The sequence below is a fragment of the Capra hircus genome, chromosome 6, assembly GCF_001704415.2.
Source record: "Capra hircus breed San Clemente chromosome 6, ASM170441v1, whole genome shotgun sequence".
Lineage (NCBI taxonomy): Eukaryota > Metazoa > Chordata > Mammalia > Artiodactyla > Bovidae > Capra > Capra hircus.
In genome coordinates, this window is record NC_030813.1 from 111,358,182 (window position 1) to 111,633,851 (window position 275,670).

General features: G+C 47.5%; 2 protein-coding genes and 1 pseudogene across 7 annotated transcripts; all 3 read right to left on the bottom strand.

The window, feature by feature from the left end:
* Positions 38,888–41,947, bottom strand: FGFBP1 (fibroblast growth factor binding protein 1). Its single transcript, XM_005681913.3, has 2 exons — positions 41,814–41,947; positions 38,888–39,961 (listed from the first exon to the last, which is right to left on the bottom strand). Exon 2 carries the CDS (start codon positions 39,939–39,941, stop codon positions 39,237–39,239), a length of 705 nt encoding a protein of 234 aa, XP_005681970.2. The 5' UTR covers positions 39,942–39,961; positions 41,814–41,947; the 3' UTR covers positions 38,888–39,236.
* Positions 74,987–201,847, bottom strand: PROM1 (prominin 1). 5 transcript variants are annotated; one of them, XM_018049750.1, is made up of 25 exons: positions 201,681–201,847; positions 194,911–195,354; positions 151,084–151,139; positions 141,677–141,882; positions 130,507–130,627; positions 129,570–129,633; positions 128,616–128,705; positions 121,578–121,795; positions 119,092–119,166; positions 116,438–116,501; positions 112,667–112,826; positions 108,132–108,284; positions 103,191–103,314; positions 101,052–101,155; positions 96,715–96,799; positions 94,748–94,894; positions 93,948–94,019; positions 93,160–93,252; positions 90,581–90,634; positions 89,925–90,005; positions 89,751–89,819; positions 85,691–85,783; positions 78,983–79,113; positions 78,430–78,489; positions 74,987–77,505 (listed from the first exon to the last, which is right to left on the bottom strand). In XM_018049750.1, exons 2-25 carry the CDS (start codon positions 195,128–195,130, stop codon positions 77,496–77,498), a joined length of 2,550 nt encoding a protein of 849 aa, XP_017905239.1. In that variant the 5' UTR covers positions 195,131–195,354; positions 201,681–201,847; the 3' UTR covers positions 74,987–77,495. The 5 variants fall into 5 exon arrangements, with proteins under 5 accessions (XP_017905239.1, XP_017905241.1, XP_017905238.1 ...); XM_018049749.1 differs by lacking the exon at positions 74,987–77,505 and adding an exon at positions 77,513–78,012; XM_018049752.1 differs by lacking the exon at positions 78,430–78,489 and having other exon boundaries at positions 201,681–201,846.
* Positions 79,443–80,550, bottom strand: LOC102173454 (annotated as a pseudogene). Its single transcript, XR_001295819.2, has one exon. The product of XR_001295819.2 is annotated as a 60S ribosomal protein L7 pseudogene (transcript).

Genomic DNA, 275,670 nt, shown 5'->3' on the forward strand with positions numbered 1-275,670 from the left:
TGGAGTCTCTTTTAAAAGATGCCAGTTGTCCCAGTTCCAGCTGCATGGGTGTGGGGGAAAGGGTACCAGTCTAAAAACTGGAGCAACTAGATCCTAGTCCTGCCTCTGTAATTCCCTAAAAGATCTCTGACCAGTTACTTATTTTTCCTGGGATCCAGGCTTCTTATCTGATAACAGGTCTCTGAAATAGACAAGTGCTGACACCATGATCTCAAATCTGTGATTGCCAACTGACACAGCCACACACCATGTCAGTGGTCATTCACCACAATGTCCAAGAGCAGCTCAATCAATAAGCTCTGATCAAGTCCCATTAAGAGCCAAGCTCGTGTGTCACATACCCTGTCAAATACAAGCTATAAGGCATGCAGCAGCTGCTGCTAAGTCACTTTAGTCATATCCGACTCAGTGCGACCCCATAGATGGCAGCCCACCAGGCTCCCCCATTCCTGGGATTCTCCAGGCAAGAACACTGGACAAGGTTGCCATTGCCTTCTCCAATGCATGAAAGTGAAAAGTGAAAGTGAAGTCGCTCAGTAGTGTTCAACTCTTAGCAACCCCATGGACTGCAGCCTACCAGTCTCCTCCATCCATGGGATTTTCCAGGCAAGAGTACCAGAGTGGGTTGTCATTGTCTTCTCCAGATAAGGCATGAGGACTCACCTTTTGAGAAAGATGGCTACCAAACCTCAAGGAAGTGGTGAGCCACAAATGATGGCATGTGATCAAGTGTCACACTGGGTGGCATGGATAACAGGGGTTGAGAGATTGACATCAGACACTTAGTGTCAACACAAGGTTCTTTGAAATGTGCCACTTATGTAAGATATAAAGATAAGTAAAAACTTACCTGGCAGCTGTGGTGGGAAGGAAGCTGGGGCATAAGGTGCTGTGAAAGCACCCCCTCCTTGACATAATGAAACATCACGCTGGAGCACAGGAAACACTCCCACACCAAATGTGGTTGTGCCTTATCTTTTGTTTGCACAGGGGCTGAAAAACAAGAGTGAACTCCCTGTCCCCACCATCGTGTCTTCATAGTAACTCCTGTCTCAGGTGGAGCAACTCTACTCTTTCAGTTTGGTAAAACCTTCCGTTGCCTTTGACTCCTCTAGTTCATGACCCATGTCCAGTCGGTCACCACTTCCTACTGAGTCTATCTTCAAAGTGGATCCAGAATCAAAGTCCTTCTATCCGGCTTCACTGCTGCCACCTTGGTCCTGGGCCACCATCGTCTCTCAACTGCACAGCTATGAACGCCTCTTACCTGGCATTTTGCTTCCACCTGACTCCTCACATGTTACTCTGGGGTAGAATGATCCTGTTCAAATGAAAGTCAAACCATGTGATACCTTGGATGGCTTCCGATGGCACCCAGGGTGAAAGTCAGGCTTTACAATGACCTGCAAGATCCTACGTGATGTGACAAGTGGCCCCTCTTCCAGACCTCCTACCATCCCCTCCTCATTCCTCACTCCTTCCCCTGTTTCCAGCCCTACTAGCTTCCCCTTTGCTCCAGTTACATGCCAGTCTCAGCACCATTGTGCAGTGTACACCCCCTGGCTAGAAAACGCTTTCCTAACACAGCAATAAGCTCACACCTCTGCTATCTTCTCAATGAATCCTACCCCGTGAGAAATGGCGTATTTCCTGCCATATCAGAAAACAAGAAGGTCATCAGCAACTCCAGCCCTCCGATGTGAGCTGGTGAGCCCTAAGGGAACTCAGGTAGGAGAAGAATACCTCCAATCCAGCAACAATCAGACTGCAGCCACTCCCTAGGGTGAGCCCAAGGGAGCCCAGGAATTGAAACACACGGGATACTGGCCCTGACAGCTAAGATGCACATGAAACGAATGAGTTCAGTGAGCCCAGACTCTTGCATCTTCCCATACATAGAAAAGTGCTAAAGTCCTTAACTTGGGATATCTCAGTTCAGTTCAGTCACTCAGTTGTGTCTTACTCTTTGTGACCCCATGAATCGCAGCACGCCAGGCCTCTTGCATCTTCCCATACAAAGAAAAGTGCTGAAGTCCTTAACTTGGGATATCTGGTTTTCTTTAATTCACAAAAATATTTTTGACATTCATACTACCTGCCCTTTGTCACGAACATCTATATAACCTCTCCCTGGCCCACTTCCTCTGGGGGAACTTTGGTGATGGACAGGGAGGCCTGGCGTGCTGCGATTCATGAGGTCACAAAGAGTCGGACACGACTGAGCAACTGAACTAAACTGAACAGAACTGAAGGGCTTCCTTGGGAAGAACCCTTGGAGAAGGAAATGGCAACCCACTCCAGGATTCTTGCCTGGAGAATCCCATGGATTGAGGAGCCTGGCGGGCTACAGTCCACGGGATTGCAAAGGGCTTCCTTGGTGGCTCAGATAGTTAAGAACTGCCTGCAATACAGGCAACTTAAATGTCCATCAAGTTCAAGACCTGAGTTCTATCCCTGGGGCAGAAGATCTCCTGGAGAAGGGAATGGCTACCCACTCCACTATTCTTGCCTGGAGAACTCCATGGACAGAGGAGTGTGGTGGGCTACAGTCCATGGGACCACATGTTGTCGGACATGACTGAGGGACAAACACATTAATAATTAATACTCTTATTTAATAATCTTTTGATGTTCTGACTATCTGGTCTTCGTAGCAAAAACTCCTCTATACCTTATCTTCTCCCTTACCTCTTCAGAGGGGTCACTCAGAGAGATCTGAGAGTCCTGTGTCCCAGGCTTGAAGTTCTCAGAAAGTCTGCTAAATAAAACATAATTCTCAACTTTTAAATTCTGCAGTTCTTTTCAGTCCACATTCCTCTGCCCACCAAGCTGGTGTGTTCAGTGACAGCTCCCTGCTGGATGCTAGCTGATCCATCACGGAGTAAGAGAGGCGGAAAGGTGCAGCGTTTGCACCAAGAGCTTTGCCTTCTGGCTCTGTTGCTTACTGGTTGCTTAAACCGTCATCCCGGGAGCTCAATTTCCTCATCTGCAAACTGGAGGCAATGATACAAATCTCTTCGAACTGTGGTGCTGGAAAAGACTCTTGAGAGGCTCTTGGACTGCAAGGAAATCAAATCAGTCAATCTTCAAGGAAATCAGCCCTGAATATTCACTGGAAGGACTGATACTGAAGCTGAAGCTCCAATACTTTTTGGCCATCTAATGCAAAGAGCCTTTGGAAAAGACCCTGATGCTGAGAAAGGTTGAAGGCAAAAGGAGAAGGGGACGACAGAGGATGAGATGGTTGGATGGCATCACTGACTCGATGGACTGAGTTTGAGCAAACCCCAGGAGAGTGAAGGACAGGAAAGCTTGGCATGCTGCAGTTCATGGGGTCACAGACATGACTTAGGGACTGGAAAATAACAGGCAAGAAGATTAAATGAGATAATAATGTAAAAAGCATTTCCAAAAAAAAAAAAAAAGGCATTTCCACAGGATACCTGATGTTTAGTAAGTTCTCAAGAGAACACCCAACAGGGACTTCAGATCTTCCCTAGCTCTAACGGGAAATTAGGTGGGGGTAGCCTGGCAGTCATGCCTTCCTTCCATTGTCTCCACATCTAGGTGATATCCCCTAGGTTTCCAGTTCTCTCTCTGTGCAGTCACCTCCCCTTGACAATCTTTGCCAGCCAAGGGGGAAAAGCCAGTTTTGGTCTCAAGGGGAGAAAAAAAAAAGCTGCCTCAAGGCCAAAATGCCCTGGTGAGGGAGGCTCTCTCCTCATTCTGCCAGCCCCACGCCACCCGCTGACCCCTGGCTGCTAAGGAATTAAGGTTCCTGACTTTTAAAGGAAAGGGGCCTTTAAAACGAACGGGTTGGGCGAGAGCACGCCAAAGGTGAGAGTCTAGGCCTCCCGGGAAGGCTGGCAGCCCTGTAGGTTTGGGAGGGGCCGGAAGAGCGCTCCAGAGCATCGCAGGGGTTCGCTGCCAGGTGCCCCGGTGTAGCTGGCCAGCGCTGTGGCCGTGCTGATTGGCCCGCGCGAGTGGGGCGACATCGGGTGATGGGGTGGGGCGGGGCGGGCCGCTCAGCTGGGTGTGTCCAGCCCCTGCTCGGGTTCCTTTCCCAGGGTGTGTGTTTAGGCAAGTGTGTGAGCCACCAAGGTCCCCACTGTTGCCAAGTGGGTGACTAAGTCAGCCCTGGGTGAGAAAAAGAATGTGCATTTAGAATGATGCAAGTTTCCTAACAGGGAAGTTTGCCTCCAAAGATCCAGCACTCCCCACAGCCTTGTCCCTTAACAAGAGGCGGTTTACTGACCACCGTGTTGAGTACTTTCCCTGCCCTGGGGCTCACTGGATTCTTACAACAGCCCTGAGTAGGAGATGGCTTTAATTCCCATTTTATAGATGGGGAAACTGAGGACCAGAGAGGCTCAGAACTGCATACCCACTGCAATCAGTCAGTAGCAAAGTCAGGTTTATAGTCCATAGCCCTTTGCCTTCAAGGGGACAAACGATCATCCTGCCCATTTTATTTATTTTTTAAATAGCACCGTTTTTTGTGTTTTGTTTATTTTTTACCATACTGGATCTTATTTGTGCAACGTGGGATCTAGCTCCTGCACCAGAGATTGAACTCCAACCCCGGCACTCGGAGAGCGGAGTCTTAGCCACTAGACCAGCAGAGAACTCCTTGTCCTTTATTTTTAAGAGAATGGTAAGTTTCTACTAATAAAACATCTTCTCTCCTTCAGTGAAATGTAGTTGACATAGAACATCATATTAGTTTCAGGTGTATAACATGATAAGCAGATATGTGTCTATTGCAAAATCATCACCACAATAAGCCTGTTTAACATCCATCACCACCCATAGTTCGGATTTTTTTCCTTGTGCTGAGAACTTTTAAGAGCTACTTTCTTCAGCATCGTCTTGTTAATCCAATTGGCTTAGGGACTTGAAGCCATTTTTCCACATTGTAGGTGGTGACAAGAAGACCACACACCTCACCCTCCACCTTCTGAAAACTAGATTTATCCTTCTATCCAAGCTTGTTTTTTGAGAATTCCTTAGGTCACTGGAATCAGCAAGTCAGAAATTCAGAAAGGGTCTTCACTGCCCAGCCCTCCTGACTGCTCTGAGGGCGGAGAAAGCAGGCTCTCTAAGTGCCCTGTCAGCTGGCTCACCCTTCATTATGTCTTGGGCGGGGAATGGGGGCTTTCCTTGGTGGCCTGGGAGACCCTCCTAAGCCCTCTGCCCACCCCCCACTGCTGCCCCCAGCCCAGGCTCCAGCCCCTCCAGGCCTATCTAGTCCTTGTCACGTCCCTCTGGGTGGGCTTTGACCCTACGCTGTTGACTCTCAGTCTCAGTAGTCAGAATATCTGATCTCAGGACCTCTTCACAATCTTCAAGATTATGGAGACATCCCAACAAGTTCTGTGAGTCATAGTTGTTAATATTTACTGTATTAGAAATTAAAAATAAGATTTTATACCATTTTTTTAAAGTATTTATTTATTTGGCTACACTGGGCCCTAGCTTGCAGTACATAAGGTCTTTCACTGGGGTGCATGGCTTCTCTTGTGGGCTCAGTAGATTTGGCGAGTGGGCTTAGTTGCCCTGTAGCATATGGGATCTTAGTTCCCTGACCAGGGATTGAACCCTCATCCCCTGCGCTGGAAGACAGATTCTTAAATCGTTGGATCACCAGGGAAGTCCCCTAAAGCATTGTTTTGAACAATAATAAACCCACAACATGTTAATAGAAACATTTCTATGAAAAATCACTATATTTTCCAAAACAAAAGATAATTAGAAGAATGGCATTGTTTTATGCTTTTGAAAATCTCTTTCCTGCCTGGCCAGAAGCCAGCAGGCTCCCCTCGTCTGCATCCAGTCTGTCACAATATTACTGCAGCCTCTGGAAACCCCAGCTGTCCACTCCTGAGGGGTGTGTGAAAAGACATGACATCTTAGTGTGGTAGGGCAGTAGCTTTGACTTTGTGAGCCCCTGAAAGCATCCCAGTGAATTCTCAGAAGTCTCCAGACCACTGTAAAGGCAGCTGGCCACTTTAAAAACTCTTTGCCTTGTTTTGCTTTGTCCTGTACTAGTTGTTTTTCATTTCAAATTCATTTTCTGCCAGTTATTTCTGCTTGGTGCCAAAGTCTAATAGATAAAGCCTGCCAGTGACCTAGATATCCAATAATAGAACCAGGTAACTTCCTACACTGAACCAAAAGGAGCCATTAAAAATTATTTTTTCTTATTGTAATTCAGTATCTTTTCAATCACAATGAAATCAGGTGATAGTGATTACCCACAACCTTATATGTCCAAAGGCAATCATTGTTAATACTTGTGTAGATACACTGACCTTAGACCTTAGACCCAGGGGGGCTCCCTGCCTGTGGCAGGCAGAGTAACACCCCACACATCTCAATATATTCTCGTCCTCATGCCTGGAACCTGAAAATATATCACCTTACTGGGCAAAAGGGACTTTGCAGATGTGATTAAGGTCAAGAATCTTGAAATCGGGAGAATATCCTAGATTATCCAGTTATTGTTGTTCAGTCACTGCTGCTGCTGCTGCTAAGTTGCTTCAGTCGTGTCCAACTCTGCGTGACCCCATAGACGGCAGCCCACCAGGCTCCCCCATCCCTGGGATTCTCCAGGCAAGAACACTGGAGTGGGTTGCCATTTCCTTCTCCAGTGCATGAAAGTGAAAAGTAAAAGGGAAGTCGCTCAGTCGTGTTCGACTCTTAGCGACCCCATGGACTGCAGCCTACTTGGCTCCTCCACCCATGAGATTTTCCAGGCGAGTACTGGAGTGGGTTGCCATTGCCTTCTCCGTGTTCAGTCTCTAAGTCTGTCCAACTCTTTGTGTCCCCATGGACTGCAACACGTCAGGCTTCTCTGTCCTTCACTATCTCCTGGAGTTTGCTCACACTCATGTCCATTGAGTCAGTGATGCCATCCAACCATCTCATCTTCTGTCGTCCCCTTCTCCTCCTGCCCTCACTCTTCCCCAGCATCAGGGTCTTTTCCAGTGACTTGCTCTTCTCATCAGGTGGCCAAAATATTGGAGCTTCAGCTTTAGTATCAGTCCTTCCAATGAAGTACTGATAATTTCCTTTAGGGTTGACCTCCGTACAGTCTAAGGGACTCTCAAGAATCTTCTCCAGGACCGCAATTTGAAAGCACCAGTTCTTCAGTACTCAGCCTTCTTTATAGTCCAGCTCTCATGTAGAAGGGATGTTACAAGGTAGAACCTCTCTAAAGGCAGAGCTGAGACTCTTGCCTCTTGTCCTCAAGCAAAGCTATACCCATGTCTGTGCAACCCCAGAAGATGCTGGGAAGAGGAAAACGCACACTGATGATTTCCAAGCTCTTTCTCAAAAAAAAAAAAAAAAAAAAGTTTGGACAATGCTGGTTTGCTTTCTTCCAAGGTTTTAGTAGCGAACTTCACAAGAATTTCCCCACAATGTCTTGAATGAAATAAGGCAGTAATGACTGCAGTTCAGCCTCGGTGGGTATTTTCTACCCAGGAAAGTCATAAAAGGGCAGCACACCTCCTCCCTTATTGTCACGCTATGAAAGAGTCACCTGGTCGACCCCATAGCACTTGGTCATGCACCATCAGCGAAGTGGGGATCTTGATAGCTCAGGGCTCAGAAAGCCTCCAAATCTCCAATATTACTTTCAGCAGAAAGGTTGAAGTGGTGCAGGTAAGATCAAATGTTACTTAGAGATGTACTAGATGGGAAATAAAGGCACAGTAGGCATCTCCATAAGTATCTTGAAATTTTAAAGTTTTTACCATTAAGAAGATCACAGTCTTGGCTTGCCAAGTGAGGAGCACCATCTCAACTTTTTAAAAAAATTCTTTTATTTGGCTACACCAGGTTATGTGCACACCGTAGCAAGTTCCATCTTTGTGGCAGCATCTTTAGTTGCCCTGTGTGGAATTTAGTTCCTTGACCATAGATTGAACCCAAGCCCCTTGCTTTGGGAGCTCAGAGTCTTAGCCACCAGACCACTAGGGAAGTCTCTCAACATTTGATGGAGGCTGAAATAACAGAGTGGCAGCCCCTCTCTGCTCTGAGGTCTCTATCTACTCTGATGGCCCAGATGGGCTAGATGCCAGCCCGTCACATTGAGGCCTCCTGCATTCCATGACCACCCTCTGAGTGACAGTTTCCCAAGACACCCTGGGACTTGACTTGAGCCCCCGCCCCCACCACCGCAGCACTCAGACCTCTGCTCCTTGGCCATCACTGTGTCCCTCTGGAGGCAGACTCCCCAGAAATGACAGTGCCTCTGCCATCAGGTGGCCCGCCACACCTCACCTGTCTTCTCTGCAGCTGTAGCTCTCTTCCCCGCCTCTCCCCTCTCCCTCCTCTTTACCTCTCTGTCTCCCTCTCCAACACCCCCAACCTTCCCTACCTTCCACTCTCCCTCCTTCCTGCTCCTCCCTCTTCCTTTCCCCCTCCTTCCTTCACTTGTCCCCTCTCCATCTGCCTCAAGGGGCAGAGGGGATAGATTTGAAAACTAGCAGCTAGCCCATCACGGTTGACCTGGCTTCTTGGGAATGTGCTGCTCTCTAGAACTCTTTCTTGAACACCTGCCCATGTTAGGTACTATGCTCAGGCCTAGAGAAACATAGGTGAATAAAACACTGTTCCAACTTAGACTTACAGGATTTGTGAGATCAGAAGGGACTCCAAGGAGCCGATAAAGGAGCACCCGCTGTGATCAAGACACTGGGTGTGCAGAGGTGAAGCCAGCTTTCCTCTGCCTTTGGGAAATTATAGCTAAATAAATCCTTGCAGGAAGCTGTCATAACAGAGACAGAAGGGCACTTGGGGATCTTCGATTTGCCTGGGGAGTCAGGAGTCAGGAGAGGAATTACAAAGAGCTTGAAGCTCTGTTTCTAAAATGAGCTAACACCCATGAGAGGAGGCTCTCTCATCCACTCCTCTTAGGAGCATATGCTGGGGTGCTTTTCAAAAGTGGAGACTTGGCACAGCTCACCAGTGTGCTTCCCGGATGGCCTAATGGTAGAAGGATCCACCCTCACCCTTCAGGTGAGGTTCAGTCCCTGGGTGGGAAGATCCCCTGGAGTAGGAAATGGAACCTGTTCCAGTATTCCTGCTGGGAAATTCCATGTACAGAGGAGCCTGGAGGGCTACATACTAGTCCATGGGGTAGCAAAGAGTCGGACCTGACTGAGCAACTGAGCACACACACACGCACACATGTGCACTGGTGTGCAAACTACAAGCATCCCCTGACTCAGGAATCCATCAGATAGGCATTGAGCCTAGGAATTTACTGGCAAAAGTTTGCTCAGGTTCAAGTGTGATGGTGTTCCCTGCAGCCTTTGTCTGTAACAGTGAAATATACCAACCAAGGGAAAGCTGGTGTCTCATCACTGTCGTTGTTGTTCAGCGGCTAAGTCCTGTTCAACTCTTTGCCACCCCATGAAAAGTAGCATGCCAGGCTTCCCTGTCCTTCGCTATCTCCCAGAGTTTGCTCAAACTCATGTCTATTGAGTCGGTGATGCCATCTAACCGTCTAATCCTCTGTCACCCCCTTCTCCTTCTGCCCTTAGTCTTTTCCAGCATCAGGGTCTGGTTTCATTCCTTTTCATGTCTGTTAATTACCAAGAAGATGTTTCTCTGCTTTCTGGATGGGGAGTCTTCCTCACCTCCTTCCCCACTAGGGGTAATAAGGTTCAAGGATGAGTTCTTTCCTGAGGTGACATGAAACATACCTGCTTTGTTATTCAGTTGCTAAGTCATGTCCGACTCTGTGACCCCGTGGACTGCGGCACATCAGGATTCCCTGTTCTTAAATATCTCTAAGCGTTTTCTTGAACTCATGTCCACTGAGTCAATGATGACATCCAAACATCTCATCCCCTTGTTTGCTTCTCCTCCTGTCCTTAGTCTTCTCCAGCATCAGGGTTTTTTCCAACAACTCAGCTTTTCGCATCAGGTGGTCAGAGTATTGGAGCTTCAGCTTCAGCATCAGTCCTTCCAATGAATATTCAGGGTTGATTTCCTTTACATAGACTTTGGTGGTGTTGCTTAGTTGCTAAGTCACGTCCAACTCTTCTGATCCCACTCCTCTGTCCATGAGATTTCCCAGGCAAGGATACTGGAGTGGGTTGCGTTTCCTTCTCCAGAGTATCTTCCTGACCCAGGGAAGATACTTCCAAACCCACGTCTCCTGCACTGGCAGGTGGATTCTTTACCCTGAGCCACCTGAGAAGGCTTTGGGTTCTGACAAACTTCACTGCAAAATGAGGACACATGGAAACCCGTACTAATTCTCTATTTCAGGACCTATCAGATTGTCAGCGACTCACCTCTCTGCCCTAAGAATTATTTGGATTTTGTTAATCCAGTGAGACAGAAGTTTCAGGATGCCCAGAGACTGACACTAGTCACAGACCCTTTTTCCCCATCCAAGATAAAGCTATGCAACCTTTAGATATTGCCAACATCACTTCCAGCCCTCTGCCCATGGTGGATGTCTGAAAGGGTGAGTTTCATTGTTATTCAGAAATAGTAAGGTACACAGACCAGGAGATGACTGCCATTGAAAATTATCGGCCAGCCACAGTTCCCAGGGGAAGGGGACACATCACACCATGTAGGGCCACAGCAGGAAGCACCAAGGCTGGTCAGGAGGCAGACAGTGGGAGGAGAACATGGCAAGAGCCTGTACTGGGGCTTCTGTGAGAAGCTATGGGCAAGGCAGGCTTAGCATTAGCTGCTCTGACTAATTTCATCAGGTTCTGCAGTGTAGAGACTGTCCTGGGTTGTCTGGTACCCAGCTCTTCCTGGGGAGGGGGGGTGTGGTGCGGAGATCAGAGCAGGGGAATGTTGGCCTGGCGTGTGAGAGTCCTGTGTGAGCCCAATGAGGGAGATGTTTGTGGTGTGGGCTTTGGGTTAGTAGGTTTGCATTTGAAAGGAAGACTTGCAGCTGGATTTTTTTCCTCCTTTTTCTTTTTTCAAATTAATTTTATTGGAGTAGAGCTGCTTTACAATGTGTTCATTTCTGCTATACGGCAAAATGAATCCACTGTCTTATACAGACAGGCTTCCCTTTGGGACTTGCTTCTCATCCAGGTCACCACACAGGGCGTTAAGTAGAGTTACCGGTGCTATACAGTACGTCTGCTTTAGTTATCCATTCTACACATAATATCCACAGTGTACTAAGCATGTCAATCCCAATCTCTCAATTCCTCTCACCCCCACTTCCCACCTTGGTGTCCATACCTTTGTTATCTATGTCTGTGTCTCTATTTATGCGTTGGAAATAGGATCACCTATGGCTCATACGGTAAAGCGTCTGCCTACAATGCAGGAGACCCGGGTTCAATCCCTGGGTTGGGAAGATTCCCTGGGGAAGGAAATGGCAGCCCACTCCAGTACTCTCGCCTGGAGAATCCCATGGATGGAGGAGCCTGATGGGCTACAGTCCATGGGGTCGCAAAGAACTTAGATCCATCTCTAAGTCTCTGTGAAGGACCCAGTTTCATTCCATTTTATGGCCAAGTAATATTCCACTGTATATATGCACCACATTTTCTTTATCCATTCCTCTGTCTATGGATATTTAGGTCACTTCCATGTCCTGCCTATTGTAAATAGCGCTGCAGTGAATACTGGGGGTATGGGTTTCTTTTTGATTATGGTTTCCTCAGGGTATATGCCCAGGGGTGAGACTGCTGGGTCATATATTAGTTCTCTTTTCAGTTTTTAAGGAACCTCCATACTGTTTTCCACAGTGGCTATACCAATTCATATTCCCACCGTCCGTGCAGGAAGATTCCCCTTTCTTCCCACCCTCTCCAGCATTTACTGTTTGTTTGTAGATTTTTTCCATCTCTAGAAATTGGCTGGTCCTGGGAATAGAAATGTCTTCTGGGCAGCAAGGCCCCAAGATATCAAAACGTTAGGAAATACAGAAAATAACAAAACATGATTAAACAGTGGGTGGTATCTAATCATCCACTGTTGGCTCAAGAATGGGCTCAGGGCAGTGGGTCTGCAATGGCCAGCAAAGCTCGTGACCTCGGGCAGGCGGTCACCTTTAAGGTGCAAGGTGTCCTGAGCCCTGTTACGCCCTCTGTGGACCAGAGTCCCAACTTTCCCCAGTCATCTGCACCAGAGCAGCTTGGTTGGGTGTTTGTTTTTGTCTCTAAGAGAAACACAGCACTCAGCCAGCACTGTCTCCCCAACAAGAGGGCTTCGTGTAGGAGCTTCTGCACACGGCACATTTTCTCCTTCCTCTTAACCATCCTGGGTTTTGTTCATTTATTTTCCAGGAGAAGGACACGCAGAGGTTGGTGGACTTGCTTCAAGCTTCTTTAGTTCTACTTGCTTCCCAAGAAGAGGAAGGGCTTTGTCACAGGCCCTTCTCTAGGATCTGGGGAAACTTTAGAGACCCAACTGAGGTGAAGACAGGAGCTCTCTTCAAGGCTTTAGAGATGTGGGCCTTCTCCATGCCCAGGACATGCTGGGGATGAGAAAGAGTCCAGCCAGCAGCTGTGAATCAGGACAAGGAGGAGGAAGTGATCTCAACATCATTCGGTGAATGGACACTAGTCATTGATACATTAGGTCACTCATTCAACAATGCTTTGTTTATTTATATATTTGCAAACATGGGGACGTCCCTGGTGGCCTAGTGGCTAAGACTCCACGCTCCCATTGCATGGGGCCCAGGTTCAACCTCTGGACAGGGAACCAGATCCCACATGATGTAACTAAGAGTTCACATGCTGCAGTGAAAGATCCCGCATGCTGCCAGGAGGATCAAAGATCCCATGTGCCACAGCTAAGACCTGGCACAGCTAAATAAACAAGTATTAAAAACAAAAATCCCCTAGAAAAACAAAAACCACGATATTTGTTAGTCACTTTATCATTCTAGGAAGAATATTACTTTGCCAAAAAAGGTCCTTCTAGTCAAGGCTATGGTTTTTCCAGTAGTCATGTATGGATGTGAGAGTTGGACTATAAAGAAAGCTGAGCATTAAAGGATTGATGCTTTTGAACTGTGGTGTTGGAGAAGACTCTTGAGAGTCCCGTGGACTGCAAGGAGATCCAACCAGCCCATCCTAAAGGAGATCAGTCCTCGGTGTTCATTGGAAGGACTGATGTTGAAGCTGAAACTCCAATACTTTGACCACCTGATATGAAGAGCTGACTCATTTGAAAAGACCCTGATGCTGGGAAAGATTGAAGGCAGGAGGAGAAGGGGATGACAGAGGATGAGATGGTTGGATGGCGTCAACGACTCAATGGACATGAGTTTGGGTGGGCTCTGGGAGTTGGCAATGGACAGGCAGGCCGGGTGTGCTGCAGTCCATGTGATCACAAAGAGTCGGGCACAATGGAGCGACTAAACTGAACCGAGCATGTTCATCATTTAGTTTTATTTGGAATGCTAATTCTACTTATATGGCTGTGACACTGGGAGCTGAATTTCCCTTTCTATGAGGGAGAAAGATCCATAGGAGACCAAGCAGGGACATCCATCCTCTTCCCCAAGTGCCTGGAATCCAAGCACTGGGGTGGAGAACCGGAGAGTTGCAAATCCCCCGGCCGTCAAGTTCAGTGGATTCTCCCATGGATCCAGGCCAACATGTTTCTGTCCTAAATGACAAGACAGAGCCAAAAGGAAGAGGGAAGATGTCTGCCAAGAAGCAAGAGGAGTTCCAGCAGAGGTGGGAGGCCTGCTTTGTCTTCTCAGAGTTCTCCAAGAAAAGATTAAGTCATAGATTAGCTGAAGCCACAGTTCTCTGCTCTGTAAAGGGTGTCAGGGAGAGCGATGGACTGAGATGGAGAAAGCCTGATGGCTGTCTTCACCACCTGTTTCCCCTTCTAAAGAGGAGGAGTTCCAAAAGGGCTGATCCTCTGCTAGGATGATGATGGAGACTCTGACAGGCTGATGGGGAACACTAACTTGCTTTGCAAAAAGAAAAGAAAGAACATTATGGATATTGGAGGGGGTGTTAGTACCCAGGACAAGAAAGCGAAGCAGGCTGTAGTAAGGGCACAGATGAGGGAAGAAGAGCTTTGGAGAATGGGGCTTGGTAACCTTGGTAGCCGTATTTTTTTTTGTGTGCGATGCAGGACTTTTCCCAGATGCCCTGTGATATCTTCAGTAGAATGTGGACCTTTCACTAAAGGGATGTTTCAGGTTGACCTTTTTGGGATACAAATAAGTGTTGCATCTTTCTCTGAGGTGGGCACAGGGGTGAGAACAGAAGCTGACAAGTGGCACGCTCATTTCCACTCCTTTGGCCAAAGCAAGTCCAGTGGCCACATCCAAGGCCAAGTTTCATTAACTCCATTTGTTTCCTAAAAGGAAGAGTTGTTCATGTCTGTCTCACCCACAGGACTGGAAGTGTCTCTGCAGTCACTCTTGTCCATTTCTGTGCCTCCAGAGCCTCGCACAGTGCTAACACAGAGTAGATACTCCATGAGTGTTTATTGCATAAAATGTCTCTGTAAAGTTGCCTCCTCTTTCCATCAGCACGATCTGAAGTCCAGGCTGTCCCTGGATTGTTCCAGAATCTTTTCCACGGCTGCCACCTTTTCGGGTTCTCCCACTGCAAATACACCCTGCACTCCATCCCCTTTGTCTTTGCCCCAACACTGCTTCAATTGTTGTCTCCATTGACTTATGGAACTTTAGCATTTCCAACCTTCCTTTTTAGGAAGTTTTTTTCTTTTTTAAATTAATTTATTTTTAATTGGAGGATGATTGCTTTACAGTATTGTGTTGGTTTCTACCAAACATCAAAATGAATCAGCCACAGGTCTACCCATGTCCCCTCCCATTTGTCAGGAAATCTTAAAGGCTCCCAATTATTAGACTCATGCCTACATTCTTCATCCTGAGGTTTAAAATAACATAGGGAGTTCTAAGGATGGAGAGGATTCAGGAATAGAAAGAGTTCTTATAGAACATTCAGAGTGATACAGTTATTATTTTTTGTGGGAGTCATTATTTGCAATTTTCTCCCATGCAGATATATTGCAAGATGACATTTTCCACCCCCTTAAACTTGGGTGTGACCACTGGACTTGCCTTGACCAAAAAAGTGGAGGTGAGCGTGTCCCTGAGTAGCAGCTCTAACAGCCACGCCTGGTTTGTCACGCTCCCACTCTCCCTCGAGGAAAGTGGCCACGGCACCCCATCAACCCACGTCCTGGGAGAGAACCCCACAGGAGACACTCCCTGAGCCGATCTGTGACAAACAAAGAGGAGGAACTGTTACTCCCATTTGTAAAACGAGAGCCGTTCCTATCTTGTTTGATAGAGGAGGCGAGGAAGGTAAAAGGCTGAATCACTTGCTTGTTTCACTCAGCTACGCAGGAGTAGAAGAGCTCCCCAGTTCTAGAGGGAGAGCTCACCTCTTGCCATCACCCCCCCGGGAAGATGCATAACAGGGGGTAAAGCACAGAGGCTTTGTCATTAGGCAGACCTGGTTCAAATATCAGTTTTGTCATATCCCAAGGTGTCCTGCAGATAGTGACTGCAGCCATCAAATTAAAAGATGCTTGCTCCTTGGAAAAAAAGCTATGGCAACAGCTTTCCTATACAGCTAGATAGTGTATTAAAATCCAGAGACATCACTTTGCCAACTAAGGCCCAAATAGTCAAAACTATGTTTTTCTAGGAGCCACGTATGGATTTGCGAGTTGGACCATAAAGAAGGCTGAGTGCCAAAAAATTGATGTTTTTGAATTGCGGTGCTGGAGAAGACTCTTGAGACTCCATAGGACTGCAAGGAGATGAAATCAGTCAATCCTAGAGGAAATCAACTCTGAATATTCATTGGAAGGACTGATGCTGATGCTGAAGCTCTAATACTTTGGCCACCTGATGTGAAGAGACAACTTATTGGAAAAGACACTGATGGTGGGAAAGATTGAAGGCAAAAAGAGAAGGGGGTGGCAGAGGATGAGATGGTTAGATAGCATCACCAACTCAATGAACATGAATTTGAGCACACTCTGGGAGATAGTGGAGGACAGAGGACGCTGATGTGCTGCAGTCCATGGGGCTGCAAGAAGTCACACATGACTTAGCAACTGAACAATAATAACATCAAAGAAGTCTTTGTTCTCTAGCTATAAAAGGACAACAACAATCTATCTCATAATTCTGTGGGAGGATGATGAGAAATGGGATTTCCTGCCGTATCAGGAAACAAAGGATATCACAGTCATCAGCAGTTAGTCACCACAGATGGCGAGTTGGTGAGCCCTAAGGGAACTCTGAAGGAAAGAATATCTGCTCTCTGGCAACCCTAACATGCAGCCACTCCCTATGGTGAGCCCCAAGGAACTCAGGGGCTAATGAAAATACAGGATAGCGGCTCCAGACAGCTGAGATGCAATAGCAAAGGAATGATTTCAATGAGCCCAGACTCTTGCTTCTTCCCATACCTAAAAGAGCTCTAAATTCCTTAACTTGAAATGTCTAGTTTTTCTTTTATTAACAATAATCTTTTGATGTTCAGATTGCCTGCCCTTTGTTGCAAAACGACTATATAACCTGGCTCCTCCCACTTCTCCTCCTTGGAGCAGTTCCTCAGGATTATGTAAGATGCTGCCTCCCAGGCTTGAAGTCCTGGAAATTCCCATCAAATAAAATATAATTCTCAGCTTTCAGGTTGCGAATATGTTTTTAAGTCGACAGTGAAATAAACTAGGGTGGAAGACCCCTGATAGGCATGCATGAGGTCATGGAAGACGTGAAAGAGGTCAGTTAGCCTTGTCTCCTTCCTGTGACCTGGCTCTCCTCTTTGTCATCTGGATTGACCACAGCCATCCTCACCTCTGAGGTCTGGCTCATTCTGTTCCCTCCCCATCGCCTCCTTTCTCCCCTCCAGAAGCCCAGTTGAAGTCCCACTTTCTCCAAGCTGCCCTCTTCCATATTCCTGCTCACACTCTCCTCCCCAACCATGGGACTTCTGATGTTTAATCAGCCTTATGTATTTAACTGTTTCACAGATGAGTGGGTTTTCTCCCTATTGAAAGCAGACACACCCTGAGGCATTGACCAGCTTCACACCTCTTGCATCTTAGCCCTGCCCCAGCTCAGTCTGTTATTGGGTGAGTGGTTTGGGGCACTTCCCTCCACATCCCTGAGCCTAATTCCTCCCCTGTGCACATGGGGAGTCACTGGAGGAGCGCTGAAGGCACTCCTGCTCAGGGACAACACAGTTCAACTGGGCTGAGCCCTCAAACAGGAAGTGATCCACAGGAATCACTGGGCCCTGAGCATCTCCATGGAGCAGGCATTGTAGCAGTGCCTTGCACTTTCTTAATTGTCAGCAGGACCTTATGACTTGGGATGTTGACAGATGGAGAGCACAAAATTTGAAGACATTCTATAACTTAACTGGCAACAGTCAGTTGAGAATGATTTCTTATTAATAACTAAATATTTATGTGTGAGAGTCTGTGCTAGGGATTCAGAGAGGTGAATAAGGCAGAAGTGGTATCTGGATTCAGGCTTTCCAGGTGGTGCTAGTGGTAAAGAACCTGCCTGAGACCTTATGCAGGAGACATAAGAGACATAGGTTTGAAGCTGGGGTAGGGAAGATCCCCTGGAGGAGGGCATGGCAACCCACTCCAGTACTCTTACCCAGAGAATCCCATGGACAGAGGAGCCTTGGGGACTACAGTCCATAGCATTGCACAGGGTTGGACAGGACTGAAGCAACTTAGCAGGCATACACGCACGGTATCTGGACTCATGGAGCAGACAAATAAGATGTTCAACTCAATGATCATTCCATCAACCCTTCTCCATCCCGTACATCCCTGTATTATTATATTCCATGTACGAGAAGCACCATCATCATTGTACTGACCTGTAAGTCAGCACCTTCCATGAATGGTCACCAGGAAATTCTATATATACTGTCTCATTTACTCCCAAAAGCATTCTGAAGAAGGTGCATTGTTATTGTCTTTTGATGTTCTTTAAGTGTGTAGAATAGTGCAGAGGCCAATTAAATTTTACATGAATAAATTGCCATGTCAGAGGAGCTTCATGAAGGTTTGCCTGTCCAAATGGGAAATGTGAAGAAGCCAGAATCCAAGCAGTGAGTGAGTTTTGAGCCATTCTATTACTCCTCAAAAGAAATACAAATTCTTTATTTTCCCTATTTACCTTCACTTTCCCCCCCAAATGACCACAATTCTTGTTTTGGTTTTTTGCATCTTTTCAGCCAGCCACCTTGTAGGTGACTTCTCTGGTTGATCCAGCCAACTGCAAGCCCAAGAAGTTACTATTTCCAGAGACAAGGCATGAATAATGGAGACCACAGTTCACAGAGCGTTGATCAGAGACAAGAACCCTTTCTTCAACTCTCTCTGTGAGTGATCAGACCCTTAGTCCCTCTGGGAGAGAAATCCAACTGAAAACCTAAAGAAATGCCTTGAGAAGAAATCTGACTATATCTCCCAACCAAGAGACAAAGCAAGACACGCAACCACAGTAACCTCTTATAAGTCAAACTAAATGAGCTAATAAAAATCAGTGCTATTAAGATGTCCAGTTAATCTAAACACAAATATTATTGGTTTCTAACCTCTCTGATTCTAAGCCAACAACTCTCACCAGAGGAGCCTTTATCCAGCATAATGTGGTTGGGGTTTGGTTTTTAAGTGTGCAGCTGGGAAGTCAGTCTTGGGGATTTCCTGACTGCTGATCATTGCCTTGTTCAGGAGGGCTGGAGCTCTGTTGGATGAGCTCATGTTTCAAACCTTGGCCATCTCATGCAGATTGCTCTGACCTTATATACTTATAGCACCCAGCCATCCACGCACTCATTCGTCTACTCAGCAATGAGCATACCCGTGTATCAGGCACTATCAGATATGAGCTCCCAGCTAACCAGTGGGGTTTGAGGGGATGGATACACATTTGGGCAATTAGAGTTCAAAGGGTGTTTGGCTTTGTTCCCTCCTGATCTCTCTGCTCTGGACTCCATCAGTCCAGATTCTTCTGAAGAATCATCAGTTTCTCTCTCTCTTCTCTGCTTCTTCTCTACCAGTTCTTTCTCAAACCTCCTTCATATCATAAAATTCCACTGAGCTGGAAGTCCTCCAAGGTGTCATCTTATCCGTCTCCCCTGATCCAAAGCTCTAAGTAATCCGCATTCTCTGTGTGTCCTTCACCTTCACCTCATTCCTCAACCCCTGACAACACATCCACCAATTTCAGTTATAACTGCTCTTTCAAAAGTCACCTGTTGCCATTGTTCAGTCACCCAGTCATGTCTGACTCTTTGTGTCCCCATGGACTGCAGCACCCCAGGCCCCCTGTCCCTCACCATCTCCCAAAGTTTGCCCAAGTTGATGTCCACTGCATTGGTGATGCCTTCCAGCCATCTCACCCTCTGACTCCCTCTTCTCCTTCTGCTCTCAATCTCTCCCAGCATCAGGGACTTTGCCAATGAGTTGGCTGTTTGCATCAGGTGACCAAAATACTGGAGCTTCAGCTTCAGCATCAGTCCTTCTAATGAGTATTCAGGGTTGATTTCCCTTAAGATTGACTACTTTGATCTCCTTGCTGTCCAAGGAACTCTCAGGAGTCTTCTCCAGCACCACAGTTTGAAGGCATCAGTTCTTTGGTGCTCTGCCTTCTTTACCGTCCAGCCCTCACCACCATGCATGACTGCTGGGAAGACCAGAGCCTTAACTGTATGGACTTTTGTCGGCAGAGTAATGTCTCTGCTTTTCAACACCTTGTCTAGTTTGTCATAACTTTCCTGCCAAGAAGCAATCATCTGATTTCATGGCTGCAGTCACCATCTGTTGTCATTTGAAAGCCCAAGAAGAGGAAATCTGTCACTGTTTCCACCATTTCCCCTTCTATTTGCCATGAAGCAATGGGACCGGATGCCAAGATCTCAGTTTTTTAATATTTAGTTTTAAGCTGGCTCTTTCATCCTCCTTCTTCACCCTCATCAAAAGGCTCCAACAACCCCTTAATCCAACCCGGCAGACATGCTTGTCTTTTCTTTCTACTGTGTCTAATGCTGCTGACCACTCCAAGAAGCTGCATTCTCCTGGCTCTTGTCTTCTCAAACCTTCCTCCTTGCCTGTCTCCCTGGTAGGTGGCTCTTCCTCTTCTCACCCCTTAGATCTCACGCTCCCCTGACAACTTGGCCCCCTTCTACAGACACCCCTATCTCCCTGGAACTTCTTATTTACCCTCATCGATTTAACTGGAATTTGCCTACTGATGGCCTTAGTATCTAAACCTCTGGGCAGAGACTACTCAATGTGCTGTGCTGTGCTTGGTTGCTCAGCCATGTCCAGCTCTTTGCAACCCATGGACTGTAGCCTACCAGCTGGCTCCACAGGATCTTCCCAACCCAGGGATCGAACCCAGGTCTCCTGCATTGCAGGCAGTTTCTTTACCAGCTGAGCTACCAGGGACGTTTGACTAATCAATATTTGGACTCAAATTAGAGTGTAAGCTAGGTATCTGCACTCTGCTGTTCCGTAAACAGTTTATATTCAACTTGTTTCAAACAAAGCTCATTCATTACCATTCTCTAAACTTGTTTGTTGTTCCTTCTATATATATTTTAAAATCTCAGTTGCTGGTCGAAGTATTCAGTTGGTCATTCAAATGTGTGTCCTGGTTTTTGTCTTCACTGAGACCCATCAGTTTCTTTCACCACTGAAACAACCTAAACATCTAATGACAGATGAATGGATAAAGAAGATGTGGTAAGTATATATAGTGGAAAATTCAGTTCAGTTCAGTCGCTCAGTCATGTCCGGCTCTTTGTAACCCCATGAATCACAGCACGCCAGGCCTCCCTGTCCATCACCAACTTCCGGAGTTCACTCAAACTCATGTCCATCGAGTCAGTGATGCCATCCAGCCATCTCGTCCTCTGTCATCCCCTTCTCCTCTTGCCCTCAATCCCTCCCAGCATCTGGGTCTTTTCCAATGAGTCAACTCTTCGCATGAGGTGGTCAAAGTATTGGAGTTTCAGCTTCAGCATCAGTCCTTCCAAAGAACACCCAGGACTGATCTTCTTTAGAATGGACTGGTTGGGTCTCCTTGCAGTCCAAGGGACTCTCAAGAGTCTTCTCCAACACCACAGTTCAAAAGCATCAATTCTTCGGTGCTCAGCTTTCTTCACAGTCCAACTCTCACATCCATACATGACCACAGGAAAAACCATAGCCTTGACTAGATGGACCTTTGTTGGCAAGGTAATACCTCTGCTCTTCAATATGCTATCTAGGTTGGTCATAACTTTCCTTCTAAGGAGTAAGCGTCTTTTAATTTCATGGCTACAATCACCATCTGCAGTGATTTTGGAGCCCCCGAACATAAAGTCTGACTTGGCCATAAAAATGAATGAAAGTGGGTCATTTGTAGAGATGTGGATGGACCTGGAGACTGTTTTACCATACAGGGTGAAGTAAGTCAGAAAAAGAAAAAAAAAGATTTGCATAGTAATGCATGTATGTGGAATCTTGAAAAATGGTACAGATGAGCTTATTTCCAGGGCAGGAATAGAGACACAGACATAGAGAATGGGCATGCAGACACAGCGGGGGTAGAGGACGATGGGATGAGCTGGGAGGTTAGGACGGACATGCATATGCTACCACGTGCAAAACGGATGGCTAGTGGGAACCTGCTGTGTAACACAGGGAGCTCGGCTCCGTGCTCTGTGGTGACCGAGAGGGTGGGATGAGGGTGGGAGGGAGGTTCAGAGGGAGAAGTATATATGTACATACAGCTGACTCACTTCGTGTACAACAGAAACTAATGCAATCTTGTAAAGCAATTATCCTCCTAATGAAAATGGATAACCAATAAGGACCTACTCAATATTATATAACAACCTAAATGGAGGAAAGATTTTGATGAAGAATGAATACATGTACATGTATAACTGAAACACTTTGCTGAACTCCTGAAACTAACACAACATTGTTAATCGCCTATACTTCAGTGTCACAGCCAGCAGCAATCTCTGGCGTCCAGATGTGAATGAGGGCTCCCCAAACTATGATCCACCAGATGCCACCACCTCCCCCACCCCAGCCCCACACAATGGCAGTGATTGCTGAGGAGCTGAGGAAATGCAAGAAGTAGCCATTTGCCACTCCTTAAGGTGAACAAGGAAGAAGGATTTGGCCCCGGAGAGCCAAATTCAGTGAGCCCAGAGGCATGCTTCTTCCAATACACAGAATGCTAAATTCCTTAACTTGATACCCAACCTTTGATGTTCAGACTCCCTGCCCCTTTGTTGCAAACTTGCAACCAAGTCTGTATAGCCTGACTCCCGGTCCTGCCTCCTTGGAGCAGTTTTCTCAGAGCTACTGAGATGCTGTCTGCTGGGCTCAGAGTCCTAAACATTCCCACCAAATTAAACAAGCATGTTGTGACTATGTTTTTTTCAGTCGACAATTTAAAGCAAGTTGATACTGTCTTGATCGTCATGAAGGCATCCTTGTGTGACTATTTCCCCTGAAAGCACCGAGTCATGAGACGCCAGTCTGGTTTTTCTAACTGAATTCTGAGAGCTGTGAGATCCATCCTGACGCTGGGTGGGGTGGCGTTATCAATGCCCCCCCTATCATACCGAAAGTGTCATCTCCAAATTCACATACCAAGGTCATAGCTCTTACTGCTGATATTTTAAAAATTAGTTACTTCTTTCACATTAGCCTGGATCATGCGGAAGTGCTGTTTTGTGGGTCAAAAATGACACCACGTTGGCAATTTCACAAGATTCCGTCTCATACAAAACACCGCAAACCAATTTTGAGAGTATAAAGGGTCCAAAGTTCTCTCTTCCGTTCTAATCCCTGCTTCCTGTCCCCAAGGGCAACAGCTGCTGCTTCGACCTGCAGAATAATTGCAGACACTTTGAGAACTATTTTCCTTGCATATTAATTGATGAGCATGTGGAAGCATGGCCTGCACCCTTTTTTAAAAATTTATTTTTAATTGAAGGATACTTGCTTTAAAATATTGTGTGGGTTTCTGATGTACCCCAACATGAAAACATTATTTCTTTAGCTGAATCTCTTAGAAATCTTAGATTTCTTAGATTCTTTAAATCTAAATCTAAATCTCTTAGATTCTTTAGTTGAATCTCTCACTCGACTAACTTGTTCATGTTTTTAATCAGATACCTATGGCTATGTCAGTTCTTTCCAGTGTTGTGCTATTATGAACAATACCAAAATGAACACACACGCACACTCACATACACACACACACACACTCCTTTATTATGTGCAAGTATATGAGGCCTATATCTCTATGCGTTAATCACTCAGTCATGTCTGACTCATTGTCACCCCATGGACCGTCACCTGCCAGGTTCTTTTGTCCATGAGATTTTCCAGGGAAAAATACTGGTGTGGGTTGCCACTCTCTTCTCCAGAGGATCTTCCCGACCTAAGGATCACATCTGGGTCTCCTACATTGCAGGCAGATTCTTTACCATCTGAGCCACCGGGGAAGCCTACATCTCTGGAAGGGAAATTTCTATGCTAAAGAGCTGGTGTTTTTAAGTATTGAGAGATATTGCCAAATTCCCCTCCAAATGGGTCGCGCTAATATGCCTTCTTCCCAACAGCATGTGTCTGTGGTCTACACTTTGCACTAGTCAATCTCGTACCTTCCCTCATGATGTGCAGATAATTTTAAAATCGATCGGATATTATTATTCCTCTTATTTATTTATTTATTTATTTTGGCCTCTCTGTGAGGCGTGCGGGATCCTAGTTCCCCAATCAGGGATCCAACCCGAGCCTTCTGCACCGGAAGCAGAGAGTCCTAACCACTGGACCCCCAGGAAGTCCCTTGCAGATATTTTTGACGCACACAGAGCTTGTGTTCGTTAAGAAACTTCAACTAAAATGGCGATGCTCAGAGTGCTGGTCATTGGCATACTGGCCCTCAGACGAGCTCCCTGTATCAGTGATTGGTGTGGGGGAAGGATGCGGTGTGAGAGCTGAAGCAAATTCATAGCCCAGACTCTCCTGTCCACTGACCTCAGGTTAGGACTGGCTGGTGGAGCAGAGGGGCTGAGTGGGGAACCTGGGGCCTTGCTCACTCTTGTGGGCAGAAAGGGAAGAAGACGAATGAGTTTTCCTTTTTCCCTTTCCTGAAAACAAAGAAGATAAAGAGAACAATAGCAGGCCTGAACATTCCTAGTTTTGGTTTTGTTTTTTTTAGTTTTACTGCTCCTGTCTCTGAACGTCTGGAACTAAGTTTGCCTTTCTGCCCCCTTACTCTGCAGGAGCTGTGATTCACACATTTTCCTTTGACCCTATGCTAAATACATCCCCTATCTGGTGTTTACCCTTACAACACCCTTCCCCTTGTAGTTATACAGAAAGGAGGCCACCGAACTGTCAGACTCAATTACTGGCTAACTGACACCAGTTTCTAACTGTCTTTGAAGCAATGCAAGAGGAGAAGAAACCAAGTTCCTAACACCTTTGCTCCTTACCAGCGACTCCTGACTGCAAAAGTGAAGTTGCTCAGTTGTGTCCGAGTCTTTGGGACCCTGTGGACTGTAGCCCACCAGGCTCCTCTGTCCATGGGATTCCCCAGGCAGGAATACTAGAGTGGGTTGTCATTTCCTTCTCCAGGGGATCTTCCTGACCCAGGGATCGAACCTGGGTCTCCCATATTGCAGGCAGATGCTTTACCCTCTGAGCCTAAACTGGTGCCAAAACCTGACTGCAAGCCCTCATCTTATGTAAGCCCCTAGACTCCTCATGGGGTTTGGGGGGGGCACAGTTTTTGAGGCATGAGCCTACTGTGTTGCCCTCTCCTCTGGCTGAAGATTAAAGCCACCTTTCTATTTCCATACACTCTGTCTCGTATTTTTTAATTCGGCTTCAGTGGGCAGAGAAGGCCAAGATGTTGGCCGGCAACACTCTGTCTGCTTTTGGTGGCGTCTCCTGCAGGCACTGACCCTTTCTCGGGTGGGGAGGGGATGTTCTGGCTCCAGGTGGGTGCCCTGGCCCTTGGGGTCTGCTTGCTTCACCTGTTGCCTTCATCCGTCCATCCCAGGGCTGCTCGTGGGAAGCTTCTGGCTCTCGGACTCTGTCACTCTGCTTTCTTTGTTCTTGCAGCTTTTCCACTCTCCTTGTCTCTGGCTCTCTGTTCAAAATCACCTTTATTGAACTCTCTGCTTCGGCTTTGTGTGTTTCATATTTTTCCCCTGCAAGGGACACTGAATGGATGCACCCCCGGTTGACAAAACTGAGAAGTTGCCACCTTCTTAAGCTGATGGTGGGAATGAAAATTATTGCAGAATTTGTTTTTGGCAGGCAGCTTGATAATATCGCCCAGGAGCTTTAAAAACGAGCCTGCTCTTGCCTCATGTTTTGGAGATACGTGTTGAAATATTTATGAATGGAATGATATATGTCTGGGATTTGCTTCAAAACAAGCCAAGGGAGAGGATAAAAGGAGATTGGCCCTGAGCTGACAGTTGTTTAATCTGGGTGAAGGGTGCTTACACGTTCGTGACACTCCTTGCTTTACTTATGAGTGTTTGCATATTTCAGTAAGGAAAAGGGTCTTTCCAAAGCAAAATCTTGGACCTTGCAATCTACTTTCTAAGAATTTATCCTAAAGAAAAAACCTTCTAAACGTTAAAAAGGAAAATAAGGAAAAAATTCTAAATGTTAAAAAGAAAAGATTTATCGTTAGAGATAGTTTCTAAGAGCATTGTTTATAATAACAAACAGTTGGCAACAATCTGATCTTCTGCCGGTGGGTTGGTCCTATCCTAAGTTACATGACGCATTGGAAGTGGTTTAAGCTTAGAAAGAGTTTTGTTTCAGAAACAAGCCTACTGTCAAAGATCTTCATGACTATTTTTTTTGTTCATGATAATTTAAGTGAAAAAACAAGTTATAAGCATGTGATAATAGAATTGAATTAAAATGATTTTTACACGTGTCTAAAGGAGGAGGTGAGGGGTATGCACACAAGTACGAACAGTGTCACGTGGATAGGGTTGTGTTCTTTCTTTCTTTTACTTATTCACACTTTCCGGTTGGTTTGTTGTAAAATAGTTCTTATTATCATGTACAAGTATCAAAAAGTAAGACTTGTGACCTACTAAGCACACAAGTCTTACTTTTGAATTGTCAGAAACGAATGGCACATCCTTTTTTTCCTCTCTCCCCCTTCTGTCTTTTAATGTCCACTTTTAAATGGACCCTGCCCACACACTGCTATATTTAAAATGGATAGCCATCAATAACTTACTGTATAGCATAGGGAACTCTGCTCAATGTTACGTGGCCGCCTGGATGGGAGGGGAGTTTGGGGGAGCATGGATACATGTATACCTTTGCTGTCCACCTGAAACTATCCCAACATTGCTAACCGACTATACCCCAATATAAAATGGAAAGTTTAGAAACGCAAGCAACCAAAAAAATCAACACTACCCGTGCCTGAAGGGTTGCATGCTGAAGCTGAAGCTCCAATACTTTGGCCACCTGATGCAAAGAGCTGACTCATTGGAAAAAACCCTGATGCTGGGAAAGATTGAGGGCAGGAGGAGAAGGGGATGACAGGATGAGATGGTTGGATGGAATCACCGACTTCATGTACATGAGTTTGAGCAAACTCTGGGAGAGAGTGAAGGACAGGGAAGCCTGGCATAGGTTGGGGGGGGTGGGGGAAAGGAAAAAGAAAAGGGGATGCCACGGGAAACGGGAATGGTCATAAACCTTCCCCGCTGGGCTGACACTGTGTTTACCCATGATCAGGAGCATGGGGAACGGGATGTGGATGACATAGCGGCGCTATCTGCCGTGGTCCCTTCACACGCCCCTGGCCGCCCTGCCCTCGTCCCCTCTTGCTGGTCCCCATCCACTGGACTGCTGGACCCCTCCTGGCCTCAGCCCCAGCCTTGCCCTCCCTTCCCATTCCTGCCGCCCATCCTGCAGCCCCTCAGGGTTTTGACTGATAGCTCGTTTCAAGAGATGCTCCCTTCTCATGTACTGTCTCAGCTTCTGACCCGTTTTTGGCCACATCATCTAATAATAAGGATAAGCAATCAAGCACTGAACTGTGCACAAAACTGCTCTAAGGACCTTCATAAGCAGCATCTCATGGAATCCTCCAATATTCTGTAAGAATAACAACACCTGCCCCCTCCACAACCTCCCCCACTGGCCCTGATCATGCTGATAAGAGGCTGAGAGAATCAAACAAATGAAATGACTTGCCCAGAATCCCACCCTACAGGCACTGGGGGGCGGGGGCAGAAGCAGGGTTCAAACCCAGGTCCTTGCTGTTTCTGCTACACAGTGGGTGCCTTCATGTCTGTAATGATGCCGGGAAGGCTGGACTCTGGAAGTGGCCTCAGCCTGGTGCCAACTCTCACAGGCCAGTGCTGAGCCTCCCTGTAGCCTGGTTCCTTATCTGTAGGACAGGCGTGACAATAGGGCAGTGCCATGCTCCGTCGCTCCAGTCATGTCCAACTCTGCGGACTGCAGCCCGCCAGGCTCCTCTGTCCATGGAATTTTCCACGTAAGCTTACTGGAGTGGGTTGCCACGCCCTCCTCCAGGGAATCTTCCTGACCCAGGGATTGAACCCACATCTTCTACATTTCCCGAATTGCAGGTGGATTATTCACTGGTGGCTCCGACGGTAAAGCATCTGCTTGCAATGTGGGAGACCTGGATTCCATCCCTGGGTGGGGAAGATCCCCCAGAGGAGGAAATGGCAAACCACTCCAGTGTTCTTGCCTGGGAAATCCCATGGACAGAGGAGCCTGGTGGGCTACAGTCCATGGGGTTGCAAAGAGTCAGACACGACTGAGCAACTTCACTATTTACCACTGAGCCATCAGGGATGGCCACCAAAAGGACAGCGGTGAGGATGAAATCAGAGGATGAAACGGTGCAGAGAAAGCACTTTGAGCAACGCCCTGCAGAGTGCAACCTTGTTACGCATCACAACTCTTCTCAGAGCTTGAAAATCCCTGAGCCGCCCACCCCGAGATTCTGATGTCATTGATAGGGGAGCAGCCTGGATTTCTAAAACCCCTTCTCCTCCAGATGATTCTAACCTGCAGCCAAGCTTGGGTCCCACTGCCAAGCACACAGGAAGCGCCAAATAAATAATAGATGCTTTGTCCTGTCTGGTCACACACACTTCTGCCCCTGGTCCTGCCTGGCTCCCAGATTGTGAGGTCTCCAGCCTCAAGCTTCCCTGACAACAAGGCTGTCCATTCTGGGGTGGCCCCTCTGGGTTTCTGGGTTCCTAGGGCTCCTAGGCAGCCCTAGGGTGCCCTCGGGCTTCAGGTACTTGACTTAGAGCAAACCCTGTGTCCAGTTTCAAGAAAAACAATTCCAGAACACTCATGCTAGGGGGAGGGGTGCAGAAGGAGAGGCTTGAGGGGCCCTAGATGCTCTGGGGGTCCTCCTGTGAGAGGAGGGGCCCCCACCTAGGCTGATTTCAATGGGGCTGCCACGTGTCTTTGGAAGCCAGTTCTGACAGCATTCAGTACAAGAGTGCCACTCCCAGGTCACATGGTGACGTGGTAGCCAGGGTCTGGGATCAGGCCTGGGTTGGCAAAACCTGATTTTAGTCAAAATTGCCTAAATGGGAAGGAAACCCAAAGGAGAGGGAATATATGCACACATACGGCTGATTCACTTTGTGGTGTGGCAGAAACTAACACAGCATTGTGAAGCAACTACGTTGTTGCTATTGTTCAGTCGCCCAGTTGTGTCTGACTCTTTGTGACCTCATGGACCGCAGCACACCAGGCTACCCTGTCCTTCACCATCTCCCGGAGTCTGCTCAAATGATGCCGTCCAACCATCTCATCGTCTGTTGCCCCCTTCTCCTCCTGCCCGCAATCTATCCCCGCATCAGGATCTTTATCAGTGAGTTGGCTCTTTGCATCAGGTGGCCAAAGTATTAGAGCTTCGGCATCAGTCCTTCCAATGAATATTCAGGACTGATTTCCTTTAGGATGGACTGGTTTGATCTCCTTGCTGTCCAAGGGACTCTCAAGAGTCTTCTCCAGCCCTGCAATTTGAAAGCATCAATTCTTTGGAACTCACTCCAATAAAATGTTTTTTTTTTTTTTAAATTGCCTCTATGACCTCTCTGTGGTTGAGTACCAGAAAAAGTCACTGGTTTGAATTTAGAGCCAAGTAATATGTGTAACTTGAAACACTAGGAGACCAGGGACGGCTGAACAGCAGCAAGCTCATTCTCCACGCCGTGCTCAGCCTCGAGCACCCCAGCAGGTGGGACTGTCTGTAGAATTCACCCCTTTGCACTTGTCTCTCGCCACCCCCTCTGCCCCCAGCAGTATGCATGTTGTTTCATAAACCTGAGCAAATTGACAATGTGCTATGACTTCTTCCTAGTTCAGTTGTTCTGTCTCAGTGATTTTGTCTCCAGGAGACATGTGACAACCTCTGGAGATATTTTTGGTTGTCACGACTCGGGGAGGGTTGCTGCAAGCATCTAGGGAGCAGAAGCCAAGGACGCTGTGACCACCCAAAATGCACAAGACAGGAAATCTCACCTGTGGAGTGGACGCAACTCCCTCTCCCAGCTGGGATCCCAGACTGCTGTTAACAAGGGACTTCCCAGCACGGTTCTAGTCTGGATATGAGTGAACAAACCTGAATCCAAGCAGAGGAAGTCTATCCAGACTCCGGTGACTTAAAAGGTTTGACTTTGTGGGCACACCAGAAATTAGGATGTCTGGGAGAAAAAGCAACATACAGACTATTCCTGGAAGTCTGACTGTAATGTGGATTCACGCCTCAACCTTCAAGGGTCTTCAGCTGGAGAAATATGAGCCAGACCCCAAATCAGCATACTGTCTCCTGCCCGGAAAACATGGCCTGTTCTTTCTTAACTGTGAGGAGCTATGGGCACAATTTACTTATCTGTTAGATTCCATGGGCTTCCCAGGTGGCACTAGCGGTAAAGAGCCCTCCTGCCAACGCAAGAGGCATAAGAGACATGGGCTCAATCCCTGGGTCAGGCAGATCCCCTTTAAGAGGGCACGGCAACCCACTTCAGTATTCTTACCTGGAAAATACTATGCACAGAGGAGCCTGGCGGGCTACATGGGGTCACAAGAGCCAGACATGACTTAGTGACTAAACCCCCACCGCAATATCAAAACCACATGAACTTAGGTTAACATATGACAAAGACTTTTTACAATTGTTTACAGACTCGGTAACATTTCAGTTGTTGTTCAGTCGCCCCTCATGTTCGACTCTTTGTGACCCCACGGACTGTAACAGCCAGATCTGCCTGTCCATCACCATCTTCCGAAGTTTGCCCACGTTCATGTCCATGGCATCAGTGATGCTGTCCGGCCATCTCATCCTCTGATGCCTTCGCCTCCTTCAGTTACACCAAAATAAATTCTTAACTGACATGTTTGATTGGACTGCTTGTTCTAGGCAACTGTTACATTACCTTGTTCAAAAGGATAAGGCCTAAGGAATTTTAATGTCTGCTAACGCACGCGTGCTCAGTTGCTTGCTCAGTTGCTCAATCGTGTCCTATTCTTTGTGACCCCCATGGACTGTAGCCCACCAGGCTCCTCTGTCCATGGAATCTTCCAGACCAGAACACTGGAGTAGGTTTCCTCCTACAGGGATTGAACCTGCGTCTCTTGCATCTCCCGCGTTGGCAGATGGATTCTTTTACCACTAACGCCACCTGGGAAGCCCCTACTATACACATGCACGGGAAAAAATTATTTAGAGACTGGGCTCCTGATGATCCTCAGGTATTCACCCCTGAAGGCGTTGCTGAATGCACTGACACCTGTGCCGAGGAGCTCATACCATTAGAGTCACTGTGAGGTTCACGTGCCAGTTTCAGGCATTGCCTATTGTTTTTGGAGAGGAATGTTAGCTGCCTCTTTTCACTGGAAATTATTTGAACTTTCATAACTATACCCACTTTTTGACAGATTGAGATAAAGCTGCCTCTTGAGAAATCTGTATGCAGGTCAGGAAGCAAAAGTTAGAACTGGACATGGAACAACAGACTGGTTCCAAATAGGAAAAGGAGTCTGTCAAGGCTGTGTATTGTCACCCTGCTTATTTAACTTCTATGCAGAGGACATCATGAGAAACGCTGGGCTGGAAGAAACACAAGCTGGAATCAAGATTGCCGGGAGAAATATCAATAACCTCAGATATGCAGATGACACCACCCTTATGGCAGAAAGTGAAGAGGAACTCAAAAGCCTCTTGATGAAAGTGAAAGAGGAGAGTGAAAAAGTTGGCTTAAAGCTCAACATTCAGAAAACGAAAAGCATGGCATCTGGTCCCATCACTTCATGGGAAATAGATGGGGAAACAGTGGAAACAGTGTCAGACTTAATTTTGGGGGGCTCCAAAATCACTGCAGATGGTGACTGCAGTCATGAAATTAAAAGACGCTTAGTCCTTGGAAGAAAAGTTATGACCAACCTAGACAGCATATTCAAAAGCAGAGACGTTACTTTGCCGACTAAGGTCAGTCTAGTCAAGGCTATGGTTTTTCCAGTGGTCATGTATGGATATGAAAGTTGGACTGTGAAGAAGGCTGAGCACCGAAGAATTGATGCTTTTGAACTGTGGTGTTGGAGAAGACTCTTGAGGGTCCCTTGGACTGCAAGGAGATCCAACCAGTCCATTCTGAAGGAGATCAGCCCTGGGATTTCTTTGGAAGGACTGATGCTAAAGCTGAAACTCCAGTACTTTGGCCACCTCATGTGAAGAGTTGACTCATTGGAAAAGACTTTGATGTTGGGAGGGATTGGAGGCAGGAGGAGAAGGGGACGACAGAGGATGAGATGGCTGGATGGCATCACTGACTCGATGGACGTGAGTTTGAGTGAACTCCGGGAGTTGGTGATGGACAGGGAGGCCTGGCGTGCTGCAATTCATGGGGTCGCAAACAGTCAGACACGACTGAGCGACTGAACTGAACTGAACTGAACTGAACTATACCCACTTTTTGACAGATTGAGATAAAGCTACCAAAGGACTGCTGTATGGATCTACTTCTTTTACTTGGGAGCCCTACTTATTACAGAATTCCATCCACTATTGTGAATTGACAAGCAATTTTTTTTTTCCTAAATCCTGTGATGTCTTTTTAAAGATAGCCCCTCAATTTGTATGTATTGTAACCTGTGATGTAGAAATGACCTCTATGTACCAGTTAGGAAACCCTTTTTCTGGATGCCTAACACTTGTTGAATAATGGACTGGTTCCATATTGGGAAAGATACGCCAAGGCTATATATTGTCACCCTGCTTATTTAACTTATATGCAGAGTACAGCATGGGAAATGCAGGGCTGAATGAATCATTAGCTGGAATCAAGATTGCCGAGAGAAATATCAACACTCGCAGATATGCAGGTAATACCACCCTTATGGCACAAAACGAAGAGGAACTATAGAGCCTCCTGATGAAGGTGAAAGAGGAAACTGACAAAGCTGGCTTAAAACTCAGCACTCAAAATATGAAGATCATGGCATCTGGTCCCATCACTTCATGACAAATAGATGGGGAAACAATGGTAACAGTGTCAGACTTTATTTTCTTGGGTTCCAAAATCACTGCAGATGGTGACTGCAGCCATTAAATTAAAAGATGCTTGCTCCTTTGAAAAAAAAAAAAAGATATGACAAACCAAGATAGCATATTAAAAAGCACAGACATTACCAACAAGGGTCCGCCTAGTCAAAGCTATGACTTTTCCAGTGGCCATGTATGGATGTGAGAGTTAGACTATAAAGAAATTTCAGTGCCGAAGAACTGATGCTTTTGAACTGCAGTGTTGGAGAAGACTCTTGAGAGTCCCTTGGACTGCAAGGAGGTCAAACCAGTCCATCCTAAAGGAAATCAGTCCTGAATATTCATCAGAAGGACTGATGCTGAAGCTGAAACTCCAGTACTTTAGCCACGTGATGGGGAGAACTGACTCATTGGAAAAGACCCTGATTGGGGGGAAGATTGAAGGAAGAAAGAGAAGGAGATGACAGAGGATGAGATGGTTGGATGGCATCACCAACTTGATGGACATGAGTTTGAGCAAGCTCTGGGAGTTGGTGATGGACAGGGAAGCCTGGTGTGCTACAGTCCATCAGGTTGCAAAAAGTCAGACACGACTTAGTGACTGAAATGACCTGAACATTTGTTGATCTTTTATATTGGAAAAGTGTTAGTTGCTCAGTTATGTCCGACTCTTTGCGACCCCATGGACTGTAGCCCACCAAGCTCCTCTGTCCACGGGATTCTCCAGGCAAGAATACTGGAGTGGGTTGCCATGGCCTCCTCCAGGGGATCTTCCTGACGCAGGGATTGAACCTGAGTCTCCTGCATTGCAAGTGAACTCTTTGCCTTCTGAGCCACCAGGGAAGCCCACCTTTTAATTGGGAGGGGACCACTTATTACATTCCCCCATGAGACCTTGGGTATTGTGGACCCAAATGTTATTCCCTACTCTTTCTATTCTTGATAGTAGCTTCCCCTTAGAATCCTTATGGAAGATTTTGCAAGGAACCAAAGAATTACAAAATTTCATCCATGAATGTAATCATACCTTGACAGAACATTCTGTTGTTCCTACTATTGCTGCCAATAAGTTAATGGATTTAGGAGTCAATGGAGGGACATTTTCTTTACTAAATCCCCTACTGCTCAAAAATGGCTTTCTGCTTTGTTTAACCCATTACTCCTTTCTTTGATCAACTTATTTCTATTGATTATCTGGAATTGTTATTTGACTCATACAATTAAGAATGCTTGTGATAGAGACTCACAGACTTAAAAGAACAAATTTATGGTTGTTGTGGGGAAAGTTGGGGGGAAGGGATAGGTAGGGAGTTTGGATGGACATGTATACACTGCTATATTTAAAATGGCTAACCAACAAGGACCTACGGCATAGCAGCGGGAACTCTGCTCACTGCTGTGTGGCAGCCTGGATGGGAAGGGAGTTTGGGGGAGAATGGATACCTGGGTATGTATGGCTGAGTCCCTTCACTGTTCACTTGGAACTGTTACAACATGATTAATTGGTGATACCCCAATACAAAATTAAAAAATTTACAAAAAGAAGACTACTTGTGTTATTTTGCCTTGTTCCTATGCTTTTCAACCTAAACAGGTTTCACCGAAGAAGTATATGTGGGAATTGTGGGTGGGCAGATGGTATATGAAACAGTGACACCGGGGGAGACAACCCAGGAACCAGGTGCTGGGCTGAGCCCCAGAGCCCTCAAGCGGTAGAACCGAAGGAGGGGAGGGGAGGACCCTGGCAAGTGAGCTGGAAGGCTGGTAAAAAAAAGCTCCAAAGCAGTCCTAAAGAGCCAGCTGTGTCTTCACTTCCTCCTACTCCTCGGAAAGTCCTTCCGTTCAGGCCGCAAGTGTGAGATGCTCAAGCGCCACTGGGGAGAGTGTGGTCCTTGGGAGTAGATTATGATCAGTCAGGCTGCCTTTGACAGTCAGACCTTTGGCACAGCAGATTCCGAGTCTTGTGCAACCTACTTTTTCTTTCTTTCTTTTTTTTTTTGGTTGGAAAACTTTTAAGTATGTTTTATTATTTATTATATGTGCAACCTTCTTAGAGCATTGTCTCCCGGTCTCTTCCCTCGGTCAATTGCCTTATTCATTCATTCACTGATGTAAAATCTTAAGGATCTGTTCGTGTAAAGCCCATGCTCTAGACTTTAATTAAGTGACGTCTTCTCAGATGGATATTCTCAGACCCACTTTATAAATGGAGAAACTGAGGCTGAGACAGAAAATATGACTTGTTTCAGGTCACACACCTAGAAACTCACGTTTTCTTTTACTCTGAAGTCTATAGTCTTTGTTCTTGCCTTCCTTTCTCTCCTCTTTTATTTACTCAGCCAAGATTTTTGGAGGGGTTCTTATGTGCTGGGCTGGGCTCTAAGGACTGGGGCTGTAGTGATAGACAAGATGGAAATAGCCTTTACCATGTTATTACCCACGTACCCAACTACTCGATGAGAAGTTCTTCCAGGATAACCACCTCAAACTCACCAGCCCCCGACATCCGGAAGGAATCTTCTCTGCCCTCGGCATCCTGACACCTCACTTAGCAGGCCTCCAAATGAATATTTGCTTGTGTATTGCTCCCGGAAGACGTTTGAGTGAGAGATCGCCAGTAGGCATTCAGCATGGCGTGTTATGAGAATCAACCCCGTAGGTGATGCCTGCCCTTGCGTTTGTCAGCCCTGAACACTTTGCCTGCTCTGCGTGTCCTCCCAAAAACGAGTTAGGAGGGAGGCCGGTGCAGAGGTGTCTGGGTAGGAGGCCAGGAGAGATGTGCTGGATTCCGGAGGTTCAAGTTGGCACTGGTTTTGTCGTGGTTCACTGCAGCACATAGCCAAGCCGCTGCAGGGAAGAGCTCCGCTTTCTTTTCTTCTTTTTTCTTTTCTTTTTATGCTGAGATGTAGTTTTATAAGGAATGGGAGACGTTCCCATGACTGAGCAGCTTTAGGGGATGTGCGCATGTGCGCGCACGCGCACACACACACACAGACACACACACACAGACACACACACACACACGCAGGCTCCTCCACTTCGAGAAAATGGGCTGTGCTGTGCTAAATCGCTTCAGTCGTGTCCAGCTCTTTGCGACTTCCCTGGACTGTAGCCCGCCAGGCTCCTCTGTCCATGGGGTTCTCCAGACAAGAAACGGGAATGGGTTGCCGTGCCCTCCTCAGAAAGAGAAAATACGGAGTGCCAAGTTGGATAGAAGCTAATGTAAAGTCTGTGTTGGCTTTTAAAATATTTTAAATTTGTTTTAAAAACATCCCCCCTCAGGATGTGACTATGAGCAAAGACAAATGGAAGCTGGAGCTTCCAGCACTTTCTCTGTAAGAACACAGAAGGGGCTGCACATGTGGGTGGGATGGCTGCCTCCTGCGTATGTCACGGCCTGGTCCATGTCCAGAGACCACAAATGCCTGTCTTCTCTCAACCAGGAAAGAAATCCTGAGCTGTGGAGGCAGAAAGGGCTTGGGGGCCTCTAGACTCAGCTTCCTCCCAGGCTCAGCCTCTCCCAGGCTTTATGACCTTGGCAACTGGTTCAACTTCTCTGAGCCTGTTTCCCCATCTAGAAAATCAGGATGAAACACCTCCCAGCTAGTTGGTTGGGAATAAAAAAGAGAATGGGGCAAAGCCACTGGTACCTACCACCCTTAAGTAAGGGTTGCTGGCCTTTGCTGATCATGTTAGAAAAAAGACAAACTTTCTAAAAAGAAACTTTTAGGAGTTTACATAAGGAAGTTCTGAGCTCCATCGACAAGCCAGTCTTGTGCTGTGGACTTTAGACAGTCAGTAGTGCTAAACACCCACAATGTAAGCCATGGGGCACTGGGCACTTAAGATTTATTGACTAGTGCAAGTCTTACAACATCTCTGAAGGTGATTTCATTACGCTGGTTAACAAAATTTTAATGATAAGTTGAACTCATTAACTCTGGGATTTGCAAATTCTGAAGGCAGAGCGGCTTCTGGGTTGGTGTGGTTTAAGCAATCCAATGGCGCTACCAACAGCCTTTGTTCTTATCTGTCTCCTCCCCGTTGCCTTCTTTTCTCCCTCCCTTCCTTCCTTTTCCTTTCTTATTCCTTTTTCCAGCAGTATTAGTTTCACCCAAATGACCTTCATTGTTGAGATGGCGTTATTGGAACTCAGTCGTTGTTTGATCACTAAGTCGTGTCTGACTCTTTTGCGACCCCATGAACTCTAGCCCACCCGGCTCCTCTGTCCTTGCGATTTCCCAGGCAAGAATACTGGAGTGGGCTGCCATTTTCTTTGCCAGGGGATTTTCCTAACCCAGGGATAGAACCCACGTCCCCCTGCATTGGCAGGAGGATTCTTTACTACTGAGGCACAAGGAAAACCCTACTGGAGCTCAGACAGTTGAGTAATTGGCTCAGAGACCTTGGTTGGGAGGTGTCAGAGGCACACCTCCAGCTCAGGTGCCATATTGGAAACAGCCTCCTCCCAGCTCTGCCAGCTTTGAGTTGGGTCTAGTCAGTCCTCCAATGTTTATGCCACCCAGACCAGATCAGAGCTGTTATTTAATGACCCCCTGGAAGTGTCTAATTGTCTTTTCCTATCTTAGGACTACGTAGAATTGAGTGACAGAGGGGAGCCACACTCTGTTTATACCTTCAGGGGAAAAGCTCTTCCCATGATGTGGCAAGGAGGAGTGCCTGGATACTGGTTAAGTTCTCTTGGGAGTGGGGGTCAGGATCACTGGGCAGGTCCTGGGCACTGCTCTGCAATGACATTGCAGTTTTTGATGGTTCTGAACCCACCAAGTGGGGTCCAGTCATTGGAATATAAGCACCACTAAGACAGAAATGTTTTTTCTTTCTCATTTGCAGGTATTTTTGTCCTCTAGATCCATAGTAGGAGCTCACAGCTCATCCATTAATTACAGAGTATTTTCACTGACTGTTTAAACATTCTTACCCGGCAGAGTCACTTGGCTTGATTCCTCACTGCATTTAGATCTAATCTCAAAAATCACCTCCACCAAGAGGCCTCCCTTGACTGTATCACCTACGGCTGGTTACTGTCCACTGATTTCACCCCTTTCTCCTCCTTGGCTCTTCCTCTCTGTCACTTGCACGTTTGTGCGTTTTGGGTGCTTTCCCCACTGGGAGCTCCATGGAGGCAGAGTGTTCATCGCTGGTGCACCACTGTCTCTCTAGTCGCTAGGACAGAGGCTGCAAGAGTCTGTGCTCAATGAATGGTGTTCTGGGTGAACTAGTGAATGGATGAGTGAATGAACACATGCGTATTCCATGGAAAGAACTCAGCATAGAGTCTGGGCCGTAGAGAGTGAGAGAGAACTGTTTGTGTTGATGCTGTTAAAGATGATACCCAAATGCACTCTGAGGCTGTCACACTCTGGGTGGACTGTTGACAACCCTCTGTGTAGGTCCTGGTAGGCTGGTGAGTGTGGGAGGCCCTCTTCCACCCAATTTGCCATTCCTCCCTACCACCAACTCTAAAAAGACCCCAGAGAACAGTATTTCTGCCAACTTCCGCTCCTTACTTTTTGTTCATGGTGGAATTGTGACATGACTTTGGGGCTACATCCTTCTCTCTCCCCAACTCTTGAATTCAAACCCTTTCAGATCTTTCAGACTAGCATGTAAATGGCTAACAACATCATCCCTGCATTTCACCACCATCTACCCACATGGCCTCTCCCATCTTTTAGGATCTTTCTCATCTCTTTGTTTTCATATATCTGTCAACTGCCAATCGTGCCTCCATTCTGCCCATTTCCTACCTAAAGATACTCTCCAAGTTCTAACTTCAATATCACCTCTCCTGTTAAGCTCATCCTGAGATCTCCCAGAAGTTTCTGCCTCTTCTCTCTGGGGTTCCACCCTGAGTTTCCCTCTTGCACTGGAATCTTCTTCTCAGGGCACTGTACTTATCCAGGCCCATCTCTCCAAGCTCGGGAGTCCTGTGTATGGTGAGTGGTGATGGGAGCCCTAACTTGAAGCCGTGGAGGACTTTGCTACAGCTCATAGATGTGGTTTGTTGATGTCCTGGCTTTGAATCCTGTCTGCCCTCCTCCCATCTGTGAGCCCCTGACAGGTGTCTTCATCACATGATGCTTCAGGTGAAATCAGTTCAGTAAGCATCAAATACCACAGATCAAAGCCTGAAATTGGGAAGATAGGGATTCAGGAATGGATCAGCTTTTGGGATGATCTGGGATGGCTGGTGAACAGGATACTTTTTCCACTGATATATGAGGACCTGTTTGCAAGTGCATTGGAACTAGGCAGAGAGAAATCAAACAGTGGTTGAACATATTTCTGAAAAAGGCACAGGGCTTTATTATCTTAACTGGGCAGAAAGTGCACTGCCCTGAAATCACCACTCTGACTCTTCAGTTCAAAGACTGGTCCTTACTGCTCATAGAAACAAAGCTTTGTGGGCCGTGGAAAAATACAGGACAATAGCCTCTTAAAATCACATCTAAGGAAATGAATACAAAACAAATTCCAAACACAGAGACAAAAATTGCAAAATCTGTTCAAATAGTCCATTGCATACCCATAGCACAAACGTTCATCTGACAGGGAGTTAGGAGATCTTTACAGCATATGAAAAGGCTTTGACGTGACACCTCCTAAAGGACTCTGTTCTCTTTCGACCTTGTTAGCATGAACTGCCCTGTACCATGGAGAGGAAGAATCTGCACAAAGAGCCCCAGACCTCCCCGCAGTACTCCTGGGCTGCCTTCCTTTGGTTTTCCAAGTCTTCATCCTCACACTGAGGACCTTTGGTGGTCATGGTCTGGGTCTTTTCTGGGTTGGAGGAGGTAGTCACTTCAACCGTGTCCATGGGAGAGGGCTCCATTAACTTCTGGCTGGGTTTCTTGATCCTAATCAGAGTAGAGTTCACCAGCTTGAGATTCGATTCTGGAAACTTCTTTCTGCACACCCTGGTCTTCAGGACACTCTTGGCATCACCACAGATGACCTTCTGAGAACGCAGATTCCGGCCAATTTGTTTCCAATAGACGCTGCTTTTGTGCAACTCTAGGCATGAGGTTGGATTGCCAGTGAAGAAACAGGAAAACGTGTTGTCTTGTTGGGTACACTCGACCTTCAGCACGAGGCCCTCCTCCTGCTTGGTCACTGCCCATCTGCAGTCAGCGTGGTCTGGGGTGACGAACTTGCCTTTGATCAGGTGCTTGGCTGGCTGGCTCCTCGGCTCCTTCCCGGGCTTGCCCAGAGCATGCGATTCCTCTGTGCTGGCTTTGCTGCCGTGTCTCTTCCTTCCTTCCTTTTTGGCCTCCACCAAGAGCATCAGAACAGCCAGAAGGAGGAGGGAGAGCAGGGTGAGGCCGTGGGTCCTCATGCCTTCAGCTTGGTGGGAACCTGTTTGACAAAAGGCAGGTGAGTCAGCGCTGGGCTGGAGGACCCTCCCCTCCACTTGGCACAGGTCTGCCTGCTTCAGGGTGAGATCCAAGAACCTTCTATTTCCTGGAATCAGTAGACAAGCAGCTGCTCTATTCGCATTTCTGCTTGAGCCTTGAATGCCAGAAACTTCCTGCCCTTCCCTCACTCTTCCGCACCCTCTGAACCCCGTCAGTCCTCATGCCCTCATCCCCTCACTCAGTTACTCCAGCTCCATTCAACATTCAATGCACTTTCATGGGGCACCGACTACTAGCCATGCCCTAGACTAGACGTTGAATTGATCAAGGTGAGTAAGAAAGTCTCACATCCTAAAAACTTGGAGGCAACTCTTTGGGGGAATCTAAATAGCATTGACCTGGAGTTTGTCCCAACCGTATCCCCCAACCTGATCTTGGGCAAGTCACTCTCCCCCTCTGGGTCTCAGCTCCTTTGTCTGAAAATCAAGATGTTGGGTGAGATGATTGTTGACTCTCTTTCAGCTGCAGTGGGCTGAGTTTCTATCTCACCGTTCCACATGGACTCAGGTGATCACACGAGAAAGGACATGGTAAGTGACACACAAGGTGATGTCTGACCCAAGGTTAAACATGCATGAGGCCTGGACACTCTGAGATGAGTGGTTGGTGAGCAGGGGCATTTGGGCTTCAGTAAGAGCCCAGGGAATGGCATGAAGAATGGGCAATCACACAGTTTAACTGCGCAAAGTCAACCAGGAGAACAGAGGTGAGTTTCCACCAATGCATTTAGAATGCTTGGACACTGTCCTTACCATAGAGAAAGTGCCCAGTCAATGCTTTTAAAAATAAATCATTAAAGACATAGGATGACTTTAACTGTTACACTAAACTGAATAGATTTTATCAAGTGGGTGACAAAAACCACCCCTCAAAGAGGAGAATTAGCCTTTCTATTTGACACCAACTCCGTGCTAAGCACATGACCTGTGTTTCTCTTTCACCTTGTTAATTCACACAAGAGCCCTGCCTGGCAGGTCATAATACATCACCATCAGGTAACAGGCGTGACAGTTAAGTTTCAGAGCAGCAAATAAATTGCTCAATATCCCGTAATGGGCAAGTGACACAGTTGAGACAGGCAGCCGGAACCTCTCCTGGTCCTTTATACCACCACGCCCGTCCCTGAATCCCTCTTGCTTTCACCTTACTCTGCCTTTCAGAAATTTTTAAAAAAGCGATTAGGAACAACTCACTTCGTCTGGCTTAGTTCTGATAAGATCATTCATATTGCAGGTGCTCCATTTGAAAAGAATACAGACTTTTGTTTAAGAAGAGGCTGGTTAGGAGCATGGTCTTGATCCCATTATCTACCCTGGGCATATGGCCTCTCGTTAGGACTGATAAAGGAACAGAGGGAAAGTGTCAGTCGCTCGGTCATGTCTGATCCTTTGCAACCGCATGGTTTGAAGCCCGCCAGGCTCCCCTGTTCATGGAATTCTCCAGGCATGAATACTGGAGTGGGTTGCTCTTCCCTTCTCCAGGGGATCTTCCCGACCTGGAGATAGGACCCCGGTTTCTCTTACATTGCAGGCAGATTCTTTACCATCTGAGCCTCCAGGGAAGCCCTCCCTGATACAGGGAGCCCACAGTCACAATATGTGGGCTCCCAAAATGAAGTTAGGCTGGGAGCTAGGTATGTCCGATAAAGACCTGCTCATTCTTCACGGCAGTGGGACTCAGCCCCTACTTGTCCCTGAGGAGATCCAGGTTCCAGGAACCTGAGGTCCTCAAGGGAGCTGGGGTAGGGACGGGGGGTGGCAAGGAATGACACTCTTCAGAGAGCCAGCTCTTACCTTGTTCTGAGCTTGCAGGTCCAGCGCAACCCCAGATGGGAGAGGAAGCTTGCACACTTCCCGTGGTCTCATCCACCGTGAGAGGCCGGGAAGGCCCTTTATATAAGAGCCCACACAGACAGGGTTTTTACACCTCACATACCTGTGTCACTTTATTCACACTCCTCCCAGCCACGCCCCTTCAGAGAGAGCCAGTTCCTGCAGGGAAAGTGCTTGGCATAATCCTGTCTGTGTGTAAGAGTGGGAGGCAGGGAGTGTTACATGCGTGGCATTAGACCTGGTCCTTCCAAGCCATTTTCTTACCCCCAGTGGCCAACTGAGCACAGCCTTGCAAAGACCCTCTGTGATGGGAAGAGGACCCCAGCAGCAGAATCTTGGCGGGGTAGGGGGGAAGTTATGAACACTAACTCATTCTACCCAAAGCTCTCCCTCAAATCTCATCAGAGCCCCTCCATGATATACTAACCTACATTGTTGTTGCTCAGTCACTAAGTCACGTCCGACTCTGCGACCCCACGGACTGCAGCCTGCCAGACTCCCTTGTTCTTCACTATGCCCCAGAGTTTGCTCAGATTCATGTCCATTGAGTTGGTGATGCCATCTAACAGATGCCTCTGTCGCCCCCTTCTTTTGCCTTCAATCTTTCTCAGCATCAGGCTATTTTCCAATGAGTCAGCTCTTTGCCTCAGGTGGCCAAGGTACTGGAGCTTCAGCTTCAGCATCAGTCCTTCCAATATAATTCATCCCGTTTTCCAGATGGAATTTTGGAGCTTGAAGATATTTGAGGCTGGGCCAAGATCACAGGGCTAGGAGGATGAGGAGCCCAGGGTTTAAAGCCTAGACTCTCGGGGTCCACTCTGTCCTCTTTTTACCTGACGCACTCAGTAAACACTTGGTGAATGAAGGATTGAACTGGGGACCCACCCTAGCCTTTGAATCGCCATTTTCACCTGAGGCACTTGAAGTTATTAGGTGGGCAGAGGAACCCTTGGGCCCTGAGATGCCGGTAAGGAGGAAATTCCTGACCTGGGTCTTGTTAAAAGTTTACACCTTGTGGTCACAGCTGGGGTCCTTACTCTGCTGAGCCTCCTCTAGGCAGTGCCTGGATCTAGTGGAGCCCCAGACCCAGCATTTGTCTAGCTGTGATTTTAACCTCTCTGACCCTCCCTCTGCTCAGCGACTGACAACTGACAATAGCAGCACCTCATTTAGGGTCTCGTGCTGAATTATTTGGGCTTCCCAGGTGGTGCTAGTGGTGAAGAACCTTCCTGTCAATGCAGGAGATGTAACAGATGTGGGTTCAATCCCTGGGTCAGGAACTATTCTTGTCTGGAAAACCACATGGACAGAGGAGCCCAGTGGACTAAATTTTTCAGGAAGCTGACCCATTAGCATCAAGTGAAGCAGAACAGATTTGGTTCATAAGGTGGCCTTTAGTTGTATTCTTTAAAAAACAGGTACATTTTGTTTCCTTGCTGAGAATGTAAAAAGAACTCACATCTACAATGATACTGACTTCACTACATTTTATTGTTTTACTTTTCATGATGTTTGAGCATAAGAAGTTGTTCCTCTTCTTCTTGACTCGGCTGTAAGGAAAGCAATAGCGTGAGAACTATAGGAGTAACAATGAGTAATAGACGGCAGCTGACCCTTGCCTTTGGGACAGGAACAATGAGGAGTCCTGGGAGTGATGGCAAACTGGGTAGTTCCTGACGTCCAGGTGTCAACACTCAGCTCCAGATGACAGAAAACACGTCGGCCTGAGGTCAAGATTCTCAGACCTCATGAATTTTTCCACATACACTTTTTGCTGCTGCTGCTGCTAAGTCGCATCAGTCATGTCCGACTCTGTGCGACCCCATAGACGGCAGCCCGCCAGGCTCCCCCGTCCCTGGGATTCTCCAGGCAAGAATACTAGAGTGGGTTGCCATTTCCTTCTCCAATGCATGAAAGTGAAAAGTGAAAGTGAAGTCGCTCAGTCGTGTCCGACTCTTAGCAACCCCATGGACTGTAGCCTACCAGGCTCCTCCGTCCATGGGACTTTCCAGGCAAGAGTACTGGAGTGGGGTGCCATTGCCTTCTCCACATATACTTTTTACTGGAGTGTAATTGCTTTACAATGTTGTGTTGGTTTCTGCTGTACAGCAGTGTGAATCCTATGTGTATATATATGCATATATATATATATATATATAAATGCAAACACACATACATCCCCTCCTTTAGCCTCCTTGCCACCCACTCCCATCCCACCCAGCTGGGTCCCCACAGAGCACCGAGCTGAGCTCCCGGGGCTATACAGCAGGTTCCCCCTGGCCGTCTATTTTCCACATGCTAATGCATATGTATTTCCCTGCTACTCTCTCAATTTGTCCCACCGTCGTCCTCCCTTCCTGCGTCTGCATTTCTATTTCCTGCCCTGCAAACACATTCATTGGTGCCATTCCTCTAGAGTCCACCTATGTGCATTAATACATATCTATTTTTCTCTATCTGACTTGCTTCACTCTGTATGACAGTCTCTAGGTCCATCCACGCCCCTGCAGATGACTCAGCTTCCTTCCCTTCCATGGCTGAGTAACGTTCTGTTGTATGCGTGTACCACGTCTTCTTTATCCACTCCTCTGCCTGTGGACGTTTAGGTTGCTTCCGTGTCCTGGCTACTGTAAACCACGCTGCAAGGAACACTGGGGCGCATGTGTCTTCTTGCACTATGGTTTTCTCAGGGTATCTGCCCAGTGTTGGGATTGCTGGGTCAGATGGTGACACTGTGTAGAAATAGACATCTCATGAACTTTTAAAAGATTCCTCCACATGCAAATGGGTGTATATGAAATTGGGTTGGCCTCTAACTGAGATTTTCTAGAACATTGTCCTAGTCCACAGTAAAAATACAGAAAGTTGTAACTGTGGTTGGATTCCATCCATGTTCCACCTGTTCAAGAATTGCAAAGGTCACAGACTTATGGATGTTCCTCATGAATTCCACTGAAGGAGGCTATTTCCCCAAACTCCAAGCCTCGTGTAAAATTGGCTCATCCTGAGATCCATCTCCATTGCTATGACCATCACCTCATTGAATCATGACTTGCTCAAACAGGTACTTACCTAGTGATATCTTGGAGGATTTTTGGACCCAAGCAAGACAAAGCTTCATTGTTCCACAAGGAGATGTAGACCAAGGTGGTCTCCTGCAAAACAAGAATATCATCTTATCCCCAGGTGGCAGCCAGATTCTTTCTGGAGAAAGACTATGGGTCAGAACACAAAGCAAATTTAGAAGACAACCTGTGGACTCCAGGATCTTTTCTGAGAAATGTCTCTAAGATTTGGCAGAGAACATGTAACTTACCCCCAACAACTTCCCACGGATCTTCACCCTTTCTGTCGAAGGTCCAATCCCAACTTCTGCCATGACCCTTCCTTTCTAAACAGGGGTCATGGTATTAGACAAAGCTTTGTAGCCTTTTCCCTGTTAGCTCAGCCTATTATTTAAAATTCATCTCTAGACACACACACTTTAATCTGGCCACACTAAACCACTCATCCACCATTTCCTGAATATTTGTGAGCTTGTCCGCTTCCTGCTTTTGCTCCTGCTGTTCCCTTTACTTGAGATGCCCTTCCAGTCCAGCTTTGCCAGACACACATAGGTCCTTAAGGTCCAGCTCCAATATCATCTCCTCTCTGTTGGTGTCATTGGTCCTCTGAACTTTTCCCATGCCCTCCTTTTCATGGACGTTCATGGAGAGAAATAGACCATCCCTCCCAAAGAATGTTTACAACGTGCCAGCATTGTGCTAAGGCTGTGTCCGCACATTAAGTCATAGTTCAATACACTGAGAAAATAATACCCTTGAACTACAGTGCAAGATCCAAACACCAAACCCATCAATCCTAAAGGAAATCAGTCCTAAATATTCATTGGAAGGACTGATGCTGAAGCTGAAGCTCCAATACTTTGGTCACCTGATGCAAAGAAGCCAACTCATTGGAAAAGACGCTGATGCTGGGAAAGATTGAAGGCAGGAGGAGAAGGTGACGACAGAGGATGGGATGGTGGATGGAATCATTGACTCAATGGAGATGAGTTTGAGCAAACTCTAGTAGATAGTGAAGGACAGGGAAACCTCGTGGGCTGCAGCCCATCAGGTTGCAAGGAGTCAGACACGAATGAGCAACTGAACAACAACAACAACAACACAGTCATTTCTGTCCAGGAAGCCACCTGAGATCCCACGTGACCTTTAATAGATGTGACTCCTCTGTGGATGCTGCTGCTGCTGCTGCTAAATTGCTTCAGTCATGTCTGACTCTATGCGACCCCACAGACAGCAGCCCACCAGGCTCCCCTGTCCCTGGGATTCTCCAGGCAAGAGGACTGGAGTGGGGTGCCACTGCCTTCTCCACTATTTGTGGATAGAGCTTCTTTTGGTTGCGGTGTTTCCTCTGATGTTCCTTGTTTGTGATGACCTTGACAGTTTTCAGGATTGCTCAGGTGTTTGGAGAAAGTGTCCCATTGGGGATTTGGGTTTTTTCTCATGATTAGATTGGGATTATGTCACTCTTCTCTTCAACCAAGACTGAAATGATGGACAGCAGGTTCCTTTGGGGGTTCCACAGAAAATCTGAACACAGCAGTTGAGCATATGTCTTAGGCAGTCTGGTTGCAGATAGTTTTGAGGCTCAAAGCTGATTTTACTCTCATGCATTTATTACCATATAGTTCCTTAACCTAGAGACTGGCCTCTGGTAGAGAGGTGGGGGGTGCAGTGACTAGAGATGTATTCAGCTCAGTTCAGTTCAGTTCAGTTCAGTCCCTCAGTCATATCTGACTCTGTGACCCCATGAATCGCAGCATGATTAGCAGGTGTTATTTTGTTCTGAGGTGACTCTTAACTGTGCATTGCCAGGCTAAACTTGCTACTTCAAAAATGACCTCATGTACAGTCAAAATGCTTAGTTACTTTATCAAAGCAACATTAATTTTTTGGTCAAATTCTGTGCCTCAAGGTATTCATTGTCAGAAAAATGAGGAAACTGGTCAAATAAACACCAGCTAATAGTAACTTGGCTGGCAGGTAGCATTCATCTTGGACCTGTAGAACAGCATTTGCATTCCAAACTTAAAATGCTCATTACTCATGTGATTTCAGAATTCTTGTTCAGTGTATCACATGATACAAAGTGCTAAAGTTTTACTTTAGAAAAATAAGAAAGAGGTGGTAGAGAGTTGAGGGCACAGCCTTCTGTATGGTTGCAAATGGGAAAGATATTCATGTTCATTTATCTTAAAGGAGTACGCTATGTCACACCTCATAACACTGAAGCTATTTGTTAGAAGCCATGTGCAATGCTTGGTTTTGATGCTGACCCTATCTAAAAAATGACTCATAGTTGTTGTATCAACTTAATGAAAAAACCATGAGTCATTTTAAAACTTAAACCAAATGAAATTGCTGTTTGTGGTAGGTTAAAATGATAGAGCATCAGAAATTTTAATTCAGTTCAGTTCAGTCGCTCAGTCGTGTCCGACTCTTTGCGACCCCATGAATCGCAGCATGCCAGGCCTCCCTGTCCATCACCAACTCCCGGAGTTCACTCAGACTCACGTCCATCAAGTCAGTGATGCCATCCAGCCATCTCATCCTCTGTCATCCCCTTCTCCTCCTGCCCCCAATCCCTCCCAGCATCAGAGTCTTTTCCAATGAGTCAACTATTCGCATGAGGTAGCCAAAGTACTGCAGTTTCAGCTTTAGCATCATCCCTTCCAAAGAAATCCCAGGGTTGATCTCCTTGAGAATGGACTGGTTGGATCTCCTTGCAGTCCAAGGGACTCTCAAGAGTCTTCTCCAACACCACAGTTCAAAAGCATCAATTCTTCGGCACTCAGCCTTCTTCACAGTCCAACTCTCACATCCATACATGACCACAGGAAAAACCATAGCCTTGACTAGATGGACCTTAGTTGGCAAAGTAATGTCTCTGCTTTTGAATATGCTATCTAGGTTAGTCATAATTTTTCTTCCAAGGAGTAAGCGTCTTTTAATTTCATGGCTGCAGTCACCATCTGCAGTGATTTTGGAGCCCAAAAAAATAAAGTCTGACACTGTTTCCACTGTTTCCCCATCTATTTCCCATGAAGCGATGGGACCAGATGCCATGATCTTCATTTTCTGAATGTTGAGCTTTAAACCAACTTTTTCACTCTCTTCTTTCACTTTCATCAAGAGGCTTTTTGGTTCCTCTTCACTTTCTGCCATAAGGGTGGTGTCATCTGCGTATCTGAGGTTATTGATATTTCTCCCGGCAATCTTGATTCCAGCTTGTGTTTCTTTCAGTCCAGCGTTTCTCATGATGTGCTCTGCATAGAAGTTAAATAACCAGGGTGACAATATATAGCCTTGACGTACTACTTTTCCTATTTGGAACGAGTCTGTTGTTCCATGTCCAGTTCTAACTGTTGTTTCCTGACCAGCATACAGATTTCTCAAGAGGCAGGTCAGGTGGTCTGGTATTCCCATCTCTCTCAGAATTCTCCACAGTTTCTTGTGATCCACACAGTCAAAGGCTTTGGCATAGTCAATAAAGCAGAAATGGATGTTTTTTTGGAACTCTCTTGCTTTTTCCATGATCCAGCGGACGTTGGCAATTTGATCTCTGGTTCCTCTGCCTTTTTAGATCAAACTAATAATAATAACTAGAGATTTTAGAAGACTTTTTCTCTAGTGATACAGATGTTTCAAAGCCTTATATATTCAATATCTTTTAGTGTTTTATAATGAAATTTCTCCATACAAGTTCATTGATTATCTCTAGGCTTTTTATGTCTTTTTTAAAAAAGCGAATCACTCTAAAACATCTTAATCATTCTTTAAAGATGTCTGCTTCTTTTGAATAAAATTTCCAAAGTGCACACATGGCCGTGTGCCTGTGCACATAAGCACACACACACACACGCACCTGCACACTCTCACGCAGGTGCACCACAGATGGGTACGTGCAATGTATGCACACCTGTCCCCTCCACATCTTGGGGCAGAAGGCCTTAGAGAGGCTCCCTGTGGAATTATCGGTCTCTAACCCGAGTCTCTAGCCCTCAGTCCCTTTAGTCACAAAGAGTGTCAGTCACCACCCTGGGAAACTGGAGAAGAGAGAAGACAAGCTGCCCTTTGCATGAACACTGTCAGTCAGCATGCAAGGGAGCATAAGTTTTGCTGTTTTTGTCATATGTAATTCATTGGAAGGACTGATGTTGAAGCTGCTGTTCCAATACTGTGGCCACCTGATGTGAAGAACTGACTCATTGGAAAAGCCCCTGATGCTGGGAAAGATCGAAGGCAGGAGGAGAAGGGGACAACAGAGGATGAGGTGGCTGGATGGCATCACCGACTAAATGGACGAGTTTGAGTAAACTCCAGGAGATGGTAATGGACAGGGAGGCCTGGCGTGCTGCAGTCCATGGGGATCACAAAGAGTTGGACACGATTCCCCTCACCCCTCCCGCCCCTCACCCCTGGAGTGGCTTACCATTCCCTTCTCCAGGGGATCTTCCCTACCCAGGGATCGAATTTGGCTCCGCCACATTGCAGGTAGATTCTTTACCATCGGAACCACCAGGGAAGTGCCTGCGTACAGCAATGAAGACCCAGCACAACCAAAAATATGATAAATGATAAATAAAAAGAAGTTCAGATGCAAGACATCAGGAAACAGCTCTAAAAAGGCCTGTGATGGCACCTGGGGCAAACAGTACCTGCGGCTGAAGAGCACTGCCCTCGTGCCTGCTATGAGTTGTAGAGAACACAAGGCAGGCCGGGGATGAGACGCTACTGGCTCCAGGAAGAGCAGGGCTAGCCTCTACCCAGACCACTCCGTCTGTCATCCACACACTCTTCCAGTTCATCCAGAGAGTACTCGTGAAGCGCTGCATGTTCCAGGTTCTCTCTGTCACTGAGTGAGATGCAGTCAAGAGCAACCTGACTCATCCTCAAAGAGATGGCACTAGACAGGCAGGATGAGGATGCCAGTCTCGACAATGCAGTGGTGACTGAGCTGTTGGAGGGAAAGCTGGAATGCCTAGGGTGGGGACCTCTGACCTAGCCAGAGGCAATTTCTCAAGAGCCTTTCTTGAGAGACAGCTCAACAGCTGGAGGGAAAAGAACAATATTTATTCAGTCATTACTCAGTAACCACTCTAGGCAAAGGGCAGTGTTAGTCACTGTGTGGAATGCAAGGTGAGTGTGATCTGTGCCACCTTCAAGACTCAGTTGATGGCTCACTCTCTGGTGACGCCTGTAGCAGTGACATTGCATCACATCTGAGCCTTTAAGCTTCTGGTGCTCCTCAACTGCTTATAGAAAAGGTCCACATTTCTGGGTCTGACTTGAGGTCTTTCCTGTCTTGATCCTGGCTGACCTCAAGATCATACCCACCACATTTATGCATATGCCTGGATTCCAACTTTACATCACTGACCACTCCTATCCTCCCATGTTGCACTGTTTCAGAACAAGTTGCCTCTGCCAAACTGTTTCCTTGGCTTGCAATTCCATCCACCCTTATTTATCCAGCCCATGCTCTCTCTACCTGACGCCCTGCGCTCCCGACAGAACCCCTTGTTCCTTCATCTGGGTGCTCACAGCTTCTGACAGACTTCACCATTATCTCACCTGATGTGTTGCTTGATTTCGGTTCATTCATGTCCTGGTCACCTTCATCAGCCTGAATAATGGCATCCTTAGATCAGAGCTTGAGCAGGAAGCTTAGAAAGCACTTGGCAAATGTTTATTGGATTGAATTGGATTTTGTATTTGTCAAGATTATTCTGATAGTAATAATAAAAAACTGAAAACAACTGAAATGAAACTGAGAATTAATTGGAAATTTTTTTTAAAATTATATTTTTGGTTGTGCTGGGTCTTCATTGCTGTACACAGGCAAGGGCTTTCCTGGTGGTTCAGATGGTAAAGAATCTACCTGCAATGTGGGAGACCCAAGTTCAATCCTTGGGTCGGGAAGATCCCCTGGAGAAGAGAATGGCAACCCACTCTAATATTCTTGCCTGGAGAATTCCATGGACAGAGGAGCCTGGTGGGCTACAGTCCGTGGGGTTGCAAAGAGTTGGACATGACTGAAAGACACTTTCGCTTTTCACTCAGAAGTGTACCCCTTGGATCAGCATCGGCATCATCTGAGATTTGCTGGAAACTCAAAATCGGGAGCCTCACTCAGCCCCAACTCACACCCCTGTGCTTTAACAAGACCCCGAGTGATCCTCACACGTACACTCAAGTGTGGACAGCAACAGCTTCAGCAACTACAGATTTATTCTCTCGTGTACAAGGAGCACAGCGTCAGCTGGGTGCTGCGATTTGGTTTCACCCAGGGCCTGGGTGCTTTCTGCGCTGCTTGGTTCCCTGGCTTTTGTTCTCAGGTTTGTCTCATGGCTGCAAGAGGGCGGTTCAGCCTCTGATCACAAACCTTGGAATCACGTCCGGGAACAGGAGGGGCGATTGCTCCTCACACATCCTTTCCATCAGAGAGGAAATCCTCCCCCAATTCCCAGAGGACCCTCTCCTTTTCCGTCAGGAACCAGGATCGCCTCCCATGGCTTCACCTAAGCCATCAGGGATGCGGGTGAGGAGGGACCACGGATGGCTCAGACTGAGCCGCATCCATTGCCCATGGGCTCAGAGGCGCCAACTCCCTTGAGCGGGTGGGAGAGGGGATGCCCAGACCTGGCGGGGGCTTTGGCAGCAGGTGAAGAGGGTTGAGCCAGCTGAGGGGCACCCCCAGGAGGGTCTGCTGCACGGACGACAGGAGGGTGGTCTGGAGCCGCAGTCCCCAGGCTTCTGGGCACCAGGGGCTGGTTTTGTGGAAGACAGTTTTTCCACAAGGGTGGGGAGGGGATGGCTTCAGGATGATTCAAGTGCATTACGTTTATCGTGCAAAGTGACAAGTGTGACAAAGTGAAAGTCGCTCAGTCGTGTTGACTCTTTGCGACCCCATGGACTACACAGTCCGTGGAATTCTTCAGGTCAGAATACTGGAGTGGGTTGCCTTTCCCTTCTCCTGGGAATCTTCCCAACCCAGGGATCGAACTGAGGTCTCCCACATAGCAGGCAGATTCTTTATCAGCTGAGCCACAAGGGAAGCCCATTGCACTTTACCACTATTATTATTTCATTGTGATACACAATTAAATAGTTATACACCTCACCAAAATGCAGAATCAGATAATCAGATTCTCTAAGGAGCATGCCCCCTAGATCCCTAGCAGGCGCAGCTCACAGTAGCGTTCTCGCTCCTATGAGAATCTAGTTCTGTCCTGGGTGGGACAGGAGGCGGAGCTCCGAAGGTGATGGGAGCGATGGGGAGTGCCTGTAAACACAGAGGAGGCTTCACTTGCTCCGCCACCACTCACCTCTTGTTGTGCAACCCACTTCCCAACAGGCCATGGACTGGGACCCGCCCATGGTCCAGGGGCTTGGGGACCTCTGCTCTAGATGTTGGAGCGATCCTGTTGCTTTGTCCTCTGATGTGTCAATTAAACTCTAGGCCTGGGGATCTCCTCTGTGTCTGGGAGCCTTCTTCATGGGTCTTGGATGAGCAGGATTTTCCAGGTGTATCAAGTGAGTTTTCGTTGGTTCAGAAGGACCAAGGAGAGAGGTTGGGCAGCAGAGTCCCCCAGGCATCGCCTGCCCCACAGGTCTATCCTGTGTGGACGTTGTGAGTCTTCCCCGGTGTCAAGGCCACACCCGAACCCGCCAGCATCACCATCCACGCAGCAGGGCTCCGCCTGCTCAGTCGTCTCATCACCTAGCGGTGCCTGACAGCCTTCAGGGACACAGTCCAAGGCATTTGCAATTTCTAAGTTCACCAAGGCTTCACCTGGGAATGCCCTGGGAACTGAGGAACCGGGAGGTTTACCCGAGGCCGCCAAGCCCCCAGCTGGAGGATGCAGGAGCCTCACTGGAGGGAGGGCTGTCCCGCTCCCAGAGTCAGCTTCCGTCCAACAAGCCAGGCCGCCTCCTCGACAGACCGGCCAGGCCGCAGCCCGGATGGGGCTCCCTGGGGTCGGCCGGGACCAAGGCAGCGCGTGGGCCCCTAGTGACGAAGGCGCAGCTCCTGCTGAGAAGTGCCCTTGTCTCCAGAGGCCTCCAGACAGACGGAGGACTTGGGCACGAGCGCCCTGCAGGGATTCGAGCCGCGCATGAGCCCTGGGGCCCCGTGGTCCTCCACGGTGAATTATCTGTGATGCTATCTTGGTCGGGTGATGTTTTTAATTCGCATCCTGGGAAAAGGCTGCAGCCTCGAAGCTCTCCTGTGGAATCTCAGGGAAGGCTCCACGCCCCGTGGGGTTGTTCTGGTTACAAAGCAACACTGAGCACGCTGAGCGGGTGGTGCTGAGAGCTCAGGACTGAGGCGGCTTCCGAGCTTTAGGGCTTGAGGCGTTTCTCAGGGTTGCTCAGGGCTCACTCTGCTCCGGAGCGGAGGGGGAGGCCCCATGGACGGCGTCTGAGAGGGGCGGCGGGGGCCTGGCTCCGGGCCGGCAGCAGACGGCGCGTCCTGGCGCAGCCTCGTCCGAGGGCCCTGGATCGTCTCCGAGGGCACCGGGCAGCCCCGAAGGCGGGGACCTGGGCACTGACGAGCCGGCGTCTTCAGGACTCTGCTCTGCTCTCCGGGGGCCCCGCAGGGGCGCGTCCGGGTGCTCCGGAGACGACCAGAGCGGGCAGCCGGGGGGACGCCAACTGCAGCCCTGCAGACCCCGGAGGGAGAATGGGGAGCTGGAGCCGCACAGAGGTGAGGGCCCCAGTCAGGGGTCTCCATCCCAGGTGAGGGGCCTCTGGTACCCGAGAGGGGGCCGTGGGGGCGGGATGGAGGCAGACAACAGGTCTGCTGGGAACCAGCTCTGCCCCAGCTCACTGTGTGACCGCGGACACCAACCTCCCAGCACCTCGGCCTTCAGTTCAGTTCAGTTCAGTCTCTCAGTCGACTCCGACTCTTTGCGACCCCATGAACCGCAGCAGCCAGGCCTCCCTGTCCATCACCAACTCCCGGAGTTCACCCAAACCCACGTCCATCAAGTTGATGATGCCATCCAGCCATCTCATCCTCTGGCATCCCCTTCTCCTCCTGCCCTCAATCTTTCCCAGCATCAGGGTCTTTTCCAGTGAGTCAGGTGGCCAAAGTATTTGAGTTTCTCTGCAAAAGGAGGTGGTGATGACAACCGAGCGCACCCCGGACTGGAAAAGCACTATTTGCTTCCTTTTGCCTTTTGGCAAATTGCTTGACCTCTCTGACCCCCGGTTTCTTCCTCTGCAGATACAATGATCCCCAGGACATTGAGTTGTGGGGAAAATATGATAATAGCTGATGTGTATGCATTGGGTCAGCATTCATTCTGTGGCTTGGTCTGTTTTCGGTACTTCACGTTATTCACTCGTTCACCTTCTCAATGGACCCCTGAATTAGGTACTATTATCATGTCCTTGGGCTTCCCTAGTGGCTCAGAGGTTAAAGCGTCTGCCTCCAATGCGGGAGACCCGGGTTCGATCCCTGGGTCAGGAAGATCCCCTGGAGAAGGAAATGGCAACCCACTCCGGTATTCTTGCCTGGAGAATCCCATGGACTGAGGAGCCTGGTGGGCTGCAGTCCACGGGGTCACAAAGAGTCGGACACGACTGAGTGACTTTACTTACTTACTTATCATGTCCTTGTATAGGTAGGAAAGGAGATACAGAGAAGTCATGAAACCAACCCCATGCACGTAGCCCGGTAAAACAACCTGGATGCTCACTGAGATTAGCTTGAGGGGAAAAGTGGAAGATTGATCTCTGAAATATTGGCATAGTTATTCTGAGTAATGGGGCCAGGAGCCATTTTAAGTGTCTATTTTGGGATTTTTGTCAGTTTTCGGGTTTCCTGCCGTGAAATGTGTGACTTTCACTGTAAAACACATGCACAAGAGCCTCAGCATAGGATAACATATCAGAATGGAAACCACAGTTCAGCTCTTCTCGACCCAGTACTCTGCAGGTCGCTGAGAAGAAGGGAGGGTCGTACAGTGCCATTTGTGGGAAGCATCCAGAAGAGGTGACCCCAGCAAGAGAGATGCAGATGGGGTGGAGGCTCCTGGGGGCTGGGGGAGGGGCGGAGCACCTGTTTCATGAGGTCAGGCCTGTTTCGGGGCTGAGGAAGGTGTGCTGGGACTAGACAGAGAGAGCAGTTGCCCAACACTGTGAGTGGACTAAATGCCAGGGAATTGTACACTTGACAAAGATTAATCCTATGTGATGTGAATTTGTCTCAATATTTTAAGGAGGAGAACAGACTGGAGCCTGTAGCTTATTCCTGTCCAGGGTTGGATCTACTGGAATGACCCCCCCCCCCCCCCCGGATATATATTTCCTCCCCAGGGAAGGAGCTCCAGCGGGGAAAGCCTCCTCTGCAGGTTTTGCCTGAGGCTCTGGGGAAGGCAGCCCCCTGTTGGGGCCCCAGCACCCTCGAGGGGAGCACGTATCAGGCCCCTTGGACCCCTAGGGCCTTTGCTGGATGAAGAGCTCCCCCTCCCCCGCCTCCTGCCCCCTCCTGGCTGCCTGGAAGATCCATCCTGTTACAGCCCCACCCCCGGGGCAGAGGGTGGGGGGCAGGTGGCAGGTCTGTGCTTGCTGCCCCTTCGTCAGACTTACTGTTCTTTCCCTTTGATGTGGTCGTTCAAGGTGAGTCACTTACCCCCATGCCCCCTCCATCCTTCGAGTCCGACTGGGGTCTCCCTGGGCCCCAGCTGGAAAGCTGCTGTCACAGGAAGAATGGGATGGAAGTCAGGTGGCGAAACTCGGGAGCACCACCCCAACCCCAGCCCCCAGCAATCTCACGGCCTGGAATCTTCTCCCGGTTCCTCTGCTCTGGGGAGAAGCCTGCTCCACAAACCCAGCCCTGGAGTGATCAGATCGCACCTGCCGTGTGGCCTCAGGGCCTCGGTGCAGGGACCAACCTGGTTCCCAGTTTCAACACTTCTAGGAGATGGGGTGGGTAAGAGGGCCCACGGCGGGAGAGCTCCGAGGCCCTGCAGACGCAACAGAGAGGTGGGTGGGCCTCTGTTTCCACCCTTCCCCTCCTTCCCTCTTACAAACAGCTGGCGCTCAGCAGTGGGCTCTGATTGGCTTCTTTGGAGAGACAATAAAATGTTGTGTTGGAATCTTAGCTCTGCCACTAACTGGCTAGGGATTTCTCTGCGTCCTTGAGCTTGAGTCTCCTTCCCTGTTCAAGGGGGAGGTAGAAGCAGCCCCTGCCCCCAGCCCCTAGGCCCCCCCAGGGGTGGAGAAGCTGGTGTAGCGGAAGGGGCGAAGGCCAGCAGGCCCTGCGAAGGGGCCAGGAGACCCTGAGCTCGGCGATGGGATGACGGCAGCTGGCAGAGGGGCCGCCACCAAGGCCCGCACACTGCCACTTTCACACATTTCCCCAAGCCACCTTATTTATTTTCCCAGGGTTCAGCCCCCTGGGGTTAAAGAGCTGGAACTCCTGTGAGGCTTTCGTTAGCTTTCCGATGTAAATAAGGAAACTTTCTTCCTCCTGGCCGCCCAGAATCTGATCCCTTCCCTCCCCCGGGAGGGAGGTGTCCTGCCCCATGTGGGCACCAGGGAGATCACTGGACTGGTTTCCACCGCAACCCGGAAGGAACATGTGACCATGGTTACCGTCGGGGCCTCCTCCGCTGCAGCGCAAGGGTGCAGCCTGCTCCAGGCCTGGGAAACCCCAGCGTCCCCCAGCCTCCCACGCCCCCATCTAGAGGAGCAGCTCCAGGTGGCTGGAGAAGGCTTGGCAGCTGCCGGGAGCCAGCGTGAGGAATTCCACCCGTGACAAGTTCATGCAGCAGAGCTCTGATGGCAAGGCTAATCAGACCTCAGGTTTTCCCCCTGGAATTTCCTGAGCATCCACCCCCCAAAAAATCAGAATCTGCCTGCTTTTCCACTCTTCAGACATTCTCTGGAAAAAGTCAATTCAGGGCTTTAGTCTTCTGCATTTGAAAGAGTGTTTCAATCCAAAAACCTCTCTGATGGCTTTCTAGCCTGCCTGCAGGACTCATACAGCTGCGCATTTGATTGTTTGAGGCCTCCTGACCTCAGGAGGTACAGGAAGCTTAAAACATCCTAGGAATGTAGGGGCTTCCGAGGAGTCAAAATCATTAGAATAGGACTGATTAAAAGTTTCATTTGTTGAGCCAATACTTGCTGCCAAACTTTCATATCCTTTATTTTTAGATATAGTTGGTATATAAAAAAAGAAGTAGTAGACCTGGTATTAGCAACATTAGATCTTTGAGTTAAGTACCTTCTTTGTTATAACCCACTGCACCTTTGTTCTGTAGAGATGTAACTTTAATGCTTTAAGGAGATGCAGATTAAAGAAAAACACTTCAGGGGAAACGAAATTAACATTCATTAAGGAAAAGAGCCAAAAAGTGTTAAGCCTCTTGGCCAGAAGATAATGTAAATCACTTGAGACCTTTTGTATACAAAAAGCTATACAGAAAGAGTCTGGGCTGCTAATGCTACATAATTTTGTATTACCCATTGATCTCTATGTATAATCAAAAGTGTAAAAGGCCTTGAAGGACAATAGAAGGAGAGCCAGTCGCTGGACTGGTTTCCCCCATGTCTCCTCTTTACTCTAATTTCAGGCTGAATTCCCATCTGGGGCGTGGAGGCTCACTATGTCTACTTACTTGTCCCGGCTTTTAAGATCCGTAAGAGAGAGAGCCCAAGGCAGGGCACTCTCCGATATTCAAACGGGCGCCGGCAGCCTAATGTAGATGGTGCAAACTCCTTGTCTGGAACTTTATTGGTTTTCCACGTAACCCAAGTTAATCAGCCTCTTCTCTCCACTTAATTTTCCTACTACACTATTTCTTCCTAATCTAATCTTATATTAATAAATAAATAAGTTTTTCTCACACCAGTGCCGTCCCCGCTTCGAATTCCCTGGATCCACTGGGGCTGGACCCTGGCAGGCAGCCCAAATCTCAGCCTCGGATGGATGTCAGACCCTTGTTGTCATTGTTGCTCAGTCGTGTCTGACTGCAACCCCATGGACTGTGGCCCACCAGCAGTTTCCCAGGCGGGAATATGGGAGAAAGTTGCATTGCCTACTCCAGGGGGTCTTCCTGACCCAGGGATCAAACCCATGTTTCCTACATCGGCAAGCAGATTTTTTTTACCACTGAGCCACCGGGGAAGCCTTGAGGGGGCATGGAACATCTCTGATCCTCAGCTTCCTTATTTGTAAGGTAGAGACAACACCTCTCCCTTCGTGGGGTGTGGGTTCATTTGCTCAGGCCGCTCGAGCCAAGTACCACACACAGACAGGACTGTCTGACATGAGGGACTCCATCCTTGGCTTGCAGGTGGCCATCTTTGTATCTTTGCACACCATCCTTCTATGTCTGTCTTTCTTTCCAAATGTCCCCTTTTTCTAAGAACACCAGTCAACATGAATTAGGACCCATCCTAATGACCGTACCTAAACGATTACATCTATTTAAGGACTCTGTCTCTTGGGAAGGTCACGTTGCGAGGCATTAGGGCTACGAACTTGAACATGAATTTGGGAGGATGAATCCCACCCATATCATGACAGTTGCCATGGTTGATAGGAGATAGTGGTGAGGAAAGGTTCATAAACGTGTTCTCTTTTCTCTCCTAGAGGAGGGGCACCTTTGTCCTGGGGACATTTGTCTCATCCTCTCCATGCCTGGGCAGTAGAAGCAACTCCTGTAGGATTCTTGCTGGGTAGTTCCTTACTGTATTCTAGATGATTCCACTGTACTCTATGACGGACAAGGGCCATGAGCTCAGCATGGTGTCCCGTGACCCAGAGACCTGCTTCAGCACATCCTTCCATTTTGTTTTCTCACCACAAGCTTCAGGCTTCCTTGTGTAGGAAGCTGTCTGGTGTGGTAGTCACAATCCCAGTCCCCAAGTCAGGCCCACCCGCACACCATCCCTGACCTCCACTCCTCAGCAGTGGAGCTTTGCCAAGTCTCTTCATCTTGGGAATTAAGAAAACGGACCCCATGTGTTGTGTCTGGGACATAGAATGATCTGGAATCAAAGTTCACAGTCTTGCATGTGTTCACCGTCAGTATCCATGCCCATGTTACATGGCATGTCCCTCTCGGTCTCCATCCTCCAAGGTCGTCCAGACTCTGCTCGCTCTGTGTCCTGTTTGAATCTGGGCAACTACTCTGTTCCATTTCCTTCAAGGTCCCACTTGGAAGCAGGTGACAGGTCTTCAGCTCAAGGCCTGATGGGTAAAAGAAGCCACAAGCCCGCCCTGAGACTTGCCAGTCTCTGCCCCCTCCTACCCCTCAACCCCTTTTTCCACCGTAAGCCGACCGGCCACTCCAGCCAGACACTCAGCAGCACAGGCAGAGGTTCCAGGCAAGAGGCCAGCCCCCCTCATGGTTCCTGGCTGCCCCCAACCCCAGGCTACAGAGCAGAGAGGAGAATCAAGGTGTCAAGCCAGCTCCTGCCCCAAGCAGCTCGGAGCAGGGCGACCCATGTCCAGGGGCACCAGGCGGGGCTGTGAGGAATCTGCCCACAGGAGAAGCTGTGGTCCCTGAATGACTCTCCGAGGACGAGCTCTTGTTACCGAGCGAGGGCTCCTGTGCTTGATGTACCGAAAGCCAAACTCTGACAGCGGTGTTGGCAGCAACGTCAGGGTTGACTTGCAGGACATCAACAGAGGAGAAAGGGAGACTCAGGCTCAAAAGCCCTAAACCCCGGATGGCTTCCAGGAGAGGGCTTTGGAGACAGGGTTAGGGGAGGGTCCTAGGATGCCTGACTGTGGGCCTCCTTCTGATTGGTCCGTGGGGAGGTAGCAGGGCGACGGTTCAAGAATCTTAGTCATCACCCTTCTGGTCCCATCAGCCTGGGGTCTCCAAGCTTGTGCTCAGCACAGTCACCATCCTCCACCTGGTAGGGTCTTAGGGTTTATAGAATACCTCGAGGCGTGCACCAGATTCCTCTCTGTGTCTCCAGAAGGAGTCGGGAGTCCAGTGACTACTGTTCTAATCGTTAACTGCGTGAGTCGGCTCTTTGGAACTTGAGGAAGACCTAGGGGACTCAGGCCCTTTTTCTATAAACAAGGGTTTTTGTATCCAAGAGGGCCTCCAGGGTCCTGCTTGGCCTCAATCCCTCCTTTTCTTTGACTCTCCTCAGTCCTGAGGGGGTCAGGGAAGGACAAGAAAGGGAATGAAGTCTTGGAGAGAGAAGTTAATCATAACTCCGTAAGTGAACTCAGTGTTATGGGGACTCGGTTTCATTCAGGAGAGATTAAGCTGGGCTCCAAGCCCCTGGGTGCTGGGCAGGGTCTCCCACAGCGACGCCAGTGTCAATCAGGCAGGAAGAAGAGGATTCTGGGACAGGAAGTGGAGTGGAAGGCGGGCCTTGACCTGGAGAGGAGTTGGCTGCCTGCTTCTCTGAGGGCCCCTCTGTGGGGACCAGGACCCCGGGGGCAAGGGGCTGCTCAGGAAGAGGCAGAGCCAAGTAGGGGGCAGTTGCAGCGGGCCTGGAGGGTTCTGAGAGCTGCCATGGCGGGGGCAGTTGTCAGTTACTCTAGTTAAGTCCCTCCAGGGTTCTGTGCTACTGCTGCTGCTGCTGCTAAGTCGCTTCAGTCATGTCCGACTCTGTGCAACCCCATAGATGGCAGCCTGCTATAAAATCCTGCGAAACCATCCAGCCTCGTCCATCTCAGCTGGGTTGGGGCAAACTGACAGAAGGGCCTGTGTTCAGGGTTAGGTCAGAGAGTGAGAGGAGCCGTAGGGGCGTGATGACACCAGGGAGACGCTCGCGGGAGAGGGGAGTGTCAGAGCCAAGCCTGCCACGGCCCACCCCATCCTTACGGGCAGCCTGGAGGAGCGAGGTGAGAATCGGGTGAGGACGCTGCTGGGAGACACAGCCACCCACGTGACCGCATCCCTGCAGACATTGCCTTTCCCAACTCGAGTGTCTAGGCTTGCGCGACACAGGGGGCACTGAGGCCAGGGGTTTGAGTGAGGGCAGAGGGAGCCTACGGAGAGTCAAGAGACTCTGCCCTGCAAGAGCCAAGTTCAAATCCCGGGAGGACCAAGCTCAGAAGGTCAGAGCATGATTGGGGGCGGGGAGGGGGCATGTTATAGAGCTTAGGGTTTAGGAAGCTTCATCTGCACCCGCAAATCTCCGACCTTGTTTCCTGGCACTGCCCTGGGAACACCCAGGCTCCTGGCTCTTCTCCGAGCCCGTGGACCGGCCCCGAATCAGGGCCCTGCCACTGCCACGCCTCTCCTCGGAAGCCTCTCCCACGTTATTCACGTGACTTGGATCTCTGCTTAAGCATCACCTCCAGAAGACATCTCTGACCGCCTCTGGAAAACAGCTCTCGTCCATCCGCTACACTGTCTTTTACTTCTCAGCTCTATTCCTTAAAACTTTATTCTACAGCACGCTTATCTGCGTATCTAATTACTGTGAGTTTGCCCTGGGAGAATGGAACCCCATGAAGGCAGGAGCCCTGTTTTGCTCCCTGTTGCCTCCCAAGCATCCCAGAGAGATCCTGGCACATAGTAGATACTCAATGAGTGTCTGCTGAGTAAATAATTAAGGTGATAGGTGTGTACTGACCTTCCGCTGGAGTGCCAGCACTTGCCTCTGGACGTCAGGCTGCCTTGAAGGGTCCTGCACTGGCAGGGGCAACGTGGAGGAGCCGCAGGTATTCCTGGGTCTTTGGCGACTGTCTCCCATCTGTCTCTCTGGTGCTTGGTCCTCTCCCCTGAGGGGCCCAGTTCCCCGCAGTGTGCCTCCGCTGCACTGCGCACATGTGCCGTCTCGTCTTCCTTGATGGGTTTGTCTGCTACCGTGTTCTTTTCCGTTCTTGGTTTTCCAAAGCTTGCTTCTGTCAGGTCAGAACTATTCATCCTTCAAGAACTAGCCTGAGGTGCTTCAAGCTTTTCATGAAACCCTTTTTTCACCAGGCAAAACTGATATTCTTTTCCCTTGGATTCCCTGAGAACTTCCTTCAGACTTTTAGGACAGAAGAGGGGTCTGTCATCCTTGGAAGACGATGAGCTTCTTAATAACCTCGAATGGAGGTTTGGTATCTCCAGTACTTTGCGTATAATGAGTGCTCAATTAATGTCGGTTTAATTGAATAAAAATGACATTCTTCTCTGAGAATTAGCTGGGGAAAAGGAAACAAATTGAAATATGCTCTAGGTGTTCCACACTGTGCTAATAATATCATCACATACGTTAATTTCCAAAAAACAGCAGTCTAAGAGGATATACATCTTATGGCATATGTATTATCATCCCTGTATTATAAACAAGGATCACAGAAGTTGTGTGAGCTGCCCAGGATCACAAAGCTAGTTAGAAGCAGAACAAGTGTTTAAAGTTAGATGCATATATATAGAGAGAGACAAAATGGCTTATATTTAGTTTAATGGCTTATATTCAAATTATTTTCATCCCTGTAAATTCAGAATGAAATTTTAGAAGATGACATAGTTAGATATAAACAGGCATGGTGTTGTAAACCTGATTCTAACACACCAAAAAAGGTGTCTTTTTCCCACAAGAATGAGAATAACTTTTTATTGCCTTTTGTGTGTGTGAGGAGTTTCTCTGAGCTATACAGACATCTGTCCCGGTTGAATCAAAACAGTTGGCTGCAATGAGGTCCCATAAATGTGTGATGCCTGACTAACATTGTTCTGGAGGCTAGAACAATTAGTGCAGCTTTACCCAGGGCTTGAAAAGGCAAGAGATATTTATAGCAACAATAACAGCTGATTACAAGCATCTGTATGCCAATGAAACTTATTCTAGGAAATCTTACAATTACCAAGTTCAGTAGCTAACAGTTCAGTAGCCACAGTTAAAAACTTTATTTTTAAAGCCTCCACTGAAACTAAGAATAGAAAAATAAGAGGGTTGCCCTAAAGTGGTGTCTCAGGGCAAACTCAGCTCCATGAATGCAGTTTAGTCCCTGAAGACACAAAACTTTACAACAGTGTAACTGAAATAAAAACTATCCATAAAAACAAAATTCCAAACAATGCACTCTGATGCTTATGGAACTTATCAGGCACGTCCTTTAAAGAGGGCTTCCCTTGTAGCTCAGATGATAAAGAATCTGCTTGCAATGCAGTAGCCCTGGGTTTGACCCCTGGGTCAGGGGATCCCCTGGAGAAGGGAATGGATACCCACTCTGGTATTCTGTCCTAGAGAATCCCATGGACAGAGAAGCCTGGTGTGCTACAGTCCATGGAGTCCCAAAGAGTTGGACACCATTGAGCAACTAACACTACACTACATGAAATCCTTAAACTAAATAGTTCCAGAGTGAAAACTAAATGCATTCTTAAACTCTCATGTTTTTTTCCCTAGAAAAGTTGGTTACCAAAATGTATCATTGATCAAACAATAGAAAAACTTTCAGACCTAAAAAAAAATAGAAAAGGAGGGTAGAAAAAAATAGAAAGGAGGTACATTCATACAATGCTACTTATTATTTTTTTCCTTCAAGGAAAGGTTTCTTCTCTTAATAGTAATGCTTTCAAGCAAAGGTTTGTAAAGTAGAAAATCTGGCAGATGCAGAAAGAATTTTAAAAGAAAAAGAAGACTTCTGTCCCATTGCTGCCAGAATCAATCGTGGCTGACACGTCAATCTCCTCTCGCTTTGCTCTGTTTTTTCTCAGCCTGCTTCTCACCATCTCTGGCTTTGCTATTATTCGTCTGCCCTCTTTTGCTCTGAGCAGTGCTGGTGACCTGGCACATGGGATCTTTGGAGGCCCTGGGGGCTGAGCTGCCGTCCACGCGGTGACCACAGGTGCATTATTTCTCTTCTCCAGGATGGAAGCTTGCACAGGTCTGTTCCGAGAGTCTGAAAGAATCAAGCACCCTCTGCACAGACCCGCACCACCTTGCACACAGGCTCAGCGTCCAGGTACAAACCCCTCTGCCAGCCAGACGCCTTGGGTTCAATGCCCCGATCTAGGTGATTCAAAGACTGCTTGGCATAAAAAGGGGATTCCCTGGTGGCTCAGAAGGGAAAGAGTCTGCCTGCAATGTGGGAGACCTGAGTTCAGTCCCTGGATCAGGAGGATCCCTTGGAGGAGGAAATGGCAACCCACTCCAGGATTCTTGCCTGAAAAATCCCATGGATGGAGGAGCCTGGCGGGCTACAGTCCATTTACAGTTGCAAAGAGCTGGACACGACTGAGTGACCTCTGTTTCACTTTGGCATAAAAAGGAGCGCATGTGTTCCATGTGCGTTGTGTATATGTGAGTTGTGTATCAGTGTCGAGTCATGTGTGTGATGTGTGTGCGCACGTCTGCCTGTGGAGTGTATGCACCTGGGGTGTTGCGTGTGTGTTGTGTATATGTGAGTTGTGTGTCAGTGTGCGTGCCTGAGTTGTGTGTGTGATTTGTGTTTGTGTGCATGTCTGCCTGTGGAGTGTGTTGCGTGTGCGTTGTGTATATGTGAGTTGTGTGTCAGTGTGAGTGATGTGCGTGCATGTCCGCCTGCCTGCCCGCAGGAGCGTGGTCCTACCTGAATAACCACCCGCCCCTCCGCTGTATCTTCCTCCTGCCCTGTTCAGCCCCGCAGAATTGCAGACGGGCTTGGCAGAGGCTGACTTGCTGTGTCTCCTTCTTATCTGTTCTCTCTGGGAGAGATTTGGAGACGGAGCAGGGCGCTGATTTGTGGCAGAAACCGTGAAAGGCTCGAGCGCTTCCGGGCCTGAGCACAGGTTGTTGGCAGGGATCGTCCTTTAGAAACACTGACCAGGGTCCCGGTGTGTCTGTGTCCGTGGGTGAGGTGGACCCGGAAGCTTGGGGTCCATGAGGGTGGCACTGGGCACCGCTGGGGAGCCGGACAGCCCGTGGTCTGATAAGAGGAGAGTCGAGGGTCCTTCCATTGGCAGGTCTGTGCGGACGGGACTGGAGTGGGATGTATGAGGCGGTACTAAGGGGGCCCGATGAGAACGAACGTCTTCACTCCGCGGGCTCATTACCTCCTGCCTCTGGTCTGGGGCTTTCTTTGACTTGGTGGAATATAGATAGGGGGTCCTCTGGCCTCTTGTACAAATGTGTCCATTTCCTGGTGGTCCCTCTCCCTCATCTCGCAGAGTGTGTTTCAGGAGAACTCTATCCTTATTTTGAAAATTAGTGTTGCTGTTCAGTTGCTCAGTCGTGTCTGACTGCGACCCCATGGACTGCAGCACGCCAGGCTTCCCTGTTCTTCACCATCTCCTGGAGCTTGCTGAAACTCATGGCCTTTGAGTCGTGATGCCATCCAACCATCTCATCCTCTGTCGTCCCCTTCTCCTGCCTTCAATGTTTCCCAGCATCAGGGTCTTTTCCAATGAATTGGCCCTTCGCATCAGGTGGCAAGGGTGTTGGAGTCTCAGCATCAGTTCTCCCAGTGAAAGTTAGTGAGTGTAATACACAAAATAAAGTCAGGGTGCTCCTCCCCCAGAGGGGAAAGGACAGGCAGCGCATCGGCTGCCCTGGGGAGTTCTCTTTCGAGTCCCCTCGCCCAGTGCCTTAGCACGAGCCAAGCCCTTGGTCTGGATTGTGTGGTTGCCTGTTCCGCAGCTCACCCTGAGCCCTGCCTGTGCGCCCGCCTTGCGCTCAGCTCTGAGGAGAGAAACTCCAGGAGCGAGGGGTCCACGCCGCCGCCACTGGACGCTGGGTTGGGAGCTGATTTTGGTTCTTGATCTCTCTCCCTGACCCCCAGCGGGGGTCTCCCGCTGCTCAGCCTTTCATCGCCTGGACTCTGAGTCGCCAAGGGGGCAACTTCCATCAGGGCAACCTGGTGAGGGTGTTAGAAAGACAGAAACCAGCCCCACCCAGCCTTAAGGAGTTTGGTCCCTGCCCCTGAGGCCACGCTCTTCCAGCTTGGGTTGAGGGGAGTGAGGAGATAAAGTTAGATCAGTGAGCGTATCAGTGAGATGACACATGGGGTGAAACGCGCCTCCAGGAAGGGGGCTGTTGCTGTTTGCTGTTTAGTCGCCTGGCTGTTTGTGTCCATGGGATTTCCCGGCAAGCATACTGGAGTGGGTTGCCATTGCCTCCTCCAGGGGATCTTCCCCACCCGTGTCTCCTACACTGCAGGCGGATTCTTTACCTTGGAGCCAGATCACTGAGCCCATTAGTAAAATAAAGGACAAAGCAAAACGCATCTGCGAAGACATATGGGGCCCCGGCATAGTAACCTGTGGGGATCCCAGCACACCCAGGGTCCCGAGGTCCCCGCATAAACTTCGCTGATTTTCTGGCCACTGTGCACACAGAGCTCGACAGTGTTACACACCCGGCGAGGACATCGTGACTCCTGTTCCCCTACAGCCCCCTCCCCTGAGTCAGGGCTTCCTACTTGGCTTGTAAGGTCTTCAGGGCGACTTTTTTCTCGCTGTCTCAGGGACCCATCTTGGGTCCTCAGAGCCCAGGGCTCCCAGGAATGGACTTGCTACTGATGCCTGATCCCAGGACTCTGGCCTCCACACTCCCAGCCTTGGCATGCGTGTGCCTGCTTAGTCACGAAGTTGTCCGAATCTTTGTGACCAACCCTGTGGACTGTAGCCCACCAGGCTCCTCTGTCCATGGCATTTTCCAGGCAAGAGTACTGGAGTGCCTTACCATTTTCTCCTCCAGGGGATATTCCTGACCCAGGGTTGAACCCGTGGCTCTTGTGTCTACTTCACTGGCGGGCAGATTATTTCCCACTAGCTACTTTAAAAGAAAACAAAGAAATTTTTAAAAGAAATTTTACTAATAAAATATCTTTAAAAAAAACAATCATTTGAATGAATTCAAATCAATTCATCAACTGATACCAACCAACTTTTACAACAGAGGTTCATGGTTTGGGTTCTGTTCAGGCTACTATACTTTAAAAAACTTGTTTTTATCTGGGGGTATGGCCGATTAGCAATGTTGTGATTTTCAGGTGGACAGCAAAGGGACTCAAGCCACACATACACATATATTGATTCTCCCCAAACCCCCTCCCACCCAGGCTGCCGCATGACATTGGGCAGAGTTCGCTGTGCTGCACAGCAGGGCCTGTTGGTTACCCACTTTACACAGAGCAGAGTTTGCATGTCTCCTCCACACTCCCTAACTATCTGTTCTCCCCATTCTTACCCTCCGGCCCCCTTCACCTCACCCCAGCCCCCCTCCCCAGCCACAGCAATCACAAGGTCGTTTTTACCCACTTTAAATACAGCAGAGTTTGCATGTCTCCTCCACATGCCCTAACTATCTGTTCTCCCCATTCTTACCCCCTGGCCCCTTCCACCTCACCCCAGCCCCCCTCCCCGGCCACAGCAATCACAAGCTCATTCTCAAAGTCTGTGAGTTGGTACAGGCTAGTTTATTCCTTGTCCTTTTTGTTTGTTTGTTTTGACATATGCTTTATTTCTTCTGGATTATACTACTGCCTAGGAGTAGAATTTCCGTTGTCCTTCTTAGTTGATAAAGAGCTTCCTGGTACCAATTTCAGAAGCATCAGTGACTCCATATCGCCACCCTATGGTGATTTTATCCTGAAGACTAGACTGGGATAGGAGGATTTTTTCTTTTTTCTTCCTTTTGAGCTTTTCCATCTCTTTTCTACTTGAGTGATAATCAGACTACACATGCACAGCCCACCCAAGCCTTGCTATGCTTTCACTGTATATGTTTACATTAGATTTTTACAACAAAGCTGTAAGGTGTGGCTGTTATTTATGCTTAAAATAAAGATGAGGAAAATGACTTAAGTGACTTCCCTGTCGTGTCAGAACCCCATCCTTTTAGCTGCACCCAGATCTCTTTCTTCAGGTATGCACTCTTTGTTCTCTGATGGAAAAAATTTTTTTTCATCTTTTTTTTTTTTTAAAGACATGGCCTTGGCTGTTTTTTTTTTTTTTTGGCTAAATGGTATGTGGAATTTTAGTTTCCCATCCAGGGGTTGAACCCACGTGCCCCCTGTGGTGAAAGTGCAGAGTCTTAATCACTAGACTACCAGGGAAATTCTCAAGATTTTTTTTTTCATCTTTTTGTGACACCACACCCCTAAATCAAGCCTGACAGCAAAGGAGCGCAGGATGCTGGGGATGGGGGGAGATCATGAGATAAAATCCACTTGGAAAATCCTGATAAGACTTCAGCTGGCAGCCTGGGGGCTAAGAAAAGTGGGAGAAGCAGAAAGAGGACAGATGCTTCCTGGGTGCAGGTGAGTGACTCACAAGGTCCATCCAGAGGGATAGGGATGCACGTCTTTGCATAAAACAGTCACTATCTTCAGCAGGTCTGAAGTCTTTCCCAGCCCTGATTTCTAAAGCTGTGACGGATATGTGACTTTTGGGTGTTGGCTAGAAGTTAGGCATGAGCAGTGAGTGGCTCCTACGGCTGCTGCTAAGTCGCTTCAGTCATGTCCGACTCTGTGCGACCCCAGAGACAGCAGCCCACCAGGCTCCCCCGTCCCTGGGATTCTCCAGGCAAGAACACTGGAGTGGATTGCCATTTCCTTCTCCAATGCATGAAAGTGAAAAGTGAAAGTGAAGTCGCTCAGCCGTGACCGACTCTTAGCGACCCCATGGACTGGTAACCTAGCCAAAAAGGATGATCTCGAAAGGCCACCCCAGACATCCAGGAGAGCTCATGGGTATGTTACAGAATTAACCCCAGAGACTTCCAACTCCAGCACCCCACCCTAGGCACACAGTGGATACAAACCAACCAGGGGGGCTTCCTCAAGCAACCTTAGGGAGCTAGGAGCCCATTAAGGGTTCCTAAATATTCTACACATAAATACACCTGATTATCACAGACCCGATTATGGGAAGACATACATAACAGAGCCTGCTGTTACATAACTTGCAATTGTCAACTGGCCTTGAGCATATGCTGGTTTGCGCCCCCTTCTAATGACTGGTGGTGGGTACAAACCCTATTTTGCACAAGGCACGACAGAGGAGGAGACGAGAAGTGTAAAAAGGGAGCAGCCAAGAGAGATGCGGAGACTGCCTCCCTCGGGGCTGGCCTGCACTCATGTCTGGGGAGCGTCTTTCTGACAAAAGATCTGTCCACTTGAGCTGAACTGAACTGAAGCTTGTCTGTTCTTTTAAACCCTTTAGTCCTTTCTTCCAAATCTTTGTTGAAATGAGACAAGAACCGAGGAAGAGAAGTAAACCTACCTGATACAGAAAACATTAAAAATATATATACATATTATTAAAGAACAGTCACAGCACCACCTGTTGCCTCCAGGATGGTCTCAGACTTGAGCTCTTCAGGCACAAAAAAGCCCTTCAAAGGTTTCTTTATGCTGATTATAAATTGCTGTCATTGTGGAGTTCAAAGACCTCCATATATTTGCAACATGAGTTTGAGCAAACTCGGAAGATAGTGAAGGACAGGGAAGCCTGGTGTGTTGCAGTCCATGGGGTCGCAAAGAGTCAGACACAACTGAGCGACTGAAAGCAACATGACATACACAAGGGATTTTTTGTGCTCACATATTTCTTAGCCATTAAACTCAAAGCAGTTAGACCCCTTACTCCAAAGCGTTTCTCAAGTACTTCTGAAATAAATCCTTCCTGCAGATGGTGGGATGGCTGTTAAAAGGGTCTATAATTGGCTCAGTGTCCAAACCGGCCCAAAGTTCAAGTAAACTTTGAAACTGAATGTAAGAACGTAAGAGGAGGAGAATATGTTTGTGTACGTGCTCAGTCATGTCCGACTCTTTGTGACCCCATGGACTGTAGCCTGCCAGACTGCTGTCTCCATGGGATTTTCCAGGGAAGAATACCAGAGGGGGTTACCATTTCCTACCCCAGGGGATCTTCCCCACCCAGTGATCCAGCCTGCGTGCATCTCCTGTATTTGCAGGCAGATTCTTTACCACTGAGCCAGGAGTTTATGGGAGAGATGACAGAGCTCAGTGCCATAGTTTCAATCCATTCATTCAGTTATTTTGACAAATATTTGCTGATGTTTCTAAATATAGCTCAAACAGATCACGAGTCTCTTATAAGTCCTAGAGCCTGTGAAGTAGCAGTGTGTGTAAGTGGGTAATGCAACTGCTATTACAAATAGATACCCAGGTCTCAGGGACTTAACACACTGGAAGCTCATTTCTTCCTCACATGAAGTCTGATGAGCATTCCCATAGCTAACTATGGGCTTCCCTGGTGGCTCAGACAGTAAAGAATCCACCTGCAATGCGGGAGACCTGGGTTCAATCCCTACATTGGGAAGATCCCCTGGAGGAGGGCACGGCAACCCAGCCCAGTATTCTTGCCTGGAGAATCTCCATGGACAGAGGAGCCTGGTGGGCTACAGTCCATGGGATCACAGAGTCGGACGTGACTGAGCAACTAAGCACAACCCAGAGCTAATTGCAGCCAACAAAATTAAGGTTCTGCCTCTACTGCCCCAGCTTCAGCCAACTCTGTCTTTGTTGTTGTTCCGTCGCTAATTCGTGTCCGACTCTGCAATCGCAGGGACTGCAGCCCACCAGGGACCTGGGGGGCAAGCGTGTCAGGGTCCCCATGGGCCTAACCCTGGCCTAATGCCAGGGCCCTATACGTAAACATGGAGGATGCGGTGATTCTAGCTCTCTGAGGCTCAGGGCGATGCTGAGGGGGGCGGCTCTGCCCGGAGTCTGCCCTGGGGGCTCTGGCTTCTTGGAGACACGGCTCCCGGTGGTACCCCAACTTGAAACACAGCTCCTGGCCTGCTCGTGGGCTCTTATGGAGATCCAGTGCCTTAGAGAGGATGGCCAGATATCATAGCATCCAGGAGTCCTCATCCTGCCCTGGTCCCATCCTAGGTTAAAGACGGACTTGGGAGAATTCCCTGGCTTCCAATGGGGAGGACTCTGCCCTTTCACTGGCTGGGCCTGGGTTCAAGCCCTGGTTGGGAAACTAAGATCCCACAAGACGGGCGCTATGGCCAAGAAAAAGAGAGAGACAAACAGATTGGAGTTGGAAAGACAAATAGATTTCTAGCTTTAAAAAAGAGGAAATGGAATATTATAGAGCATCAAGACTGGTCCCGCAGATGAGTGCTCTTCACACAGGAAGGCTGAGGTCTCATGCTTGGGGATGCACTGTGTCTGCTTTGGTTAGCCCAGGGCCAGCCTTAGACTACCTGGAGATGGCTCTCTGGAAGCCCTGAGGGCACCTGGGTCTGGTTTAGGGTGGGCTCATTGCAACTAAAAACTGATGGTGTCCTGTGGATGACAGCAGCCACCAAGTGCCACGGCAGCTCTAGGAAGCCCAAGTCTGTGTGCCAGGGGAAGGGAATGGCCGTCGGGATGTGGGACCTGCCTGGAGATCATCCATCTTTCTCAGTGTGAACCACGACTCTTGCAGCTCAAAGGGGGGCCTTGCCAGATTCCGGCAGATACACGGCATGTGTCCTCTGCTGCCATCTGGTGTGGCTTCAAACGGCCTTTGACACTTGACCCAGTAACTGGAAATGCCTTCTGTGAGAGTGGTAGTTCAGTTCAGTTGCTCAGTCGTGTCCGACTCTTTGCGACCCCATGGACCGCAGCACGCCTGGCCTCCCTGTCCATCACCAACACCAGGAGTTCACCCAAACTCATGTCCATCGAGTTGGTGATGCCATCCAGCCATCTCATACTCTGTCGTCCCCTTCTCCTCCTGCCCTCAATCTCTCCCAGCATCAGAGTCTTTCCAATGAGTCAACTCTTTGCATGAGGTGGCCAAAGTACTGAAGTTTCAGCTTTCAGCATCAATCCTTCCAATGAACAGCCAGGACTGATCTCCTTCAGAATGGACTGGTTGGATCTCCTTGCAGACCAAGGGACTCTCAAGAGTCTTCTCCAACACCACAGTTCAAAACGCATCAATTCTTCGGCACTCAGCTTTCTTCACAGTCCAACTCTCACATCCATACATGACCACTGGAAAAACCATAGCCTTGACTAGACGGACCTTGGTTGGCAAAGTGATGTCTCTGCTTTTCAATATGCTATCTAGGTTGGTCATAACTTTCCTTCCAAGGAGTAAGCATCTTTTAATTTCATGGCTGCAATCACCATCTGCAGTGATTTTGGAGCCCCCCAAAATAAAGTCTGACAGTTTCCACTGTTTCCCCATCTATTTCCCCTGAAGTGATGGGACAAGATGCCATGATCTTCGTTTTCTGAATGTTGAGCTTTAAGCCAACTTTTTCACTCTCCTCTTTCACTTTCATCAAGAGGCTTTGATCAAGAGGCTGTGAAAGTGCTGCACTCAATATGCCAGCAAATTTGGAAAACTCAGCAGTGGCCACAGGACTGGAAAAGGTCAGTTTTCATTCCAATCCCAAAGACAGGCAATGCCAAAGAATGCTCAAACTACTGCACAATTACACTCATCTCACACGCTAGTAAAGTAATGCTCAAAATTCTCCAAGCCAGGCTTCAGCAATATGTGAACCGTGAACTTCCAGATGTTCAAGCTGGTTTTAGAAAAGGCAGAGGAACCAGAGATCAAAATGGCAACATCTGCTGGATCATGGAAAAAACAAGAGAGTTCCAGAAAAACATCTATTTCTGCTTTATTGACTATGCCAAAGCCTTTGACTGTGTGGATCACAATAAACTGGAAAATTCTGAAAGAGATGGGAATACCAGACCACCTGACCTGCCTCTTGAGAAATCTGTATGCAGGTCAGGAAGCAACAGTTAGAACTGGACATGGAACAGCAGACTGGTTCCAAATAGGAAAAGGAGTATGTCAAGGCTGTATATTGTCACCCTGCTTATTTAACTTATATGCAGAGTATATCATGAGAAACGCTGGGCTGGAAGAAGCACAAGCTGGAATCAAGATTACTGGGAGAAATATCAATAACCTCAGATATGCAGATGACACCACCCTTATGGCAGAAACTGAGAGTGGTAGGTTTGGGCCAAAGCACAGTAGCACGTGAGTCCAAACTCGGCCACCTTTCTGCACATCTGGATCACCATGGACATAGATGCTGTGGCACTCTCAGCAGGGGACCCCGACGGTGGGCTGATGCGGTTTCTGCTCCTTCCCCTGCTCAGCCGATGGTGTCATCAGAGGCAGAAGGGACTTGCTGGGGCTGGAAAAGGTGGCTGGAGACAGTGCTATCAGCACCGTGGCCTCCCTTGGAGCCAGACCAGGTGGGCATCAGTGCAGCCGGCCCTCAGAGCGAGTGCAACTGGGGCCGCTCCCTCCAGCGCCTGCACCTCTGGGATTAGGAGCAGCGGGCAGGGATCAGAAGGCAGACCTCCCAAATCTGCAGGACAGGGGCCTTAATGCCCGTCTTGGCTCCCAGTGTCTGTGTGCAAGCTACTCAAGGAGCACTGCTGACTGGCTGCCTTCAGACCTGGGTGGGGAAAGGACCATGGTGCTTAAGAGTTGAAATTGGCCAAGATCAACCTTCCCTGGAGGCTCGCTGGTAAAGAGTCTGCCTGCAATGCAGGAGACCCAGGTTCAGTCCCTGGATTGAGAAGATCCCCTGGAGAAGGGAGTGACAATTCACTCCACTATACTTGCCTGGAGAATTCCACAGACAGAGGAGCCTGGTGGGCTACAGTCCATGGGGTCACCAAGAGTCAGACACAACTGAGTGACTAACACTGCCTCTACTACTAACCACACTGTACCGTCCAGGACTCCCCTTGGAGTTTGCCAGCCTTTGGCAGACTCCCCGCATGTCTGTGCGCTAAGTCCCTTCGGTCCTGTCCGACTCTGTGACCCTGTGGACCTCAGACTTCCAGGCTTCTCTGTCCATGGGGTTCTCCAGGCAAGAACACTGGAATGGGATGCCATTTCCTCCTCCAGGGGATCTTCCTCACCCTTGCATCAGCAGGCAGGCTCTTTTCCATGAATACCGCCTGGGAAGCCCTCAGTAGACTCCAGGGTTCTAAATTATTGGATACCCAAAAAACCCCAATGGGTCAGCCATGAGTACTCTCAGGACTGGCTCCACCTTCTCCCTTCTCCCTTGCTGTTGTTCAGTCGCTCAGTTGTGTTCACTCTTTGCGGCCCCATGGACTGCATCACGCCAGGCTCCTCTGTCCTCCACTATCTCCTGGAGTTTGCTCAAATTCATGTCCATTGAGTCAGTGATGCCATCCAACCATCTCATTCTACTACCTGGGCACCCACCAACAGTCTGTAGTTTGCACTGAGACTTCACCACATTTCTTGGACCAAAAACTATTTTTAAATCTGGGTTCCCAACCTTGGGCCAGGAACTGGTACCAGTCCAAGACCTGTTAGGAACCAAACCACAGAGCAGAAGGTGAGGGGGCGGGTGAAACCCAAACTATCCCCCAACCCCAGTCCATGGAAGAATTTTTTTCCACAGAACTGGTCCCTGATGCCAAAAAGTTTGGGGACCACTGTTCTAAATGAAGCAAGATATTCTCCACCAGGGTGATCTGAAGCATTGCTTGGGCCAACTTTATGTAGTTTGGACTAATCTAGAAAACCTGTTAAAATATACATTCCTGGACCTCATCTTTGGAGACTCTGATTGAGTGTATCTGAAGTGCAGGAAAAATTAGCCTTTGTGGGATTCCCATGTAGCTCAGTAGTAAGGAATTCCCCTCCCGATGCAGGAGACACTGGTTCCATCCTTAATTCAGGAAGATCAAACATGCCTCGGAGCAACTAAGCCTCTGTACAACTATTGAGCCTATACTCTAGAGCCTGAGGGCCAGAAATACCGAGCCCACCTGCTTCAACCACTGAAGCCCAAGTGCCTAGAGCCCACGCTCTGCAACAAGAAAAACCACCGCAGTGGGAAGCCCATGGCTGCAGCAAAGTGTAGCCCTCCCTCTCTGCAGGTAGAGAAAGGCCCATGCAGCAATGAAGACCCAGCAGAGCCAAAAGCAAATTAAATTCGAGAACTAGCCTTTTGTGAGCTCCCCGGGTGATCCTTCTGTTTCTCAGGCCACGCTTTGGGTAGGACTGATTTATACTGCGTTTCATCACTGAGAACACGGGACAGCTAGCTGGTGGCTTTAATTTAAAATGTGAGTCTGTGGTCCGTGCCAAAACCCAGCCTAGCTTGAGACTTTACTGCTGAGTCCAATTTGTACTGCTCTCTGTAGGACAGAAAAATAAATCAAGAGATGAGTTGTGGGGGTAAGGAAAAACAACTTTATTTGGAAATCCCTTAGACAGAGAAGATAGTGGACTCTTGTCCCAAACAATTAACTGAGTTATAATTCAGGCTCCTTTTATACTAAAAGGGGAGTGGGTGTGGCTGGTTTCTGCAGCCATTTGCTTTTCCACTTCTTTAAAAAATTATTTTTATTTAAATATTAAAAATTTTTTTTTACAACGTGGTGTTGGTTTCTGCCATACCACAATGCCAAAGGTGCTGGGATCCTTTGTTCTTGCAGCAGTCCATGTAGGTTTGGTCAGTGTTCCTATAAACCTCCCAGCAAGAAAAATAGCTATCCTGTTTTTCACTATATGAATGGCAGAGGGTACACCTCTAAAGGTCAGAGCCTTGAGAATGGGCTGTCTTGGGTGTTTCAGGCTGGAGCAACATTCTTTTACAAAACGAGCGGAGTCAGCATGACAAAGCGGAGGCAACGGAGCAGGAAGATCAGAGCTGAAGGAATGCGTTCCGCGAGCAGTCAGGTTTGTTCTCTGTAAGTTCGCCTGTGCTGAGAGCCAGGAGCTGCAGAATCTGGGAGACCTGGATCCTGTGGGCTGGGCCATACTGGACCATCGTTCTGTAAGCTTCAGGCCACTGAGTTTATAACTGGAACTAAAACTGCTGACCTCATGGGGACGCAGTGAGGATTATGGAGGGGACAAGTGAAAGGCCCAGAGCCTTCACAGGAAACAGACTTGCTAAGTGTGGCATAGATTTTTAATATACATATATTTTTAGAAATTCAACTGCAAGAAACCTCCCCTGATTCCCACCACCCTCAACTCCCATCCCCCATCCTTCTGTGTCTCATATACTCATCAAGTGGGTTATCTTGGTTTACACCAGAGACAGAGCTCCCAGGAGGCTGGACCTAGTCCGTTAGCTCACCCGTACCCCACCCAGGGTCTTGTACAGTGCTTGGGATGGCAAAATGGTCAATGCATATATATATAGTCTGCTAGCTCCAGCCTCCAAGAAGCTCAGTGTCAGAGGTGGAAATCAAGATGACCCATTTGATGAGTGTGTGTGTGTGTGTGTGTATATATTGGGCTTCCTAGGTGGCACTGGTGCCAAAGAATCCACCTGCCAAGGCAGCAGATGCAAGACATGTGGGTTCAACCCCTGGGTCAGGAAGATCCCTTGGAAAAGGCAATCCACGCCAGTACTCTTGCCTCGAAAGTCTCATGGACAGAAGAGCCTTCAGGGCAACAGTTCATGGGGTCACAGAGTCAGACATGACTGAGCATGCACACGCACACATACATAAATCAGATGAAATGCATGTAGAAACTGTATGAGTAACTCTCAACCCAGGTTACACTTGAGAATTCCCTGGGATACATCTCAGAAATTCTGATTCAATTAATCAGAGGCCGTATATCTCAACCTTGGCTTTACATCAGAATCACCAGGCAAAAATTTTAAATCCACATGCTCAAGCCTCATCCGTCAGCATCTCTTGGGGGAGGACCCAAGGACCAGTAGTTTTAAAAAGCTCTCTCCTGGGAGGAACCCAGCCGGTCAGAGGGGGCTGGGGGTCACTGGGTCAGATGCAGAAGCAACTGACTGACACATGCAGTGGGCCAGTCACGTGCTCTTAGTCACAAACTTTAAAATGAAACTAAGACAGGAAGGAGCTCCTGTTTGGTACATGTCTAAGAACGTTTTTTATTTTCTGCCGTCTCGATTTTGGTAATTTACCTTAATTTTTGTGTGTCTGGTGCAGCTCTCTTTTGTGTTCATTTCTCTCTTTGGCTGTTTGCTACTGATGTTGGGCAACTATGCAAATTGAATAATATCCTCTCCCCACCCCCTTTTAAAAATTTAACTTTATTGACTCATTTTTTCGGCCGTGCTGGGTCTTGACCGCTGCCTGGGCTTCTCTCTAGCCGGGGCGAGCGGGGGCTGCTCTCTAGGTGTGGTGCCCCGGTCGCCCACTGCAGCGGCGTCTCTCGCTGAAGAGCACGGGCTCCAGAGGGAACGGACTTCAGTAGTTTCGGCACACGGACTCAGGAGTTGCAGCTCCCAGGCTCGAGAGTGCAGGCTCAGCAGTAGTTACTCATGGGCTTAGCTGCTCAATGGCACGGCGGGGAATCTACCCAGACCAGGGATCCCACCTGGGTCTCTGGCATTGGCAGATGGATCCCTTACAAATGAGTCACCAGGGAAGTCCTCCCCTACACCCCACAACTTATGTCCACTGGTCTCAGTGAATGCTTGAAAATAGGTTGTTTGCAGATGTGGGCAAACAAAGATGAAGTCGTTCTTGCCTAGGAAGGGCCCTGATCCGATGACCACTGTCTTCAGGAGGTGAGAGACACTGGACCCCAGACACACCAAGGAAAGCTCCAGGAGAAGACAGAGGCCGGACACACTCTTCCTCGGGCTTCCTGGGAGGGCCAGCTCTGCTGATGTGTGGGTTTCAGACTTCGGGCCTCCGCTAAAGTGGAGAAGACGTTGCTCTAAGTCAACCGGTTTGTGTGATGTGTTACAGCGCCCTAAGAGAATAATACAGAGACTTCATTGACATCTCTCGTTTGGGTCAATTTTTCAATGAAATGATTATAGAGTCATAATTGTGAAATCATTCTTTTATTGTTTACACACATATCTGCTATTGATACTCATTGAACGTTCTCTAACAAGGGGTCCAAGCTCCCATTTGATGAAATGCACCAAAATTCCTGTATTGTTCCAAAGGCTAAGTGGGAATTAACGAATGTGCTACATATTTAAACTTTCATGGAAGGCTCAGATGATAAAAGCACAAGTTGTAAAAAAAAATAAAAATAAAAACAGACACCCATGCTTTCCTCTCTTTGGCCATTGGGCACACATTCCCTGTGATCTCACTGGGCTCTGTGAACGCCTGAAGGGAGGTTACTTTCCCAACATTTGGAATCACTGCAGATCAAGAACTGGTCAAGTTGGATCTGTTTACAAACTCTGCTCAAATCGTCTGTATGCCTTGTTCTGCACGAGAACGGGAATTAGCGTGTCTCATACTGTAACAAAAGAAATACACCAAAAGCAGCACGTCATCATTAAGAGGAACTGACATCATGGACCACAAAGACAGCTTAATGGTTCCAAAAGGTACAGAGCAATTCGTTACAGCTACAGAAAAACTTAGAAGGTATATTTACATTTCCTTCCCATTAAAAAAACCAGAGATATAAACCACTGTTTTATCTATTAATAAATTTAACATAGACAATTTTCATTCATTCCACAAGGATTTCTTCAGTATTCACCCTGTGCAGCTCCTATTTTAAGAGGCCACACCCTTTATGTTCATCTGGGCATATCTGTTGCAGTTATGTAATTTTAATATTATTAATTCAGTTTAAAAAGTTCATTCTCTAACAATAAAGCCCTCCCCAGTCTCATCTTGGAAAATATGGCTTTAAAACAAGGCTTACTTTTTCATGGGTACAGTTTGAACCCTGGGTACAGTTTGAACCCTGGGTTTACTTTGAACCCTATCAAATACAAAAAAGGGAGATAATTACAATTACAGCTTAACAATTGCACCCCCCCCCCCCCCCCCGCACACACACACACATTTTTACTTTAATACAGATGCTGACAAAGCAAGTTCAGGAGAAACAGGTGTTGAGAAGGAGGTGACTGGAGTCAAAATGAACACAGTTTGAGTATAAGTTCACTAGGCACAGAGTGATGGGTGGACCACAAGTCAGAATGAAAAGTAGTAAAAACAGTTACAAAGTAAAGTGCCAAGTCCCCGAGACAGAGGAACTGCAAAGAAGAAATAAGAAGGCTGATTAAGACAGCTGAGAGGAGTAAGCAGGAGGAAAGATAGTTAAAATAAGTGTAAGAAAATCTTTACAAAGGAAACATCTGATTAGGGGTGACCCCGCCACTTTAAAAAGCAATCGAGTTCAACCTCATCAGAGCCCTTTTTAACAAGTGCTTGGAAGGTGGCGCCACTCAGAAACCACCGCAGCCTCTTACTTGTTCACGGGGTCATCCTCATACACATCTTCAGAATACATTCGACGGAAGTACTTAGCCAGCTTCACGGCGAAAATGACAGCAGGAAGTAAAAGCATGGTCGCTTTTCCCATGCCAAACCAAAACAGATTCTGGGGGCGGGGGGAGAGAAAGAGGAAATCACGAGGATTAGATGCTTGAAGATGAAAAATGGAAAACAACATGGGTTTGGGGGGGGGATTTAATTTCGCATTCTTTTTTTTTTTTTTTTTTACTTATATATATATTCCATGTTATGCAGGGAGTGTTATTTATAAATTACATCCACAGGCACATATTTTCTTTCTTGTTACAATACATAGTAGAAATATTAAAAACTCACTAAAGTATGGGTAGAAGATGCAAAGCAAAAATAAGATGAAATGCAAAGAAAATTGACATTAAAATTACCATTTTGTAAGCAAGTCAAGACCTGAGAAAATTGAATTTCTGCAACATTTTTAATCTGTAAACTGAACTTTTCATCATGCACAAAGGCCTATGAAATAGGCTTTCTTAGATTAGACCCAGTTTGGCCAACTGAAAATGGAAAATCAGGATTTTTTTTGTACAGGAAAATCTTCAATAAACCCAAGGAATGTTTTTCACAAGACACAGGCTGGACCCTAAGTTTTGCATCCAAGAGGCCAGGCTGTTGATTTGACTTAATCTTGTCGCACCAAGATTTGCAAAGGAAAGATAAAAGTCAACCAAGACAGTACATTTCAATTTGTTTCAATTGTTTATTAACCAGAACGCAAAAATAATCCTGGTAGATACCTTAGTTCATCCTTCTAATAAGCCTGTTGAGCTGGTCTTCCCTGCTGCCAGCATCTCCACCTTCTACAAAATGGGTGGTCTTTTTCTTCATTCCACCTCGTGGAGAAGACAATTTAAAGGGCCACAGGAAGTTGTTTGCTTCTTTGAAACGTTTTCCAACGGTATAGATCTCATGAATCAGATCCTCCATGCAGATGATTCCATATTTCCCAAGAGATCGAGCAATCAATGCATTGTCTGTCAGGGCAATTCGCTTTTTGCTGATTTTGCCATAACCACGCTTGTAGATCAATTCATTTACAGACTTCAGATTTGGGTACCCCCACGAAATGTATGGCTCCACAATTCTCAGCATATTAATTGATGCCTTGTTGAGCTTCACAAAGGTGCCGTTGAAGATCTGGCGGAGGCGAAGGAGCTGCAGCACCTTTCGAACCTTTGGGCTCACACTGTTGATACCTCTGATCCTGATGACAAACACCAATTTGGGTTCCGCGGGTACATAGAAGTTGCCGGCTTTTCGTGCCATCCTAGCCATTCGAATTTCAGTTCTGTACATCTGCCTGTATTCCTTGTGGTAATGCTTAGCTTTTTCATAGATAAGCTTCCTCCTTGCCTTTCGAAGCATCTTTTGGGCAAACTTCTTTCTCAGTCGCTTGATCTTAAGCTCTGCGAAATTCTTCCGCTTTTTCTTACGGGTTTCTGGCACAGCAGGAACCTTCTTTTTCTTCTCTTCTGCAACCTCCATGGTTCCAGCCGGGAAAGAGCTCGCATTCTTTTTTAATGAATTCTAATTTCATTGACTTCAGATGAGCCAACTACCGGCTGAAGGGCTAACCTATTATTCTAGTTCATTCTGTCTATCTGAAAACCTGGATTTGATCCCCTTGTATTTATTTTTACAAATGAGGCACAGAGACAGAAAGCTGGCGAAGAGAGATTAAGCACCAAGGGCCCCGAACAACTGGGAAGGGCCCTCCTTGGTGGCTCCCCTCTGCGGCCGGCACAGGCGCTCAGCCAGCGTGCAGACCTGGGCCCCAGTCCTCGTCCAAGCTGTTTTCATGTGATGGTGGCTCCTGAAACTTTCTGACTTTGCTCTTCATCTGAACAGTGCAATGATAGCATCTCTTCCCAGGACATTATTGTGTGAGGCACATGTGGCTCCCAACAACATTCCGTGATGAACTTAACCAATCTTGAACAACAGTCACGGGCTGGATTCAATCCTGTTCTGTCTAAGAAGCAACATTAAAGTATTTTTTAAAAGATAGCTGCTGAGACTTCCCTGGTGGGACTAAGGCTCTGGGCTCCCAGTGCAGGAGGCCCGGGTTTGGTGCCTGGTCAGGGGACTGAAAGTGAAAGTGAAGTCGCTCACTCATGTCCAACTCTTCGTGACCCGGTGGACTGCAGCCCACCTGGCTCCTCCGGCCGTGGGATTTGCCAGGCAAGACCACTGGAGTGGGGCGCCATTGCCTTCTCCATATACACACTACTATACATCAAACTTCTTGTGGCTCAGAGGGTAAAGCGTCTGCCTGCAATACAGGAGACCTGGGTTCGATCCTTGGGTGAGGAAGATCCCCTGGAGAAGGAAATGGCAACCCACTCCAGTACTCTTGCCTGGAAAATCCCACAGACAGAGAAGCCTGGTAGACTACAGTCCATGGGATCGCAGAGTCGGACACGACTGAGTGACTTCACTATAGACTTCACTGTATATAAAACAGGTGACTCGATTCACTTTGCTGTACTGCAGAAACTAACACAACACTGTAAATCAACTATACTCCAATAAAAAATTAATTTGAAAAAATGTTTTAAAATTTATTCTACCACACACACACAAAAAAATCAGCTAATACCTACTGAGCAATTGCTCAGGGCAGGCACTGGCCAACACGCTTCCCATGGGTTTTAAAATTTAGATTCAATCTTTCAGACGAAATTGAAAGCAGTCATATGTTCTATTTTAATCCTAGTGTTTTAAACATTGCTAACGGGTGGCTTTACGATATAAACTAGTGGAAGGACAGTATTATGGAGTCAAAAGAATAGGAACGGATAAGAGCTTTGTTTAATTCCATAGTTCGCATGTGATGATTCAAAAAATTCACCACTATTATGTTTCAACACAAAAGAGCTAGCTAGGCATCTCAAAACTGATTTCAATATAAATGCAACTTCATTCAAAGGCACTAGATGGTCAACTTCATTCAACTAAACTCAATACAGAGATCTGGTGTTCCAACCCCTTGTCCCTCTTTACTATCATTTATCATTTCTAAGATTCTGTGATTCTGCCTAGAATTGCTTACCACCATCAACAAAAATATTTAGTCACTTTAAACCAATCAAAACCATCAAAGGAAGATACACCACCAGAATCATTTAAACCCCATTCAAAATGGTTGGGTCAAACTTCCTGAAAACTAATATCCTTTATAGGAAAGAGACTACCTGGCTATCCCCTCAAAACTGTGTCATTCTGCTACACAACCATGAAAATGATTTTGCTTGATAGATACAGACCTGGAGATCTCTCATATGGTTGAATTAAAAAGCAGACTGCAGAATAGCAAGTATAATGAATTCCTTTTTATAAAAATATACATATTCAAGGCAGGCAAAAAAGATGAAAAAAAAAATACCACAATTAAGACAATAGCCCACTTAGGTCGGTGGCAAAATTTTCTAATGTTCCTTTACATATTCCGTATCACCTTAAAATATACACATACAGCCTATATTATCTGGCCTTCAATAAACAAACTTTTAGATCCCACTAGATGCCTCAGCTAAGAGTTCACATGTCGCAGCTAAAGATCTCGCGTGCTGTGAAGAAGACCCAGCACAGCTAAATAAATAAATATTTTTAAAAAAACTTATGGCGCTGCAAATTAAAAAAAAAAAGATAGCTGCCGATATTCCTAAGTCACATGTCGCATAGAGACCTCGGTTTACGTCTTTTCAGGGAGAGTCTCAAGTCAGACCTCACAATGCCGAGCCCTGGTTCCCCCAGGACAACATCACCTGGAGCTGAGTGCTGGTTCTTCCTTTACGTGGGCCCTCCGTCCCCAGCTCGCTGCAGGCCACACCACTAGCCCTGGCAGGCATGGCACCCAACATTATTAAGCTGACCCTCCAACCAGAACTGACAAGGCCCATGCATGACCTGCACGGCTCTGTGGGCACCACACACCAGCCAGTGTCTGACATCGGCCTGCTTGGTAAACCTACCGCTTGCCACCTCCCTGTCTTAGGATAATGCTGGAACCCTAGAGTAGCCCACCTCACTGGTGGAGAGGAGTGGCTAGGAGTCCGTCTGCCAGTGCAGGGGACACAGGTTCGCTCCCTGGTCCGGGAAGATTCTGCATGCCTTGGAGCAACTAAGCCCGTGAGCCGGAACTCCTGAGCCTGTGTGCTGCAGCTCCTGGGGCTGGTGAGCCTAGAGCCTGCACCTCCGCAACAGGAGGGGCTACCGCGCCCATGCAAGCAACAAAGATTGGCTCCTGCTCCCTGCAACCAGGGAACGCTGTGCAAAGTAAGGAAAACCCAGCGTGGCCAAAAATAAATCAGTACGTAAAAATTTGAAAAAAACAACCACCAGACCTTCGGATCTCAGCCACTGCATTTCTGCTTTGTTCCTGGCTAGGCTTAGTGTCGGACACGGTTCCATCATTTGGCCCAGAATTTCCAGTAAATCGGTTCTCCTTTCCCACGTGTTCTTTTATTGGTAAATTTCTACACTCTCAACACTGTTTGGAGACTCTTTAGAGCTTTATGACAACCATACTTTTTACTGGAAGCTGCCTCAATCCTTCTGGGTACAATTAAGATATTAAAACAAACATGTTTGTCAGCCTGGAGTCTATTTTCCCGGCAGAGACAATAGTCAGAACTCTTCCTTCCCCTTTAAAACACCTTCTGTAAAGCTCTCGCCAACAGTTTTCCTGAGCATCTTCCAGGTTTCCCTTCCAGCATTCCCCGATTATCTGGGAGAGGCACCTGCTAGTTGGGTGATTTCACTGGCTGCAGGCAGGCGGTGGAGACTGGATGCCGGGAGACCAACTTAGAATGAAGCAGCCTAACTGAGGGCTGCCCTAATGAGGGCTTCAGCCAAAGCCGTCAGCAAGGACTCGAAGCAGCAAACACAAGGGTACAAAGTCGGAAGAGGACAGAAGTAGCCAGGAGGCCAAGGCGGGGGCAGGGGGGTGATGTCTGCATGGCTGGGAAACGGGCAGGATCGTCTCCATCCAGGGAGGAAAGTTCATCCCTGAAGAGACACATGGGCCAGGGAGATGGAGGGATGGAGTGATGTGAACGCATGGTGACAGGCAGCTCTCGATCCATCCTTATGGCCTGTGCCAGGTACCACTCCTGATGACGGGCACGCAGCAATGGCAAAAACGTGCTTTAGGCGTCAAAGTCTAGTGTGTGTGGTAGGGGACAGGTCTTAGCCAGAGAGACACCCCAGTGCCAGTATAGACAGTACAACATCTCTAAAAGCAGAGAGTCCCAGAGAGTCCCACGGGTGTGCAGACAAGCGAGGAGCTGGGAAGATCAGAAAAGGCTTCCAGGGGAAAAAAAAAGATACATTTCAGCTGAGATCTGAAAACTGAACCACAGCTCAGCTACTAACAGTGAACATTTATGGGGTGTGTTAATGCACCAGGGAAAGTGTCAAGGGCTTTCCATATCCTCTCCCTCTGAAGCAGCGAAACAAGCTCAGAAAAGCTCAATCATTTTTTCCCAAGTCACAGAGTTCAGAAAATGTAGAGGTGGAATTTGAATTCAGAGCCCGTGTTCTCAGCCATTATATTCTAAGACCTCGAGGCGTAAGCTAGGTGGCGTAGAGGTCTGGAGGGGAAGAATGAGAGGAAGAGAACCTGTGTCCAGTTTCCAGGCAGAGGAAGTGACACCGGCAGAGGCCCTGAGGTGGGGAGGTACAGACTCTTTTAAAGGAATGAAAGAGAACAAGAGTGTCTGGAGCACAGTCAACAGCGTGATGCAACAGTGTAATTGTGGCCAGTCACGCAGGGCTCGTGGGTAACGTCAAGGACCGGTGGTGTGAAGTGGTCCTGGGCCAGCCGCCAAGGTGCTTCCAGTGCAAGGAGGCCGAGGATGGACTCGTGGAGACATCGGTGTACAGTGAGGAGTGATCCGGAGCCAGGAACAAAACTGATGAACCACAACTCAGCAGCCCAATGGGAGCATCTCAAAGGGCTGCTCACTCAACAATTAAACTAACTTCGCTGCAGTTCTAGGGTTACATGGAGGGCTTCACTAAGAGTCCTTTGAAATGCTGGCAATCTGCACACCACTGATGGCCCTTTCTAATTATTTCAGACAGATAAAGAGTTTTCTTGGGGTTTCCCTGGTGGTCCAGTGATTAAGAATCTGCCTTCCACTACAGGGCACATGGGTTCCATCCCTGGTCGGGGAACTAAGAGTCCACATGATACACAGTGCGGCCAAACAAAAAGCGTTTTCTTCATGGGGGTCTCCTGACTTCTGTAAATAAAATTCTACCAAGGAATGAAGATAGGCAGGAAGGACGTTGAATTTTCTAGCCTGTTAGTATCACAGCAAATTCATCTACAGTTTAGATCTTAGGTCTTGAATTCTACGACTGTAACAGACCCAAGCAGAAGCCTATTATTCTCTTTTTAAACATTTTTTTATTTTTAAATTTTTCTTTATTATTATCATTATTTGGCTGCCTAGCAGGCAGGATCTTAGTTCCACAGCCAGGCACTGAAACCACGCCACTGCATGAGGAACACAGTCTTTTTTCCACTGGACCTCCCGGAGCTCCAGGAACCTGTTTTCTGTTATAGCATGAACTATCATTTGGAGAAAGCAAAAGATGGTGAGTTCATTGTGTTTTCCTTTGAAAGATGAAACTCTTACCAGGGGGTCGACGATGTAGCTGCACAGAAAGACGTTAACAGCCGAATCCACCGCAGTGGCCGCCGGTTTGCAGGCTGCAAACTGCTGGGTGATCTATGGATGTAAGAGACACAGGCAAACTTTGATGGAGCCACACCCACACAATCCCACACAACGTTCAGCTCTGGATCTCCAGGCCCCCTGGATAAGGAGCTGAGAGCTGGTTCTATGGATGAGTTCTACAACACATGAAAGCATGTACTTGAAAACAAGACCCCAATTCTCTCTGAGCCTCGCTTTTCAGTTCCCTCATTTGTTATTTATTCCCTAAGTTGTGTCTGACTCTTTGAGACTCCATGGACTACAGACCACCAGGCTCCTCTGTCCATGAGAATTCCCAGGGAAGAATACTGGCGTGGGCTGCCATTTCCTCCTCCAGGGGATATTCCGGACCCAGGGATCGAGCCCGTGTCTCCTTCATCTTTGCCACTTGGCCACCAAGGAAGCCTCCGGGAAAAAAGGAGAAGTGGGTGGCAGGGGATGAGACGGTTAGATAGCACCGCCAACTCAAGGGAAAATGAATTTGAGCAAACTCCAGGAGATAGTGAAGGACAGAGGAGTCTGGTGTGCTGCAGTCCTTGGGGGCCCAAAGAGTCAGACACAACTGAGCAGCTAAAAAACAGCGCTTGTTATTTGGAATAGTCAGACGCAAGTGGGTAGACTCTGGAGAGAATTAGAGTACACGTGGCCAGTACAATGTCTCAGTCGGAATTTCTTACCTGACCCCTTTGCAATCTGACAAAGTATGTGGGAAGAAAATGGAAAGTTACGTAATGAATATACGTACATTTTACAACAGGGGTCGGCCAACTTTTTCTACAAAGGGCCAGAATGTAAATATTTTAGGCTTTGCAGGCTAGGCTGAGACATATCTGTTGCTCCACTCTGCCATGGTGGGGTGAAAACAACCACAGATGAACACATGGGTGTGGCGGTGTGCCAATAAAACTTTATTTACAATAAAACCTTATTTACGAAACAGGCAGGACCTGCAGACCCAGTCTAAGAAGACATTACTGAGGTTAGAGTAAACAAGTTTACTGAATCACAGACAGATGCCCCAATCCCATCAGATTAAGAAAACTATATTCATTCACTCAGAAACCTCTGGAGTGAGTACACTAAGCTATTAGATAGCTCTTCAGGGCAGAGGTGTGTCCTATTTCCTTTGCTGTACTGGTTGACTCACCTCCCCCTTATCATCCACCTTTATACAACAAGGCAACTCATGTTATTAATAACCTTATGTTTCTCCTAGCTCAAACAAATCTGTATACTCTCTTTATAGGTTTTTTCAAAGTTAGTTATAAAAACCGGGGGAAGGGTGCATATGGGCCAGTGGAACAGCACAGAAAGTCCAGAAATGATCCCAACCACTTAGGGCGAATGAGTCTACGACAAAGGAGGCAAGAAGACACAATGGGGAAAAGACAATCCTCTCAACTAGTGGTGCTGGGAAAACTGGACAGCTAGGCCTAAAAGAATGAAAATCGAACATTCTCTAACAACAGATACAGAAGTAAACTCAGAATGGATTAACGACCCAATTGTGAGACTGGATATTATGAAATACCTAGAGGAAAACTTAGGCAGGACACTCTGATATAAATCACAGCAATATTTTTTGGATCCATTTCCTTACACTCTGAGGCTTAGAGTAATGTAAACAAAAGCAAAAATAAACAAATGAGATCTAACTAAACTTAAAAGCTTTTGCACCACTAAGGAAACCATAAACAAAATGAAAAAACAACCCATGGAATAGAAGAAGATACTTGCAAGTGATGTGACCAACAATGGCTTAATTTCCAAAATAAGTTTGCACTGCTCAATACAAAAAAAACCCCAAACAACCCAATCAAAAAATGGGCTGCTGCTAAGTCACTTCAGTCGTGTCCGACTCTGTGCGACCCCATAGACGGCAGCCCACCAGGCACCCCTGTCCCTGGGATTCTCCAGGCAAGAACACTGGAGTGGGTTGCCATTTCCTTCTCCAATGCATGAAAGTGAAAAGTGAAAGTGAAGTCGCTCAGTCGTGTCTGACTCCTAGTGACCCCATGGACTGCAGCCTACCAGGCTCCTCCGTCCATGGGATTTTCCAGGCAAGAGTACTGGAGTGGGGTGCCATTGCTTTCTCCCCCCAAAATGGGCAGAACACCTAAATAGACACTTTCGCAAAAGATATACAGATGGACAACAGGCACGTGAAAAGATGCTGAACATTTCTCATTAGTAGAGAAATGCAAATCAAGACTACAATGTGCTATTAACTCCCACCAGTCAGAATGGCTGTTATCAACAAGTCTACACATAAGTGCTAGAGAGGGTGTGGGGCAAAGGGGGTCCTCCCTGGACTGTTGCTCGGGATGGAAACAGTGCAGCCACTATGGAGAACAGTACAGAAAACAGCACTAAAAACAGAGCTACCATCTGATCTCGCGACCCCACTCCTGGACATATATCTGGAAAAGGACGAACATGGAATTTGAAAAAACTACTACCCCATGTTTACACGAGCACCAAGGACACTGGCCGTGACGTGGAAGCAACGTCGTCTTCCAGGTATTATGTGTGACCGCCGTGTGGCCCCTCGTCCAGTGAGGAGACGCAGGAGGCGATGGTGCGGAAGGCAGCGCAGTCCTGACCGCCCGCCCACCTTGGGTGTGCCCGGCGGGCCAGCGCCAAGCAGACCCCGAGGCCTTCAGCTCTGGGGGCGGGAGGTGTGGGGGGCAGCGGAGACCTCAGGAAGCTGGGCTTTGGAGGAGAGGCAGGAGCCTGGTCTAGAGGGCGGGGCCCTGGGGAAGAGGAGGTGCGACATGCCCAGAGCATCATGTAGAGAGAGTGGTGAATGTCTCCCAGAATCAGATTACAGCTGGGATGCGGGGTGAGTCAGGAGAGCGGAAGGAGGGCGCTCCGCCAGCGAAGGGCTGGAGCAGAGCCGGAAGAGCTCCTGGTTGCTCAGGGTGGCCTAAGTCTCCCCGCCTCACTAGACTTCCCAGGGTTCCTCTTGGCCAGCTGCCCCTACCCCAGTGACTCAGCTGCAAGCCCACCCCCTGTGGAACAGTCCTCAGTGGGGACCGGCCCAGAGCCCAAGATGACAAAAGGCACTTGTGAGATGCTAAGTTCTCCACTGGCCGTGTGCTGGGAGCAACGTGCGCCACTGGAAACTTCACTCTGCTCCTCGACCATCTCTCTTTCGACCGACTCATGGAGACCCAGCTTTGTGGACTGACTTTTGTCCCTGACACATTCCCAGGGTGAAGTCCTAGCTCCCTCTGAATGTGACCGTCTATGGAGATGGGGTCTTGGAAGAGGCGATTCAGTTACAGTGAGGTCACTAAGGGGGCCCTGATCCAGCAGGACCGCTCTTCATATTAAATAAAAGAAGAAGAGATTGGGACACAGACTCATGTAGAGGGGAGACTCTGTGGAAACACAGGAGAAGCCACGGAGAGGCCTCAGAAGAAACTAGCATGCCCACACTTTGAACTTGGACTTCCAGCCTCCATAATCTTGAGAAAATAGAACTCCTGTTGTCTAAGCATCGAGTCCACAAAGACACCAGTGATGTGTTAATCACAGGCTCAGTGCTGCCCGAGGCATGGACAAACCACAGCTGCAAACGACCCCGACAGTAAGCTCATGGGTCAGCAGGGGAAACACAGCGGAGGCGGCCAGCATTCCCAGAGCGAGGAGCAGAGGGAGCCGGGGTGCCAGTAAGCTCATGGGTCAGCAGGGCAGACACAGTGGAGGCGGCCAGCATTCCCAGAGCGAGGAGCAGAGGGAGCCGGGGTGCGGTGGGGTGGGGCACAGGGCGTGGGGGTCGGCGTCCGTGGGGTGGCCCGGGGAAGACACCCAGGGTGGGCCGCGCTTGTGTGACTCCTTATGGTTTCCTCCACTCGTGGCCCATCGGCTCAAGGTCTACTTATCTCCCGTCTAATTTCTGAATCCTGGTTTTCTCCTAGAAAATTACTGTCCCCAGACATAGCCCCCATAGGTCCATCAAAGACAAGCCACTTACGGTCATCTCGACCCACTGCAGATACCATTCAAAGTAGCTTATTATCTTACTCCCGAACTGCTTACTTTCCTGGAAAGACATCAAAGAGCAACAAGGCCATTAAAATGATTCCACCGCTCTCTAGCAAAGCACGAGACTATGGTTGCACACCCCCCTCCTGGTATAACAACTTACTTCAACAACAATTTCGGACAGCTGGCTGGTGAGAAAGTCCTGGGTAGAATTCAAAAAGAAAATGGTGGTGGACACTCTGACCTGCAAAACACGGCAACGGGCGACACAGTGTCAAGAGACACAGGGCTTTCATCAGACAGTTTGTGTATCGATGAAAATACAGTTCACGCAGCCCCAGGGCACCCTGACTTGCCAGTGGAGACTGTTCCAGCAGTTCGTGGTTAGTGACGCCCTCCCGGCTTTGGCTCCCAGGGCGTGGGTGCGCGTCCCCACTCCGCGATGAGCCTGGCGGATGGGGTGCGGCTGGGCTCGCCCTGTGCCGGTTTCCCAGTGAGAATGGAAACTTGTGGGCAGAAGGCAGCGAGGTGTGGAGGCTGCAGTGTCTCTGTGAGGGTGGCCTGCGGCCGTCCACACGCGCACTGTCCACGCCCACACATGGCTTCCCGCTGAGCGGACAACCATGTGCCAGGATGCAGTCTGCACTTACACAAGTCTTCTAGAAAGGGGAGGATGGGGAGACCTAGTCCGGTGTTTCAAATGGGTGGATAACTGAGGCTTGATTTTACTTAAAATAACTTCAAGACCCAACACCTCTGAAAGTCCACGTGTACTTTTGCAACAAGACCCCAAGACAGAGAAAGAAAACACACCCTTACCTTCAGCCCACTGGTCCTGTAATGAAGCCTCTTCATTTGTTTGTTCATGGTGCTCTAGCGAACAAACATATTTACCGGTAAGTGGAACTAGAAGATCACATGACCTTTGTGTCCACCCCCTGCCCCCGCATCCCTACGCCAAGTCAGCCGTCAAATCTGACCTTACTCTGTGACAGTTTCATTCAAGAAAAAAACACCAGACATGGGGAAGGATATGCACCTCACGTATCTGGGTGTAAGAAAACCTGAAGAAGAAACTCGGAATACATCTTCTGGAGCTCTGATGGACAGTTACTCACGGGTGACAGAGCCGCACGACCCTTCTGAGTGGGTTGTTCAGAGTAAAACCTGCCCCACAGCAGAGGCTTCATTTGCCTGGTTTAGACAAGCGGTTGGCAAACTTTATCAGTTCAGGGCCAGATAAGAAGTCTTTTCGACTTTGGGGACCACACTCTGTCTGAATCTCCCCACTCTGCCCTTGTAGCCGGGAGCAACCACAGAGCATCTGTACACAGGACGGGCCAGGCCCTGCTCCAGGAGAGCCTTGCTTCTAATAAACAGGCAGCAGTAGGGGCATTCCCTAAAAGCCCCGTGTTTCTGACTCCGCGCTTGCACTGCTGATGACCTGGCTTCGATCCCTTGCTGGGGAAATAAGATCCCAAAAGCCACAGGCCATGGCCAAAATTAATTAATTAATCAAATAAAAAAACAGGCAGCAGGCTGGGGTGCATTCAGGGGCTACAGTTTGCAAAGCCCTGGTTTAGGTCATAGGTCATATCTATGGAACAACTTGCCTAATTGTAAGTCAGCATAACTCTGCATAGGCCAAGGAGGCCTGTGTCTACTTGAAGGAAAGCATTTAAGGGACATGTCCAGACAAACTTAAAATGGTAACAAACTTGTGCAGGGCATAAAGTATAGCACAAGAAGAGCTGTGATGAGCCCAAACACAGATGAAGAAAATTCTAGAGAACTTTGTGAATTAGAAAGTCAAGAGGGAACATGAAGAGAGAGATGATAAGAACTAGCTCTAGAAGATTCCAAAGTCAGAGTCAAGCCAACGCATAAGCTTCTTCCGAGCTGAGCAGGCTGATCTGGAAGCTGGTTCCCCTGACAACTGCATACATGACCCCCCACCCCAAGCACACATCAAGCATAATAATAACAGCTCCTGTCTGCAGAGTCCCTCTGGGATGTCAGATCCTTCATCTCCAAGAGCCAGGTAACAGTGAGGCAAGGACCCCTCCTCTTGCTTTTAAACAAGAAAAACTAAAGCTACCAGTCTTGGGAGCAGCAGAAGCAAGACTTGCAGTCAGGTTGACATGACTCAAGAGCTTATGTTCCTTCTCTGCTTCCTTTCTGGCATTTAAGAAAGAAGCCAGAGGGTAGTGAGAATAAAAAGAAAGCAAGGAACCGAGCGAGGAAGACACAACTGTGGGCAAAACAGACGGCTGGTGTGTGAAATAGGCAGCTCCCTGCTGTACAGACGGGGAGCTCAGCGCGGTGCTCTGCGATGACCTAGACGGGTGGGAGGGGGCTGGCTGGGCGGATCGCTCAAGGAGGAGGGGGTATACGGATACTGACGGCTGACTCGCCTTGCTGTAGGGCAGAAACTAACACAGCGCTCTGAAGCAGCTGTTGTTGGTGTTCGGTGGCTAAGTCATGTCTGACACTTTTGCAACCCCATGGACTGTGGCCCTCCACGAGTCTCTGTCCATGGGATGTCAGAGGCAAGAATACTGGAATAGGCTGCCATTTCCTGCTCCTGGAGATCTTCCCAACCCAGGGGTGGAACACGTCTCCTGTTTTGGCAGGCAGATTCTTTACCTCTGAGCCACCAGGGAAGCCCAAAGCAATGATACCCCAATTTTTTTAAATTAGTTATTCAAAGCAAAAAAAAAAAAAAAGAAGAAGAGAAAAGTGAGAAAGTCGGATGGAAGAGAGGAGGGAAGACAAGGGGAACACGGAGTAGACCTAAATGCAGACAGAAAGGACGTCGCGTTGCCATCGCGTATGGCAAGGTGTGAACGCAGAGAGCGCGGTAAGAAAACACCAGGTAAGGCCGAGTCCAGCACTTACCACCTGCGTGGCTTAGGAGAGCCTTTTAAGGCCATGAAAAATGAGAGCAAAACAGATGGAGGCAACCGCGCATTTAAGCTGTTCACACACAGACAAGAAAAGGAGGTGCAAACATTGAAAACGTGTCCTCTTCAAAGCCCAGCTACTAGCATTTCTTTTACAAATAGCTCTGTTTCTTAGCCTGAAAGAAAGTGAAAGTGAAGTCGCTCAGTCGTGTCCGACTCTTTTCGATCCCATGGACTGTAGCCTATCAGGCTCCTCTGTCCATGGGATTGTCCAGGCAAGAGTGCTGGAGTGGGTTGCCATTTCCTTCTCCAGGGGATCTTCCTGACCCAGGAATCGAACCCGGGTCTCCCACATTGCAGGCAGATGCTTTACCATCTGAGCCACCTGAGGTTAACTGAATTTGACCTGCGTATGAGACGCAAACATATCACTGGGCTAGGTGAAGCGGACTTTGCACAGGTCACAGTGACATAGCAAAAGGCGTAGACTGTTACCATTGAATTCTGCAAAGGAACGACTTGGTTCTGATGGATATTTATTAAGGTATCTACGTGACTTTTCAGGCTGGTTTTCAAGCGTCCTGAGGGCTACAAAGAAAAGACAGCAAATAAACATTAGTATCTCCTTCCAGACTCTGGAGCACTGTCTCTAGTCACCGCCAGACACACACGTAAAGCCCTTCTTATATGATGATGGGCTTGGAGGGATGGTCCTGAGATGCCTGTAGTCCCTGATGTGGACAAGAGCCAGACTTGGCCAGGGCACAGAGCACTGCCCCCCAAGCCCAGGGTCCTGGCCACCACGCTCTGCTTCAGGAAAAGAGACCAGGCGCAGCCATTCACCACCAACCAGCAGAGGAGCTGGCGACGGGGAAGCTTGAAGGGTCTGAGGCACTCTTTGCCCTTCCATATCTGTTCATCCTTGCAGCCGTAAAGCAAGTGTGATCTTGCTCCTACGTCCAAGTTACCATTCCTTATACTGCAAAAATATGCATGCACTGGTGTGGGGCAGTGGAGGGGGGGATGGTATGAAAGCAGACCAGTGCTAAAGCGATGGGGCTGGGGACAGCATCGGAACGTTGCCCTGGGAAGCTTCACGAGCTCATGGACCGTCGGGCCACTCGGCAGTGGCCACTGATGGGAGCTTTTCAACAGGCACAGAGGAGCATTTTTATACCAGGGATGCCTGTGGCGCCAGGAACCTCTTCCATGGCTCCTCTAAGAATGGTATTGACCTTCGCCCTCTACAGCAAGGACAGCCTTGAACAGGATCGTCTACTCACCAGCTGGTTGGCTTTTCTTCGGGTGTCATTTGCAAATGAGATAAGATTTACTCTCGTGGGACTTCTTTCCGTCTACAAAGAGGTGTAGAAAACTGTGTTATGGAGATGGGATTTTTAAACCTTAACCTGTAACATGCAGAAGGGAACGGCGGCCCACTCCAGTACTCTTGCTTGGAAAAAGCCCATGGACAGAGAAGCCTGGCGGGCTACCGTCCATGGGGTCACAAGGAGCTGGACACGACTTAATGACTAAACAACAACCTGTAACGAGCAACAGAGTGAACATGGGCCCATAAACCCAAGGTAAGGCTAGGCAGCCTGTATTCTTATTTACATGCACAAAACAGCGTGATTTGTTTTCAACCATAAAATGAATCAAAGTACTGGTACCTGCTGTAATGGACATGAATCTCAAAAACTTAGGCTATATGAGATGGACCAGTGAAGGGCATCAGACAGAAAAAGGGCACCCCACTCATAGGAAATATCCAGATAGGTAAATTCATAGAAGCCAAAATGTAGCGTGAAGGTTGCCAGGGGCTGGCGTGGGAGATGGAGAGCAATTACTTACTGGGAGCGGAGCTTTCTGTTGAAGGTGATAAACACGCATTAGAACTAGTTAGAGACGGTGGTCGTGTGACATTGCAATTATACTAAATGTTAGTGAATTATTCAGTTGGTAATAAGTTAATTCAATGCTATGCAAATCTCATCTCAGTTAAAGAGAAACAAACAAACAAAAAAAGACAAACAAATTAAAAAAACATGCAAAAGATCACCCAGGAACAAACGGGTCATACCGCGTTCAAGTAGGCAGCATAGTCTATATCATCTATTCCAGAAGATCTGAGATCCATGAGGGTTTTCATTCCTGTTTTATCCAGCAGTTCTATATCCTCAATTCTTATATTCATATTTTCCAAAGTACTATTTATGTCTCCAGTATGCTGCATGGTTTAAAAAAACACCCAAAAGATTAGTCAGTCCACTCGTCTCTAAAAATGTCACCGACTTAAAGCTTTAAAGGAGCAATAAAATTTCTCAAGCCAAAAATAAATACACATGCACCTGACTGGCATGTCCTCCTCACCCCCGAGTCTTCCCTCCCAGCCCTTCCCCAACCCCCAGCCTTCCTCGCTGGGCCCCAGGCCAAGCACCATGTGAGGACCTGGGATGCAAAGCAAAAGCCTGCAGCATCTCCAACCCCCAAAGATCTCAAAAGCGAAGAGGGTACTGTGATAAAGGCCCAAGAACTGCATCGGGACACAAGCCTGGCAAGGCAGCGGGCTGCGGAGGGCTTCTGAGAGGAGGCGGCTTCTGACCAAGTCTTGGCAAACAGAGATGCTGAAAGGGGCTCGGCGGGCTGCTTTCCAGGGGAAGGAGGTGGCCTGCCCTGGACTGAGTAGTAGAAACACTCCAGATCATGGGCATGCAGTTGGTGACTGTGGGATCTTGTGTGTCCAGGGGGCACTGCTCATCATTGAGAAAATGGCATCATGAGTGAGTGAGCAGAGGGCATCCCTTTGGGGCCTGGCTGCAAAATGATATTGTATCCATGAGTGCATGCAAGGTATGTCTAGAGAAGAGAAGACAAAATTTGTACACAGCTTTCAAAAAAGCCTCTTGACCTTTGAAAACCCTCAGGCCACCTTGACCTCATGGTGCCCCTTCGGTGATGCCTCCATACTGAAGCCGTGGGGCTTGGGGAACCACTTCTTCCTTTGACTTTCTTTGGTATCTGCTTCTGTGTTGGAAGCCCAGAAGACACCAGCTTCCTTAGCTTTTCTACACAGCAGAGAAAGTCAGGAGGCCTCTAGGCATGAGGGAGCGGGCACCACCTAGGCTAAGGGCACCGGCGGCCTGGGCTGCTGGAGCCTCCTTGCCCCTCCTCCCAGCCAGTGTGCTCTGCAAGGGCCTCTCCTTGGAGTCTGAAGACTCCAGACTCGGCTGTGGGCTTGGGTAAATGAGGAAAAGTGGGCATCCGTTCAGTCCCTTTCCATCCGTGCTGCCATGCTGTGTCTTGCCAAGGGCTCACCTAGGAGGAGCCCTGGGGTCCCGCCACCATTCACACAGAGTAAGGACTCTCTGGGCCGCAGTTCTTGTCCCTCATCAGCGATGTGACAGAAAACGATGGCTGGCCTGGGAGAATCAACACCCCGGGAAGCAAGCAGGGTTTGTGCCTCCAGGGACTTTGACATTCAGCAAGCTAAACCCTTTCCCGTGAAGGGTCTGCAAGGAGAACCCTGGAGAGGCTTTTGTTCCATTCACAGGAGAAACTCATGTCTCAGAAAGTCAGCTGGTCAGGGTGACGCCAAGGTCTTGGAATTAGATAGACGTGAGGTTTGTACAGCCTTGCAAATGTACTAAATCACTTCAACTGGCTCAGTTTATCTAATGTGAAATCCACCTCAAAAGAGAAAACGGGGACCACTGAATTTGGTAAAGAAACATGTCTATTTCCTGACTGGTCCTAATTACTCACCTTTGTTGGGGAAGGAAATGGCAACCCACTCCAGTACTCTTGCCTGCAAAATTCCATGGATGGAAGAGCCTGGTAGGCTACAGTCCATGGGGTCGCAAAGAGTCGGACACGACTGAGCGACTTCGCTTTCCTTCTTTCTATAGTTCCTTTTGGAGAAGGAAATGGCAACCCACTCCAGTGTTCTCACCGGGAGAATCCCATGGACAGAGGGGCCTGGTGGGCTACAGTCCATGGGGTCACAAAGAGTCGGACACAACTAAGCAACTAACACATACACATACTCACCTTTGTAATGTTGAGCTGTTCACTGACATTGTAGATGTGGTCGAGCTTAAGTGCGGCATAAAGGCCTTTATTTTCTTTGCAGTCACTGAGGGAATAAACAGAGAAGTCAGGATGCAAAAGGGCAGTTGTGGCTACCTCTGTCCACTGCGAAGGCTGGAGAGAAAGTTTAACTGTTCATCTTTGTTTACTCTGTGAATATGAACACGACGTGGCAGCTGAGTGTCAATGCAGTAAGCTGCCACCAGTGTCCCCAGGAATCCCCCAGGGGGCCCACCACTCCTGACACCTTTCCCTCTTTTTCTTAATGTTCCATGTTTGGAACAGATACAAGGTGAAAGGTGAAAGTGAAGTCGCTCAGTCGTGTCTGACTCTTTGCAACTTCATGGACTGTAGCCCACCAGGCTTCTCCGCCCATGGGATCTTCCAGGCAAGAATAATGGACTGGGCTGCCATTGCCTTCTCCAGGGGATCTTCCCAACTCAGGGATCAAACCCAGGTCTCCCGCACTGAAGGCAGACGCTTTACCCTCTGAGCCACCAGGGAAGCCCACAAGAGGACAGGTAGCCTTAGTGCTCTGAGTGATAACAAAGTTTACAAACTGGGAAGACATAAGCTCTAACCCGAAAAAAACAACCCATGTCAGAGAGATGTGTGTTACCAAGCATTATCTTCATTAAAAGATTTAATAAAAAGTTATTAGAAGACTGTATCAGGCTTCCCTGGTGGCTCTGTGGTAAAGAATCCACCTGCCAAGGCAGGAGACATGGGTCCGATCCCTGATCTGGGAGGATTCAACATGCCATGGGCCAACTAAGCCCATGAGCCACAACTACTGACCGTGTGCTCTAGAGCCCGGGAGCCACGGCTACTGAGGCCACGTGCCCTACAGCCTGTGCTCGGCAGCAGAGAAGCCACTGCCCTGAGAGGCCCCTGCAAGGCAACTGGAGTGCAGCCCCTGCTCACTGCAGCTACAGAAAGACCTGCTCGGCAACAGAGGTCCAGCACAGCCAAAAATAAATACATAAATAAAATTGTATAGAAAACTTTATCCACTGACTTCCTGGCAGTCCAGTGGCTAAGACTCTGCACTCCGAATGCAAGGATCCTGGGTTTGATCCATAGTCAGGGAACTAGATATCACATGAAGCAACTAACAGTTTATGTGCTCCAATTACAAATCCCGTGGCTGCAGTTAAGGGCCCAGTGAAGCCAAATAAAGAGATTAATTTGTTGTTAGTCAGTTGCTAAGTCATGTCCCATTCATTGCCCACCCATAAACTGCAGCCCACCCGGCTCGCCTGTACTTCACTGTCTTCTGGGGTTTGTCGCATTCCTGTTCATTGAACTGGTGATGCTGAATTGGTGATGCTATCTAAACATCTCATCTGTCGTCCCCTTCTCCTCCTGCTTTTAGTCTGTCCCAGCATCAGGGTCTTTTCCAATGAGTCAGCTCTTTATATCAGGTGGCCAAAGTATTGGAGCTTCAGCTTCAGTGTCGGTTCTTTTAATAAATATTCAGGGTTGGTTTCCTTTAGGATTAACTGGTTTGATCTCCCTGCTGTCCAAGGGACTCTCAAGAGTCTTCTCCAGCACCTCAATTTGAAAGCATCATTTCTTCCATGCTCAACCTTATGATCCAGTTCTCACATCCATACATGATTATTGGAAAAACCATAGCTTTGGCTAGACAGACTTTTGTCAGCAAAGTCATGTCTCTGCTTTTTAATATGGTATCCAGGTGTGTTACAGCATTCCTTTCAAAGAGCAAGCATCTTTTAATATCACAGCTGCAGTCACTGTCTGCAGTGATTTTGGAGCCCAAGACAATCAGACCTGTTACTGCTTCCACTTTTTCCCCATGTATGCACCATGAAGTGATGGGACTGGATGCTATGATCTTAGTTTTTTGAATGTTGAGTCTCAAGCCAGCTTTTTCACTCTCCTCTTTCATCCTTATCAGAGGCTCCTCACCCTCTGCTATTAGAGTGGTATCATCTGCATATATGAGGTTGTTAAATATTAAAAAAAAAACAAAAGCCCCCTATCAAGCCCCTTCCTGACCATTTCCCTCCACATTTCCAGGGCTGAGCTCTACCTAATGAACCTAAGGTTGAACTAAGGGTAGGGGACAGGGAGGGGCTGCCAAACGTCCGCTTTGGCTGCAAACCTAACTTGGCCTCACCTCTCCTAACTTCTCTGAAACGTGGCAAATGCCTTCTCGAGTGAGCTCAGCAGGGTGGCCACACCTTTGCACACATTCTTGCCATCCAGATGACCTTGTCCTGAGTGCCGCTTCCTTGTACAGCTGCCAAGGCCCTCCGGCCCCGAGGGACGCCTGGGAGAACTTTCCAGAATCCTGGGAGGGGTGACACTCCTCTCCAGGGAGCCCCAAGTAGGCTGGCATTGGTGATACACTGACCACCAGAGGAAAGACTGGAGAGTTCCACCGGAGCCAGAATCCCAAAGAGCTTGCAGATGAGGCCGAGAAGCTTGGCTTCCTTCTCTTAAGCCTGGTGAGGATTTCATTCATTGCATTCATTGGAGTGCACAGACTCCAATGGATTGAAAGTGTCTTCTTAGAACATGCTGTTGAGAAGGCTCCTGTGACCCTCTGGGCAAAGCAGAAGACCCCAGGTGATGAGCAAGTCTGCCATGAGGGCCGGGTGCCAAGCAGATGGACCCCTCTGCTGCTTACTCACTGTTTCCCTGGATGTGAGGGGAGCTGGTGATACTCAGCTGACTATGATCACCCTACTGAAGCAACAGGAAGGGGACCGTGTGGTCACAGAGGCCCTGGGGGTGGAGCCGGGCTGGCGCCCAGGCGGCCTGACTCACGGCCTGGTCCTCAGGCTACACCACTGTCGGCCCGTGAGAGACTCAGACTGATGAGAGATGTTCGCATATGGAGGGCTGGGGACATCTTTCTGGCTTCTGCAAGATCTAACTCAAATTTTATGCTAACTAAAACAGATTGCTTGTGGCCTGTCAAAGAGACATTTGTATGTCAGCTTACATACAATGAAATTATCAAAGAAAAGGGTGTACTGACCAGGACAATGTACCCATCAAAACAAAGATTAAGTGTTTCCCTCCCTGGGACATCAATGCTGGTTCTCCCTCAGTGATAAGACTGGTGCCAAAGCCGTGCTGACTCACTGTATACACGCTGATCTGTTTTTGCTTTTTGAAATCTTTAATGCATGTACCCCTGACGTATTTAATGTTACTTGTCCTGACAAGATATAAAACTGTGCTCAGAGCCATGGTTTCTGGAACAACTCCTCAGAGCTGTCTGAGAGGCTGCCTCCCTGGCTAGAGTCTGCAGTTTGGCTCACGCTGAAGAAGGAAACAGAACAGGTTCTATCTTGAAAGCAGGACTCCATCTTGGGCCGGACTTTGAGCTCTATGCCCAGAATCTATGGAAACGACACACCAACTGGAAAACCAGGCCCCTGGAAGGAAGAGCCCCAGGGCTCTCCATCGCTAAAAGAATACCCTAATTATCTGTGTAACTGAATAGAATCATATATTCTATTATGCTTATTAGGGTATGACTACAGGCCTATTGATAATTGTCCACTGTTAACTACCTAGGCTTAAGGTGTATGACTCACTGGTTAACTTTGATTGTCAGGGAATTCGGGGAGGTGGGTTTGTGCACGTACACTTAGGGTATATAAGATTTTCACAAAAACTTAGTCTTTGGCTAAGAGGAGACTCTGCCTTGGGCCCGCTGATATAATAAACTGCACTCCACTATCTGCATCGTCCTTCTGAGTGAGTTTGTTTCCCGGAACACGTGGCTACAACAACATAAAACTCTTTCCTATTCCTATTAAAGACTTTGGTATATTTCTGTTCTTTTTTTCTGCTGTCCCACAGGCCTTGCAGGATCTTAGTTCCTGAGCAAAGGATGAACCTGGGCTCTGGCAGTGTAAGGATTAAGTCCTAACCACTGGACCTCCAGGGAAATCCCATCTTTATCATTTCTACTGAGACTCATCCAGTGAATTCTAAATTGTTATACGGCATTTACCTGGGGCAGGGTGACTCTCAAACAAGAGTTTTCCCAGGGTCCCAAGACTGTATTTTAGGGTCACCTCTACCAATGAATTCTAGTGATAAAGACAGAGTGACTTGGGATGCACCATCCTAAGTCCTAGAGGGTTTTCTGGGGAAGACTGGCTTTTTGGTCTTACTGCTGAAACCAGAGACGGGCTTACTTCTGAAACTGGAAAGTTGACCATTCAAATGAAAAACACGTTGAGAGCAAAATTTTCATTGTAGAAACACAACATTCTAAGTAGCAAAAAAATGCATAATGCAATTATTCATACCTGTAAACTTGTTCAAAAGTGAGATTAACATCCGGTTTGTTAAGTACTAGGCCAGAGAGGTAGTATTTCCAATCCTCATTTAGTAAATATGGAGTGTCCAAAACCTAGAAGAAATTTAAAGACAGTTTTACACTAACATATATGCATATAATTAAATAATATTCTGTTAAACATATAATATTTGGGATATTTTTATTTATATCATGACTTACTTCACTGATTTTCAATTAAACTAGAAAACAGAAATGTGATTGCAATAGACAGACAGATCACTGGGTGGAAATCACAGGAATTATTAAGAGTACATTTTCGAGAGGAAAATCTAAGTAAAATAAAGATTAGAAATGGCTAAAGAATAATTGATTCAGAATATCTGATAGGAAGCCATGAAGCAGTAGGCCCAGCGCTTCACTCTTTCTCCCTGGACAAATGGAGTTAAATCAGGCACATTCTTCAACTTCACATCATGTAATAAGATGGACTAATGAGTACATGACTGTATGCATACTTGAGAAGTGCAAATGGGAAACACCCTCATTTTTCCAAATATTCTCCTCTACTTTTTAAGAATTCCTTTTTTAACAATTTAATGTAGAATAAAAGATGATGAAGTCGGGCCACACGGAGAGAGTGTGACAAACTGATGCTCCCAACTGAGTTTTGCTGAACCAACCAACTGGGGAATTAAAATACCTCCACAGCAACTGGTTTATCTTAGGAGTCCTTCATCTGATTTTATAATGCAGATGAGGTGGACGAATGTGTACAATAAAACAGGGAAGTGGAAACACATTTTTAAAATCAGAATAGGGAGAAAAACACTGGAAAGTCAAAATGAGAAGACAGACCTGTAGATCAAAACAATTTCATTAGTTAATGAAGCTAAACTTGGATACAGCACCCTAAAACCTGAAGTAGTTGGCTGTAGAGGGAGAAAGTGAAGTCTACATTTAATTCTCAACTACCTCGTCAGATCTCCACCAGGGACGACCCGTGAGGTGTGCTATTTAGCAGTCTCCTTCGCGTCAATATTTTTTGCAGATTTATTTATCGGCTGCTGCAGCCCACGGACTCTCGAGGTGTGGCTCGTGGGCTCATCACAAAGCCTTAGTTGCCCACGGGCGGTGGGATGCTAGTTCCTTCACCAGGGATCTAACCTGAGTCCCTGCATCGCCAGGTGGATTCTTAGCCACTGGACCACCAGGGAAGTCCCCTCTTTCACTGCAAATTTAGGGCCCTTCCACCATCTGTGTGGGAAACTGTCATCTGGGAAGTTCTCTGAAATATCAGAAACCTCTTGAAGTTTAGAAGGAACCTGGAAAATTTATCCTTTGATGTTCCACATTAGGGAACTACTTCTGAGAAGAACTGTATTCTCCCCGAATATGACAACCAGCTTTGATGAGTAAGCCTTAACTCCTGGTATCGATTTCACTGACATTAAAAAAGAATACAGTTGACCTTTCAACAACATGGGTTTAACCTGTAAGGATTCACTTCTATGTGAATTTTTTTCAGCACTAAATAATACAGTGCTATGTGGTCTGAGGTTGGTGGAATCTGAGGAAGGGTATATGGAGTAATCATGTGAACAGAAGGCTGAATATAAGTTGAATGCCCAGAGGATCGTCACTGTCAATGCCCTGGTGTTCAAGGGGCACCTGTACTGCCATATTTTTTTTTTTTTTTTGCTCTGTCAAATAGATGGAGTCTCAACCTACTGAGTACAAACCAGGTGTTCATCTTTTTACTCTTGAAGAAACCCACTAGACATGCAGCTGCTGCTGCTGCTAAGTCACTTCAGTGTGTCCGACTCTGTGCGACCCCATAGACAACAGCCCCCCAGGCTCCACCGTCCCTGGGATTCTCCAGGCAAGAACACTGGAGTGGGCTGCCATTTCCTTCTCCAATGCATGAAAGTGAAAAGTGAAAGTGAAGTCACTCAGTCGCTTCCGACTCCTAGCGACCCCATGGACTGCAGCCTTCCAGGCTGCTCCATCCATGGGATTTTCTAGGCAAGAGGACTGGAGTGGCTTGCCATTGCCTTCTCCGACCACTAGGCACGGGGCAGGAAGGGGGGTGGTGGCGGGATAAAAGCTTTGGCTCAGGCCCTTCATAATGGACACAATCCATATTTACCTGGAATAACTTTTTGTTTCTGTAAGGCTCACAGACCAGTGTTTCCATATTTCCACCAGCGACAAAAGTCAGCACCACAATGGTCATGACTATCCAAGAAAAGAAGAAACTGAATCCAACCCCACTGGAAAACCAAACAAACAAACAGGAAAAAAGTTAATAATTCTGCAGGCAGTTATTCCCCGTTACCAGAACTTACTCATTCCACCTAGTCCACATATAAAAGGACCTGGGACGTCAGCTTTCGGCAGGTTAACCTCGGTTCAGCCTACCCAGGGATGTAGACAGGAAGTGCAAGGTGCATCTTAAGGGGATACTTGGCCCTGGGTCCCTGGCCTGCCTGCAGCCCGGCACTGTGGTGCAGATGTGGACCTGGGGTCACCTGAGGCTGTCCGGTGAGGAGGAGGCTATAAGTTGGTGTCCGGGGAAAATGCTGCCTGTCCTATCAGCAAACAAAAGACGCTACACCCGTGCCAACGGTGAGCCCTGGGGGGCTCAGTATAGAAACAGGATGCCCCCCTCTTCTAGCCACCACCCGTTGTAGCCACCCTGAAAGGACGCCCCCTGCAGACTCGGGAAGATAGCTGAGGCGCTCGTCGCAGGGATGATGTCAGTGAGCCCAGACTATCTGGCTTTCTTTTCTTTTTTTTTTGAGATGACTCTGCAGACACGCTGCCTGCCTTGTAAGATTTTATTTTTAAGTTGTAGAATGTTGGGCTAGTTTCAGGTGTACCACAGCAAAGTAAATCAGTTGCGCCTACACATATGTCCACTGTTTGCTTTTTTAGATTCTTTTCCCATATAGCCCATTACAGAACACAGAGTTGAGTTCCCTGAGCTATACAGCAGGTTCTTATCAGGTATCTATTTTATATACCGTAGTGTATGCGTGCGTCTACCCCAGTCTCCCAGTTTATCCCACCTCCCTTTACTCCCCGGTAACCATACATTCGTTTAGTCCATTCATGACTCTATTGCTGTTTCATAAGTAAAAGTTCATTTGTACCCTGTTTTGTTAAGAGTCCACAGAAGCAACATCATATAACATACTGAGTGAAGTCACTCGGACCCAGAGAGACCAGTCCCATGTGGTTTTCTTTAATTAGCACTCATCTTCGGAGGCTCAGAGGACCAGATCTTTGTCAGAAAAACTCCTCTGTGGCCTGGCTCCTCCCTCACCTCTTCAGAGAGGTTCCCTCAGAGCGACTTGAGAGGCTGTGTCCCGGCCTTAAGTCCTCAGTTTTGTCTGCCAAATACATTGTAATTCTCAGCTTTTAGGGGGTGCATTTTTTTTTCAGTTGGCAGCAGGAAATGTACTCTGGGGAGTCTGAAAGGGGCAGATGTATTCAGATATTGAGAGGGATGCAGACAGAGCAGCGCTGTGAGGGACAGCCCAAGGTGGCAGGCAGGGGCATCCAGCGGGGAAGCCTGGAGGATCCCCAGAGGGAAGGCCACTGAAGGTCTTTAAGCATTGGAGGAACATGCCCCGACTTCTCTCTGTAAAAACAAGCCCTCTTGGCTGCGTGTGAAGGGTGGATGGACAGGTGCCCGCAGTGGAGGGTGTCAGGGAGCTGGCTCTTTCTGGCCCCAGATGGGGGCCTGTTGCAGCTGGGAGTGGTGGAGTGGAGTCAAGGGTGAAAGAGGGCTGAACCGGGAGGAAGATACAGGAGGATATGGTGAATACTCATGCTCTCGAAGGGAAGGGAAGGGAAGGGAACAGGAAGGGTGCACCAGGGCTCGTCAGCAGCAGGGACAGGGAAAGGGGGAGAGGATGGACTTTTACAAGGTCCTGTTTTCTGGGAGACATGGCAGAGGAGATGCTGTGCAGATGCAGTTTGGTGTTTGGAGCACAGAGGCCTGGGTTACAGACCTACTTTAGGGAGTGAGTGGCTTAGAAATGATGACTGATCCTTGGGGCTGCGGGGGAAGGCAGGGGCAAGCCTAGGACTGACTGGGCCTGGGGGGACCTCACCATTTGAGCAAGAAGTGGTAGAAAGACAGTCAGCAAAGGAGACCAAGGTGGAGGCTCAGGAGGGTGGGAAGGAAACCAGGAGGGTGTGAGGTCACTGGGAGTTAAGGCGTGTTTACAGGAGGGGCAGCTGTTCCGTCACTGCTGTGACGTTCGAGAAGGACTCAGAGAAGTCCACTGGACTGGAGACGCAGAGGTCACTGCTGACGTGACAGTGACCGGCGAGGAACCACGGTGGCTCGGCCTGGGCAGGAGGTGGGAGACCAGGAAACGGGCATCAGACGCAGGTCTTCATTTCAAGACGTCTGTGCAGAGAGGTGAGTTAGAGGGGAGGATGGGGTGTCCATGGGGTTTCCTGTTTTCATTTCTAAAGAGGGGAGAGCCCTGTGGTGTGGCAGATGGACGTTCACCACTGCAGCCCACTCAGCCCCTACAATGCTCGCTGGAGCCTCAGAAGACACAGGACCACAGAGAAGCCAGGACTCCTCCTTTCAGATCTTTTCACTTGGATCCTCCTGGGAGACAAGGACTCTTGCTTGATTGGTAGAGAGACCGTGTTCTTGATTGGACAGTATCAACCACTTTCAAAGAGCAGGTGGTGTTTTGGCTTGAAGCTGAACTAAACATACTCTTTCTCATTTCTACAAGCAAGTCAGTGATTAGAAGGAAGAAACAGCACTCTCCTAGTTTGAGGAGTCCATCCAGTTGTTGACCAGATGTCTCAAAAGATGCAGCATTCTGCCAAGCATAGCAAAGCAGGCCATGCTGAGGGGTGGGCTTCGATGGGACAAAAAAGAAATTGCAGACACCCTCAGGGTGCAGACCACCCAGGATGCATCTGAGAGCAAGTGACAGCTACCAGCCTTTCCCCTACTGCTGAGATGGGTCCTATGGCTCCTAAGTCATAGGTTTGCATGTGACTCTAACCCTTTAGAGATCCCTTAACCTGAGACGTGAGCATTACATCCACACTACAGTGGCTCTCAGCCGCCCATCAGTTTGCTCATGACTCTATTTTATTTTTTTGGAGCTAGATATCACATTTTTTTTTTTTGCTTTCATTCCCCCCCAAAAGTAGAATAGACTTTTATGAAAGTTGAACCTTTTCAGAGCAATTTACTTCCTCCCTTCAATAATTAAAAAGATGCATCAACAACACATAAATCCACATGAAAATATGACAAAATAGCCAAGTGATAGGATTATTAAATTCTGAACATTAAATTAATCTTCTGTCTGTAGCTGTGGACATTTAAACAAAAGGCTGGGCAAATACACTCTTCCTTGTTGGCTTAATTCCTGAATTTTAGGCATGTGAGCAAGAAGGATTTTCATGGGTGGAACTCTGTCCAGCTTTATCCAATTCTGGCAGACTTCCATGTCTTTAGCTTTAAGGTTCTTTTTAAAACTTCACTTAAAAAAAAAAAAAAACCCACGAATGAACCTAACAGAAAGACTCACAGACATAGAGAAAGAGTGGTGCTTGCTCGGGGAGGGGGTAGGGCAGGGAGAGGGATGGGCTAGGAGTTTGGGGTCAGCGGATACAATTTATGCCATTTAGGATGGATAAATAACAAGGTCCTACTGTATACACAGGGAACTATATTTAATATCTTGGAATAAACCATCACCGAATAGAATATAAAAAGGAATGTATACATGTGAGTCACTTTGCTGTACAGCAGAAATTAACACACACTGTAAATCAACTACACTTCAATAAAACAAAAACTGATGTGCCTGCATTCACGTGAATAAAGGCTTGTACTACAGTGAAGCCTGAAGCTTTACACAAGTGGCCTTAGCTTTAGAGGCACAGCTCATAAGTAGCCAGATTAGTGACCTAAAGTTTAAAAAAGCAAATTAATGCATGTCACTGTAGACACAAGTAAAGAAATGGCTATGGTTTTGGTTCCCTATGGCCCAAAACACCTCTTCTAAATCTTAACCCTCCCCTGGAGCCTCATCACCACCATCCCCAACTCATTCCCAGGAGTTTATAGGAAAAGAGAATATCACAGAGCTTCCCCTCTGGGAAGCATTCCGAGCTTTTACCCCTGGTCACTGGTTTACATTTCTGGCTCCACCTCCACGTCCATCCAGCACATGCCCCTCTGGTTTGTTATAAGCTAGTAAACGGTTTTCTTTACAAAGACAGGAACTTGGACGCGAATCTGACTGAAACAGGGATAACAGCTCCAGTCCGCGTCACATTTAGCACCTGCTGGTACCTCACATCTGATCCCATCACTAATACAGGCGACCTGTCTAACTCCCAAGGGTGCTGGCTCCTCAATCTCTGTTCTAAATCGAGTCTCTAGAGCTTCAGAGTGAACAGTGTCTGCTGTCAGATCAACCTTCAGAAATTATCTGGTGAATGCACGGACTGGTAGACAGATTGACAGATAGATAGATGCTGTTGTTCTTTAGTTGCTAAGTCATGTGCGAGTCTTTTTCGACCCTGTGGACCGTAGTCCGACAGGCTCCTCTGCTCATGGAACGTCCCAGTTAAGAATACTGGAGTGGATTACCATTTTCTTCTCCAGCGGATCTTCCCAACCCAGGGATCAAACCTGCATCTCCTGCTTTGGCAGGTGGAATCTTTACCATTGAGCCACCAGGGAAGCCCAGAAAGAGAGACAGATATGGGGGAAAATAGTGAGAATTAAGAAAGCAAACTTGGAAATAATTTCCTGATAGCTGCTTTGTGGAGGAACCTTCCATACACACATGAATATCCGTATAAAGATGCACTTTAAGCTTGTCTCTCAAAGTGCCACTGACCTAGAGTTTCCTTGATTTTTATGCTTAATGGAATTTCCCAAACCAATGAAAGCATAATCACATCAAGTCTCCGCTGTCTGTCGCTGGAACCCAGAGTGCTTGGCCCGGAGGCCACCGGGTCCCTGTCACACCACGGTCCCCACCCTGTGTTTCCACCCTTCACAGACCAAGGAAGGACCGAGACTCACACCATGAGAAGGAGGCCCCCGGTGTTCGAGACGCAGCCTCGTCTGGTTGGGGTGGCATTCTGGTCATAGCCCAACGTGCCACACAGCAAGCCCAGGAGATAAAAAGTCAAGATGAGGGTCAGCAAGCAGACGACGACCAAGCAAACCAGCCACCTGGGGGGGCAAGCACAGAGCAGGCACACGTGAGCAGGGACGTCATCGCAACACAATAGTGCTGGACCCGGGCGGGAGGGGTCCATGCTACCCTTGGCAGTCAAACATCAGAGTCCTGCTCATTCCTCAGAGGGAGAGCGCGCTGTGAGAAGACCCCTTTCCGGCCAGAGTCCTCCAACCCAACCAAGTCAACATGTATCCTGGTTTCAAAGAGCTCTCAAAGGTCATGGGATTATCGCTTCTTTCCCTTCGCTTTAATCCACCGGGCCCGGAAGCAGGGTTGACTCAGCCTCTCCGAGGCAACTGACAACCCCTTAAGGCTTTTCAGTTCTCTCAAGGTTCCTGAGGCTACAAGTGTGGATAATCAGGGTGTTAGAGAAAAGGGTAATGATGGTTGGAATGCTGCGTATTCAGAGAGTTATTGAGGGTGGACCCAGGACAAGCCAAGCTTAACACTGACTTACTTCCCCCACCAAACACAACCAAACCATGCCCCTTAAGGCTTTTCAGTTCTCTCAAGGTTCCTGAGGCTGCAAGTATTTATTATAAAGAGGATGAGATGCAGACAGATCATGATAGACAACAGATAAGAATTTGGGACTGGCTCCCCTGGTCTTTTATCTAAAATGTTTTGTGATTTTAGGAATACTAGGGACAGGGGGGTGGGGAGTAACCTGTGTTCCTTACTGAGGCAGATACCTTCTACTTGATGAGTGCACTGAACATTTTAGAAATTTTCACATCAAGTGAGAACAGTGCATGCTCAATTGTGTCTGACTCTTTGTGACCCCATGGCTGTAGCCCACCAGACTCCTCTGCCCATGGGATTCTCCAGGCAAAGATACTGGAGAGGGGTGCCATTTCCTACTCCAGGGGATCTTCCCGACCCAGGGATCCAACCTGTGTCTCCTGCAACTCCTGCAGTGGCAAGGCGATTCTTTACCACTAGCACCACCTGGGAAGCCCTTAGAATTTTAGGCCCATCCCAAATCAAATGCCTGCAGAATGGGGGTCTCAGCGTTATGGGAGGTCTTGTGAGATGCTCAAGGATAAGGGATCCTCAGTTAGGTCTTGCTGGCATTCCTCGAATGTACAGCAACCCAGGAGTGTTCAAGGATAGAAATACTTCCCAATCTTTAAAATGCTAAAAAACAAAGCATGTACTCTGCAACAAAAGCTGTCACTGCAGTTTTTCATTCAGTTAAGAATAAACTCAATCATTATTAATAATGGGCTTCCCAGGGGGCACTAGCAGTAAAGAACCCACCTGTCAATGCAGGAGACCTAAGCGAAGAGGGTTTGATCCCTCGGTTGGGAAGACCCCCTGGAGGAGGGCAAGGCCCCCACTCCAGTATTCCTGCCTGAAGAATCCCAAGGACAGCCACCTGCACCTACTCTGTGACGTTTTGTGCCAGATCCTGAGGATACAAATTTAAATAAGCCATGGACTCTGGCCTCAGGGATCTTTTACTGTTAATGCATGCCTCATCTACTTTGTTAAATTTCTTTTTAAAATAAGCTTATAGTCTCAGGGTGCGGGAGGAGGAAGGGAAGGGAGCTGGTATGTAGACAGATCATGGCACCGTTCCTCCCATCTGTACCACTCTGACTTCTAATGAGATTTCAAGTCCATTGGGAAAGGGTCTGTCTTATGTTTGTTTGTAAAGTGTCTGCCTACAATGGGGGAGACCCGGGTTCAATCCTTGGGTCGGGAAGATCCCCTGGAGGAGGAAATGGCAACCCACTCCAGTATTCTTGCCTGGAAAATCCCATGGACGGAGGAGCCTGGTGGGCTGTAGTCCATGGGGTCACAAAGAGCCAGACAAGACTGAGCGACTTCACTTTCTATTCTTTGTTCTGACACCTGCTGGGGTGGCCAAGCCACATGGTAGGAAAAGGTGGGCTGATACACAGCGATAAGTAAGGGCATAGTCAGGTGGGAGTTGACAACCCACCTTTGCCACATTGTCCTCAGTCTTCCCTCAGGGAGGGAAGTCACTTCACCTCCCTGAGTCTCAACAAAACAGCATTATAAACACAACACAACCCAGGGGGTTTCTGTGAGATGCTATATGGAGAGCTCCTGGTGGGCACACTGCGACTCTTCCCTAAAGGCTAGCAAGCACTGTTATTGTCTCACTATTTATCTTGTGCTCCTGCATAATAAATATTCCAAGTAGGGATGGTGGTCTCTGGAGTCTCCTGGGTTTGGGCAGCTGGAAGAGTTCCAGCAGTGGTCGTGGGGCTGAGCCTTTCAGAGCAGAGATCCCATCTTACTTCTCATGTGATCCTGGAGAGCCCATGAGTCTCTCCTGTCCTGTCCTCCCCCAAGCTCTTGTCTGAGATATGCCCACCAGCATCTCCCCGGACCACATCCTACCATTAGCGTTTTTCTAAAGGACAAACAGCTGGGATCCACAGCAGCTTCAGACAATCCGCTGGTTTCAAGGATGCTCTTTCCGTAAGAACCAACCTCCACGTATTTACTTTATATATGCATAAAGAAAAAAATATTATCTGAATGCTCTAATTTCTTTCAAATTTTAAAATCCTGTTACATACCTTAGATAACTATAACCAAGACTCTGCAAGCCATCAAAATTGCAAATAATTGACTATTTGGCTCAAGAACTTCCAGTCTTTAATAGTGATGGAATTCCAGTTGAGCTGTTTCAAATACTGAAAGATGATGCTGTGAAAGTGCTGCACTCAATATGCCAGCAAGTTTGGAAAACTCAGAAGTGGCCACAGGACTGGAAAAGGTCAGTTTTCATTCCAATCCCAAAGAAAGGCAATGCCAAAGAATGCTCAAACTACCACACAATTGCACTCATCTCACATGCTAGTAAAGTAACGCTCAAAATTCTCCAAGCCAGACTTCAGCAATACGTGAATTGTGAACTCCCTGATATTCAAGCTGGTTTTAGAAAAGGCAGAGGAACCAGAGATCAAATTGCCAACATCCGCTGGATCATCAAAAAAGCAAGAGTTCCAGAAAAACATCTATTTCTGCTTTATTGACTACACCAAAGCCTTTGACTGTGTGGATCACAATAAACTGGAAAATTCTGAAAGAGATGGGCATACCAGACCATCTAACCTGCCTCTTGAGAAATCTGTATGCAGGTCAGGAAGCAACAGTTAGAACTGGACATGGAACAACAGACTGGTTCCAAATAGGAAAAGGAGTATGTCAAGGCTGTATATTGTCACCCTGCTTATTTAACATACATGCAGAGTACATCATGAGAAACGCTGGACTGGAAGAAACACAAGCTGGAATCAAGATTGCTGGGAGAAATATCAATCACCTCAGATATGCAGATGACACCACCCTTATGGCAGAAAGTGAAGAGGAACTCAAAAGCCTCTTGATGAAAGTGAAAGAGGAGAGTGAAAAGGTTGGCTTAAAGCTCAACATTCAGAAAATGAAGATCATGGCATCTGGTCCCATCACTTCATGGGAAATAGATGGGGAAACAGTAGAAACAGTGTCAGACTTTATTTTGGGGGGCTCCAAAATCACTGCAGATGGTGACTGCAGTCATGAAATTAAAAGATGCTTGCTCCCTGGAAGAAAAGTTATGACCAACCTAGATAGTATATTCAAAAGCAGAGACATTACTTTGCCGACTAAGGTCCGCCTAGTCAAGGCTATGGTTTTTCCTGTGGTCATGTATGGACGTGAGAGTTGGACTGTGAAGAAGGCTGAGCACCGAAGAATTGATGTGTTTGAACTGTGGTGTTGGAGAAGACTCTTGAGGGTCCCTTGGACTGCAAGGAGATCCAACCAGTCCATTCTGAAGATCAACCCTGGGATTTCTTTGGAAGGAATGATGCTAGAGCTGAAGCTCCAGTACTTTGGACACCTCATGCGAAGAGTTGACTCAATGGAAAAAGACTCTGATGGTGGGAGGGATTGGGGGCAGGAGGAGAAGGGGATGACCCAGGATGAGATGGCTGGATGGCATCACAGACTCGATGGACGTGAGTCTGAGTGAACTCCAGGAGATGGTGATGGACAGGGAGGCCTGGCGTGCTGCAATTCATGGGGTCGCAAAGAGTCGGACGCGACTGAACTGAACTGAACTGATTCACACACGTACATATATACATACACGTATGTAGTGCTTCATGAATTTTCATGTCATCCTTTCACAGTGGCCATGCTAGTCTTCTTAGCATGGTTTCAATTTTATTATACATGCTGCTGAAGTGAAAAACTTTTTAAATGAACTTAAACTAGGGTGAACACATATCACCTTATGGCCTCTTTGTACAATTTGCTGTCTTAAGATTATCCTGGTTATATCGCCAGATTTTCACCCCACTCCCCAGCAAGTTCCATGCTCGTAGTAGAAAAGCTCAAAGAAGGCACTGACCTGTATGAATCGCATTCTTCCATAGTGGGTAAATAGTGGAGGATATAATCTTCAGAGTTATTAATGTAACGGACGAAACTCGACAGTGTCTTCTGAATAGGAATCTTTGTGCTTATATTCTTGACATCAGATTGAATGGAATTCAAGGTCTTTTTAAACTCTGAAAACAAAGACGCCTCAGTTATGCGTTTTCATAGAGGAGACAAGACATTTAGTTTTGGAACTTAACTGAAAAGCCTGAACCACTTTTAGCTCCTCCCATGTTATGCAGATGTTTAAAATATGAGAAGATTCTACAAGCAGCATGAATGCAGCCAAGTCTATTGAAAAGCAACTGTTTAACAGAAGAGCAAGCTATGAGAACTGACTTAAATGACATGGTGTGAAATCAAGCCAGAGTTTTCTTCTACTTATTTCACTGAAAAAAAGAAAAGCAAAATGGACCAAGTGACTAAAGTGTACTGTGTGCCTACAGCAGATAAGGCATTTGTTAACTCATTTCTCATTCCCAACTCACTAACAGGGATGCTGGGCTCATAGGGGTTAAATCACTTGACCATATGTCTGTTTTTCAGAAAGTACGAGAAATGTGATTAAAAACTCAGGTTCACCTACCTGTAAAGCTTCTGTTAAATGATTTTGAAAAAAAAAAAAAAAAAACTATTTAATAATATAAGAATCCCTCCATCTACAAAATAGCACTGAGGAACACAGTAATTTTCCAGGAACAATTTTTTGAACACATGACCTCAAGTGACATTTCTGTTAAAATTGTATTTGATTCATACAAATTGCTAAAGTCTACCTGTGTCTCCTACATGCAAAAAGCAGTACTATTCCCAGTGGTCAGTTTCTAATAATATGCATCCTAATCTCTCAGGGAGGTTATGTTACATCTTTCTGGAATGTGTGTAATCATCAGGGCAGGTCCTGGGATCAAAGTCAGCAGGGGTGGGGACCGTGACCACTCACTAAGACCTGAAGGGGGCCTCATCCACAGTGATTCTTGATGGGGGACATCCCAGAAACATACTCATTGGTCAAGGTCTGCTGATTCTGAAAGGCAGACACACGTCTCTGCAGCAGTGGAACCAAGACTGGCAGGTCTCAGGAGGCGACCCAGGGCTCCTGGTGAACTTCTGGGAGCTGGGAGCACCATCCGAAAGGAAATGACGTCACACTGGTGGAAACTTTTTGTTTGAAATTGTGTGGTTCACCTCCGTGTGACTCTTCAGGAGCTCCTAGGAGTCAGAGTGGGTGGACGTCTCATCCACATGACTCATGCCTAGAGACCCCAGGACCCTCCACCCGGAGACTCTGTAGGTCTCTTTTTTTAATTAATTAATGTGTTTATTTTTGATTGCCCTGGGTCTTCTTTGCTTTGCGAGGGCTTCCTCCAGTTGAACGGGGCTACTCTTCACTGAGGTCTGCAGGCTTCTCGTCACGGTGGCGTCTCTTGCTGCAGAGCACAAGGCGCACAGGCTTCAGCAGCTGCAGCATTCAGGCTCAGTAACTGTGGCTCGCAAGCCCCAGAGCACTCCAGTTTTCAGGCTCTTGCAGGACCAGGGCTTGAACCCATGACCCCGACACTGGCAGGCAGATTGTTATCCACTACGCCACCAGGGAAGTCCTCCAGGTCTCTTTGTTCACCCTGAGGTTTCTGGGGGTTGTTACACATGGCATCCAACCAGTCCATCCTAAAGGAGATCAGTCCTGGGTATTCACTGGAAGGACTGATGTTGAAGCTGAAGCTCCATTACTTTGGCCACTGATGTGAAGAGCTGACTCACTGGAAAAGACCCTGATGCTGGGAAAGATTGAAGGCAGGAGGAGAAGGGGATGACAGAGGATGAGATGGTTGGATGGCATCACTGACTCAATGGACATGGGTTTGGGTGGACTCCGGGAGTTGGTGATGGACAGGGAGGCCTGGCGTGCTGCAATTCATGGGGTCACAAAGAGTTGGCCATGACTGAGCAACTGAACTGAACTGAACACGTGGCATATAGATACCCGCTCTCCTAAGCGACGTTTCCTCGTCTCCGAATCGGGCCCTTTCCGCTTCTCCGCTGTGTTCCTCCCCACACTCCGCAGCCTTGTGACTGTACAGAGCTGCCGCCCTCTCAACAAATACCTTCTTCAGTTCGGACATTGCTTCCTCCGGGAAGCCTTCCACTATTCTCTCCGGCCACTGGATCCCTTGCACACACCTCACTAGGTTCCCAGAGGGTGGTAAAAGCCAGCTGTAGGGGTCATGCCCAGCTGCAGGGTACACAGGGGTCATGCCTCCCTTACCTCCCATCCCCAGAACCCAGCAGCAGCGGGCACACAGCAGGCAATCATGGGTACTACAGGTTGTTTGGGAAGGACATGAAAACCCTCGTCTTCAACCTGGGGCGGCAGGGGGCGCTCGCTCAGACCCAAGAAAACTCTGGCTCGTGTTCAGGTGATGGCAGTGTGTACACCCGGCCTCGCGCATGCAAACTGCGCGCCTTGCTTGGCCAGACTTACAAGGGAGGGTGGCACGTATTGGCAGAGGAGGTCCAGGAAGAAGAAACAAAAAGAGTAAACACAGAGATTAGTAAGCAAGTGGCTCTCAGATGTACAGTGTGGGTTATCTCTCAGATGCCGGCATAGGAAAGCCAGAACTCTGTCTTGAATAGGTCAGTATTTTAAACAGAAGGGAATCTTAAACAGAAGGGAAACCACAGAACATCCAAAGCACTATGTAGTAGGAGAAAATCCTTTTTACTCAAAGTCTTAATGGGTTGAAAAAGCAGTATTAGGGGAAAAAAAAAAAAAAAACCTCCAACACAGCATTTTAAAACCACTCCATCAACAGGCCTTCCCTGGTGGCTCAGCTGGGAAAGAGCCCGCGTGCAATGCGGGAGACCTGGGTTCGATCCCTGGGTTGGGAAGATCCCCTGGAGTAAAGGAAAGCCTACCCACTCCAATATTCTGGCCTGGAGAATTCCCTAGATAGTATAGTCCATGGGGTTGCAAAGAGTTGGACACGATGGAGCGACTTTCACTTCACCATCAACAGATAAAAAGAAGCACTAAGAAGATGATTTAAAGAAAGAGAGCGGATAGCCTTACACAGCTTCAGAGATGCGTCCCCTTAGCAGACAGCCCAGGGGACTCCACACTCTTGCACAAAGAATTGTTTATACTGTGTCCTTTCTCTGTACTTCACCCTAGGTATGACCACCTGAATTCCACCTGTGACTTGGCTGCTTGAGATCAGTGGGATTCTCTTGACATCACTTCTGCCTCTCCAAAAGGGTAAGCACCTTAAGACCCTAGGGCAGCATGACGTCAGCCTCAGAAGCAGACCAATGTTTTCCTAAAGAGACAAAATAAGTCCCTAGACAGAGCGTTCCTTTAAAAAAATCAATTTTAAGCTCTTTTAGGAAATACATTTACAGTGAAAACAACCCAGATCTGACCTTCCAGACCGTAAGCTATGCCTGTTGTTGGCCCTTACAGCGTCTGCCAGGTTATCATCACAGTCTGACCTTCAGCCCTGCAGCTTCCAGCCATAGGAGGATGTTAATCTGTGGCTAAGTATTATTTTTTTAAATTGATATCATTTGGTGAAGGTAGCATTACTGAAATACTTATTATTTAGTTTTGTAGTTTGGGGTTTTAGTGAGAAAATATATTTTTTTTTAAAGAGGGAAAAAGAACAATTCTTAATAATGCATTTCTTTGTGCTAACCAGCCAACTCTTAACAAGGAGACACAATTACTTCTAACTGGCAATCTCACCTGTTATGAAGTCCCTGGTTTGATTTTGCACTTCCTCAGGTATGTTAGAAAGAGATTCATTGGCCTAAAGAAGGTTCAAATAAAATCATTATACAGAGTAAGTAGAAGAGCATTTCATAGCATTCATGTTCAGCTTAGAATGGAACAGAGAAGCAAAATCCAACCTTTATCTTAAGGATGAAATGATCACGACATGGTCATTAAAAGTCTAAAAAAAATATTCCCCTTTAGAGAGGACTTGCTTTAATTCGTATCCATGAAAAGTTTTTAATTTTCAGTTCATGTTAAATGTTTCCATGTATTTATCCCAGTGTTTCTCAGCTGGGGGCAACTTTGTCCCCCAGGAGATACCTGGCAATGTCTGGAGATGTTCTGGTTATCACAACTGATAATGTCCTTGCCATTGTCAGGCATCAGCCAGGGATGCTAATACATACTCCACAGTGTACTGGACCAGTCAAAGTGCCCTGCGGTTAAGAAACCTTGATCTGTACAGTGTACCACATGTAGCTATGAAGTGAAACTCTAAAAACAGAATCTTATTTTCCAAAGCAATTGCATGATAAAATTGGAGATCTAGTCTCAGGGAGAACTATAATGTCCTAAAACACAACTTAGAAAGAATACAGACTGCAGTGAGGCTCAAATGAAAATCAAAGCAGCCATGCCACGCTCTCTCACTCTTGGGCTAAATCCACGAAAGGACAATGTCATTATTTCCGAGCAACTTACCTAGAGAGCCAGACTTCTGTCTAGAAGGGGTTTAATTTGTGTTCCTTAACTGTCTGCTGGTGTATTTAGACATTTGCTGGGAACACTGTAGTGATTACCACCTCTTACCAACTGAATGTCTGTCCCCCTGGAATGTATATGTTGAAATCTTGACCCCGAAAGTGATGGAATTAGGAGGTGGGGTCTTTGGGACGTGATTATCTCATGAGGGTGGAGCCTCCATGAACGGGATTAGTGCCCTGTTAAAGGGGACCCCCGGAGAAGGCAATGGCACCCCACTCCAGCACTCTTGCCTGGAAAACCCCATGGACAGAGGAGCCTGGTGGGGCGCAGTCCATGGGGTCACTAAGAGTCGGACACGACTGAGCGACTTTACTTTCACTTTTCACTTTCACGCATTGGAGAAGGAAACGGCAACCCACTCCAGTGTTCTTGCCTGGAGAATCCCAGGGACGGGGGAGCCTCATGGGCTGCCATCTGTGGGGTCGCACAGAGTCGGACATGACTGAAGCGACTTAGCAGCAGCAGCAAAGGGGACCCCAGAGAACTCTCTCTACTTATTGAGGATACAATGTGAAAACCTAGAAGAGGTCCCCCTTATCTGAACCCAACCAGGCTGGCAACCTTATCTTTGACCTTTAGCCACAAGAACTGGTCAGAAATACACTTCCATTGTTTATAAACCACCTGGTCTATGATATTCTCTTATAGAAGTCCAGGCTTCTCAAGCGGCTCACGGGTAAAGAACCCGCCTGCCAATGCAGGACATGTAAGAGACGTGGGCTCCATTCCTGGGTCAGAAAGATCGCCAGGGGAAGGAAATGGCAACTCCAGTATTCCTGCCTGGGATATCCCTAGGACAGAGGAGCCTGGCATGCTGCAGTCCATGGGGTGGGAAAAAGTCGGACATGACTTGGCGACTCAACAACAACAATCTAAGTTACAAACTTTATAAGATTTGTGGTGACAATAAGTTCCCACTTTAGCTTAGCAACATTGATGCCACGAAAGGGAGGTTCATGACTTGCGTTTCCTCAACAGCAGCTAAGCCGCCCAGGACACTGGCACTTGCAGTGGCTTTGGTGCACCTGACCTCTACACTTATCTGTGTTTGGACTTGGGGAGGTCAACCATCACAAGAGGTTTAATGTCTAGAAAAGGATTTACAGATCTTCTGATTCCATTCCTTCATTTAACAAATAAGATGACGTCAGCATGCAGAGATCGAGAGTTTCTAACGACTTGTCTGAGGGGACACTTACTTCCTTAGCACATGTAGATGAGTGTTGATACATAGCTGATGACTTCTTTTATGTTCATGCTTTAAAGGATGGAGTTGAGAATAAAGCTATTCTCTCCCCTCTTCAGCTCTTGGGGAAATTCCAGTATTCTGGACCAAGGTGGTCCCTGTCATTTTTTAGGGTTTAAAGTCTTGTGGGACAACCAAGACAGGAAAGCAATAGTCACTGTGATGAGGAGCTTAACAAAGAATATTTGCGATGCTCTAAGAGTGTATTAAAAAAGGGTTCTGATCTGGTCAAGATGCCCAGGAAAGGCCTCATTGAGAAGGTGAAATATAAAACTTCAGGTAGCTACTAGTAGCCCAAGAAGCTGGGCAAAGGACAGGGAGAAAAAAAGAAAATGCCAGGCAGAGCAGAGAGTCTGCACATGAGCAGAAGTGAGGAGGGGCACCACACGGCTGCCTCCCTGGCAGAGTGTGAGAGCGCCTTGAGTGAGAACCAGCACAACGTCCGCCATGACACCCATCTGGTCCTGGAGAACAATATCCATCACCCTTCTTGGCAACTCGGCTCATGAATGTCTCTGCTTTTTCGCTGTTACCTAGTTCCTTATGCACTACTCTACTCTTGAAAATCATCTAAAATAAGCTGCTGTGTGTTTTTTTTCTCTAAAGACCATACCTTTTGGACCAGGCTGGACAAATCTGTTTGAAGAAGTCCATCAAGCTGAGTAATGTGTCCATCCAAAGACGGGAGCTGAAATTTTATAAAACAAAGTATAAGGCCAGGTGGTTACCCCACACCCCCAATTCTTTGTCATAAGCAAGGGATCTTCTTAAATTCAACTCCTGAGACATCTATATTATAAAGGGTGTGACCTACATTTCTTCTGAACAACAGCATATTGATGGAGGAAAACCATTGGCTCAGAATAGACCCTACAAGTACTGATTTTACATGTTTGGAGGTCTCCCATAGCAATCAGCTCAAAGTGAGGGTAAGAAATTTAACACAGATTGAATACATGTGACCTCACATGCGACTGAATACCAGGACTAAACATTGTTGAATACAGTTGTGAACAGCTTCTTGAAAAATAGCCTTATAAAGAGAATCCCTGGTGGGTCTGTGGTGGAGAATCCACCTGCCAGTGTAGGAGACGTGAGCTTGATCCTGGGTCGGGAAGACACCCTGGAGAAGAAAATGGCAACCCACTCCAGTGTTCTTGCCTGGGAAATCCCATGGAGAGGAGCCTGGCAGGCTACAGTCAATGGGGTTACAAGAGGTGGATATGGCTTAGCAGTGAAACCACAACAGTCTTCAAAAATGTCAGTGTCACCAAAGAAAGACTGAGAAACTGTTCCAGGTTAAAGGAACCAAAGACACATGACAATTAAAGACAATGTGTACCCCAGACCAGACCTTGCACTGGGAAAGAGAAATCAATTTTAAAGCGCTTTTTTTTTTTAGAAAAATCATCAAATTTTGATACAAATTTTGGTGGTATTGGATCAGTATTATGTTACCTTAATTTTGGTAGTCATAATCATTATGTAAAGTTAGGAAACACATCAAAATATTTAAGGGTACAAAAGCATGATGTCTACATCTTTCCTCTAAATGAGAAAAGAGCAGAATGCGTAGTGTTGTACCCATATAGACGATAGTATAAACAGATGACAGGTACATGGATAAATGGATAAAATAGTATAATTAAACAAATGGAGCAAAGTGTTGACAACTGGTGAATCTAGGTAAAAAAAAATGTAGGCAGGGAAACTGGTACCATTGTTACAAATTCTCCGCATGTTTTTTAAAGCACATCACAATTAAAAGTTACTCCCCAAAGGATTCAATTTCAAAGAATTTAGATGCAAGTATATATCCTACATATCGCTGTTCTATGACAACAAAAGTTACTGTAGTAGATTCAACACAGTATTGAATGTTAAGTGTTTGAATAAAACTGATTCACGAAATGTGACAGTGAGAAAAATCTATATTAAAACATCATTTTATGTAAGTGTGACGTGTACATATCACTGGGCTTCCCAATGGCTCAGTGCTACAGAGGCCACCTGCCAACACAGGAGATGCGTGTTCGATCCCTGGGACAAGAAGATCACCTGGAGGAGGAAATGGCAACCCATTCCAGTATTCTTGTCTGGAGAATCCCATGGACAGAGGAGCCTGGTGGGCTACAGTCCATGGGATCACAAAGAGTCAGACAAGACTTAATGACTGAGCAGGCATACAGGTACATATCACTATAATGAAACATTAAAAATATAAGTACTTATGATTATTTTATCTACATCCCAGAATTCTGTATTTTCAAGTTGCTTCAAAGCCTTTGTTTTCCTAATCTTTTTGGGATTGTGAGATATTACCTTATATTTTGGTCTCTGTGGTTAACATACCAGGCCTATCATTTAAAAGCACATTTTAATGTTTAAAGGTCTGCAAAAAGGCATTCTGCTTCCTTTTTCATTTTTGAAGCTGAATTCATCACAGATACATTGGTCCCAATGCAGAGAGGGAAGGGGGAGAGGCAGTGCCAGGATTGGGAATGAAGAGGTACAGGGCACTGTGGATAAAATGAGTTACAGGATCCACTGTACAACACAGGGAATATAGCCGATATTTTTAAAAACATACACACTGAAATTGTCAAAGTAAAATAAACAGAGAAAGAAGAATGGTGGGGAGCTGAATTCATTCTGAGGGTGGTGGTGCGCGCTCAGTCATTTCTGGCTCTTGGTGACCCCACAGACTGTAGCCCACCAGGCTCCTCTGTCCAAGGGATTCTGCAGGCAGGAATACTGGAGTGGGTTGCTGTGCCCTTCTCCAGGGGATCTTCCCCACCCCAGGATGCGTCTCTTGGGTGCCACACATCGGCAGGCGGATTCTTGACCACTGGCGCCATCTTGGCAGCTCATTCATCCTGATACGTTTCAAGCAACGAATGGCAGAGAACTCTCAGGGAGCATTTCCCATCCTCCCTTCTCTCCAGCTGCAGCCATTCCCACGTGGTGGCCACATCACCAGGAAGGCTGACAGAGATCCCCCCTCCCCCCGGCCACCAGTCTCCTGGTGGATGAACCACACTGAACCCTCCCCAGCCGTCCCAGTGACACCTCCCTGGAGCAGGACTGCCCTCTCCTCACGTGATCAAAATTGGCACTGCCATCCAGGACGCTCAGAGACTTCTTGATGCTGTTGCACGTGGGCGCCACTGCAGGTAAGGAGCACTGGGGATCCGTGAGCGTTTGCTCCATGCTTGTTTTCACATCTCTCAGGCTGGTGCGAAGATACGCAGATGAATGCTTCATGTCCGTTAAGACAGAGTTCACTTGGACCAGGGTATCTCTGTTAGTTTTCATGTCTGTTAGGAACACAGCCCGCTTCAGAACAGAGGCACCTGCTGGGCTGACCAGTGGGGGATAAAAATCCCTTCCCATCTACAAAAGGACCTTCAAGGAATTTGAGATCAACTTGCAAAAATGACACTTGAAGGCACCCAGGAGAGCCCGCTATGATGGGCAGACTGAAAGGGGAATACGGGGCTGCTGTGGCCCCGCCTGCCTCTGCCAGCGATTCCAGCCGGCTAAGTTCCCCCACCTGGGGGCTCTTTCAGACTCACGGGGCACATATCAGCCTAGGAATGGGACTGGGACTCATGGGCGCAGCATTAAGTGGCTGGCGTTGGAGCAGCAGCCACAAGAAAAGGTGTCTCCACCCTAGCCTTGCCCAGCCTTGAGGAGGTCAGCCCAGACACCACCAGTCCCGGGTAGCTTTAATTCACAGGAAACCTGATGACACCCAGACAGATCTTAGCGATGGATATTTAAAAAGCTGGAAGTAGACACAGCAAGAGATCACAGAGTTGGTCCCTTATCTGCCGAATCTAAAAAGACATGATACAAATAAACTGACTGACAAAACAGAAACAGACTCACAGACGCAGAGAAAGACTTTATGTTAACAGACTCACAGGCATAGAGAATGAACTTATGGTTGCTGACGGGGGAAGGAGGAGAAGGAAATGGCAACCCGCTCCAGTATTCTTGCCTGGAGAATCCTGCAGACAGAGGAGCCTGGGGGCTGCTGTCCACAGGGTCGCACAGAGTTGGACACGGCTGAAGCGACTTAGCAGCAGCAGCAGCAGGGGGGAAGGGTGAGGGGAGGAGATACTCATGGACATGGACATGGGATGGACATGTACACACTGCGATACTGTAAATGGATAACCAACAAGGACCTACTGTGTAGCACAGGGAACTCTGCTCACTGTTATGTGGCAGCCTGGATGGGACTGGGGTTTGGAGGAGAATGGATACATGTGTATGTATGGCTGAGTCCCTCTGCCGTGCACCTGAAACCATCACAACATTGTCAATGGGCTATACCCCAATATTTAATTTTAAAATAAATAAATAAATAAAAGGAGAATGTTAAAAAAAAAAAAAAGAGAGAGAGAGAGAGAAAAGATCCCAGATTTAGATTCAAGCAGTCTAGGTACAGATTTCAACATAGATACTCTCTGTGTAACCCAAAGCAGATACCTGAATATTCTTCAGCAACTTCCTCATCTGAAAAATGATAAGGCCACTGCAAGGTTTATCACAAAATGTGGGGATCAGAATGATCAGAGTGAAATCCCTCAAGGACAGAGTCTGCCTCTTTTATCTTGGAAGCCTCCAGAACCTAGGACACATTCTTATCCTTGGCAATCCCTACAGATTGTTTGCTCTCTGATTTCTCTGGTGCTCAGGAATCAATATGCATGACTAGGCAGGTAGCAAAACTTAAAATCACAGCATAAGAGATGTGAAGTTTAGAGGACACTGCTTTTTGTCTTCCGGGCTCACAAAACAGATTGTGGAATATCAGGTCACAACAGGGTGTTAGTAGGAAAAGTGTGATATGAAGGTCACTCAGTCATGTCTGACTGTTTGCGAGCCCATGGACTATATAGTCCATGGTCCATGGAATTCTCCAGACCAGAATACTGGAGTGGGTAGCCTTTCCCTTCTCCAGGGGATCTTCCCAACCCAGGGGATCGAACCCAGGTTTCCCGCATTGTGGGTAGATTCTTTACCAGGTGAGCCACAAGGGAAGCCCAGGAAAAGTGTGAACGCCCTTAAAAGCTGGTTTCCCCAATTATCTCTGGCAACCACGTAAAACTTGGCTCTAAAACCACACACACTTTAACGCTTTTATGTTGCAGTCTCACCGCAGTTCTTCAAGCTACCTTTCAGGACTGGATCAAAATTCAAGACAAAAGAGTGTCTGAAGCAAACCCCAAGATTTTCTGTTCCGATAAGGTGAGATCCCCATTTGGGATGAAGAGGCACACAATCCAATCCTGGAAGCCTCCCCAGGTCTTAAAGTAAGTCACCAGACCTAGGCTGGAGCGCCACCTTGGATGACACGGGCAATGCCATCTCCTAAGGGTAAACCTGCTGAAGCCTCACCTAGACTCAGAGACTCTCCTCGTTAGCCAAGAGATGACCCAACCAACCTCCTAATTTGCAGATGAGCAAACAAGGTCCTGAGAGGTGAAAGAGTTTGCTGAAGATGCTATAACAAGGTAGTAGAAGAACTACTATCTTAACAGTAATTTGAGATAATAATATAGACTTCATCAAAGAGTCACTCTGAGCTCAGACTCTCGTCTTTTCCACCTACCTCCCAGGTTCAGCAGCAAAGCATGGAGCTGGTACCCGGCTCACATTGGAGGCTCAATAAGTATCTGCCATAGGGCAGCAAGAGCGCGGCTGCAACTGGAAACGCACACGAGCGCGCAAAAGAGCATCCCCAAATATGACTCACCACACAACGCGCACCTCATGCTTTAATGTGAGCCCTTTCCACTTTGGCTTCAGGATGAGTCGTTTCAAGGCAAGAAACGAACAAAAACGACAAGAATGACGGATGATAAAGTGAGTTGAAGGCCCAGAAAATGTGAGTCCATTTAGGGACCATGTGTAGGGACCACGTGGCTTATGGGTGGCTATACTGCCATGTCCCAAGAATGACTTAGAAATAACTCAAAGGCTTCAAAGCATTTCCTAAAAGGTCTACTGGGTGATAACTCTGGGAGTCATTCCAAGCCTACCAAGATCCCATATAGTATGTATCTAAAGTCAGGGGAAAGATATTTTAGATTCTCAATTTTAACTAATTAACATTTACCAGCTCATAGCATACTTCCTTTATAGGTCCTGCCTGCCCTGCAGCTCAAACATGATTTGCAGAAATCCATTTGCAGGTTTTTGCTTTCTCCAAAGGCCACTAGGTACATATGGCTGCAAAGAATTTTTAGCAAAAAATAAAAAAACTTGGTGAAGCAGTTTCCTAAGTACTGGCAACACCAGAGGCTAACATTTAACCACACAGGCTGGTTTTAAGAAATATATAAAACTCCAATAATACGGAAAGCACTGAAAAGAAAAATAAGGTCTGTTCTAATTGATTTCGATCCAGCTAGAATTGTAAGGCAAATGTTAAACATTGGGCAAACCAGGAGGCTGACCCATTGGAAAAGACCCTGAGGCTGGGAAAGGTTGAGGGTGGGAGGAGAAGGGCGCAATAGAGGATGAGATAGTTAGACAGTACCACCAACTCAATGGACATGAGACTGAGCAAGTTTTGGGAGTTGGCGATGGACAGGGAAGCCTGGTGTGCTGCAGTCCATGGAGTCTCAGAGCCAGACATGACTGAGTGAATGAAAAACAATGACGAGGCAAAAAAGTGAAGTACGTGTCAACTTACACACTTTTGCACAGTGCTTATGTTCAAGTAATTTTGGAGCTGGAGGAGACCTTGGCAGACCAACACTCCAGTGAAAGGGCTCAAGAGGGGTCTGGGGTGCAGAGGTGCCCGGCATCACCTTGAGGTCACACCAGCTCTTTCTTTTCGATATGTATTGATTTATGTGGCTGAGCCTGGTCTTGGTTGCAACACACAGCATTCCTAGTTGCAGTCTGTAGGATCTAGATCCTGACCAAGGATTGGTGAATCCACTGGTGAAGTGCCAACATTTGACGCTATAATGAGTGGACCCAGAGGATCCATTGGATGCTGGAGGCAGTGGACAGGGAAGGTTTTTATGTGTCTACTGGACACAAGGGAAGAAGTTGCAAGGTGAAGCAGCAAGGAGCCACTGGGCCCCATTCTTTGCTCCTAGTTCTGTTCCTGCCAGTTAAGTAATATTTTCTGCTAAGATGCAGGACTGGGCGGGGGAGGGGGTATTGGTGGCAGCTACAGAGGGAAACTTCTCTGGGAAAAAGTCTGGGCTTCATTTTCCTTCCTGTGGCCAAAATGCTCAAACAGCAAGTGACCAAGACATCGCAGAAAACTTGTTATTCAACTCTATGACAATCCTGAGCTCCTTGTCTCAGGTATAACCTGGTTACCTGGAAAAACTGAGCTAAAATGGGCGGTTTGTAAACTGTGGTCTGTGCATAGAATTCAAAGGGATTTGTGAGCTTGGAGGAAAAAAAAAATATACCAGACCAAACTTCCATCCTATTTCTACTAGCCCCCAGTTACACTTTCAGCCTCTGATTTCTCTTATGAATGTAGACGGTGAATCTCTGTCAAGGCCTTGACTGTCCCTGAAGAAGGCAGAAATCATTTCATTTCATATTCAGTGTTGTCTGGTGATATTAAGACTGCTCATCAATACTTTAAAGGATGGTATTTATGAGACCCCTGCTACATACTATTAGTTAATGAGCTTTTTATGAGACCCCTGCTACATACTATTAGTTAATGAGCTTAGTCAACAAACACAGGTTACTCCATTGCAAACCCACTTTTCTAATACTCTGGTACTCCAGCCTGACACTCTGCTATGGAGGCTGTCATCTGATCGTTGTCGTTCGGTCGCTCAGCTGTGTCTCTTCGTGACCCCATGGACTGCAGCACACCAGTCTTCCCTGTCCCTCACTGTCTCTCAGAGCTTGCTCAAACTCATATCCATTGAGTCATTGATGCAATCTAACCATCTCATCCTCTGCCATCCCCTTCTCCTCCTGCCCTCACTCTTTCCCAGCATCAAGGTCTTTTCCATTTTATAACTAATGCCATTTAACTTTCAATAAAAGATGATAGCACGCGGTTCTGGGGCCACATCTTGGCCATGATCACAAAGAGCTCGTTTGTAAGTGTGGTTGCTGGAGGAAAGAGAGCTAACACTCAGCTGTAAGAACATGTACTAATTAACAGGAAAGAGAGGTTACACTCCTTGGACGGTGAGCTCTTCATCTAAAACACTCTGTTCTCTTTGTGCATATTTTTCTTTCGATCATGTTTTTGCTCCACAGCAGGCCCTCTTTCAGTTTTTAAAGATTACCATATTTCCTTGATTCACAGGCTCCTTTCACTTTCTTTTTTACATTTTAACTTTCATAAAATGAGGATGCATATTTAATCAATATTGCATTTAATGTGATTCTTTTCCCCAAAAGAGATTATTTATTAATCCAATGGTCTATACGATATCTGCTGCCTTAAAATCAAAGAGTATTACAGTCTGATAAGGAATCATAAATAGCACAGTATATACTGACTAGGAAATCAGAAGCTTTTCATTCTCCTTCCTCGTGTGTTGAAGCCTGGAGAGGAAACTGATGATTGTTCCCTGTATTAGTTATCTATTGCTGCAGGAGATATTATTTGGAAAGTCAACAGTTTAAAGCTACAGAGATTTATTATTTCACAGTATGTAAGGGTCAAAACCTGGGATTGGCTTAGCTGACTGGCTGGGCTCAGGATCTCCCAGGTCTTACAGTCAAGCTGGCAGCTGGGGCTGCATTCATCTGAGGACTGACCAGGGCTGGTCCATCAGCTTTCTCAGTCAATGACCTGGTTGGCAGGAGGCCTCGGTTCCTTACTACCTGGGGAAGGAACGGCTCATCTTCAACCCATAGAACCAAGATTAACCATTAAATGAAAATTTATTTCCATTAGTTTAAGCAGATTCATTGTGAAATGCTGGACAACTGGTATACCCTAACAATATCCCAGGAAGGACAAAAGCAGGAATCCTTTTTTGTTGTTTTCTTTTTTCCTCCTCCATCCACCTTCCTTTATTTAGATACCACTGAGCCTCTGCTGTGATTGGTGATGATTTAATCATGGGGTAAGACTCATTCTAACTGATCTAAAGATCAGTTCAGTTCAGTCACTTAGTCATGTCCGACTCATTGCGACCCCATGGACTGCAACATGCCAGGCTTCCCTGTCCATCTCCAACTCCCAGAGTTTACTCAAACACATGTCCATAGAATCGGTGATGCCATCCAACCATCTCATCCTCTGCATCCCCCTTCTCCTCCTGCCCTCAATCTTTTCCAGCATCAGGGTCTTCCAATGAGTCAGTTCTTCACTGACCAAAGTATTAGAGTTTCAGCTTCAGCATCAGACCTTCCAGTGAATATTTAGGACTGATTTCCTTTAGGATGGACTGGTTGGTTCTCCTTGCAGTCCAAGGGACTCTCAAGAGTCTTCTCCAAAACCACAATTCAAAAACATCAATTCTTCAGTGCTTAGCTTTCTTTAGATAGTCTAAAGGTAGGCCTTGCTGTTTTAAACTTCAATCCTTAACAGGGTTAAATACATAGTCTAGGAACCCAGTTGTCTCTGGACAGAGATAATACCGGGCTTCCCTGGTGGCTCAGATGGTAAAGAATCTGCCTGCAATGCAGGAGGCCTGGGTTCAATCCCTGGGTTGGGATGATCCCCTCGAGAAGGGAATGGCAACCCACTCCAGTTTTTAATCTGGAGAATTCCATGAACAGAGCAGCCTGGTGGGCTACAGTCCATAGGGTCGCAAAGAGCCAGACACAACCAAGTGACCAACACACACACAGAGTTAATATACACATATATACGCATGTATACATATGTATTAGTTGAAGAAGGTTCTGTAGCATTTCGGCAGATGAAGCACATGCTGCACGGGGTCTGGAGGAGAACACCTTCAGGGACTCACATCAGAATGAACGCTGGGATTCACGGCTGCATGGAAAGTAGGGTGCTGGCAGAAGAGACTGTGAAGGGTGTGGGGCCAGGTGTGGAAGGAAGGGAAGGAAGGAGGAAGGAAGACAGCGAGGGAGGGAGGGTGGGAAGCTGTGCTGTCCCAGTGGAAGCGGGACAGGTGGACGCCGTCTGGGTCCCGGGGCTGTGCCGCTTACCTTTTGCCAAATCCTTGATGTCCTTCAGCACAGGGAGCACTTTGGGTTTGAGACGCTCGTAAATGCTGTCTCCCACCAACGAGTTAATATCTAAATCCCAAGAAGTATAAGGGACATTGAGGATGGGCTCTTTCTCTCTTTGCCTCTGACCTCTAGGTCCCAGGGCAGGGTCCTGTGGCCTGGTTTAGTCTTTCCCACTTTGCACCTCATAGCCCACTTGGGCAGAAACTGTTATGTGGCAATTTCTTGGCACATGTCAAAGTGCCCACACCGGCTGCGCCCCTCAGAAGACTTAGCGCAGACTTGGTGTTTCTTCGACCCGGGAACCTGTGTGCCTTCTCACCTTGATCCCTGGCTGCCCGCGTCCCGCCCTCATCTCCAGCTGGACCAGGGTCACTGAGCCCTGGCTCTAGCGACACCTGGAGGCGGATCCTTCTTTGTTGCTGGGCTGCCTTGTAGGACTTTTAGCCACATGGGACTTTTAGCCAATGAATGGGACCCGACCTGATCGGGACATTGAAATTGCCTCCAGGCATTACTGGATGTCTTGAGGGCAAAAGAGGACCTGGTTGCTAACAGCTGAGCACTCGGGAAACAGCACCGCCCACCCCTCTGTTCCGGAAGCCACAGCTCCTCTGGGTCCCGCTCTGTCTTTAACGGCAGACGTGACAGAGACCCACTTCTTCTCTCACGAGGGGAGTGAAGCAGAAGTGCCGTGGCTGCAGGAAAGCAAGAGCATTTTCACAATAAATGTGAGGTTTCAGTGTCTTGAGTCACCAACAATGCACTGTCAGTAACACCAGGGAATTACGGTTCTGTTTCTCCCCTGTGTTCACGCAGAAACTGGAGAAACAGCATACTTCGTTTCTTAGTCTATGTTTTACGGGAAATGACCACAGCATTTTCTAGCCAAGACAAACAACCAAATTTGAGGCAACGTTCAATGTTACTCACTATCCAAATCCTCAAATGCTTTCTCCTTAGGGTGGGTAAACTGGTCCAGTATATAGTCGATTTGCTTAAAAAAAAAGGGAGGGGGGTTACATGAAAACTCCTGTTGAGGTCCAAGCTACAATAAAAAGAGATTTAACATCTGAAAATTAGGCAGGACTCCCAGGTGGCTCAGTGGTAAAGAATCCACCTGCCAAGGCAAGAGACGAGGGTTCAGTCCCTGGGATGGGAAGATCCCCTGGAGAAGGAAATAACAACCCACTCCAGTATCCTTGCCTGGGAAATCCCATGGACAGAGAAGTCTGGCAGGCTACAGTCCATGAGATCACAAAGAGTCGAACACGACTGACCAATGAGAACACACATGCATACAAATATTAGCAAATCAGTGTTTATAAAACAGGTTTCATTACCAGAGCAATTTCAAGCAAACGATGTGGGGTCAATTATATTGCCAAGAAGAAAGGACAGTGACACCAGAGATATCGCTTTTTAAATAAATCATGAGATCTTTAAAATGCTTAAGCACTTCTATAATAAGTATTATGTTATTATAATAACATAATAAAGACAAAAAATAAAGTGAAGTGAAATAAGAGCATGCATGCATGCATGCTAAGTCGCTTCAGTCATGTCTGACTCTGTGCAGACCCCATGGACAGCAGCCCACCAGGCTCCTCTGTCCACAGGATTCTCCAGGCAAGAATGCTGGAGTGGGTTGCCATTTCCTTCTCCAGAAATAAGAGCACTAATTCTGAAATGAGACTTTGTACTCTTGAAAAAAAAAAAAAATCACTCACTAGGCCTTTATTCTTTTATCTACAAAATTAAAAGACAACACCTGGATTTCAGCAGGTTCAAATGTGATTCCAAATATACAAGCAATTCCAAAAGGCCTTAAACACAAAGCGTCAAGGGAAATACAGGTTGTGGTCCTTACCCCTGGCACCACATTGAGGAGAGTTCTCAGGTCGTTGAAGTTACTGTCTGACAATTTCCGAGTCTCTTCCACGCGAGTCCTCATGTACTGATTTGCCGCAAAACCGTAGATGATCCCGATGCTGCAGGAAAGGGGATGGAGAAGGGGACACATTTACTGTGCCCACCGTGGCCGGGTGACCAGACACAGAACAGCCCCGCAGCCAGGAGCAGGGAGACGGTCTTCCTAAGAGCCCCGCCCCTTCACAAGCCCCGCCCCTCCACTGCCGCAGCCTTCCTGCCTCCAGCGCATAACCCACCCACCACCGCCTGTGGACCGCAGAACCGGACTCGGTCCTCTCAGAGAAGGCACATCCAGCTCAAGACACATTGTTCTGAATTGGAGTCAGTCCCAGTGAGGTGGATGAACCTACAGCCTGTTATACAGGGTGGAGTAAATCAAAAAGAGAAAAACATATATATGGAATCTAGAAGAACGGTACTGATGAACCTATTTGCATGGCAGGAATAGAGACTCAGACATAGAGAACAGACTTCCGGACACAGCGGGGGAAGGCGAGGGTGGGACGGATGGAGAGAGCAGCATGGAAACATATATATTACATTATGTAAAACACGTAACGAATGGGAAGTTGCTGTATGATGCAGAGAGCCCAGCCTGGCTCTCTGAGACCATCTAGAGGCAGCATGGGGTGGGAGGTAGGAGGAAAGCTCAAGAGGGAGGGGACTTGTGTATCTTATGGCTGATTCATGTTGATTACGGCAGAAACTAACACAATATTGTAAAGCAATTGTCCTCTGATTAAAAGTAAATAAATTTTAAAAGATCGTTCTGTTAAGTATGAATCTCATAAATAGAACAATGTTGAGAGAACAGAAGTTACACAGGTTATAAGGCAGGGTGTGGAATACAGTCCCTCTTCTGTACAGACGCGAATGTATGTATACAGGTTCTGTGCAGCACATGTGCACACACATGTACACGTGCGTGCACACACACACGCACACACAGGTACCTCATACATACCACTGCTTCCCTCAAGAAGACTATCAGGAGAAATATGAAAATCATAAGATTGGCTTGGGCTTTCCCATGTTTTTGGCTAATCTAGTTTGTCTTTGTTAACAACTGCACTGTCCAGGTTGAAAAGAAACATGAATTACTTTAGCATTAAAACGTTATATGAGAAGCTACACGTAACAGGACACATCTTTTGTCATTCCATTTTATGCAAAGTACAAAATCAAGCAAAATGATGAAGCTAGAAGTCAGTGGTTATATTTGGGGGAGAGGTTGGTAATGACATAATCAAGTGTGTTGACTTCATGGAAACTCATACACGTGCGCTTATGATAATGAACACTTTTCTCCATGTAAGATGTACTTCAATAAAGAGTTTCAGAAACACTGCATGAGGGACTTCTCTGGTGGTCCAGTGGTTAAGAGTCCATCTTGCAGTGTAGGGGACGCAAGTTCGATTCCTGGTCAGGGAACTAAGATCCCACATGCCATACAGCAGCTAAATCCGTCTGCCTCAACTACTGAGACCGAACACCATAACTGGTGGTAAATATAATGAATAAGTAAATAAATATTTTTATACACACACTACATGAAAGACATCTGGCATGAAAGCTGCTTTACATGAAAATAAAAACCATATTTTTCGAGCCACCCAAAATGTCTACATTTTATACATTTTTATATATGCCTTAAAATTTATATATATGCCTAATTTTATACATTTATCATTTTAAGGTCTCTTAATGTTGACTAATTACTAACAATCTCTTGACAAATTAATTTGACCAACTGGTTTGTTTTTGTGTCAAAGCTTTTAAACATTAAAATGTTACATTTAAAACTGCTAATCCCCAAGGCCCTGTTGGATTTAGCCACTAGGTGGCAGCAAGAAGTTACATAAACATAATACACACTGCAGAAGTTAACAAAATTGTTAGTTTGTAATAAACTGTTCGTTTGTAACCATAGAATAGAAGGTGTAACTATGTTTCTAAAAGTTTTGCAAATAATATGTAAACTTTGAGGGAAAATATGATTCAGAATATGAAGACTTCTGCTTCTTCACCAAAAGCAGCATCTTAAGAATTATATGTTAATATTTTAACAAGTAGGGTGGCCAGCTGTCTTTTTTGCACCAAGCCTCAACTGTCCGCAGGACACCTCTCAGTCCTGCATAAATGGGTAATCACTTGTCCCATTTCGGTCATGAATCATTCCAAGAAGTAAGGCTGGTCCCATTACCAAAGAAGAGGGGTGGTAAATTAGGAGGTTGGGATTAACATATACACACTGCTGCTGCCGCTGCTGCTGCTAAGTTGCTTCAGTCGTATCCGACTCTGTGTGAACCCATAGACGGCAGCCCACTAGGCTACTCTGTCCCTGGGATTCTCCAGGCAAGAATGCTGGAGTGGGTTGCCGTTTCCTTCTCCAATGCATGAAAGTGAAGTCGCTCAGTCGTGCCCGACTCTTAGCAACCCCATGGACTATATATTAAATAAATCACCAACAAGGACCTAAGGACCTGCTATATAACACAGGGAATTATGCTTTAGTTCAGTTCAGTTCAGTCGCTCAGTCGTGTCCGACTCTTTGCAACCCCATGAATTGCAGCACGCCAGGCTTCCCAGTCCATCACCAACTCCTGGAGCTTAGTATCTTGTAATAACCTATAAGGGAAAAGAATCTAAAATACACACACACACACACACACAGACACACACACACACACACACACATATAGAAGAAGGGAATGGCTACCCACTCCAGTATTCCTGCCTGGAGAATTCTATGGACAGAGGAGTCTGGCAGGCTGCAGTCTATGGGGTTGCAAAGAGTCAGACATGACTGAGCAACTTTTATATATATATACACACACATATTCACACACACATACACATCATATGTGTATATATACTTGTATCTACATATATATGTATAAGTATATATACACATACATATATGTGTGTATATGTATAATTGAGCCACTCAGCTCTATAAGTATATATATATGTATATATATACATACATATATGTGTGTGTATGTATAATTGAGTCACTCAGCTGTATGTACACCTGAAGTGAACATGATACTATAAATCAACTATGGGCTTCCCTAGTGGCTCAGAGGTTAAAGCATCTGCCTGGAATGCGGGAGACCCGGGTTTGATCCCCTGGAGAAGGAAATGGTGACCCATTCCAGTACTCTTGCCTGGAGAATCCCGTGGAGGGAGGAGCCTGGTAGGCTACAGTCCATGGGGTCGCAAAGAGTTGGACACAACTGAGAGACTATACTTCAATTAAAAAATAAATATTTTCAAAACAACAAATACTTTCCCATAGCAATCTTACATAGATGCATTGGTCTTTCCAAACTAACCCCCCCAGCAGTCTGTAAGAGCATGCTGACACTACTCCTCATGGCTGACAAGGTGCAGCAGACTGCCGCAGCAGGAACACAAGACGTGGGGTCTGGTCCCACAGCTGCCAACAACACATACTGTGTGAGCTTGTGAAAGTTCTTTCCTTGTGTGAGCATCAGGTGGTATCACAAACTATAAAAGCCATCAGACCAGTGCTTCTGAGACAAAGGAGAGAGGTACTGGGTGTCCATGAAGGCTCCAGGATTTTACGTTTGCATTCATGCTGATGATAACTTTCAAAATGAAATTAACAATAGTCTCTGGCACTTGGAGGACCATGTTCAAATCCATTTTCGTCTGTCTTAAGTTGGCATTCGTATTCATGATGCTGAAATTACACCAGAGCAATAATGCTCAGTCACTCAGGCGTGTCCAACTCTTTGCAACCTCATGGACTGGGGCCCACCAGGCTCCTCTGTCCATGGAATTTTCCAGGCAAGAATATTGGAGTGGGCTGCCATTTCCTTCTCCAACAGCAACAATTGCTATTATTAATAAATGATGTATTCATGCAAAATAAGGCCAAACAGCCCAAAACAGCAACTTTGAAGTAATGTCAACAGAAGAGAAAAACAGTTGAGTTACAGTAATATTCCTGAAGCCTTTCTTACCACGCCAGACTTCCACCCCTCTATATGGCAAGTCAGGATCACCACCTGATAGCCCCGCCCACCAGAGGACTTCACAAAGGGAGGTCCTTACTCTTCCCCATTACGTCCACGTCAGCTGCCATTCATCATTCTCCAGACCCATGTTTCACGTAAGTCAAAGTACACTCAGGAAACAAGCAGCAAGTGCAAGTCCAGACTGGATGATCTGTTACACCCAATCTCCCAGTCAGTCAGTTCAGTCGCTCAGTCGTGTCCGACTCTTTGCGACCACATGGACTGCAGCATGCCAGGCTTCCCTGTCCATCACCAACTCCCGGAGCTTGCTCAAGCTCATGTCCATCGAGTCAGTGATGCCATCCAACCATCTCATCCTCTGTCATCCCCTTCTCCTCCTGCCTTCAATCTTTCCCAGCATCAGGGTCTTTTCCAGTGAGTCAGTTCTTCCCATCAGTACTGGCCAAAGTATTGGAATTTCAGCTTCAGCATCAGTCCTTGCGATGAATATTCAGGACTGATTTCCTTTAGGATGGACCGCTTTGAACCTTCTGTTGGATGGTTACAAACTAACAGTTTTGTTGTTAACTTTTCCCTGAATCCCCTGGATATGAGAATGCCTTGCCTTGAACTCCCAGAAGGCTCACCCTGAAGTTCTGACAGGTTTTTCTCACTTCAAAACTCTCTTTTGCTTTATTTCCACCTGTGTTGAACTGCCCTAAAAAGAGGTGGGAACTGCTTCTTGGCTAACCTTGGGTAACGCAGGGTCTTGTGTCCAAGGTGGGTACTCGGTGCAGATGGATTTAAGGACTGGGTTTTGTTTCCTCTGGTCCATTTAGAAGATTAGCCATAGGTTCAGAGTGTCCCAGGCAGAAACTATCCCTTTACTGGATAAATGCCTTCACTCCAAACATAAATCAGGAAACATGGCATTGCAATAAAACAGCTGACTTTCAATGCAACATATTTAAGGACACATTTCTGATACTCAGTTATGCATCTAATTTAGATGAAAGCCATGGATCATTTTTCAAAAACTGTACTAAACAGAATTCTGGGATAGAATCCAGCCAACTTTCAAAGCTGATTTTCATACTCACAACTCACTGCAAATTTTATATTTAAATTAAAGATGGCAAATTCAAATGCCTACACAGGCAGGCACAAAGCATGAAGGGCAAAGTGTGTGGGCTGGACTGGGGGAGCTGGACAATCAGAGGTGGTGATAGCAGAGATTCTCTGTGCCTCTGGTAAGCGTTGCCTTGATGGAAGAAGACCAGAATTACCAGATCTTCCAATTATTCACAAAAATCTGGGAATCTAAATAAAATTTTCTATTTTAAAAAATTTTCCCATTTTTAAATACTACCAGCAAATCAAAGAAAAAAATTCTGAATACTACACAAACCAATATATAACTCTTATTCAAATAGAAATAGAGAATTAAGAGGGCTTCCCTGGTAGCTCAGCTGGTAAAGAATCACGTGCAAAGTGGGAGACCCCAGTTCGATTCCTAGGTCAGGAAGATCCCCTGGAGAAGGGATAGGCTACCCACTCCTGTATTCTTGGGCTTCCCTGGTGGCTCAGATGGTAAAGAATCTGCCTGCAATGCAGGACATCTGGGTTTGATCCTTGGCAAACCACTCCAGCATTCTTGCCTGGAGAGTCCCCTTGGACAGAGAGACCTGGCAGGCTACAGTCCATGGGGGCACTAAGAGCTGGACACGACTGAGTGACTGAGCACAACACAGCAAATTAAGGGGGCTCCCCTGGTGGCTCAGTGGTAAAGAAACTGCCTGCCAAGCAAGAGAGAAGAGTTAGATCCTTGGGTCAGGAAAACCCCCTGGAGAAAGAAATGGCAACTGACCTCAGTATGCCTGCCTGGAAAATCCCATGGACAGAGGGGCCTGAAGGGTATATGGGGTCTCAAAAGAGTTGGACACAACTTAGGAATAAACAACAAGAGAATTTAAAAGTTACATTTGTGGGGGGGACTGTTGGTTTAGACATTCCTTATTATTCAATGTTCTTTTGGGCAAAAAAAAAAAAAAATCACAAGAATTAATATGTTTTTTTTTAATGACTGGCAGTCAACTATTGGCCTTCCTTAGTGGCTCAGGTGGTAAAGAATCTGCCTGCAATGCAGGAGATCCGGGTTTGATCCCAGGATTGGGAATATCCCCTGGAGAACAGAATGGCAATCCACTCCAGTACCCTTGCCTGGGAAATTAAATTCCATGGACAGATGAGCCTGGCATCTACAATCCATGGGGTCGCAAAGAGTCAGACATGACTGAATGACTAACACTGTCATCTTCAGTCAACTCTTAGGATATAATGACAATGAGGGAAATTCAATAAAATGATAGCCAATAGAATAAAGGGAATAAAATTTCAATCAAATGATGGCCAAATGACCAATAGTTCTCTGGCAGTGACACAAAAAGAGACTTTAAGCTATCGAAAACACATACTTTTAGTTTGTACAACAAAATCGCTTGAAGTTTTAGCAGAAGATGGACATTTATTTTATATTAACATGACACTTTCTATATTTTACATGGACAGACTACTTTTCTCTCATGTACACTTAAAAGTAAATGTTTAAAAGTTTTTAGAGTTTCTAAACCTTTAATATGGGTAGCAATTTTTTCTACCAATTTCTACTGACAATGAAGTTCACCAATAAGAGCCAAATAAATGCTTTAAGTCTGTGACTGACCTCTTACTTTTTAAAGATAACTTTTCAATTTCAGTTTCAATTTTAAATAAATAGCCTCTCATTAAAAGGTCTCATGATTTTCCAGGCATGCTAGCTCTATTTCTTTTTTAGAAGTTTGTGGCCTCCAAACCCAGAATTGACATCACATCCTAAGACCAACAACAAAAATGAACTTTGAAAAGAGCCACCTTCCTGAAAATGTCTGGGATTCAGTTTTCACCACAGTAACTGGCAAAAGCTGACATTGTACTGGTACACTTAGCAACGGCCGCATGCTGGAGACGTAAAGGCACAGCTGTCCTTTTTGCTGTTGCTTACAACCTTTTTGAAATTCTGAAAAATCCAGTGATGATAAATGCAGAGGAAAGAAAGGCGAGAAAACCTGTTTTTTTTTCTGGAGCAAGACACATCTGCTTAAAGAGTCCACCGTAAGACGCAGCGACGCAATCTACTGCCGATGGTCAAACAGACTTACATAAACATACATCAACGTCTGTGGAATTTCGAACATTCCACAGCTGCCTTGGGAAAAGCTCAGAAGGAGAAAGAGCATGACCACATACATTCCACATATACCAGGGGATCTTTCTCCTTGATACCTATGCCTTCCTCAATCAGAAAGAAAATATTTTAAAATTTTTTGCAAAACAGGATGTATTAAAAAAAACCAAGACATTGAAAAACCAGCTTCTTTTTGAATGTAACACTTAGCATAGAACCACAAAATGGGACTGAACCTGATAAAAGGCAAGTGGACTGCTCTGGGTTTCTGAAAGGACTTTAAAAAAAAAATCATATACAAAGATTAAATACGAGTGGTATTCAATCTCCTCTGAGGTCCTTGGAAGCATATGCTAACACCTCTTTTTCTTTCTCCTTCTCCCTTCTGATTTTGTGGACGCTGCTTCTTCTCTTATTTTATCTAATCTTCTGATTTTGTGGACCTAGTTTCTCCTCCTTTTTATCTAGTCATGGTATGGATATTTCTGTTTTCCTCTGGTTTTTAATCTTCTTGGCTAGTTTTGAGTACTTGCAAACATTTAAAGCAACTCATGATGTTGAAGAAACTTACAAACAAGTAGGTGTTCTAAATGGACGACTTAAAAATCACCATTTAAATTTTTAAAATTCAAAGTAAAGAAGTTTAAGCTTCTAGTCTGAATTTAAAGTAAACAAAACAATCTCAATACTCCCCTTATTTTGACCTATTTATAATTTGTATATAAATTCAATGTATTATGTGAAATAAATTAGTTTAAAATTTGTCACAGCCTCAAAGAGTGGACCCACTCTGGTTTAACTATATTGAATTTAAAATTATGATATTCAATTATAAGTTTTACTTGAGTGGGGAAAATATCTTCACTAAATGTATAGCAGATTATAGAATCACAGATGTATTTTTTAAAATTATTTTCTAAACTAAAATATACTCAAGAAAAAAAAAAACTCACCTAAATGTGTTTGATGAGTCTGAGTTCTCAAGAATAAAAAAATTTATATAGCATTCATTTTATATAAAGTGAAAGCCAAGCTTATTGCTGACATTGAAGCTTTAACATTTATACATCTTTACAATACATGTGAAGTAAAAAATTATTAAGTAATCATTCTAACAAGAAACCTCAAGGACAAGTATTTTCAAAAGACACTTTGTCACCTGAACCTCATCTTTGATGCCCAGGGCTGTGCAGAGAGGAGGAGGTAGCACAGTTTGACTCCCAATGAATGAAGGGTGTAAGTTTCAGGCTCCAAGGAAATGCACATGGTCTAACTTGTCTTGGGCTGTAACTGACGCTCCTCTGGTAGCTACGCCCCCAGCTCTTGGGTCTGCACATTCCTGAAAATACTTCAAACACAAAGCAGAGACTGGGGACATCTGAGATTACCATCACCCCAACCTCAAGCTGCCTTTCAGAATTCAGTGCAAAAGCAGTCAGATTCAAATTACAAACCAAGAGACGGAGACACAGACACACAGGGAAACAGGAAAGAGGGAGAGAGGAACCCACAACCCTGCCTTGCAGACAAAACGCACACACAAAGTCCCTGGCTGTCAAACCAAGGTGCACGAAATTAGCTGGGGAACTTTAGTTCCGCAAATAGTACCTCTCTCCGTTACTCTACTGATGGCCACACTTAAAGAACTTTTCTTCTTTGGTTTGCAGCCAGAACTTTGGAACTTTACATTGTTCTATTTAATGTCTGTTTTCTGCTTAAATTGTCCAATATCAGTCCTTTAGCGAAACTTGAAAAGTCTTTCTCACGGCTATCAAGCAACTGTGATGCCTGCAGACACATCCAGGAGGATGTGACTCGCCACTCCTCACTCTCTCTGGGACTCCTTGAGACTCAGCATCACTCATGTCATAGGCACTATTTCTGGACGCTCGTTGAATGGATGGTGGAATGTGGCTGCTGCTGCTGTTGCTAAGTCGCTTCAGTCATGTCCGACTCTGTGTGACCCCACCAGGCTGCCCCACCCCTGGGATCCTCCAGGCAAGAGTACTGGAGTGGGTTGCCATTGCCAAATATCACCACCAGGGTGCCAAGATCATGAAGTACACTCCTCTTGGAGGGATCTGATTTGGGCTCAAGAAACCCCATGGACAGAGGAGCCTGGAGGTCTACAATCCATGGGGTCACAAAAGAGTCGGACACAAATTAGCTACTACACAACAACAACACTTGTCCTCATCTTTAAAGCAGTGTCCTTTGGATCCGTCAGTCCACTGAAAACTTCTGGCGGCAGCAGGGGCTGCCAGAGAAACATCCTAAACCATGAAGTGTGCTCCAGGCTTCAAGAGAGGGTTCCATATTATTTCCAAAAGGAAGAACACAGACAGAACCAGAAATACGCACATTCTGTAACTGGGTAATGCATCACTAGGGCACAGGCACCTGCCTCCAGATTACCATGCGAAACATTGAACGGAATGTTTAGAGAGCATGTACACTATAGAAGCTAGATTTTTTTTTTAGTTTATTGAATTTTATTTATTTATTTTTTGGCTACACTGCACGCACAGCATGTGGGATCTTAAGTTCCCTGACCAGGCATCGAACCCACAACCCCTTCACTGGAAGCATGGAGTCTTAGCCACTGGATCACCAGAGAAGTCCCTGAAGGAGCTAGATTTCTAGATTTATGTATGTGTCATTTATTTTTAACTCAGTAATGGTCTTGATGCTGCTGCTGCTGCTAAGTCACTTCAGTCATGTCCGACTCTGTGCGACCTCATAGACGGCAGCCTACCAGGCTCCACTATGTTTTATTAAACTGGGGTATAGTTGTTTCACACTGTCATGTTAGTTTCTGCCATACGATGAAGTGGAATCAGCCATGTGTATACACGTCTCCCCTCCCTCCCGGCCCTCCCTCCCATCCCCCACAGGCACCCTAACGCTCTCGGCCATCACAGAGCACCGAGCTGGGCTCTCTGTGCTGTCCAGCAGGTTTCCACTGTTTCACACGTGGCAGTGCACGTACGCCAATCTCAACCTCCCAGTTCATCGCAAGCCCAGCCCCATGTCCACACATTCATTCCCTACTCTGAGTCACAGGTTTGAAGATCATTCTCTCAAGAAGCTGTGACTGCAAGCGTAATTATCATTTTCAATGGAGAAAGAGGTATAGTGAACAGATTTATTTCTCACAATAAGAATCTACATCGAACAAACTTAAAAAAAAAAAAAAGGAAGACAGGGTGCCAGCATAATTGTAAAAATCAAGAAAACTGGTTATACGATTAGGAAGCTAATTCCATCCAACAATATTCTAAGTCTCCCAATTAAAGGACGCTACCCATCTGTAGGGTGCAAGGTATTATACTCAATATTTTGTAATGATGTTTAAAGAAAAGAATCTGAAAAGGAATAATATATATGTACACACACACATATATACATATAACTGAATCACTGTGCTTAACACCTGAAAGTAACATACATACTGTAAATCAACTGATCTTCAATTAAAAAAGAAAACAAAACTAACTTTTTTTAAAAAGATCCCTTGGGACATAAAGATCAGCTAGTAAATGCTTGCTCTGCCATCCCCCATGGTCCCTGTCTCGAGAGAGCTATTTAAGAGGAAGGAGGTGCTGTCCTGGAAGGCGAATGCTTTCTGCAGGCCCAGAATTTATTCAGATGTCTTCAAGATGAAACAAATACCACGAGGTTGGCTTATCACCTAAACTACAGCAGCTCAATGACAGTGCCAACTTCTGTTTAGAGTGATGCACGGGACAAACATCTTTGCTCTCTCTTTTCTGTTTTTTTTTTTTTTCCTTCTGTTTCTGTATTCTCTTGTTGTTTCAAGCTCATGTGCTTAACAGTTAAACACAAGTATTGCTCATCAGCCTCAGACCCACTCAGCTGTTGTCCAAGGGTCTACTTGCCTTATGAACACACAGATCACCAGGAGGGAGACTGAATAGCATTTCTTGAGGAAGGGACCACTTCTCTTCTGTCGCTGGTGCATTTCTCCACCACATTTGTTACAGCAACGACACAGACAGAAGAAAAAGCCCACTAGAGGCATCAGAGTGACAAACAGCAATCCCAGGGCAGCGCAGATAATGATCCCGATCTCATAGTAGATGATCTGCAGTCAAACAAAGGAAACAGCACGTACTGTGACACCAGCTACACAGAGAACACCCCACAGTGAACACATTTCATGCTTTCTAACCTATTTGCCATCATGGGTTAAACTTTCAGGGGTGTGTGTGTGTGTGTCCACTTTGAAGATCCTTCCTGAAACAAAGGATGCAGAGATTTGAGTTGTCAGAATATGGGATCAAGCAGTTGCTACCTTCTTTCAGTCAGTCAGTCCAGTTGCTCAGTCGTGTTGGACTCTTTGCGACCCCATGGACTGCAGCACGCCAGGCTTCCCTGTTCATCACCAACTCCGGGAGTTTACTCAAACTCATGTCCATTGAGTTGGTGATGCCATCCAGCCATCTCATCTTCTGTTGGTTCCCTTCTCCTCCTGCCTTTAATGTTTCCTAGCATCAGGGTCTTTTCTAGTGAGTCAGTTCTCGGAAAGACCTTCTTTCAACTTCCAGGAAAATATCCAAATGCAAAGGCAAGTTGCAAATGGTTTAATTTCAACCCCAAAGAGCCGGATATGACTGAGGGATTAATATTTTCACTTTCACTTTCAAAGGTACTTTGTTTGTTTTTAAATGGCATGATACATTTTGCCAGAACTCCTTGCATAATTAATAAGCCCCGGTGGCTCAGCAGGCAAGAATCTGCCTGCAATGCAGGAGGTGCAGGAGACACTGCTCCGTCCCTGGGTGGGAAGGTCAGTCCCCTGGAGGAGGAGATGGCAACTCACTCCAGTATTCTTGTTGGGAAAAGTCCCTTGGACAGACAAGCCTGGCAAGGCTACCGTCCATGGGATCGCAAAGAGCCAGACACGACTGAGCGACTAAACACACACACACCAAGGGTGTTTTTCACCAGAAAGATAGAACCAGCAGTAGTTATTCAGGAGTCACGGTAGTTTGGATAGGATCAATTAATGACAAATTCATCACTATAGAAGAATCTGGAATAGTCCTAAATTTAGGGGAAAGGGGCTCAGCCTTTCCAAATCAAACATGTTAGTTTTCTCACCCAGGTACTGGGAATAAAAACACATACCTTGTAAGGTCGTCGTGAACATTGTAGAGCATATACAGTTAGCGATAAGGTGCCAAGGAGAGTACCTTGCAAGAGCAGATGCTCCGTAAGAGCCGCTTTCAGGCCAGTGCGATGGGGCGCGGCAGCCTTCATCTCACATGTCCCTAGGTTCCTAACGAGCCCAATTTCTAGACACAATCACGTGACCAAAACCTGATTTCATAAGCACGGCCGGCTTTATTCCAGCTAAGTAAAAATTAACGCACCAGGAGGATAACACTTGTTCTCGTTCCAGTTCTCCAATCCTCAAGCTACTCATACCTACATAAAGGAAGACAATGTGAAAGAATGCAGAAAAGCTCCAGGTTGGTGGTTTGCAACTACCAGAGCAGCTAGAGAGCAAGACATGCTGAAGCCAAGCAGAGCAAAGGAAACTGAAACCCAAGTCTCGTTCCTACGAGCAAATGTGACGTCCCTGTGAGACAGCACTGACGCTGGGAGTCTCAGAATCTGCCCTGAATCCCAGCAGAGGAGGCTTTTGATTCTCTGGAGCAGGAAATGTTACATTAGGATTAACGTCATCAGCAGATTGAGAGGGACAGATAATTAAACGAGCTAGTGTGCAAACAACTAGCAAAGTGCCCAGCACACAGCAAATGTTCAATCAATATTAGCTAACTCTGTGGGCAAATACTTATTATGAGCATTAAACCAGGTGTACACGGCACTTGAATATCATCTAATTTCATATAATTAGATATCCTCTATCCTATAAGGTTAAAAGGATAAAAAGGAAAACCAGTGCATTTTTGATGCATTCATAAAACACACTCCTTAAAATAAGACGGGTATTAGGGCCATGGAGAGCCATTATTTGCTGGTATATAACCCTCCCTTGAGGACTCACATCACTGGCCAATTGAAAAACCAGCTCTAGACACACCAAACTCTTACTTCTTCTGCTATCATTTCTCAGCAAGTATTCTAAATTGTAACTATTTTTAAAAATTGTTACTATTTCAAAAGGAATTTAAAATCCTTTCTGAATCCTAGGAGACAGAGAACCCCAAATCCAGGAAAGAAGGTGTACTGAAATGTCTTAGATGCGCTATCTTAAGTTTCAGATAAGACCTTTATGTTTTGTATATAAGCTTTCCAATGAAGTGAAGTGAAGCAGAAGTTGCTCAGTAGTATCCAACTCTTTGCGACCCCATGGACTGGAGCCCACCAGGCTCCTCCGTCTTTGGGATTCTCCAGGGAAGAACACTGGAGTGGGTAGTCATTCTCTTCTCCAGGGGATCTTCCCAACCCACGAATTGAACCCAGCATTGTAGGCGGATTCTTTACCATCTGAGTCACCAGGGAGGACTAAATACTGGGTTGAACAATATCTGGAACAAGATATGTCATTTCCAGAGTTCACATCTAGACTGAAGCCTGGCCAAGATCCGGCAAGGACCTGAATATTGTCCTGATACACCAAGATTTCGGGAGGGCTTTGTGGGTTGCATTGAAAAGATCAAGATTTTAGGCTTGCTAAGATGGTTTGTTATTTCCTGGACTACTGGAGCTGATAAGAGAAGATGCAGACAAAGGCAAAAACAAAAAGGAAACAAAAACCATCACAGTGGAGAGGCCAGGGAACTGGGAGTTTCGGCAAAAGCGCCACAGCGGGCTTTACACAGAGCAACGGGAAACAGCAGGTGAGGGTGTTACCTTCAGAGTCAAGACTATGTTTTCTGGCTGAGGAAGGCAGAGCCGTCGCAGAGTTTGTGCAAGCACAGGCAGCATGCATCAAGAAAACAGAAAACGTTACTGAAGCGATTAACCGCCACTGAGAATATTAACATCCCGCACAGAGAGAACCAAGAGAGACAAGGACATAGCAAGGAGCATTTATGAGAGACAGTGTTTCGGGGAGAGTCGAGTTCTAGGGCTCCCACTTGAATTTACAGCTGGGTTTCTTGAAAGGCTCTTCATCAGTGTGCTAATCAGTTATGGACCCGGGAATTAGAGGGAAAGTTACAAATGCTTAACACACTGACCACAGGGTCCCCATAAAACCGAGTCCAGGGCTGCCTAAACCCCAGAACCCAAGGCTCTATCTTCCAGGTATCCTTTCTGAAACAACAATCCGATGATGTCATCCTCTTGCTTAGCAGCATTCCACGGGGTCCCACCATGTTTACTTCAAACTCCCCCATGTGGTCCTACCTTACTTACTCCTAGCTTCCTGGCCCCCTTCTTCTGGGCTGCTCGAGTCCCTAGAAAGCACTGTGCTCTCTCTCCCTTCCTCACTTAGAGCTCCCCTTTGCTTGAACATTATTCCCATCACTCTTCTCCTGAGGAAACTCAAGTCTGAGTGTGGATGTTGCTTCCTCCAGGAAGTCTGTCCCAATAACCACGTCTGGGTTGGCTGTACATTCTTCCTTCATGCTGCCGTGGGTCTTACACCTGCCCTTTCACAGCCCTTCCATCGTGTGGAGTGATGGCTCCCATGGAACCTGCTGCTCCAGGAAGGCGAGGACCATGACCATCACACTCACTGTCTCTCCCAGGCGCTTGGTCCGGGACCTGTCTTACGAGAGGTGCCAGATCACAATCAGAGAAGCTAATGTTGAGAAGAGAGAAGGAGCCACATTGCCTAAGACCAACAATCCCTAAACAGTGGTCCAGAGATGGGGGATTGTCAGCGACGGTCAAGGACCGATCCACGGCAAAGTAATGAGCTTCCCACGATGAGAAATTTGCTCAAGTTATCAGACTGTCCCTTGTTTTTTTTTTTAAAAAAAGAGGGAGGTGATTTGTGTATGAAGGGGGGACAGAGTCACTGTTACACTTTTGCAAACACGGAGGATGGATTTCAGATGTCACAAACCCACCTGGATTGATGAGCTGACATTTACAAAGTGACGAATCAATATCCTAGGACTGTTAGCTCTGGCGAGGTCAGGACTGAAGCCTCGGCAATCAGTCCCCAGCCCTGCACCTGACCCCAGAGGAAGCTCCAAGACAAGTTCAGTTCAGTCGCTCAGTTGTGTCCAACTCTTTGCGACCCCATGGGCTGCAGCACGCCAGGCTTCCCTGTCCCTCACCAACTCCCAGAGCTTGCTGAAACGCATCATTGAGTTGGTGACAGCATCCAACCATCTCATCCAAGACAGGGAAGCATAGTAACTGAGGGATGAAAAGAATGAGGAGGATCCATCCCAGCTGAGTCTAGAAGATCATCAACCAAGAGGCTGGAGTGGGGCTGAACCATCAAGGCCACACGAAAACCACTTCAGGAAGTCACTGCAAGGAAATTCGAAGTCCTGCCGAGAGTGATGCTCAGAATATAAAAGATGGCAGATGGGAGGGGGCGGGGGGCTGGGAAAACTTCTCCTGAAAAGTTTTAGAGGTGTGGGTGACACTTATGGGTCATCGGTGGGAGGTGATCCCAAGTCACTACCTAAATTATCCGATACCATGCATTCCTTGAAGATAGGAACCTTGTCCTTTAATTGAGCAGGCACCACTCTGACGAGCTAGGCTGAGAGGTTCTCCCTGCAGAAACCCCGAGTGAGCAGTGAGACAAGTGATGTTCCTCTGTTTCCCTTGTTTACAGTCAGCCAGCAGGTGGAGAGTCTGGAGGGGCTGGCCCACACCCGTTGGTCCCCAGGGGAAATGTATCTTTCCATAACAAGGTTCCTTCGCATGGCTCATTTTGCATCGCAAGCCCAGGGCTTGGCTCATGCCCTGCGTGCTGAAAGCTCAGGACGGAATAGATGAATGTATTTAATGGCGACCTAAACACGTCTCCTGTGGGTAGTCTACTTCTGTGAGCACCAAGATTTACTATTCGCAAAGCACGTTCTCAGGTGCCTGCCACGGAGCCTGTGCTACACAAGTGCTAGCAGATGAGGGTTATTCAATGGGAGCGAGTTTCAAAAGGGAGGGGATTCATGTATACCTATGGCTGATTCCTGTTGAGGTTTGACAGAAAACAGCAAAATTCTGTAAAGCAATTATTCTTCAATAAAAATAAATTAATTTTAAAAAAGAATAAAAACCAAAACACAAGTTAAAAAAAAAAAAGAGGGTTATTCAAGTTGTTTCTCAGATTTCTATAGCTTCATCTGTCTGGTCCTCAGATTTCCTCATGGCTCCATAACTCCAAATTCTCTCCCGATCCAGGTCTTCCACTTCTGCCTGACCATTTCTTGCCGGGGGAATTACACACAGTAATCTTTCATGGTTTCATAGGTAAAAGGCGCAGCTCAGGGGCTCTCACCCTCCATGCTCACAGCTCATGATACTTGAATGGAAGCCGCTCCCATGAGTCACCTTAGGATGACAGCAGGCTGACCTGGAGTGAGCCTCACTTTTGTGGATGTGCTCAGAGTCAGCCTGGCCTGGGTACAGACCCCAGGGTCACCATCCAGTCTTTGGGTGACCTCAGCTCCCTAGACTCTCTGAGTGCAGGACTGTCTTGGACAGGTGTTTTGAGGTTAGAAACAATTAAAAAAAACTGCTAATCCAGTACTCGGAACATGGCAGACAAGAAATGAAGACTCTTATTATCACAAAGTGGAAGGTGACAGTTCATGCTTCGAGAAGCAGTGAAGGGACTTCTTGGCGGTCCAGTGGCTAAGACTTGGTCTCTCAATGCAGTTCCATTCTTAGTCGGGAATCTAGGACCCAACATCCCTCACAGCCAAAAAACCAGTACAGAAACAGCAGAAGTAATGGTGTTCAGCAATCATGTAACAAATTCAGTAAAGACATAAAAACTGCCCACATCAAAAAAAAAAAAATCTTAAAAATAAAAGATGCAGAGGAGAAGCTTTGTGCTTCGAGCCAGGTGTGCAAATGGAAGCAGAGCTTTACTTCTCATTGCCCCTTTGCCTTTAAGTCTCAGTTTACATGCCAGCGCCACTCTGCAGGCTTTCTTGATTTCCCCAAGTGCCAGTACACTCTCCATCCTGAGCACGTTCACAGCCCTGGATCTGAACTTCTCATGACATGTGTATCCCTCTCCACCTTGCCTTCCAGGCATCTACTGCACCAGTCGGCTAGGGCTGCTATAACCAAATACTAGGGCTGAGGGGCTTGAAGAACAGTAATTTATTTTCTCATAGTTCTGGAGGCTGGAAAGTCTAAGGTCAAGGTGTGGACTGGGTTAGTTTCTTTTAATGCCTCTCTCCTTGGCTTGCAGGTGGCCATCTTCTTCCTGTCTCCACATAGTCTTTTTTCTGTCTGTGTCCTAATCTCTTCTTAGAAGGAGACCAGTCAGATTAGATTAACACCCACCTGAATGACTCCACTTTGACGTAATCACCCCTTTAAAGACCTTACCTCTAAATACAATCCCATTCTGAGCCACAGGGGATTAGCACTTCAGCGTTTGAGTTTTGGACACAATTCAGCTCACAAGGTCCAAGCATACACAAGTCTAACCCCATGACCTCCTTCTCACCAACTGCAAATTCTTGGAGTAAAGACATTACTTCTACATGCGTGTCCTCCTATTATGTATTGCTCCTAGCATAAATACTGTAGATACCCATTAAGTGAATACATTAAACAAAGGGAGAAAAAGTGTTTTAAAAAATCTCCAGAGGAGAATGAGACCACAGATTTTAAAGTACTACTTTGCACGTTCAGCTGACGTGGAAGAAGGAGGCAGTTCCATGGGAAGGAGTCATATTTCCATCAAGAGTCAAGGCTGCCCCTTGGAACAAAAGGTCTACACCTATTGACAGCTTCCAACTTCCCAAGGGATGAAGTTCACTGAAAGAGCCCCTGTCCAGAGACCACCGACTCAGCAGCCTCCACTACTGTGGGCTCACCAGGAGATGAAACGAGCTGAGGACTTGGACAGCTGAATACCTCCCAAGGGCCATTCAGCTGAACAGAGGGTACCTGTGTGACGGTGCAGATTACACCCAGTGGGCATGGCCAGTACAGAGCACGCTGTGGAGGCCACCCAAGTCCCGGGACCTTAGCCATCTCCGTGTGCCTCCCCAGACTTCTTACTACTGTTTCCTGTGCTCGAAGGCATCTTCCAGAACCATGGAAGGTCAGAGTGCTGAGGGATTAACACTGTACCCTGCCCCAAATAGCCCTGAAGGTGCCTCTTCAGTCTCTAGGTGTATAGAGCGCTCAGCCCCTGCACCTTCCGATGGCCTAGTTCCCACGCGGCTGTGTCTGCAGGGTCCAGGGCAGGGCTCTACGGGACAGAGCTCTGTCGCCCCCTGTGGTGGGCGGTGGAATGACACACCCTCTGTAGGCTGCCCTCCCTCCTGTTTCACCTCCCACTCCCCAGACAGGGTTCCTGGAACTTCCCAAGTTAGTGACTTGCCCTAAAGTCCTTGATTCAGGCTCTGCTTCAAGAGAGTATTTACCTGACTAAGGCCAATCGGAAAACTCCCCTCCCAAGGTGCCCTGGCTTCCTGGGTGTCTAATCAAATCCTTCTCCCTGGATAACTGGGAAACGTGACCCAGTTCCACGCCTAGGGCAGGAGTCCATTCATTCATGTGGGCCCAGATCTGTCTCCTTTCTCCACCCCAGTGGTGTTTATCCATTTGGAAAGACACCTGAGGCGGAGAGGAAATCAGGAACAAGGGGGCCCCCAAGTTTATAGGAACTCCAGGTCTAATATCAAGCCAACCAGACGACTCGTCCAGGGATGGTGGCAGCTAATGCTACCTCATACTCAACAGCTGCTCAGAGTCACCTTGGGGTCCAAGGCCCTAGGCCCTCCAGGCCTGGCCCAGATGAAGCTCGGCCTCTCACCCCCTCCCATGCCTCTGCAGGGTTAACTGGCATTCCGGCTGGGCTGCTAATGGAATGCAAAATTTTAACATAAATATGAAAGCAACAGTCATTTTATTCTGCCCAGGGAGGCAGGCAGACACGGGGCATCATGTCTGGAAGATATAAATGAAGCCACTGAAACGGAAGAATAAAGATGCTTTCCGAAGTATTAGGGCAGGCTGCGGGCACCAGGGAGTAAATGGCTCATTTTCTTTTATACACACAAACGGCCATGAAATGAAGCTTTCCTCTTGGCTTTTACATTCTGTTTTGTCTTGACTCATTTTATGGCAAATCGAGAATATGCAGCCATTGTTCTCACCGCCAGGCAAGAGGGGTTCACTGCCCTCCTGGTGCAGGGCCCTCACACCCACCGGGGACACTTTCATTCACATCTGTCGTCCTGGCCATTAAATAAATAAAAGTCCTGCTGGTCCCTTTGATTGTTGTCTTGACAACCACCTTCATACCAGGAAAGGTTGGAACGGGCAGTCTGACCCTGCAGGACTAATAGCTTGACAAACAGATTCAACTAATCTTTATTATCCTAACATTCATGGCACAAACATTTGTCTGTTTGTTTTACTGGCAACTGGCATTCATCATAAGCCAAAATCGAAAGAACACATTTGTCTCTTGAAGGAAGTTAATCTCGTGGATGCAAATGGGGTGAATTCGCAGTGCCCTAACCGTAACCCTAAACTTGGAGTTAACTAGAGACATGAAGGTGCCTGGGGACTTTCTGACAATACTGGCCGCTCACCTGAGCAGGGCCTTCACGGCCCTGCCCTGCCCTGGCCCGAGCTCACCTGGCCTTCCTCTCCCCTCACCCACTGGCTCCATCTACGGGCTTCCTCCTCTCATACCCCATCCTCCCCTCACTGGTCCCCCGCAGCCTGGACCACCCGCAAAGCCACCCCCGACCCGCTCCAGCCCTGCCCATCTTCTTTACCAGAGTCACCTCCTCGTGGAGGCACTCTGGTCAGAATTCACTCCTTTTCCTCTACATGTGTGCAAGCAGTTGTTACAAGTATGTGTCCCTGCTTCTAGGGGTGTTCAAACCACTCCATTTGTTAGAGGTTTCCTCCCTTGGCTTAAAAAAAAACAAAACAAAACAGCATAAGACTTCATTTAAGGAACTTTTAGATTTTCAATAAAATACAGCTTAAAAGGTGAATATTTCTCCAAATGTCACCTTTGAAATTTCTGCTGTAGTTCAAATGGGATTTATAAGGTGTTTCAATATTCCATAAAACTTCTAAGTCAAAATATTAGCTAAATTCACAGATAACTGGTTATTTAAAGATTAACTTTCAAGTCAGTCAATATTTGGCTCATACTCATTTCTTGACAACAGATACGTCAATCCAAAATTACCTTATCATACTCCTTTGAGAGGTCAAACTTCTTCTGTATAATCTTTCTTAAAATATCTGGGGGGGAAAAAAGCCACAAAACAATAGAAAGATTACTTTTTCAGTAAAAATACAAAAAGCCTATTTAGAAAATACGTGCTCACAAATTATTGAACTGCAACATAATATACTTTTATTTCTCTTTCTTAATGTAGGTAAATAATTGAGCTAATGAGGCTCTAATCAATCAAAGAATGGAGGGCAGATATTTTTGACCTAAAGTTTTGCCAGTTGGCAGAACTGGAGGGTTGCCATTTTTAAGAGTTTTTGGCTTTTCACAAGACACCTTCATATTTACCAGCAAACTACACACACCTACTTAATACTCACTGATAAAATGTTGCATTGAAATCGCTAATTCTTTCTTGTCAGTAAATCAAGCTTAATTATTCCTCTTTAAATTTCCAGTGCAGCCGCACCAGTATGCTGACTCTGGTTGCTCAGTGATACTAACTGCAAGAGCCGAGCGACAGAAACCACATGGTCCTCAAAGCCTCAGATCTTTACTACCTTGCCCTTCACAAAGCAATCTGCCAACCCCTGTCTATATGAACACGTTGACAGGACACTGAATTGCAATGTGTAAAGTTTTAATGTGACCGGCGTGCTTGATTTTTTGCCGGTTAATTAATGTAATCCAAATTGGATTGACAGCAACCAGTCTCAGGAAAGAATGAAGATCTAAACTGTAACTGCGACTTTTTGTTTTTAGTTGGAAAATGCATTAACAGTTGCACACAGGTTAGTGACATCAGATTTCCTTAGTGAACTGTGACTCCATTTATCCCTAATGCTTTTTGTCCCACAGCCAATGAAACTGTGAGTTCTTATTTGGAAACACAGATGTAATTTAATCTTTAATAACTGCACATTTACATGGTATTTCACAAATGAAAGGAATTTACGATTAACCTAAGCCAAGAGCTCTTTTATTAAGTTTTTTTTTTTTTTAATGTGGACCATTTTTAGTAGTCATTGAATTTGTTACAATATTGCTTCTGTTTTTATGTTGTGGTTTTTTGGCCCTGAGGCATGTTGGATCTTAGCTCCCTGACCAGGAATGGAACCCACACCCCCTGCATTGGAAGGTGAAGTCTCAACCACTGGACCTCCAGGGAAGTACCCTACCAAGAACTCTCAACATGAGCTGTCCCTCCCCATCTCTCAGCAGTGCGTGAAAATCTGGAAACACTGAGCAAAATTGGGTTTTTGAGGGCATGATCATTTGGGGCATTTTAAAAACTCTCATCTCCAGACCTACATTGTATCCTGATCCACCCATCTAGTAATGACATAGCACAGAAGATGGCAGTGACTCAGTGGTAAAGAATCCACCTGCCAATGCAGGAGAAGCAGGTTCGATCCCTCGGTTGGGAAGATTCCCTGGAGGAGGAAATAGCAACCCACTCCAGCACTCCAAGATTCTTGCCTGGAAAATTCCATGGACACAGGAGCCTGGCGGGCTACAGTGAGTGGGGTCACAAAAAGTTGGACACGACTGAGTGACTGAGCGCACACAATGCGCTGATAGGGAGGGTGACTTGTCTAAAGTCTGTGACCCCAGCCCAGGTCTTCCCTCCTCTGGTGGGGGTCCATCACACACTGCCCACTGTCTCCTGCCCCAGGAGTGAGCATTCGGGATGTTCTGGGTCCTGCACGATCACTTCCAAAGTTCACTACTTGGGGGGCAAAGGAAACCCCAGGGTGAACCCTGTTTTAAATCAAAGATGTTCAGATGTACAGGCTAGGAAACAAAGCAAGTCACATTCCCATAGGATGTGTGAGGGTTTTTCTTCTGGAAAACCGCTTCCCAACTGCGTGGAGCAGAAAGGCACATGGAGCAGACCCGTGAGATGCAGGAACAGGGGCTCTCAAGCTGGCAGGCGCCCTGGGAACCCTAGAGCTTCTCCAAGGCCCTGCAGGGGCAGCCCGGGGCCAGGTCACAGGCATCCTCCGGCCTTGAGCCAGTCTCTCTGCTTCATCCGCACAGGTAACTATGTGCTCAGGTAGAGCCCTCACCTCGTTGGGCTGGCCAAAAACTCATCTCAAGACTTTGAAGCAGAGACATCTCTGTTCCCATGGTTTAAAGTAGCACCGTGTTACAGAAACACACTGAGAGCCACCTAAGTAATTTCAGATTTCTGAGTAGCTCCATTTAAAATGTAATTAATTTAAGATTAATTTTAGGAACTTGCCAGGCAATCCAGCGGTTAAGACTCCACACTTCCAATGCAGGGACTCAGGTTCAATCCCTGGTCAGGGAACTAAGATCTCACATGCCTTGCAGTCCAGCCCTCCAAAAAATTTCTACCATGTCAAGCTTATACAAAAAAATTTTTTTTTAATTTTAAGAGTAACTTTAATATTTTACTTACTCCAAATATATGCAAAACAGTATCACTTCAATGTTGTTGCTGTTCAGTTGCTAAGCTGTGTCCGACTCTTTGCAACCCCAGGGACTGCAGCCTGCCAGGCTTCCCTGTCCTTCACCATCTCCCTGAGTTTGCTCAAACTCATTTCTACTGAGTTGGTGATATCATCCAACCATCTCATTCTCTGTCACTCCCTTCTCCTCTTGCCCTCAACCTTTCCCAACATCAGGGTCTTTTCAATATGGTATCAATATAAATATGAATCTGGAGGGGCTTTCCAGTTGTTTCAGAGGTAAAGAACCCGCCTGCCAATGCAGGAGACCCAGGTTTGATCCCTGGGTCAGGAAGACCTCCCTGGAGGAGGAAATAGCAACCCACTCCAAAATTCTTGCTCAGAAAATTCCATGGACAGAGGAAACTGGTGGGTTACAGTCCATGGGGTTGCAAAAGAGTTGGACATGACTGAGTGAGTACACACACAAATATGAATGTGCTCTTTTACAGCCTTATTTTCATACTAAGAGTTCAGAAGCTAGTGTGGATCCCTTCAGTTCAGTTCAGTCGCTCAGTCGTGTCCGGCTCTGTGACCCCATGGGCTGCAGCACCTGTCCATCACCAATTCCCGGAGTTTACTCAAACTCATGTCCATTGAGTCAGTGATGCCAACCAACCATCTCATCCTCTGTCATCTCCTTCTCCTCCTGCCTTCAATCTTTCCCAGCACCAGGGTCTGATGAGTCTGATCAGGTCAAGTGAGTCAATTCTTCACATCAGGTGGCCAACATATTGGAGCTTCAGCTTCAGCATCAGTCCTTCCAATGAACACTCAGCACTGATCTACTTTGATGGACTGGTTGGATCTCCTTGCAGTCCAAGGGACTCTCAAGAGTCCTTGGATCCTTTCAGGGCATCACAATTCAGACAAGCTACAGTTCAAGTTCTTTGTGGTCAATGTGGTAAGGAACTTCTGCCCTAGACAGCACAGGCCCAGAGGTGGCAGGTCCCCCTGCTTACATTCACCCTAGGGTTCACCCTCTCCGCCCAAAGTCCCAAGGCCTCTATCCACTTCCTTATCCTCCCCTCCTTCCCAGCGTCCCTTGCCACAAGCACACAGAATGAGCATCCTTCACGCTCAGGACCACAATATCCATGCTTCCCTCGGCTTCCCTGTGTATCTCTGATTAAGTGGCTCTTCATCAGGGGTAAGCGAACACGAGAAATGCCTGCCCAACGCGATGCAAGCCTCTTTCCTTGACAAGCCAGGGACCGACCTTCTGCAGCTCACACCTCCAGGAAACTCTGTCTCAGAACTAATAGCTTCATTGTTGGTAAGAACTCTGAATCCGCTATTGTTCATCTCAGGAAGCACGTGCAAGAACTGGGGCCCCACCTCTTCCCCTCCACCCCCGGTGGTCCCCAAGCATCACACTTGCTCTACTGCACCCTGGTCCTTTTGTCTTTGTCTTTCCTGACCGGCCCATGACAGGCTTCTGGTGGAAACCACCTCAAGCCTCCGATCACCTGAGTCCTCACACGGGAGGAGGTCATGGAGAGCACATGACTGTGGGCTGGCCTGCCAGCTGGACCCAGGCACTCAGAGGCTCCCCCGTCTCCACTTGCTACGTCCTTTCTGCCCACCTAGTCCACACGAGGAGCCGGGTTCAAGGACGTGGCCCACAGAGAGTAATGTGAGCTGAGACCATCTGGATGGTGTACACCACAAAACCCAGTCAACCCCCACATTAACTTGGAAGATTCAGGTTGGGACGGCGGGGGTTGTGAAGAGATCTACTCATCTTGCAGCCCCTCAAGACAGGCCTTGAAAGTAAGTTTTCCTCCTTCTTAAACCTGCTACTGACGACGCATCTTGGGCAGGGAGGAGGGAGGGGGTCCACCTTTTAAGCCTCTCCTTGTTCCCAAGTTTCAGATTTCACCTGGGTCCCCCTCCCCAATGCTACAAGGCTGTGAACCAACCCAGCAACAAGTTCCAGGGCTCCAAACCATCTGTGGTGTGGATGCCGCACAAACACAATACTCCTTCACCAGAAAGAGGGTTGCTTCCATCCCACAGGTCCGATGGGACCCCTGAATCTGTGACTAGTTCCCCGTATCGCCTGCTGAGTATTGGCCATTAGCATGCGGGCGGTACAGAGCACCAGAGAACATGCAAATGGAAACCTCGGCCTAGGGGTGCTCGCCACAGACCACCCACCGTGACCGACGCCAGCTCTGATGCTTTCCAAATGGACCGAGTCGTGTCTGACTCTTTGCGACCCCATGGACTGCAGCTGCCCAGGTTGGCTTTGATCCCTGGGTTGGGAAGATCACCTGGAGAAGGGAAAGGCTACCCACTCCAGTATGCTGGCCTGGAGAATTCCATGGACTACAGTCCCTGGGGTCGCAATGAGTTGGACACGACTGAGCAACTTTCCCTTGCCTTCACTTCACAGTCCATTTGTCTTTTTTTTTTCACGGTCCATTTGGAAAGCATCAGAGCTGATGTCGGTCACGGTGGACCGTCTAAATGGATAGTCTCACCTAAAACTCCCCATCGTGTCTACATGCTTCTCAGCTCTTGGGAAGGCAGGCACAGCTCAAAGCAGGTTATAAAATGACCCAAAACATGAGGGCAGCAGGTTCCGTTTGCTGCAAGAATCCTGCTGACTTAAACCTGACCCAGTCTTTGGGCCACTCAGCACTCACCCACTGTATTAAGTGTCTACAGGGTGCCAGGTGCTCTGATCATGATAGAAGGGAATCAGACCCCTTGCTTGAGAAACCACGGTGTTCGCCCACCCTCCATGAGGCTTCAGTGTGGACAGTAGTGACTTTCTTGTCCCTCCAGAGCTGAGGGAGGACCTACTGAGATGGGACTCAAAAGGCACTGAGCAGAGGCCTGGACTACTCCAGGAGGCACACAAGATCTCCCCACTCTCAGCTCAGAGGGCAGTCTGGTCATCTTCTTTCCTGCCCTGGATTCATTTCTGACTGTATCTTTCCATGCTCTTTTCCATAACATAGTAGTTGCCGCCGAAGACTGGCAGTGTGAAGGAAATATGTAAACATGTGGATGAGGAAGTTAGTCCCGCGGTAGAAGACTGTTTCTGAGAATCCGACTCTGTGGGTCTTCCTGGGTAGACTATCAGCTTCTCTGTGCTCAGCTCCCAGACCTTGCAATGTCTTCTCAACTGGGGATTTACTTAAAACTTCATGTGATGATGGAAATTAAGAAATGTGGCAGCAGGACGTCCTGGCGGTTCAGTGGTTAAGACTCGTTGCTAATAATGCAGGGGGCAGGGTTTGATTCTTGGTCAGGGAACTAAGATCCCACATGCCGTGTGGTGTAGCCAAAAAAAAAAATTAACAACTAAAAGATTAAAACATAGAAGGTCTTGAAAATAACAAGAGTAAAATTCGTATTATATATGGAAAGAAGACTATTACAAATAATGTAACTTCCTAGAAGAAACTATGGAGGCTAGAGGACAGTGAAATGCTTGACGGACTCACAGGTCTGAAAAAACACAAACAAAAGTTGTCACCAAATTCTAGATGCAGCCAGATAGCCATTAAAATAATAATAATAATAAAAGAATTGCGGTAGCAAGAGCAAGAATCCCTTGGTTATACCACCAAGTTACAAAGTGGGGGGGGGGGTTGTTTTCGGCTCCTTATGTGTGTGCCTGTATATGTGTGATTTCTCCATGAGTTTTTTGATGTCTGAAGCTACACAAGCCATGTAAAATTTAAAAAATACCCCGTGCAGGCTCTGTCTATGACAGATCCATCTTCCTTAGCTTAGACAACACTCATCTTGACAAGTAGTTCAGTAGTTCAGCCACTCAGTCGTGTACAACTCTTTGCAGACTTTGCATACATGCAACTTTTTGCAATCATGAACAGCAGCACGCCAGGCCTCCCTGTCCATCACCAACTCCCGGAGTCTACCCAAACCCATGTCCATTGAGTTGGTGATGCCATCCAACCATCTCATCCTCTATTGTCCCCTTCTCCTCCTGCCCTAAATATTTCCCAGCATCAGGGTCTTTTCCATTGAGTCAGTTCTTCGCATCAGGTGGCCAAAGTATTGGAGTTTCAGCTTCAACATCAGTCCTTCTAATGAACACCCAGGACTGATTTCCTTTAGCATGGAATGGTTGGATCTCCTTGCAGTCCAAGGGACTCTCAAGAGTCTTCTCCAACACCACAGTTCAAAAGCATCAATTCTTCTGTACTCAACTTTCTTTATGATCCAACTCTCATATCCATACATGAGTACTGGAAAAATCATAGCTGTGACTAGATGGACCTTTGTCGGCAAAGTGATGTCTCTGCTTTTGAATATGCTGTCTCGGTTGGTCATAGCTTTCCTTCAAAGGAGCAAGCATTTTCTAATTTTGTGGCTGCAGTACCATCTGCAGTGATTTTGGAGCCCCCCAAAATAAAGTCTGTCACTGTTTCCATTGTTTCCCCATCTATTTGCCCTGAAGTGATAGGATCGGATGCCATTCGTGGGGTTCTCAAGGCAAGAATACTGAAGTGGTTTCCCATTCTCTTCTCCAGCGGACCACATTTGTCAGAACTCTTCACCATGACTCAGTGTCCATCTTGGGTGGCCCTACATAGCACGGCTCATAGTTTCATTGAGTTAGACAAGACTGTGGTCCATGTGTGTGGTCCATGCGTGTAGAAGAGCTTGAGGCATTTTGTCCTGAGCAGAGTTTAGCACGGTGCTCGGGATGTGGTATCGATATACTGACGTGGGAATGTTGGCGTCTGTCCTTCACCCTCACCCTCACACTGCTCTGCCCTGAAAATGGGAGGACCTTGCTTATCCAGTTCTTCAGTGACTGGAACTGGGAGAGGACTGGACTTTTCTCCAGCTATATATCACCTCCTCACCCCCAGCCTCAAACACTGGAGATAGCTACCCGTGTCAGTCAGGTTCTCCAAAGAATCAGAACCAGGAAGAGGTGAGATGACAGAGACAGGATAAAGAGACAGGAAAAGAGAGAGATGGAGATAAAGAGACAGAGATAAAGAGATGGGACAGAGAAATATACAGAGCTAGAGATAGAAATAGGAGGAGAGACAGAGGGGGAGGGAGAGAGAGAAGGTGAGAGGCTGATCTTAAGGACTCGTGGGCATGAGCCAGTCTGAAATCTCAGGGCAGGTCGAGGACTCAGGCAGCAGCTAACTGCAGCTGAGTCTCTCCTTCTTGTGGAAATCTGGCTTTGCTCTGAAGACCTTTCTGCCGATTGGATGAGGGCTACCCACATTATGGAGGGGAATCCCCTAGACTGACTCATCTTCCTGTAGGTGTCAACCACAGCTACAAAACACCTTCCCAGCAATGCTTAGATTAGCATTTCACCAAATCACTGGGTACCACTTTCTGGCCCCGCGGACACAGAAGACCAACCACAACCTGGCCATGCCAGCTGCGCTCCCTAAGGAATGGTTACGCCCCTCGGGTGTGCTGAAGCAGAGTGTATCTGAGCAGCCCTGTCACCCTCAGTAGCGGCCACTCCTGACAACCTGAGCCCCCAGCCAGGTCATTGGGTCCCTTTAGGCAAGGATGGGGGGCCAAAGGCCGTCTCTGAGGACAACTGATCCTGAATGATGGAACAAAGAACCCTGAGTCGACTTAGGTTTGGTGTGAGCTGAACTAAAAGGCAGACAATTGTATCTTGAAAATAATTTCATCAAAAACATCTGAACTGAATTAGTTGGTCAGTTGCCAAGGTTAAGTGTCACTTCTCTGACGAAGACACTTCAGCGAGCCCGTCTTCCAGCAGCCTGACTGGCTGAAACGCGCTCGCTATTCTTTGACGTCGGGATGAACGTGACCTGCCCACTCCTTGGTTTACACCTTCGTCTGGCTACTCTGGATGTCAGTTTGGGGACCCAAACCATGCCACTGCCTCTCGTCCTGGAGTTCACCATATTCCTTCTGGAGTGCCCACAATGAGTCTGTCTGAACTTAACCCTTAAAGAAGAATGCGTTTCAACAATCCGGTCAGGCAGCCACCGTCCTGTACCTTCCAGTTTCACAGAGCACTTCCTTCTGCAGCTCACCTCCTCCATCAACACGCCTAAGTCCTTCGGTTTGTGGTTCAGTGAAGGGACTGATGCTTCCGATCTTTGCAAGCCAAGCCGCTTTTATGGGAACTTATCAAAGGTAGTCTCCCTGTCTCCAGGTGTGTCACCAAGTATACTGAAGTCGCTCAGTCGTGTCCGACTCTTTGCGACCCCATGGACTGTAGCCTACAAGGCTCCTCAGTCCATGGAATTTTCCAGGCAAGAACGGTGGAGTGGGTTGCCATTTCCTTCTCCAGGGGATCTTCCCAACCCAGGGATTGAACCCCAGTCTCCCACGCTGCAGGCAGATGCTTTACCATCTGAGCCACCAGGGAAGTCACCAAGTATCCCAGAGGGCAAAACTCCTTTTCCTATTTCCATTGTATTTAATACAATGCGAATCAACCCTTGGTGTGGTTTCACTTCATTTGAACAGTTCTCCTTGAATTGACTGGAGTGGCTTCCCTGCAGGAGAACACACGGGCTTGCACCAAGGTTCGCACTGGCACTAGCTCACTCTTCCAGAAAAGAGCCCAAGCAAATGCTACACAGGATGCGATTCTCGAGAAAACCTCCAGGACCAGTCTGGCCCTTGACCTTCCCCAGCACCAGCTCACACCCATCCACACTGGGGATTCTATTTCACTGTTAGACCACGTACAGCCAAGTCTGCGACTGGGGCAGGCTGGCCCTTCAATCATTTCAAGTGCCTTAGAGAAGGCAGGCCGTTGCACTGCACAGGAGCAGGGGGACTTGTGGGGTCTCTGGAACTTGGAATCCCTGACAAAGATGCCACTGGAACAAGGGCTCAAAGCCCAGTGGCCTCGCTGATCACGGGACGGGGCTGGGAGGGGGCCACTGGGCCCCAGACAAAGACAGACCGGCAGCTGTGTTGCCACTGCTGATAAATCCAGGACGGGGGAGGCAGGGAACACAGCCAAGATACCTGCAGAGTCCAGATATTTGGTCATTCCCTCACTAAGACACTCCTGGAAAGCACACTTTCTGTCTGCTCTCCGTTTGAGGAATGTTGGCCTTGAGGATGTTTGAATCACATCTTTTGTCTGCGCCGAGGTCCATGTGACCGCACAGACACTCCCGTGAGTGTGCAAATCAAAGTCCCATTTTGTTCCCTCCTGTGACAATATAAGGCTCAGCTATGGACCATGGCCCCCCGTGGATACAGGGTGAGACCAGGAGCAGAGTGAAGCAGGAAGAATTTTTCCTGTGTATACTCTGAACTTCCTTGAATTTTAAGGGAGTATCTTAAAATTTTTAAACAAATCTATTTATTGTCTAATAATGAAACAATATGAAAGACATCCTCTTTCACCCCTTTGCCAGTCCTCCTCTCCCCCCAAAACATAAAAGCACAGAGTTTATAACACTGTCAAGCTAAAAAATTATAGTTCCTATAAATATAACCAGATTTGACAGTTTCTTGTGTGGGAGATGTGATCCAGAGTCACTTTTACAGTATGTCAGCATGTAACATTTGTCATTTAAAAAACAAACAAACAGAAAACCTTGCTAATCCCCTGGTGGTCCGGTGGTTGACTCTGCACTTCCAATGCAGGGTTCATGGGTTTGAGTCCTGGTCGAGGAACTAAGATCCCACAAGCCCTGTGGCACGGCCAAAAGAAACAAGGAAAAACCTGAAAAGAAAGGAAGCTAAAATCTGCAAAATTTCAGATGTTTCCCAATACATAATCATTGAAAAGGTCATAATCAAATGTTCAAGATCTAGAAAAGCCCAGTTTTGTCCCAACAAGTATGTGGTCCAGGCAAAATACACTCTTCCAGCATTTGTTACTAACACACCAGAAGCACCCTTTTTTGTGGTTTTGTCTCCATTCTTTCAGCTTGCGCCCCCTGAGCTGTACAGTCCCCAAGAGTCTCTTATGTTGGTCCCCAAACTACTTTCTATCAGTTGTCCTTGTTGATGTAATTTCATAACTTAATTAAACATTATGGAAACAGACAAAATACGACTACAAGAAACAAAAGTTGTTTATCAGAGTCTAAACTGAATGTTTCAACCTCTTCAAGGGGTTATTTTACACATGAAAAGATCTGTTGAATGCACTGTAATGCCACTCTAAAAGCCCTGATGAAAGGGAAAGTGTTAGTCGCTCAGTCGTGTCCAACTCTACATGACCTCATGGACTCTACCCCACCAGGCTCCTCTGCCCCGGGATTTCCCAGGCAAGAATACTGGAGTGGGTTGCCATTCCCTTCTCCAGGGGACATTCCTGACCCAGGGATCAAACTCGGGTCTCCATTCAGGAGAATTCTTTACCATCTGAGTCACCAGGGAAACCCAAAAGTCCTGATAGCAAAATAATAAGAATCTAGGGGGAAAAAAAGATCAGTGCTCAGCGGACACCACAGATTCTTGTTAGTGGAATAAAACCTGAACTAGAAGCCACAGGAGCTGTGTTGCTGGGGAAATTCCTACCCAGAGACTTACACTCCTTTGACATTAGGATGACATCCCCCTGACATTCACAACAAACTGTGGAAAATTCTTAAAGAGATGACAATACCAGACCACCTTATCTGCCTCCTGAGAAATATATATGCAGGTCAAGTAGCAACAGTTAGAACCGGACATGGAACAATGGACTGGTTCCAAATTGGAAAAGGAGTACATCAAGGCTGTATATTGTCACCCTGCTTACCTAACTAATATGCAGAGTACACCATGAGAAACGCTGGGCTGGATGAAGTACAGGCTGGAATCAAGATTTCCGGGAGAAATATCAATAACCTCAGCTATGCAGATGACACCAACTTTATGGCAGAAAGCAAAGAGGAACTAAAGAGCCTCTTGATGAAGTGAAAGAGGAGAGTGAAAAAGCTGCTTTAAAACTCAACATTCAGAAAACTAAGATCATGGAATCTGGTCCCATCACTTCACGACAAATAGATGGGGAAACAGTGGAAACAGTGACAGACTTTATTTTCTTGGCTCCAAAATCACTGCAAATGGTGACCGCAGCCATGAAATTAGAAGACGCTTGTTCCTTGGAAGAAAAGCTATGACCAACCGAGACAGCATATACAAAAGCAGAGACATCACTTTGCCGACAAAGGTCCATCTAGTCAAAGCTATGGTTTTTCCAATACTCGTGCATGGATATGAGAGTTGGACCATAAAGAAAGCTGAATACAGAAGAATTGATGTTTTTGAACTATGGTGTTGGGGAAGACTCTTGAGAGTCCCTTGGATTGCAAGGAGATCCAACCAATCCACCCTGAAGGAAATCAATCCTGAATATTCATTGGAAGGACTGATGCTGAAGCTGAAACTCCAGTACTTTGGCCACCTGATGCAAAGAACTGACTCATTGGAAAAGACCCTAATGCTGGGAAAGATTGAGGGCAGGAGGAGAAACAGGATGACAGAAGATGAGATGGTTGGATGGCATCACTGACTCGATGGACATAAGTTTGAGAAAGCTGCAGTAGTCGGTGATGGACAAGGAAGCCTGGCATGCAGCAGCCCATGGGATCACAGAAAGTCTGACATGACGGAACGACTGAACTGAACTGAACTGACTTTCAGATTGTTCGGTGGAAAATGAGGACTCAGGAACCTCCAAACTAGTGCCACCCGCTAGAATGGAGAACTGGTCAGATAACAGGTGACATCATTGCTTTCCTGGATGCATCAGAGAGCTGAGACCACGAAGCAATCTATTTCAGTGAGCATCACGCTGCTGAGGTGAGACAAGGGACACGCTAGCTATTTCCCCTTTAGTGATCAGGCAGAAAAAAACCACTGGAAGTGTTCACAACACCTTAAAGCCTGAGTCTGGACTAGCATATCCCCATGGACTACATGAGAGCCCAGAATCATGAAGGGCTTGTATTTGCTAGAAGCTTCCACGGGGTGATTATGAAAGAGACTGGGGCAGGGCAGGTACCTAGAGAAAGTCCCCTTGGGGGCAGGTGGGCAGGAGGTAGCGAGCTGACACACGCAAAGTCCATATATTTCCCTGGATGTTCCTCTGAGACAAGGCAAAGCCTCAGAGCCCCGTGGCCAAGGCAACACTCCACTGCTTCTTCCAGGCTGCAAGGAGAAGCAAAGCCCAACTGATCATGGAAAAGAGACTGGATACCCTCCCGCCTGTAGGACACAGGGAAAGACCAATTGCTGCTAGGGGAGGGCAGGGTGGAAGCAAGACTCCTTTGGACCCAGGAAGGAAGGCACTCTTAGGGCAGAAGCCTTGCTTCTTCCCAACACCAGGGCAGATTCCAGGTCAGAGCATGGCTGCCACAGGGAGAAGGCCTAGGAACGATGAGAAAACCCCACTGCCACCCCCCAGGCTCACTGGCACAGGCCTGGCTAAGCCTGAAGCTGTACCAGGGTGATACTGCCTCCCACCATGAGGCAGCACTGAGTGACAAGCACCTCCACCAGGGTGGAAGGAGCCAGAGCGCCAGCGGCTACAGGTGAGCAGGGGCTGATCAGTGATGAGGGCGGAGTGGGGACACTGCAGACAGCCCTCCTGCACGGACACCACCCCTCACTATGCACAGGGCACCGCGCACTCCACCGGGGATCCGGAAGCCTGAGTGTGGTGTGCTGAAGTCGCTACAGCAACAAACTCACTCAACCCAGCTCACCAACTGACCAGAAGGACTCAGCTTCCCACACGAACAGCCTGACGGACACGAGATGGGGCTGGGTCACCCCAGTTTCTATAATTCTACACAGTGTCCAGCATTCAGGAAAAAAATCACAAGACACATGTAAAAGAAAGAAAGAACACAAGATGACCCATCGTCAGGAGAGTATCAGATCCAGAGACAATCCAGACGTTAGAGAACCTTCAGACAGGAACTTTAAAAAAAAAAAGGGATTCTTGAGAGGATTTACATTTATAATTCAAGGTAAAATAAAATGCCTAAGAAAAGAATGTACAATTTTTCAGATACTCCAAATTTAACAACTTTAACCAATCAACTACCAATCATAATTATGTTGAATAAGAGGACTCTACTCTCCTTAAATTAATCCTAAATTTTTTTACTATAAATCAATCTAGCAGCAATTCTCTAAGAATTATAATTTGTTCTGCTCTGTCCAAGTTTCCAACCTGTGGGCCCCTGCATCTATATTCTTTCTCAGAATCCTTTAGAGGAAATGGAGGGGAAGATAGTGTTACGTGAGTCACTCAGTCCTGGCTGACTCTTTGCGACCCCATGGACTGTAGCCCACCAGGCTCCTCTGTCCATGGAATTCTCCAGGCAAGAATACTGGAGTGGGTTGCCATTCCTTTCTCCAGGGGATCTTCCTAACCCAGGGCTCCTGCATTGCAGGCAGATTCTTTGCCGTCTGAGCCACCAGGGAATTCGTGGGGCCCTGTGACTCACCACGGAGCCATGTGCTTTAGGCAGCACGGGAGAGCAAGAAGAGCATGCAGTTTAGAACCAGTCATAACCGGCTTCAGTCCTGCCGTCACCACTCAGAAGCCATGTGACCGGTTAGAATATGGATCAAATTACAGAAACTCTCTGGGCCTCAATTTTTCATCTGTAAAATGAAGAGAAAGCAATTGCTACTTAGGAGCTTATCAGAATGATATAAGACGGCCACCACACACAATCCTCCCAGGAATCCGGTAGGGGAAGTAGGGCCCTTCTGATTCCCAAGTGAGGACCCTGAGGCTCAGAAGGCTGAACACGCTGCACAAGATCACTTGGTTCATAAGTGGTGGGGCAGGAATTCAGACTCGGGAACATTTTAACGCAGAAGCCCACACACTTTCCAGCACACAGCCCTGTGTGGTTCAGATTCCAGATCCAGCCTTGCCACCTGTGGGCAAGTAAAGTGACTTGGGCCATTGAATTCTCTATGCTTCCATTTCTTCATATGGACAATGAGTTACTAAGACCTACCTGGCAGGATGATCCTAAGTATTGTAAATTATATGTGGTGTGTAAAGCACCTCAAAGGGTACCTGACATAATAATGCCTCCAAATCATGGTGTTGATGGTGGTGATGACGGTGGCGGTGGTGGCTTGGCTGAAGTGGTAGTTTATAAAAAGATAGGTCTTTGGGCTTTGGGATCCAAGATAAATATTGGCAAAATATCTACTAGTGGCAGATTAAGAGGAGAAGACTGGTCTTGTCCCGGTTCTCCAATTACTTGCTCTATCATATTCAATTAAGTCCCTTACCCTCTTAGGTCTGAGTTTTCCCATAGGTATAATGACATAATTAGACTACACTCACAAAAATATTTGATAGGTAGATGGAAAGATATACTATGTTCACAGACTGGAAGAATCAGTATTATTAAAATGCCCATACTACCTAAAGGCAATCTATAGATTCAGTGCAATCCCTATCAAAATACCAACAGCATTTATCACAGTACTGAAAGGCTGCAGTCCATGGGGTCGCTGAGGGTCAGACACGACTGAGCGACTTCACTTTCACTTTTCACTTTCCTGCACTGGAGAAGGAAATGGCAACCCACTCCAGTGTTCTTGCCTGGAGAATCCCAGGGAGTGGGGAGCCTGGTGGGCTGCCGTCTGTGGGGTCACACAGAGTCGGACACGACTGATGAGACTCAGCAGCATCAGGACAGATAATTCTAAAATTTGTATGGGAACACAAAGACCCTGAATAGTCAAAGCAGTCTTGAGAAAAAAAAGAACAGAGCTAGAGGTATCATATGCCTTGATTTCAGACTATGTTACAGAGCTACATTAGTCAAAACAGTATGATACTGGCCTAAAAACAAACACATAGATCATATAGAGAGCCCAGAAATAAACTCATGCACTTGTGGTCAACTAATCTACAACAAAGGAGGCAAGAATATATAATGAAGAAAAGAGAGTAGCTTCAATAAGTGATGCAGGGAAAATTGGACGGCTACATGTAAAAGAATGAAACTAGAACATTTTCGCACACCTTATACACATCATGGACTCGATGGACGTGAGTCTGAGTGAACTCCAGGAGATGGTGATGGACAGGGAGGCCTGGCGTGCTGCGATTCATGGGGTCGCAAAGAGTTGGACACGACTGAGCGACTGAACTGAACTGAACTGAACTATACAAAAATAAAACTCAAAGCGGATTAAAGACCTAAATTTAAGACTGGAAACCATACAACTCCAAAAAGAAAACATAGGCAGAACACTCTTTGACATAATCATGGCAATATTTGTTTTTGCTCTGTCTCCTAAAACAGAAGGAATAAAAGCAAAAATAAATATTTGGAACCTAATTAAACTTAAAAGCTTTTAAAGGAAACCACAGACAAAAACGAAACGAAAACCTATGATTAGGAGAAAGTATTTGCAAATGTTATGACTGATAAGAGGTTAATAACTAAATTACAGCTCACACAACTTAATATCAAAAACAAGCAAACAACCCAACTAAGTAATATGCCAACAGTCACAAGAAAAGATGCTCACCATAAACGGACATCAGAGAAATGCAAATCAAAACCACAACGAGGGACTTCCCTGGTGGTCCAGGACATAAGAATCTGTCTGCCAGGGCAGGGGACACGGGTTTGATTCCTGGTCTGGAAAGAGTCCACATGCGGTGAAGCAAATGAGCCCACATGCCGCAACTGCTAGAGTCAGCGCTGCCAGAGCCTGGGCTCCACAGCGAGAGAGGCCACGGGATTAAGAAGCCTGAACACCGCAGTGAAGCGCAGCCTCTGCTCACCGCAACTAGAGAAAACCCACGTGCAGCAACAAAGACCCAGCACAACCACAAACCAAACAAAAACAAATTTCAAAAAACACACAATGAGATATCACCTCACAAGTGTCAGAACGGCTATCACCAAAGAGCACAAAATAACACGTGTCGGCAAGGACGTGGAGAAAAGAGAACTCTTGTACAGTGGTGGTGGGAATACAAACTTGCACAGCCATTAAAGCAAACACTACGGAGGTTCCTCAGAAAACTAAAAACAGAACTACCATATGATCTAGCAATCACGTTTCTGGGTGGATATCTGAAGAAAACGAAGACGCTAATCTGAAAAGATGCACGCACCCCAGTGCTCACAGCAGTAATGTTTACAGTGGCCAAGACGTGGAGGCGACCTAGGTGTCCTCCCACAGACGAACGGACGGAGAACACGTGGCGTATACACAGTGGAGTGCTGCAGCCACAGAAGAAGAGGAAATGTTGCCATTAGCAACAGCATGGATGAATCTGGAGGGTCTCATGCTTAGTGAAATATGTCAGAGAAAATCCAGTGCCATATATCACCGCTTACATAGTCCAGCTAAGAAAAATAAAACAAACTCATGAATGTAACAAAACATAAACTCACAGATACAGAGAACAGATTGCCAATGGACTGAAGGCACAGGGGAGAAAGCAGAGGATTAAGATTGGAGTAGGGGATTTAGAGGTACAAACTACTACGTATAAAATAAAAAACTGCAAGGATACACTGTAAGTCACAGGGAATACAGCCAATACTTTATATTAAATTAAAATGGAGTAAAATCTGTAAAAAAATTCGAACCACTGTGTTGTACACTTGAAACTAATGTTAACACAGTAAACCGATGATACCTCAATAAAGAGTTGCATCTTTAAAAAAAAAATTAGTAACCACAAATACATCCCAGATCTCATACTAGTGCTAAGGTTTCAGCGATGAAAAGATATAATCCTGTGGTTAATGGGCTCACAGTCTACCAGGAAGACAGATAAGGAGATAGAAGATAGGTGTGCTGTGTGGGGCAATGTGGTCACACAAGACTCAGCATCTGCAGGCTAAGCAGAGGAGCTCTGGAGGGGAAGGAAAGACAGGGCAACAGATAACTGACCTGTGTCTTAACGGAGCAGGAGCAACGCAGTAAGTTAAAGGAAGGAGCTTCAAGCAGAAGGAACAAACCTGGGGCCCAGCTCCTGAGCCTGGTTTGGTGGCCTGGCCTTTTACACGGTCCTCCAGTTACTCCTCATGGCAGGGGTGAGAGTTAGAACCTCAGAATGAGGCTGGGATTAACAAGAGTCTGGTGGTCCCCAAAGTCAATGCCCCAAACCCCATTACCAACACAACACTGCTTATTTGCTTTGAATCTCTCCTACCTAATGAAAAGAAGGAGATGAAATGCCCAAAGCCCACCTTCTTTTGATTTAAACACAATACAAACCAACTTCTGCTGGGTCTGTAGCTATGCCTGTCTATTGGATATGGGATGGGAACTCTGCAAGAAGCATGGAGATGAGAAAGAATGCTTCATGAGAGCTGAGTCTAAGCACTCTTGGGCCCCCGCGGGGAATTCACAGGCTAGAGGAGGCCTCCCCAGCAACTGATGGAGCCTGTGGACCTTCCACCCCTATCGTTTCGACATCTGTACATGGAAACACACATTCACTGCACTCATACAGAATCCAAGCTCTGAGCTCTGTTCCAGCCACTCAAAGTCACCAGAGTCCTTGGGAAGCACCAGACTGTGTGGCTCCCCCGTGCCTGAGACGTGGCACCAGAATGCTTCTGATGCAGCAGAAAGCCCACTAATGACCGGAAAAGAACTGGTAGAATGTTCCCGTTTACAGCCACCATGGTGAGGATTCATACAGGCAGGTGTAATCCATGGATGCTGAAAGCACTAAGCAAAAGAGTGCTGGCGAACAGGATAGGCTATGGAAAAACCTAGGAAAGAACCAAATAAAACTTCACTTCACCAGTAACGGGACCAACTGACATCAATAACCTCCTGACAGGATGCCACCCCTGACAAGATATTTCATTTGAATCCAATCATGAGACACTGATTAAATTCAAATATAAAAAGACATTTGGGGAGGAGAATGGCTTAGGTTTAAAAAAAAAATGTGTATTATATAAAGGAAAAAAGTCCCAGAGAACTGTTTTAGATTAAAGGAGACTAAATCTACACAGGTGAAGCAGGATTTTAGACTGAATATTGGGTCTAGGGAATTTAAAAATAGAACATTATGGGAAATTCTGAGAAATGTAAATATGATCTATACACTAGATAAAATCATTATAATAATGTTAAATGCCCTGAGTGTTGTACTTGCATGTGGTTGGAGAGAGACTTATTCTTTTTTTTTTAACTTTTTATTTTGTATTGGGATATAGCCGATTAACAATATTGTGATAGTTTCAGGCGGACAGCAAAGGGACTCAGCTATACATACACATATATCCATTCTCCCCAAAACTCCCTCCCATCCAGCCCACAACATTGAGCAGAGTTCCATGTGCTGTACAGTAGGTCCTTGTCAGCTATCCATTTTAAACATAGCAGTGTGTACACGCCCATCCCAAACTCCCCAACTACCTCTTCCCCACAATCCTCCCCACAGCAACCAGAAGTTCATGAGAGAGACTTATTCTTATGAGATACATGATGAAGTATATAATGCTGTAACAAACTGCTAACAACTGATGAAGCTAGGTAAAGAATATACAGATATCCATCTGTATCGCTTTTATAAAATTTCTAAAGATTAGAAATTATTTGAAACAAAACTTTGGAAGGAAAAAATTTCTTGGCTCTCTTCCCATCTTCCCTTGAAACCATTTTCCAAATTATTTTGTTTATAAAGGGATCTGGAAAATTCCTTTTCAAAATGATTTCCTGTACCAGTTAGCCAATTAACTTAGTTTTCTTTTTATCAAGCTCAAAACTTTTGGACTCAGCTTTGGAAAGTCACAATGCTTAATGGTTTCTTCCTTCCTTGTTGGGATACTGACTCAAGGGAATAAAGGAATCAGTAAAAAGGTAACTGGGAAAATGTGGATATCAAAGAGAAATGAGAACTAATAGTGAAAAAATGAGCATTCTCATTAATTTTGATAAGTTGGTAATGCACTACAGATAGTAAGAAATGTCCATATTCTTTCTAAATGCACATTGAAGTGGAAAAAAGAATTAAAAAGGAAGATGGATGAAACAAAAAGGACAAAAATCAGGTAATTTTTTCATCTGGGCCACTGGCATGTAGGAATTCATTGTATTCTTCTTTCCAGTTTGGGGTAGGTTTGAAATTTTTCATTATCAACAATTTGTAAGAAATCTTACTTCTCTCTCACTCCATCATTCAATTCAGATCTTCCTTATACGTAACCTACTTTTAATGAACTCACCTACTGATTATTCCCTGAGACTCTCATCTCTTCTAACTCCACTCCATCCTATACAATGTTGTCAAATTAATTAGCCTACAACCTTGTTGGAAGAAAAGTTATAACCAACCTAGACAGCATATTAAAAAGCAGAGACATTACTTTGCCAACAAAGGTCCGCCTAGTCAAAGCCATGCTTTTTCCAGTAGTCATGTACAGATGTGAGAGTTGGACCATAAAGAAAGCTGAGCATTGAAGAATTGATGCTTTTGAACTGTGGTTTTGGAGAAGGCTCTTGAGAGTCCCTTGGACTGCAAGGAGATCCAACCAGTCCATCCTAAAGGAAATCAATCCTGAATATTCATTGGAGGGACTGATGCTGAAACTGAAACTCAAATACTTTGGCCACCTAATGTGAAGAGCTGACTCATTTGAAAAGACCCTGATGCTGGGAAAAACTGAAGGCAGGAGGAGAAGGGGACAACAGAGGATGAGATGGTTGGATGGCAACACTGATTCAATGGACACGAGTTTCAGTAAACTCTGGGAGTTGGTGATGGACAGGGAGGCCTGGCGTGCTACAGTCCATGGGGTCGCAAAGAGCTGGACACGACTGAGTGACTGCACTGAACTGAACAACCCATTTTGCACGCCCTCCGCCACTTATCTTCCAAGCTACCTAGGTCTGAACATGCTGTCCTGACCTAGTCAGCACCAGGGCTCCCTTCCACTCTTAAAACGTTCTAGCTTGGATGATAAATTGAATGGTCACTGTAAATCAGGCAATCCTGAGTTCAAATCCCTGGTCTGATATGTAATGCTGTGTGAACTTGGCCATCAATTTAATGTCCCTGGACCTCAATTTTCTCATCTGTAATATGGAGGCAGTAACATCCATGATTAAAAAGTAATACGAGAAACGCTCTGAACAAGATGCCAGCATATATTACCCAGTCAATGGACAGTTGCTGTAATTATGTCACCCTATAAATAAAAACGCCTCCAATCTAGCCAGAATCCCTTTCTTTTCCCCCAAACAAAACACACCTTCTTCAAGACCCCTCTGAGGTTGGTGGTTCTATTCCTCCGTCTGTTGAAACCCTCCTTCTATACTCTTCAAAGTTGAAACCTGAGGTTCTCAGCTGACTTCTCCTGTCATTAAACACCTACAGCTCATCACTCACATGCATCCACTGGCTCACATGTCCCCTGGACTATTCATTCTCTGCAAATGCATCCTGCCTCCTCAACCGGGGACTGCTGAAGTAGGAAATGTTCTCTCTCCCACGCAAATCTCAGAATCACTAAACCAGTGTTACGATCTGTGGCAAGGGCTCAGTAAAACTTGCATGCCCTAAACAAGACACCAAAATCAGATCTAAGAAACTACCTTCTTCAAAGCAAGAATGTCTTCCTTGAAAAAAATATCTAGAAACAATCATGGCGCTATTCTTAAGCAGTTTTGCTACCTTTTATTTTAAAACAATCCTCCTCCTATATTACTGGTGGGAAAGTAAATATGTACAAGCACTAGGGAGAACGGAATGGGGGTTCCTTAAGAAACTAAAATCAGAACTTCCATATCATCCAGTAATTCCACTTCTTATGATCACTCACCTAGAGCCAGACATCCTGGAATGTGAAGTCAAGTGGGCCTTAGAAAGCATCACTACGAACAAAGCTAGTGGAGGTGATGGAATTCCAGTGGAGCTATTTCAAATCCTGAAAGATGATGCTGTGAAAGTGCTGCACTCAATATGCCAGCAAATTTGGAAAACTCAGCAGTGGCCACAGGACTGGAAAAGGTCAGTTTTCATTCCAATTCCAAAGAAAGGCAATGCCAAAGAATGCTCAAACGACCACACAATTGCACTCATCTCACATGCTAGTAAAGTAATGCTCAAAATACTCCAAGCCAGACTTCAGCAATATGTGAACCGTGAACTTCCTGATGTTCAAGCTGGTTTTAGAAAAGGCAGAGGAACCAGAGATCAAATGGCCAACATCTGCTGGATCATCAAAAAAGCAAGAGAGTTCCAGAAAAACATCTATTTCTGCTTTACTGACTATGCCAAAGCCTTTGACTGTGTGGATCACAATAATCTGTGGAGAATTCTGAAAGAGATGGGCATACCAGACCACCTGACCTGCCTCTTGAGAAATCTGTATGCAGGTCAGGAAGCAACAGTTAGAACTGGACATGGAACAACAGATTGGTTCCAAATAGGAAAAGGAGTATGTCAAGGCTGTATACTGTCACCCTGCTTATTTAACTTCTATGCAGAGTACATCATGAGAAATGCTGGGCTGGAAGAAGCACAAGCTGGAATCAAGATTGCCAGGAGAAATATCAATAACTTCAGATATGCAGATGACACCACCCTTATGGCAGAAATTGAAGAGGAACTCAAAAGCCTCTTGATGAAAGTGAAAGAGGAGAGTGAAAAAGTTGGTTTAAAGCTCAACATTCAGAAAACAAAGATCATGGCATCCGGTCCCATCACTTCATGGGAAATAGATGGGGAAATAGTGGAAAGAGTGTCAGACTTTATTTTGGGGGGGCTCAAAATCAATGCAGATGGTGACTGCAGCCATGAAATTAAAAGACGCTTACTCCTTGGAAAAGTTATGACCAACCTAGATAGCATCTTTAAAAGCAGAGATATTACTTTGCCAACAAAGGTCCATCTAGTCAAGGCTATGGTTTTTCCAGTGGTCATGTATGGATGTGAGAGTTGGACTGTGAAGAAAGCTGAGCGCCGAAGAATTGATCCTTTTGAACTGTGGTGCTGGAGAAGACTCTTGATAGTCCCTTGGACTGCAAGGAGATCCAACCAGTCCATCCTAAAGAAGACCAGTCCTGGGTGTTCATTGGAAGGACTGATGTTGAAGCCAAAACCAGTACTTTGGCCACCTGATGCAAATAGCTGACTCATTGGAAAAGACTCTGATGATGGGAAGGATTGGGCACAGGAGGAGAAGGGGACGACAGAGGATGAGATGGCTGGATGGCATCACCGACTCAATGGACGTGAGTTTGAGTGAACTCCAGGAGTTGGTGATGGACAGAGAGGCCTGGTGTGCTGCAATTCATGGGGTCGCAAAGAGTCGGACACAACTGAGTGACTGAACTGAACTGAACTGAATTGAATCCCACTTCTGAGTGTTTATCCAGAGAAAACCATAATTTGAAAAGATCCATGCAATGTTCTTTGCAGCACTATTTAAATAGCCCAGACATGGAAGCAACCTGAATGTCCATCAACAGAGGAACAGGTAAAGATGTGGTATAGAATGGAACATAACTCAGCCATGAGAGAGAATGAAATAATACCATTTACTGCAGCGTGGATAGATCTAGAGACTATCATACTAACTGAAGTCAGACAAATATCATATGATATCACTGATACGTGAATTCTAAAACAAATTATACAATTAACTTATTTATAGAACAGAAGCAGACTCACAGACTTTAGAAACAGACTTATAGTTATCCAAGGGAAACCAAAGGGGGAAGAGATAAATAAAGAATTTGGGATTAACACACACACCCTACTGTACACAAAACAGATAATCAACAAGGACCTACTGAATAGCACAGGGGACTCTATTCGATATTCTGTAATAAACTATATGGAAAAAGAATCTGAAAAAGAATGGCTATATGTATAACTGAATCACTCTGCGGTACACCTGAAACTAACACAACCTTATAACTTAACTATATTCCAATTTAAATAAAAATTAAATTAAAAAAAAAAGAAATAATTTGAAAAAGGAAGAAGAAAATCCTACATGTCTTTCCAAACGGGGTAGCGTTGAGAAATCAAAGACTTCTTACAACTAAAGTGAAAGTCACTCAGTCGTGTCAGACTCTTTGCCATCCCATACAGTCCATGGAATTCTCCAGGCCAGAATAATGGAGTGGGTAGCCTTTCCCTTCTCCAAGGTATCTTCCCAACCCAGGGACTGAACACAGGGCTCCTGCATTGCAGGCGGACTTTTTTACTAATTGAGCCACTAGGGAAGTCCTCTTACAACTAAAACAGAATCCCAAATCACCATTACTGTTGAACCTTAAAACCCAGCTCATTTCAGTGATACATTAAATATCAGACAAAATCTGATTTCTCTCCAGCTCTAAGTCCTTAACTCAGTCTGGTTTTTAAATGCACAACCTTTTCTCTTTTTTTTGGTCTCATTTATCATAAGAAAAAAATGATTAGACCTTCAAGCACAGTCAGTTCTAGACAATCTATATACACAGGACACCACTGGGGAAATGGTTTGAGACCAGATGATCTAAATATCTTTTTATTTTTCCTCTAGTTCACAACTTTATGCTCACATTCTATACGGGAACGTAGGGTGATTTTAGATACAGAAAAAAACAATAACCAAAACAATCTTTGCCTAGGGAAAAAAATCTGGAAAACTATCTTTGTTCTTTGGGTGGAGAACAGACTCTTTTAAAAAGAGTTTCTGTTTCTGTGCATTTTGTATATGAACATATTCTATCTGTAAAATGGGTACAAATAAAGGTATGTCTGTTGCGCTTGCCAAGAACAACATGGTCAAAAATGACAAATGACTCGCGCTGTCAACAAAAGCACCTTCGGTCAACAAAAGCTCCTGCTTTACGTCGAGTGCCAGGAACCCAGCCTACAAGGATGAGCAGATGCTGCCTCCCTCCCAGCCAACCACGCCCCTCATCGCTCCTGACTCCCTGTCCTGCCAGCTCTCATTTGGCTGGATGATTTAAAATGAGCCATCTCCCTGTCTCTCTGGGCCTTAGTGTTTTCATCTATAAAATGGAACAATGAAACTGGGTGACTATTTCTGACCCGATAGTTGCCCCTAAATAAGTTCCCCCAAACTGATGACCTAATGCCAACTGAAATCAAGAAATGAGGCAAAGGATGTCTGTATAAGGACCTGCTGACACAGAATCAGTATTAAAAAGACTGACTCTGTGACACAACCCGGTAGAAGGCATTTCACAGACAAACTCCTCGAAAAGGAAACAAACAGGTGGGAAAACAATCAACCTTCCCAGTGATCAGAAACATAAAGTAATGAGATACAATTAATTCCGTCTTAAAAATGTCCAACACATTACTGGTGGTGGCCTCAACCATTTCAGGACCTTCTGGTAAGTTGACAGTTCTTTCCAAAACTAGCTTTTGATTGTTAACTCTAGGGAAAACTATTCTAAATGCCTGAATAAGTCTAGCGAAAAACTGGAAATCAAAGTATGGAGGGATAAGTTATTTCCCATGTGATTCCACCCATTTTCTCCATGAAGTTTGAGGTCCCTGTCTGGTGGAGGAGGGTTCAGGGTAGAAATCTGAGAAAGAGAAGAGAAAGTATGCAAATAGGAAGGGAATTTACCCATGTCTGGACCGCCGGGGGTGTGCTGTGTTTGGAGGTCTGTGGATACACATTTAAAGCGAGTCCTGTAGGCACAGTTGCAATGTTTCTTAGAAGCAATGAGCTGCTCTGACACAGACATAAGATGGAGTAACCAGAAAGTGGGGCGACCAGATTTGAGGTTTTGCCAGAAGAGAATCAAGATGGAAGAAAAAAAGAAGCGGATGGTGATGATGGAGATGGTGCTCACAGAGGGGGCACCTGGAGGATGAGGGGCTGGGAGGAGGCAGCACTGAGTCAGAGAAGGAAAAGCAAGGAGGCAGTTTGCTGCTGCGCATCTGGGAAGGTCACCATCGGAGGAGGAAACACAGGCAGGCAAGACTTGGCAGAGATGAAGGCACCAGCCACCCACCATGAAGATGCGGAACACTGAGACGGAAGGCATGACACGGGCAGAGCCAGCACCAACAGGAAGGCACGTGGAGAGCTTCTGGTTACTAACAGGCCAGCGGGGGCAGGGCGGGGTGCGGAGGTGCACAACAGCTTATCCACGGGCGCAAACACAACAAACATTTAAGGAGCACTTGCTGTGATGTTCTGGGGACGCTCTTCTGGGCTCTGGGGACACAGTACGGAAGAGGTGAGCTCAAGAGTCCCACCCTTCAAGATGCCGATCAGCAAGATAAGAGATGTTTACTCAGTTCAGTTCAGTCACTCAGTTGTGTCTGACTCTTTGTGACCCCATGGACTGCAACACGCCAGGCCTCCCTGTCCAGCACCAACTCCTGGAGCTTACTCAAACTCATGTCTATTGAGTCGGTGATGCCATCCAACTATCTCATCCTCTGTCGTCCCCTTCTCCTCCCGCCTTCAATCTTTCCCAGCATCAGAGTCTTTTCCAATGAGTCAGTTCTTTGCATCAAGTGGCCAAAGTATTGGAGCTTCAGTTTCAGCATCAGTCTTTCCAATGAATATTTAGGACTGATCTCCTTTAGGATGGACTGGTTGGATCTCCTAGTTGTCCAAGGGACTCTCAAGAGTCTTCTCCAACATCACAATTCAAAAGTATCAATTCTTCAGCACTCAGCTTTCTTTATAGTCCAACTCTCATATCGATACAGGACCACTGGAAAAACCATGGCTTTGACTAGATGGAACTTTGTTGACAAAGTAATGTCTCTGCTTTTTAATATGCTGTCTAAGTTGGTCATACTAGAACACCACTATATGTGCCAGACAGAAAGATGAAGGAAGGTAAGGACTGGGGAGAGGGGTATTCAATTAGGGAGTGTGGCCAGAGATGGAGATGACATCTGAGCAAACACCAAGTGACGTGAGAAGCAAGCCATGCAGAAGAAAGGTCCATGCAAAGAGAACAGTCAGAGGCCAAGAGTCTACGGCTGGACATCGTGGGGCGTATTCCAGGAAGATGGGGTAGGCAGCTGGTGCGAACTGTTATGGTCCTTTGGAGGCCACCGTGTACGCCCTCCCCACTCTCTCTGAGCTGAAGCATCCGCACAGTCCGAGTGATTGGCGGCCTCAGAGAGGGAGAACGCCCGGACAAAGAAGCACACGGATCCAATACACATGCTCACAGAGGATTCCGTGGGTACCTGCGAGCAAGCTGGTTCTTTAGGAGACTGGTTTGTGTCTGTGATCACAACGCAATACTCGGGAAGCATGCATTTCTGAAGTCAGCTGCTAATCTCAGAGTAGATGTTCATCTCGACTCTGCTTTATTGCTATTGCACTAAATTCCAGTTAGATTTGGAATGACCTTAAAGAAAGGCAGTTCCTTGCAAAGCAGGCTTTCCAAGTATTCTGTCGTTTTATAGCACGGGAGGCTTGCTGCGTTAAGCGCACATGTCACAATCAATTGCCCTTCCAGAAGCCTGCTATCCAAAGCTCATTAGGCTGAGCTTCTGGGTCAACCAACCTCCACAAGGATATTAGAACATACACACCCTCCTCCTCTCCAGGATACAAGGCTATTTACTGCCAATCAGGTTGGGAGACAGCCTTCATCTCCATCAATAAACACGTCATACCAAGTCAGTGACACCGTCAATTACATTAATAAAATGGTAAATATTTTCAAATAATTGGACAAGGACTTACAGATTCCTGCAATACAAGCTAAACAAATGTCAAACACAAAAGAAATTAGGTCACCCCCACCTTTTGGTCCACAGCGCTGACTCCAAAGTTTCCTCCTGGAGAATTACCAAACAGAAGCCGGTCTCTATTTCAAACTGCTTCCTGTGAATGGGTCACCCCTCTCCTGGAAGGGCTGCAGAGACTTCCCTCACCTAAGCCACTGCCCTGGGGGTCTTCTCCAACCTTTTTCTTCTAGTTTTAAAATTACTTAGGTATTTTTTAAAATCCCACTCAAGAAGAACTTGGCTTTTAGGATTCTATTGTTTAATTTTTAAATTTATTTTTATACAATGTTTAAAGGTTCTGTTCCATTTACGGTTATGACAGAATATTGGCTATGTTCCCTGCGTTGCACAATGCACGGCTAAGCCCATCTTACACCTAGCAGTTTGTACCTCCCGTTCCCCCACCGTTTTATAGCCCCTCCCCTTTCTCCCCACCAGTAACTAGTTTACTCTCTGACTCTGGAAGTCTGCTTCTGTTTCGTGATATTCACTAGTTTGTTGAGTGTCTTTTTAGATTCCACATATAAGTGATATCATACATTATTTGTCTTTCTCTGGCTGAGTTACTGCACTTACATGATGCCCTCCGGGTCCATCCATGTGGCTGAAAATGACAAAATTTCATTTTTTTTAATAAGTGATACTCCATTGTGTGTGTGCATGTGTGTGTATACCACATCTTCTTTATCCACTCACTGTTGATGAAGGATCTTCAGTATGCCAGGCACTGTTAGCATCAGTAACTCTATAACCTCAGACAGCAAACTATTAAAAGGCAGTGTTAAACATGCAATAGTAAAAGGGCATAAGATACAAAGACACCGAAAGGATACAAACCAAATGATGAGAGGAGCGTGACCAGATTTCCAGAACGGGTATCACATGAAGACAGTTTTAAAGAAACAGAAGGAGTTTGCCAGAAGGCCAGTGGAGGGAAGGAGGCAGCAGAGTGAGCTGTCTGATCTCCAGGGGGTGAGGTCCTCAAGGTCAAGCAGGAAGTGTAGGAAACAAAGAAACAGGCAGAAAAGGAATTATTCATGAAAGTCCCCCAAATCTTGTCTCAAGCAAGCAGTGCGTTTTTCTTTAAAGCCCTGACGCAGGAGGCAGCTCCATACTACAGTATGCGACTGTGCCACTGCAGAAAGAAACATTTGTGCTGCTTAAGTTACTTCTCTGTCTTTTTCTTACTCTTCAACACGTAAAGCTGAATCTTCATGCATTCAAGCAAGGATGATGTGAGTGTACAAATGGAAGGTGGAGATTCTGGAGCTAAACCCCACTTTGCAGCTGAGCACAGGACCCAAACATCAATCCCCGCCCTCAGAGAACATGGCTGTGGATCAGCCATCACCATGAAGTCACAGCCCTGCCCTTGGTGCTCTGCAAACACCAGTCCACGCATCCAGGCGGGTTTGCCAGAGCTGTTGTAACAAAGCTCGGCAGTGGAGGCTTCCCTGGTGGTCTAGTGGTTGCAAATCTGCCTGCTGGTGCAGGGGACACAGATTTAATCCCTGGCCTGGGAAGATCCCACGGGCCAGGAGGCCACTGAGCCTGTGCTCCACAACAAAAGAAGCCACCTCAATGAGATACCCACGCACAGAACTAGAGAGTAGCCCCCACTCGTCACAGCTAGAGACAGCTCCGTGCAGAAACAAACATAAACTTGTCTTATCTTTGTATCTTTATCCAGTGCAGCCAAAAATAAATTTTAAAATAGTGTTTTAGAAAAAGGACCACAATAGAGTGGCTTCACCAGCAGAAGTTTATTGTCCCACGCTTCTGGGGGCTGGAAGTCCGAAATCAGTGCGTCAAGGCGCTCCCTCTGAAGATGCTCAGGGCAGACCTCGTCTAGGTCTCACCTAGCTCCGGTACTTCCTTTGCCTGTGGCAGCGTGACTCCAGTCTTCACGCGGCATCCTCCCTGGGTCCGGATACGGCCCCAGCTTTTCCCTTTCACAAGGACACTGGTCCCAGGGGATGAGGAGCCCACGCTACTCCAGTACAACCCTACCCCCAAACAAGGTCACACTCTGGGGTACTGGGGGTCAGGACCTCAATGTACGAACTGTGGGAGGGACAATGCAACCCATAACCCTGGGTTTGCTTTCAAGTTTCTTTCTGCCTCTCCGTATATAATAAGTAATTAAATATTAAAGAGATGTGTGATTAAAACATTACACAAACTGAGGAAATATGAACATGAAAATAATGAGCTTTGAAAACAAAGTCTAATGTTCTATAAAGACTTAGTGAAGGCCAGTTCATTGGATGAAATACATGTGAGTAAACTGTAAAAGTCTGGGGAGGAAAAACCAGACTGAAAATCGAGAGCTCTGAACTCTGTTTTGCGCCACTTCAAAGAAATCAAAACAAAGAACCAAAAATTATGGAGGCTGCATCATGGATGCTGTTTATATCGGAGACACTAATTGATGTTGAACTGTAAACAATGAACTCATAATTTAAAAATGTAAGCCTTGACCCTACATCAGAAGATTGGTGAATGAACATTTTAGGTTCCTTGCTTTAGAAGAGTTTTTATTTTAGGCAACACAACTTAGAGGAATGGACAAGAAGAGATGTCTGCCATAAAATGTTGAGTGAACAATTCAAGTTACAGAATATGCAAAGAAATCTGTGTTTCTCTGAAGTGTTCCAATGTACTTGAGAGCCTGTTTACAAGCCATTTTGAAAGGACTGGATGTGTTATGAATGACTGAATATAGATGCTGACCAGCTGTGCTGCTAACATCAGCGAAAGGAGAGATAAGCAGATGTCAACACCATCTATAAACTGTTCTCCCAAAACAAATCAGCATGTGAGCTCTACAGGTCTTAGTTTATGTGAGACGTAGATGACAGAGAAACATGTAAAGAACACCTTGAAAATGGAATCAGCAAAATTCAGCCCATGGGAAATACTACTGGAACAGTAACTTAGTTCTTCAATAAATAAATTGCAAGGGGGGGGGGAAGACACGGCGGGGCATCACACACGGTGAAAACAGACAGAGAGAAGCACGTTAACAACTGTAGTGTGCTGGCATCGTTGGGATCCCAGTTCAAACAAACGGCTCTAAAAACTGCATTTATGAGATAACCAAGAAATCCGAACATTTCCTGGATATTTTATTACATCAAAGATCTACTGCTAACTTTCTACACTATAACAGCATGATGTCTTTATTTTTAAAGAACTACACTGAAATATTTACAGAGGAAATTATAGAAAAACTGGGATTTGTTGCCAAATGAAGGGAATGAGGATTGGGTAGACGCAGAAATAAGACTGGTCATGGGTTGAGTTGCAGAATCTAGGGTGATGGGTGATGAGGGCCTTTCTACTTGCACACGTATTTGAAATTCTCCATATTTAAAAAAAAATTTAGGATTGAGTTGGTTTACTCACTTTGGAAAACTGTTTGGTAGTATTAGTAAAAGTGAAAAAAAAAAGTTTACCCTGTAGCCCAGCAATGCATTTATATATGAATTCATCCCAATTCATATATATTATGTGAATATATAATCACAAAAGACACATACAGGAATCTTCATTGCAGCCCTGCTATGGACTGAGTCACCCCAAATTCATAGACTGAATCCCCACCCCTCAGTATGCAGGCGTCTGGAAGTGAGGTCTGTGGGAGGTGATCCGTTTAGACGAAGTCATGAGGATGGGCTCACGGGGGGATTAATGTCCTCACAAGGAAGGGAAGAGACCAGGGACTTCCCTTGTGGACGGGCGGCTAAGACTCTGAGCTCTCAGTGCAGGGGGCTCAGGTTCGCTCCCTGGCTGCGGAACCAGATGCCGTAACAGAGTCCTCCTGTCGCACTAAAAACCATCCTGCCTGCCACGATGAACACAGACGATCCTGCGTGCCGTGACCAAGACCTGCTGCAGCCAAATAAATTAATTTTACAAAGAGAAAAAGAAGGACAGACCAGAACCTTCTCTCTCTCCACTGAATGTGGACATAGCAAGGAGGCTGCTGCGCCACCAGCTCACTCCAGCCGTGTCCGAATCTTTGCGACCCCTGATTTAGCAGGTGGAGCCCAAGGATGGCTTACAAACTCCCAGGTCAGGCTGATGTTTTTGGTCCGAAGGCCACACCTCAAGTAGCACTGAGCTAGGCCACCAGTGTCCATGTGAACATGAGAATTCCCAGGAACAGCCTCAATGGGCTGTGCACACCCCACCCCACGCCCACAGCCTCCTTCCCGCAGCTTGGGCTGGGGTGACAGGTTTACTGAGCAACGGCCACCTTCCACCATCTATCAAATCCTGTGCAGGCACGTTGGCCAACATTCCAGAGCCAGTCTTCCACCTACCCACAAGCTCCTCCCCAAGCTAGGAGCCTGACAACCTCCCAGATACGCAGGGCTCTGAGCTCCCTGCTCTCCGGGCCCCGTCCTTCCAGCCTCTGTCTCATCTTGCACCATTCCGGCCTCTCTGCTTGTTGTGCAACCAGGAGTGCTCCACTCTGCTCTCTGAGTTCTCCACACCCACACAGCTCAGCTCAAACGCTATTCCTCCAGGAAGTCTTCTACAATGGCCCACCAGCACGAGTCCCTCCTCCAGAAGTCATGGGCACTGTTCATGCTTGGCAGTCAGCAGGGACCAGCCTTCCAGCCTTGCAGCTGGCTGCTGAGGCAGAGGCTGCTGGCTCAACGTCAGCCTTTTGCGAGCAGGGAGATCCAGGCGGCACCGTATCTCCAAAGAGCACCAGGTGCCTAGCTCACTGCTGATTTGTTGTTGTTCAGTCGCTCAGTCGTGTCTGACTCTTTGCAAATCCATGGACTGCAGCACGCCAGGCCTCCCGGTCCTTCACCATCTTCCGGACCTTGCTCAAACTCATGTCCTTTGAGTCGGTGATGCCATCCAACCATCTTCTCCTCTGACATCCCCTTCTCCTCCTGCCCTCAATCTTTCCCAGCATCAGAGTCTTTTTCAATGAGTCATGCATGCCCAAGGTCACACAGCTCGTCAACACAGGAGCCAGAATTCAAACCCAGGCAATGGCTCCAGAGTGCAGACTCGTCACCACCACTCAAATGTGAGGCAGGACTTTCCTGGTGGTCCAAGGATTAAGACTCCACACTTCCAAGGTAGGAGCTGCAGGTTCAATCCCTAATCCAGGAGCTAAAACCCCCACAAGCTGTGCGATGTGGCCTAAAAAAGCAACAGCAACAAAACTTGTCGGGCTCATTTCTGAATCTAGACTTCAGCCCAGCAGAGGGTGCACGACAGGCCTGCCTGGGGCCACCCTGGCTGTAACATCCCTCTGCTTCTGCCCCAGCACTTCCAGATCACGGTGGACAGCTGCTTCTCTAGGTGTCTATCTTAGAACTTCTCTCCCACTCCATGGACAAGCGATGTCTCCCACCACGTGGGTCTCATCCCACAGCTGCTGGGGTGGGAGGGCTCTCTTTATTGACATTCATACTTAATCTATGACTCAGATGGTAAAGAATCCACCTGCAATGCAGGAGACCCGAGTTCGCTCCTGGGTCAGGAAGATCCCCGGGAGGAGGGCATGGCAACCCACTCCAGTATTCTTGCCTGGAGAATCCCATGGACGGAGGAGCCTGGGGGACCACAGTCCATGGGGTTGTAAAGAGTTGGACACAATTGAGTGGCTAACACTACATACTTAATCTCTCATTTCCTGCGTGTACCTGAAGGCCTTGAAGAGGACATCATCGCTGGAGACCAGGAAGCTCGCCTTCTCACGTCTTCCACAGGACTGGCACACACTTTGTGGACAAGCTTATGGGAAGACAGTCAACAGAGGACTTGCTTTTCAAGTCCATAGTATTAAAGCTGTACTAAGAGACCCATCAGACGGATCAGTGGAGTGCCCATTACACACACTCTCCAGACCCGCCTCCTTCCAGGAAGCGCATGGAGGAGACGTGCGCTCACAGTGCCCTGGGTCAGACCCTGGCGTGGTCTCTGAGCCATTGGCATGTGTGACCTTGGAGCAGTCCTTTACCTCCCTCCCTGGTCTCCCTTTCTTTATTAGCAAAACACAAGCGGCAACTATGAGCCCAGCCGCCCTGGCTCTGCCACTGGCTCGTTGTGAGACCCTGGTCAGCTAGCTGGCTCTCAGGTCCTCAGCTTCCTCTTCTGAATAAATGAGGTTAACAGTCCCCAGCTCACAGAGTTGCTGAGCTGTTCAAATCCCCAGAAGGAGGCCCACCGTGGCTGTTGGCTGTTGTCACAGTTAGGACGCAAAGAGATGGTAGACGGCCCAGCACAGTGAGTGACACCGGGGAGAGGGGATCGACTCATGTCATCGTTTCCCTCCACAGCCTTAGTTATGGCCGGGCGCATTGCCAACACACATCCACGTGATTTGAAGGAGACAGTGCTGGCTCTGTCTGATAAAGGGGGAACATGCAGGTGCTGGATATAATATAGCACCCTGATCCTAGGTGGACGTTGGCAGACACACCTATTGGGCCATCTGCCCAACCACTCCTTTCCTGAAAACCAGCTTCCCTGCCTGTGATGCCTCGGGGCCGTAGTGGCTCTCAGAGCCAGGCCCACGTGCAGCGTGACTGTGGGCACCGGTACCCTCATGGGCCCGTGGTTGGCGACTGACCCCAGGCAGCACTGGGATCGAGACTTTAACAGAGACAGAAAGAGAGAGACTGTCCAGAGATTCTCTAGGAAGCTGGCCTGAAACCGATGAGGCTGGCAGCCTAGAGCGCCACCACGAGGACTGCAGGGATGGGGGAAGGAGATGAGGATGAGAAGGAGGAGAAGGAAGAGGCCACGGGCAGGGAGGAGCCGAGGAAGGGGGCGGGCAGAGTCCCTGCTGACCGAAACCCTCCCCAGCCCCTCAAGTGCCACGAAGTAACCCAGGGTTCCGATGACTAAACCCCCTCTGAAGAAAACAATTTAACTGAAGTATTTGCTACAGCTCTACAATGCTGTGTGTGTATCTGGTGTACAGCCGAGTGATTCGGAATACACAGATATAAAGGCATACGTATATATATTCTTTTACGAGATACTGAACACCATCCCCTGAGTTATGCGGTAAGATGCTATTGTTGATAAATCCCTTTTTGGACCGCCTTTGCGAATAGGTTTTTGTCACCTCCAACAGACAGACTCAAGGCGCTCAGTCTGAGGGCGCCGGAGTCCTCGGCCGCCAAGCTCAGCTCCTCCCTCTACTCCACTCCCACCACGCACGCAGCTCCGCCCCGCACCACTCCCGGGGGGAGCAAATCGGATGAGCCTAAAACGCTGCTGAAGTTGGTCGTGTGTGTGTGTGTGCCCAGTCGCTCAGACGCGTCCGACTCTTTGCCCGACTGTAGCCTGCCAGGCTCCTCTGTCCACGGGGATTCTCCAGGCAGGAACACTGGAGGGGGTTGCCATGCCCCCCTCCAGGGGATCCTCCCGACCCAGAGATCGAACCCGAGTGTCTTATGGCTCCTGCACTGGCAGGTGGGTTCCTTACCACGAGCGCCACCTGGGAAAGGCCTAGAAATGAGTCAACCGTCCTCAAATCTAATTTTAAAACGTACCAAAACAGAGTCGAGAATAATTTTAGGAAATTTCTATGAAAATAAAAGCAGAGGAGGGTTTTTGGTTTGCTCCATTAGAAAGGCTCTGACGTGGGTCATGGTTTCTGCCAAGTTCATCACGGGCACGTGAAACTGGAAAAGACACTGCTCACCATCCACACCAGATAATCTCCTGCAGTGCCCGCTGCCAGTGGGCACAAGTCATTGCTTTTCATAGCGACTCACAATCAGTTTAAAAGCACTATTATTAAAATAAAAGGGAGGGACTTCTCTGGTGTTACGGTGGTTATAACTCTGCGCTTCCAGTGCAGAGGGCATGGGTTCAATCCCTGGTTGGTGAACTAAGATCCTGTGTGCAGCATAGCTTGGCCAAAACAAAACGGAAATAAATTACCCACCACATAAGCTGTAGAATACAGCAGAAATAACTAGTCCTGGAGATGGGGTTCTCAACCTGCCACTGGCTAATTGTGTGCTTTGAACCTGTAATCTCACCCTGACTTAGTGTTCCCATCTGTAAAAGGGGCTGTAAGAAATAAAAATAAGATCACCGTCCACCTCTCAAAGTTGGTGGGAGATTCAAACAAGCTGACATGGTACACAATATGCCTTACAGCAGACCCTGGGGATAGCGGGGGGTGGAGCGGGGGGAAGAAGCATCCGTGAGATGCAGACACTCTGTGGGAGTAGAGACTACTTAGTAAGCCAGTGCTGCATCCAAGTCCTGGCTTCTAGCCCAGCTCTGCTGCTGTGGGGCTTGCTGGGGAGACACAGCTCGCCCAACCTCAAAAGTAACGGAACTGCTTCTCACAAGGCATCTCCACGGAGAACGTTCCTAAGGGAACAGCAGCAAGGATATTTTAAAGATCCCTCCTGGAGACACCTTCTCTTTCCTGTATTCTTCCCAACAATAATTCTGGCAACAAGTCTCGTCAATGCTTCCTCGCAAATAACAATACGAAAGTAAACGTCCCACTCTTTGCCACCCCGTGGACTGTAGCCTGCCAGGCTCCTCTGTCCATGGACTTCTCCAGGCAAGAATGCTAGAGTGGGTTGCCACTCCCTTCTCCAAGAGATCTTCCCCACTCAGGGACTGAACCTGGTCTCCCGCATCGTGGGCGGATTCTTGACCATCTGAGCCACTAGAGAAGCCCTGAATAACAGTATGATGGAGTGATGGAGGCTTTTTCTCTGGGCCTCTCGGGCATGGTTTTAAACATAGGCTTTACATGCATCTTCTCATTTAAGTCTCACAGACAAAAGCTATAGAGTCACACTACATTTATGAGAACAGAGGCTCTAAAAATTGTTAGCCCGACAGGCAACAGGCAAGACCTAGGACTTAAACCAAATCTTCTGGACGTAAATGAAACCTGCCTCAGTTTCCCCATCACCTTCTCAGGTTAGTTCATCATTACCACCCTCTAGACCAAGGCAGGACCCTCACTCTCCCTGTGAGCTACCCTACCAGCTGCAGTCGGATTCTCTTCCCAAAACCCAAGTCCACTTCGAGGCTGGTTCACAGCACCCAGCAAGTGCACCACAGAAGGCTCAGCTTTCAACAACACTTGCCAAGTGAACGCAACCTTTGCTGATGCTGCCTTAGCTTCCTGCCCCCTACAGAGCTACCCGGGCTGCCAGTCAGGGTCCTCCAGCTCTAGCTCCCCTACCTTGGCTGACTTACCCCATGAATGCACACGTCATGGTCCACCATGAACCGCTGTCTCCTCCACTCTCTGGACACAATATTTTCTCTGCCTGGCACGTTCTTTCCCCATCTCCCCAGGCCCCCACCCGCCATATACACATTCTGCCATCAATCACCTTTCTAGGTTCATAAACAGACAAACAGTTCCTCCCTAATGTAAGTCATCACTCACTTCTTAGTGAGCCAAGCCCAGGACACTACGTCTCTCCTGCAGCTTCAGATCAGGGCAGAGTTTATGAGATCCCCAGACCACGTTCTAGAGCACGTTCTGCTGAGCTGCATGTTTACCAGCCTGTCTTCCTGGCCTTATCTAAGCTAAACCCTTCTACGCAAGAACAGGCCTGTGTCTCAAGCCCCACCTGAATAAGAACTCTCCAGCTTGTATTCACCAGGATACAGCCTGTGCTTCTCTTTGCTGTTGTTTAGTGGCTCAGTCGTATCCAACTCTTTGCAACCCCATGGACTGCAGCATGCCAAGTTTTCCAGTCCTCCACCATCTTCTGGAGTTTGCTCAAACTCACATCCATTGAGTCGGTGATGCCATCCAACCATCTCCTCCTCTGTCGTCCCCTTCTCCTCCTGCCTTCAGTCTTTCCCAGCGTCAGGTTCTTTTCCATTGAGGTGGTTCTTCCCATCAGGTGGCCAAAGTATTGGAGTTTCAGCTTCAGCATCAGTCCTTCCAATGAAGACACAGAGTTGATTTTCTTTAGGATTGACTGGTTTGACCTCCTTGCAGTCTAAGTGACTCAAAAGTCTTCTCCAACACCATATATTGAAAGCATCAATTGCTTGGTGCTCAGCCTTCTTTATGGTACAACTCTCACATCCATACACGACTACTGGAAAAACCATAGCCTTGAGTATATGGACCTTTGTTGGCATAATAATGTGCTTCTCTTTCACTTCAGTTCAGTCGCTCAGTTGTGTCCAACTCTTTGCGACCCCATGAATGGCAGCACGCCAGGCCTCTCTGTCTATCACAAACCCCCGGAGTTCACCCAAACTCATTCACATCGAGTCAGTGTCACCATTCAGCGATCTCACCCTCTGTCATCCCCTTCTCCTCCTGTCCCCAATCCCTCCCAGCACCAGGATCTTTTCCAATGAGCCAGCTCTTTGCATGAGGTAGCCAAAGTATTGGAGTTTCAGCCTCAGCATCAGTTCTTCCAATGAACACCCAGGACTGGTCTCCTTTAGCATGGACTGGTTGGATCTCCTTGAAGTCCAAGGGACTCTCAAGAGTCTTTTCCAACACCACAGTTCAAAAGCATCAATTCTTCGGCGATCAGCTTTCTTCATGGCACCCCACTCCAGTACTCTTGCCTGGAAAATCCCCTGGACAGAGGAGCCTGGTAGGCTGCAGTCCATGGGGTAGCTAAGAGTCAGACATGACTGAGCAACTTCACTTTCACTCTTCACTTTCATGCATTGGAGAAGAAAATGGCAACCCACTCCAGTGTTCTGCCTGGAGAATCCCAGGGACGGGGGAGCCTGGTGGGCTGCCATCTATGGGGTCGCACAGAGTCGGACATGACTGAAGCGACTTAGCAGCAGCAGCAACAGCAGCTTTCTTCACAGTCCAACTCTCACATCCATAAATGACCACTGGAAAAACCATAGCCTTGACTAGATGGACCTTTGTTTGCAAAGTAATATCTCTGATTTTAAATATGCTATCTAGGTTGGTCATAACTTTCCTTCCAAGGAGTAAGTGTCTTTTAATTCCATGGCTGTAGTCACCATCTGCAGTGATCTTGGAGCCCAAAAAATTAAAGGCTGACACTCTTTCCATTGTTTCCCCATCTATTTCCCATGAAGTGATGGGACCGGATGCCATGATCTTCGTTTTCTGAATGTTGAGCTTTAGGCCAACTTTTTCGCGCTCCTCTTTCACTTTCATCAAGAGGCTTTGAGTTCCTCTTCAATTTCTGCCATAAGGGTGGTGTCATCTGCATATCTGAGGTTATTGATATTTCTCCCGGCAATCCTGATTCCAGCTTGTGCTTCTTCCAGCCCAGCATTTCTCATGATGTACTCTGCATAGAAGTTAAATAAGCAGGGTGACAATATACAGCCTTGACATACTCCTTTTCCTATTTGGAACCAGTCTGTTGTTCCATGTCCAGTTCTAACTGTTGCTTCCTGACTTGCATATAGGTTACTCAAGAGGCAGGTCAGGTGGTCTGGTATGCCCATCTCTTTCAGAATTTTCCAGTTTATTGTGATCGACATAGTCAAAGGCTTTGGCATAGTCAAGAAAGCAGAAATAGATGTTTTTCTGGAACTCTCTTGCTTTTTCCATGATCCAGCGGATGTTGCCATTTTGATCTCTGGTTCCTCTGCCTTTTCTAAAACCAGCTTGAACATCAGGAAGTTCACGGTTCACGTATTGCTGAAGCCTGGCTTGGAGAATTTTGAGCATTACTTTACTAGCATGTGAGATGAGTGCAATTGTGCGGTAGTTTGAGCATTCTTTGGCATTGCCTTTCTTAGGGATTGGAATGAAAACTGACCTTTTCCAGTCCTGTGGCCACTGCTGAGTTTTCCAAATTTGCTGGCATATTGAGTGCAGCACTTTCACAGCATCATCTTTCAGGATTTGAAATAGCTCCACTGGAATTCCATCACCTCCACTAGCTTTGTTTGTAGTGATGCTTTCTAAGGCCCACTTGACTTCACATTCCAGGATGTCTGGCTCTAGGTGAGTGATCACACCATTGCGATTATCTGGGTCGTGAAGATCTTTTCTGTACAGTTCTTCTGAGTATTCTTGCCACCTCTTCTTAATATCTTCTGCTTCTGTTAGGTCCAGACCATTTCTGTCCTTTACCGAGCCCATCTTTGCATGAAATGTTCCCTTGGTATCTCTAATTTTCTTGAAGAGCTCTCTAGTCTTTCCCATTCTGTTGTTTTCCTCTATCTGTTTGCATTGATCGCTGAAGAAGGCTTTCTTATCTCTTCTTCCTATTCTTTGGAACTCTGCATTCAGATGCTTATATCTTTCCTTTTCTCCTTTGCTTTTCACCTCTCTTCTTTTCACAGCTATTTGTAAGGCCTCCCCAGACAGCCATTTTGCTTTTTTGCATTTCTTTTTCATGGGGATGGTCTTGATCCCTGTCTCCTGTACAATGTCACGAACCTCATTCCATAGTTCATCAGGCACTCTATCTATCAGATCCAGACCCTTAAATCTATTTCTGACTTCCACTGTATAATCATAAGGGATTTGATTTAGGTCATACCTGAATGGTCTAGTAGTTTTCCCTACTTTCTTCAATAAGTCTGAATTTGGCAATAAGGAGTTCATGATCTGAGCCACAGTCAGCTCCTGGTCTTGTTTTTGCTGACTGTATAGAGCTTCTCCATCTTTGGATGCAAAGAATATAATCATTCCGATTTCGGTGTTGACCATCTGGTGATGTCCATGTGTAGAGTCTTCTCTTGTGTTGTTGGAAGAGGGTGTTTGCTATGAACAGTGCATTTTCTTGGCAAAACTCTATTAGTCTTTGCCCTGCTTCATTCCATGTTCCAAGGCTAAATTTGCCTGTTGCTCCAGGTGTTCCTTGACTTCCTACTTTTGCATTCCAGTCCCCTATAATGAAAAGGACATCTTTTTGGGGTGTTAGTCCTAAAAGGTGTTATAGGTCTTCATAGAACCGTTCAAATTCAGGTTCTTCAGCGTTACTGGTTGGGGCATAGACTTGGATTACCGTGATATTGAATGGTTTGCCTTGGAAACGAACAGAGATCATTCTGTCGTTTCTGAGACTGCATCCAAGTACTGCATTTCAGACTCTTTTGTTGACCATGATGGTACTCCATTTCTTCTAAGGGATTCCTGCCCACAGTAGTAGATATAATGGTCATCTGAGTTAAATTCATCCATTCCAGTCCATTTTGGTTCACTGATTCCTAGAATGTCGATGTTCACTCTTGCCATGTCTTGTTTGACCACTTCCAATTTGCCTTGATTCATGGACCTGACATTCCAGGTTCCTATGCAATATTACTCTTTACAGCATCAGACCTTGCTTCTATCACCAGTCATATCCACAACTGGGTATTGTTTTTGCTTGGGCTCCATCCCTTCATTCTTTCTGGAGTTATTTCTCCACTGATCTCCAGGAGCATATCAGGCACCTACTGACCTGGAGAGTTCCTCTTTCAGTATCCTATCATTTTGCCTTTTCATACTGTCCATGGGGTTCTCAAGGCAAGAATACTGAAGTGGTTTGCCATTCCCTTCTCCAGTGGACCACATTCTGTGCTTCCAAATCTAAACCTGGGTATTCCATTTCGGTTGGACACAGGATGTAAACTTGGAGAACTCCCCAGGCCCTATGGCACAAGAAGAGGGAGCCAGGCTCCAGGGCCCTCCCTTCGTCTTCTGCCCCTGCACTGGGATTGTGCCCCCAAAACACTTCTACTCCTTCACATATAAGAACAGACCTGTGGGATATGATCCTCTGTGAAGATGTTACTCCACAGATGACTTATCCTCAAGTTACCTGTTTTGATTAATGTATTAAGTTAATTAATACATAAAAATCCACCTCTCTCTCTCTCTCTCTGCATCTTAAATTATGAAGACATCAGCCTTCATGGGGCTCATGAAATACACTGCCCTCAAAGATCACCACAACACTATTCACAACAGACAAGACAGGGAAGCAAGCTAAATGTTCATCAAAAGATGAATGGATACCGAAGATGTGGTGTATACATACAATGGAATAATCAGCAGATGAATGGATACGGAAGATGTGGTGCATATATACAGTGGAATATTACTCGGCCATAAAAAGGGGTGAAATAATGCCACTTGTAGCAACATGGACAGACCTGGAGATTATCACACTAAGTGAAGTAGGACAGAGATAGACAAATATCATATGATACCATTTACATGTAGAGTCTAAAACAAAACAACACGAATGAACTTATTTACAAAACAGAAATAGACCCACAGACACAGAAAACAAACCCATGGTTACTTAGGGGAATGGCTGGGAGGGATAAATTGGGAGGATGTGACTGACATATTCACATTACTGTATATAAAACAGATAACCAACAAAGACCTACTTATAGCACAGGGAACTAGGGAAAAGAATCTGAAAAGAATAAGTATATAAATACACTATACACACACACACACACAAAACTGAATCACTGTGATGAACGCCTGAAACTAACACACACTGTAAATCAACTATACTTCATTCTTTTTTTAAGTCATGTGAAAAAGGGGAAAAAAAACCCAGAAAGCCATGATTGTGCCCTAGTGACCTTTATATTGCAAAGCACCTAATGAGCACTTTGAGGCTACGATGTAAGTTAGTAACTGAGTGGAAGGGTATAAGTAAGGAAGTGGTGGAAGAAAGCCAACACTTGCAAGCCTCAGCTGCTAAGTTCAGTATTATATTCTCCACGCAGCCTGCCAAGCTTTTTGAAAGGGGCAGTGTTGGTCTGCTCTGATCTACTTCTGGGAACTTCTTTCTCCAAAGTAATAAGTATTGATGAAGGTCAAGGGACAAGGACGGCTAACACCCTAAGATTACAGCAGGATTTAAATTCCACACTAATCATGTTGTTGGAGGTGAAAAAGCCCTTGAAGGCACTGAAAGTAAGACACCGTTTAACCTGATCATTCGAATGAAGACCTTCAAAAATACTGTTTTCCCTAGTGAAATTAGTGTGAGGAAGTCTTCCTATGAAATTCAGAGGGAGAAAAATAAACATATGGAAAGAGATTACAGGATTAACTGATTATGTGATCTGCCTTAGAATGACACAAGAAGGCTTCACAATCTTTTTAAAGAAGTCATTGCAAATTCATATCAAACAACTGAATTCTCGGTTTTCTACATGAAAAAGAAGCCAAGACTAAAATCACCACTAGGCATCTGTGCTTGCTTACACGCATGCTCGGTCATGTCCAGCTCTCTGTGACCCTCCTGGACTGCAGCCCACCAGGCTTCTCTGTCCGTGGGACTCTCCAGGCAAGAATACTGGAGTGGTTGCCACTTCCCTCTCCAGGGAATCTTCTCAACCCAGGAATCGAACCTGGGCCTCCTGCACTTTCAGGTCCATTCTTTACCACTGAACCACCAAACATTTACTGGTCAAAAAGTTTGTTCGGGTTTTTGCATAAGATGTTGCAGAAAAACTCCAACAAACTTTTTGGTCAACCACGTATTTATTCAATTACATTTACATCAAGTCTAAAGATAAAAGAAGAGATATCTATTGAGAAGCATGAACCTGTGTTCAATATGAATAAATAAACTCAGTGTGTCTTCCACTTCTGCCCTTCAGACTTCGAGGTTGAGCCTTTTAGGCAGTGACGTAAACAGTAACCAGTGCTTCCCCAGGACCCTCTTCTACGACAGAAGGGCTCAGAGTGATTTACTCCATTGATTCGAAATTTAAAATAACAAAAAATTTGAGAACTACACTTCAGACTGTTTCAACTGCTTAATCTGAGACAAATACATCTAAAAAACTCTATGTAAATGTATATTAAGAAAATATATAAACTACCCATAATATAAACAGGTGCTAAAGTTTGCTAAATACATTCTCTCTCCTCTCTCTCTCTCTCTCTCTCTCACAGATAAGCTTCTTATGAACAATGGCTGACCATCTCACGATGAAGATCAAGACTACCACCAATTTTATAACACTTAATAATCAATGACAAGAACAAGCCTAAGCTAGATCTAACATTAAATCAATAAAAATTTAGGCTGCCAAATCCTGATAGCCAACACTTCCCACAGACCACTTACATTTTCATAATCCCATTCCTGAAAACATATACCCCAAAGATTTCCCGGGACAGATTGGCCCCAGCGCTAAGGCCAGACAGTAGCACATACACAGAGCAACTGCACGAGGCCAGCAAAGCTCCCTCCCGTCCTCAGACTCGGACCCTTAGAAGTGAAGCAAACACGTTACCCAGGTAACAGGTTTGGTTCACCTGACCTAGCCTGAAGCAGTGTCAAAACCGAATATCATGGTAGGTGGAGGAGAGTTAAATTTGTAACTTTCAGTGTGCATGGGCGTTCATGATTAACTTCTCATTCGATGGCGGGGAATTCGCATTTTTACCCTACCTTTTACCTTTGGTAGGAACTTGAGGATAATTCAGTTCTCTAACCAACACAAACAAAAAAGGCGGGGACAGAGGATAAAGAATTGGAAGAACACCGTGGCAACACAGTTCAGCTTCATTTTCTTATCATCACGTTCCTGACAACCTATTTCACTTGATTTTCTTAACTTTCATCTAAATGCTTTCTGCTCCTGTGCAGTTCACTCACTCACAGAATCTCATACTTGACCACACAGAACATCTCCTCCTCCGATCACCCTGTCATTAACACCACTAATGCGAGTGTGCCCGAGAGTGGTGTTTGGAGACAAATTCTACCTTTTCCCACCCTCAGGACTTACCTTCAGGGAAAGCATTGGGCTGCACAATTTGGACAAAGAGGCGCACGATATGAAAGAAGAGGCCAGCGGGACCAGGATCATAAGAGTCGCTGGTCTGATAGGAGGTTGGAGGCAACTGGAATTCCAAACCACCAGGATGGTACTGGGATGACGACGGCTCCTCTGACATGGTGTCCTCACAGAGTCCCAGCAGCAGGAGGAAGCCAAGGAGGAGGGCCATGGCTAGCAAGATGCCCTGAACATGAGGTGGTGCTGCAGGCCGCCTGGGTCAGGGTGTTCTGGAAGCCTGGGGGATGGCGGGAGCGCGTTCCTGTGCAGAAGTGTCGTGAGGGTTGAGCCTGCGGTGTCCTCAGTTTCCAGGCCGGGCTGGCAGGCAGCAAGGGGCAGCAGAGAACGTTCTCTGGCAGGCAGGGGAGGGGGACTCAGTCCATCAAAGCAGCATCCCTGGCAGAGAGAGAAGGGACCAGGGGTCACTAATGCCTGCAGCCTACCCACACCCGCAGCTCGCCTGGTGGAGGTTAGGCTGCCAGGCTTTAGAGCAAGCGCTCAGCCTAATCCTCTGCTGGGGAAGAAACACAGAGCCTGCTCCAAGCGCAGGGGCAGGAAAGCTAGAAGGTCCCCCGCCAGGAGCCAGACCCAGGAACACCAGGCAGACATGCCCACAGGTAGGAACTCACTTAAGGCATTATCCCATTTTACAGATGAGGAAACTGACTCAGAAAATCTCAGTGACTTGACCAAGGCCACAGCTGACTAATAGTGGGCCAGAACTCACACCCAGTAGATGGCTTTCATGGCCCAAGCTGGGACTCTCCCAACTCCGAGACACCCTCCCTGCAGAGCCGTCCATCTCAGAGAAGCAGAGCCCCCCCAGCAATAGATAAGGTGCTCATTTGTCCTCCAATTTTGGGCTGTTCTCCCCAGCTCCCCAGATATGTCTTACTTTGTCTTTTATTTTACTAATGGGCTCAGTGATCTGGCTCCGTGGTAAAGAATCCACCTTCAAGTGAGAGAGACAGGGGTGGGGAAGGTCCCCTGGAGGAGGCAATGGCAACCCACTCCAGTATGCTTGCCGGGAAATCCCAGGGACAGAGGAGCCTGGCGGGCTACAGTCCGTGGGGTCACAAACAGTCGGGCGACTAAACAGCAAACAGCAACAGCCCCCTTCCTGGAGGCGCGTTTCACCCCATGTGTCATCTCACTGATACGCTCACTGATCTAACTTTATCTCCTCACTCCCCTCAACCCAAGCTGGAAGAGCATGGCCTCAAGGGCAGGGACCAAACTCCTTAAGGCCAGGTGACGCTGGTTTCTGTCTTTCTAACACTCTCACCAGGTCGCCCTGATGGGAGTCCCCATCTCAAGTCACCCCTTGGGCAACTCAGGATCCAGGCAATGAGACGCTGAGCAGGGGGAGACCCCCGCCCTCCCCTGGGGACGGGGAGAAAGATCAAGAACTGAAATCAGCTCCCAACCCAGCGTCCAGTGGCGGCGGCGTGGACCCCGTGCTCCTGGAGTTTCTCTCCCCAGAGCTGAGCGCAAGGCGGGCGCACAGGCAGGGCTCAGGGTGAGCTGCGGAACAGGCAACCACACAATCCAGACCAAGGGCTTGGCTTGCGCCAAGGCACTGGGCGAGGGGACTCGAAAGAGAACTCCCCAGGGCAGCCGATGCGCTGCCTGTCCTTTCCCCTCTGGGGGCAGGAACACCCTGACTTTATTTTGTGTATTACACTCACTAACTTTCAAAATAAGGATGAAGTTCTCCAGAAACACACAGGGATTCCCTGGTGGCTCAGATGGTAAAGCATCTGCCCACAATGCAGGAGACCCAGGTTTGATCCCTGGGTCAGGAAGATCCCCTGGCGAAGGAAATGGCAACCCATTCCAGTACTCTTGCCTAGAAAATTCCATGGATGGAGAAGCCTGGTGGGCTACAGTCCATGGGGTCGCAAAGAGTCGGACACGACTGAGCAACTTCACTTTCTTTCACTTTCTCCAGAAACACACACAAGATGAAGGAGAGGGACCACCAGGAAATGGGCACATTTGTGCAAGAGGCCAGAGGACCCCCTATCTATATCCCACCAAGTCAAAGAAAGCCCCAGACCAGAGGCAGGAGGTAATGAGCCCGCGGAGTGAAGACGTTCATTCTCATCGGGCCCCCTTAGTACCGCCTCATACGTCCCACTCCAGTCCCGTCCGCACAGACCTGCCAATGGAAGGACCCTCGACTCTCCTCTTATCAAACCTCGGGCTGTCCAGCTCCCCAGCGGTGCCCAGTGCCACCCTCATGGACCCCAAGCTTCCGGGTCCACCTCACCCACGGACACAGACACACCGGGACCCTGGTCAGTGTTTCTAAAGGACGATCCCTGCCAACAACCTGTGCTCAGGCCCGGAAGCGCTCGAGCCTTTCTCGGTTTCTACCACGAATCAGCGCCCTGCTCCGTCTCCAAATCTCTCCCAGAGAGAACAGATAAGAAGGAGACACAGCAAGTCAGCCTCTGCCAAGCCCGTCTGCAACTCTGCGGGGCTGAACAGGGCAGGAGGAAGACACAGCGGAGGGGCGGGTGGTTATTCAGGTAGGACCACGCTCCTGCGGGCAGGCAGGCGGACATGCATGCACATCACACACACAACTCAGGTACTCACACTGACACATAACTCACTTATACACAACGCACACGGAACACACTCCACAGGCAGACATGCACACAAACACAAATCACACACACAACTCAGACACGCACCCTGACACACAACTCACATACACACAACACACACGCAACACCCCAGGTGCATACACGCCACAGGCAGACGTGCGCACACACATCACACACATGACTCGACACTGATACACAACTCACATACACACAACACACAGAGAACACCCCAGGTGCGTACACGCCACAGGCGGATGTGCACACACACATCACACACACGGCTTGGGCTCTGACACTAACACAAAACTCACATAGACACAACACACACAGAACACCCCAGGTGCATACACCCCACAGGCGGACGTGCACACACCGCACACGTGTCCTGTTTTCTGCTAGAGGACACGCAGGAGCACAGCAGCTGAAAGGATTAAAGGCTCAGCCGCTAAGAAAGGCTGACTTCCCGATAACGCCACCAAGGCTCCGCTGGGGACAGAGAGAAACACAGCAAGGGGAGACGGCAGGAGGCCCACGGGAGAGCTGTGAAAAAACAGACTCCAGCCATCCTCAGCGAAGAGCGGGCTGGAGAGATCCCTCAGGAAAGGCGAAGATGGGGCGTCCACTGGGTCAGGGCAGCACCTGAGCGGCGCATGCGTCCTGCTCCCGAGTGGACGTCCCTCTTAACTTCTGGAGCCACTTCTAAGAACATTTCGAAACCTCATTACTTATAAAACACTAGACTACAGATAAAAGTTAAGGTGACAAGGAAGAAGTTTTTGTCTCAGTTCGAATTGCTGTGGTTTCAAGGTCTGGGTACTTTGGCACACTCGGTAGCAAAAGCCACTGAGAGCCGTCAGGGAACTGCCCGCACAAACCCCAGGATGGGTCCAGATCCAAGAGCCGCATCTGGGTAAAACTGGGTCTTTGTTTCAAATGAGATTATCAGACTGCATTTCTGGACATGTGGCCCAATAATCTGCATTTTTAGCACCCTCCCTTGGTGACTGATGCTTAGACAACGAAGGCTTGAGAACCAGCACTGTTCCTGACTAATCCATGCTGCTTTCCAAAGACACCTCCATCCTCCCAAACACAACTGCAGAACAACAGACGTGAAGCGAAACCTCCCCAAATATCTTCCTTTGATTGCACTGAGCTGACCAAGCCCAGTAGCTTTGTGGGGCCCCTGACTTCCCCATCTTGGTGCCCTTAGAGCCTGGCACATAGTAGGCACTCAGTAAGGATGTGTGCATGCTAAGTCACTAAGTCCTGTCTGACTCTTTGGGACCCTGTAGACTGTAGTCTGCCAGGCTCCTCTGTCCATGGGGTTTTCCAGGCAAGAATACTAGAGTGTGTTGCCATGCCCTCCTCCAGGGGATCTTTCCAACCTAGGGATCTAGCCTACATCTCTTGCGTCTCCTGCATTGATCACTGGTGCCACCTGGGAAAGAGCCCCTGGTGGCTCAGATGGTAGAGTCTGCCTGCAGTGCAGGAGTCCTGGGTTCAACCCTTGGGTCAGGAAGATCCCCTAGAGAAGGAAATGGCAACCCACCCCAGCTACCTGGGAAGCTACTGAGGTACCCAAACTGAGCCCAGGCTCAGCCAATCAGAGGCTCACTTCTGGGCTTGTGCATGAGACACAGGGCGGCAGAGGCAGTTTCTGCTTCAATGATGGCAACGTGTGAGCAGCCACAGTCAGAGCCTCATGGCAGCCACGGCCGTACGCCCATCAGGAATCCTGCTGCAAGCCCCGCGTCCACTCCTCTGGGCTCCCAAGCTTGGCTAGCATCCTTTCGGTCCCATCACTAAGCCACCCAGTATCCAGTCTCTTTTCTGCTATAATTATACAGAATTGCTTTCAGTCATTTGTAACAATGCATCCTGACCCTGAACTAATCTCAGTGTGAACTCTTGATCCCTACAAACTGACTTCCTTCATACTGTAAATGGTCCCAAGAAAACAATATTTGCTATGTTATTTTCTACCTGTCCTTTGATGCACTTTGCTTCACCACACTAGAAACACAGGAATAGTCCAGCATGGAACTCATAAAGTGAAAGTGAAAGTCACTCAGTTGTGTCCCACTCTTTTCGACCCCATGGTCTATGCAGTCTATGGAATTCTCCAGCCCAGAATACTAGAGTGGGTCACCTGTCCCTTCTCCAGGGGATCTTCCCAACCCAGGGATCGAACCCAGGACTCCGGCATTGCAGGTGGATTCTTTATGAGCTGAACCACAAGGGAAGCCCAAGAAAGAGTACCAGAGAAGGTAGCTTATCCCTTCTCCAGTGGATCTTCCAGATCTAGGAATCAATCCGGGGTCTCCTGCATTGCAGGCAGATTCTCTACCAGCTGAGCTATCAGGGAAGCCTGGAACTCATAAGGAAGTTCATTTTTAAAATGGTATAAATTAAGAAAACTAAATTAAAAGGCACTGCAGCAGAGAACAGAAGGCCCTGGCTTTTAAGAGGAGGAAGTCTCTAGTCTCACTGATGACCCGAGTGACAAGCAGTTGTTTAGTCCCCGAGTGGTTCTCATCGCTGATGTAAAATGGGGTACAGGACCTGGCCGCACACACACCTGGCAGTCAACAGAGGGTCTGGGCCGCCCCTGCCAAGAGCAGCAGCCTCAGCTCCGCCGCGGCCGCCGCTGACAGAGGAAACTCACAAAAGAGGGAGAAGATCCAAAGTCCTAAGTTCACACACGTAGAATAATAGGAAGTTGCCTACATTCAAGTCTTTCGAAAACGGTCATCCGGCTCAGGCAACCTAGGAACAGCCAGCAGTTTAGTCTCCCTGGGGCGGGGCGCGGGGTGGGGGAGGGTGTCTCTGTTGGGGTGGGGGAGGGGACGTTCCAGGACCCCAATCACACACCTGCTGTAATTAACCAAGCTCAGACGCCAGTCTCCGGAACCTGGGAAAACCTTCTTCCACGCCCCGGGGCAGGAGCGAGTTTCAGCAGCTGCCGCGGGTTACAGGGCACAACCTGTTGCTACTCCGCACTGGCGGCGCCGCTCGCTCCCCGCTTTCCCGGCCACCCTCCGCCGTCCCGGGGCCCCCTCCTGCCCGCGCGCCCCCGGCGCCAGGAGCCTCTCCAGGCCTGCTGGACAAAGGATGCGCAGCTGGCCCAGCGGGCGCGCGAAACCCGGAGACTCCAGGAATCCTTCGTCAGCCGGGGGAACCGGGGGGTGCCGAGTAACTTGGCCGCCGCTGGCGCAGGTTGGCGTGGACTGGGGTCGCCGGTGAGAGACGTACGCCCCGGGCTCCCGCGATCCGATCTGCCGCAGCTCTCGGCGAGAACTTGGAGAAACTGACCTCGGGCCCCCGACTCCCCGGCACCGCGAAGCTCTCCCTCTGTCCATGCTTCCCTTTGTTGTCCTCCCCGGCGCTTTGCGGGCCGGGGTGCGCCTCAAACACCCCGTTCTCCGTCCGGCAATCGCTGAAGGTCCCTGCGAGGAGCGCCCAGAGTGGACCGAGGGATGCTTCAAGCCAGGGGTGACTGCGCTCGCACGTGGGCACGGCAACAAGGCTGCCCACGGCACCCCCAGAGCCCCCACGTGTGCTAGTCGGTAGCACTCCGTACTCCTTTCAGCAAATCAGAGGAAGGGGACCCCTCTCCCTATCCAGCCCGGTAAAGTCAGTGCCCCACACCCCTCGTTCCACTAACCTCCCCCTCCCCCGGGGACTCCCCTCACCGACCACCAGTTCCCAAGCCCCAGAGCCGCCTCCCTGGTCCGCCCTCCTCTCAGAGAGCGAGCCGGTGGCCTCGGAGTCCCAGTCGCGCTCGAGCCTCCATCTCCGGCTCGCACCCAACAGCTGCCGGCTGCGTGGAAAGACCCAGCACGCAGCCCGCAAAGTTGGCGCGCGTCTGCGCCCTGCCCCGAACTCCCGCGGGGTCCACCTCGCCCTGTAGCCCCTCGGGTTCCCCTGCCGCTCTCTGGGCTGGCATCACCTGCCGCGGGCCGGGGAGAGCGCCGGGGGTTGGGAAAGGGGTCTCAGAGCGTACCCTTCCCCCCAATTTGCCGCCCCCCGGCTTTCTGGGAGGGGGCGCTTAGCCCCCCGGGTCGGGGCCGCAGACACCTTCTGGGCTCCGAAGGGGCTACTCACCGCGCGCTGGGTCCAGCTCTCCTTCAGGTCTAGCGGCCGCCGCCGCCGCCCACCCGCCCCCAGCTCTCTCCTCGCCCCCCCTACGCCCCAACCCGGCTCACCCCGCCCTGGCTCATAAATGATTTATGAGTCGGCTTCGGGGACCACCGGGCTGGCTTCCGGAGAGGCGGCCCCGCAGCCCCGCGCGCCTGCCAGACAGACCCCGGGACAGGGCGGGCCTGGAAGGCGCCGGCCTTGGAGGCGCGCTAGCGACGCCCGGGGCGGGGGCTGCCGCGGGGACCTGTTGCAGACCGCCCCCCGCCCCCGCACCGGCGCTCACGGGCGGGGACTCGGGGATGCGGCCCCCGGAACGCGCCGCTTCCTGAAACGTACGCACCCGCGGCGGGAGGGCCGAGCACGCAACCCGGGGCCCCGGTGGGGACCGGCTAAGGGTCCTGCACGCGCGCTCCGGGTTGGGCCGGCTGAGCAGCTTTGCCCACATGCCCCGGGGCACCCCTGGAGACCCAAGTGCTGCCATTTCCCGCGGCGAGAGCCGGGCTCCGGCGCGCACGCCCTCCTCCCAGCACCCACTCCTCCTCGAGGCAGGGTGAGCGTGTTTGAACACCGCTGCACTTCTGAAAACTTCTCTCTCTGGTTTCAACTCAGACCTGCCTCAGTTGACTCCCTCTGCCGCCTTAGACGCTTTTATTGCCAGATTCCAAGACTTCTTTTTTTTTTTTTTTTTTTAATTTACCCAAGTAAAACCAAATTCAAATCCTTTGGTTCCTTAGCGTGTACCAATCGCAATGCTAGTGGCTGGAGCTAGAACACCCACAAAGAGCCACCCTTGCTTCCATATACACACACAGGCAGCCGCTATAAGTCCAAACACACGGAGCTTTCATTTGCTGGGAGTTACCTGCCATCCTCTGGAGAAGGGAATTGGCAATCTACTCCAGTATTCTTTTTTTTTTTTTTTTTATGTATAGTTTATTGTTTACAAGCTCGTAAGTGTATACACAGACATGCACATCCGTATTCATGGATACAAGTTATTATTGTCCTGTAATTTCCAAAATAGAAAATAAAGAATTCCATGGACAGAGAAGCCTGGCGGGCTACAGTGTGAGGTCGCAAAGAGTCGAACACAGCTGAGCAACTAACACACAGACACAGACACAGACACACACACACACACAGACACAGACACACACACACACACACACACACACACACACCCTGCCATCTCCACTGGCTGAGGGGTGCGAAGCTCCCACCAAGAGCAACCACCCCCACCCCCTTCCAGCTGCTCTGACTGTGGGAGGTTCACCTCACTCCTCACTCACTACTTCCTACTCCCTGGTAGGAAAAATAAGACTTATGGAAGGAAAAAAGCACCTTCCGGACGGTGTCAGGCACACAGTAGGTGTTCCATATTTGTGATATGGATGGATTGATGAATGCATGGAAAGATGGACAGACTGACAATTGAATGATGGACAGGAAGGCTGACTTAATAGTTCTTTCACTTACCCCAGAATCTAGCAGAGAACAGGTGCTCAAAACAGCATTATTTGTTTGACAACTTTAAGTAAAAAAAAAAAAAAAAGTTTCCCTGGTGGCTCATCAGGTAAAGAATCCGCCTGAAATGCAGGAGACCTGGGCTGGATCCCTGGGTTGGGAAGATTCCCATGGAGAAGGGAATTCTGGCCTGGAGAATTTCATGGGCTATGTAGTCCATGGGGTTGCAAAAAGTCAGACAGACTGAGCCACTTTCACTTTTAAACTGATCTTCCGGCTTCACTGGTGGTTCAGTAGCTAAGACTCCACCCTCCAAATGCAAGGGCCAGGTTCAATCCCTGGTCAGAGGACTACATCCCACAACCCACAACTGAGAGTTCCCAGGCTGCAAATAAGATCCTGCAAAGGTCTTATAGCAAATAAGATCACAGCAAAGGTTAAAGATCCAAGACCCAGGGCACCAAGTAAATAATTTTTTTTGAAAGCAAGAAAATTGAAAGTTTAAACTGAGCTTGACTGTGCATATTTCTAGGATATTTCCTAGCTCAGGAAAATTCTGAAACCTGTACTATAGGCATGGAGAGGTTAGGTGTACCCTGACACATCTAATCAGCTGCTCCAGGTCTCTGCTGGAACACCTCCAGAGACCCCCACACTTCCACTCAAAGACAGCCCTCTCTGAGTGGGGCCCAGAGATGAGCTCTCCCCTCCCAGGAGCAGCCAGCTCTCCTGCCTAGAATTTGGACCCTGTTCCTTTTTATCCCTGTGACTTTGGCTGCTTCATCTCATTGAGCCTGTTTCCTCGTCTACAAAGTAAAAATAATTATGGCTCAGGAGGCTCTTTTTTACTCCTAATAACAATGATAGTAATAAGTAATGTCTGACCTGCAATGCCATGGACTGTAGTCCATCAGGCTCCTTTGTCCATGAGATTTCCCAGGCAAAAATACTCAAGTGGGTCGCCATTCCCTTCTCCAGGGGTCTTCCCGATGCCGGGATCAAGTCTGAGTCACCCGCATTGCAGGCAGATTCTTTACCACTGAGCCACCAGGAAAGTCAACAATGGTAATAGCTAAAACTTAAAAAATGTTTGTTACGAATGAAGCAGTAGGCTGAGAGCTTTACGTGCATTATTTCATGTAGTCTTACCAATAACAACAGCAGTCTATTATCTCCGTCTTAAAGATAAGCCTAAAGAAGTTTCAGTAATTTGCCCAAGGTCACAGAGCTAGTAAGTGAAGCCCTGAACTTGAACCCAGAGTGGCCTCCAGAGCCCATGATTATCCTAAAACACCAAAAACACCCCAAAAGATAACCGGAAACCCCCTGTGCTTGTACTCTCCCAACAGATAGTGGTGGTGGTGTTCAGTTGCTCAGTCATGTCCACCAACTCTTTGTGACCCCATGGACTGCAGCACGCCAGGCTGTCCTTCACTATCTCCCTAAATTTGCTCAAACTCATGGCCATTGAGTCAGTGATGCCATCCAACCATCTCACCCTCTGTCATCCCCTTCTCCTCCTGCCCTCAATCCCTCCCAGCATCAGAGTCTTTTCCAATGAGTCAGCTCTTCACATCAGGCAGCCAAAGTATTGGAGTTCAGCTTCAGCATCAGTCCTTCCAATGAATATTTAGGACTGATTTCCTTTAGGATGGACTGGTTTGATTTCCTTGCAGTCCAAGGGATTCTCAAGAGTCTTCTCCAACACCACAGTTCAAAAGCATCAATTCTTCAGCACTCAGCTTTCTTTATGGTCCGACTCTCATATCCATACATGACTACTGGAAACACCACAGCTGTGACTATATGGACCTTTGTCGGCAAAGTGATATCTCTTCTTTTCAATACACTGTCTAGATTTGTCATAGCTTTTCTTCCAAGGAGCAAGCATCTTTTAATTTCATGGCTCTAGTCACCATTTGCAGTGATTTTGGAGCCCAAGAAAATAAAGTCGGTCACTGTTTCTATTGTTTCCCCATCTGTTTGCCATGAAGTGATGGGGCTGTATGCCACAATCTTTGTTTTTTGAACGTTGAGCTCTAAGCCGGCTTAAATATAGATTAATAATAGATTCTTAAGTAGAATAGATCTATTCTATTAAATAGATTTAGTGTAGATTATTAAAGAAGAGTAAAATACTCTTCTTTCACCTTCATCAAGACAACATGAAACTCTCTTGGCCTGTACTCTCCCAACAGATAGTATAGTGTGGATTGAAAGGGTCGGCCACTGGTATTCCTGGAGACACTGAATGCTTCAACTGTTTTTATCCATTTCATACCCCTCAACACCTACTCTATCTGGACCATCGCAGGTGTTTAATAAATGAATGAATAAATAGTAAAAATAGAACAATATTAAGATGTGTTCTGAGCAGCCTTAGGCAGATAGCAACAGGACCTAATGATTTGTTCTGTTCAATTTGGCTTAGAGTTCTAATCCAAAAGTCTCACTATTCAGCACAACTGAATTTATTTTCTTTTTTTTTTAAATAGAAGTCTAGCTGTATTACAATATTGCATCAGTTACAGGTGTACAGCACAGAGTTTCGTTTTTTTTTTTTCCTGCAGATTATATTCCATTATAGGTTGTTACAAGATATTGGATATAATTCCCTGTGCTATGTAGTAAATCCTTGTTGCTTATCTGTTTTATGTATAGTAGTTTGTACCTGTTAATCTCACATTCCTAATATGTCCCTCCTCACCCGCTCCTCTTTGGTAACCATAAGTTTGCTTTCTATGTGAGTCTCTTTCTGTCTTGTATATAGATTCATTTGTATCAATTTTTAGATTCCACATATTAGTGATATCATGTAGTATTTGTCTTTCTCTGCCTGACTTATTTCTCTATGTATAATATCTCTGAGTCCATCCATGTTGCTGCAAATGGCAATACTTCATTCTTTTTTATCACTGAATAATATACGGGATTATATATACACACACACATATGGAAGATATATATATCTGGGAGTTATATATACACACACATATGGGAGACATATATATATATAAATATATATATAACGTTTTCTTAAAGCAGTCATCTGTTGACGGGCACTTGGCTTGTTTCCATGTCTTCCATGGGAAATAACTGCTGCTATGAACACTGGGGTGCACCTACCCTTTCAAATGAGCGTTTTCAGGTTTTCCAGATATGTTCTCAGGAGTGGATCATATCTTTACCTTTACCTTTTTAAGGAATCTCCATACTCTTTAGTGGCTTTATATTCCCAGCAACAGTGTAGGAGGGTTCCCTTTTTTCCACACCCTCTCCAACATTTATTATTTGTAGACTTTTTGATGATGGCCACTCTGATGGGTGTGCGGAGAAGGCAGTGGCACCCCACTCCAGTACTCTTGCCAGGCAAATCCCATGGACAGAGGAGCCTGGTGGGCTGCAATCCATGGGGTCGCTGGGAGTCGGACACGACTGAGTGACTTCATTTTCACTTTTCACTTTCATGCATTGGAGAAGGAAATGGCAACCCACTCCAGTGTTCTTGCCTGGAGAATCCCAGGGACAGGGGAGCCTGTTGGGCTGCCGTCTATTGGGTCACACAGAGTCGGGCACGACTGAAGCAACTTAGCAGCAGCAACAGCACTCTGATGGGTGTGAGGTGAATACCTTTGGATTTAGTGCCACTGAATTTCTACATCATCTGTTACAGGCGAGGCCAGAGAGGGTGATGCTGTTCCCATAGACACACTGAGTTATTAGATGCGAAAATTAGGTCTCCCTTTCTGAAATTGCTCCTCACGTTTCCTGCCCAGACAAAATGTAAACATGAGACAACAGGTCACCCTCGAAAGAGCTAGAAGAATCATTCAGATTCAGTCACGAACAACTAGTGTGGTCCCTAGCAGGTCATGTAAACCCCTGCACTTCACGTTCCTCACTGGTCAACGGCAGTACTCAATGACCACAGAAGGCCAGAGGCCACCCTCAGACAGTGCATGCAGACGGGACATTTCCAATATCACAGACAGGTCTGCGGGACAGTGCTGCCTTAGAGTGAACCGTAAAAGGAAAAAGTAAAGCAGGACTGCAATAACGAACTCAAGTTTCAAGAAAAGTTGTCAGGGTTATGTAACATTAGAAATGAAGTGTTGACTGACATATCATTTATTGTCACTACACAACCCCTGGTCATTCAACAATCCTTGATCTTTGGCAAGAGATTCCTTATGAAGAACTAAATATTCTCCTCTGTGTCTAAGACTAAAACAAAATAGGTTAATGAGTATATTATTCTAATTAACCTGACAATTTCTATGAGTAATTGTGTCCCAAAAAAAGTTTGTTTGTATGACTAACAAATATGGCAGCATATGACTCTATAGAAAAATAAATCCGTATCATCTCAACATCTACTGACTTATCTTCTTAAGACTGAAATTTGTGTGAAGACCATCTGGGAGAGAGAGAGACAGACAGAGACAGAACGAGGAAGAAAGTAATTGTTCTTAATAGAAATTCCACTAGTTTTGAAAGGAATGGGTTCACACAAGGCAGGGTTCTCTTATAAATGTTTTACCTCATGATTTCCTGTTAATCTTGCTTTTTTCCACTTGCCTCTGGGCTTAGATTCCAAAAAAAATAGTATTGTTGGTGTTTAATAACCAAAACTTAGAAATACATTCTTGAACTTTGAAAACCTTCAGCTAAGACTTGGAACTCATCCATTAAGCCCACTGCATGCTGGCTCAAAGATGGAGAGGAAAAACTTCAATCCAGTTTGGAGCAAGAGGAGGAAAGAGAGAGAAGGGGCCAGGCCAAAGACTGTCTCCGAGCCTGGATTCCAAACACGAAACCTGGGGGGAGCTTGGAAAACTCAGTCGCAATTTAATGGGGCAGGTGTGGAGTAGCTTTATACTTTATGTGCTGACTCTGTCTTTGGTGACTTTGGAATAAATGCCTCATCTCTAGGGCTGGCTTTCCCTCTGACATCATTTTTAACATGTACTAACTCAGATGGGGAGTCATAATTTGCCTTTAGTAACCGTATGAGAAACAGGAGAACAGCAAAAGGTTAGAGAACTATAAAGTGTTAGGATACTCACTCTCATTTTCTTGAGGAAGGCAAGGTTCTTTCCAGCCAAATGCTATCGAGAGGTTGCAGAAGGAAGTAGGCAGGAAAATTCCACAATTTCTGATTCTCTAGTTTTCAGTTTTTATCATAGCCCCAAAAAGATCCACCCAGGAACTTTTAATTTATGCAACACAAAACTTATATCCAGGACTTCCCTGGTGGTCCAGAGGTTCAGAATCCACTTGACAATACAGGGAACATGGGTTTGATCCCTGGTCCAGAAAGATCACACATGCTTCAGGGCAATTAAGCCCGTGTGCCACAACTACGGAGTCAGTGAGCTACATCTACTGACGCCCGCGTGCCCTAGAGCACGTGCTCTGCACCAGGAGAACCCACAGCAGTGAGCCGCCTGCACACTGCGCGTGGAGAGTGGCCCCCACTCACCACAACTGGAAGACCCTCGCGCATCCACAAAGACACAGTAATGCAGCAAAACAGCCACAAACCAGAAAAACAAAAAAGCTTACATCTATGCACACGCTCTTTTGCCCATCTGGGAATAATTACTGTTATTACTTTCCTCTAAAGAATTACTAATTTGCATTGTCTCCATCAGCATCTGAAAGCACTTATTAAGCATCTATTAATATTTTTCCTTCACATATTCATTCATTCAGTAGTATCCACTCAGCCCCTGACACCTAGCTGGATCCTGCAGAGCCCTCCTAGACAACCAGAGATTTGGCTCAGAGAGTAAAGAATCTGCCTGCAACATGGAAGTCCTAGGTTTGATCCCTGGGTCAGGAAGGTCTCCCAGAAAAGGAAACGGCAATCCACTCCAGTGTTCTTGCCTGGAGAATTCCATGGACAGAGGAGCCTAGTGGGCTACAGTCCATGGGGTCACAAAGAGTTGGACACAACTGAGAGACTAACACTTTCACACTTTATGGCTCAGGTAATGTTTCAACAGCAAGGAAGACCTGATGGCTACTTGGAATTATGTCATCAAGACAATCATTTCTGAAAATAGAAGGTTCCCCCCAGCTCAGCACACAGCCCCTTCTTCTTTTCCCTATTCAAACTCTGAGCAAAACCTGGGGAATTGGGAAGTAGGTCTTTGGGGTGTGAGTCCACCTTCTCCCCAGAACTTCAGGCTTCCTCAACAAATCTGTCTTTCCTTTCACCCAACATTCATCGCTCAGTGTTGTATTCTTCTTTCCTAAGAGATTCTTTTCTTAAAATTTTATTTATGTGTTTATTTTTCTTTGTTGGCTCTGCCAGGTCTTTGTTGCTGCAAGGGCTTTGCTGTAGTTTCAGAGAACAGGGGCTACTCTCTAGCTGTGGTGTGCATGCTTCTCACTGCCGTAGCTTCTTTGTACAGCACAGGCTCCAGGGCATATGAGCTTCAGCAGTTGCAGCACGCGGGCTCAGGGGCTGCGGAACACAGGCTTAGTGGCACGTGGAATCCCCCCAGACAAGGGATTGAACCCATGTCACCTATATTGGTAAGCAGATTCTCATCCACTGTACTGCTGGGAAAACTCTAGATTCTTAAGCAAAAAGCAGCTGAATCTGAGTTCAGTAACACAGTTCCTCATTAGCAGCTGGATATTCTAGTTACTCTGACCCAAAATATACTTACAAAAAGTCAGTCACCCTGTGTCAGGGACAGTTGTGGGGAAGTTTTATATTTTACATGCTGAATCACACCTAATCATTTCAAAACTTATGAAGAAAGTCATTTATCAAACCTTGTTTTTTCCTCTTATTTCCTAGCATATTTCCCTCATTGTGAGACTTTCTAAAAAAGCATTCTCTTCAAAATTCTATTCTGCTTCACACTTGGCTACCTAAGCTATCATCAGATATTTATTTTAAACCCACTACACTTTTTTGATACTTGAAACCCTATTTATTTTTGCCTGAGCAATTAAACTGTTAAATTATAGCCCCAACCAGCTACTCATGCCAGAGTGAAAAACTGAGGTGTGTTTTGCAGGGAAAGCTTGGGAGGTGGAGGCTGAACAGCCCTGGGAATGTGGCCCAGCTCTGCTGCTCTATCCACTCACTCACTCACTCATTCATTCTCTTGCTCGTAACCAACGTTGACTCAGCCCCTGCTGTGGACAAGACTCAGCAAAGACACAAGCAGACAGTGAGACAAAGGACACCCCTGGCCCCCCAGAGCCAAACCTCTCACAAACGAGAACATGACACATACAAGCCAACAGAGCAACAAGCGTGTTCATGTATTCTCTTCAGTAAGTACTTGACCTCTCTGAATTTCAGCCTCCTCACCTACGAAATAAAGGCTTTACAAAGATTAAATGAGATGATGTGTGCAACACACCTGGCACACAGTAGGCAATGAATGGAGGCAATTATTCTGCTCCTGTTAGCTCTCTGTCAACCTTTCTTTCACCCCTACCCCTCAAAGTTATTCTCAATTTCTAGTGGGGTAGGGCTCTTGGAACCACAAGCTAAATATTTATCCCACAAATATAACATAATATTTATCCCACAAGTATTAACATCCTAAGGATTTGTAAGGCTCCAAGCCAGAGAGGCTGAAGGAGCTGGATATAGTCTCATCTCTGCTATGCAAAAGAAATTGTCCAAGACCTCAGAAATGGGTCAAGGAGATGAGTGGGCATCTTTTCAGTGGAGTGACGCATGTGATCTAAAGGACCTTCTGGGAATTACTGGATATTACTGCAGCCATGAAATTAAAAGATGCTTACTCCTTGGAAGAAAAGTTATGACCAACCTAGATAGCATATTGAAAAGTAGAGACCATACTTTGCCAACAAAGGTCTGTCTAGTCAAGGCTTTGGTTTTTCATGTGGTCATGTATGGATGTGAGAGTTGGACTGTGAAGAAAGCTGAGCGCCAAAGAATTGATGCTTTTGAACTGTGGTGTTGGAGAAGACTCTTGAGAGTCCCTTGGACTGCAAGGAGATCCAACCAATCCATTCTGAAGGAGATCAGCCCTGGGATTTCTTTGGAAGGAATGATGCTAAAGCTGAAACTCCAGTACTTTGGCCACCTCATGCAAAGAGTTGAAAAAGACTCTGATGCTGGGAGGGATTGAGGGCAGGAGGAGAAGGGGACAACAGAGGATGAGATGGCTGGATAGTATCACTGACTCGATGGACGTGAGTCTGAGTGAACTCCAGGAATTGGTGATGGACAATTTGTAAGGCGTGCTGCGATTCATGGGGTCACAGAGAGTCGCACACGACTGAGCGACTGAACTGAACTGACTGACAGAGGTGTGTATTTCATTGTAGTTCTATTGACTAGGTTATGTCACAACTCTGTAAGGGTTCTGTTCTGTCTGTTGAATCAATCAGTCATGTCTGACTCTTTTCAACCCCATGGACTGCAGCAAGCTAGGCTTCCTTGTCCTTGACCATTTCCTGGAGTTTGCTCAAACTCATGTCTGTTGAGTTGGTGATGTCATCAAAGGTCAATATAGTCAAACTTATGGTTTTTCTAGTGTTCATGTATAGGTGTGAGATTTGGACCATAAAGAAGGCTGTGTGCCAACTGATGCTTTCAAATGGTGCTGGAGAAGACTCTTGAGAGTCCCTTGGACTGCAAGGAGATCAAACCAGTCAGTTCTAAAGGAGATCAACCCTGAATGTTCATTAGAAGAACTGATACTGAAGCTGAAGTTCCAACACTTCAGCCACTTGATGTAAAGAGCCGATTCCTTGGAAGAACCTGATTCTGGGAAAGGTTGACAGCAAGAGAAGTGGCCAAGCAGAGGATGAGACAGACAGCATCCTGAGTAAACTCTGGGAGACAGTGAAGGACATGTGGGAGCCTGGCTTGCTGCAGTCTGTTGGGTTACAAAGAGTCAGACATGACTTAGTGACTAAACAACAACGTACGTTCATCAAGAAGACAAAGGTAGTGAAGAGACAGAAATTCACATTTTAAGGCAAGGCAAGAAAAATTTAAAGCTTTTTTTCCTGCCATCTGGGCTCCTCCCTCCCCTCTGGTGTGCATCAGAACCTGCATTATGTTTTAACCAGACCTGCTCAACCATGAAGATCTATTTTTCTCCCACTGGCTCTAGCCAAGTAATTCCTTAGAAGATAACAATCCTGCCTCAACCCTATAAGGGGTCAGGAAGACCCACTCTCACCTTGTACATGCAGAGATCATCAGTGAGCTTTATTCACAATGCCAACATATTTCCCATTGAGATAGTGACTGCTGCCAACAGACTGGCCAGATGACCTGGGGAGATACTGTGCTACACCAGATGGAAGTTTACACTTAAATATTTACTTATGCCCTAAAAGGAGGCTTCATAGATGGCTCAATAGAAAAGAATATCCAATGCAGGAGAAATAAGACATGTGGGTTTGGTCCCATTACCCAGTCCAAGCTCACTCTGCTCATCACACAACAGGCCAATAAATCTGAGACAAGGTGTTGAGAAAACAAAGGGGCTTTATTTGGGAGCCAGCTGACCAAGAAGATGGCAGGCTAGCACCTCAAAATAACCACCCTGTGGGGCCTGGATGCCAGGTTTTTTTCTTTTTTTTAAGGGACTAGATTTAGTGGGAGGTGAGGCAACAAGATAAAAAGACTATACAGTCCTTACAAATGTCCCCTACAATGGCAAGTCTCAGGCAGGGGGAGGTGCTAGTTTCACTTCCTTAGAGTCCTTCACAGGTGGGCCATTATATACACAGTTATCTCCCTGAGGCAGACCATTACATACACGGACAATAACAAAAGTAGCAAGATGAGGGTTAAAGTCACAGAAGCAGATCCAGTATAAATTCAAAAATAACCTTTCCCGATTACAATCTCTGAGTCAGGAAGATCCCCTGGAGGAGGGCATAGCAACCCACTCCAGTATTATTGCCTGGGAAATCCCATGGACAGAAGAGCCTGGTGGGCTACAGTCCCTGGAGTTGCAAAGAGTCAGACACAACTGAGTTCTCATGCAACACGCCGTTATTTTTTTTCTATTTATTTATTTATTTTTGGAGGCTAATTACTTTACAATATTGTATTGGTTTTGCCATACATTGACATGATTCCACCACAGGGGTACATGTGTTCCCCATCTTGAACCCCCTTCCCACCTCCCTCTCCATCCCATCCCTCTGGGTCATCCCAGTGCACTAGCCCCGAGCACCCTGTATATCATGCATCGAACCTGGACTTGCAATCCATTTCACATATGATAATATACATGTTTTAATCCATTCTCCCAAACCATCCCACCCTCGCCCTCTCCCACAGAGTCCAAAAGACTGTTCTATACATCTGTGTCTCTTTTGGTGTCTCGCATACAAGGTTATCGTTATCATCTTTCTAAATTCCATATATATGTGTTAGTATACTGTATTGGTGTTTTTCTTTCTGACTTACTTCACTCTGTATAATAGGCTCCAGTTTCATCCACCTCATTAGAACTGATTCAAATGTATTATTTTTAATGGCTGAGTAATACTCCATTGTGTATAGGTACCACAGCTTTCTTATCCATTCATCTTCTGGTGGACATCTAGGTTGCTTCCATGTCCTGGCTATTATAAACAGTGCTGCGATGAACACTGGGGTAACACGTGTCTCTTTCAATTCTGGTTTCCTCAGTGTGTATTCCCAGCAGTGGGACTGCTGGGTCATAAGGCAGTTCTATTTCCAGTTTTTTAAGGAATCTCCACACTGTTCTCCATAGTGGCTGTACTAGTTTGCATTCCCACCAACAGTGTAAGAGGGTTCCCTTTTCTCCACACCCTCTCCAGCGATTATTGCTTGTAGACTTTTGAATAGCAGCCATTCTGACTGGTGGCAACACGCCGTTAATGTCACCAGCTATATTCCTTGTCTTCTGCCCATTTTACGAGACTATTGCTTCTTGCGTTACATGTGACTGAGCCTCAGATTAAATTAATGATGATTAGGTGACTTGAAACGACTGATCAAATGTAGAGTTCTATAAGATGAGTGACTGTAATGCTGTCTGTCTAGGTATGGGAAGAAGCAGCAAGAGGGAACCATCTCCTGGACCATGACAGAGCAGTGAGGCAGGCGGTCCAGAGGCTTTTGCTTATTGTTCTAGCTTGAGTCTGGCGCCTTAGACCACTCGGCCATCCTGAGGGCCCTGGCTTATTGTTAACAGGGTTCAATCCAGTGACAGCACACTGAGTGGCCTGTCAACAAAAGCCTTGCCTGACCTGGGTATGAGGATTCCCAGCACCGTGGGACAAACTGGTCACAAACTGCCTCCCAAACCTTGGTTGAAATTAGGACCAAAAGGGAAGTGATTACAAAATAAAGAAAGCTGCCTGTCACCCTGTCCATAACAGTTGAGCCATTAGCTGCTGCAGCGGCTCACCTGACCTGCAGTGCACCCACTAGGCATCCAGGACAACGATCAGAATGAGATGCTGTGTGTTCTGGGAAAACTGGGCCTTCCTGCACTCAGATGCTCTCAAGAGGAGTGTTTCATGAGCCTGGATTCTTGCATCTCTCCATTCGTAGAGAAGCCCTCACACCATCCATTAAGACGATTATCCCTCGGGGCCAGCAGCAACCTTCTATGAGATGGGTGATTCACTGCACAAACTCCTTTCACCAAAGTCACGTATACAGTGGGTGGCCACCTCCTTCATCTCTTTGGAGTAGTTCTCAGAGCTCTCTGAGAGACTGACTTCCCCTGGGTTATGATCCTCAGTTGGCTATGAGTAAAATTTTCCATTTCTTTCTTAGATTGACTACTGGTTAATTTTTTCCTTGACATCAAGTAACAGTGAGCATGCAGGGAGACAGGTGATTACATCCATGAGACAGTTTGCTAGCTGCTGCCATTTGATGGCCATCTACTGTCTGTCTGTTCAAGAATCGAGCAAAGTGCTTTCCATACATTCCTTTATTTAATTAAACCCTCCAGCGAGGGCAACGTTATCCCCATTTTCCAGAGAAGGAAGTTGAGGCTCCAACCTTAGGCTGTACTATCTTTTCCAACAGTAAGAACAGCATGCGTGCTAAGTCGCTTCAGTCGTGTCCAACTCTTTGTGACCCTGTGGACTGTAGCCCGCCAGGCTCCTCTGTCCACGGGGTTTCCCAGGCAAGAACACTGGAGTGGGTTGCCATGCCCTCCCCCAGGGGATCTTCCCGACCCAGGGACTGAACCCGTGTCTCTTATGTCTCCTGCACTAGCAGGCAGTTCTTTACCACAAGCACCACCTCGGCAGCCCAACCATTTATTAAGGTAACCATGACTCTCAATATTTCATTTCCTGTTTAAGATGATCATAGGAAGCAGGTGTTATACAAGAAAATTAAACAAAAAAATTTGGGGTAGCCTCTATGTGCCAGGAGGTGCTGGGTGGCAGGAACACAGCAGGTGACAGTCCTTGCCTTTCTAGAGTGTTCCGTCCAGGAGGGAAAGTGGACCTGAACAGATATGTACGTAGGATGATTTGTTTCAATACCTCACCTTCTGCCTCCCAGCTGGAAGTGCTTACCAGGGGAACACTCAAAAACCTTCAGACTGGAAGCAAAGACCCAAAACTTTCCTGTTTCTTATTTGCAGCAAAAAGGCTCCAGCCTCCTATAGCTTCCCTGAGGAGGCAAAATCCAAACAGTTTCTAATCAGGGGAGTGAGGGAATGCAGACACAGAGGAAAGGCAGTCAAGAAACAAGGGCACAGCAGCAGAACAGGGACCTGGCTCTTCCTGAAGGAGTGTGCAGAACAATCTGACATGTATCTCTGAGTTCTTCGGCAGGAGCCCAGGTGGGGAATGGTAACTTCAGGCTGAGTGCAAGCACGTGGACCCTTCTGACTGGAATCAGGAAGCTGATGACTGAGATTCCTGGAACACCACCCTGCAGCCTCAGCACCAACCAATCAGAGGCAGGTCACACACCCTGCAGCCCTCCCTGCAAATTCTGCTTATAAAAACTCTTCCCCCAAAACCATCAGGGAGTTCGGGCTACTCGAGCGTGAGCCGCACACTCTCCTTGCTTGGCCCTTGCAATAAACCTTTTTCTGTTCCAAACTCTGATGTTTCAGTATGTCTGGCTTCACCGTGCTTCAGGGACTTAACTTGGGTTTGATAACACTCAGATTCAGTCAATGACATTGTAGGGCTCGACTGCAAAGTGTCTAGAACGTACAATTGGAGAAAATGAGGAGTGAGGGATGAGACTAGAGCAGGGGGCTGGGAGGGCCAGGCTATGAAGGGGCTCACATGCCAACCATGCTAAGGCATTTGGACCACTCTGCAGGCAACGGAGGAGTCGTCAGTGTTATAAAGTAGAGGAGTGACAGGATGACACTAGTTTTCCGTGCATCACTCCAGAAGGAGAGCTGGGGACCAGGAGGGTGTGTAGAGTGGGAGAGAGGAGCCTGACCAGAGGCCACCCAAGGTGGGTGCTGAGAAGCTGGCTCATGAGGGCCTTGGTGTCCTAATCAGGATTCTGGCTCTTTCCTTTCTGTTGAAGGGGTCTGGCCTTTGGAACATCCATGAGATTTAATCTCTCCTTGTGTTGTTTCCTTCCAATTGCTGGCAAGAAGGGCAATTATTATATGTAGCTAACATCTGTTGGCCTCAGCATCCTAGGTCTACAAAGTGAAGTCTCATTTACGCTTATGTCCCGGTGAGGAGTCTCCAAGCCCTGCCCCCTCTGCCTACCTAGGCAGAAAATTAGATGCCTTTTAGAGAACCAGTGAGGTATTTTGGGGAGTCCTCAAAGGTGTCTGGCTTCTCAGGTGGTGCAGTGGTAAAGAACCTGCCTGCCAATGCAAGAGACTCAAGAGATGCGGGTTCCATCCTGACGCCAGGAAGATCCCCTGAAGGCAACCCACTCCAGTATTCTAGCCTGGAGAAATCCATGGACAGAGAAGCCTGGCGGGATCTTTGGTCCATGAAGTCACAAAGAGTCAGACATGACTGAGCACACACATGCACAAACCAAACGTGTCTGTCCCCTGCCGCCCCCCACCACTCAGAACCTGACATGTCCTCAGCTGCTGCTGTAACACCCATGACCACAAAACCACTTGGGGAGGCCCCTCTCCTGCCTCTGCGGACAGAGCTTATCACAGGACACCAACACCCTTGCCACCATCACCTCCAAATTGCTACAAGGTCTGCAAAACGTGGAGCTCCAGGGGTACCACTCCGATCAGGGGGGTATGGCCTCATCCCCAAATCTGGGCCATAATGTGGAAGGCTAAAAGACTCCCCAGAGAGCGTCCAGGGAAATGATTCTCAAGACTAGCTCAGGGGTCCCCAACCCCTGGGATCCGATGCCTGACGATCTGAGGTGGAGCTGATGTAATAATAATAAAGTGCACAATAAATGCAATGCACTTGAATTATCCCCAAACCACCTCCCCCCTCAGTCCATGGAAAAAAAACTGTCTCCCATGAAATGGCTCCCTGGTGCCACAAAGCTTGGGGACCATGGTCCTAGCCCCCCATCACTGAGGGTCGGTCCAAAGGGTTCCCCCACTAAGCTCCAAGGAGACCCAAGTAAACCTGGATCTTTTTGCCCCTTCAGGACCCTCTTCACAAGGTTTGGCTTCTCTGGCACCCTGCCCCCCACTATGAAGTGTTAGTCGCTCAGTCGTGTCCGACTCTTTGCAACCCCATGGACTGGGGCTTGCAAGGCTCTTCTGTCCATGGGATTCTCCAGGCAAGAATACTGGAGTGGGCTGCCATTCCCCTGCCCCTCACTTTACCCACCTCCCAAATGCCCCAGTGGTGCCTACAGCCAGTGTTCCCAGGGCCGGCAAAGCACTCCCCATACCACCCTCTTTCACACACCAAGGCTCAGATCTCCCCCCTCCCTTCTTTGCAGAAACTCACGTGGTCCTTGATATGGGCACCTGGAGCCACGCGGGATTCAGGAGACTGTAGCTAGGGGGTCACTGGAAGATGGGACAGAGGGTTCCAGATCCTGAGCTCAGGGATCTTTGCTTCCAGCCCCTGGTGGGAGAAGAGAGAACACTGGAGAAGCCCAGACCAGAAGGTTATGATTAGGAATAGTTGTAGTAAGATTAGCCCTGCTTCGGGAAGGAGTGTTGAGGCTGGAGAGGTGTGGGCATCAAGCTTTGCAAAACAAAGGGCACCACCAGGATGTGTATCTGAAACAGCTGCTACCTGATAAAAGCCCATTTACTCCTCCATCACCAGAAGCCTTTTCTCAAAGGACTTCTGCTCTGAGTGTGGTTCTCTAACTCTGGGGCAGGGAGCCCTAGAACAGGACAGGGTCCAGGTCCTACCCCTATTTCAAGGGGAGCACACGCCCAGGTGTCAGGTACATATGTCGGGTTACTAAATAAGAGCTTCATTTAAGAAAAAAAGCATCTATCCCACCCCACCTCAACATTTAGAATCGGCCTAGGGAAAGCCCTGAAGCGGGCATTCCCCGGTGGTCCAGTGGTGAGGATTCTGGACTTCTACTACAGGGAGCATCAGTTCGATACCTGGTTGGGGAACTAATCCTACAAGCTACCCAGTGAGGCCAAAAAATAAATTTCAAAAAGAAAGAGCAGTCCAGAACTAGACAAGCAGTCAAGCAGCACACAAATAAGAATGTGACTGGCGGTAACTGCCACTTGTCCACCAGTGTCCATCTCCCCGTCTTGTTTCACTCACAGCGACCTCAGAAAAGCAGTGACCCACGCCTCCTCCAGGGAAGAGCACATTTCCCAGCCTTTCTCGGAGCTAGGTGTGCCCTGCTTCACTAAGTTATGGTCAAGCCGAATGAAGCTAGAGTGGAGTAGGCAGTTCTCGGAAATGTCCTTAGAAGGCGTATTAGGAGGGTTCTCCAGAGAAACAGAACTGAGCAGGAGATCTACATGGAGATTTATTACTACAGATTGGCTCACGTGACTTTGGAGGCTGAGGAGTTCCTCGATCTCCCCACAGCAAGCTGGAGCCCCAGGGAAGTCGGTGGTATAATCCAGTCTGAGTCTGAATGCCTGAGAACCGGGGAAGCTGATAAAGTAAATCCCAGTCCACAGACGAGAGGAGATGAAATGAAATGTCCCAGCTCAAGCAGGAAAAAAGGAGAGGGGGAAATCTCTTCTTACTCAACCTTTTGTTCCATTCAAACCCTCAGTAGGTTGGACAACGCCCTACCTCTTTGGGAAGGGTGATCTAATTCACTAAAGCCACTCATTCAAATGCTAATCCTATCAGGAAACACTCTCACAAAGACACCCAGAAACAGTGTTTAAACTGGGCACCTGTGGCCAGTCAGGTGACACACTGAATGAACCATCACAAAAGGAGACGGTAGTTCTTCACCACTTCCTCCTACCTGCTGGCCAGAATTTGATTGATGGCTGGAGCTCCAACAGCCATGTTGGGCCATGAGTTCACCTTGAGACTGGAAGCCACACACAGCAGGCATGAAAGGAGCAGTGGAGAATTACTCCAGCCCACACTGCCTTCCTTCCACCAGTGGCTATGAGCAGCAAACATCTCTATAAGATTTATGCTGCTTATTTTCATTTTTTTCTATTACTTGTAACCAAACATCTTCATAGCGAAATGCCAATATATCACATCTGATGAAAAGTGGTGGGTCCTGTGGGGGCTTTTTATATTTGTCATTCATTGCTGCCTTTATTAGTAGAGTGTATTTGGACGGACATTCTCATTCCAACCACTGACTTTTCACTCAGGAAACGTCTGACTATAGCTGCTGCACACTTAATAGAGCAAGAGGTTGGGAGGAGGGAGGATAAATTCCAAATTTGAGGCAGAACAAACCACTTCCTCCATCACTCATTTGTTCATTTTCATCAACCAAAATGCCGACTGACTCTTTTCCAGGGGTTGTGCAGTATCTCACTGAATTGTCGCCAACAACACCATGAGGGATGAGGCCTCATCCCCTCGTTCCAGATGAGGAAACCGAGGTTCTGAGAAGTAAGGAGATGGCAGAGTGATGACCAGTCTGCCTCCCTTGATTCCACAGTAATTGGTTTTCAAAATCATCAGCCATGTTTTCATTTGACTAGTGGGAACTTGATTTGCACAGACTTAATCCAACAAGGCAGAGAATGAAACAGTATGGAGAGCTCAATTTCCAGGTGATAAGAGGCTGGGGTCAGGCAATCAGCTAACCACTATCCCCTGAGTGCCTAGTGTGTGCCATGCACTATTTTTAGAGTGGGTTGTCACTGATGCGGTGTTTACAGGGCACCTTCCCTCTGAAGCGTGAGCATCTCTGTTTCTGTGCAGAACCCACACTGCCCTGGCACACTCTCATCGTTCAGATGGAAAAATGCCAGCCAGGGGTACTGGGAGCTGGGTCTGGTTCCCCTTGTACCACCTGCCAGCTGTGTGCCTTCAGAGAGCTTGGTTAACCTCTCTGGTCTTCTGTCTCTTCTTTCAGGGCCTTCAGGGATTTTCCCGCAGCCCCTTTGATGATGTTCTTTTCAAGTGTCCCTTAATTCAAACTTGGTCAAAGCTCATCGGGCAGTGCCATTTAGAGTTTTCCAGGAAATTACATTCTTAGTGGAAACTCAGGAACCTTCCATTAGGCCCCCCGAATAACTCACATAAATAAATATTAAGCTTCAGTTGCAGTTTCCTTTTGTAAAAGACAGACGGCGTTTGAGGAGGAGCTGCAGTTACAATTGAGCTAGTTCCTGGAATCTTGTTTTCACTTTCTCCTCGATTTTTTTCTTTTAGGAACCTCCTCTGGGAAGGAGCCCCATCGTAATGTGTTTCAAAAGTACACTTGGTAATAAGAAGCTGGGGTTCTTGATTACACTAACAGACAGAACCAGAGTCCCAAGTCGGTCTTGGAGCTGTGATTCTACAGGTCAGAATAAGGCCGGGAAGCATCTTATGCTTATGAAGTACCCACGGACTTCCTGGGTGGTCCAGTGGTTAAGAATCCACCTGCCAATGCAGGAGACGTGGGTTTGATCCCTGGTCTGGGAGGATTCCATGTGCAACTAAGCTGTGTGCCCCAACCACTGAGCCCCTGTGCGCTATAGCCTGTGTTCCACAACGAAAATAGCCCTTGCTCCCTGCAACTCGAGAAAGCCTGCACACAGCAGCAGAGAGGCAGCGCACCCAGGAATAAAGAAAGAAGTGAGAAGCACTCAGGTCCTGGGCTAAACCAAGACGAGAGTCCAAGCCCTGAGCTTACAGGGAAGTTGGAGTCAGAAGCTTCAGTCCTGATCTTCCTGTGTATTAGCTGTGTGATCCTGGGCAAGTGTTTCACTGAACTCACAAAGTACTGATGAGCAGGGGTCCATGTCATCTGCCAGATCATCACGGGCCCAGCTGAAGGGCTGATGAGTGGAAAGTGAGAAGGCCATGGGTGTTCTACGGCCTGGAAGGGAGATTACCGAAAGGCAGGGACCCCTGAAGGTGAACAATGCCACCAAAGTGGACGGGGGTGGGGGTGGGGGTGAAATGACTTCCCTAAGAAAAGATAGTCCAGGATGTGAAAGATGACCAGGATTTGACCAGGTGAGCTGAGCGCACGGCAGGTATCAGGACTAAATGCGGCAGAGCCGGGTGCCCACCTGAACTCCTGACTCACGCCTTTTGAGGAGTCAAGAAAGAAAACTAGAGAGTGACGGAGGAGTGGGGGAACTGTGATGGGAGGGGAGGGAGATTGCGTGGGCTCGCCTCCGCGCATGCGCTCTACCTCTAAACGCGAAGGGAAGTCACTCAAGGATGCCGGACCCTCATGGAGCCATCAGATGCTGAAGGCCCTTCCCGGGCCCCTGAATCTTCATCGGTAAGTGAGGCGCTCCTGCCTTCTCTCTTTCCCACCACGATGGTCTATTTCTCCGCCCAGGGGAGCCAGGCTTTCACCCTGGAAGCCAGATCCTGCCCCAGCTTTGCTCAGAAGTCCCTGAGGGTCACCACCTCAACGTGGACTCAGAACAGCTTGGAAAGTGCCCAGGGTGGCCTCTGATGATCTGCCCCCCGCCACCCCCCAGCTCCAGCCTTCCTGTGGCCCCCAGGCCCCAGCACACTGCCCTCAGGCTGCGCACTGGCTGCATCCTCCCCCTGGGGTCTCAGCCCTTCTTAAGGCTCCCCATCAATGTGGCTGCGGTTTTCTTTGGGGCACCTGTCATCTCAGATACCTAACCTGTCTAGTTCTTTCCTGTCTGCCCTTTCCAGTAGAAGGGGAGCTCCTGGGAACAGAGACCTGGGGTCTGCTTGCTGCCATCTGCCCCGGAGTCTGGGGCAGAGCGCCAGCCAATAATATCTGAACAGTCCCTATCTCACATGAGCTCGAATAATACAATTATTGCAGAGATAGCACTGAGTTTAGTAAATGTTGGGTTGATCAACACGTTTATCCCAAGCGACTCAGTACTTAGGAAGGACTCCCCTGTTGGTTTCTACCCCAATCTCCCATCTTCCAGGCTCCCAGGAGAAGTCCTTCCCGGGACTTCTCATTCACCCCGGGGCCCCCACTGGCCCCTCTGCCCTGCCTGCCAGCCCCTGGCTGTCCCTAACTGACCTGCGGGTTCCTGGCCGCCTGCTGCTGGCTTGGCTGTGCCCCTGGAGGACACGGCGTGTGCCATGCTTGCACACACTGTGGCCCAGGCTGTTCAGAGGTTGGCAGCTCTAGCCTTTGTCCTGCTGCCCCTGGACCCCATGTGGCCAGGGCCTGGGTGTGGCCATCACCCTGGGCGACATCCAGTGCATGCCAGGGCATGTAGTAAAGCTGGACCATTTCGTAGAGACAGAGAAAACAAAACCCTTCCTTGAGCCTTGACTGATGGCTTCTGTTCTCCTGACCCGCACAGAAATAGACGGTTTTCATCTGAGAGTCTCCCGCAGTGACCTGGGATAGGGAGCACAAAGCCTGCTGAAGCCCCTGCCCTCGCCCTACCATCCACCTGCAAGATTCACGGAGATGGCGAGCGGTCTGCAGGGGGGAGGCCCAGGAATGTTCCAGAAAGGCTCTCTCCTCCTGCCTCTTGCTCACAACTCACAGGGAATTAAACAATCAGCAGGGTCTCATGAAAGCTGCTCTGAGAAGCAGTCACAACTGCCAAAGGATTTTATTATTTTTTAAAATTTGTTTCCAATTTTATTTTTTTATTTTTTAAAATTTATTTTTAATTGGAGGACAAGTGGTTTACAATGTTGTGTTGGTTTCTGCCATACATCAACACAAATCAGCCATAAGTATGCATATGTCCCCTCCTTCTTGTACCTCCCTCCCACCCTCCACTCCATCCCACCCCTTTAGATTGTCACAGAGCCCCGGGCTGAGCTCCCTGCATCATGAAGCAAATTCCCGGCTACCTGTTTTACATAATGTAGTGTATATGTTTCAGTGTTACTCTCTCAATTCAATCTGCCCCACCCACCTGTGTCCAAAGCCTGTTCTCTAGGTCTGTGTCTCTAAATAGGGTCGTCAGCACCACTTTTCTAGATTCCATGTATGTATTCAAATATGATATCCGTTCTTCTCTTTTTGACTTACTTGACTCTGTGTAAGGCTCTAGGTTTATCCAACTTACTAGAACTGACTCAAATATGTTCCTTTTTATGTCAAGCAGTCTTTGAATCACCTAAATCAGGGCGTTGAACCTGAGGCTTCTGGCTGGCGGAGGGGTTTGGACCTGGGCACTGAGCCTGCGTGCAAGGTGGTGCGGGTCTGTGCAGAGGGTGCTTGATGCTTTCAGACTCTCAGAACAGACCTATGCAAACATCTGTACTGGAGAAGAGAAATAACACACCTGTGGTCACTGAGTGGACGGCAGCTCAGCCCCAGGGGCCTCCGAAGACCCCATCTGCCAGGTCACCAGCACTGGTCAGAGCAAAACAGGGCAGATGAATAACAGCAAAGCCGGAGATGGTGAGAAGCAGGCTGAGAAAGAACAGAGCAAAGCGAGAGGAAATTGACATGTCAGCCACGATTGATTCTGGCAGCAATGGGACAAAAGTCTTTTTCTTTTCTTTTAAATTCGTTATGCATCTTTCAGATTTTCTGTTTTACAAACCTTTGCTTGAAAGCATTACCATTAAAAGAAGAAAACTCTTTGAAGGAAAAAAATAATCAGTAGCATTGTATGAATGTACCTCCATCCAATCCCTCCTTTTCTGTTTTTTAAGGTTTGAAAGTTTTTCTATCGTTTGAGTTTATAAGTGATAAATTTTGGTAACCAACTTTTCTAGAAAAAAAAAATGAGGGTTTAAGGATGCATTTAGTTTTCACTCTGGGACTATTTAGTTTAAGGATTTCACGTAGTGTAGTGTTAGTTGCTCAGTAGTATCCACCTCTGCAACTCCGTGTACTGTAGCCCATCAGGTTCCTCTGTCCATAGAATTCTCTAGGAAAGAATATCAGAGTGAGTAGACATCCCCTTCTCCAGGGAATGGTCCTGACCCAGGTATCAAACTCTGGTCTCCAGCATTGCAGGCAGATTCTTTACCATCTGAGCCACGAGAGAAGCCCACTTCAGAGGACAATTGCCTGATCACTTCTATAAACACCAGAGCGTATTGTTTGGAAATATTTTTTTATGGATAGTTTTTATTTCATTTACACAGTTGTAAAGTTTTATCTCTTCAGGGACTAAACTGCATTCAGGGAGCGGAGTTTGCCCTGAGACACCATTTCAGGGCAACCCTCTTATTTGTCTATTCTTAGCTTCATTGAAGGTTTTAAAAATAAAATTTTAAACTGCAGCTTCAGCTGATGAGTCCAATGGGATAGCTACTGAACTTGGTAATTATAAGATTTCCTAGAATAAGTTTAATTGGCAAACAGATGCTTGCAATCAGCTGTTATTGTTGCTATAAATACCTCTCTTGCCTTTCAAGCCCTGGGTAAAGCTGTACTAATTGTTCTAGCCTCCAGAACAATGTTACTTAGGCATCACACATTTACAGGACCTTATTGCAGCCACTTGTTTTGATTCAACTGGGACAGATATCTGTGTAACCCAGAGAAACTCCTCACACACACAAAAGGCAATAAAAAGCTATTCTCATTCTTGTGGGAAAAGGTCACTTTTTTTTTACCCTTTGGTTATTAGGATAAGGTTTACAAATCCATGCTTATTTATATCTAGCTACCTCATCTTCTAGAATTTCACTCTAAATTGACAGGGATAAAAATAATCTGAATATAAGCCATTAAATTAAATATAAGCCATTTTGTCTCTAAGTATATATGTCTGACTTTAAACCCTTGTTCTGCTTCTTCCTAGCTGTGTGACCCTAGGCAGCTGACACAGCTTCTCTGATCCTTGTTTATAAAACAGGGATGGTAATGTACATGCCATAAGATGTATATCCTAGAAGACTGCTGTTTTTTGTTTTTTTTTTGGAAATAAGAATTTGGAAATTAAAGTATGTAATGGTGTGAAACACCCAGAGCACATTTAAATTCATTTCTTTTTCCCCCTCTGATTCTCAGAGAAGAATGTCAGTTTTATTCGATTAAGCAAACATTAATTGAGCACTCATTATATGCAAAATCCTGGAGATACCAATACTTCATTTGAGATTTTTAAGAAGTTCATCATCTTCTAAGGAGGACAGACCCCTGTTATGTCCTCAAAGTCTAATGGAAGTGCTCAGGGATCTGAGGGAAAGGAATATTAGTTTTGCCTGGTACAAAAAGTTTTTCACAAAAACATTTAAGAGCTTCAAGCTAGCCCTTGTAGAATGAGTAGTTCTGACCTAAAGAGAAGCAAGATTTGGAAACGGAAAAAGGAAAAGAACACAGTAAGAGACAAAAGCAAGAAGGAAGATAAGACAGTAAATGTGTGCAGTGCGGCCGAGGCGCAGTGCGGGGAACTGGGCCTCCTCAGAGGAGAGGACCAAGCACCAGAGAGACAAAGATGGGAGACGGCCGCCAAAGGCCTAGGGATACCTGCAGCTCCTCCACATTGCCTCTGCCAGCGTCCGGCCCTTTAAGGCAGCCTGACGTCCAGAAAGGCAAGGGCTGGCGCTCCAGTGGAAGGTCAGTACACCCTATCACCTGCAATTACTCAGCAGACACTCATTGAGTATCTACTGTGTTCCAGGCTCTGTCTGAGACCCTTGGGAGGCAACAGGGAGCAAAACAGGGCTCCTGCCTTCATGGGGTTCCATTCTCCCAGGGCAAACTCACAGTAATCAGATACACAGATAAGCGTGCTGTAGAATAAACTGTGCTTCCCTGGTGTCTCAGACAGTAAAGAATCTGCCTGCTAACGCGGGAGATACAAGAGATGTGGGTTCAGTCCCTGGGTTGGGAGGATCCCCTGGAGGAGGGCATGGCTACCCACTCCAGTATTCTTGCCTGCGACATCACCATGGACAGAGGAGCCTGGCGGGCTACAGTCTACAGGATACAACTGAGCACCTAAGCAGCAAACAGACAGAATGAAATTTGGGGAATAGAGTTGTGAAGTAAAAGACAGTGTAGCGGATGGACGAGAGCTGCTGTGCCGGGGCGGTCAGAGATGTCTTCTGGAGGTGACGCTTAAGCAGAAATCCAAGTTACATGAATAACCGTGGGAGAGAGGGTTCCAGGGAGAGGCGTGGCAGTGGCAGGGCCCTGATTCGGGGCCGGTCCACAGGCTCGGGGAAGAGCCAGGAGCCTGGGTGTTCGCAGGGCAGTGCCAGGAAACAGGGTCGGAGATTTGAGGGTGCAGATGAAGCTTCCTAAACCTTAAGCTCTATAACATGCCCCGCCCCCCCCCAACCATGCTCTGACCTGTGAGCTTGGTCCTCCCGGGATTTGAACTTGGCTCTTGCAGGGCAGAGTCTCTTGACTCTCTGGAGGCTCCCTCTGCCCTCACTTGAACCTCTGACCCCAGTGACCCCCGTGGCGCACAAGCCTAGACACACCGGGTTGGGAAAGGCAATGTCTGCAGGGATGCGGTAACGTGGGTGGCTGTGCCTCCCCGCAGCGTCCTCACCCGATTCTCACCCCGCTCCTCCAGGCTGCCCGTAAGGATGGGGCGGGCCGTGGCAGGCTTGGCTCTGACACTCCCCTCTCCCGCGAGCGTCTCCCTGGTGTCATCACGCCCCTCTCACTCTCTGACCTGACCCTGAACACAGGCCCTTCCGTCAGTTTGCCCCAACCCAGCTGAGACGGGGCTGGACGGTTTCGCAGAATTTTATAGGAGGCTTAGGGAACCCTGGGGGGACGTAACTAGAGTAACTGACAACTGCCCCCGCCATGGCGGCTCTCAGAATCCTCCAGGCCTCCCGCAACCGCCCCCTACTTGGTTCCGCCTCTTCCTGGGCAGCCCCCTGCCCCCGGGGTCCCGGTCCCGACAGAGGGGCCCTCAGAGAAGCAGGCAGCCAACTCCTCACCAGGTCAAGGCCCGCCTTCCACTCCACTTCCTGTCCCAGAATCCTCTTCTTCCTGCCTGATTGACACTGGCGTCGCTGTGGGAGACCCTGCCCAGCACCCAGGGGCTTGGTTGCTGCTGGCTTGGAGCCCAGCTTAATCACTCCTGAGTGAAACTGAGTACCCCTAACACTGAGTTCACTTCCGGAATTATGATTAACGTCTCTCTCCAAGACTTCATTCCCTTTCTTGACCTTCCCAGACCCCCTCAGGATTGAGGAGTCAAAGAAAAGGAGGAATTGAGGCCAAGCAGGACCCTGGGGGCCCTCTTGGATACAAAAGCCCCTCCATGCGCCCCGTCTCTTGCTTGTAGAAAAAAGGCCTGAGTCCCCTAGGTCTTCCTCAAGTTCCAAAGAGCCGACTCACGCAGTTAACGATTAGAACAGTAGTCACTGGACTCCCGACTCCTCCTGGAGACACAGAGAAGAATTTGGTGCACACCTCTAGTTCTTCTGTAAAACCTAAGACCCTACCAGGTGGAGGATGGTGACTGTGCTGAGCACAAGCACGGAGACCCCAGGCTGATGGGGCCAGAAGGGTGATGACTAAGATTCCTGAACGGTCGCCCTGCTACCTCCCCACGGACCAATCAGAAGGAGGCCCACAGTCAGGCATCCTAGGACCCTCCCCTAACCCTGTCTCCAAAACCCTCTCCTGGAAGCCATCAGGGGGTTCAGGTCTTTTGAGCCTGAGTCTCCCTTTCTCCTCTGTTGATGTCCTGCAAGTCAACCCTGATGTTGCTTGAACACAGCTGTCAAGAGTTTGGCTCTTGGTGCATGAAGCACATGAACCCTCCCTCGGTAACAAGAGCTTGGCCTCGGAGTGTCATTCATCTGCCGTGATATGGGTGGAATCCGTTCATTTCAGTTCAGTTCAGTCGCTCAGTCATGTCCAACTCTTTTCGACCCCATGGATTGCAGCACACCAGGCCTCCCTGTCTATCACCAACTCCCTGAGTTTACTCAGACTCATGTCCATTGAGTCGGTGATGCCATCCAACCATCTCATCCTGTCATCCTCTTCTCCTCCTGCCTTCAATCTTTCCCAGCATTAGAGTCTGCATGGGTAGAATGCATCCTCCCAAATTCATGTTCAAGTTTGTACCCCAAATACCTTGAAACATGACCTTCTCCAGAGACAGGGTCCTTACAGATATAATTGTTAAGGTAAAGTCATTAGGATGGGTCCTAATTCACACTGACTGGAGTCCTTAGAAAAAAGGGACATTTGGACAGAAAGACAGACATAGAGGGACAATGTTGTGCAGAGATACAGAGAGAAGATAGCTGTGTGCAAGCCAAGGACAGAGTCTCAGGACAGACCCTTCCCTTGTGTGAGACAGCCCTGTCTGTGTGTGGTACTTGGCTCCAGCGGCATGAGCAAATGAACTCACACCCCACGAAGGGAGAAGTGTTGTCTCTATTTTACAAATAAGGAAACTGAAGCTTATAAAGTTTTTGTGTTCCCCACAAGGCTTCCCTGGTAGCTCAGTGGTAAAGAAAGAAACACGAGTTGGATCCCTGGGTCGAGAAGATCCCCTGGAGAAGGAACTGGCAATCTGCTCCAGTATTTTTGTCTGGGATACTCCACGGATACAGGAACCTGGGAAGTTTAGGACCCTGGGGACACAAAGAGTCAGACACAACTGAGCAACAACAGTGCCAACAAGAAGGGTCTGACATCCATCGGAGGCTGAGATTTGGGCTGCCGAGCCTTCTCCCACCACCTGGAGCTGCTCCTCTAGATGGGGGCGTGGGAGGCTGTGGGACGCTGGGGTTTCCCAGGCCTGGAGCAGGCTGCACCCTTGCGCTGCAGCGGAGGAGGCTCTGACGGTAACCATGGTCACTTGTTCCTTCTGAGTTGTGGTGGAAACCGGTCCAGTGATCTCCCTGGTGCCCACATGCAGCAGGTCACCTCCCACCCAGGGGAGGGAAGGGATCAGATTCCCGGCAGCCAGGAGGAAGAAAGTTTCCTTATTTACATTGGAAAGCTAATGAAAGCCTCACAGGAGTTCTAGCTCTTTAACCCCAGGGGGCTGAACCCTGGGAAAATAAATAAGGTGGCTTGGGGAAATGTGTGAAAGTGGCAGTGTGCGGGCCTTGGTGGCAGCCCCTCTGCCAGCTGCCGTCATCCCATCGCTGCAGCTCAGGGTCTCCTGGCCCCTTCGCAGGGCCTGCTGGCCTTCGCCCCTTCCACTACACCAGCTTCTCCACCCCTGGGGGTGCCTGGGGGCTGGGGGCTGGGGCTGCTCCTACCTCCCCCTTGAACAGGGAAGGAAACCCAAGCTCAAGAAAGCATAGAAAGCAGAACTGACACTGAAACATAAGATTTTATTGTCTCCCCATAGAAATCTTCCAGAGACCGTTGCCAAACGCCAGCTGTTTGTAGGAGGAAAAAGTGAAAGTGTGAGTCACTTGGTCCTGTCCAGCTCTTTGTGAGCCCCCCGAAGTGTAGCCTGCCAGGCTCCTCTGTCCATGATATTCTCCAGGCAAGAACACTGGAGTGGGTTGTCATGCCCTCCTCCAGGGGATCTTCCCAACCCAGGGATTGAACCTGGGTCTTCCACATTATAGGCAGATTCTTTACCATCTGAGTCACAGGGAAGACTTTGTAGGAGGGAAGGAGGGGAAGGTGAAAACAGAGGCTTGCTCACCTCTCTGTTGGGCCTGCAGGGCCTCGGAGCTCTCTCATAACCTCGCACTTACTCCATCTCCTAAAAGTGTTGAAACTGGGAGCCAGGTTGGTCCGGGCACCGAGGCCCCGAGGCCACATGGAAGGTGCAGTCCGAACGCTCCAGGGCTGGCTTTGTGGAGCAGACTTCTCCCCAGAGCAGAGGAGCTGGGAGAAGATTCCAGGCCATGAGATTGCTGGGGGCTGGGGTTGGGGTGGTGCTTCCAAGTTCTGCCACCTGACTTCCATCCCACTCATCCTGTGACAGCAGCTTTCCAGCTGGGGGCCCAGGGAGACCCCAGGGGGTCAGACTCAAAGGATGGAGGGGGCATAGGGGGTAAGGGACTCACCTTGAATGACCACATCACAGGGAAAGAACAGTAAGTCTGACGAAGGGGCAGCGAGCACGGACCTGCCACCTGCCCCCCACCCGCTGCCCCAGGGGTGGGGGCTGTAACAGCATGGATCTTCCAGGTAGCCAGGAGGGGGCAGGAGGCAGGATAGGGGGAGCTCCTCATCCGGAAAAGGCCCTAAGGCCCTAAGGCACCTGATTAATGTCCCCCACGAGGTTGCTGGGGCCCCCAAAGGGGCTGCCTCCCCCAGAGCCTCAGGCAAAACCTGCAGAGGAGGCTTTCCCCACTGGAGCTCCTTCCTTGAGGAGGAAGCGGGGCGTGGGGGAGTGGGGGGGATCATTCCAGCAGATTCCACCCCTGGACAGGAATAAGCTACAGGCACGAGTCTATTCACCTTTGTAAAAGATTGAGATAAATTCACAACACATAGAATTAACCCTTGTCAAGTTACGATTCCCTGGGATTTAGTCCATTCACAATGTTGGGCAACTACTCTCTCTGTCTAATCCCAGCACACCTTCATCACCTCCGAAGAAAGGTCACCTCTGACCTCGTGAGACAGGTGCTCCGCCCCTCCCCCAGCACCCAGGACCCCCCCCCCTCCGACATCTGCATCTGTCTTGCTGGGGTCACCTCTTGGGGATGCTTCCCACAAATGGAACTGCACGACCCTCCCTTCTTCTCAGCGACCTGCAGAGCACTGGGTTGAGAAGAGCTGAACCGTGGTTTCCATTCTGATATGTTATCCTATGTTGAGACTCTCGTATGTGTGTTTCATAATGAAAGTCACACATTGCATGGTAGGAAACCCGAAAACTGACAAAATCCCAAAATAGACACTTAAAATGGCTCCTGGTCTCATTCCTCAGAATATACTAATATTTCAGAGATATATCTTCCACTTTTCCCCTTAAGGTAACATCAGTGAGCAGCCAGGCTATTCTACCCGGCTACGTAGATGGGGTTGGTTTCATGACTTCTCTGTATCTCCTTTCCTCACCTGTACAAGGACATGCGAATAGTACCTAATTCAGGGGTCCTTTGAGAGAGCGAATGAGTGAATAATACATGTGAAGAACTGAAGATGGAGCAAGTCACAGAATAAATGCCGAGCCAACACATGAAAGTGAAAGTCATTCAGTCTGTGACCCCATGGACTACACAGTCCACAGAATTCTCCAGGCCAGAATACTGGCATGGGTAGCCTTTTCCTTCTCCAGGGGATCTTCCCAACCTAGGGATTGAACCCAGGTATCCTGCAGTGCAGGCAGATTCTTCACCAGCTGAGCCACAGGGAAGCCCAAGAATACTGGAGTGGGTACCCATCCCTTCTCCAAGGGATCTTCCCGACCCAGGAATAGAACCTGGGTCTCCTGCATTGCAGGCTGATTCTTTACCAACTGAGCTATCAGGGAAGCCCAGCTGTTATCATATTTTCCCCACAACTCATTGTCATGGGGATCATTATATCTGCAGAGGAAGAAACTAGGTGTCAGAGAGGTCAAGCAATTTGCCAAAAGGCAAAAGGAAGCAAATACTGCTTTTCCAGTCTGGAGTGTGGCTCTGTAGTCATCACTGCCTCCTTTTGCAGAGAAGGAGGCCGAGGTGCTGGGAGGTTGGTGTCCGCGGTCACACAGCGAGATGGGGCAGAGCTGGTTCCCAGCAGACCTGTTGTCTGCCTCTATCCCACCCCCACGGCCCCCTCTCGGGTACCGGAGGCCCCTCACCTGGGATGGAGACCCCTGACCAGCTCGCTTACCTCTGTGCGGCTCCAAGCTCCCCATTTTCCCTCCTGGGTCCGCAGGGCTGTGGTCGGCGTCCCCACCTGGCCACCCGCTCTGGTCGTCTCCGGGGCACCCGGACGCGCCCCTGCGGGGCCCCCAGAGAGCAGAGCAGAGTCCTGAAGACGCCGGCTCGTCAGTGCCCAGGTCCCCGCCTTCGGGGCTGCCCGATGCCCTCGGAGACGATCCAGGGCCCTCGGACGAGGCTGCGCCAGGACGCGCCGTCTGCTGCCGGCCCGGAGCCAGGCCCCCGCCGCCCCTCTCAGACGCCGTCCATGGGGCCTCCCTCTCCGCCCCGGAGCAGAGTGAGCCCTGAGCAACCCCGAGAAACGCCTCAAGCCCTGAAGCTCGGAAGCCGCCTCAGTCCTGAGCTCTCAGCACCACCCGCTCAGCGTGCTCAGCGTTGCTTTGTAACCAGAACAACCCCACGGGGCGTGGAGCCTTCCCTGAGATTCCACAGGAGAGCTTCGAGGCTGCAGCCTTTTCCCAGGATGCGAATTAAAAACACCACCAGACCAAGATGGCATCACAGATAATTTGCCCTGGAGGACCACGGGGCCCCAGGGCTCACGCGCGGCTCGAATCCCTGCAGGGCGCACGTGCCCACGTCCTCCGTCTGTCTGGAGGCCTCTGGAGACGAGGGCACTTCTCAGCAGGAGCTGCGCCCTCATCACTAGGGGCCCACGCGCTGCCTGGGTCCCGGCCGACCCCTGGGAGCCCCATCCGGGTGGCAGCCTGGCTTGTTGGACGGAAGCTGACTCTGGGAGCGGGACAGCCCTCCCTCCAGTGAGGCTCGTGCGTCCTCCAGCTGGGGGCTTGGCGAGACTCCAGTAAACCTCCCGGTTCCTCAGTTCCCAGGGCATTCCCAGGTGAAGCCTTGGTGAACTTAGAAATTGCAAATGCCTTGGACTGTGTCCCTGGAAGCTGTCAGGCACCGCTAGGTGATGAGACGACTGAGCAGGCGGAGCCCTGATGCGTGGATGGTGATGCTGGCGGGTTCGGGTGTGGCCTTGACACCGGGGAAGACTCACAACGTCCACACAGGATAGACCTGTGGGGCAGGCGATGCCTGGGGGACTCTGCCTGCCCAACCTCTCTCCTTGGTCCTTTTGAACACATGAAAACTCACTTGATACACCTGGAAAATCCTGCTCATCCATGACCCATGAAGAAGGCTCCCAGACACAGAAGAGATCCCCAGGCCTAGAGTTTAATTGACGGATCAGAGGACAAAGCAACAGGATCGCTCCAACATCTAGAGCAGAGGTTCCCCAGCCCCTGGACCACGGGCGGGTCCCAGTCCACGGCCTGTTGGGAAGCAGGTTGCCCAGCAAGAGGTGAGTGGCTGCGGAGCAAGTGAAGCCTCCTCTGTGTTTACAGCCACTCCCCATCGCTCCCATCACCTTCGGAGCTCCGCCTCCTGTCCCACCCAGGACAGAACTAGATTCTCATAGGAGCGAGAACCCTACTGCGAGCTGCGCCTGCTAGGGATCTAAGAGGCATGCTCCTTAGGAGAATCTAATGATCTGATTCTGTATTTTGGTGAGGTGCATAACTATTTCATTGTATATCACAGTGTAATAATAATAGAGGTAAAGTGCAATGGGCTTCCCTTGTGGCTCAGCTGGTAAAGAATCTGCCTGCTATGTAGGAGACCTGGTTTTGATCCTTGGGTTAGGAACGTCCCCTGGAGAAGGGAAAGGCAACCCACTCCAGTATTCTGGCCTGGAGAATTCCATGGACTGTCTAGTCCATGGAGTAACCAAGAGTCAACACGACTGAGCGACTTTCACTTTGTCACACTCGTCACTTTGCACAATAAATGTAATTCGCTTGAATCCTGAAACCATCCCCTCCCCACCCTTGGTGTGTGGAAAAATTGTCTTCCATGAAACCGGCCCCTGGTGCCCAGAAGCCTGGGGACTGCGGCTCCAGACCACCCTCCTGTCGTCCGTGCAGCAGACCCTCCTGGGGGTGCCCCTCAGCTGGCTCGACCCTCTTCACCTGCTGCCAAAGCCCCCGCCAGGTCTGGGCATCCCCTCTCCCACCTGCTCAAGGGAGTTGGCGCCTCTGAGCCCACGGGCAATGGATGCGGCTCAGTCTGAGCCATCCACGGTCCCTCCTCACCCGCCTCCCTGATGGCTTAGGCGAAGCCATGGGAGGCGATCCTGGTTCCTGACGGAAAAGGAGAGGGTCCTCTGGGGATTGGGGCAGGATTTCCTCCCTGATGAAATGGATGTGTGTGGAGAAATCACCCCTCCTGCCCCCATAAGTGATTCCAAGAAGATTCATGATCAGAGGCTGAGCCGCCCTCTTGCAGCCATGAGACAAACCTGAGAACAAAAGCCGTGGACCAAGCAAGCAGCGCAGAAAGCACCCAGGCCCTGGGTCAAACCAAACCGCAGCCCCCAGCTGACGCTGTGCTATTTGTTTGCTGTGCTGTGCTTAGTCGCTCAGTTGTGTCTGAGTCTTTGTGACCCCAGAGACTGTAGCCTACGAGCCTCTTCTCCCTGCGGATTCTCCAGGCAAGACTACTGGAGCAGGTTGCCATACCCTCCTCCAGGGGATCTTCCCGACCCAGGGATCAAACCCAGGTCTCTTGCACTGCAGGCAGATTCTTTACCGTCTGAGCCACCAGGGAAGCCTGCTACTTGTATAGGAAACAGTAAATCTGTAGTTGCTGAAGCTGTTGCTGTCCACACTTGAGTGTGTGTGAGGATCACTCAAGGAACCTGTTAAAGCACAGGGCTGTGATTTGGGGTGAGCGAGGCTCCCGAGTTTGAGTTTACAGCAAATCTCAGGTGATGCCGGTGCTGATCCTGGGCCACACTCTGAGTCAAAAGTGAAAGTGTTGGTCCCTCGGTCGTGTCTGATTCTTTGAGACCCCATGGACTATAGCCCATCTGCCTCCTCTGTCCATGGAATTCTCCAAGCAAGAATACTGTAGTGGGTTGCCATTTCCTTCTTCAGGGTATCTTCCCGACCCAGGGGTCAAGCCCAGATCTGCATTGCAGGCGGATTCTTTACTGTCTTAGAGTAGCCATGGCTGAAAGTCATTTTAGTTACACATTCTATTTCTTGCAACCCAGAGCATCCTAGCTGATAAGTGCTTTTGACCCATATGTGACAACAAAGAACTCTGCTTCACATTCACAAAGGTCTGATTGCAGCCCTACTTCATCTGATCCTAAGATTCAGGGGATGACTTGCTTTGCAGACGAGGAAGTTGAGACCTAGACAATTGCATTTGCTGGAAGCCTTTTGTTGGCAAGGGACAGAACCCTGGCTCCAAAGGAGCTTAAACATAAAGGTTGTTGACTTAGGTGTCCAGAAAGAATAGGGGCAAATCCAGGCAGAGCCAGATCCAATCATTCCAGTGATGTTGCCAGGGCTTTGTTTTGTTTTATTCTCTCTGACCGTTGACTGACTTTCTTCAAGTAGCAGAGAACTTGACCATTAGTAACCTAAGGCTCTCACTGCCCCTCATGGGACTGAGATTCCAAAATGAAGTGTTTCTCTTGTACCAAGTCCACATATGAAACCCCTGGACCCCTCGCCAGGAGGAAAGAATGGAATCGGTGCGAATGGTTGGGAAGCAACCCCAGTCGCCAGGCATGAGATGATATGGCTCGTGGCAGGCTGGGAGGCATAAAGGTTGTGAAAAGCAGCAGAGTGTGTTTGAATTCAAGTATCTCCATGAGACTTTCATTTACATGTACTTAAACATCAGGCAAAAATACCAGAATTCTTGTTGAAGCTTGACCCTGAAAATGTGATTCCCTGTGACTGGAGTTTTTCTTTGACCCTGCAGCTTGAAAGTGTTAGTTATCACCTGCTCTGACTCAATGGACACGTTTGCGCAAACTTCAGGAGATGGTGAGAGGCAAGGAAGTCTGGCGTGGGCAGTCCATGGGGTCGCAGAGTTGGACAAGACTGAGCAACTGAACAACCATTAGTTATAGGCACCCTGAAAGCAGAAAGCGTGTCATTCATTCGTTTCCTCAACAAATATTTGCTGGCCCTGCTGTGTGCCTGACTGGAGGAATATTATCGATAAGGCTGTGTCCATCCCTTTGAGGATGTGGTATCTGGACACTCAGGCTCCCTGTGGACCAAGCATCCCAGGAGGGGCAGCCTTGGGGCAGAAAAAATCACTTCATCACACTCTCCTTCAATTTCCTTTTAGGATTTCTATAGGCAGGCTTTGTCTTAGGTTTGACCGCAGACTGATCTACCACCTGCCAATTTAGAATTAGGTCAAATGTGCATTTAGTGACCTCCAAAATGCACACACACACACACGGAGTCACACATACACTCACAGATACACACATGTGCACACACACACGTGCACACATATACTCTGCACATGCATACACACACTCACACACACATATACACTCTCTCACACACACACACACATTACACACACATGCCTCATGCTCCCAATGTCTTCAAGCCTCCCCAGGCTGGAGTTATGATCACCTTGACCATAATCCTTATGGTTCGCAGGTAGGTCTTCTGTTTATATTCCAGGCCTTTTCCATCCCAAAGAGCCTACTAGCTGAGTCAGAATGGATCTCAAACACCAGCTTCCAGACTATCTTCAGATCCCCCACACACCGTCTGGATCCTAAGACTTGAATATGACTTATTTTGCCAAAATTCCACTCCTCTCTTGAGGTCTCTCACAGAGCTCCCAGCACCTTCAGTGGCGGTGTGAATTCATCCGTCTTTGGTTCACAGAAGCAGTGGGGATCACAGCTGGGGTCTGCCTGCCAGCCAGGGACTGACTTCACGCCTGTATCATTTAGGCCTTAGGGTCAGCTCTCCTGTGTGTGACTAAACCAGAAACTGACAGGGGTTTAAACACGACAGTTGTTATCTCTTCCTTATGTAACGGGGTCTGGAGATGGACTGCCCAGGGTAGAATGATGACCTCACAGCCGTCGAGGCTTGTTCTTTCTACTTTTCTGCTTCTCCATCTGCCGGGGGCCAGCGTGAGGAATCCCACCTGTGACAAGGTCATGCGGAAGGAAGCCTGACAAAATGCAAGGACGTGATCAGACTTCAGGGGTTCCCCCTGGAATTTCCTGAGCATCCACCCCTCAAGACCAGAGGCTGCCCGCTTTACTGTGTTATGCTTTCCACCTGCTCTTCTGTAATTAACAGGGGCTGTCCCTCCACCACCTTTTTCTGGAAAAAAATTATATTAGAGCTTTTAGATAATAAATCTCCTGGGCATAATACGAGTGTTTCAATCAAAAAACCCCTCTGGTGGCTTTCTAGCCTGCCTGCAGGACTCATACAGCTGCACATGTGATTGTTTACAGTCTTCCAACCTTGAGAGGCACAGGAAGCTTAAAACATCCTAGGAATGCAGGGGCTTCTGAGGTGTCAAGATCATTAGAATAAAACTGATTAAGCGTTTCATTGTTGAGCCAATACTTGCTGCCAAATTTTCATATCCTTTATTTTTAGATATAGTTGGTATATAGAAAAACAAGTAGTAGACCTGGTAATAGCCACATTAGACCTTTGAGTTAAGTACCTTCTTTGTTATAACCCACTGCGCCTTTGTTCTATAGAGATGTAACTTTAGTGCTTTAAGGCGATGCAGATTAAAGAAAAACACTTCAGGGGAAACGAAATTAACATTCATTAAGGAAGAGAGCCAAAAAGTGTTAGCAAGCCTCTTGGCCAGAAGATAATGTAAGTCACCTGAGACCTTTTGTATACAAAAAGATATACAGAAAGAGTCTGGGCTGCTAACGCTACATAATTTTGTATTACCCATTGATCTCTATGTATAATCAAAAGTATAAAAGGCCTTGAAGGACAATGGGGGGGGGCGGCAATCGCTGGACTGGTTTCCCCCGTGTCTCCTCTTTACTCTGATGTCAGGCTGAATTCCCACCTAGAGTGGGGTGGCTCACCAAGTCTACTTACTTGTCCTGGCTTCTAAGGCCCGCACGAAAGGGAGCCTAAGGCGGGGCACCCTTCGATATTCAAGTGGGCGCGGGTGGCCCAACGTAGATGGTGCAAATCTCTTGTCCTGAGATTTCATTGGTCTTCCCTGTAAGCCAAGTTGTTCAGCCTTCTTTCTTCACTTAATTTTCCTACTACACTATTTCTTCCTAATCTAATCTTATATTAATAAATAAATAAGTCTTTCCTTGCCAACACCATCCCCACTTCGAATTCCCTGGATCCACTGGGGCTGGACCCTGCATCCATCGTCATACAGCCTCAAGGGCACCTCTGATCCATGTCCAGTGCATGACAGCCGGATTGGAAGCGAGAAGAAGAGATGATGGAAAAAGCAGCGTGTATATCTCCTTCATTTAAGTGAGTTTTACTGCAGCTTCTACCTAAGACTTTTGCTTGTATACAGGGACAAAGATGTTGCTGTCCACTAACAGTAACTTCCTTAGATGAAGAGTGGCCCACCACCTTACCTGGGGTCATAACAGTGTGGAACAGAGACTGTCTTTTTCAGTTCAGACATCTAGCCAATGGAAAGGAGATGGATGGTCAAGTCCAGCATCTAGAAAGTGTCTTTCAGTCTGGCTCCTGCTGGCTGGAATGCAGAAATGAAGGCTGGAGCTCAGAAGACATTTTGGACCATGGGGTAAAAGCCATATACTGAGGATATGAAATTAGATAGACGGTGCCTAGGTCTTTGACAATCGTGGGATGTCTGTAACAGACTTGGTTGGCACACAGGCAGACAGTATTGTGAGACCTAAACATCTATCTTGATTTAGGGACTGTTATGTTAACCGTTGGTGCAGCAGCTGGGTAAATATCATAAATAATACGCAGACGTGGCTACCAACTCCTCCCAGGCAGTGACTCTAAACAGGGAGTTTAGGGGTTGGAACTGGAGGTCATGCTCTCTTTGGGGTATTTATCAGAAGCTCCAGGGAGCTTTGGCTAACTGACACCCCTTTCCACCCCAGCCCCCTGCCCAGAGATTCTGACACACCCAACACCCTATTGGAAATAATTATAGGAACAACGTTAGTGATGGACACGTGTTAAGTAAGGTAACAGTATGGAGGCAGGAAAGAAGTTGAGGCTAGTTAAGCTAGAAGGCTGATGATCACATGGGCACAATCTGGAGGATGAGTGGTGGAGGTGGCTTAGGTGGTTGGTATTAGATTTGGAGGTGATTGAGGCATTCACACGGTGATACCCATCCATGTAGAGACATCCATCCACGCCACCCAGCCACAGGGTCATGCCCACCAGCCAGTCAGAACAGCTGCCTTGGAAGCTGCTGCAGAAAAGTTCTTTTTGAAGACTTGAGATCTGTAGAGGAGAGCAGACACAAGAGGGAACCCACTCCAGGGGTACGTCCAGGGTTGAAGGTCAGGGAGAAAGTAAAGCAAAGGGAAATGGGAGAGACAAAGAAGCAGCATCCGGAGAAAGGGACAAAGCAGGGCTGCGATGATGGCTGAGCCCAGGCGGCAGCGTTTCTGGAGGGAAGGGGGAAATGGAGGGGAAGCACCAAGAGCTCAAAGTCAAGAGGGACAGACAACAGCAGAGCAGGGGAGCGAGCCTAGGGTTAGAAACCCCTGCTGTCCCCACGGGGTAAGACTCAGGGGCTTACGGCAGGTGGGACAGGTGGTAGTTTCATGAAGTCCAAGACAAAATAAATAACGATAATGCAAGAGGCAGCTGTGAAAAGCACCTTGATGGATCAGATCATTTCCTGGTAAGCAAAGGTTATAACCAGATCCTGCACTTGTGTGATACTTGATGCCTTGCCAGGCAAAACAGGCTGCATAATTTGCAAGACCTAGTGCAAAACCAAATGTGAGTTCCTTGTCCAAAAATTATGAAAAAAGGTTTAAAGAGGGTGAGAGCAGAGCATTAACCCAAGTGTGGACCCCTGTCTGACTGGACGGGTTGTGGTTTATTATAGCAAAAGCTCACAGAGAATAAGCAGCAAGGAAAAGAGGCACGGGCTCGGGGAAGGGTCCAGGAGAATCCCAGGGGACAGTAGCCCGTGGTCCTCTCCCAGGAGACTCGGAATGGCCCTCACTCCTCCCAGCTGCCACGTGAGACGTGTGCACTGGGTTTAGCCAGCCAAGGGCATGCAGCCACCCTGGGTGTCCGGGGTCTTTACGGAGATGAGCCGCTCAGACACAGCTGACTGCCCCTGTGGCTGACTTTTGTATCTGTCTCCTTCCAGCAGTCCAAGCTGATCCTGCTTGGCCCAGGGGCCCCACCCTTGACCACACAGTCAGGGCAAACTGTCTGGCATAGCCCCAAACCCAGGTAACCAAAGGCACTGCTAACAGGCAGAACATTCCAAGGGCTTAGAGGTTACCTCCCAGGAGCTGGAGGCAAAGCCTCCTTTGGGCACAATCAGTCCTTTATTGCAGGGCTCCTTAACCCCTGTGACTCGGACTGATACTGGTCCTTGGCCTGTTAGGAGTGGGCTGCCTGGCAGGAGATGAGCACCAGGTGAGTGAAGCTTTATCTATGCTCTTCATTGCTTGCATCACTGTCTGAACCACTCCCCACGTGTCCTCCCACCCCACTCTCCTTAGAAAAATTGTCTTCCACGAAACCTGAGCCTGATGCCAAAATACTTGGGGACTGCAGCCTTACTGTGCAGCAAGCTGCCTCTACCTCCAGCTTCTCTATCTGTTTCTCTGGAATGGAGGGCCCAGGCCCTAGAAAGTCCCTCCAATGTGTCCGCCCACCTAGACCTTCTCCTAGTCTCCGGAGGTGGGCACAGCAGACACTGTGATCTTAGTTCCCAAATGAGTCTGCAGAGGCCCGGAGCGTAGCAGCAACTTCTTCAAAGTCAACCAGGCTGTTCTCATGCTTATATGTCCTGGGACCTAGGCTAGTGTCCTTCGGACTGCACCCAGCTGCCAGGGGCAGGGGTCACCTCGCTGGGCAGCAGCTGCGCAGGAAGAATCGGTCATTGGAAAGGTCACAAGAGTGAAGTCAGCTGTGCCTCACCTTAAATGCACTGAGATCTGAATTTTTAAAAAAACCCATACAAGCCTGCTGAAATTAACCATCCACCTTGGCCGTCCAAGTGTCCTCTCAGGAGAATACGGAGGCAGGGTTTGTGGATACATTTCTGCCGATGGTTACAAGCTGTCAAAAATAGTCTTCCTTCTCTGTGTCGGGGAATCTGGCCAGACTTTCCAGGAGATAGGACGATCCCAGGGTGCCTCCCTGCACCCCCCGAATGGAAGCCAAGCCTGTCTCTAGCACTGCTGTGAATTCTCTTAACTGCTGATCCTCTGCCCTGGCCAAGAGGCTGAGCTCTCCGTGATGCACCGAGCTGTCTCCCAGCCAGGGGACGGTTATCCCCCAGCCCTACCACAGGCTGGTCCCATCGGCCGCAGGGAGCCTGGGGGAGAGACGGTCACTAAGGTAACCCGAGGCCCCAGGGGCAGACACACAGACTCAGAGCAGCTGCCGCTGCTGGGCACACAGCCTGTGAGCTGCTCTGGGTGGGGAGGTGGCTCCCGGGTGTCCTCTGCCAGCTGAGTCCTCCGAGCCGGGGTGTGTGCAGCTGCCTGGAGAGAGCCTTCTAGGTCTCTGCACACTCCTGTCGGATCATGGCGACCCCAGGGACCTGGGAGACCCCCTCGTCAACTAGGGAGACTGCGGCCAGGACGGAACTGACACTCAGCAGCAGAGTGGGGACTTACCCTCAGTGGTCCTGACCCCTGCTCTTCCTTTGGGGTGACGTTTTGATGCAATGGGCTCCCCAGGATCCCACAGAGAGGGGCTGAACACTGTCGCAATGTAGTGGGCGGCATTCATTCACTCATTTACTCACTTAGCAGATTTTACTTGAGTGTTTACTGTAGCCATTTCCCAGGGCTACCACAATTTGGTGATCTGAAACAGCAGGAAGTTATGTTTGAACAGTTCTGGAGGCAAGAAATCCAAAGTCAAGGTGCTGGCAGGGTGGTGCTCCCTCTGAAGGATCTAGGGGTGTGTCCTTTCCCATCTCTTCCAGCTCTTGGAGACTCTGGGCATCCCTTGGCTGGGGGCTGCATCCCTCCAACCTCAAGCTCCTGAATGTATGTGTCCTGAGCTGCAGGCCTGGGCTCCTGGGCAGTCGATAGGGACACCGGGGCCTGAGGGCTTGGCCTCTGGATTTCAGGGGCCCCCAGGCAAGTGGCATCTCCTTCCTGGAGCTGCTCTGGAAGCCCACAGAGGAGCAGCAGCAAGGGGTGGAATCTGCTCCCCTGGGGCTGAGTGGGCTGTGGGAAGTCAAGGAAGGAACCAGACTAGAGCCTTCCTGGAAAAACTCTGCTCAGGAGGCTGCAGGCCGGGCAAGGGGACCTCCACAGTGAATCCCTCAGGTCAGAGATGTGATGGGACTTCCCTGGGGATCCAGGGGTTAAGATCTCATACTTCCACTTTGGGGGCCCTGGGTTCGATCCCTTGTGGGAGAATTGAGCCCCCACATGCCAAGTGGTACAACCAAAAAAAAAAAAAGATGTGAGAGGTCAGAGAGAGTACACCTCCCATGCCAGGAGCCCCAGGAGGTGACAAGGGTGGGATGCAAGGGGTGGGGTATCTCTGAAGAGCCCACAAAACACCCCATGAAAGAAAGAGGAGAAAACGGGCTGTTAAGGATGAATTGTAAACCTGCCCCCCCCACACAAGTATGTTGAAGTCCTAAGCCCTAGGACCTGGGAATGTGACCTTATTTGGGAATGGGCTTGTGGCTAAAGTCATTAGTGAAGATGAGGTCACCCCGGAGTAGGAGGTGGTCTTAATCCTCTGTGACTGGCATGCTTATAAGGAGAGGGAACTCCACAGGCGCTGAGAGGAAGAGGCTGTGTGAAGACAGAGGCAGAGACTGGAGCGATGCTGCCCACAGCCCAGGACACCAGAAGCCAACAGAGGCTGAAAGAGGCAGGGAGGAGCCTTCCCTGAGACTTCAGAGGAAGTGTGGCCCTGTCTGAACCTTGATTTTGAACTTCTGGCCTCCAGTTTGTAAGAGGATAGATTTCTGTTGGGTTAAGTGCCCCAGATCGTGGTGGCTTGTTAGTACGGCAGCCCTAAGAAATTAACAAAAGGGCCAGCCTTTGAGCATCGGTTGCATGGCAGGTTGTGGTTGTTATTTAGTTGCTAAGTCATGTCTGACTCTTTGCGACCCCATGGGCTGTAGCCCACGAGGTTCCTCTGTCCAGAGGATTTCCCAGGCGAGAATACTGGAGTGTGGGGCCATTTCCTGCCCCAGGGGCTCTTCCCGACCCAGGGATCGCACCCAGGTCTCCCGCATCTCCCACACTGCAGGGAGGTTCTTTATCACTGAGCTTCCTGGGAAGCCCATACAGCAGGAACCAGCAGCCAGAGATCCCAACAGGAATTCAACAGAGCTGCCTTGCCTGCACATCTCCTTCCCCTTCGCTCACCCTTCTCCTCCAGCTCCAGAGGATCCAGACACACCAGGTGTACGGAGGAAAGGAGAGGGAACATGTGAGTACAGACCAGCCACTGGCTGTTTCTAGGAATTAGCTAGCCTGGGAGGGGCTCCAAGGTCAGCAAACCCCCATGATGTCAAAGCATCGAAGAATGCAGAGTTAAAAGGCCTGATTAATACAAGAATGGTTCCTTTGCTACTGCAGACCAATTGTGTGAGGAATGGCTTCTGCAACCTTCTGGAAGGTGAGGGAACAGGATGAGCTGAAGGACACACGGTATCCTCGCGCCTGCTGCGGTTCTGCCTACACTGGGGGAAGGGCATTGCTTTGAACCAGACATGAGATGAAAAAGGGAAAAAAGAAAACAAGTCAGCCTCAGATTAGACTGAAATCTTTAACTCTCTGAAAATGGCCAGAATGAGCTACCAGATCCTCCTATATATCACGCGGGAAGTTGCCTCTAAGATCTCAGACCGGGAAAGGACTCCAAGGACACATGGAGGTAGAAATATCTGATGGGTTCTGATAGAAACTCCCCGCTCAGCTGCAGCAGCCGGAGCCAGAGTGACTCTGAAGACGCAGGTGGTGGCAGGAAGTGATCTCAAAATCCCGGCCATCCTTGGTGACTTTCCAAAACGGGAAGAACGCTCAGTTCAGCTTCACAGAAAATCTTCTCCGGGGACAGAAACCTAACCCTGAGCTCAGGTCACTGCAGGGAAGTGATCTGGACTTTAAGGAATTGCAAAACACATGCTCAAGCTACAGATTCCCCTGGAGGCTGACCAGCCGCCTGCGGTGACAAAGTGCTTTCAGAGAGGGGAACACCTTTGAGACTGGAGGTGGTGATGCATATGCCAGTGAAAGAGATCAGGGCTTCCTGGTTGAGGGCCTAGGTGCTTGGTGCAGATGGTGTGGGTCTTTGTTCTTGGCCAATTGTGCAATTGGCTATGTGGCTTTATCACTGGGGTTTACTGCAGAAAACAAGACCCTCCAGCGGTTTCTAGGCAGAAAGAGAATTAGGACAGGGAATTAGGTGGTTACAAAGTCATCTGAAGGCTACTGAGGAAATGCGGGTTGGTGGGGGGGTCCAGACTGGGTCTCCAGGATTCCCTGGTGCTTAAGTGATTAATGGGCTTCTCTGATAGCTCAGTTGGCAAAGAATCCGCCTACAATGCAGGAGACCCTGGTTCGATTTCTGGGTCGGAAAGATCCCCTGGAAAAGGGATAGGCTACCCACTCCAGTATTCTTGGGCTTCCTTTGTGGCTCAGCTGGTAAAGAATCCACCTGCAAAGCAGGAGACCTGGGTTCAATCCCTGGGTTGAGAAGATCCCCTGGAAGAGGGAAAGTCCACCCGCGTCAGTATTCTGGCAGGGAGAATTCCATGGACTGTATAGTCCATGGGGTGGCAAAGACTCAGACATGACTGAGTGACTTTCACTTTTCAGTGGTTAACACTGTGCTTACCCTGAAGGGGACGCAGGTTCGATCCCTGGTCAGGGAAGTAAGATTCTGCTTACAGCACAGCACAAGCACATCCAGGTGCACGCACACACACGCGCACACGCACACACACATGCACACACACACACACGCACACACACACGCACACACACGCACATAAGTCGACTGAGTCTTCAGGAGTGTATAAAGTGTAGTCAGGACTTGTTTTCATCAACATTCTAGGATACCAACCCGGAAGTGACTGCTGTCAAGGAAGAAGTGTGTCATGCTCACAGATCCCCCGAAACAGGAGGTCTAGCGAGCTATGCACGGCCACGTGGAAAAGCACCACAGTCCTTTGGAGGCAATGAGAGCAAGAGGGAAACATAGACAAGGAGTTCCCAGGGGAACGGACTAGCTGAGGGCAGGCTGGCTTGGGGTTGGCTGATGGAAATAACTTCAGCAGACTCTGGGGCACGGATGCTGCCCCTAGTAGTCTGGTCCCTGCCTTTGGGGTGAGTAGGGCAGGTGAGTGGTGGCTCAGATGGCGACAGTCTTAAACTAGGCGGCTGGGGGTCTGGGCTCTCTATTACTGGTCAGTTTGTGTAGGAAACACGTGAGTGCAGACCAGCCACTGGCTGTCTCTAGGAAAACCTTGGGAGGGGTTCCAGTTTCAGCAGGAGCCCAAGATATCAAAGCATCAAAAAGTGCAGAGTAAAATGCCCCAATTAATACAGGAATGGTCTCTTTGCTACTGCAGAACTGACCGACTGCGTGAGGAATGGCGTCTGCAACCTTCTGGAAGGTGAGGAAACAGGCCGCAAGGAAGCTACTGAGTGTCAGTCAGAGGATCGAGAGGTGTGTACAAACTGCCCGCAGAGCTAAGGCATCAAGTCCTCCAGCCACAGTGCCCACTGCTATTCTCATTATTTTATTTATTTATTTATTTATTTATTTTGGTATTCTCATTATTGTTCTGAACTCTGTACTTGGGCTCCACAATGACTGTATCACCAGGTTTGCAGTTAAAAAGCAAAATCGTCCCTGTCACCTGATTACCCACTAGCAATACAGTATCCCAGGAGCACAGTTCTGATCACATGTGCTTACTTGGCAGCAGTTGTGTTTCACTCAGTCATGTCTGACTCTTTGCGACCCCATGGACTGCAGCACGCCAGGCTCCTCCGTCCTTTGCCATGTCCCAGAGTTTGCTCAAATTCATGGGCATTGAGTCAGTGATGCTACCTAACCATTTCACCCTCTACTGCCCCCTCCTCTGCCTGCCTTCAATCTTTCACAGGATCAGGGTCTTTTCTAATGAGTTGGCCCTTTGCATCAGGTGGCCAAAGTTTGGAGTTTCAGCTTCAGCATCAGTCCTTCCAATAAATATTCGGGGTTGATTTCCTTTAGGATTGACTGGTTTCATCTCCTTGCAGTCCAAGGGACTCTCAAGAGTCTTCTCTGGCACCACAGTTCTAAAGCATCAGTTCTTCATTGCTCAGCCTTCTTTGTAGTCCAACTTGCACATCTGTACATGACTACTGGAAAAACCATAGGTTTGGCTATACGCACCTTTGCCAGCAAAGTGTTATCTCTGCTTTTTAATATGCTGTCTAGGTTTGTCAAGGGCTTCCCTGGTGGCTCAGATGGGAAAGAATCTGCCTGCAATGTGGATCCCCTGGAAGATTCCTTGGAGATGGGAATGTTCCCACTCCAGTATCCTTACCTGGAAAATCCTTTGGGCAGAGGAGCCTGGCAGGCCGCAGTCCATAGGGTCACCAAGAGTCAGACGGGATTGAAGCAATTGAGCGTGCCCTACACGTGTCATAGCTTTCTTGCAAAGAGCAGGAGTCTTTTAATTTCACGACTGCAGTCATCGTCCACAGTGATTTTGGAGCCCAAGAATATAAAATCTGTCACTGTTCCCACTTTTCCCCATCGATTTGTCATGAAAGGATGGGATCGGATGCCATGAACTTTTCTAACGGTGAGTTTCAAGCCATCTTTTCCACTCTCCTCTTTCCCCTTCACCAAGAGGCTCTTTAGCAGCACTTAGATGCCCCAGGTTCAAGTGAACAGCAGTGTCCTGGGGATAAGCGAGTAGTTTTGAACCTCATTTTTCCATGAGGACTCAGGCCTTGCTGGGGATTATATTGCCTACGAGAGGACCTGCTAACAAGGATGGTTTCCAGCAGCTTCCTGAAATATCCCAACGGTTCTTTCACACGTGGTGTGTTTTCTGCTGCCCACAAGCAGTAAAGTGAGGCAAGCCTCACAGCAGGGTGAGGAGGAGGCAAAACCCAAATTCAACCAGGGAGGGCCAATCTCTGAATGTGCGTTTCCCGGAATTGGGGAACAAAGTGAGGGAACCGTTTGGTGAGCAGGGCCTCAGAGGACGTCAGGGCTGGGGGACAACAGAGCACTCCCCTTCGTCGGCAAAGGCCGATGGTGGCTGTTTCAACTTGGCTGGTTGCGCCCAATTTTCCAGAAGAGATCTGCATTTCTTTGCACTCTTTCACTCACAACTTTCATGGATTGTATTAGCAGCTCATCCTTCATAATTACAAAAGTGATACACACTCACTGTAAGACTGAGAAATGCATAAAATGTATGAAAATAAATCACCACAATGACAACAGGGGTCACACAGTAAGTCCCCTATATACAAGTAGTTCCATTCTGTTCCGTTCCAAGCATACTGCTTAAAAGTCCAGCAAAGTTAGCCTAGGTATCCTAACACGACGGACTATATAACACTCTACTGTAATAGATTTATAATACTTTTCACATAAATAATAATAAAAAGCCAAAGAAACACCAAAAATAAAACATTTTTAGCCTTACGTTATCTTGAAAAGTACAGTAGGACAGTACAACAGCTGGCACCCAGGGGTGGCATGGAGTGGATGGGCAAGAAGTAGAGACTCTGCACTGCTGTACTCTGTACAGTAAGTACACAAAAGCGCAGCCACTTGTAGAGGATGCACGCGTGACAATGTGCACCAGACGTGTGAACTACCAACTTACATGCTGGGACACGCCAACGCATGGCTACATCTCTGAAAGTTCGCAGCTTAAAGGTTCCTATGCAGGGGATCTGCTCTACAGTTACAGATGACGGCAGGTGTGTAAGGATGTGGAGTGATTAGAGCCTCAGACTCAGCTGGCGTTTGCACAGCTGCTCTGCCAAACAGTCTGGCGGCTCCTCAAAATGTTCAACAGAATTTATCCTGTGACCCAGCAATTCCTCTCCTCGGGACATACCCAAGAGACAGAAAACATATGTCCACAGAAGAGTGACAAGGTAACGGGCAGGAAGGCCAGGGGTCTCCAAAAAGAGGAAATAGGCTGCAAGTGTTTTTTAATCTCTCTCTTAAGCAGCAGGAGGAAACAAACAAGTGTTGGGTTTTTTTCCTTCTCTATACATATTTAAAAAGAGATTTCTTTTAAAATTCTGTGTTTCCATGACGACACCTGGTTCCACCTGAACCTAACTTTTCTCAAATCCTGAGCTAACCAATGCGTTTTTCTTATGGAAGTATTGGTCTTAAGCTATGTTAATGAACTATGTATTTACCCTAGCCTCTGTCCTTCAAGTCTGTTCCGCCTAATAAGAGTCAGAACCAACCTGACAAACCAGTACATTTTACTCATGCAAATGTTCTTTTAAGCTATGTTCATGAGGCTGTATTTGCTTGGAAACCTGCCTTTCTTCCAGGTTTCTGTCAATGATTTTATGGCCCAGGACAACTCACCTTGTGCCGATGTTATCTCAAAATGCGTGTTGTGGCTGAGAGGCCTGGTGCCATTCTCTGAGTTTTGAGACATTTCCTTCCTCTAATTAGCAGACTGCTAGTAGCTATATAATGTCCAGCTAAAGACTAACAGGGGGGGCACTCTTTCTGCCCCCTTCTGATGTCTATGTCAGAAGCTTTCTCTATGTCTTTTATACTTTAATAAAACTTTATTACACAAAAGCTCTGAGCAGCCAAGCCTTGTCGCTGGCCCCAGATTGAATTCCTCTCCTCTGGAGGTCAAGAATCCCGGTGCCTTTCATGGCTCAGCATCAATCTTTCAAGAGCCTGCCCACGAATGTTCACAGCAGAATTATTCACAGGAGACAAAAAATGGAATCAATCCACATGTCCATCAGCTGATGAAGAGGTATAGAAAAAGGTGCTCTCTCCAGACAATGGGGGCAAAGGGAACAAAGTCCTGACACAGGCAACACCATGGATGAACCTTGACAATGCTAGGTTAAGTGAAAGGACTCACAAAAGATCAGATGTTGCAAAAATGTTCAGAACAGGCAAATCTAGAGACAGACAGTATATTAGTGCTTGTTTAAGGCTGGGGTGTGAGATGAGGGTTTCTTTTTTGGTTACAAAAATGTTCAAAACTAATTGTGCTAATGATTGCACAACTCTACGACTATTCTAGAAATCACTGAATCATATTCCTTCAGTTCAGTTCAGTTCAGTAGCTCAGTAGTGTCCGACTCTTTGTGACCCCATGAATCGCAGCACGCCAGGCCTCCCTGTCCATCACCATTTCCCGGAGTTCATTCAGACTCACTTCCATCGAGTCCGTGATCTCATCCTCTGCCGTCCCCTTCTCCTCCTGCCCCCAATCCCTCCCAGCATCACAGTCTTTTCCAATGAGTCAACTCTTCACATGAGGTGGCCAAAGTACTGGAGCTTCAGCTTTAGCATCACTCCTTCCAAAGAAATCCCAGGGCTGATCTCCTTCAGAATGGACTGGTTGGATCTCCTTGCAGTCCAAGGGACTCTCAGGAGTCTTCTCCAACACCACAGTTCAAAAGCATCAATTCTTTGGCACTCAGCCTTCTTCACAGTCCAACTCTCACATCCATACATGACCACTGGAAAAACCATAGCCTTGACTAGATGGACCTTTGTTGGCAAAGTAATGTCTCTGCTTTTGAATATGCTGTCTAGGTTGGTCATAGCTTTTCTTCCAAGGAGGAAATGTCTTCTAATTTTATGGCTGTAGTCACCATCTGCAGTGATCTTGGAGACGAAAAAACTAAAGTCTGTCACTGTTTCCATTGTTTCCCGATCTATTTGCCATGAAGTGACGGGACCAGATGCCATGATTTTAGTTTTCTGGATGTTGACTTTTAAGTCAACTTTTTCACTGTCCTCTTTCACTTTCATCAAGAGGCTCTTTAGTTCTTCACTTTCTGCCATAAGGGTGGTGTCATCTGTGTATCTGAGATTATAGATATTTCTCCCAGCAATCTTGATTCCAGCTTGTGCTTCATCTAGCCTGGCATTTCATATGATGTACTTTGTATACAAGTTAAATAAGCAGTGTGACAATATACAGCCTTGACGTACTCCTTTCCCAATTTTGAACCAGTTTGTTGTTCCATGTCCAGTTCTAACTGTTGCTTCTTGACCTGCATACGGATTTCTCAGGAGGCAGATAAGGTGGTCTGGTATTCTCATCTCTTTCAGAATTTTCCACAGTTGATTGTGATCCACATAATCAAAGGCTTTGGTGTAATCAATAAAGCAGAAATAGATGTTTTTCTGGAACTCTCTTGCTTTTTCGATGATCCAGCTGATGTTGGCAATCTGATCTCAGGTTCCTCTGCCTTTTCTAAATCCAGCTTGAACATCTGGAAGTTCATGGTTCATTGTACTGTTGAAGCCTGGCTTGGCGAATTTTGAGCATTACTTTGCTAGCGTGTGAGATGAGTGCAACTGAGAAGGCTGTGTATATACTGTAAGAGTCCAACAATCTGACTTTCTGGAAAAGTCAAAATTACACAGAATGTAAAAAGGTCAGTGGTTGCCAGGGTTTGGGGAAATGGAGGGAGGGATGAAAAAGCAGAGCCCAGGAGGTTTTCAGGGCAGTGCTTCTGTTCTGGATGATCCTGTAGATACATGTCATTATATTTTTTGTCCAGACTCATAGAATGTGTGCTCACCAAGAGTGAACCCTCCTGTTAACTATGGACATTGGGTGATCATGAAGTGTCCGTGTGGATCATCTTTGTATTGCAGGTTCCGCTCCCTTGGGGATCTTGATCAGGGGGTGGAGGCTGTGAATGTCTGAAGCCAGAGCACTTATGGGAACACTCTGTACTTTCCACTCAGTTTTGATGTGAACCTAAAACTGGCCTTAAAAAATAAGGCTTACTTTTTTCAAAAAATAAATCACTTGAAGGAAAAAAATTCAGTTACAGACTGATCACGCACATCCATGTTCACTCAACCATCTGAACTGTGCGCTTGGAGTTTTGCAGACTTTTTATATAGTTTCATGTTATAGTATTTTAACCCATTTTTCCTTACTTAGCAATATAATGTAAACACTTTTCTAAGCCAATAAAGATTTTTATTATACTTTAAAATATCTGTGTGGAAATCTGTCATGTAGATGAGTTATAATTTATTTAATATTTCACCTTTTTAGACATTCTTTTGTGTTAGTATAAGGAATACTGTCACAAACCTCACACATTCTTAGAATAAATTCTTAATGTCAATAAATAGTGAATATTTGTTGAGTGTTTACAAGGGCCAGTGACTGCTCAAGTGCTGTACAAATGTCATCTCAGTTAACAAACGCTCAGAGAAATTGAGGAAACTGGTACTAGAATTAACTCCATTTTACAAGTGAAGTGACTGAGGTTTGGAGACATTAAATGACTTGTCCAAGGCTAAACAGCTAGTAAATGGTGAAGACTGCGATCAAACTTAGGGTTACCTGATTCTAGATTATGTCTTGAATATTCATTGGAAGGACTGATGCTGAAGCTGAACCTCCAATACTTTGGCAACGTGATGTGAAGAGCTGACTCATTTGAAAAGACCCTGATGCTGGGAAAGATTGAGGGCAGGAGGAGAAGGGGACGACAGAGGATGAGATGTTTGGATGGCGTCACCGACTCAATGGACATGAGTTTGGGTAAACTCCGGGAGCTGGTGATGGACAGTGAGGCCTGGCGTGCTGAAGTCCATGGGGTCGCAAAGATTTGGACACAACTGAGCGACTGAACTGAGAACTTATACTGTTAGTTGTTTCTGATCCCCTAAACACACGGAATAAGTTTCTGTAGCTTTTCATTCTTTCTAGGCCTTCTGTCAAATAGCCCTCCAAAAAGTTCATGATAATGCATGTCTTCTGTTAGCCACTCAGTCATGTCCAGCTCTGTGACTGCATGGACTGTAGCCCACTAAGCTCCTCTGTCTATGGGATTCTCCAGCCAAGAACACTGGAGTGAGTTGCCATTCTCTTTTCCAGGGGATCTTCCTGACCCAGGGATAGAACCTGGGTCTCTGGCATTGCCCTGCCAAAAGTACAGGAATGTACTCTTGAATCTCAGCTACACTGGTTTTACAGTTCTTCATAATCATTGTGTTAGTTTGATATTTTATAGTAAAAAAAATGATGTCTTGTTATTGTTTCAACTTGTGATCTTTAAGTTGCCTGAGACTGTATATTTCTATGTTTATTGCCTGAATCCATTTATTTTCTCAAGAATCAGTTTTGAATATGCTTTTTTTTTTCTCTCATTGGGCTTTTATTATATAATTTTCAAATATTTTTATACTTCATGCTTTTTCATTGTTACTTGACAAATCGTATTTTTTTTTTCTTATTGACTTTTATTTTTAGACTTTAAAAGGTTCCCTTACTGATTCCTCTATACATGAGTATAGCAGCAACGGAGTTCCACAAGGAACAAGCCGACAATAGCTAGTTAGAGAGCCAGCTCCTGAAATGGCTTAAAACCAAACTCTGCTCTTGTTTCCTCTCCAATCAAATCCAGATTAAATATTCATATTCTTTACTTTCTGCTTCAAAAAGTCAGAGTGAATGTCAGGTATAGAAAGTCGGTATCAAAGGTGCAATCTGGAGCTGACACTTGGTCTGTAAGACCAAAGGGAAAAAAAAAAAAGTCCCAACAAAGTCCTCCTTATACTTTTGCCGAGTGATGAAAAATTTTAAGATAGGATTCACATATCAAGAAATATACCATTTATTTATTTTAAATATAAATTTATTTAGTTTAATTGGAGGTTAATTACTTGACAATATTGTGTTGGTTTTGCCATCCATCAGCATGAATCCGCCACAGGCATACACGTGTTCATCCCGCCCTCCATACCCGTCAGGCAGTCTCTGCCCGTTTCCCCTCCCCCAGCCCTGGAAACCACTGCGATGCTTTCCGTTTGTGTGGACTCACCCGTTTCGTGTAACTGGAACCCTGCAACATGCGGTCCTTGTGTCTGCTTTCTTTCAGTTCATCCGCGCCCCAGTTAGAGTCGGTGCTTTTCTTTCTGTAGCCAAACAATAGTCCATTGTATGGAGCTGTGTTCCTCCACTTAATGTTGATGGACGATGGCTTGTTTCCACTTTTCGGCTACTATGAATCATGCTGCTATGAAGATTCATGTACAAATTCTCATGTGGACCTCTGTTTTCCTTTCCCTTGGGTATATATCCAAGAGAATGGCTGTCTCATGTAGTATAACATTACTTAACATTTTGGAAAACTGCTACATTTTTCCATAGAGTCTGCACTATTTTTTAGTTCCCACCGGCGATGTGTGAGGGTTCCAATTTCTCCACATCCCTGCCAACACTTGTTATTTTAAAATGTATTTATTTTTATTATGGCCATCTTAGTGGGAGACTTCTTTATGGAGGGGACTTTGAGTCTGTTGAAATGAAGACACGTTTTCTGAGTGGGTCTTCCAGGGAACTACTAGACAAGTTAAATGATGCTCATTCTTTGGGATCGATGTTTTGAAAGAATTCCAGCTTTGTTCTGCTCCATCCAGCACCAGGAATGCAGACGGTTATTTTTCAAGGCTACTGATGAGCTGGAAAGTGAGGGATAGGACCAGAGCAAATTAAAAAACCGAAATTATATATATATATATATATATATATATATATATATATATATATAGCAAAATTGTCTGGTTTCTATAACACCTTTTGAATGCCCCAACTGAAAATATCTGTGGGTCAAAATCAACTGTGGGCCCAGTTAGGAAACTTGAACACAGAAAAAAGCAGCTTGGAATAAAATGGTTTTCAATTGTTTTAAAGTAGTAGACAATTTTTGTCAGATTGCATTTTTTATTCAGAACCAAAGGTGATATGGGGCTTCCCAGGTGGCTCAGCGGTAAAGAATCCACTTGCCAATGCAGGAGACATGGGTTCCATCCCTGGGTTGGGAAGATCCCCTGGAGGAAGAAATGGTAACTCACTCCAGTATCCTTGCCTGGAGAATCCCATGGGCAGAGAAGCTTGGCAGGCTACTGTCCACAGGATCACAAAAGAATCTTGACACGACTGAGCGCCCAGCACACACAAGGGTGATAGGGAAAGTATTTCACAATCCCAAGGCCTAGCACCGGCCCCTCAGAACAGACTCAGCCTTAGCTGTGCCGGGTGATGCCCTTTGAATGGCTGGACTGTGGGGAGATGGCAGGGAGAGGACCCTCCCTCCATTAGTCCCCAGGGAACTGGTGTAAGGGAACCTTCCTTTTATTTTTTTTAATTTTTTTTTGAACCTTCCTTTTAAATGGGGATGGGAAAGGAGAATGTGTCTGCTGAACCTGACCATAGCCCAGACCCTGTGCAAACCGCACTCCCCATGACCCAGGTCCTGCTCCCTACTCCTGGGTTCCAGACCCCCTGCCCCTTGTCTGCTACAGGATGAAGGATGGAGCTGGTGCGCCTTGTTGCTGGGGTCATCCCTCGCAGAGGTGGGCGGGGCTCCAGGCTCCCTGGGTCTCTGCACCCCCATCCCTGCTGGTACTGAGGGGCAGTGGTTACCTCTTCCCAAGCACCTGCGGTACTAGGGAGCTTCACCGTCTGAATGCAGGTAGATCTCGGGCATCAGGACGGGGCTGGCTAAGTGCAGTGGTGGGGGCTGGAATCTGCAGCCTGTGTTCTCTCAGCCCCACAGGCGTGCTCCTGGAGGAAGCCTCTCCCTCTGCGCTCCCCGCTTTACCCGCCCGGTCTCTCTTCTGATGCTCTGCTGCTGCTGCTGCTGCGGCTAAGTCGCTTCAGTCGTGTCCAACTCTGTGCGACCCCATAGACGGCAGCCCACCAGGCTCCCCCATCCCTGGGATTCTCCAGGCAAGAACGCTGGAGTGGGTTGCCATTTCCTTCTCCAATGTGTGAAAGTGAAAAGTGAAAGTGAAGTCACTCTTTCGTGCCGGACTTCTAGTGACCCCATGGACTGCAGCCTACCAGGCTCCTCCGTCCATGGGATTTTCCAGGCAAGAGTCCTGGAGTGGGGTGCCATTGCCTTCTCCGTCTGATGCTCTGAGTCCTCTTCTAAGGCTCCACCCCGACTAGAAACTGCGCCTGCCTTCCTGTGTTTCCTAGTCTAGCTTTGTGGGGTGCTCAGGTCTCATCGGTGAGTCCTGAGTCCTCTCTGTCTCCCTGCCTGAGAGAATGGGCTCAGTTCCACCCTTCTCACCCAGAAGAGAGGTCAACATGAGCCTCGGTTTTTCTGGTCTCCCATAAGGCAAGCACAGTCCCCCTAGGCTGCCTCTTGATCCTAGAGAAAAAAAAGCCCTGATGTTGTTAAGGTGTTTTGCTCAGGAGCTTCTGATCCGGCCGGAGTGGTTGATACTGTGAATCAGTGCTCAACAGGCTCCGCCCTTTTTCATGATTGACACCTGTGCCCACCCCCACCCCCACCAACCCCCAGAATATTTCTCTGACGGCAGATGGGATTAATGACCTCACCTTTCTGTCGGCCCCTGGGTGTCAGCAAACTGGGTTCAGTTCTCATCTCCACTGCCTGCTGCGTGACCTTAGAGGGTTCACCTGGTCTTCCTGGACCTCAGGCTCCTCAGTTAAAAATCTGAGATAAGACTGTCCTCCTTGTGGAATATTACTCAGCCATAAAAAAGAATGAAAGAATGCCAGCTTCAGAGATGTGGACGGACCTAGAAATGATCACATTAAGGGAAGTAAGTCAGAGAGAAAGACAGAGACCATATGATACCACTTTATGTGGAATCTAAGATAAGAATGAATGAAGCTATCTAGGGAACAGAAATAGCCTCACAGAGGCAAAGAACAGACTGTGGTGACCAAGGGGGAGGGGGCCGGGAGGGAGCGGGAGTTTGCGATTTGATGCAAACATGTCTAGAACGGATCAACAGCAAGGTTCTACTGGGAACTATGGTCGACGTCCCATGATAAACCCGAATGGGAAAGACTATTAAATCAGAACGTATACAATGTATAACCAAATCACTGTGCTGTACAGCAGAGATTAACACAACATTGTAAATCAACGATGTGTCAATTTATAAATAAATAAATTAAAGCATTAAATAAAAATAAAAGAGTGTGCTTCTTGCAGTGAGGAATTAAAATAGTGTGTGGAAGGACCCAGCCCTCTCGTTGACATCAAGCCGGCCAGCAACAGAAGGGAGTTTCTTTCTCTGCACCCCTCAGCTTCCGGGGCTGAGCCAGCAGGTGGGTGTCCATGCCCTCTGGGGGTACCCATAGGAGAGGACGATTCTGTGACCCTCCACTGTCTGCCAGCTCCACCAGCTCTCAGCACATATCATGATCCAAGGGGTAAACATGGCCCCAGGGCTGCAGAAAGGCTACAGATGGAGTGAACAGCTTGGTGGTTCAGTTGGGTCTGAAGCTAGACTGCTTGGGTTTGATTGCTGCCTCCGCCCCTTCCTGTGTTCCTTTGAACTTGCAGCTTTTATCTGAAGTCAGAGTCTTATCTAGGAAGAGGAGTAGCTTGTGAGAGTACCCAGCTCAGAAAAGGCACGTGCAGAAGGAATGGGCTAAGCACCCCCGCCCTGTGAGCAGAGCCCAGACCTGGGAAGAAGGACCCCGTCAATACAAACTAGCCTTCTGTGTTTTAACCTCACCAGTTGCCCTGAACATCCAATGAAACTGCGGTATGCAGGCTCTGGGTGAGTTGTATGCCGCTTTTTGAAAATAAAGGCTTTTAATCATTTGATCGAAACAGCAGTTGGGCCTCCCAGTTGGTGCTAGTGGTTAAGAACATGCCTGCCAGTGCTAGGAGATGTAAGAGACACGGGTTTGATCCCCGGGTTGGGAAGATCCCCTGGAGAAGGGAAGGCAATCTACTCCAGCATTCTTGCCTGGAGAATCCCATGGACAGAGGAGCCTGGCGGGCTACAGTCCATGGGGTAGCATAGAGTCGGACATGACTGAAGTGACTTAGCGCACAAAACAGCAAAGAGGTTGGGAGGCTGGTCTTGTGAGTTTGGACCAAGTTCAGGAACACAGAGACTGAAAGTTCTAGGTCTCAGGTAGCTCGTCTGCACTGAGGTATGGCTTCAGCTTTTCAAACTCGGGCTGCAGCTTGCTGGGGACGGGCGGGGTGGGGGTGGTCTTGTGGCACGACTGTATAGTCCTCTTTTGCAAAGTGAAGGAAAGGACTTTTGCAAAGTGAAGGAAAGACGAGATCCGTATCAGTCATCTGTGTTAACATGGCAGAGCTAATTAATGCCATTTTAATTAGAAAATCAGAGGAACTGAATTTGCAGTGGCCGTGGAGTGTCCTGCTCAGGGGGAGGGGGAGGCAAACCTGTGGCTGCGGGCAGAGAGCTGCATCTGGGAGAGTCCTGGCTCCATCAGCAGCCAGGTGTGCCGCCTGGAGGGCAAGTGGTCTACCTCCCCAGGTCTGGTGTTGCTACTCTGAAGCATGAGTATGCGTGCTGCCACTTCAGTCGTGTCTGACTCTTTCTGACCTTATGGATTGTGTAGCTCGCCAGCCTCCTCTGTCCATGGGATTCTCCAGACAAGAATACGGGAGTGGATTACCGTGCCTTTCTCCAAGGGCTCTTCCCCATTCAGGGATAGAACCCATGTCTCTTATGTCTCCTGCATTGGCAGGTGCTGGGGTTAATAGTCAGCCGCCTGTTACCCTGGCTAAGCCATGAGAAAATCACCATGGGAAAAGAATAAAAGCAAAATATAGCAATACAGCATAACCCAAATAAAAGCACCTTGGGTGGATTAGTTGGGGTCGTCGTGCCCTGCTAAGCCAAGGAAAAACAGTGTGGATCTTGGAAGGCCGGGTCAGCCCAAGTTCAGTACGCCACTTGTGCACACGCCAAGATGTCTTCCCAAGGCATGTACGGGTCTATGATCTCCAGCGAGGTGATACCCCTTGTACAAGAAAATAAAGATAGTTTAAAGTAATCAATAAAATGGGAAACATGACCGGGGACACAAGAGGCTGACTTCATCATAACACAACAGATGCTTTCCACTTGCCAAGATACTAAATAAATGTGATGGGGCTCTGAGGATCAGGGCTCTTGATCCAAGAGGTCTTGAGTCCCCTGGTCCCATGTTTAAAACTTAATTTCTGTCTCTAGTTTCTTTCTCCCCTAAACTGTGCATAGATCACTTTCGATCCCTACTTACGCTGGCCGCAGCAGGCAGGCAAGTTCTTTACCACTTAGTGCCACCTGGAAAGCCCTGAAACGTGGGTTTAGCCAAGGCTCTGTTACCTGTTAAAGATAATTGAGGAGAACAAATCCAGACAGTATTAGGTCCTACACAAATGCAAGGGTATGTTGTGATCACATCAGATTCTTCTCTCAGCTTATGTCCAGGGAGCCCAAGTTCACCAGTGGATGGACATTTTTGTTTCTTTGTTCATTAATTCTTTATTGATGATGACTTAACAAGGATTCAAAGTAGCATATATATCTTCCCTTGTCGCTCCGTTGGTAAAGAATCTGCCTGCAATGCAGGAGACCCAGGTTTGATTACTGGGTTGGGAAAGTTTCCTGGAGAAGGAAATGGAAACCCACTCCAGTATTCTTGCCTGGAGAATCCCATGGACAGAGGAGCCTGGTGGGCTACAGTCCATGGGGTCGCAAGAGTCGAACACGACTTGGCAACTAAACCATCAAAGTAGCATATAGAAACAGACATAGTCTAGCAGCATTCCAGTACACACTACAGTGAATCACAGAGGGCTACTTCTTACAAGCAATGCAGTGCAGTACAAGTGATTCTTTGGGATTCTACCTCCCGCTTGGTTTGTTGAATGAATGAATGAGTGGAAGGTAACGAATTGAGAGTCCCTTTTAGGAAGATTCCTTTGGGCAGGGAGTGCGTACTTTTGCAGAGTCCGTGATAACTTGTTGGGTGATCTCTCCCTTACGAGCATAATCCAGTCCCAGAGGCATCATAAGAATGGATCGATTTTTCTGTCCATCATCACTGACCATCTGCTTGATGACAAAGAGGCTGACACTCCACGTTGACAGGAGGCAGGACCAGGATGTGACATGATCAAAGGTTTGATGAAGCACTCCTCTGATGGCACAGACAGAAATCACCGGTAGAAACACAGATGCTTTATCTCTGAACACAACGGAACTGAGCAAAGCTCTCCTTTGGAGAACGGGGAATCTTGAGCCTGACCGGGATAGAATGGGGACCAGTTGCTGTGTCTTCAGTCTTGTGGGGAAACCACGATGGAGGGAAATGAAAGGATGCTGTGAGCTGTGTCCCAGAGCCAGGGCTCAGTTCACTGGATCAGCTCTGTACACCACGACTCAAGATGACATGGGCCCTGTTGAATACGACTCCTGTTCTGGTTGGTGCGGTTGTCCTCAGCCGCCGGAGAAACATCCAATGAAGACTTTAAACAGAACTTTGGGGGAGGACTGTGAGGACAGAGTGCTTAAGAAGACACTCAGAAAGCTTATCCCTCATGAAAAAAACAAGAGTGCAGAGAAATAGTTGAAGCTTGAACACACCAGGAGAACCGGCACTGGACTCGGTGACTCCACCTCAGGAGGATGAGCCTGCTACCCTGAAATGGACTTGAAGAAAGAACGCTGGGTATCTGAGGCAAACAATCCTGCCCAGGGATACGTCTCTTCACTCTGGACTGAATCTTGGTGTCTGCCCACCACCCCACTCCCTGTCCTTGCCCCAGATTCATATGTTGAAACCCTAGTCTCAATGTGGTGCTATTAGGGGGTGGGACCTTTGGGAGGTGATTAGGTCATGAGGGTGGTGCCCTTACGGATGGGATTAGTGCCCTGTTAGGATGGCATCACTGACTCAATGGACATGAGTCTGAGTGAACGCCGGGAGTTGGTGATGGACAGAGAGGCCTGGCGTGCTGCGATTCATGGGGTTGCAAAGAGTCGGATACGACTGAACGGCTGAACTGCACTGAACTGAGTCAGGGTTCTCCAGAGAAATAGAACCAATTGGAGACATTGGTTTAGTTGTTGTTTAGTCGTTCAGCTGTGTCCAACTCTTTGTGCCGCCATGGACTGTAGCCTGCCCGGCTCCTCTGTCCGTGGAATTTAATCAGGCAAGAATGCTGGAGTAGGTTGCCATTTCCTTCTCTCAGGGATCTTTCTAACCCCCAAGCCAGGGATCAAACCTGCATCTCCTGCATTGGAGGTGGATTCTTTACCACTGGGCCATCTGGGAAGCCCCATAGGAAACATACGGTTATATACAAGAGGAGATTTATTCTGGGAATTGGCTCATGTGGTTAGGGAGGCCAAGAAGTCACAAAGTCTGCCCTCTGCAAGCTGGAGAATCAGGAACTGAGGGTCAAATTCAGTGCAAGCCTGCAGGCCTGAGAACTGGGTGGGGAGGGCAGTTGCTGGTTTTAAGCCCCTCTGTCTGCAGGCCTGGGGACCAGGAATGCTGACGTCCGAGGGCAGGGGAAGACGGTGTGCCCCAGATCAAGGAGAGAGAGAATTCACCTTCTTTTCCCGCTTTTGTTCTTTTCAGACCCTCAACAGATTAGATGATGTTGCCACACTTGTTGAGGGTGGATCACTAACCTCTTCTGGAAACACTACCCCTGCCCCAATCCCATGTCACTCCACAGACACACCAAGAAATGACATTGTCTCAGCTGTCTGTGTGCCTTTAGCCCAAGTCAAGCTGACATGTTAAATTAGCCATCGTGGCACCCTTATCAGGAGAGACAGGATAGAAAGCGTTCTCTCCTCTTTCTGCTTCCTGAAGATGGTTGCCTGCCCGCCCGGAAGAGGCTCCTCATGGGACCAGATCTGCCGGCACCCCGGCCTCGGCCTTGCAGCCTCCAGTACTGAGGAAGATTGGTCCTTTAAGCCACTCCATCTTCGATAATTTGTTACAGCTGCCTGACTGGCTAAGACAGCCCAGAGGAGGTTCTCCTGAAGCCTGCCCATCACGGCCTGCGGGGCAGGCGACGGTTCAAACAGCTTCCCCAGCCAGCCTCCTTCCGGCTGTCCCAGAACCCCGCCCCCTGGCGCTGGACACTTGCCTTGCTGCGTCCCTCTCTTCACTCAGCCTGTTGCTCTCCTGGGGCTCACGTGTTCACACCCGTTCACGTGTGCACACCTGTCTAGCCTTCAAGGACTGATGTTGGCTCCGATGTCTACCTGAGGTCTCCTCCCCTATTTTAAAATAAGTAACACAATTTAAAAAGTTCGGTTTTGGCTGCACTGGGTCTTGGCTGCAGCGTGGTCTTCCTCTAGCTGCAGCGATTGGGGGCGACTCTGACTGCAGTGTTCGGGCTTCTCGTTGCAGCGGCTTCTCTTGTTACGGGTCACAGGCTCTAGCGCAGCTGGGCTCAGTACTTGCGGTACAGGCGCTTAGTTGCCCCACGGCACATGGAATCATCCCAGACCAGGGATCACACCCGTGTCCCCTGCATTGGCAGTTGGATTCTTAACTACTGGATGACCAGGGATGTCTCTCCCCACGCTTTTTCTTAAAAGATTTTTTTTGGGGGGGTGCGGGATATGGGCCATTTTTTTTAAAGTCTTTATTGAATTGGTTACAATACTGCTTCCATTTGATATTTTAGTTTTTAGGAATGTGGGATCTTAGGTCCCTGACCAGGGATCGAACCCGCACCACCTACATTGGAAGGGTAAGCCTTAACCACTGGCCCCCCAGGGAAGTCCCTCCTCACCTTCTCTTCTGTGCTACTGAAACCTTGATTTTGTTCAGAGCCAATATGCTCCAGGCAGTTGATTATGCTGGGTGTAAGCTGGTGTTTTTCAAACTATGGACACAATCTATCACAAGATTATGAAATCAGCTTACTAGTGTGACTAGCATCTAGAAACTATAGACAGAAAATTTTTGAGTGAATCAGAGTGAGTGACGGTAAGCATCATTTGGGGAAATTTTACTTTTTAGTTTACATCTATGGATGGCATCACTGACTCGATGGACGTGAGTCTGAGTGAACTCCGGGAGTTGGTGATGGACAGGGAGGCCTGGCGTGCTGCGATTCATGGGGTTGCAAAGAGTCGGACATGACTGAGCGACTGAACTGAACTGATGTGTTCCATTGGTTTCAGTGTGCCATGTATAGTTGACCCTTGAACAACATGGGCTTGAGCTGTTGGGTCCATTTATACATGGAGTCCATGTGGTCACAAAGTCACACACGACTGAGCGACTAACACGCCAGGGCTTCCCTGGTGGCTCAGACAGCAAAGAATCTGTCTGCAACGCAGGAGACCCAGGTTCGATCCTTGGGTTGGAAAGATCCCCTGGAGAAGGGAATGGCTACCCGCTCTAGTATTCTTGCCTGGAGAATTCTGTGCACAGAGGAGCCTGGCAGGCTACAGTCCATGGGGTTGCAAAGCGTCAGACTTGACTGAGTGACTAACACTTCACTTTTCTTTTTTTTCCAATAAATATAATGACGGTGCTGTGCTTAGCCACTCAGACGTGTCTGATGCTTTGTAACCCATTGGACTATAGCCCACCAGGCTCCTCTGTCCATGGAATTTTTTCATGTAAGAATCCTGGAGTGGTTACCATTTCCTTCTCCAGGGGATCATTCTGACCCAGGGATCAAACCCACGTCTCCTTTGTCTCCGGCATTGCAGGCAGAGTCTTTACCTACTGAGCCACTGGGGAAGCTTCAAATACTACTATACTATTATAGTCCAACACAGTCCATGGATGGTTGAATCCAAGGGTGTGGAAGGGCAGGTTCAGAGGGCCTGCAGTAAAGTTATACACAGATTTTTGACTGCAAGGACGTGGGTGCCCCTAACCCCCACATTGTTCAAGGGTCAGCTGTACTTCCCATTATGGGCCTCCATCAAAAACTTCCCAAATCACTGATGGAGGCCAAGCAGGAGGCTCTCAAGCTTCCATCTCCCAGACCCACTTGTAACTAAATATCAATCAATAAATAAAGATATGAAAACATGTCACTAAGATGAAACATCTAAAAAATATATTTCAAATATTTAATCACACTCTTAACAGTAGGTTCATGTCAAGACCATCCCCCATGGAAAAGAAATGCAAGAAAGCAAAATGTCTGGGGAGGCCTTACAAATAGCTGTGAAAAGAAGACAGGCAAAAAGCAAAGGAGAAAAGGAAAGGTATAAGCATCTGAATGCAGAGTTCCAAAGAATAGCAAGAAGAGATAAGAAAGCCTCTTCAGCAATCAATGCAAAGAAATAGAGGAAAACAACAGAATGGGAAAGACTAGAGATCTCTTCAAGAAAATTAGAGATATCAAGGGAATATTTCATGCAAAGATGGGCTTGATAAAGGACAGAAATGGCCTGGACTTAACAAAAGCAGAAGATATTAAGAAGAGGTGGCAAGAATACATGGAAGAACTGTACAAAAAAGATCTTCATGACCCAGATAATCATGATGATGTGATCACTAATCTAGAGCCAGACATCTTGGAATGTGAAGTCAAGTGGGCCTTAGAAAGCATCACTATGAACAAAGCTAGTGGAGGTGATGGAATTCCAGTGGAGCTGTTTCAAATCTTGAAAGACAGTGCTGTGAAAGTGCTGCACTCAATATGCCAGCAAATTTGGAAAACTCAGCAGTGGCCACAGGACTGGAAAAGTTCACTTTTCATTCCAATCCCTAAGAAAGGCAATGCCAAAGAATGCTCAAACTATCGCACAATTGCACTCATCTCACACGCTTGTAAAGTAATGCTCAAAATTCTCCAAGCCAGACTTCAGCAATACGTGAACCGTGAACTCCCTGATGTTCAAGCTGGTTTTAGAAAAGGCAGAGGAAACAGAGGTCAAATTGCCAACATCCGCTGGATCATGGAAAAAGCAAGAGAGTTCCAGAAAAACATCTATTTCTGCTTTATTGACTATTCCAAAGCCTTGACTGTGTGGATCACAATCAACTGTGGAAAATTCTGAAAGAGATGGGAATACCAGACCACCTGACCTGCCTCTTGAGAAATCTGTATGCAGGTCAGGAAGCAAAAGTTAGAACTGGACATGGAACAGACTGGTTCCAAATAGGAAAAGGAGTACATCAAGGCTGTATATTGTCACCCTGCTTATTTAGCTTCTGTGCAGAGTACATCATGAGAAATGCTGGACTGGAAGAAGCACAAGCTGGAATCAAGATTGCTGGGAGAAATATCAATAACCTCAGATATGCAGATGACACCACCCTTATGGCAGAAAGTGAAGAGGAGCTAAAAAGCCTCTTGATGAAAGTGAAAGAGGAGAGTGAAAAGGTTGGCTTAAAGCTCAACATTCAGAAAATGAAGATCATGGCATCCGGTCTCATCACTTCATGGGAAATAGACGGGGAAACAGTAGAAACAGTGTCAGGCTTTATTTTTGGGGGCTCCAAAATCACTGCAGATGGTGACTGCAGCCATGAAATTAAAAGATGCTTACTCCTTGGAAGAAATGACCAACCTAGATGGTGTATTCAAAAGCAGAGACATTACTTTGCCGACTAAGGTCCGTCTAGTCAAGGCTATGGTTTTCCCTGTGGTCCTGTATGGATGTGAGAGTTGGACTGTGAAGAAGGCTGAGCGCCAAAGAATTGATGCTTTTGAACTATGGTGTTGGAGAAGACTCTTGAGAGTCCCTTGGACTGCAAGGAGATCCAACCAGTCCATTCTGAAGATCAGCCCTGGGATTTCTTTGGAAGGAATGATGCTAAAGCTGAAGCTCCAGTACTTTGGCCACCTCATGCAAAGAGTTGACTCATTGGAAAAGACTTTGATGCTGGGAGGGATTGGGGGCAGGAGGAGAAGGGGATGACCAAGGATGAGATGGCTGGATGGCATCATGGACTCGATGGACGTGAGTCTAAGTGAACTCCGGGAGATGGTGATGGACAGGGAGGCCTGGCGTGCTGTGATTCATGGGGTCGCAAAGAGTCGGACATGACTGAGCGACTGAACTGAACTGAACTTAACAGTAGGTACCCTTTTTTATGGAGAAGGAAATGGAAGCCCACTCCAGCACTCTTGGAAATCCCATGAACTGAGGACAGAGGAGTCTGGTGGGCTACCATCCATGGGTAAGGCTGGCAAGGATTAGAACAGTCATCCAGCCCATGGCTGGAGGGAGGGTGGGCTTCTGATGTGCTCACATGTGCCTCTGGAATCCAGCTTCATAACTATAACAAAATTCATTTGGAACTTTTGTCTATGGAATTCCAGTTCTTGGAATTTATGTTAAGGAGATAATCAAATGTCCAGCCCAAGGAAGGGATTAGACAAATCATGATATGGCTTATGTATGGAATTCTATGCAACCATTGAAAATATCTTAAATTGCTGACATGGAGAAATGTCCACCCCATGTGAAGGAAATGAAGCATGTTGTAAACCAGTAATGTAGAGCCTCATGGAAATATATTCACATGTAGAAATCTATACCTGTGTATATATGATCAGAAGCAATTTGAAAGAATCTGCACCAAATCAGACGGTGAAATGATGGCCATTCCTCTCCCCCTCTTTATTTTTTAATGTTTATTTTACTCATTCATTTATTTGGCTGCCCTGGGTCTTTGTTGCAGCATGTGGGATCTTTAGCTGTGCCATGAGAACTCTTAGCTATGGCCTGTGGGATCTAGTTCCTTGACCAGGGACTGAACCCTGGACCCTTGCCTTGGCAGCTTGAAGCCTTAGCCCCTGAACCACCAGGGAAGTCGTTCCACCTTTTTCTAAATAATCTTCTATTTTTCTATAATGAATGTTGACTATTACCTGAAGATTGAAACTAACATAAGGGTTTAAAACACTTACCACTCAAGACATGACAGGGACCCCCACCCTCTTCCCTGAGCAGAGAGAGTGGTGCAGGGCCTGCTGTTTCCACGTGTTTAGCAAGCATGTGACTAACCAGTGGTGGCGAGCCTTGCTCCTTGGTCCTGGCACGTTTATCCAAACTCTTGGAAAACTAAGGCCGTGGTTTCCCAGTTGGTACATGAACATCATGACCCACCATGGAGGGCTGGACGAAAGACCAAGGAGAGACTCCTGGAAAAGTGCCCACCATCACATAGAGGCACACCATCACGCCTCACGCTGTCTTGGTTCCTTGGGGAGGAAAAAAAACGGTGATTCAACAACAAGAAGCAGAACTGGAACAATACACTTCTAATCCAAATTAAAAAAATAGCACTCAGCCAAGCCAGTCTTTGGAGAATTAGAATCATATGAGAGTGTGAACCGGAAAATGTGAACTGAAAAGATGTCTGGAGGAATGGAAAGTCTGTTTCACTGCTCATGCTTTTGTTAGCAGACTACTTTTTTTTTTTTTTTTTTTAAGATTAAAAACAAAATGTGGACCACTTTGAAAGTCTTTACTGGATTTGTTTCAATGTTGCTTCTGTTTTATGTTGGCTGAGGCATGTGGGATCTTAGCTCTTCCACCAGGGATTCAACCAGCACCCCCTGGGTTAGAAGGCAAAGTATTCCCTTGGACTGCCAGGGAAGTCCCAGAAAACTCCTTGATTTAAGAAAAAAGCCTTGCGCCTGTTGGGAAGAGCTCTCATGCAGGGCTGTCCTGGGGTCTGAACACTGAGCAGTTGTGAAGGACCGGTGCTCTGCCATCAGAGGCACCAGCCTTTAAAATCTTGGTCCTGTTTTTCCCGAGGTATGTGACTGTTGAGGAAAACCCTCTTAGCCTCAGTTTCCACATCTGCAAAATGGGGACTGTACAGGCATATTGAGCAGATTAGATGAGCTATAAATCACAAGAGCCTTGTATGGCGGCTTGTGCGCCTGCTCAGTTGCTCAGTCGTGTCCAACTCTTTGCCACCCTGTGGACTGTGTAGCCCACCAGGCTCCTCTGCCCATGGGATTCTCCAGCAAGAGTACTGGAGTGTGTCGCCATGCCCTCCTTTAGGGGCTCTTCCCAACCCAGAGATCGAAAATTTGTGTCCTGTGTCTCCTGCATTGGCAGGCAGATTCTTAACAACCACTGAGTCATCTGGGAGGCCCTAAATACTGCTCTAAAAAATTCATTTTTATTACTACTACAGCTCTTGCTGTGTGATATCAGGGTACAGGAGGAAAGCAACTTGCCCTGGGACAGAGGTTGGGTGCCTGATAGAGCCTCTTTGAGACAAAATCCCATCTTCTAGGACCTATACCATCTTTTAAAAGCATTACCTTTGAAGGAGAAATGAACATCCATATTTGCAAGGGAAAGTCATATTCTTTGTTGCTGTGATTTCCAATTAAATATGGGTTGAATCTGAAACTGCATGGCTTGATATCACCCCACCACCAGCTTCTTTTTTCCCGGTTCTCAGTGCAGTCCCAACAGCAGGGGAGCTGAGCCCGGGTTCCTGTTACTCATCTGGGGGCTCTAGGGCTGTTGCCTTCCATTTCCTGTAATGCAAATGTGCTTTCCACTCTGGGCTGGTGACGGGGTCCCAGCCTGGTTAACAGACCCAGAGGCCACTCATCACAACATCATCCGTTGAGAAACAGAAAATCAGACACAGATCTATTTTACCTCCTCCGCCGTGCCGACATTGACAAAGCAGGAGGAAGCCTACACTGAATTCTCTGCTCCGTGTCAGTATGGCCAATGGAGCTTTAAAGGTTCCTGCAGGGGGTACGGGGGTGCCCCTTTGTCCTTCCAAGGTGGAAACAGAGCGAGGTCAGCCTGCGGGGCTCCTGGCCCTGCCTTGGCCTGACTCTAGGGCTTCCCCAGTGTGGTTTATTCCATAAAAACCACCCCCCTTGCTGATGTCCCTGATTCCACACTAGCTGCCTACGACCCATCCTTCACACAGCAGGAAAATGCAACATCCTAACCACTTGCCTGGTCCTGAAACCAGGAACATCCTAGCTCCTCCTGGTTCCTGGGCTTGGCTGAGTGGGATCCCTGGCCCCCATCCCACCTCTTACTGCACTCCAAGCTGCAACCCGTCCCCACCGTCACCCTCACCCTGAAGCCCTGCCGTCTTCTTTCTGAGGGTAGACTATACCCTGCTCGCTCTCCCCTCTGCAACTCTGAACTTGCTGGTCTCTGCCCGAACGAGGTTCCTACCAGCTGAGGTCACATCACACGTGTCACGTTTTAGAGGATGTTCCTGACCATCCAGCTTCATGAAAGCATCCCATCCCTGTCACATTACCTGATTTTCTCTATGACACCATCATCCCGCAGCCACCGAACTACTCAGCTGTTCTCAAGATCACTGGTTTCTCCACTGGAGAGCAAGCTGCTACCTGCCTTGCTGTGCTGAGGCTTCCAGAACAGCAGGGCTGCTCCCAGAGGGGACTGATCTCCTGCAAAGGATTAAAAAAAATTTTTATTGGTGTATAATAGCTTTACTTTGCCAACAAAGGTCCATCTAGTCAAAGCTGTGGTTTTTCCAGTAGTCATGTATGGATGTGAGAGTTGGACCATAAAGAAAGCTGAGCATTGAAGAATTGATGCTTTTGGACTGTGATGTTGGAGAAGACTCTTGAGAGTCCCTTGGACTGCAAGGAGATCCAACCAGTCCATCCTAAAGGAAATCAATCCTGAATATTCATTGGAAGGACTGACGCTGAAGCTGAAACTCCAATACTTTGGCCACCTGATCTGAAGAACTGACTCATTGGAAAAGCCCCTGATGCTGGGAAAGATTGAAGGCAGGACGAGAAGGGGACGACAGAGGATGAGATGGTTGGATGGTGTCACTGACTCAATGGAAATGAGTTCGAGCAAGCTCCGGGAGTTGGTGACGGACAGTGAAGTCTGGCGTGCTGCAGTCCATGGGGTCGCAAAGAGTTGGACGTGACTGAGAAACTGAACCGAACCGATAGTGGCTTTACAACATTGTGTTAGTTTGTGCTGCACGGCAAAGTGAATCAGCAATTGCTGTTGTTCAGGCGCTCAGTTGTGTCCGACTCTTTGTGACCCCGTGGACTGCAGCACGCCAGGCTTCCCTGTCCTTCACTATCTCCCAGGGTTTCACAGACTCCCATTGAGTCAGTGATGCTAACCATCTCATCTTCTGCCGCTCCCTTCTGCTTTTGTCTTCCATCTTTCCCAGCAGCAGGGTCTTTATCAATGAGCTGTCTCTTCTCATCAGGTGGCCAAAGTATTGGAGCTTCAACTTCAGCATTCGTGAATCAGCTATGCGTATACCTATATCCCCTCTTTTTATGGATTTCCTTCCCATTTAGGTCACCACGGCTTCCCTGGTGGCTCAGAGGTTAAAGCATCTGCCTGCAATGTGGGAGACCTGGGTTCAATCCCTGGGTTGGGAAGATCCCCTGGAGAAGGAAATCGCAACCCATTCCAGTACTCTTGCCTGGAGAATCCCATGGATGGAGAAGCCTGGTGGGCTGCAATCCACCGGGTGGCAAAGAGTCGGGCACGACTGAGCGACTTCACTTTCGCTTTAGGTCACCGCAGAGCACTGAGTAGAGTTACCTGTGCCATATAATAGGTTTTCATTAGTTATCTGTATTATACATGGTAGTATATACATGTCAAAAATGAACAAATGGGACCTAATTAAAAGCTTTTGTACAGCAAAGGAAACAATAAATAAGATGAGAAAACAACCCTCAGAATGGAAGAAAATATTTGTAACTGAAGCAACTGACAAAGGATTAATTTCCAAAACATATAAACAACTCATGCAACTCAATAAAAAACAAAAACAAAAAATGGGCAGAAGAACTGACATAGACATTTCTCCACAAAGGGTTTTTGTGCCCAGTTGCACAAGTTAGGGCTTCCCAGGTGATGCTAGTGTTAAAGAACCCACCTGCCAGTGCAGAAGGTATAAGAGACACGGGTTCAATCCCTGGGTTAGGAAGATCCCTTGGAGAAGGGCATGGCAACCCACTCCAGTATTCTTGACTGGAGAATCCCATGGACAGAGGAGCCTGGTGGGCTACAGTCCATGGGATCGCAGAGTCAGACAGGACCGAAGCCACTTAGCACGCATGCACGCACTTGCACAACGTAATGGATTGTATGCCCTTTCTCTCTTCCTCAGCTTTGGTGATTAAGACTTGGGAGTGACATCTCGACCCTGTGCTCTGTGATTTCTGGGTGACTCATCTGAAAAGTTCTACTGCCAAAGGTTGGCGGCAGAGCCTGGAGGGAGCAGTCGGTGGAGCGCTGGGGCCTGAAGACCTGGAAACCCCTGGTTCAGCCCTGCTTTGCCTAGTCCAGCTGCCCCTTGAGCAAGCATCAGTCAAGTGCAGATTTTAAATAAGATGTAAGTATATGCTAAAGAACCGTGGGCTTCCCTGGTGGCTCAGTGGTAAAGGACCCACCTGGCAGTGCAGAAGATATAACAGTCATGGGTTCAATCCCTGGGTCGGAAAGATCCCCTGGAGAAGGAGATGGCAAGCCACTCCAGTTTTCTTGCTTGGGAAATCCCATAGACAGAGGAGCCTGGTGGTCTACCGTCCGTGGAGTCTTGAAAGAGTTGGACATGACTTTGAGACTAAACAACCACCACAAAAGAACCCTCTTTCCCCCCGCCTCCAATTCTATTTTAGCCTCTTCAACCTTTAGCTTGGGAAGAGCAGCTGGAGTTGTTTTTGGCCCCATAATTTAAGGTCCACATCCTACACCGTGATGGCTCTAGGCCAAGGGTTCTCGTACTTGATCATGCACGACAATCACGTGGAGGGCTGTGAAAACAGATTCCAGAGTTTTGGATTCAATGGGGCTGGGCAGGGCCCAGGAATCTGCATTCCCGTGTTGCCAGGTGGCGAGATGCTGCTGCTCTGGCCCACTCAGCTGGGCCGCGAGGCATCGGGTCAGCACAACTTGGTCTTGTGCAGTGTCCTGTCATTCACAAACCGAGTTTTAGATGCAGTATCTTGTTCATTTCTCCCAACAGCCCTGAAAACATTATTAAGCTCAGTCAACAGAGGAGTAGACAGAGGTTTGCAGTGTCACAGAGAGGAAGCCCCCGACAACACCACACAGCCAGCCAGCCCTCCCTGGGCTTCCTGGCTGGGTAAACATCCTAGATTCCAACGTCCACCAGGTCACCAACCCTGCTCCCCTTAGGTCCTGCTGCTCTGGCATGAATGAACCAGTCACCTCCTTAAGGGGTCTCTGCCTCTGCTTTGCCCTCTTCCCAAAGCAGCAGAGCACTGGGTGGAGAGAACAGCTTTCTAGTTAGGAGAGGGTTTTAACCCTGTGGTCTGACGGTGCAACCTGTGGGATCTGGGACAAGTTTCGGGACACTCCTTAGTTTACAAAGCATGGGGACACCTTTGAGAAGATATTGCAGGTTGGGTGCTGGATCACCGCCACATGCAATATCACAATAAAGTTGCTGCTGTTTAGCCACTAAGTCGCGTCCAGTTCTTGTGAATCCTATCTGTGGCCCGCCAGGCTCCTCGGTCCATGGATTTTCCAGGCAAGAATACCAGAGTGGGTTGCCATTTCCTTCTCCAGGAGGGGATCTTCCTGATGGAACCCACGTCTCCTACATCGGCAGGCGATTTCCTTACCACTGAGCCACCCGAGAAGGCCATCGAAATAAAGGGACTCGAATAGTTCAGGTTTCCCAGTGCATATAAAATTGTGCTTATCTCATAATCTATTAAGTGTGCAATAGCATGGTCTTAAGAAAAAAGGTAATGTCTGTGTGTGGGTGTGGGTGTGGGTGCTCAGTTGCTTCAGTCGTGTCCGACTGTGCGCGACCCTGTGGACTGTGGCCCGCCAGGCTCCTCTGTCCATGGGATTCTCCAGGCAAGAATACTGGAGTGGGTAGCCATGCCTTCCTCCAGGGGCTCTTCCCAACCCAGGGATCGAACTAGCATCTCTTGCATCTCCTGCACTGGCTGGTGGGTTCTTTATCACTAGCGCCACCTGCGAAGCCCAAAGTATATGCCTCAATTTAATTAAAAAAATATTTTATTGCTAAAAAATGCTAACCTTCATTTGCGTCTTTTTCCTGATGGAGGGTTTAGAATATTTTAAGAATGACCAAAATGTGATACAGAGACACAAATAGAGAAAACGCTGCTGGAAAAAATTGTGCTTACAGACTTGTTTGTTGTGGGGCACAAACTTTCAATTTGTAAAAAATGCAGTATCTGTGAAATGCAATACAACGAGGTATGCTTGCAGCTTTTTCTTTTTCATTTATCTTCTCTTTTGATAGGCGGTGATCACTCTGGTATATATAGGTGTTGAACTATAATGCTGTACTCCTGAAATATATAATTAACTAATTAATTATAATAAACCATAGTGTTTTAAGGGCTTTTTAGGTGGCGCTAGTGGTAAAGAACCCACCTGCCAATGCAAGAGACGTTAAGAGACGCTGGCTTGATCCCTGGGTTGGGAGGATCCCCTGGAGTAGGGCGTGGCAACCCGTTCCAGTATTCTTGCCTGGAGAATCCCATGGACAGTGGAACTAGGAAGGTCCAAGGGGTTGCAAAGAGTTGGACACAACTTGAAGCTCCTTAGCACACAGTGGTTTAAAACAATTAAAAAAACACAAACTGCCTTAATTGCCTCTCATTGCCTACAGGTTGGAATCTGAGATTCTTGGTAAGGCATTAAGACCTAGCCAGTCCCCTTCTCCAAATCCCTCCCAGCATAAAGCTGTTTTCCTGGTGTTTTCAGTAGCACTGCTGGCACCCTCTGGGCACTCGGGGATGCATGTCTCCGTGAACAAAGCTCTGTGTTGCAAACACGCTGTGCTTTTGCTTCCTTTGTTCATTTCTGAATCGCCCTTTCTTTTTTTTATCCATTTAATTTCTTCTATTTTCAAAGCAGCCTAAATGAACCTCCTGAATGACTCCCAGGTTTATTCATCCAATGAACATGTATTGGCTGCATCCATGTGCCAGTAATTGTACAAGATGCCAGGGGTACAGTGGGCACAGTGGAGCCCATCAGAATTAGATGTTCTGCCGGGAGCAGCAGCTATGTTTATGGTAGCCCTTAACCTTGGCAAGCGGTCCCCGCCAGACTGCTGATAAACTCTGAGCTGAGAGCACAGCTTCTTCAGTTGTGTGTGTGCGCAGGGGCTGAGCCATGCCTATTTTTCATCAAGTCTGACAAGCTATTTATGAATTTTTGTTGGGTTTCACTTTATCTGGTTAACCCTGACAAGACAGCGATCTCTGACTTTCCCCAGTATTTACATCTTTATGTAGACATATGTAAAAGGAAATGAAAATTTGCTTCTTGGAAATAACTGCAGTTTCAAAAACACCCACTTGGCAGGTGATTCACCCCTCAAGTGCTTCAACAGTCAGTAATACCTGACCTAATTCCCTCAAAAAGGTGCCAACTGTATTCTCAAGACCCTCAGCTTCCTCACCTGCCAAAGTTGTAAGTGAAAAGCAAAATAAATTGTGCAGACATCTTGCCTTTTTGTTCACTTTAAATATCAAACGACTTCAAAGGCAAGTTTACTGTGCTAAGTCAAAAAGTGTCTTTTACTCAGTTGCTGGTGTATGAAGTCTTTCTTTTCTCACTGAAATTCACAACAGCAAGTCCAAACTTGCAGACCACCTGCTGAGCACCAGCTGTTCTTAAGGAAACTCCTCTGATAAAACAAACTGCCTTAGAAAGCCAATTTCTTTTTAACAACTTCCGGTCTCCACAGTACAGTTCCTCCTTAATCAGATTAAGCCTAATCTAAAGCATCAGAGGTGTCTGCTCCCTCCCTAACACTGGGGTATTTGCAGCCATCACCTGCCTGGCACCGTTTGCCAGATGATCACAGCTCTGCGACTCTTTTGATGTATTAACTCCCTTTCTTTCCAATCCTCTGTACTGTTAGGCTGTTCTCATGATCTACTCTTCCTGTCGGTGGCCTGAGAGACGGGGCAAGGCACATCTTCCCCGTAGCTGTTTAGTCGCTAAGTTGTGTCTGACTCTTTGACACCCCATGGACTGTAGTCCATCAGGCTCCTCTGCCCACGGGATTTCTCAGGCAAAAACACTGGAGTGGGTTGCCATTTCCTTCTCCAGGGGCTCTTCCTGACCCCAGGATTGAACCTGTCTCCTGCATTGCAGGCGGATTCTTTACCGCTGAGCCACCAGGGAAGTCCCATCTTCCCTAGAGTATATGAACAAAGAGGACTTCGCCACTTAATGTTTAAAGTGTGTGAAATACACACTTAAGGTTTTCTCACCCAGACTGAGATGAGCTGGGAGTCTGACCGCTGAGTAAGTGGGGTGTAGTCGTTTTTTATCTTTTCCCTTTTCCTGACAAACCAATAGCAAATACCCAGTGTATTTTCAGAAGCACGTTGTTTGGGAAGTGAGGTCTAACATCCACTGCTTTGATGTGAGGATCTCTATCAATAGGCCCTTTCAGATTTCCATGTGAATGTGAGTTCTAATGGGCTTCCCAGGTGATGCTAGTGGTAAAGAACCGGCCTGCCCATGCAGGAGACTTAGGAGAGGCAGGTTTGATCCCTGGGTGGCAAAGATCCCCTGGAGGAGGGCATGGCAACCCACTGCAGAATCCTTGCCTGGAGAATCCCATGGACAGAGCAGCCTGGAAGGCTACAGTCCATGGGGTTGCAGAGAGTTGGACATGAATGATGTGACTTCACACAACACAGGGGGCTGCAAGGCAGACCCCCTTGGTTCAGTGGCTCAGAACCGAGGCATGTGCAGTCTGTGCTGACTGATCCAAGTTGACGGGCAACTCTGCTTTCTGGCATTCAGAGACCTGGGTCTCTTCCCCACCCCAGGCTCTGCTATCCAGTGAGCCCTGTGCATTCACCTGCCTGGCTAGGGCGATGGTACGCCTCCAGGTTCCAGGCGGTGGGAAGGGGAGAGCTGAAGGAGACCCATGATGGCACATACCCTTCAGCCTCCAGCTCTTGGTGAGAATTAGTCATTTGACCCCATGTATTCATATCAGCAAGAAGGGTCCAGGAACGCAGCCCCCTCTAGAGGCAGGCAGGTGCCCAGCTACAACTCTGCTTAGCCACAGAAGATGCTGGTGGACAATGAGCAGTACTGAGCAAAACAGTCTTTTCTTCCTTCTATTATAGAAGCAGGGTGAAACTTTATTATAAAGTTATTTTAAGAACTCCAATGGGAAAAAAGTTCAGATTTCCATCAAAATGGTACAGAACTGTATTTATTTAAGAACTGAAATAAACACGAGAGATCATTTGGTTATCAGATGACTTGCCCCCAGCAGCTGCTGTTTCACTGACTTGTTTAGCGTCAGTCCCCAT

Bases quoted from the DNA above. Each gene is read 5' to 3' on its own strand.
- FGFBP1 (XM_005681913.3), bottom strand. From the start codon at position 39,941: ATGAGGACCCACGGCCTCACCCTGCTCTCCCTCCTCCTTCTGGCTGTT.
- PROM1 (XM_018049749.1), bottom strand. From the start codon at position 195,130: ATGGCCCTCCTCCTTGGCTTCCTCCTGCTGCTGGGACTCTGTGAGGAC. The intron at 151,140-194,910 runs GTAAGTCCTGAG...TTTCCCCCCCAG, and splicing joins GCCCAATGCTTTCCCTGAAG to ATATTTTAAGAAAGATTATA. The intron at 90,006-90,580 runs GTAAGGGTGTGT...CGTGTTTTGCAG, and splicing joins ACAGGACCAGTGGGCTGAAG to GTCAGAGTGTCCACCACCAT.